At 41.4% G+C, this 288,358-nt stretch overlaps 3 protein-coding genes, 1 non-coding gene and 4 pseudogenes across 11 annotated transcripts in view; 5 read left to right on the plus strand and 3 right to left on the minus strand.

Moving 5' to 3' along the window:
• Positions 1–7,896: 7,896 nt before the first annotated feature.
• LOC142446146 (acireductone dioxygenase-like) lies at positions 7,897–11,040 on the minus strand (annotated as a pseudogene).
• On the minus strand, positions 9,547–9,875 carry LOC142447260 (transmembrane protein 14C pseudogene; annotated as a pseudogene).
• Positions 11,041–28,009: 16,969 nt separating the features above from the next.
• On the plus strand, positions 28,010–185,962 carry ANKRD28 (ankyrin repeat domain 28). Of its 4 annotated transcripts, XM_075547184.1 has the most exons (29): positions 28,010–28,360; positions 59,425–59,497; positions 75,098–75,181; positions 102,564–102,642; positions 125,123–125,193; positions 129,882–130,082; positions 132,967–133,054; positions 139,133–139,275; positions 145,433–145,645; positions 149,504–149,582; positions 150,439–150,553; positions 153,626–153,708; positions 155,383–155,446; positions 158,051–158,119; positions 160,035–160,175; positions 162,432–162,543; positions 165,148–165,174; positions 165,836–165,910; positions 170,123–170,324; positions 171,591–171,678; positions 172,007–172,124; positions 172,590–172,809; positions 177,162–177,249; positions 177,341–177,424; positions 177,982–178,127; positions 178,699–178,781; positions 180,456–180,538; positions 181,239–181,330; positions 182,595–185,962. In XM_075547184.1, exons 2-29 carry the CDS (start codon positions 59,480–59,482, stop codon positions 182,879–182,881), a joined length of 3,153 nt encoding a protein of 1,050 aa, XP_075403299.1. In that variant the 5' UTR covers positions 28,010–28,360; positions 59,425–59,479; the 3' UTR covers positions 182,882–185,962. The 4 variants fall into 4 exon arrangements, with proteins under 4 accessions (XP_075403299.1, XP_075403298.1, XP_075403296.1 ...); XM_075547183.1 differs by lacking the exon at positions 59,425–59,497; XM_075547181.1 differs by lacking the exons at positions 28,010–28,360; positions 59,425–59,497 and adding an exon at positions 72,242–73,778.
• On the plus strand, positions 61,503–61,634 carry LOC142447717 (small Cajal body-specific RNA 24). The gene has a single exon (XR_012784377.1).
• On the plus strand, positions 131,410–132,107 carry LOC142447261 (ubiquitin-conjugating enzyme E2 R2 pseudogene; annotated as a pseudogene).
• Positions 185,963–207,414: 21,452 nt separating the features above from the next.
• BTD (biotinidase) lies at positions 207,415–246,251 on the minus strand. Of its 5 annotated transcripts, none has more exons than XM_075547187.1 (5): positions 245,948–246,250; positions 219,315–219,373; positions 214,981–215,245; positions 209,620–209,769; positions 207,415–208,893 (listed from the first exon to the last, which is right to left on the minus strand). In XM_075547187.1, the coding sequence occupies exons 3-5, from the start codon at positions 215,227–215,229 to the stop codon at positions 207,721–207,723; spliced, it is 1,572 nt and encodes a 523-aa protein (XP_075403302.1). In that variant the 5' UTR covers positions 215,230–215,245; positions 219,315–219,373; positions 245,948–246,250; the 3' UTR covers positions 207,415–207,720. The 5 variants fall into 5 exon arrangements, with proteins under 5 accessions (XP_075403302.1, XP_075403303.1, XP_075403304.1 ...); XM_075547188.1 differs by lacking the exon at positions 245,948–246,250 and adding an exon at positions 245,819–245,860; XM_075547189.1 differs by lacking the exon at positions 245,948–246,250 and adding an exon at positions 219,675–219,814.
• The window catches only part of HACL1 (2-hydroxyacyl-CoA lyase 1), a 46,386-nt gene continuing 3,710 nt past the window's right edge, over positions 245,683–288,358 (plus strand). The window contains exons 1-16 of the mRNA XM_075547186.1: positions 245,683–246,213; positions 246,375–246,479; positions 252,943–252,983; positions 259,636–259,716; positions 261,767–261,839; positions 265,185–265,262; positions 267,537–267,631; positions 268,924–269,036; positions 271,111–271,246; positions 275,437–275,542; positions 276,892–276,975; positions 278,691–278,792; positions 279,902–280,056; positions 280,433–280,591; positions 281,887–281,994; positions 286,286–286,472. Of these exons, the coding sequence (XP_075403301.1) occupies positions 246,121–246,213; positions 246,375–246,479; positions 252,943–252,983; positions 259,636–259,716; positions 261,767–261,839; positions 265,185–265,262; positions 267,537–267,631; positions 268,924–269,036; positions 271,111–271,246; positions 275,437–275,542; positions 276,892–276,975; positions 278,691–278,792; positions 279,902–280,056; positions 280,433–280,591; positions 281,887–281,994; positions 286,286–286,472 (1,716 nt within the window). The 5' untranslated portion in view covers positions 245,683–246,120. The remainder of the gene's footprint in view (positions 246,214–246,374; positions 246,480–252,942; positions 252,984–259,635; positions 259,717–261,766; positions 261,840–265,184; positions 265,263–267,536; positions 267,632–268,923; positions 269,037–271,110; positions 271,247–275,436; positions 275,543–276,891; positions 276,976–278,690; positions 278,793–279,901; positions 280,057–280,432; positions 280,592–281,886; positions 281,995–286,285; positions 286,473–288,358) is intronic.
• On the plus strand, positions 255,866–257,679 carry LOC142447262 (dolichyl-diphosphooligosaccharide--protein glycosyltransferase subunit 2-like; annotated as a pseudogene).

Genomic DNA, 288,358 nt, shown 5'->3' on the forward strand with positions numbered 1-288,358 from the left:
TTATTTTTTTTTCAATCACTTACTGGGGGCTCAGACAACTCTTATCACAATCCATCCTCAAAGTCTTTTTAACGCAGTGCTTTAGGAAGTTGCTGTCGATTGATCCTTGGGATAAACTTTATTGACTTGCTGGCCTAGAGAAGAGTGACCTCAAAAACTGCTCTTCCTTAATGTAGTTAGTTTTTCTTAGGTGAAGTCCGGGTCTGGCTCTTTTCACTTCATTTTTCCTAGAAAGATTGCTAGGTTCTAATAATGAACCAGAAAATGTATGGTGTATGGTGAGGACCCGAGGAAGGAAAGCAGCACTTGAAGAGGGCAAGATGCAATGGGACGGGAGAATGCACACGTAACACATTTCTCTGCTTTCTGGAGACAAGTTCCAGAGGTTTGGATACACCTTTCTTCAAAGTCAACTGTATGGGATCTGGAATTCACCAGGATATTTCTCTATAGAATTCACCATAATAACAGTCATAATAGTTCCTGTATCTGTTAGGATTGTTTTGGCTGCAAGTAATAGGAATCTCCCCCAAACGAAGCCTAAAACAAAATAGTTTCTTTTTCTTTCATGTCCCAGAAAGCCAGAGGCCGACAAGCCTGGGCAAGATTGGCGACTCCAGTGAAGAATACTTTCTTAGGTCACCTCATGGGCCACTCGGCTGCTGCAATACACTGCAGCTGGGAAGAAGGAGGAGGGCAGGCTAAAGGGCGTCTCTAGTTGTCTCAACTCAATATGAAGAGTCGTGGCAGGTAGAATAATGATCCTCTCACAAATACCTTCTTCCTAAACTTCCCTTGGGTTACGAATTGAGCTGCTAACCACAAGGTCAGTGGGTCCAACCCACGAGTCAGTCAGTGGGAGAAAGGTGAGCCTGTCTGCTCCCTTAATGATTTAGTCTTGGAAACCCAAAGGGACAGTTCAACATTATCCTATAGGATCAACTTGAAAACAGTGGGGTTTGCTTTGGTTTTGTGGGGGTGGTTTTTCCCCATAAGTCTTTAGACTTCCCAGCTTTGCGGTAAGCATAGGATTACAAATGGCAAGGTCAGCCTGTCCTTGAGATAAAAAGGATCTCACAAGGGCTTCGATGGTAACTCTTCTCTTTTGGCAGTCACAGGAATCTCTGTTCCTGCTTCTGAGATGGTTCTCATATCTAGAGGAATGTAAAAATGACCAGTCCCCTCTAACAGTGTGTCACGTGTCTGATTTACATGGCCCCACCCAATCATCGGGTGGGAGATCAAAGACAAGTATTGAAGAGCCATTTAAGCCATTTCACTTTAACACACAAACCTCCGTAAAGGCTCTAAGCAAACAAATCATTATCAATTTCATGATTTTTAAACCATCTCCCCCCCCCATTTAAAAAGAGAAACTCAGGATAAATAAAACACTATTGAAAAATAAAAACAAAGTAGATCTCTCAATCCCAGACTTTAAATCTATTATATAGCCATGGTAATCCAAACAACTTGGTACTGGTTACAGCAATAGACATGAAGACCAATGGATTAGAATTGAGAACCAGAAATCCAACCAAATACGGGTTTCTGAGACACCCATAGACACCTAATTTTTGATAAAAGTCTAAAATCTATTAAGTGTGGGAAGAGATAGCCTTTTCAATAAATGGTGCTGAAAAAATTGGATCTTTATCTGCAACAAGAAAAACAAACCAAAACACATGGCATGTACAAAACAAACTCAAGTTGGATTAAAGACCTCAGTGTAAACCCCACAACTATAAAGATGATCACTGGGGATAAAAATAGAGAAACGTAAGGGCTCTAATACAAGGCATTAACACAGTAACAAACATAATGAAAAGTATCCACACTGTAGATACAAAATAAAGGCCTGAGACCTTCTAAAAATATGACACGTATGCACATCCGTACTTCATCGAAAAAGTTCAAAGAACCTGTGGTATCAGCTCATTTTCTTTCTTTTTTAAAAATCATTTTATTGGGGGCTTGTACAACTCTTATCACAATCCATCCATCCATCCATTGTGTCAAGAATATTTGTACATTTGTTGCCATCATCATTCTCAAAACATTTGCTTTCTACTTGAGTCCTTGGTATCAGCTCCTCATTTTCTCCCTTCCTTCCCCACTCTCCCCTTCCCCATGAACCCTCGATAATTTATAAATTATTATTTTGTCATATCTTACACCATCTGACGTCTCCCTTCACCCACTTCTCTAGCTGTCCATCCCCTAGGGAGGAGGTTATATGTAGATCCTTGTAATCAGCTCATTTTCAAGTAGAAAGAAAACATTTTGAAAACGATGATGGCAACATATATACAAAGGTGCTCGACACATGGATGGATGGATGGATTGTGATAAGAGCTGTAAGAACTTCCAATAACATGATTTTAAAAAGAGTTCAAAGAGAACCCACAGATTGGCAAAAATTCAGTAATGAGAGATACATTAGATAAAAGGCTAATTTTAAAAATCTATTTAAGACACTAGAACACCTTAATAAGAAAAATACAAATAACCCAGTCAGAAAATGAGCACAAGACAAAAATAGACAATTTACAAAAAAATGACATCCAGAGGCCAACAACCATATGAAGAAATGTTCGTGTTCATTAGCAATAAGACAAATGAAAATGAAAAACAGCAATGAGATACTACCTGACACTGACACTTTTAGAAAAATTAATTTTTAAAAACACACACACAAAAATAAATGCTGTCGAGGATGTGGAGGGGTTGTAATGCTTATACATTTCTGATGGGTCTGCAGAACTGCAACTATTGGAAATCAGTATGGCGCTTCCTTAAACAGATGCAAATATAAATTATCTTATGTCTTTGCAGTCCTTCTTTTGGTGCTAACGAAACGAATACTACAAAAACAGACATATGCACACCTATGTTTATTGCATCAATTTTCACAACAGCAAAAAAGATGGAAACAACCAAAGACTCTTGAGTACAGAAGAATGGATAAAGAGACTCTGGTACATTTATACAATGGAATATCATGCATCGAGAAAAAACAATGACGAATCTCTCAACCACCCAAAGACATGGACAAAACTAGAGAACATCATACTTAGCAAGGTCAATCTTATAAACATAAAAATTTAAAGATGCCATTATTATAAGGAAAAAGAACAAAGAAAAAGAAAAGTGCTTTTTCACACCAAGACTTTGAAAACTATGAGGAGGCCATGGAATGGGACAGGGACAGGGCGAGGAGAAGGACAAGAAATTATGGAGGCGGGAAGAAGGATGGAGGGAAAAGAGAGAGAGATGTGTCTAACCACATTCATGTGTCTGTGATAGTTAGGTTTATTGTGCCAATCTGGCCAATAGGAACATATGGGCTTAATCAGGTCGAAGTCTGATTCAAGAGCAAAGATGTAAATAGCTCGGCAAGGCCCGCCCCCTTTTCTTGCTCTCTGGTGATCAGACGAGTGTGCTGCTGCTTTAGCTAGTTCTCTGCATCAACCAATGTGCTACACCACCTGTGGGCCTGGCCAACCCTTGGATGGTGTCCATAGAGCTTGAAGCTCCTTAGAGACCTGCTTTGCCACCCTGCCGGTGCACACATCTCTTGAACTGGAGGCCAATGATCCTGTCACCTTGCATTATCGGCATTGCTAGAGTTCCAGATCCCCTCTGGGCCTGCTTCACTAAGTTCCTGAGCTGTTGACTGTTGTTGACTCACCCTGCTGTTTGCTGCCTGCAGGCAGACTCCTCCTGCCTTGCTGGAGGGAGGACTCTGCTGTCTGCTTCCTAGACCTTGGATCCAGCAGCCCATGGGATTTGAAAGACTTCCAATATATTAACTGTTTCAGGAAAGTGAGTTGAACTGGGCCCTTGTACTTCTGTGTGGACTAATTAGCTGTTACATTCTTTCTCACCGAATAAACCTATCTATCTACCTATCTATCTAATCATAAGTGTCCTGGTTTTGTTTCTTTAGAGAGCCCTGCCTAACTCAAGTGTGTAGCCACATTTATGGGGGAACAGATATGTTGCACTTACTGTTCAACATATTGTATTTCAAATACATTTAAGCAAAAATGAATATAATTTCTCTGGCAGCATAGAATTTAAATAGAATTTTTATTGAACATTCATCATGATAAGTGACTGAAGACCATACTTTCTAGTTTTTACTTATAAAAATCAATTTACATTAAATATCAACCTAGAGACGCTGAGGTGGGCAAACTTTTGTTTTTTCATTGACGATTGAGAGAATACGGGGAAAGATGAGGCTTTTACTCCAGTAAACAGCTCGTCTCTGAAACCCACAGGGACAGTTCTTCCCGTCCTGTAAGGTTGCTATGAGTTGGCATTGACTTGATGGTAAAAGTACTGAGAGAATAACATATACAGATGGGTTGTTCCCTCAATCCCAGCTCCATTTGAGCACAGGAAGACAGTAGCTTAGTACTTAATGTCTTTACGCGCTGTATTAGCAAAACCTAAGCTTGTCCGGTGAACTTTATTTTCATCATTGTATTTCATGTGCTCATCTTCTTTAGTAAGTCTTCAGTATGTGGCAGAGAATGCTAGTTGCTTCTCCAATATTCATGATCCTCATCTTTTTGACTAACAGGATCCCAGTGTTATAAAGGGCAGCAATGTGCTAGCTTTGTTTTTTAAAAATGTCTTCACCAGGCCAACTTGCAGTTACAGATTATCTTGTTTCTGACTCAGTTCTGACCATTGACCAGTTGAAGTCACTGCTTAGCATTCGAATTCAAGCCTCATCTTTCTCCTAAGGAGCAGTTGATAGTTTCAAACTGCTGACGTTGGGATTAGCAGCCCCGACGTAACATAGCAGGCATGCTTCTACTTAAGGCTAAGCCCTCTGTGGAAAGACAATTGTCCACATGCTGCTCACAATTCTTCTGTTACAGACGATCCTCTCAAGGATGGCTAGAGAGTTAACCACCTTGGAAAAATTGAGATAGTGATATCAATCTCTTGCTGAAACAAACATCTGGGCTGTTTGATGTACATTGTAATAAAAATAATGTCTTTTGGAGCGAAGGGAAGCATATCTACTGCCCAACCTAAAATACTCAGGTTCTGGGGTTCAGAGTCCCCTCAACCGTCATGCAAGTGCTACTTCAGGTGCTGGTATCATCTGGCCCTTTTCACGTGGCTCGATGCTAACTGGAGTTGGTGGTACAACAAAATTCTGATACTGTAGCTATGGCTATTGCCACGAGATATAGAATCTTTTTCTCTAACCCAGAGACAGAAAACAGACCCTGTTTTCTGCCTGTACCCATGCCACTGTAGCAGGCTAACTTGCATTAGGATCAAATCTCACAGCCTCTATAGTTCTTGAAACTCCCTACTTACGAATTGCGTCTCATGGCCTCTTTCTTTCTGAAGGATTTTGTTCCTGATGGTAAGACTCTTTCTTTTACATCATTAATGTTCCCCTTTCAAATGTTATTCCTCAGCTGATGGACTAGATGCAATCTCTTCCATCATAAAAGACAAAAACAGCTTTCCTTGGAGCCTCACATGCCTCTCCATTGACTGCTCCCTTTCTGGGCTGCCTTTTCAAACACGATTCCTATGCAGAGACTTGCTTGCAGGTGTGGCTCTCTTGAGCATTTCTGACCCTGAACTATAATCTGTTAATTTCACTAACAAAATTCATAATCACAGGGAAAGAAAAAAATGGTCTATATGCCTTTTCTCCACCTCTCATTATTCACTTTCTTCTACCTCATTAAAATCAGGATTATCCTCCTGAAGCCCTTTATAAGGTTGTCAGCAACCTCCACACAATCTAACCCAATGGTAATTCTCTCTCTTTTTTTTTTTATTCAACTCAGTGGCACTCAATCTCCTTTGGTTTCTGATTTTCCTTATCCCACTCAGTCTCCTTGGCCAATTTTCTCTTTTTCCTTAATCTATTGACAGCCAGGAGGCTCCTTCAAAGCAAGTATGGCAAGACTTCATCTCACATACTTGGGACATGTTGTCAGGAGAGACCAGTCCCTGGAGAAGGACATCATGCTTGGTAAAGTAGAAGTTAAAAATTGAAAAAGGAAGGCCCTGAACCAGATGGATTACACAGTGGCTGCAACAGTGAGCTCAAACCGAAGAACAATTAAGAGGTGGCACAGGACCAGGCAGTCTTTTGTTCTGTTGAACATAGGTATGCTATAGGTTCAAATTGACTTAATGGCACCTAACACTAACCACATGGACAAGATGATGTGCACTTTGTCACTTATCCTATTAATATTAGTATTAGATTAATTAATTTTAAGATGTTAAACCACCCGTGCATTCCTAGAATAAGTCTCATTTGGCCATGATATATAATTCTGTTTTCTCCGCTTTGCTAAACTTGCTTTGTTAATATTTTGTTAAAGATTTTTGCATCTTTGTTCATGACAGACAATGGTCTATAATCTTTGTTTCTGGTGCTTTATAGGTTTGGTATCAGAGCAATGATGGGTTGGGAAGTGCTCTCTGCTCTGCTTTCTGAAAAAGCTTGTTAAATTGGTGTTATTTCTTCTTTTTGTAATTGTTAGAATTCATGAATGAGGCTATCTGGGACTGGGCTTTTCTCTGTGAGAAGATTTTGGTTTTCTTTTAACTTTTTCATTGTGAATTGAGTGAAGATTTAGAGAAAATAATGTTTCATATACACGTGTTTCACGTCATTCACTACAATCTCTACAATGTAACATCCTCCATTCTCATTTCATTTTCTCCCTGTGTTTCCTGTGTCCATTCATTCCTCTTTGTTTCTTAACTATTCCTGCCTTCTGAACTTTGTCCTTGGGGAAATGCTTCCTTTTTGATCTCAAATTGTTGATTGTTCTAAGGAGTATGTACCTCTCTGGTGCTATGGTTTCCCTTATAGATGTATTATTTGGCTAATAAATTTCCCTCAGTGATAAATTGCCCTCAGTGGTGTGTTTAGTTCCAGACCTGAGGGTAACTAACAACATAGTCTTGGGGGGCTCCACCAGTACCTATCTGACCAATAAGCTTGATCCTTTATATGATTTGGAGTTTTGTTTCTCATGCTGTACTAGGGATCTTTTAATGTGATCCCTTTCAGAGAGGTAAATAGTAGTAGCTGGCACCATCTAGTTTTTCTGATCGCAAGACTGTGGAAACTGAGGGTTATGTAATAACATATACTATTTAAATGAATTATATACATAACTATTGCACAAAATATCCAAACGGGGTTTTTAGGGAACTAGGTAAAAATACTATGCAATGGAGCATCAAAACATTCATAAAAATGTGGAATTAAAAGATAATATATTTTTCCACAAATTTTGTTGAAGCCTCATGGTATCCATCTGAATATAAGGTAACTCCAACCATAAACATAAAATTGAGGCAGTTACTTTATTCTGAACTACAAAATGACATAAGCAATTGAGAGTGTGGCTGAAACAGGAGGTGTTTCCCCACCTACCCTTCATCTCAGGGCAAAACTTGAGGAGAAAAGGTATCTTAGATTTCTTTGGTTATATTACCTAACTATTAAATGCTTTTACTAAGATAGGAGTGACATTGGTTGATATCTGGATTAAGATTTAAGAAAATATTCAGAGAAAGCACATAAGTAGTTACATTCTATGAATCTGAGCTTTCATTCAGGTTATAATTGAATGAACATGCTAACACGGGGCTCCCGAACCATTTTTATTTTAATCAGAGAAAACTGGTGTAGTTTGTCCAGATTGTCATCGTTCTGTCCATCTCATACTCACCTGTACTGTTGTTTTCATGTAAAAATACTCTGTTCCTATAATCTTGCACAGGAGAGCTAGCCTTGCCAGCAGTTTACAATAAAAGTAAAGGGGAAACTATTACTTTCATGCTTCATACATTCACAAGCAGTGTGCTCACTTCCAGAGAGCACCCTTATGCTGTCTGTGCCCAAAACGTCATGCGCCGTTCTCGAACATCACAGTGGTCAGCAGGTTGGTTCATCCTGGTTCGCCAACTGGTTGTCCAGATTGTTTGTTTTTAGCTTTAATATATATTTAGGTTGTCCATATTGTTGTTGTGTTTGTTTTTTTTTAACAGCTGCATTGCTTTTATTTTTTAAAGTGTGACAGTAAAACTATTTTTAAAAGTTTATTTCCATTTCATGTAACATAATCTCAAATTAAGTCTGTGCTCTAAGGTGAGAAAAAGATGACCATCTACATTCTCAGAAGAGATGTTCTTCACACTCCACTGAGTAGGGGTGTGCAGTTCCAGGGCCCCCCAAGGTTGACACCCAACATTTTACCCATTGAGAATGTACATAGAATGACAGAAAGAGATAACATCAATATTCAAGGATCAATTTTTTTGCTGTCATAATAATAAGCTCTTGTAGGGGACCTGATGGTGTAATGGTTAAAGTTGGGCTAGGATCGCAAGGATAGAAGTTCAAAACCACTAGCTGCTCCATGGGAGACAGATGGGGCTTTCTAAACCTCTAGCATTACAGTATTGGAAACTCACAGGCAGTTCTACTCTGTCCCACAGGGTCACTATGAGTCAACACCAACTGGATGGTAATGAGCTTGATTTGACTTTTTTGATGGTATATGAAAAAAACAGAACTTTTTTTCAAAGCTATATATTTATTTTTTAATATAAAATAACCTCACCTTTAAAGTACTTTCTATTACATTTGTGAAGTCTGCAAGTCTATTCTTGGGCACATTTTTCAAACTCATCTGTTTGGATGGCTGACAGCACCTCCCTCGTTTTTTCCCCACTTCTTCCACATAGTCAAATCACTATCCTTTCATGTCCCTCTTCATTCGAGAAAACAAAAAGAAGTGGCATGGAGCAAGGTCAGGTGAGTCAGGTGTGTGGGCAAAAGAGGCATGCTGTTTTTTGCCCCAAAACTCGTGCACTGAGATGGCTGCATGAACAGGTGCATTGTTGTGGTGGCAAAATCAGTCCCCCATCTGCCACACATCAGGCCTTTTTCATCGTGCACTCTTACACAATCTTTTCAGAACCTCTAAACCAGGGGTCCTCAAACTATGGCCCGTGGGTCACATGGGGTCCGCCGAGAACATTTATCCAGCCTGCCGGGTGCGTTTGCCCCATTTGTTTTTTTACTTCAAAATAACATATGTGCAGTGTGCATAGGAATTTGTTCATAGTTTTTTAAAACTATAGTCCGACCCTCCAATGGGTCTGAGGGACAGTGAACTGGCCCCCTGTTTAAAAAGTTTGCGGACCCCTGCTCTAAATAGAAAGCTTGATTAACAGTCTGACCTGGGGGAATGAACTCTAAATGCACTATCCCCCTCACATCAGCGGAGCTTTTTTCCATTTTTTGTACCCCCTCATATAGTCCCCTATGTAGGGTTGTAATAATAACGACAGTTTGTTTTTAACCTGCCAAGTTCAGTGCTGTTGGTTTTGAAGTAAAAGGACAGAATATGTGATAACACTTAAGTTTTGTGCTTATTTCTCTTACAATAATAATAGCAGATGTCTGGATATTTTTAATAATGCTTCATGAGTTCACGCTGGGATGCTGGGACATGACTACAATTGGTGTCAAGTGATCATGGTAATTCCAACTTTGGTGACCAGCAGCAAACTGGCACCTGCAATTAAGCCTGCAGGCACAAATTTCCCAGGGTTGTAGAATCTCATTCCCATAATGCCATAAAAGGTCCCAGACATAGCTAGGAAAACCCAAATATTCCTGGGATCCTGAGAGAGCTGGTAGGTACCCAGCTTGCTAACTCCCCAGAGGGAAGTCCAGCAGCGAGGGTTAAGCAGCCTGCTTTGGTGCAGCCAATGATCCCACCTGAAGCAACCAGTGCTGTGTAGCCAAAGCCAAGCCAAAGTAAGGGCACTCGTGGACTGGGCTGGTTCTCCATGGTTCTCTTCCCACTCTGTCCAACTGTACGAAGAGCTCCCCCTGCACCAGAACGGCTTTCCTGTAGTCAGTGCCGGCGGACAAATGAACAAGGGCCTCAGGGCAGGAATACTGTCCTCCTGGAAACTCCACATTGCTTTTACATAGTTCTTCTCTTTTCTTTTTTAAAAATCATTTTACTGGGTACCCTTGCCGATATCATAACATACTATAGTTCAATCACATCGAGCAGTATTGTACAACTGTTACCACAATTTTGAAGCATTTTCTTTCTTCTTGAACTACTTGGTATCAGCTCCACTTCATCCCCTCGCTAATAAATAAATATTTATTTATTGTCATATCTTATACCATCCAATATGTCCATTCACTCCCCTCTTTGTTCACTCCCCTCAAGTGGGTTTGTACAGACATCAATACTATCAGTTCCCCTTCCCCAGCTTTGCACCCCCACTCTTCCCTTACCCTCGGGGATATAATTCTGATGTTTGGTGTTGGAAGGGGATGTAGGGTGGGCAGTTTGACCACCTTTCTGCCATCAGCAGAGGATGCCCTTGGAAACTGACTTAGCTCAGTCTCCACAGCCAAGAGAAGACAAGAGCTCTGCTCCAGATCTCCGGCCTGCTCATGGGTCTCCAGCCTGCTCTGGCTCCCGTTAGCAGCCACATTCTCTTGGTTTTCTGAGCTGACGATGGGGGCACAGAGCAGGTGATTCGATATGAGCACCATCTTCCCAAAAGTCTCCCCACTGTTCTTTCCATACAATGTGAAATGGTGATAAATTCCTGCAGGAAGTGCTATCATGTCTCCTCTCTCCTGGAAAATCCAAATCCACTTGTCCTCTTTTTTTCTTAATCAAAGTAGCCACTCCTATCCAAGATTTACCAAATGTCATCATCTAAATCTAAATGTTCCTCATAAAACATTTTCATCTTTTGTTCATAATTTGGTAGTTTATCTTTGCATATGGTCATCATGTCCATCCAGTAGTTTCTCTCTTTTTGGATTTTTCTAATTCTGAATCATTCTCATAATTGTCAGCAATCAACTTCTAGCAACTTCAAGGTGACACAGTTGCTCCCGGCCAACCAGGCCATTGGGCTTCAGGGTTGGGGTGGGGTCCTCTGGTCATTTGGGAATTTGTCCATGTACCTCGCTTCCACCATCTTCCCACCTGGATGCTGTCCAAAGTCCAGAGATGCTGCCTGAGAGTTTCACAAGCTCATATGATAAGATTCTTAAAAATAATTCAATATCATTACATTTAGGTGTACTTCTTCGTGAGACAGTTTGGGTAATTTGTGTCTTTTTAAAAATTGCCCATTTTGTCTATCAAATAGCTTGTATAAAGTTGCTCTAATATCCTCTTATCATGGATTAAATTATAGCCCCTTAATATGTGTCAATTTGGCTGGACCATGATTCTCAGTAGCTTGACAGTTATGAAATAATGTAAAGTGATAACTGTGTGATGATGTGATCGTACCCTAGGATGTGCTCCATCAGCCATAAGTTCATTAGGGGGAAAGGCATCACCCCTACTCAGGTCACATCCCTGAGCTGATGTGGGGGAGGCTCCCTGTATGTTTGCATCACTTTTCCTTCACAAAGGATAAAAGAGAATTGAGCAGAGAGGAGGGACCTCATTACCACCATGAAGGAAGAACCAGAAGCAGAGCACATTCTTTGGACCAGGGTCCCGGAGCTGAGAATCAACTAAACCCAGGAGAAGATTGATGCCAAGACACATGGATATCTCCATGGAACCCTGAACCCACAGAGTCAAGGAGGCAAGAACCTTCCCCCAGAATCAGCAAACAAGAAAGCTCTCACCTAGAGCAGATACCCAGAATGTGCACTTCTAAGCTCTTAAACCAGTGGTTCTCAACCTGTCAGTCATGACCCCTTTGGGGATCGAATGACCCTTTCACAGGGGTTGCCTAAGACCACTGGAAAACACATAAATATTTCACAATATATACTTACATATTGTTTTGTAATTGATCAATATGCTTTAGTTATATTTAATTATATTCAATTTGTAACAATGAAAACACATCCTGCATATCAGATATTTACATTATGATTCATAACTAGAAAAATTACAGTGATGAAGTAGCAATAAAAATAATTTTATGGTTGGGGTCACCACAACATGAACTGTATTAAAGGGTCTCGGCAAAAGGAAAGTTGAGAACCAGTGTTTCAAACCATAAGAACATGAATGTGTTAGACCAGAATGACGAGAAAAACAAATCCAGAGACACTCAGAAGAAAGAGCTTTATATCAAAGAGTAACTGTACATTAAGAAAACATCCCAACTCTGTCTAGTTCAAGTCCATAAGTCCAATACTAGTCCATAAGTCCTTCTCCAGACTTACACATCACATGCAATGACACAAATGCAGGAAGATCACAGGCCAGTGAGTGCACAGTCTTGTGGATAGTGGCTGTGGAAGCTTCTCCAGGGCTCTCACAGGTCTCAGCATGGATCCACATGGCTTGTCAACAGGAAGGTGAAAGCAGAGAGAGAGTATGTCACAAGACTCAGCAAGTCTCTGCATGGCTTGTCAACAGGAAGACTAAGACAGGAAGAGAAAGGAAATTCACAGATTCCTCATGAGAACACCACACCCACAAGGAAGCATCCTCACGCCATGATCTGATTGACAGGCCTGACTCCACCCCTACACTTATTTATTAAATTGACATGAACGTATGTAACTACCACCATAGATTTCTGTTTTTCTTTAAATCACTGACTGTGGTATTTAGTACAGCAACACTAGATAACTAGATAGCTTCTTATAATTCTTTTCAGTTTTGTAGGGTTATTTACTCGTTTATTACTGATTTTGGTAACCTTGTTTTCTTAGTCAATGGTCAGGGTTGGTCAATATTTTTTATCTTTTCAAATAACTAACTTTGGTTTATTTTCTTTTTTTTCCTGTGTTTTACTTTCAGCTCCAGATTTTATTTCACATCTTTTGTTTGTTTGGGGTTTACCATGCTCTGTTTTCTAGTTTCTTAAGGTGAAAGCTTAACTTTTATTGGAGATTTTTGTTATTTGCTGCCACAGGCATTTAAAGTTATACACGTCTTTTTAAGCACTGCTTAAGATATACATTCCACAAATTTTGATGTGTTTTTTTTGTTTTCATTAAAGTCCAATTAATTTTAATGCCTCCAGTGATTTTTCCTTTGACTCATGGAAGAGGAGATCAAGAAAGGAGTACCCTTTAAAATAGCCAAGCAAAAATTGAAATATTTAGGGATATTCCTAACCAAAACCACAAAAGAGCTAGACAAGGAAAACTACAGAAACTTACTTCAGGAAACCAAAAGTGACCTCCACAAATGTTAGAATATCTCATACTTGTGGATCTGAAGACTCAATATAATTAAGATTTCAATCTTCCACAAGGCACTGTATAAATTTAAGGTTATCTCGATACAATTACCAACATCCTTTTCCAAAGAATTGGAAAAATTGACCATCAATTTCATATGGAAATGGAGGAAGCCCAGAATTAGCAGGGAACTCCTCAAGAAGAGCAAAGTCGGAGGGCTTGCTTTACCTGACTTTAACACCTAATATAAAGCCACAGTAGCCAAAACAGCATGGCACCGGAATAATGATAGCTACTCAGACGAATGGAAAAGAACAGAAAACCTAGAAATAAAACCATCAGCATATAGACAACTGATCTTTGATAAGGGCCAAAAAAATATCAAGTGGGAGGTGATGCCCTCTTCAACAAATGGCGCTAGGAAAAAAATGGATAACCACTTGGGTAAAAATGAAGCAAACCCTTACTTCACCCCATGCACAAGAACAAACTCAAGGTGGATCACAGACCTCAAAGTAAAACCCCAAACGATTAGGGCCATCAATGAGGGAATTGGGACTAACCTCAGAAACTTGGCACGGAGAATACATAAGCTAACTAAAATAGGGAAGTGTACACACAGCGATGAAGCTGAAATTGACAAGTAGGATATACTAAGGATAAAACACCTGTGCGCATGGAAAGACTTCACCATTCTGCTCCATTCTTGGTTCACCCAAGGATGTACATGTCATTCCAACATAAATAGGGGGAAGAGAAGGGAAAGAGAAAATAGGAAGAAAACAAAGAAGGAGAAGGAAGATAAGTAGAAGAAGAGCGAGGTAATGCCACTGGGGGAGCAGGGCACTAGCCCCCGGGAGGGGGGATGTTTATGTCTCTGCAGGAAAAGGAGTGTGAGTGCTCACCTCACCACAACTCGCCCAAACTTGAGGGCAACATAACCACGTGGAGCAACTCGGGAACAGAGAGGACTACTGGCTAGCCCCAATTCAAGATGTACTGACTCCCTGGGGACAGAGGTCATCATGACTACCCCACATGGGAGCAAACTAAGAAGGAAAAAGAGGGAGGGACTAGCCCCGTTCTGGCACACTCTGTGGATGATGTCCCTGCACAGAGATGCTAAGGCACAGAGAGGACTGCAGGGCTGACAACAGCTGGAGACACAATGTCCCCTCACTGGAGCACTACAGAGGACAACACAGGGTACACACTGTGAGAGTGAGCCCTGACCACCCCCCCCCCCTATACTGGAGTGAACCAAGAATGGAGCATAACAGATCAACAACAGGAGCCAAGCCCATGAGGAGCCCCAAAATAGACTTCAGGTTAGGAGGGACAGTACCCAGAGTTCCCCAGAACCAGTGGGAGATAGTCATAAAGGTCAGCGGACAGTCTTAGAATTATGTATGGATTTTTTCTCTTTCTTTTTAGTTATCCTCTTCAATCTTTTGTTTTCTTTTTGTCTTCATTCTTACTGTTTTGTCTGCCTATATAAGATAGGCATCAGAAACAAGCCCAAAGAGAAAGCAACAGGACCAAAGCTTCTGGAGGTGGGGTGGAGGAGTGACTTTGGGGGAAGAGGAAGAAGGGGAGAAAGGAGTGGTGAGAAAACAATGCCATAAACAGGGGAACAACTAGGGAATTAAAATCAATGGCGAGGGGGACATATGGACCCTGGTGGTGTTGGAGCAACAGAAATCTAGCCGAGAAGATTTACTGAGGCAAATGAAGGGTGAGGGGGATAGTGGGGCAGGAGGAAGGTAAAAGGAAACAGGAAAGATCTAGGAAGCAAAAACATTGATAGAGGTAGAAATATAGTTGTATACATATGAAAATATATTAATTCATAAAAATTGAGGTATTGGCCTATTTACATATATTTAAATGGCAATTAAAGTCCTCAAGAACACTTTGTTCTATTAACCTAGATGCTCAGTCTCCTGCCATAATCACTGAAGACAAAATGGGTGCATAAGCAAATGTGGTAAAGAAAGCTGATGGTGTCTGACTATTAGAAGATACAGCATCTGGGTCATAAGGCTTGAAGTTAAACAAGAAGCCATCTAGCAGGGAAGCAACAAGCCCACATGGAAGAAGCACACCAGCCTGTGTGATCATGAGGTGTACACAGGATTAGGTAACTGGCATCAGAAGACCCAGAACAAATAATCATATTGTGGAGAAAGAGTGAGGTTGGAGTGGAGACCCAAAAACCCATCTGTAGACAAATGGGCATCCTCTCACAAAAGGGTCACAAGGAAGGGACAAGTCAGCCAGAGTGCAGTATAGGACTGATGAAACCATATTTTCTGGTTCCTTGAGGATTCCTCACCCCCAATATCATGACACCACCTCTACCCTATAAATCCAGCTAGACCAGAGCATGTATACTGATGCAGGCAAGAGCTCGTGACACATGGAATCCAGGACAGATAAAGCCTTCAATAACAGAAATGGGAGTAGCAATACCAAGAGGGTAAGGTGGAACATGTGGGGAGAAGGGGGAGAAATGGGGGACCCAATTACAATGATCAACATATAATCCCCCAACACCAAAAAAGGGGATGAACAACAGAAATGTGGGTGAAGAGAGACAGCAGTCAATGTAAGATATGAAAACAATGATAATTTATAATTTATCAAGGGTTCATGAGGACAGGAGGATGGGAAAGGAGGGCAAAAAGAGTCAATACCAAAGGCTCAAACAGAAAGAAAATATTTAGAAAATGATGATGGCAACATATATACAAATGTGATTGATACAATTGATTATAAGATCTGTAAGAGCTCCCAATAAAATGATTTTTTAAAATCCTTTATATTTATTCTATCAATAATTGAGAGTGGGGTATTAAAATCCCCATTATCGATCAGTTATTTCTTCTTTTAATTTTCTCAATTGTATGCATTTGGGGGACCTGTTGTTAGGCCCTTTATAGATGTTACATATCCTAGAGATATTGACTTTATGCTAAAATATCCCTACTAATATTTGTCTTTATTATTATCTGATATTAATATACTCATTTTAGTTCTCTATGTTTACAGTTTGCATACTAAATCTTTTTTCTATCCTTTACTTTCAGCCTATTTATATGTCTGAATCTAAGGTGCGTGTCTTATAATCTCTGCCTTTGAATTGAAGTACTTAGTCCATTCACATGTAATATTCACATGGTATAGTGAACCTTTCTCTTACTATTTGGTTAGATTTTTTTCTATTTGTTTTGTCTTTTTTGTTCCAATTAATTACTGGAATAATTTTAAACTTTTAAGTTCCTAAGAACATCAATATATTTAGAAATTATTTAGATTACTTCAGGCAAGAGATAAATCGAAAAGAGAAGAAATTACTCACATTTCTACCATTCAGCTGTAACTTCACATTGTGATATATTTTTTCCAGTATTTTCCCTCATCATAGATGTTTGCTTTTTGCCTCCCAAAGTTTATACCATACTATAATTGTTGTATATCTCCTTACTAAAGTATATTATATATTTTTTCCATGTATTTGAAGCACAGAAGAGCCATCACCAGCAAAGATATCCTTGAAGGAGGAAGCAGAGATTCTATTTACTTTGTGAAATAAAAGACCTTTTTTCTTGTAAGTTTGATAAATTTCACCTGTAAAATGACTGCCTGTAAGTGTCTTGGGGAAGTGGCATGGGTACCTATTATTGATTATATGGTGTATATATGGTAATATCAAAATTATTGATTTCATGGTAGTCAAACCTTTTATTTGCTTGTTTATTAGTGTTTTATGGTGCTTTTGCCACTTTCTCCAAATAATTTGCTTTAGGTCTTTAAATGACTACAAGTTCAAGATTTCAAGTCTTTTTGGTAAATTGTTCTTTTTATAATTACTCCATACCACCTTTTAAATCCTTATCAATCTTTTTAGCCTAAAATTCTTATGCCTAAAAAATTCTTATGCCTAATATTAAAGGTTTTTACATAAACAATCTTTTGGTATTATCATGTTATTTTAACTTCCTTTTCCCCAAACATTTTGTCAATTTAATCTTGCAAACCCCACATAAATGGATTTAAAAACAATCAATTCTGGATTGTTTTGTACACAGACACGTCCAATTCATTTATGTTTACTGTGATTATATACTTCTTTCTACAATCTTATTTGTAGTTTCCTTTTGATTCACCTCTATTTTTTCTTTTCCTTGCTATATGTTTGGTAGTTAAACATTCTATTTTGGTAAATGTTGTTGTTGTTAGGGGCCGTCAAGTAGATTCTGACTCATAGTGACCCTCCTTACAATATACCGAAACACCACAGTTTTGAGTCAGCCTCACAATTATTCTTGTTTTAGCCCATCGTTGCAGTCATTGTGTCAATCCATCTTGTCAAAAGCCTTCCTCTTTTTTGGCTGCCCCTCTAACTTAACAAGACTAACATCCTCCTTCAGGGATGGGTTTCTCCTGACAACATGTCCAAAATATGTGAGACGAAATCTCTCTATCTTTGCCTCTAAGGAGCATTCTGGCTGAACTTCTTCCAAGACTGATTTGTTTGTTCTTTTACCAGTCTATGAACTTTCAATTTGCTTCGCCAGCACCATAAAGTTAAATGCATTGGCTCTTCTTTCATCTTCCTTATTCAATGTCCAACTTTCACTTGCATCTGAGGCAATTGAAAATACCATGGCTTTGGTCAGAAGCACCTTAATCCTTGCTTTGTAATACTTTAATGAGGTCTTGTGCAGCAGATTTACCCAATATGATACATTGTTTGCATCCACGAACATTGTGGCTCCAAGCAAATCCTTGACAGCGTCAATCTTTTCTCTGTTTATCATGATGCTACCATGATGTTCTTGGTCTAGTTGTGAGAATTTTGGTTTACATTGAGTCGTAATCCATCCTGAAGCTGCAATTCTGGATCTTCGTCAACAGGTGCTTCAAGTCCTCCTCATTTTCAGCAGCAAGGTTGTCAGCTGCATATCAAAGGTTGTTAATAAACCTTCCTTCTGCCAATCTTGATACTACATTCTTCTCCATATAATCCAGTTTCTCTGATAATATGCTCAGCATACAGATTGGTGAAAGGATACAATCCTGACTCACCTCCTTTCCTGATTTTAAACCATGTAGTATTCCCTTGTTCTGTTCCCACAACTATCTCTTCACTCATGTACATGTTCCACATGAGCACAATGAAGTGTTCTGAAATTCCCAGTTTTCTCAAGGCTATCCATACTTTGTTATTGTACAGAGTCAAATGCCTTTACATAGTCAATAAAACAATGAAATGTTCTGGTATTTATTCTCTGCTTTCAGCCAAGATCCATCTGTTGTCAGCAATGATATCCCTTGTTCCATGTTCTCTTCTGAATCTAGCTGAATTTCTGACCGCTCCCTGTCAATGTACTGCTACAACTTTTGTTGGAGGGTTTTCAGCAAAATTTTGCTGTATTTGATATTAATGTTATTCTATAATTTGTGAGTTCTGTTGGGTCACCTTTTTGGTGAACACTCATAAGTATTTAGCATGCATAGAACATGAAAGGTCCCTGAATGGCACAGTTTGCATTCAAGTCCTGACCTAAAAGTTTGTGATCTGAAGGTCGGAAAATCTGCTTCCAAACAGATTACCACCAAAACCAAACCCCTGGTACAGTTCTAGTCTATAAGGCACAGGTCATCACGAGTCAAGGGCTAATTCGACAGCAACTAACAATAACATCAGTAACTCGTTCCCTCATCTTCAAGACTGCCACCGTCTTTTAAAAATGATTCTATACTTGGGTTAGAGGTCCCACCTCTCAGTCTAGAAGTTAGAACTCAAATTTCCTGCCTCCCTTGCAGCTATGATAGAGGTCTGTAGAAGCACATGTGGGAGTAAGGACAGAAGCTATTCAAGCTCTCATAAAGTTTCCATCTTGCTGGTAGAGGTAGAGGGATCGGCATGTGGAGGTGGTACTGGTTGCAAGGTGAAGATCCTGATGCAGAACGGACAAAGACGAGGGCAGCAGGAGCAAGTGAAGAAAAGCTCAGCTCCTGGAGCTTGGTGCTTCATGGGAGCAATAAGTTTCTTTTTCATGCTCCTTGTGTTGCAGTTTAGGGCACTTCTTCTAAAGTTTAGCTCTGTAGAAACTTGTCTTTCTAGTATTTCCAATGGCCCTGAGAGCTGCTGAGTAGAATGTTAAGAAAATTCTGCATGGATTCTATAAACCATAACAAAGAATTTCAATGATAATAATTTGCTAGTCGTAAGGAATATTTCATTCCTCTTTCTGAATAAAAAGTCTAGAAGGTTTCACAGAGTTGGAATCGACTTGATTGCAGTGTGTTTTGGAGTTTTAGAATGTTTTGCACGCATAGCTCATTCATGTTATCATCTAGCATATTATTTCCTTTTAAAAATCATTTTATTGGGGGCTCATACAACCCTTAACACAATCCATCCATCCATCCATTGTGTCAAGCACATTTGTACATTTGTTACCATCATTGTTCTCAAAACATTTGCTTCCTACTTGAATCCCTTGCATCAGTTTATTTTCCCCCTCCCTCCTTGCTACCCCTCCCTCATGAGCCCTTAATAATTTATAAATTATTATTTTTAAAAAACATTTTATTAGGGGCTCATACAACTCTTATCACAATCCATACATATACATACATCAATTGTATAAAGCACATCTGTACATTCTTTGCCCTAATCATTTTCAAAGCATTTGCTCTCCACTTACGCCCTTTGCATCAGGTCCTCTTATTTTTTTCCCCTCCCTCCGCGCTCCCCTCTCCCACATGAGCCCTTGATAATTTTAGATTATTATTTTGTCATATCTTGCCCTATCCGGCGTCTCCCTTCACCCCCTTCTCTGTGTCTGTCCCCCAGGGAGGAGGTCACATGTAGATCCTTGTAATCGGTTCCCCCTTTCCATCCCACTCACCCTCTACTCTCCCAGTATCGCCCCTCACACCCCTGGTCCTGAGGTATCATCCACCCTGGATTCCCTGTGCCTCCAGCTCCCATATGCACCAGAGTACAACCTCTGCTCTATCCAGTCTTGCAAGGTAGAATTCGGATCATGGTAGTTGGGGGGGAAGGAAGCATCCAGGATCTGGGGGAAAGCTGTATTCTTCATCGGTACTACATCGCACCCTGACTGACTCATTACCTCCCCTAGACCCCTCTGTGAGGGGATCTCCAGTGGCCGACAAATGGGCTTTGGGTCTCCATTCTGACTTCCCCCTTCATTCACTATGGTATTTTTTTTTTTGGATGATGCCTTATACCTGATCCCTTTGGCACCTCATGATCGCACAGGCTGGTGTGCTTCTTCCATGTGGGCTTTGTTGCTTCTTAGCTAGATGGACACTTGTTCACCTTCAAGCCTTTAAGACCCCAGACACTATCTTTTTTGATAGCCGGGCACCATTAGCTTTCTTTGCCACATTTGCTTATGCACCCGTTTGTCCTCAGCAATCATATCATGGAGGTGTGCAGCCAATGATATGATTTTTTGTTCTTTGAAGCCTGATAACTGATCCCTTTGGGACCACGTGATCACACAGACTGGTGTGTTCTTCCATGTGGGCTTTGTTGCTTCTGAGCTAGATGGCTGCTTGTTTATCTTCAAGCCTTTAAGACCCCAGACGCTATCTCTTTTGATAGCTGGGCACCATCAGCTTTCTTCACCACATTTACTTGTTCACCCGCTTTGGCTTCAGCAGTTGTGTCCGGAGGGTGAGCATCGTAGAGTGTCAATTTAATAGAAGAAAGTATTCATGCATTGAGGGAGTGTTTGAGTAGAGGCCCAAGGTCCTTCCACCACCTTAATACTAAACCTATAAATATAGACACATTGATCTATTCCCCCATCCTCATATGTATATTTGCATGTACATGTCTTTGTCTAGACCACTATAAATGCCCTTTGCCTCCTAGCTCTTTCCTCCATCTCCCTTGACTTTCCTCCTGCCCCACTACCATGCTCCGTCCCCACCTGGGTTATAGCTAAACCTCTTCTTTAAGTAAACTTACCCTTGATCATTTCCGACCAGGCCTGCCACTCCCCCCTCACCACCAATTTGGGTTCCATGTTGTTTCCTTGTCCCTGGGTTTGTTAATACCACTTCCTTACCCCTCAACATCCCCCTATCCCAAGTCCCCCCGGAACTGTCGGTCCTGTTGTTTTTCCTCCAGATAGTTCATCCAGCCTGTCTTATTTAGACAGACCTGTGGACATATAACATGCACGAAAACAAGACAGAGGAAAACAAAGCAACAGTATGCAACCAGACAACAAAACAACAACAAACCACTGACAAAGAACAAAACAAAACACATCAAGAAAGAAAAGCTTGTAGTTAGTTCAGGGATCGTTTGTTGGCCCTTAGGAATGTTTTGCAGTCCAATCTGTTGGGGCACCACGCCCTGGGCCCCAAAGTCCACTTTCAGCATTCCCTGGGGACCTTGCCACTCCATTCCCTTGCTGTTTCACTGCACTGTAAATTATTATTTTCTCATGTTTTACATTGTCCGATGTCTCTCCTCACCCACTCTTCTGTTGTCCGTCCCCCAGGGAGGAGGTTACATGTAAATCCTTGTAATGGGTTACCCCTTTCTACCTCACCTTCCCTCCACCCTCCCTGTATCGCCACTGTCACCACTGGTCCTGAAGGGATCATCTGTCCTGGATTCCCTGTGTTTCCAGTTCCTATCTGTACCAGTGTGCATCCTCTGGTCTAGCTGGATTTGTAAGGTAGAATTGGGATCATGATAGTGGGGTGGGGGGTGAGATAGCATTTAACAACTAAAGGAACGTTGTCTGTTTAATTGTTGCTACACTGCACCATGCCTGGCTCGTCTCCTCCATGTCACCCTTCTGTAAAGGGATGTCCAGTTGCCTACAGATGAGCTTTGGGTCCCCAATCTGCACTCCCCCTCATTCACAATGATATGATTTTTGTTCTTTGATGCCTGATACCTGATCTCTTTGACATCTCGTGATCAAAAAGACTGGCGTGCTTCTTCCATGTGGGCTTTGTTGCTTCTGAGCTAGATGGCCGCTTGTTTACCTTTAAGACCCCAGACGCTATCTCCTTTGATAGTCGGGCACCATCAGCTTTCCTCACATTTGCTTATGCACCCATTTGTCTTCAGCGACCGTGTTGGGAACGTGAACATCATGGAATGCCAATTTAATAGAACAAAGTGTTCTTGTATTCAGGGAGTACTTGAGTGGAGGCCCAATGTCCATCTCATCTAGCATATTTTAATGGCTAATATTTTTATTTCACTTTGTTTATGCATTCTAAAACACTGGCACTCAGAAAAAAATTCCCATGTAGAAAAAGCAGAACGTTCGCTACTTTGTTTTTGTATTGTTTCTTCTCCCATCTCTGTATCTCTTTTGGGTTCAGTTCTCCCTTCCTCCCACTCCCCCTGGGTGGAATATATTCTTTTATATATTTGCTTTTTCCAACAGGACTATTGAGTCCTAAATTGTGACAATGTCTTTATTTTGGCCTTCCTTTTGAAAGATAGCTTAGCAAGGTATGGAATTTATTACTTAGTTCTGGTTTCTCAACACTTTATGGAGATATTTTCCAAGTTTAGTCACTGATTTTTGCTGATAAATTTACTGACATGTTTCCTATCATCCCTTTTATGGAAATTTGACTTTGTTTTCAATAGTGTTTTTAAATATTTTCTTACCTTGTTTGGAATTCTGTAGTTTCACTATTATGTGCAGGCCACAATTTTCACAATTTAGTCTGCTTGAGATGTAGTCTCTACCTTAACCTGAAGATTCACACTTTCTTCAAGTCTGAACAATTCTCAGTTGTGATATCTAGGAATACTGCCTTTTCCCCATTTTCTATTTTCTCTCATTGAAACTCTTTTAGGTGTTAGAGCCTCTAATTTTGTCTCTTTGGTTTCTGAATGTTCACATGTTTTTATCCCCTTGTTTCTCTTTGCTGTAATGGTGGTCTGTTATATGCATTCCCCATATATTTCAGACTTCTTATAAAATTGTTTCTAGGCAATAAGGATTATTTAGTCCAAAGCCATTCATAATTGTTAATTTCCTCCTCTAATAGTAATAGCTACCCTTCTCTGGTTCCTGTCTCCATGGAAGAGTTTCTTATTCCTTGAGGGCCAAATAACTCTGGAGTAGGGGTCCCCCTTTTAACCAACATCATCCAAAGGGCCTTAGCTTGAGTAGATCAGATCTGTCCTAAATAAGAGCCTACCTTGAGAGGAGTGAGACATGGAAACATGTTAGTGTAGCTTTGGTCTCTTCAATGAACTAATCTGCATGTGAATAAGGAAGACTGGAGAAGAATTGGTTCATTGGAATAATGGTGTTGGTGACAAATACTGAAAACTACCATGGACGTCCAGATGAACAAACAAATCTGTCTTGGAGAAAGTACACAGCCGGAATGCTCCTTAGAAAGAAGGGTGTGAGACTTCATCTTAAATACTTTGGGCATGCTATCAGGAAGGGCCAGTCCTGAAAAAGGACATTGTTTCGTAAAATACAGGGTCAGTGAAGACAAAAAAAAAAAAAGCTACTCGCCTTTCAAGGCTCTTATGAATCCAGGCCCCGCCACTTACTAGCTGGTTAACTCTGGGCACACTCAGCTTCTTTTCGGCCCGTGTTTCAACATAAAGAGGCTATTGAAAACTTAAATGAGAGAAAGCCTGTTCAGTGCTGATCAAGGACCTGGCATGTAGATGTATGCGGTAAGGCTCCCCAGCTCACAGTGAGCTCACAGCTAGCTCACTGGTAGACATATCTGTTTGATAGTTTTCCTCCTATCATTGTAAACATGATTTCTGAGTGAAAAGTGTCATCAATTCCAAGACCTTGTTTCTTTGGTTGTAGTGACTGGCTGCAGCACAGTCACATAACCCTTGAACAACCAAGTAGTCATTCCTTTTTCCAGCAGGGTTGCTGGTGAGTTAGAACTGCCAACCCATCAGGTAACATTTTGTTTAGCAGTCTAATGCTTTACCGCTGTGCCACCAGGTATCTCTTCAAATGTGTGATGAAGCATATAGGTTATTTTTCTTTATTATTGCAGAGTACGTACTTAAAATCAGTGGGAACTGGGAACACAGGGAATCTAGGACAGATGAACCCTTCAGGACCAGTGGTGAGAGTGGCAATACCAGGAAGTTGGAGGGATGGGGTAGAAAGGGGGAACTGATTATAAGGATCTACATAAAACCCCCTCCCTGGGGGATGGACAACAGAAAAGAAGGTGAAGGGAGACATCGGACAGTGTAAGACATGACAAAATAATAATAATTTATAAATTATCAAGGGTTCATGAGGGAAGGGGGACAGGCAGGGAGGGGAAAAAGTAAGATGTTGGTACCAAGGGCTCAAGTAGAAAGCAAATGTTTTGAGAATGATGATGGCAATACATGTACAAATGTCCTTGACACAATGGATGTATGTTTGGATTGTGATAAGAGGGGTACGAGCCCCCAATAAAATGATTTTTTTTAATTGGTGAGTAGAGGTCTTTGCTGTAATGTGGAAGAATAAAGGGGACCAAAGAAGAAGAAGAAGGGACAGGGATTACTGATGCTTAAGTTCCTAGTTTCACTGGCTTTACTTTCAGTATTACACATTTAACATTTGAAAATTTTATAAGAACCAAGAATAACCTTATCAAAAAATTTTAATATCAGCATTTGAACATAAATCTTACTTTATTTTATTGCTCCATTCTTTACATTTTTCCTTCCTATTTTTCAGAATAAATGGTTATTATTCTCTTGCCAGCATTGGAAATGTAGTTGCTGTAATAATAACATAAAATTTGAATGGCCCTTCAGAGTTCCCACAGCCTTTCCTATTACTATCTTATTTGATTTTTTAAGTAGGCCAGGTAACGTTGAGTTTTTCCAAATGGTGAGCTTGAGATGCAGAGTTGGACAGGTGAGAACCCAATGGGGGGAGGGTCTTACACATCCTCTAAAGCAGGGGTTCTCAACCTTCCTAAGGCCACGCACGACCCTTTCATACAGTTCCTCAGGTTGTGGTGACCCCAGCCATAACATTATTTTTGTTGCTACTTCGTAACTGTAATTTTGCTACTATGATGAATTGGGTGATGCTGTGAAAGGATTGTTGGACCCCCAATGGGGTCGAGACCCACAGGTTGAGAACTGCTGCTCTAGAAGTAGAACTCAGTATTTACTATTGAAAAGACTGTTGGGCTTGGAGCATTATAAAATATATTAATTCTCAATCCTATTAAGTCAATACCAACTCATAGTGACCCTACAGGATAGGGTAGAAATGTCCCTTTGGGTTTCTGAGGCTGTCACTCTTTATTGGAGTAGAAAGCTTCATTTTTCTCCCAGGGAGGGGCTGGTAGTTTCAAACTATTGACCTTGCAGTTAGCAGCCCAATATGTAACCCACTCTACCACGAGGGGTCCATAAACTATATTAATTCGTTATTAGTAATTAGAAAAATTCAGAAAAGTCCTCTTAGATCAATTACAAACCCTAAAAAGATGGCAGCAAAAAAGAGGAAGACCCATGACAAGATGAATTGACAATAGTGGCTACAATCATGGGCTCAAACATAAAAGCAATCCTGCAGATGGCACAGTGTTTAATTCTGTTGTACAAGCTCATGGGGTTGCTCTAAGTTAGAAATGACGAGATGGCACCTAACAACAAAATGGATGTGGGCAACACTTCCTCGAAATCGCTTTCCTTCCCTCCCTAAGTTAATCTTGACCATGCTTCTAATTAGCTTACCATAGTGCTTTTTGAATTCCAGAACTTTCTTCTAAAGGAGAGGTGACGGGAGGAAATGATTAACCTTGGCTACACATCGTGTGCTTAACAAGTTTATGTATGCATGCAGGTAAATCCTTAGGCCCCTTGATAAAGGCGGAAGTACCCTGTTTGGACAGGAACAAGGATAATTATTTACAAAGGTAACTTGTAATCACATGGTACTTTGGTAATATTGTCGCCACACCTTTGCTTTGCAGAAGGCAAGTGCTTCCACAACATTAACTCATTCGCCTTCACTGGAACAGATAAGGAGAGGTTGGGTGACAAGTACCTTTATTTGACTGGGGTTGATGAAGTAAACAGGAAAGGCATGAGGGCCTGAAGGTACACAAAGCAGGGACCCTTTGACTTCCTTCAGTGCCGTCATGATTGTTACCTTTCACTGTTGAGCATCTCACCATTTTAAGCAGAAAATATAATTTGGCAAATATAACTTTAGATAAAAATTGTTTTTATAGCATCAAGGTACGGCTGTTAAGGACTATTGGAAGCTTGTACTAATGAATCAGCAAAGCTTTTGATCTTGCAGATGTTTTCATTTTTTGTGGGGGAGGGTTTAAAGAGAATCTTTTTGTTTGTTAAGTGAAGCATCCTGATTGTCCTGGCATAGGTCCCCTTTCCTGTATCCACACTGCCATTAGATTCAAATCGATTCTCTAAATATAAAGTGTGTCCCAAGAGATACAAGTGATGGGGGGGGGGAGGACTTTCTAAAACCAAGCCTGACGTCACAGGTTTATGTTCTAACCATCTGTACCTTTTATTAACCAGGGGCTACAGCCGCCCGGGAGAACAGACACAGGCGCACAACAGCCTTCTCCCACACAAGCCTGGAATGGTAACAGTGTGCGGCTGCCGAAGAAAGAAAAGCCTTTTCAGAACTGCAGGGTGGCGTGGGGGTGTGTAGGTGGCACAGTGAGGGAATCATTCCTCTTCTCCATCCAAGGATGATACTTATTAGAAATCCTTCACATCTTCGTCCTGCTTTTCATTGATTTCTCTCCAGTGGGAGAAAGAGCCCCTCAGAAGCACAAGAAAGGGGCGGCGGAGCACGCCTGGCAGAGGGGCTTTGGAGAGGAGAGCCTTCCTGCCGGCAAAGAAAGGCTCCAGCATCGACAACCTGTTTGGCTGCAAAGCCGCCTCCCTACAGTCGGGAGAGGCAGCATCGGCCCCTCCCCCACGACAGGAGCACCCCCCCCCCCTTGGCGTTACCTCCTCCATCCTCCCCATGCCCCCAAGCTTTTGCCAGGGTAGGGCTCGGCAAGAAGGGGGTCCTCATTCCCCCTTGACATGCAAGTAGGGCTAGTTAGTACGTACCCCCCACCTTGCTCTGGCCTCGCTCGTCGCCTGATGACCACCTCTCACCCCACTCTTACGCTCCTCCAGTCCCTGCAAGCCCAGCGACGCACCCTCCTCACGCACCCTCCACGAGCGAGCCTGCGCGCCCCCCGCCCCGCCCCTTAACCACCGCCGGCATCCGGAGGGCAGCCACCCTCAGGTGCCCGCCTCACCCTCCCTCCCCAGGCTCGGAGGAGCGCCTACACCGGTCGTCCACGTGTGAATCGCGGGCCGTTACCCCCACCCCCGTCCCCTTCAGCCACGGGCTCCGCCCACCGCGCTGGGCCGCGCGCCCAGGAGCCGGGGACACCTGGCCGTCCCTCCCCCGGCTCCGCCACGTTCCCGGCTCCCCCGCCCACAAGCGCTGCGGCGACGCGCCCACCCCTCGCGGTTTCCTCCTCCCCGCGCCCCCTCCCCCGTCCCCTTCTCCGGGAGGCGGGGCGTGGGGGGGGCACGAGCCAGGCAGCGGTGCAGCCAATGAGCGCTCAGCTTACTCTGGCCTCTCCCCCGCGCGCTGGCCAATCGCGGCGGGCGGTGGTGGTAATATTGTGGAGTGGAGTTTGGATGCCGCCGCCACCGCGGGCTGGAGCGGCGCTACCGTGGGGGCTGCCAGGGTATTTCGGGAAGGGGGCGTGAGGAGGAGGAGGAGGAAGAGGAGGAGGAGGCCGCGGCGGCAGAGGCGGCGGCGGCGCCTAGAGCAGCGTGTGGAGGCAGCCGAGAGAAAGAGAAAGAAAGGAAGGAAGAGGGCGTGGAGCCCTCAGAGGAGGAGGCGGGACCGGCCGGGCTTTTCACCTCGGTGGCGACGGGCGGCCCGGGAAGCAGTGCCGCCCCCTGCCCGCGGTCTCCTCTGCTCAGCCGGCCGCCGACCCGCCGGCCCCGGGCCGCTGCTGAGGCCACCGGGGCGGGAGCGGCGGGCCGGGACGTCCACGGAGGCTGGAGTGGGCGCGGAGGCGACCGCCATGGCGTTCCTCAAACTCCGCGACCAGGTAGGTGAGGGGCGACCGGGGCGGCCGTGCTCCGACGCAGGAGGGAGGCGGGCAGGGCGGACCGGCGGCGGGGGCCGCCTGCGAAGCCCGCGCGGCGCGGTGGCTGCGCGGGAGGCGGGGAATCCCGCCCGGGCGAGTGGCGCGGCAGGGGCCGCGGGCGGGGGGCGACCCGCCTGTCAGTGCAGCCCCGGCCCACGTGCCGCCGGGGTCTCGCCGCCGCCCCGGGCGGCCGCAGCGCGAGAGGGGCGGGTCCCGCGCCCGCCGCCGTGCCAGTCCGGCGCGCTGCCGGGGCTGCAGCCTCGCTCCTGCCAGGTGAGGGCCCGGGCCTAACAGGTGGGTTTCCCGCCGCCCGGCGGAGCGGCGCGCACGACCGGAGACCTCGGGTCATGACCTTGCTCGTTGGCTCCGCGGGCGCGACGGACGTGCGTTCGCCTGGCTCAAAGCAGTTGGTTTTGCTTAGGGACTCGTTGTTACCCAACGTGTAAGTTGCCCGACTTGTTTGCGCTGACATCTTGTGCACCATCTTGGTTACTTCGCTATGGGCTGGGCAGCGTACCTGGAGTGCCTTTCAAGACGCGCCACTCTCGGGCTGAACAAGCATTTGGTGATTAGGAACGACATCGCAATTATGCCTGAATGATTGGAATGCTTAAAAGCAGGGACAGAGAGGCTTGCGGGCGGCCCAGGCGCATGCAGACATTTGTATTTTCCCTTCAAGGAAAAGGAAACGTGAAATAACACCGAGTCGCAGGAAACGTATTAATACTGAGAACTCCGTAAGTCAATACCAGTTTTTTTGCAAGTCATTGAGAGAGGACTTGAGGTGTGCTTTTTATTCGTTTCTTCGTGGGTATTTATTTATTGTGCCTTGCATTGTGAGGCCCAGAAGTGTTGTGAAGGATCACTTTCTAAGTGAATTTTCTATTACGTTTAGACTGATGACGGAAGCAGGAGCATTTGGCGTTGACATCATCAGGACAAAACTCTGAAAAACTGCCGTTTATTTCAAAATTTGGGTGCATCCTTGTCCAATATAGCTTCTGAACACCTGTGACGATTGCCATTGAAGTTAAAAAATAAAATTTCAAAATTTACTTCCTCGGTCGCTTAATAGACAGCACAGGTGTAGAACATTTTCATCACAGCAAGTTCAATTGGGCAGCACTGTTAAAGAATCAGACATACTGGTTTCTCTTTGGAAACCAGATCCTGGACAGTTATTTCATGTTATACGCCACAGATGTGAAACACTGTCAAGGTTTCTCATGAACTTTTTCATCTTAATGACTTTGTGTTTCCATAAGTTGAGATAATGATTGAGTTTAGTTTCAAAGATTTAGATTTAAATCTTTGGGTCCATTAGAAATTTGGTGAACTTTGGGAGAGTATATTATACCTCAAGCCTAAGGAACAGAAATATGGTTGGTTTTCAGTCAGTCATAAAATCCTTTGCATTTAGGAATTGTAATTATGAAGCAGTTGTGATTCTACATAGTATTATATCCAGTAATCATACTAAGTGGTAATGTTGATCTTTAAAATGTCACCTGTTGATGACGTAGTGTGGCTCAGGCTAAAAGAACATTGAGGTTTATCTTTAATTTACAGAGCAATGACCTCATCTGGTCACTTTTGGAAGACATTGAAAAATAGGTTTGGTTTTGCTTGGTTTAAAGAGATTATCTGCTTTTGGAAGTCATGTGCTGATATCATTCTCATTCTGCAGAAATAGCTAGATGAATTACTTTATTTGAAGTACACATGAGTTTTTTTAAAGCTGGAAGGTACTTAATATTTAGCTCAAAGAATAACAGGTAAACCAGTTAAAGCATGACACAAATTGACCTCATTTACGTCAAGGTTGGAAATTGTAGAACCTACTTTTCTGAGTCTATTTCCATATTCACCTTGTATTTTGTTTTTTAGATGTTTCTTAGCCTTAGATGTAGAAGCTACAAATGGGTAGGGGTCATTTTTCATTGTGCATTTCAGCATCAGGAGAATTCTAGATGGCTTAAATATAAAATCAGGGAGTAAATAAAGCATTTTGTTCAAATATCAAATCAGTCTGCATAAGAGAATTTTCATTTTGCATCAGTACCTAGTTATGTGGGTAAGAAGTTATTGTTTATTATAGGTGGTCCCTGGATTATGAGTGACCTCCATTCTAAAGTCTGTCTTTAAGTCAATTTTGTATGTAAGTAACAAAAAGGGCTTGTACCTAAAGTCAAGTCAGTCAGTTGGATGTTTGTCTTAAATATGTCTAGTGACCATTTGTGTGTAAAAACATTAAAGAAATACTTCTTGATAAACTAAAACATCTTTGGCGTAATACAGTAATAGTAATTACAGCGTTTTGATGCACATCTCAGAGTAGTGCTCATTTGTTATTACAAACCATGTACCTCAAATTTGTAATACAATGGGTTCAACAGGGGTTGGGTCATAAGTAAGGTAGGGCATGGTTTTTGGCTGAGTCCAACATTTGAAACCCAAGAACTGCCTGTACTCTTTATTAATAAGTGAAAATAACTTGGGCTTTTTAAGCTAAACTACCTTTTATACTTTTTGTATGAGTAGGGACATTAACTTTTCCCAAAATTATTTCACAGTAGTTAACACATTATGAATATGACCGTTGTTTTTATTCAACAGGTGTCAACTGCCATTTTTATCTTTGAAATTAGTAAACATGTAATATTATGTGATTTATTTTACTTTATTAGTAGTGACTTATATTACACTCCAATGTGAAAGAGATCTTTGTTGAGATCAGGCACTATAAGCTCGTACACTTAAGGGACTGTAATAGAGTAATGTGTGGGGACCATGGCAAATAGGAGCAGATATGTTATTTGCAGCTCAGCATGCAGGCCATTGTTAATTTTGCAAGTGTGCCTAGTGTTTTTAGAACACTTACTTTTTAAGGAAGCCAGAAATCTAGATTATTGCTGTGAAATCTTTCAGAATTAATCATAAGTGCTGTGGTTTTAATAAAGGCCTCACTCACTGCCATTGAGTTGATTCTGACTTACAGTGACCCTACTGAAGAGGGTAGAACTGCCCGTGTGGGTTTCTGAGGCTTCAACTCTTTGTGGGAGTAGAAAGCCTTATCTTTCTCCTATGGAGCAGCTGTGGTTTTGAACTGCGGATTGTGTAGTTACCAGCCCAATGTGTAACTATACCAGGGCGCCTCAAAAAGGAGCTAGTAGATACCAATTATCAACCTTCAGTTTTAATCAGCTTGAGAAAGCAAAGTGAATTGTGAGAGACCCAAAATAGCCAAATTGGCCATAAACTTAAAAAATATATATTGATAATTTAGGTCACATGAATTGGAAACTAAGATGTTTTTCTCCTACCAAGAGGTGATGGTTGTTAGTTGCTGTTGAGGCAATTCTGACTCATGGTGACCTCACATGTATGCAGTAGAATTGCCCTCCATGAGGTTTTCAAAACTGATTTTTGGAGGCTGATTTATGGGGCCTAGCTTTTGAGGTGTATCTGGGTGGGTTCAAACCAATGTTTCCAATAGTAGTGAAGCATTTAACTGGTGCCACCTAGGGACCTTGATACAGAATTTATATATCATAAAACTCACCCATTAAAGGGGTACATAGAGTTTGGTGATTTTAAGTATATTCACAAAGCTGTGCAATCATTGCTATTTAATTCCAGAACATTAGATTAGTCTGCAAAGAAACGCTGTGTCCTATTTAACAGTCACTTCCTATTCCCTTTTACCTCCAGCCTCTGGTGATCCATAGTTACCTGTCTCTCGATTTGCTTATTTTATTTCATAAAAGCAACAAGAGGGCACCAGGAAGTCATAACAGAAAGACGATGGTGTACTTACCTTCACGTAATGAAAAGAGAGTCATGATTGGTAAGTTTAGTTGGAAAGGAATGGGAAATAGATTAGCTAGATTAACTGTGGCAATATTGTGAAGTACTTTGCATACTAGGCTAAAAAGCTTGGATTTTATTGTTAAGCAATATCAAAATGTGTACATTTTTTAAGGGAGTCCTTAATTCTTACTAGATTCTCAGAGTGGCCGAGGGACCATTCTCAATTAAATAGCTACTATATTACAGATTTTAGAAGAACAGATTACAAAAGACAGATAAACAACACAAGGCCAGCGAGGTGACTGTTGCTATAGTTCAGAAGATAGTGCACTATTTTTGATTGGAGAGTACATTAAGTGCCCCGCAAAAGTTTGGCAATCAGTAAGTATATCTTTAGAGGTTCTCCCAAACCAAAAAATTAAACTTACTGCCTGTGAGACATCCTGTAAGACAGGGTAGACCTGCTTCGCTGGGTTTCCAAGATGTAACTCTTTATGGGAGTAGAAAGCCTCATTTTTTTTCCCTGTGGAGCAGCTAGTGGTTTCAAATGGCTGACCTTGCAATTAGCAGCTCAATGTGTAACCTATACACTGTCAGGGCTCTTAAAAGGTCCAGTAGAGCCATATAAGTGGCTTACTTTTAAGTCCTATAGAGAATGACTGTCAGTACTTTTTTGTTTTCTTAATATTAAGCCCCAAGCCCATTACCACAAGTCATTCCAACTCATGGTGACCGTATAGGAAGGGGAGAACTGCCTCATAGGGTTTCTAAGACTCTGTAATCTTTAGGGAAGCTACCTGCCACCGTTTTCTCCCACCACTCACCTTTTCTAGTTAGCGGCAGAGTGCTCAACCACTGTACTAGCAGGACTTCCTATTTAGACCCACAAGGGACTAGATGTTTACCTGTGTTTGATAAGCTATTTTTATTAGCCAAGGCATTTGACGGAATCATCACAAACTATGGATATCATTACCAAGAATGGGGATTCCAGAACACTTCATTTTGCAACCTGAATGTAGACCTAGAGACAGACGGTCATTCAAAGAGAACAAGGCAATATTGAATGGTTTAAAACAGGAAAGGAGGTACAGGGCTGGATGCGTTCACCATGTTTATTCTGTTCATATGCTAAACAAATAATTAAAGAAGCTAGACTATATGTAGAAGAATGCAGCCTCAGGATGAGAGGAAGGCTCATTGACAATATGTGATAGATACACAGATGCCACAATCTTGTTTGCTGAAAGTAAAACCTACTTGAAATAGTTGAAGATTAAAGACTACAGTCTTCAGTGTGGATTATAATATAATATAACAATATATATGATGAAAGCCAAAATTGACTCGGTAAAACTGGACCAATAAATAGCATCATGATAAAATACTGAAATTGTGAAGGATTTACTTTTACTTTGATCTACAAGCAGTACCTTTGGAAGCAATAGTCAGGAAATCAAATGACACACTGCATTGGACCAATCCACTGCAAAAAGGCCTTTTAAAAATATTAAAAAGTAGAGATAGTGCTTTGAAGACTAAGGTTTGCATGGTCCAAGCCATGATATTTTTAGTCACCTCATATGCAGAGAGGAGCCCTGGTGGTGTAGTGGTTGTTGGGCTGTTTACCCCCAGTCAGCCATTCTAAAGGACCAGCTTCTCCTCAGGAAAAAGAAGTTTTCTACTCCTGTAAACAGTTACAGTCTTGGGAAACCCACAGGGTTAGGTCTACTCTATCTTACAGGGTTGTTATTAGTTGGAATCAACTCGATTCCAGTTTGGTGAGTGTTGGTGAAGAATATTGAATATACCATGGACTGCAGGGAGGACAAACATCTGTCTTGGAAGAAGTACAGCAGAATGTTCCTTAGAAACAAGAATAATGACATGTTATCAGGAGATACCTGGGATTGTGGAGACTGGCACATCTCTGTTCTGCTTGGAAAGTAGAGGGGTAATGAAAGAAAGAAGACCTTTAATGACATGGATTGGCACAGTGGTTGCAACAGCAGATTCAAGGTTAGCGATGGATCTGGGGGTAGTTTAGGACCGGGTAGTGTTCTGTTTTGCAGAAGAGTAGCTATGAGTTAGAACCAACATGATAACATCTGGCAACAATAAGTTATAAATTAACTTTTATGAAAATTCCATCAAGATGTTGATTATAGTAGTGAAAAGGCAGATAATTAAAGTCGTTAGAATTGAGTTGCATGGCATTTTATTTTGTAGCTTTTATTCTTAGTCTGATGTAAAATTTATATTTTACAAGTAGTCTCTGACTGATAGTGAGGTGCCCCCTGGAAAAATGCTGTGATCCTGGAGAAAGTAGTTAAGAATTGAGTCTTTTTTATTCTGGATAACATCTGGTGGGCAGGTGCAAAAATAATCTTTTAGAAAAATTAATACAAGTCTGGGTCCAATGAGGTGGAGATTAAATAATGTCCCGATGTTTGACTTTTTCAAAATGCTGTACCACTCCATTATCACTGATACCAACCACTAGTTCTCCCCTTAGTATATTCCCTCATGTGTTAGGGTTCCACAGTTCATTGCAACATCTCATTGAACTCATGAACTATTACGGAGGCTTACAGTTAAAAAGTGGTTGTGGAAACTGGCACATCCCAGTCTTAGAGTTCAGACCTCTCTGGAAAAATAATCATTCACACCACATCTGCAGTATTGTTAACCTCTAAGGCTCTAGAAACTGGTGAATCAGATCAGGTGATGTGCCTGATTAAGTCCCCCAAATAAGAGGTCAGGCGGAGGCCATTTAGGCACAGGATGCTGAGCAAAAGATTTAACTCTGGCAAAGCTGCTCAGAACAGCTGAAAATATTAAACACCTGAAAGTGAAAGAGGGTCATGCTTACTTAGCCAGGCAAAGGAGCATGCTGCAACTCACATCAAGATGGTCAACTGCATTTTTGGGGGTGGTGATTGGTGTTCGTCACAAGAGACTCGGCACTAATATGCACATGCGTGGGAAGGGGAAGTCACAAAATTGGCAGCTTGCCCATGTCAGGGGTGGGCTTTTACCTTCCGGCATTACAAGCTTAGGTAGAGGACATACTGATCACTTCTGTACATTTTAGGTGCTCCATGTTTGGTCTCAGTGAGTTCTGTGGCTCTAGTGTCCAGCTTTTCTCAGAGCAAACGGTTGACTGCCTATTAAGGGAACAGTGTCAAACTAGAAGTTCTTGTTTTAACAAACTATAACCACTGATGTATAGGCTATAATTTACAATACATCACAAAATGGAGGACTGTGAGTGTTCTCAGGGGCCATCCAGTTGGCTCCCATCCATAGCGACCCGTATGCACAACAGAGCCAAATACTACCCAGTCCTGTGCCATCCTGTGACTGAGCCCATTGTTGTAGCCAGTGTCATCTATCTCGTTGAGGTACTTCTTTTTAAATGCCCCTCTGTTTTATCAAACATGACATCCTTTTCCAGGGCCTGGTCTCTTCTGACCACCTGTCTGAAGTATATAAGATAGAATTGTTGTCATCCTTACCTCTAAGGAGCACTTTGGCCATATTTCTAAGACAAGTAATTTTGTCCTTTTTAGTAGTCCATGGTACAGTCAGTATTCTTCAACCCTACAATACAAATGCATCTTCCTTATTCAGCGCCCAAATTTCACATGCATATGAGGCAATTGATCATATAATTTGGTCTCCCTTTGACACATTTTAAAGTTGTTTCAGTTTGAGGGGGAAAAAAAGTGAAGTGGAAATACAGGTGAAATTCCTTCTGACCATAGAGCCAGGGCTGTGAATCGATGTGCTATCATGCAGACTGCATTGGAAAGTGGATTATTGCAGATGCAGTTGGGTTAAAATTTAACGCCGTATCATTTGATATTCTATTTGACCCATTTTGAATTTATTCTAGTTTTTAATATTTTCTGCTTTTCCATTGGTGATTTTCTGTTTTACTTTATTTGTCTTACTAGTTTTTTTGTTTTGCTTTTAAAATGCTTTTCTGTATATGACATACTAGATAGGGAAATCTGTAGAGATAGTAACTGGATTAATGTTTCTTTGGGGTTATGACCAGGGAGTTTGGGAAATGAGCTAATAATGATGAGTACAAGAACAAAGAAAATGTTCTAAAATTGATTGTGGTTGTAATTGTACACGCTCCTTAATGTACTGAACTTTGAATTATATATAAGGGGGTTCCCCCCAAAAACCCAGAAAATCTTTTCTCAAAACTATGTATTTAATTTTTTTTTCTTTTTTACAAAACCATATCACCTTCAAAGTATTCTCCATTACACTTAATACATTTGTAAATCTGTGATTCCATTCTTGGGAACATTTTTCAAACTCATCTGTATGGATGGCTGACTACATCTCCCTTTTTTTCCTTACCACTTTTACAACATCAAATCAGTATCCTTTCATGCCCCTATTTCGTGGAAACCCTGAAAAAGAAGTCTCACAGAGCAAGGTCAGGTGAGTAATGTGCATGGGGCAAGCTAGTTATGCTGGGTTTTGTTTGTTTGTTTGTTTGTTTTGCCCATAACTGGCACACTGAGATGGATGGTTGTTTGAGCCAAGTGCATTGTGGTGGTGGCAAAACCAGTCCCCTGTCTGCCACAAATCAGGCCTTTTTTTTTTGTCGCACATTGTTATGCAATCTTTTTAGAACCTCTAAATAGAAAGCTTAATTAACCTGATGGAATGAACTCCAAATGCTCTGAGTTGACATTTTCATTTATTCAGGAAGCTAGTGGACGTCCAGAATGAGGTTTGTTATCAATTGACATTTCACATTTTTTGAAATGAGAAAACCACTTGTACACTTGAGTTTTGCCCATAGTGTTGCCCTTGTAAGCTGTGTTCAACATCACAACAGTTTCTGCAGCATTTCTCCCATCAGGAAACTAAATATCATAGCCACACACTTTTCTCTTAAATTGGCCATCACAAAAAAACAAGGTTTGAACGAAACTGCTTTTAAAAAAAAATTCTCTGTGACTAGAGAGAACCGTCCCAGGCCACGGCACTGGGTGCACTAACTCAGAGCCAGTTGCTGTATGTTTGCCAGCGGGAAAAATGTGTACTATGAAATCTCTGCCCAGTGGAGCTATTTTCTGGGTTTTTTTTGGGGGGGTATGTGTGTGTGTAGGGTGGGTACCCCCTCATAGATTGTAAATTATATGTCAATAAAACTCAGGGGAAAAAAACCACACACACAAAGTAACTGAGGTAAGGTTTTGCCATCCTTGCATTCTGACTGTTCTTCCTAAATAGATTTTGTTTGTTCTTCTGAGAATCCATGATACTTTCAAAATTCTTTACCAATACCATAATTCAGAGGCACTAGTTTTTCTCCAGTTATCCTTTTATCCTTATTGTCCAGCTTTCCAATGCATATGAGGTGATTGTCACCTTAGTCCTCAAAGTGACATCTTTTCTCATAAGAGTTCAAAGAAATATTGTATAACAAATTAGCCTTCTGCAATATGTCATTTGATTTCTAAATAAAGGCATGTACATATGTAAATATATTTTTATATAAGGATGGGGAAATAGATCTATGTGCATATATTTATAAGCTTAGTATTAAGGTAGCAGAAGGACATTAGGCCTCTACTCAAGTACTCCCTCAATGCAAGAATACTTCGTTCTATGAAATTGGCATTCTATGATGCTCACCTTCCCGACACAACTGCTGAAGACAAAGTGGGTGCATAAGCAAATGCGGTGAGGAGAGCTGATGATGTCCTGCTATCAAAAGATATAGCGTCTGGTGTCTTAAAGGCTTGAAGATAAACAAGCGGCCATCTAGCTCAGAAGCAACAAAGCCCATATGTAAGAAACACACTAGCCTGGGCAATTACGAGGTGCCGAAGGGATCAGGTATCAGGCATCATCAGAACCAAAAAAAATATTGTGAATGAGGTGGGGAGTGCGGAGTGGAGACCCAAAGCCCATTTGTCGGCCACTGGACATCCCCATACAGAAGGGTCTCAGGGAGGAGATGAGTCAGTCAGGGTGCGAAGTAGCAATGAAAAAACATACAACTTTCCTCTAGTTCCTAAATGCTTCCTCCCCCCAACCCACCCCACTATCATGATCCCAATTCTACCTTACAAACATGGCTAGACCAGAGGATGTACAGTGTGGTACAGATAGGAACTGGAAACAGGGAATCCAGCGTGGATGATCCCTTCAGGACCAGTGGTGTGTGTGGCAAAACTGGGAGGGTAGAAGGAGAGTGGGTTGGGAAGGGGGAACCAATTACAAGGATCTACATGTGGCCTCCTCCTGGGGGACGGACAACAGAAAAATGGGTGAAGGGAGACGTTGGACAGGGAAAGATAAGACAAAATAATAATTTATAAATTATCAAGGGTTCATGAGGGAGGGGGGAGCGGAAAAATGAGCTGATGCCAGGGGCTTGGGTGGAGAGGAAATGTTTTGAGGATGATGAGGGCAATGAATGTACAAATGTGCTTTACACAATTGATGTATGTATGGATTGTGATGAGTTGTATGAGCCCCAAATAAAACGATTATTAACAAAAAAGACTCAACGGCACCAATAGCAGCCATAAAACCAACCAGCAACCAAACAAATAGAAAACACACAGACACCAATAGCAGCCATAGAGCCAATCAGCAACCAAACAAATGGAATACCCGCACCCACAGACAAAGCAGCTACAAGCAGGAAAGCGAAAAACCCATATAAATGAAACCTTGTCAATCCATCCCCTGGGGTATAAGTCATTTGCGCTGTTAACATCATCGATTTTCCCAATGACCCAGCATTCCAGATATTTTTGTTCTGAGGAGTCCATGCCAATACTGTTTCACCTTGAGCCACACCCCACGAGATTTTTCCTTACAGTTAGGTCTCCAATTTGATCGAGCTCTGATGACCCTAAGTATGGGGATTGATGCCAAGGGGGAACCTCTTGGATCAATACTTTCCAGTACAGATCCCTGCTCAACGGATCAGAAGGACCTGTCGTACCACTGGAGGTGTGCAGTAAGATCTACATATATGGTGATCCCTTGGTCCATTCCATTGGATACACACTGAGTAGGCGGTTTCCCCTCAATGTCCAGTGACCACCACTTCCCCAGTCCTGGGGCAGCCATACTCTGCTTCCTCTCCCATGTAGGTACTCTAACCCTCAGTCCAAGGGTGTAGGCAGCTTCAGAGCAGGGTTCAGTTCAAGTCCTTCCAGTGTAGTCTCTGTGTTATGCCATACAGCCTGCAATGTCAGCTTCCACGGTTATCATAGGTTAGTCCATGGCATGGTTCACTGCAGGTTGGGTAGAAATATATTTGTAGTGTCTACCCAGGAACATAAAAACAGGCCCATTGTCCCCATAGATTCCATATACTCATTGTTGAGCATCTCCTCCAAAATGTAGATGGTCCTCTCCGTGGTCTTGGCTTGAATTTCCTGCACGCTTCTTCCATTCTGTGGGGGACCCATTAATTTGCCCCAGCCTTGTTTCGATGTATAGCCTCAAGTGTATGGTTATCTCCCAATTCCCCCTTCTTGAAGGAATGGCCCCAGGCATTGTGGGGTCTCCTCCTTCACCTTGGCTCTTGAGAAGTGTGCAAAAGGGAGATGATACCTGGTTGATGGCCAGTAGGTAGCCTTCTCTCCTTTTGTTCAGGAATTGGTTCCTAAGATTTATTTAATTGGTATTTCATCTTAAAGTTGTGTACTCATACAATACTTGTCCCTTTGTGATTGGCTTACTTCACGTAGCATAATGGTTTCCAGGTTCTTCCATGTCTTGCTGTGTTTCATGCTCTTATCACTTATTTAGGGATGTGTAGTATTCCATTGTGTGTATGTACCATAGTTTCTTTATCCATTCTTCCACTGTTGGGTGTTTGAGCTTGTGTTAGGGTTCTCTAGAGAGATAAAATCAGATTGCTGATAATTTTACATATATATTTATAAAGATAGATATATAATACAAGAAATGAACAGTTTAATTATAAAGCAGTACAAATGACTCAGTAACTCACTCCCGTGAGAGAGTTGTGAGACACTAGTAGTCCTTCAAGTCTTGAGAGCTGCTAGGTAGTCCTCTGTAGAGAGAGAGAGAGAGATAGGCTATCCCAGCACAGGCAGCAAACTGCAAGACAGGTCACCAACTGTCAGTCCTCAGCTCCGGAGATGTAAATTTCAATTGTGTGGGCTTAAAGGGACCTCAAATTACAGCGACACAGTCCACAGGCTAGGTGTCCCACAGGTAGTGTGCCCTTTAAATTGAGGCACAAAACAAGCAAGGCATCTGCATACTGGTCTGACAATTAAAGAGCGAGAGACAAGAAAGGCAAGCCTCACCGAGCCATTTATCTCTCAGCCCTTCAATTAATCCCACATGTGTTTATAGGCCAGGCTGGCACAATAAACTATCTCAGAGCTGCTTCCAGTTTCTTGCTATTTTGAAATGTGCAGCTATGAATATGGGAGAGCACACCTCTAACCTGTTTTGTGTCTCTTATTTCTTTAAGATAATGCCCAATAGTGGTATTGCTGGGTCATATGGGATTTCAATTTTCAGTTGCTTTAAGTATCCCATATCATTTTCCATAATGGCTGTACATATTTACAAGTTCACCAGCAGTGTTTGCAACTTGCAGTCTCTCTACATCCTCTCCAGCATTTTTTTTTTAATGTGGGCTAGCACTGTTGGTGTAAAGTAGTATCTCACTGTGGTTTCAGTTTGCTCTCTCCGATGGCTAGTGATCATAAGCATTTTTTCATGGATTTGTGAACCATCTGTATGCCATTTTTAGTGAATTATCTATTCATTTTCCCATTTCTTAATGGGGTCTCATTATTTCTAATGAGCTGTTGTAGAGTTTTATATATTTTGGTAGTTTAGCCCTTTGTCCAATGTGTCTTAGGTAAAAATTTTTTCCCAATCTTGGTTCTCATTTCGCTCTACTGATGATGTCTTTTGATGTGCATAAGTGATGTAATTTCAGCATGTCTCAATCATCTCTCATCTTCTGCCTCCTCCATTATACTTGATGTAGTCTAGGTATGCCCTGTAATAGAGTCATTAAGTATTTTCCAGCCTTCTCATTGATGATCATGAAAGCACTGAGGTTTACATTTAGGTCTTTAATCCATCTTGAGGTTTTTTTTGTGTGTGTGCATGGGTTTAAGATAATGGGTCTTGTCTCATTCTTCTGCATGTGGAAATCCAGTTTGTCCAACACGGGTTGTTGAAGAGGCTGTTTTTCTCCCATTGGATATTTCTAGGTTCTTTGTCAAAGATTAGATGCTTGTAGGCTGATGCATTCATGTTTGGGTTTTCTGTTTGGATCCATTGGTCCATGTATCTCTCATTGTCCTGACACCTTTTAGCATACTTACCAGCCCACTGCAGTTGGGTGTGGCCATATGATTGGGTATTTGCCTTAGGAAACTAAGCAGAAGTGTTGAGTGTCACTTTATCCCTGTCAAATACAAGCTTATTTGACTGATTCTCTCTGATTTCCCCACCTTCTGTCAAGGTGTTGTCTGCCAGGCAACTTTGGAAATGATGGGTCAAATAAAGCTGAGCCTTCTCTCAGCCTGGGTTGGCATCACTTTCTCAAACTGATTATTAACCAATTTTGGTCTTCCTGTCCACATGAATTGAAAATAAACTATTGCATTATGCCACTGTTTGGGTATTTATCTATTATAACATCCTATGTTCCTTTAGCCAGTATACTTCCCTTAGATTAGCATCATCTAAGAATCAAAATTTGGGAACCATGGTCCTTTATCTGTACCTTTGTTTTTCAAGCTCAATTATGTGGTAGGGAAGGAACTCTGGTGGCATGATGGTTATGAATTGGGCTGCTAACCACAAGGTCAGCAATTCAAAACTGCCAGCTGCTCCATGGAACAAAGACAAGTCTTTGTACTCCTGGGAAGAGTGACAGTCTCAAAACATACAGGGACAGTTCTACCCAGTCTTACAGGGTTGCTATGAGTTTGAAATGACTCAGTGGCAGTGAGATTGGTTTATGTGGTAGGGTAGTCTTCAGATGGCTTATAGGCTGTGACAGTGAATTTTGGGGTTCCCCTCCCCCTGCAGTAGTTGTAATGGACGTGGCTATAGCTAACATCCTGATAATTTTATTAAATAACAAACATCATTGCATGCCTATGCTGGTGTCAGATGCTGGGGGAATGCATCTGGTTAAAAAGCAACAACAATGATTCTGCCTTTTAGTATTGGATAAGATGGAATTAAATATGGGTAATTATCTTATCTGTGCTTTGAAGCACCACGGGCAGTGGGGAGTGTGGAGTCCTTGATACCTATTTCAGTGTACATTTAAAAATAGTGTCACTTTTATTCTTGTTGAATGAGATCCATGCATACCTTTATTTATATTCACTTAATTTTTTTGTGGCTTTAACAAACATTTATTCTCTCACAATTTGGAAGCTAAAAGTCTTAATTCAGGACATGAACTCCAGGAGGTTTTCTCACTGTCTCAGTTCTGGGAGAAAGTCTGTGTCTCCTTTCAACATCTGGCATTTCTTGAGGATCTCTGTGAGGGTTAGCATAGGCTTTCTCTTGGTCTAGGAGGTTCTCAGTGCAGGCACCCTGGGCCCCAAAGGACCCACTCCCTTCTTGTTTTCTTCTCTACCCTCCCCCTTTTTTCCCATAGTATCTCTCTTATTAATGATTTGCTGTCATGTAAAAGGTGGATCCTGACCAAAAGTGGGCTTGTTTTCATGAGTGGACATTAGTTGATCTAAATGCCGCTACTGAGAGTCATGTTTCTCAAACTTTCTGAATCATCTGTGAAACTGGAGCAGTGAAGATCATATTTTTTAAGTCTTTGCAATAACTCCCACTGTGATGATTCTATTTCATAAATTTCCTTCTTCAGAAATAATTTCTTGGTTTCACATTTTGGTTCCAGGACAGGCCACAGGCCTCTTGTAATCTCTCTTGTAAACCAGCCAGGGCTCCTTCCCCTGCTCCAAGAAGGAGCTAAGATCTGGTATGGAATTGGAATATTCCACCATTGAAACCAGGTTACTATATTTCTCCAACAGCACATCTCTGTACAAATCTCTCTGTTCATCATTCAGGTATTCCTTCTCTTCCTGAGAGAAGTCACTGAACATCACTGACTCTTGAGCCATGGTTTTGAACTTGCAAAGAAGGACCAGTCCTTTTTAGTTACCGCTTTTGGAGGAAGGCAGATCTCAAGCCTTCCAAGGTTCTAAAGTAGCAGACCCCTCCACAGTCGCTTCTGTACCCCTTTGTCACTCCCTGTCTCTTAAAAAGTTTTTAAAAACATTTTAAAATACATAATTCACATAACTTACAGTTCATTGGTTTAAATCAGTGGTTCTCAACGTTCCTAATGCTGCTACCCTTTAATACAGTTCCTCATGGTGTAGTGACCCCCCCCCAACCATAAAATTATTTTTGTTGCTACTTCATAACTAATTTTGCTACTGTGAAAGGATTGTTCAAGACCCAAAGGGGTCGAGACCCACAGGTGGGGAACTGCTGGTTTAAATATATTAAAAATAGTTGTGTAATCACCATATCAATTTTAGAATGATTTCTTCTTTCCTGTATGCATTATTACTACTTCCCCATTTTCCCCCAACTTGCCCTGCCATGCATAACCCTAACAAACTATTAATCTAGTTATTCTCTCTATACATTTCACTATACTGGATTTCATTGAAAACTTCTGCAACGAAACCCAAAACAAACAAATAAAGAAAATTTTTATTGAAAAGAAAGCATAAAAGAATAAAAACTAGACCAAATTTAAAATAGGTCAAAAGGAAAACACACCATAAAGTCTTACATCTTAACCTAACTATTTGCATTAATCCACTTTTCCTGTGCACTGTGTGATAGCAAGGGTATTCACATCACTGGTCAGTGGTCAGAGGGGCTTCCCCAGAGGTTTAGTCCACATGGGCACTCTGCAAATGGGTTTTGGGTTTTCACTATTCTTAGCCTTCTGCAAAAGAAGTGCTAGAATTTAAGCTCTTAGTATTGTTTTCTCCTCCAGCCTTAGACTATCCTACTTAAACTTTATAATTTTAATTGTATCCTTATTTGAGATTTATATTATTTCTTAATTTCTTTCATATTTTTACACATCAGTCTATCCTCACTTGTTTGTAATAACCAAAGGAAATCTGAAAAGGATTTTCATTTTTATCAAAAATGGTGAAAAGCAAATCAAATGTTAAGTGTGTTTGTTTGCGAGTCTTTAAAAAGGCACTGCATACCCTGAGCAACTTAAGAGTGTTGTTACCACTCTAGTTTTCCAGGATAGCACACTATGGATATACATTATTTCTTATTTTATATAGACTATACAAAAAGCATTTACTGCATGTAAGCAAACAAATCACCTGCCGCCAAGTTGATTTTGACTCATAGCCACCGTATAGGATGGAGTAAAACTGATAGGGTTTCTAAGACCGTGTAAATCTTACAAAATTTCTTTGTCCTATGCCGCAGCTGGTCGGCTTTAATCTCCTTCCTCAGCACAACAGGCAGATGCTTAATCCAGTGTGCTTCAAGGGCCCCATTACTGCCTGATATGCAATACCCTATTACAGAATGTAACGAAATAAGGCTGTCTTTTGCTTTGAGAGTGCCATGTCTTACAATGCATCTTTAAACATGTTGCTAATTCCAGTAAAAAGCTGTAAATTAAAGTTGATTCCTGTTCTTTGATTAGATTAAAGCATTTTTCCTTTCCGTTGCCATTCTTAGGTACCTCCTAACCAAGCTGTCCGAAAAGCTTCTATTTTATCCAATTCAAATTCCTGTTTGGTTAAGCAGTGTTTTGCTCTTTTAAAAAAGTTGATTGTTGAGATATATTTTCCTGCCAAAAAATTCACCTGCTTTAACAGTACACTTCAATTACGTTTAGTAAATTTAAAGAGTTGTGCATCTGTCGCCATAACCCAGTTCTAGAACAATTTTATCAGCCAAAAAGATTCCTTGTGCCCATTTTGCATTCACTCCATGGTCCTGCTTCCAGCCCCAGGCTGCCACAGATTAGTGGTTTTCTCTATCAGTTGATTTTTTTGGTACATTTCTTGTAAATCAAATCCTGTAATACAGTATGTAATCATTGTGTTTAGTTTTCTTCACTTAGTATAAATGTTTCAGAATTTCATTCATAGGGTATCATGTGTAAGCTCTTTATTGCTGAATACTATTCTTTTGTATAGATATATCAAATTTTGTTTATCCACTTATCAGTGGAAATTTGAATGGTTTCTTATTCAAGAAACCTATTATGAATAATGTTGCTATGAATCATTGTGTAGACATGGTTTCATTTCTCTTGGGAAAAACTACAGGACTAGAATTGCTGGATTATATAGTAAGGTATGGTTACATGGAACCAGTAGGCAACATTATAAATGGAAAAAAGAGTGATGTTGTCAAGGATTTCAATTTACATAGAACCACAGTCAACACCCAAGGGAATAACAGTCAAGGTATATTGCACTGGACAAAGATGTTTGGGCAAATCAATTGCGAAAGAGCTTTACAAGTGTTCAAAAACAAAAACTGCTGGAAATTGACAGGGCCGTTCTACCCTGTACCCTATGAGTCACTATCGACTCATCGATAGTGAGTTTATTCCACTTATATCACATTTTTCTGTATTTCCTATTTCACTATTTTAATTTATTTTTGAGATTGAATTATGCATCTGAATTTACCATAATGTTTCAGATTAATACTAACTTAATTCTTGTAATACAGAAACATTTTGTTACTCTATTACTCCATTTCCCTCCTGTAGTCTCCTGTGTGCTTATGTTTTTTAAATATTCATTTATGTAATGTGCCCAGCAGAACAATGTATGCTGCTGTATACATTCTCTAGGCTTTTAAAGAAAAAAGGAGAAACAATGTTTATCTAGTTATTTTCATTACTTTGCTGTTTTCCTGTAGATTCATGTTAATCTTATTTCCTTTCTCCAAAATCTCTTCTTTCCCACCTCCCCATTTTGTACTAATATTACAGTATAAAGAACAACACTGGGGGGGGGGGCTCTGGTAGAACTCCCTTTCACTTTACATGTGGGAAAATATTCATGATGTAAAGGGCAACTGCATACATATTGTTGTATTGATGAACTTAAAAAGATGTAATATATGTAAATGACAGTGTTATTGCTGTTGTTAGCAGCCATCAGGTTGGTCCTGCCTCATGGTGACCCCTTCATGCACGATGGAATCAAAGTTTGCTCGGTCCTGAGCCATTACCCTCGCTTCATGGGCTGCAGATTGAACTCCTTTAATCCATATGAACATCACTGACTGATTCAGAATTTGTTTCCTCTGGGATCAGTTTTTGATAATACCTCTTTCTAGGAATTTGTTCATTCTAAGTTAAATAATTTACATCATGGCTAACAAATATATAGCTTTATATTAGTTTACCCTTACCCATAATTACCTTTACCACTGCTATTTATTTCTTCATATGATTTCACTTGCCTTCAACCTGAAGGAGGACTTCCTTTAAGCATTTGACTTTCATCAACATCCTCTGAAGAATACTCATTAGCGCTACCCCACCCCTCTCCAGTCTGTGTCAACTGGGTATTATATGCCTTTTGCTTTTATACATGATGGGATATTAGTTGAATGAGGATTGAGCAAGAATAGTAGGAAATGAGACTGGGGAAAGAGGAGCACATAGGAATAAGGTAAGGGGGGTGAAATTTATTTTTAGTGTTGCGGGGAAACCATTGGAAATTTTAATTCAGAATTTTGACATTAAATTTGAGCCTGGACAACAGATGTGCAAATGTTCTTGACACGATGGATGTATGGATTGTGATAAGAGTTGTACAAGCCCCACTAAAATGATTTTTTTTAATTGAGCCTGGAAACAACTTGCAAAGTTGGGTTCTTAATGTTTGTTTAAGGATAGCAGTGACTAATCAGGCTTTATGAGGAAGGTGAATCTTCCTTTTTCTCTGGAATTCCTCCTTATTCTTTTGGGTAATTATTGGCTATTTATGTCCAAGAAGCTACTTCCTTGCAGGCATAAAATATTTACAAAATTGTTGCAGAGTGATAAATGTACTATGTAGAATGGGAATGGTGGGAGTGCTTGGGGAGGTTTGTGAAACAATAGTTTATGAGAACCATTACTGTAGGAAACTTGGTGATGCAAATGGTCAAGTGCTCACCTTTTGACAGAAAAGGCTTGCCAATCTACTACTGAAAATCCGTTCCTGAGAACCTCATGAAACACAGTTCTTTTCTAACATACATGGGATTGCTATATGCTAGAGTTGACCAGACAGAAATTTATGATTATTTTTTGGGAGGATGAACAGATTACTGTGTATCTGGAGTCTGGTGCATATAGAAGGATTAAACAAATGTCCTTTGGCATCTGACTTTAAAAAATCAATTTTAAAAGAAGGCTGGGTATATAGTAGTAGTGCATTTTAGGTATCTGGTGGAACAGGGAAATGTTTGATTTTTTTATGTACTTGGAACTGTACAAAAACAGACCCTAAGCAAGTTACGTAAGAAGCTTTACACTTGGGAGCAAAAGAAGAGCATGCATTTCACATTTTTGCTGCCAGTCCTTCACAGAAGTACAAAATGCAAACTCCCTGCTTAATTCTGTTATAACACAGAATTTTGAATTTATACATGTGGTTATGTCTTGGCCTTTATTAAGATATAAAATAACATTTTCTCTTGGTACATACAATACTTTTGAGAGTATCTTTAGTGATAGTGATAAGAATGCAGGAGAATTGGTACTAGTAAGTCTTTATAAAGAAAACAGTTTATCTGAAGAGATCCTATTTGACCACATGTGTATGGTCTGTCTCCCTCTACTGGAATGTGAGCTCTTCAAGAAGGTAGGAATCAAGCTTGTTATTTATTGCTGTAAGAACACATAATGCTTTACATATAGTGTTCCCTGAATGAAGTATTCTGAATGAATAGTGAATTTTAATTTGGTGTGGTTGACAATTCTTTTTTTAAAAGATCACTTTATTGGGGCCTCATAAAGCTTTGCTTTTCTTTTTTAAATCATTTAATTGGGAGCTCGTACAACTCATCATAATCCATACATCCATCTATTGTATCCAGCACATTTGTACATTTGTTGCCATCATCATTCTCAAAACATTTGCTTTCTACTTGAGCCCTTGGTATCAGCTGCTCCTTTTTTCCCTTCCCACACTCCTTCCCTCGTGAACCCTTGATAATTTACAAATTACTATTATTTTGTCATGTCTTACACTGTCCTCTGTCTCCTTTCACCTTTTCTTTTGTCTATTCCCCAGGGAGGAGGTTATATGTAGATCCTTGTGATTGGTTCCCCCTTTATACCCTACCTTTCCTCCCCCCTCCCCGTATTGCCATTCTTACCACTGGTCATGAGGGGTTCATCTGTCCTGGATTCCCCATGTTTCCAGTTCCTATCTGTACCAGTGTACATCCTCTGGTCTAGCCGGATTTGTAAGGTAGAGTTGTGATCATGATTGTGGGGGTGAGGAAGCATTAAAGAACTAGAGGAAAGTTGTATGTTGCATTGTTGCTACACTGCACCCTGACTGGCTTGTCTCCTCCCCATGACCCTTCTGTTAAGGGGATGTAGTTGCCTACAGGTAGGCTTTAGATCTTCACTCCACACTCCCCCTCATTAAAAAAGATAAGATTTTTTTTGTTCTTTGATGCCTGATACCTGACCCCATGGACACCTCATGACCCCATAGGCTGATGTGCTTTTTCCATGTGGGCTTTGTTGCTTCTGAGCTAGATGGCTGCTTGTTTATCTATTGAGGCATTATGAAGTATGGTTGACTCTTTAGGTTTTGGAATTTACAATGCTTTTGTCTACAATTCCAAATGCTAATGATTATTTAGAACATATTGTGAGCTGCTATTATGTCTATAGAAATGTTTTCAGGTAGTAATTAGAGATGATGAATTTTAGACATCATTTACAAACTGCCAGCTTTCAGATGATACAAAAAGGTGAAAGTGACAAATTTTGTGTAGGCTGACAAGATCCTTTGGTTTGTTGTGTAGTAATGCAGGCTAAATACTATTGCAAATCAGATGTAACAATAGTGTAGAGCAGGGGTCCTCAAACTTTTTAAACTGGGAGCCAGTTCACTGTCCCTCAGACCCGTTGGAGGGCCGGACTGTAGTTTAAAAAAACAAAAACAAATTCCTATGCACACTGCACATATCTTATTTTGAAATAAAAAAACAACAACCAATGGAGCATAAACACCTGGCGGCTCGTGGACCGCAGTTTGAGAGTGCCTGGTGTAGTAGTTTCCCTATGGAGACTTCTCAGGCTTCAATTTTTGCTAAATCGTTTAGTAGAAAAACAACCTAAGTTTAATAGTATAATGTCTTAATTAGTATTCTCTATTTTACTTTTTGGTTTCTAATATCATTTACAATAGCTACACAAAAACTCAGATAAAATTCATCATTAAAGGTTTATTAAGGAAGTTAACAAGTTGTAATGCCAGTGAGAAATACTCGGGGTAGTTGTTTATCAGGGTATTACAAAGTTTCAAGTCTGCTATTAAATGCCCAAAGAGACATATCATTTTATCCTAAGCCTCATCCTGAAGGCATTCAGCTCTAGCTCCATGGGTCAGCAAACCCTCAATTCATTGTCCAGAGGCACCCCACTACAGTAAGGCCTCAGCCCAAAGGTACTCAGCTCCACTTCCATGGGTCAGCAAGTCCAACTTCTCCAATTTAGTGTCCAGAGACACCCCACTCTGCAAGCCAGCCTTCAGTGTACAAAGTCGCTGAACTTGCTCTGTGGGCTGGGGATTCAAGTTCCTTGCTATGGCTCATAGTTCTGCTGCTGCCACTCTGATGGTATAGCTGTCATTTAGACCAAGGAGGTCACTAGTCAGGATTCTCGGGTCTACTCCATACTTACGAACTCTTGATGGTAAGGAGATCCTTCTTCTTGCTTCTCAGGGGGCTCATTTTATACACAGCAGGATGTTACCCTACGGAAGCCTGTTCTCAGTTACAAATGAATCCTGTCAATATCTTACCCTACCTTCTTACCAGACCCATACAGGGAAAGGTTGTTTAATGGAAGTTATAGACATTGACTAGAAAAGCCACGTTTAATAATTTACTGGCCGTGCAGCTAACTTGCTAACTAGAAGATAATGTGATTAAAATTTAATATTATGAAGACAGCTCCAAAATCAAGCTGACCTTTGGAGACCTTTATTTATCTCCTACATTGGTTTAGTGTATACTGGGAACTATTTCAACAGTATAGGAAATCTTAAATGAAATTACCTAACATGTTTGCATAATTATATGTTAGCTTCTTTCATAAGTATATGTAATATTGATCCCTGACCTTCCTGGTTTCATGATTTTCGTTCATGTTGGCAATTCTTGCATTAATGCTGTAGGTCTCTGACAAGCTACTCTCTCTAGTCTGCCTCCCATTTCAATTCATATTCTACACTGAAGCCAATAAGAATATTCTTTCTTTAAAAAATATTCAGGATAAAATAAAATATAATTCAGCCTAAGTATCTATGATTGGGAGCAAACTAAGCCAGATGACATGCGTTTTTGGGTAGAGTGCTCCGTAGAGTTTTCAGGGTTCTAATCTTTTGTGGCAAAGTGGGTTATGTGTAATTAGATGGCTAATTACAAAACAGTGTTAACCATCAGCCACTCTGCAGGAGAAAGAGGAGGATTTCAGTTTTTATAAGGATTTATAGCCTCAGAAACACAAGTGGGCAGTTCCCTCCTTTTAGAATATTGATCTTTATATGTTCAATTTCATTTTTGAGAATTGCCCATTTTCCTAGATTCATATTTTGTATATTCCAAGTTCTGACTATTTTAATAGATTTCTATAACTATTTTCTCATTTTGAGTGGTGCCTCATCAGCAAATGAAGATCTCGATGGCTTTTCTATCACAGGCTTTCCTCCGTTCTTGTCACCATAATCAACTTTATTTTGAGAAAGCAACTCTTTCTCAGATTTCCAGTGTCCTCTGTCTGGCACTATTTATTGCCGGCAATGTTCTGCTTCCCTTCATTAGGTTTTCAGTATCTGATCATGCTACCATGCTATGAATAAGGTTTTCATTGACTCTTTGCTCCAAAGTGGGCAGCCAATTCCTCCTTAATAGTCTGATCTTTAGTCTGGAAGTTCTGCTGAAACCTGTTCATGTTGGGTAACTGTTGGCATTCGAAATAGCAGATACTAGCATCACCGCCTTCACAGGATGACAAACTGACAGATAAATAGTGGTCTTTTATAACAAAACAGGAGCTAAACCTTACTTCACTATGCTATACTTAGACAGGTGCACATTTATTCAAATCTCTATTAAACACCCACCATGAGGCAGGAGATGAGTGACCAAAGTCTCAGCAACATACAGTAAATAGAAATACAACACCACCAGTGTCTCAGAGACAATTATTTCAGTTCACACAAAGAAACAGAACAGATAGCTCAAATGAACAATATACAGAACCAGAAAACCTTCCTTAAGACAAAAAAGGCATTTGAGCAACCTGATCAAGAATGTTATTTAGGTTCCTCCCATGCATGGAAGAAAGTTCACTGAAACCAAAGAGAAAATGTATCAAACTTTCCAAGAATTCTGGAGAACACCTCAAGAACAACAACAACAACAAAAAAGAACAAACAAAATAGATAAAAACAAATTATATGAAGACTGGAAAAACATCCAGAAGATTAGTACGAACATTAGTACTAACAGTTCTGACATTAATACTAGCATTTCAGATATATAAAAAGCATCTAAACAGAAAGGTATAGACTTTGGTCTGTTGAACAGAGATTGAGAAAGAGAGGGAGGAGAGTCAAGATAGATAAACAGTCAAGAGGTAGGTAACAGGGAAATACTGTTTGTTGTAGGAGGTGCTGCCCCCCCCCTTCAAAAAGAACCTGGAATTTTTTTTCCCAAAGCTATGTATTTAATTTTTTTTCCCTTACAAAACAAGCTTATAGCCTTTAAAATACTCTCCATTACACTCTATACATTGGTCAAATCTGCGATTCCATTTTTGGAAACATTTTTCAAACACCTCTGTTTGGATGGCTGAAAGCACCTCCCTCGTATTTTTCTTCCCCTCTTCTACATCATCAAATCACTGTCCCTCTTCATTTGTGGAATCAAAAAGGCACACAGACTGAGGTCAAGGTCAGGTGAGGAAGGTGCATGGGGCAAGAGACACCTGCTGGTTTTTGCCCAAACTGGCACACTGAGATGGCTGCCTGAGCCAGGTGCATTACCATGGCAAAACCAGTCCCGTGTCTGCCACAAACCAGGCCTTTTTTTTTTTTTTTAAATCACACACTGTTCTCAATCTTTTCAAAACCTCTAAATAGAAAGCTTGAGTAACCGTCTGACCTGGTAGAATGATCTCCAAATGTATTATCCCCCTCACATCAAAAAACCAAATAAGCATTGGTTTTTGGGGGTACACCCTCGTATGCACCATCCTGTAATAGAGATATGCAAGCAGATGATTGGATAGACACAGGCTGAATAGGTGTGGGAACATATCCAAGGGGATATATATATGACAAGATATTTGCTTATGTGTGTTTACCTTTGCTGCAAAAATAGCCTTATGTGGTGCTGCATACAGGGATCAAAGTTATAAAAACTTGTTAAATATAACCAAACACTTGGAGGTAATGCAATGCTGGGCATGTGGACTCAGGACTCCCAAGGCCAAGTGGCATAACATAGTTCCTAAAAGACCTTTTCTATATCCCGCTTTTATGAGGATCATAAAAATTTGTGAACAGTCATCTAAGTTGCAATTATTGGTCTCTCCCTTTCCAGAGGAAAGAATAACAATACAAATGTTGAATACGTTGGAACATTGGAAAGCCATTTGGAAACTATTAGTTCAGTGGACTAACAGATCTTGTAAACATCAGCTTCCACAAACCAAAAACTCGAAGAACTAGATGGTGCCTGGCTTCCACCATCAAGTGCTCTGAAAATGATCCCATTGATCCTAGATAGAGTTGGACAAAATTTGCAACAAAGCCCAAATCATAAACTAAACCACATATACTGGTCAGATGGGGCAGGTGGGACCCCCAAGACTATGGCCCTTTATCACTCTTCATATCTGGAACTGAACTCAACTTCATGTTAGAATCATCAACCGTTTAAGTTCAAAAGCATTTACCTAAGGACAAAGGACAGAGTTAAAGGAGGAGGAATGGAAATGAAATAGGGAAGAAGTAGACTAAGTGATGGTCTGTTGAGGGGGTTGCAGCAGATGAGTTGAAACAAAATGTGTGAATTGTTGAATGTAAAACTAATGATCTTCACTGTAAACCTTTCATTGTGTACACGGTCCCTGACCCACCAGGGTCTCTTTTTGTTGAACATAGGGTCACTGTGAATCAGAATCAATTTTAAGTGCACCTGCCAATACCTATTTTATTATTTCCTGATGAAAAGCTACATCAATGGTTCTCAACCTTCGTAATGCCACAACCTTTTAATACAGTTCCTCATGTTGTGTTGACCCCCAACCATAAAACTATTTTCGTTGCTACTTCATAACTAACTTTGCTACTGTTATTGATCTGGCGACCCCTGTGAAAGGGTCATTTGACACCCACCCCCCAACCCCCAAAGAGGTTACGGCCCACAGGTTGAGAACCGCTGATCTAAATTGATAACCTTTTTTTTCCGATACCAAAAGTTCTTTAAGTAATAACCACCTATGTATGAGGGAGCTTCAAAATGTTCATGGAAAAATTGCCACTTTACACATGTGCAAGTATATCACCTGCAGGAAACATATCTCTTCATTCGCTCATTTCTGCTGCTTTCAAATTTGGCTTAAAAACCAAAATGAAATGAAACTACTTTGAGAAGTGTTTCTTCCACCATATCATGAATAAAATTTGTGACACCCAGTGTGATTTTATATGCATATATCCTCCACTGTCCTTGAGTTGATTTTGACTCACAATGACTTTATATCAAGTTTGTGATACTGTGTATCTTTACAGGAGCAGATACCCTGGCAACCACATTGTTGGTTCAAACCCTCTATCCAGTCTGCAAGAGAAAGTCTGCTTTTGTAAAGATTTGCAAAACCATGGCAATTATATATAGCTATGAATTAGAATCAACTCTGGGTTTATTTGAACACATAAGCAAATGCAAACAGATGTCTTACTGTTTTTCTTTCTTACAAAAAGATATACTAATAACTACCTTGCTCTTATCATTTAAAATAAATAGATCTCATCCTGGAAATGCGTCTCTGTATCATTAGTATTATATCCATTCCCAGTTGTGTTTCCATAATTTTTTCATTAACACCCCCCCTCCTCCCCAAATCATCATAATTAACACTTCATTCATACTTGGAGCTGTACGGTTGCAACGTTTTCTATCTTTTTTCTATTTGGAGAGATGAAATGGTGATAGACTGTACTTTTAATGGGAATTTCTCTTGTGAAGTTGAGTGATTATATATTTTGGACACCTTTGTAGGATTGTTGGAGTGTTTTTTTACTGTGTGTTTTTTTGTTTGCCTTCTTTGAGCCGTCAATTTCTAGTTTGTGTATAAGCCGGCCAGATTATCAGCCAAGGCACCTAATTTTACTACAAAAACTGCATTAAAAATGTGCCGAAAATTTCGACTTATATATGAGTATATATACAGTATGATTTTTTGTACAGGTTTTTAAATTGCTAAGTTGTACATAACCTGGTGAATTCATACAGCTAAGCCTGACATTATTGTATTGGATTCACCACAGCTGTTATCATCCATCCTCATGTTAAACGTGTCCTTCACCTCTAAGTTTTGGAGGTTATGAATGAAGCCATTATAAATGTTCCAGTAGGGCATATGTTTTTGTGAGCATTAGTTTTCATTTTATTTGGTAACACCTAGGATTTTTAGGTTATCTTCTGAGTGTGTTGAGGAAGTAAAAAAATAAAATTTTCCTTGAGCTTTTAATTAAGTAAGAATTTAAAACTTCACTTAATTTTCATCAAAATGAAAGTTATTACAGTTATATATTGCTTAGAATGCATAAAAACCATGGGCATAAGTTTTGAGGCAATTTAAATGGCATTTTAAAATATTATAGTTACAGATTTTTTGGTAAGAAATTGACTCATGGTATTAACTTGACTATTAATATGAGATGAGAATAAATACAATTATAAACACTTATACAGCATGTGACTTTCCATGAAATTTAGTACTTTATAATCTCTAGAAAACGTGTTTAAATAAATAAAAGAAGAAAACTTGTTTAAAAGACTTATTTCAAAAGACTAATGGTGGTAGTTACAAAATCTGGTGTCAATTTGAGACTATTAAAAGTGAAGGGGTAGAGTTTAGCCTGTCAACCAGGTTGAAGCTTGATGACCTCATTTGGAGGTGAGATGGAGATAATATAGCTCACTGGCAGCCAAGACAAACACTCTACCTGTGAGACATTCCTGTTACAAGCCATGTGGAACTACACCTATAGAGCCAGAGCCCTGGAGCTGGAGAGCCATGTGGAGACCCAAACCAGCACTGAGATGCTTCTATCACCACTGGATCCACCAGATTTCCCACCCTCTGGCCTGTGGTCTTCCTGTACTCTGCTTCATTGCGTGTGTTGCGTGAGTCTCAAGAGGAATTTACAGTATTGAATATATGGGCTAATACTGGACTTACAGATTTGATCTGGACTGGACTGGGATGTTTTCTTAATATACAATTGTGTCTTGATATAAAACTACATATGTAAGCATCTCTGGATTTGTTTCTCTAGTCTACCAGGACTAACACATTATGGTATCTTGGGAGTGGGGTACTAGAGAAACGAATCTTAAAGATGGAGAGTGGATGCTTGTTTGATCTTTGCCTCATGTTAATTTTTCTTCTTTGGCTAGCCAGAGGTCAGATATGGCAATGCAATTTACTAGGTTTTCTGGAAAGAATATGGGAAATGAAAGTTTTGATTATTTTGTTTGGTTGTTGTCTTTGGTTATTCCTGTATAAATTGCATAAATGAATGTGATTAATGTATATTTTGAGCTCAGGGGACAAAATCGTCCCTTGAGTTTCTCAGACCATGCTGCTTAATCAAAATGGCTGACAGAAAGCCTGGCTCTGACTCTGGCTTGATTTAGTCAGAGGCCTAATGCCATATTTTGTATCAATGGAATAGTTTAGATAAAGATTAAGATAGATAAGGATTGAAATGGATTGTTTTAAGGTTGAGTTTGTGATCTGGCTCTACTAGATTTATACTGTTTTCTTCTGCCTATTCTTGATATAATAATTGATAGAAATGATTATTAGGAAGTATAAATACAAAGTTTGCAAACTGTTTCAGCCACCTATTTGACATCTTCAAATGGGTTAGGACGCTCCTGCAAAGAAGGCTCTGAAAAGATAAGCCCCACCCAGTGTCTCGAGTGCTCGGGATGAAGAGACTTGCCTATGGGGCTGTCGAGAGACTGAAGAAAAAGCAACTTAGGCTTTTTGAATTTTGAACTAGTGGTTTGTGCCCGAAGCTGGAGAAAATGTGGAGCCCTGAAGAAACTCCTCTCTAGGACGGAACCTTAAAGGGAGCCTGTGGGCAGGCCGAAGTGCTTGCTAGGTGACTCCCTGGATCCACTTGTTGAGTGGAACTGGGAGTAATGCAGCAATAAAGAGGTTGAGTCTGGCCACTGATGCCTTTAGACCTGGTTCACTGGGACTAGAGGAGAAGATGAGAGTGGGTTGACTGGTCTGAAGTTCATAACCTAGTACAAGGGGACTAGAATTGTTGAGAACTTGTGATGGAGCTCAGAGTTGAAAGGCAAGGTAGCCAATGGGCACCCTATTGAAGCTAAGTGAGGCAGCCCACAATGAGTTGACCAGAACCTGACCAGATGAAGAAAAGTTCTTTGAGCCTGTGAGCTCGTGCATATTGGTGCTGACTTTATGCACATCTGTCCTGATTTGATTTTGCTTATGGATGCAGACTTCACAAGGTTCCAACTAGAATAAAGATTCTTAACATCAAAGAATATGATTGTCTCCTCAGAGCACTGGGTTGACATAAATGAGCAGTATAGAAATTAGTTACCTAAAATTGGGCGGATAAAGTCACGAAGTGGCTGACTTACAAACTTTTATGGATGGGGGAATATAGTCATAGGCGTAAGGTGTAGATGTCACTTAACTGCAGTTGTTAGGCATAGAATATTGTTTTGTTCACTTATAGAATGTTTTGTTTCAATGAGGGTGGCACATTTTAAAAATTGTATTCATTTAGTTTTATTCTGTTAGGTACAAATCCGATTTTGTTTGTTTGAAAATTATGTGGCTAAACAGTTGTTGAAAGTGTCAAGTTAACAAGGGGTGGTGTCTGTGGTAGTTACATAATCTGGTATCAGTTTGAGACTATTAAAAACGAAGGGGTGGAGGTTAGCCTGTCAATCAGGTTGCAGCTTGATGGCCTCATTTGGAGGTGAGATGGAGATAATATAGCTCCCTGGCAGCCAAGACAGACACTCTACCTGCGAGACAATCTTGTTGACAAGCCACGTGGGGCTACACCTATAGAGCAAGAGCCCTGGAGCTGGAGAGCCATGTAGGAGACCCACACCAGCGCTGAGATGGTTCTACCACCACTGGTTGCACAAAACTTCCCACCCACCCATGGCCTGTGTCCTTCCTGCACTTTGCTTCATTGCATGTGTTGTGTGAGTCTGAAGAGGAATTTACAGACTGGTATTGAACATATGGGCTAAAAGTGGACTTATGGACTGGACTGGGATGCTTTCTTAATATACAATTGCTCTGATATAAAACTCTCTCTTACATACACATGTGAGTGTCTCTGTATCTGTTTCTCTAATCTCCCTGGACTAGCACACTAATTACATTAAAAAGTGTGAAGTGCTCAGGAAATTTGTTTTGTATTTGCTGCCACGTAGTGGCAGATTATTAATACTTTACTACATCTGTTATATTAATTATGTATGATATTCTTTTAATCTTTCTGTAAGGTAAATTTGTTCATGAAGAGTTTTGATGACAAGTAACCAATTTAGTATGTCTAATCAGGGGTCCTCAAACTATGGCCCACGGACCACATGTGGCCTGCCAAGGACATTTACCCGGCCTACCGGGTGTTTTTGCCCCGTTTTGTTTTTTACTTCAAAATAAGATATATGCAGGTGCATAGGAATTTGTTCATAGTTGTTTTTTTTAACTATGGTCCAGCCCTCCAATGGGTCTGAGGGACAGTGAACTAGTCCCCTGTTTTAAAAAGTTGGAGGACCCCTAGTCTAAACTGTGGTTAACCTTCCAACAGAAGGATATTAGTTTCAATTTTCTTCTAACAATTTAGGAAAGAATATTAGAACATTAGCTATGGTAAAAAAAAAAAGTTGACTCCTTTATACTAATAAGCAATGTGATGAGCACCATGCTTCTATGAAAGGGATTTTATTTAATTCTGAAATTTATTCCATTTTAGGCCATTACACCTGACAACAATGACTTCATAATATTTTAGGCATAATTTAATGTATTCACTAGTCAGTATTTGAATACAAGCTCTTTGATTAAAATTAACCATATGTCTCAATGTCTTGTGTACATGGTGGAAATATTCTGAAAACAAGTATAAAAGAGTAAAAAGTAGGAATAATCTAAATGTTCAATTTTAGGAAATGAATTAAATACATCACCTCGGGTGGAATTTTATATAGTCATTCAGATTATTCTGGATAAATATTTAAAGATAGTAGGTAAAAGTTCATAGTTAAAAGGGATAGGGAGTTGGGTGGGGACAAGTTACTAAATAGTATATATATTAACCCAGTTTTAAAAAGTGTACACATATCTGCATATATAAGATAAATACATTATTGGTTATCTTTGGAAGGCATTTTGCTCAATTAAAAAATTTGCATTCTTAAAATGAATGTACTTTTAAATATTAGTAATTATATAGCTAGGATATTAAATATTTTCTAGACTGTTTCTTAGATTAATGCACCCTAAGGAGAAATATAATGATTTATAAGTAGTTGGATGGATATGATGTGTTTCGCCAATTATTTATAACATAGCCCTTCATTTCTAGGGTCAGCGAATTCTTGCTTTTGATATCTCTTTTCTGCCACAGGCTTGTGATTGGAATTGAAACAATACAGCTACTGCTTCCACCAGAGGAAAATAGTATGGGGATTCCTGTTATGGTAGGTTATTTTCCGGTGGTCTATCTGCCGTAATAGAAGCAGCTCTTGTAATTCATTAGTTTGTTGCTGTTTGTGTCTCCTCATAACTTCTTCACTTAGCTTCCATACATAGCTGTGCGAGTAAATACTTTAACATCACCAGAATATTTTGCTTTAAACATTGTGTTTATACTGATAGGCCCTGTATTAGTGAAAATTTAGTATACTTACTTAATAATGCAAATTGATTTTCAGTGGAGGATCCTTAGACCTTTATGTTACAGCTAGGGGCAGGAAATACTAATTTTTATCCTGAGTAACAGTTTCTTCATGTTTTCATCCTTTTGTTGTCTAGTTTTATACATCACCTTACACGTAGTTTATTCTCTTCTATGGTAGTGTTTGGGGTACACACTTTAAATCTGTTGACCATTCAGTTACCCCTGGGGAACAACTTCCATCATTTGAGTGACCCTTGTGATTCTAGTGAAATTGGTTTTAAAAATTTAATAAATTCTAGAGTTCTCATAAAAAAGAGGCACTCGTAAAGACAGTATAAATCTATTTGGTATTATCAGCATTTTAAAAAATGCTTACCTGAAATTCAAACAAATTGGAAAATTCTGGACAATAGCAAAGGAAGGTTTTCGGGTCTAGCAGTGGGCATCTCCTGTACTAGGCAATCCCAAACAGTAATACCACTTGATAGAGCAGACTTAATGCAAAGTTAAAAAAAAAATTAAAATTGCCCTGACTGGGTTTTGGTTAAATTATGTTCCTTGCCTCATTAAACATTTTTTTTAAAGCTGTCTGATGGAAGCTGAGTAGTTTGATCTTTTTTTGTAGGGGAGGGGGAGTGGTTTTCTGAACATAGGCATAGATACGATCACATTCAGGTCACATGTTCTCTTTAGAAATTATGCATCTTGCCTGAATTTACAAGTGTTTCAATAAGGTCTAGAGTGCCTACCAAATTAGCACTTCATTAAATAATTTTAAAAAGGGATGCTTCTGTTTGGTGTTAACTGTGGTAGCACCAGCTTGGCTGACTAGACTTAAACTGGAAATCTACCCATTTACACACTCATCTCTGGATAAAAACCATTTTCTAGCTCATGCCCAATAAATGGTCAGGATAAATCTGGAACACTCCTATCCTCAGGCTATTCCTGCTGTTCTCAAGTAAACATTTAGAATGAGTGGGCAACTGTTGGGGAACATAGTAACAATAACGGGCGTTGTCAGTGTCAGATAGTCCATGTTTTATTCCTTCTAATGTGTGTGGGAGACCTTGCAGAAAAAACGACAAAGCATTAAATTATGTTCTTTACTATTTAGTTGTAATTATCAACTTTGACCACTGGAGGGTGCTTTTGCTTTGACTACTGAAAAATTTCTCTGAATTTGCATAGAGAACCATTTAAAAATTATCATGGAACAATTAAAATGAGTCATTTCTCAAATCACCACAAGTTAGAATCATTTCAAAGGCTTAATCAAGCAAATACAAAGGGCTTCAAAAATTTGCGGAACATTTTTATTACCCATTTTCTCCTTGAACTTTTTGAAGCTCTTATACAAACTAATAAAATATAACCATCACTTGTGCAAACTAATTGCTTTTAAAAAGATTAGTTGTGTATGACATGAACTATAGCTAGATCTGGTTATTTTATTTCTAATCTAATCTTGACTCCATACCTTTGAGACATTTTAAATACTTGGCTCTTTTAAGTGGAGCTATAATTTAAATAGGAACCCTGATGGTATAGTAGATTGGGCTGCTAACCTGGGCTGCTTAACTTCAAGGTTAGTAGCACAGATGCACCAGCTGCTCCTCAGGTGAAAGGTGAGGCTTTCTACTCGTACAGGTTTTAGAATTGGGGTTCTAAAAACCCAAAGGAGTGATTTTGTACTCTGGCCTCTAGTATCAGAATAATAGACTCAGTGACTTTGAATTTGTTTTGATAATTGAAATGACACCTAGATAAAAGTTTAATTTATGACATTAAAATACATTGGGTTGTGCATATTTATTCTTACTGAGTTTGTTCTCAAGGTGAAGATAACTCTTGACAAATGTCCTAGAGAAATGTAGTAGCTTTCTGTCCACCCTGTGCAAGCAAAAGGGTGACTTGGTCCACTGCCACTTACATCTTAGTGTAGTGCGGCTTAACAAGTTTGGATCCTAACTCCAATCATTTACTGTTTTTTGTTATTTAAATGTTTTGTACCTTTAGGGATTCTGTTTAACAAATACGGCTCATTACTATGGATAACCTTGCTACTGAGTACCTAATCTGTTAAAATACAAAAAATTCCACCTAGTCTTGAATATTTAACCTGATTTAGAGTTAAACTGTTTATAATGTTGTGCTCCACTGAACACTTTTCTGTATCTTGTAGCATGGTTTTAGAAATTCTTAACCATTTAAAATTTCAATACTAGTTATAATTTCACTATAATGGTACCCATTGCCATCAAATTGATTCCGACTTACAGAATCCTCTAGCAATTAGGAGTTGGACTGTGAACACATGGTGGTAGTTTGGAAACACCCTCCCTCCCGTAAAGTTTACAGTCTCAGCTTCATGGTGGCTACTGTGAGCAAGCATTGACTCTATGGCAGTGAAAGCGCATGATCTTTGGGTGTTTTAAAAAAATCTTTATACTTCAAAATAAATCTTTTGTAGGCCTCTGATTACTTCCTTTTTGCCTACATTTTTGCAAATAAAATTGCTAATTTTAAGAATTGGAAGACATAGCAGTGCTATTGATACTGTTTGATAAATTTATTTTTCCAGAAAACTTGTACCAGTTTACTAACCTTCTCATTCATTGTAGCCTGGGGCATGTACTAGTTTAGTAGTATACTAAATGTTTTCTCAGTTTCTCATAGCAATTAAAATTTAGATATCTTTTTTTACTACATTCATAATGACTTCTCTAAAACATAAATCTAATTACTTCAGCTTTTGACTTAAAATCTTACCTGGAGGTTGAAATGTATATAATTGTGATATGCAGGCCATTCATAATTTGGCCTGGTTCAATGGCATACAAAAAATAGCCCTTATATTAAAGAATGCATGTAATTCTAGTATACAGAAAAATGTTACTTGCTAGACAGCGCCGTCAGGCAAAAGAACAAGCCTTATGATAAAAAAGGTCACATTGGAATTATTTTGGTTCAAAAGTTCTATAATATTGCCATCATGTATTTTCTGAATGTTAAAAATTTGTAATGTAATAATTAATGGAAGGTGTAACTATTCTGTTAGTGAAGAATGAGCAAGTTATCAGTTCTGATAGAGATCCTTGTTTTTCCTTTTAAGAAGTTCAAAATTGACTACCTAATGGAATTGACATAATTTTCCTCAAAAGTAACATTAGGGTATAATCATGATTTTCACCAGTTTATTAAAGTCATCAAAATTTGTTCATGTGAAAAATAAATTCTTCACCCAAAACTTTCTCTCAGTAATAGAAGTTATTATATAAAATTGTAAACACTGATAAGCGGAACTAAAGAATATGAAAAATATTCGGAGCTGTGTGAGTGAATCATCACTTTGATTTAAAATAATTGCGTTCAGTATTTTTGTCTCCACCCTTCAACAGTTCAGAAAAACATGAATCATTTTCTTTAGTATTCCCCAAGCGATAGCTACTTTGAAACGGAAGTGGTGTATACAGCCCCAATTTGTGTTAAATAACTAGTGTACACTTCAGCTACCAATCTTTCTGCTCTTGTGGGAATACCCTAGGCATCTCATGTAATTCTTGCTTATCAAGGTAAACACTCGGTAACTATAGCAACTTATTTTAAAATTTAAAGTCTTCGCACTTCAGCTTACAAAGTGACGGAAGCTGATACTCCATTTACTCCAGCGCCACTGCATTGTGGAAACCAGAATGAATGGCAAGTAACCTTTCAGATGCTTTTTTCTTTTTTTGAACAACATGTAAATTCAGTTGTTTAACGTAAAATCTTACAGTATATTCATTCATAATATTGGGCCATAGTTGTCCTTTAATACATTGTTGAGAGATAATTAGCTATGCAATCTACAATGTAATTAGATTTCAGTGACTATGTACATATCCTGGGCCTACTATGACATAAGAGGTTTGCCAGGGAATCTGCCCATTAACTAAATCTTACTTAAAGTGGTGACAGGCAGGTTAGATAGGATATTTGAAAGTACTACAGCGTTAAAAACAAAGTAAAAACTTCAAATTTACACTGTTTTCATTTCAGTCTGAATGATGAAAGCTTTTGTTTAATATTACCTTTCAGGGTAATCAAAATTATGGAGAAAGTAATTTAACTTTTAAGAGATTCCTCAGAAACAGTATTTTATACTTGGTAGCACATTACTTCCCCTATTCCTTCCTTAGTTTTGGCCTATTAGGTACATTCTAAAACTATGATCTATGTGTTACTGTGTTTTACTTATTTTAAGATACAGTTTTGAAGGAATAATTATTTCTCTTAAAACTTGTCTGAAGTCCACTAATTAAACATTAGACTTGAAATTCTCTGGTGCAGTTATTGAATTTTCACTCTTCCTCAGAAAGTCTATTCTGCATCTTGGAGTAACTGAAACGATTGTTTTATGAGTACGTGCAGCTCTAAAGGTCCTCTCACGTAGTAGCTTTTGTTCCTAAATCTCGGTTTACGGTACCTGGGGACGGCATGTGTGTTGCAAGGAGGAAGGACCAGCAGAGACAGCATTTTTCTAGTCCCTCATTTAGACTATTAACTAGATCGTCTACCTAAATGATCTTTCTGTTTCATGTTGCCTGTCATATCTTTAAACATCTGAGTCATGCTTGTCTCAGTCAGGCGCTTTCATTTCCTTGTAGATTACATTTTCAACATCCTATTGCACAGCCACACCAATTATCAACCACATCTCCCAGAGCCAGTTGTGATCCACTCCATTCAACTCTTAACCATCTGCTTCACTGACCACGTCCCACACAACTTCTTATCAACTGAAGCTACCTTCACTTCTCCATCTTTGTTCTTATTCAGCCGAGCTGCCTTTTAACTGCTCAACATTGACTCCTCCTCTCTCTTCTACCTGTTTATTTATCCATAGCAACCCTTCCCTCTTCATAGGGAGCTCCTCAGTTAAAATTTGCACAAAAGTGAGCTTTATTATATTGGTTCTAACTGAATGGCTTCATAAATCAGTAATTCTTTTAGCACTTGGCTCACTGTTTTATCTCCTTCCTCAAAGTATCTACAGGTCTCACTCTAATTTTATTGTAATATTAACCCAAGTTTGAGTGCAATATACATTTTCTCATGAAACAGTATGCACAACCTTTCTGGGTACCATTTTAATAATTACTCAGAGCTTTATTCACATGCACACATTAGGATAATATAATAAAGCTCGCATTTGTGCAAATTATAATTTAGGAGCTGAATTCTCGATTTTGTTTCATTTTAATATAAAAATCTTTAATTCATCCTTTACTTAAGGTTTGAATATATTTAGAACAACTTTGACACATTAACTGATTTTTTTAAATTTAATTTAATTTTTTTAACAATTTATTGGGGCTCATACAATTCTTATCACAGTTCATACATATACATACATCAGTTGTATAAAGCACATCTGTACAGTCTTTGCCCTAATCATTTTTTTCTCCTTTTCTTTTTTTACATTTTATTAGGGGCTCATACAACTCTTATCACAATCCATACATATACATACATCAATTATATAAAGCACATCCATACATTCCCTGCCCCAATCATTCTCAAAGCATTTGCTCTCCACTTAAGCCCCTTGCATCAGGTCCTCTTTTTTTTTTTAACTGATTTTTTTGAAGTCTAAATATGTACCAAGTGCTTCCAGTTAAAGTTTAATGTTCACATTAAGATTAGTGAGCTATAAGTATAAAATACACAACTTTGAAATTTCAGTAAAGAAAAGTAAAATGTGTAATAACTTTGTATTGCTTGCAAATGTAAGTGATACTATTTTGGGTTTCTTGGGTTAGAAAAAATATTATTTAAATTAAATTTTGCCCTTGCAGAAGTTTTTAAAAATACGTTTACTAGGAGTATAGTGATCATGTTTAGTTTACTAACTGCAAAGTCAGCAGTTTGAAAACACCAGCTGCTTTGCAAGAGTAATACACAGGCTTTCTACCACCATAGAGTTATAGTTTGGGAAACCCACAGGGACCATTCTACCCTGTCCTATAGTGTCTCTGTGAGTACAAATTAATTTGATGGCAATGAGCTTAGCACTTTGAGTGGTTAACATATTTCTGGTAGATACCCCTGATACATGTACTCTGAGTAAATATGAGCATCACTATCAGGTTTACAGTTTCAACTATTTTCTGGGGGGGCGAAATGTGATAGTTTTGGTATTAAATATACTAGCTAGTGGACTTTTTTTTTTTTTTTTCAGAAATAACCCATGTAAATTAAGGGATGAAAAAAAACACAGCAGTGATGTTAGTGGGTAGTTTTATAAGCCCCGCCCCCCATAGGATAGACAATTAAAATATATCTTTATGTGCCAATCATAAATATAAATTTATATCTACAATCTACCCCAAGTGAAAAGTAGCAAGTATAGTTTATATATCTTATTTTGGCTTTCAATATATACTTTCTAATTATATATTTTCATATTCTTGCCTTGTACTGTTTAGTTACTGTTGCATTGATTTTGACTTAGGAGTAACCTGTGACAGTGGAGAACTGCCCTTTAGGGTTTTCTGGTCTGTAATATTTATGGAAGCAGATTTTAAGGTCTTTCTCCCAATGAACCTCTGGATGGATTTAAATCACCAATCTTTTGTTGAGCAGCTAAGTTCTTGTAAGTACTTCACCACTTTGGTTGCATAAGGTAGGCGTTGAAGGTAGAAATAATATATATTTTAGTAACTGTTTGCTGTGGTTTATATGGTAGAATGCAAATAAGAGTGCTAATATTTGCTGAATCAGTGCTATGGTGTTTTTTGTGGGTGTTTTAAAATTAAGATACTTTGGCACAAAAATTTTAGAATATTTTAGCATGTTGAGCTTTGAGTAGAATTGAGGCAGGTTTCACCACCTTTTATGAACAATTTCATACCCTCTTAGAGTGTCAGTCAGCTTCATTTTCAAATTATGAAGGGTTAAGTGCTAATTACAGGTTGTAGGTAAAGTTTTGAAATACTTTTATAGCTGAAAGGGACCTTAAGTATTATATAAAAAGTAAAATTATTAATTATATAAACCTAGAAATTGAAGAGAATCCAATCTATTTAACATAGTAAACACACTAAAACTTAAACCTAATTCTCTGCCAAGTTGATTCTGACTCCTAGCAACTTTATAGTACAATATAGAACTGCCTTGGGTTTATGAGACTGTAAATCTTTATGAGAGCAGAAAGAGTCATCTTTTCACACAGAGCAGCTGGTGGTCAAACTGTTGACTCTTTGATTAACAACCCAATACATAACCATACACCGCCAGGACTGAACTTGGGAATTGTTGGTAATTACCACTTTCTTCTTCATCTCTACATCCAGTTTGTTAACATGTCCTATATATTCTATTTCTAATTGTATCTTGATCTCCTTATACATGCTTGTGGTAGTTACATAATCTGTTATCAATTTGAGGCTTATAAGTGAAGGGGTAGAATTTGCCTGTCAATCAGATCACAGCTTGATGACCTCACTTGGAGGTGCTAAGGAGATAAATAGCTCGCTGAAGGAGGGACACTCAGTCAGTCACTCCATGTGAGACATTTCTTAAGAGAAGCCACATGACGCTTCCTTGATGCAGCCAGAACCCTGGGATCTGGGGGAGCCCTGGCAGAGCTGAGATGCTTACAATGCCACTGGATCCACAAGACCTCCCACCCACAGGCCTGTGATCTTGCATTCAGTGTCTTTCATGAGGCTGATGGAGGGGAGGACTTTATAGATTGGTATTGGACATATGGGCTAATAACGGACTTGCGGACTTGATCTGGACTGGGCTGGGATATTTTCTCAGTATTCAATTGTTCTTGTATATAACGCTCTTTCCTATACGCATATGTCTATGAATTTGTTTCTCTAGTCTACCTGGACTAACACATTATGGTCCAAGGAGTGGGGTACTAGAGAAACAAATCATAAAGAGGGAGAGTGGATGCTTGCTTGACCTCTCCCTCATTGTAGTTTTTCTTTGACTAGCCAGATGTCAGATATGTCCATGCAGTTTACCAATGTGTTGTTTTCTGGGGGGAAAATATGGGAAGTTAAACTTTTGATTATTTTGTTTGGTTTTTGTCTTTGGTTATTCCTCTATGAAATGGAGAAACTGAATGCAATTAATTTATTAATTTTGAGTTCAGGGTATGAAATCATAACTGTTCAGTGAATGGTTGACAGAAGGTCAAAATGGCTGACAGAAAGCCTGGCTCTGGTTTGATATTGTCAGAGGCCTAATTCCATATTTTGTGTCAATAGAATAATTTAGATAAGGATTAAGATAAGCTAAATAAGGATTGAACTTGACTGTATTAAGAATTGAAGTTAATATCTGACTCTACTTTGTTTATACCGATTTATGCTTATTGATAATAAGGATTTATAGAAATGACTCTTGGGAAGTGTGAAAATAGAGAGTTTATAAGCCCACTTGCCTTGAGCCATTAAAATTTTGATTTTTACATGGTTTTGGGACACACCTGCAAAGAAGGTTCTGAAAAGATAAGCCCCACCCAGTGCTTTGGAGTACTCAGGATATTTGCATTTCAAGAGACCTGCCTAGGGGATTGTTGACAGATTGAAGGAGAAAGGAACTCCTTGGTTTTCTGAAGTTTGAACTAGTGATTTTTGTCAGAAGCTGGAAAAAATATGTAACCATGAAAAAAACTCTTCTCTAGGACTGAACATTAAAGGGAGCCTGTGGGCAAGCTGAAATGCTTGCTAGGTGTCCACCTGGATCCACTTGTTGAGTGGACGTGGGAGAATTGCAGCAACAAAGAGACTGTTAGATCTGGCGCTGGCACACGTAGACCCGGTTTACAGGAACTAGAGAAGATGAGAGCCAGTAGACTGGTCTGAAGTTCATAGCCTAGCATAGGGAGCTGGGGTTGTTGAGAATTTGTGAAGGAACCCATGGTCTAAAGGCGAGGTGACCAGTGGACACCCTGGTGAAGCTGAGTGAGGCAGCCCATATTGAGTTAACCAGAACCCAGCCACATGAAGAGAAGATATTTCAGCCTGTGAACTGGTGCATATGACTGTTGACTTTATGGATGGCCTATCCTGATTTCACTTTGCTCGTACAGATTTCACAAAGTTCCAACTGGAATGGCGATTCTCCACATCAAAGAATCTGATTGTCTCCCCAGAGCACTAGGTTGATCTAAATGGGCATATAGAAATTGGTTACCCAAAATGGGGTAGATAAAGGCATGAAGTGGCTGGCTTACAAACTTTGATAGGTGGGGGAATATATTCATGGGATTATAGGATTGAGGTATAGGTATAACAATTGTAATTGTTAGGCATGCGATATTTTTGTTTCATTCACTTGCAGAATGTTATGTGTGAATGAAGGTGGCACATATTGAGTTGTATACATTTTAGTTTTATCCTTTAGGTACAGATGGGATTTTTTATTTGTTTGAAAATTATATATGGCTAAAGAGTTAATTGTAATATTACTAGAGGTAAACTTGTTGTTAAAATCTTAAACTAACAAATTTGATTTTAAAAGTAAAAGTGACAACCTAAAGAAAAACCACATCCTTTTGTTATGTTCCTAACTGAAAAAAAAGTTGAACTTAACAGTCTGCACAATCTTTGTCCGTAATTTTTCATCATAATTACCTTCTCCATTCCTTATTTCTTATTTATGCACTACTCTCTTTTTCCTTTTAAGATGTGAATTCCTTTAGGATAGAGGTCTTAATCAGTAGAAGTTTTCAGGTAATAATAGTGCTTTTTGGTGCTAATAACTTATAATCAGAGTTACTGAAGTCTGTTTTTGATTTATCTTTGATTGTATCTTTCCTCAGACTGTGATTTAATTAATGTACAAGACAAGAATCTGTGGTCTTACAAAGTGTCTGGTTTCTGGGGTTCTGATTAGCCTCGTGGGTAGAACTAGGAGGTTGGGTACCTGCCTGTGCATAGTTAGCCCTAAACCTACTCATTGGCTCCACAGGTCACATCATTCAGCCATCTTGGAAATCCATAGTAAGAAGATTGTATTATTTAAATTTCATAGTAACACTGTAGAGTAGATTCTGTTTGTACATGTTTTGTGCTTTGCTTTAAGTTTACAGTCATTCATCAAAACAAATGATATACATTGTGTTTTGTGTTAATGCTTGCAATTTCTATAATGTAACAGCATTCTTCACACTTTCTCCTTGTGTTTCCTATTCGTCTTTCTGTCCTATCCCTCCCTATCTTCTGACCTTGTTTGGGGCAAATATCTTTTATGGTTAATCTGCTTTTTTACTTGAAAGGGATGAGTTCAGCTCCTCCTGACTTAGAAGAGTTGAAATGATACTCAGAAAAGTTAAGAAATTGAAGGTCTCACAAATCTGGTTTAAAATCCAGGCTGTTTGGCTTCCAAGTTTACATTCTGTCACTTTGCTATTACTGTATTTCACCTCAATAAAATCTCAGTGTGATTTTTATTCTAATTTTATACCTGTGAAGAAACTGAGGGTCAGGAAATGTAAAGTTTACCCAAGGACCCAGCTAGTAAATGGTAGAAGCAGAATTTAAACTCCTAGTAGCTTTATGATTGAACCCTTACTTGTAATGGTAACATTGTATTAATCCTGTCAGTTTCTGTGTGCAAATAATTGACTAAAGATATGAAACTCACTTTATTACTCCTTAATGCCTGTTTTTCTAAAGTATATTGACATTTTTTTCACCCCTTTAAAAATGAACTTTATAATTCTGCCACTCTATTCTAGAATCGTGTGACATAGTAGAACTCATTTCAGTGAAATGATTTACAGATGGACAGGAGTAATATGTATTTAAGATAGTCTGCTGTCAAGGAACTTGCTTTCTGGTTGAGATATACCTTCTCTCTCGAGTCTTAAGTAGGTACTTTGAAACAGTTAAATTGCCTACATAAAAAGGGATTTTACTTTGGTTGGGGAGGAAATACCGTGCACATGCAATATAGAATTTTTGGTACTATAGTTTCATTTTCAGATATTTCACATTTAAAGAAATATTTTTGATTCAGCTTTGTTTGAGCTGATTGTAACAGCTCTTTTGTATGTTAAAATATTTATGTGCTTTTCTTGTAGCTTTAAAACATTTTACATTTCCAAATGCAACTTTGAATTGTTAATATATTTTAGTACCTTGGTTTAGATACTTAGGGATATAGACTCACAGATTAATAAAAACTAATATCAAATTTCTGACCTTGTTACATTATCAACAAAATGCTCTTTCCCCTTCTAATAGTTTTATTATGTAAACTGGCTTAACACATGAGTTAAGAATAGTCCTAAAAATAACTTCTTGGAATATTAATACAATAGATAGAACATTATTTTGCTACTAAACTTTTACAAACCACCATAGATTATTTATCTTTTTAAAGTCACTATTAAAAGTTAGCAAAAATCTTGAGTGAAAATCTATATGTATATATGCACATACAAAGCATAATAGATTAGAAAGCAAGTGTGTTTGGAGTTAGTAATTTGCATGGCTTTGAATAGCCCCCAGTTTCTGAGTCTAATTTTTCCTCCATAATGAGGGGGAACAAAAGAGGGTATAGAACATCATAAATGCTAAAATCTTTTAAAAGCTTATGTTTATTAATAAAAATTCCAGATGATGAACAAAAGAACACAGATGTGAAAGGGACAATGGTATTTCCTTTACAATTTTTCTGTGGGAAAATACTCTTAATTATTGGATACAGTGAAAGAGAAAAAAAAACCAACTATAAGATGGTTCCTTTTAGCACTTTAAAACTCTGAAAAAATTATTTTGAGAGGAGACAGATTCTGTATTTTTCTTATATCTTTTTAATATATCAATAATTCAACACCAAGAACTCTATTAAACAGTTTTTTTGTAGCTGTTTAACATTTTTAAGGATTTAATCAGTTTTTCAAGATGGGAGGGTAAGCTTAAATTTTTTCCAAACAAAATGCAAGTGATCTCTGTAATTTCAGAGTTAGAATTTTTACATTATGAAAATTTTAATGTTTACTTTGATAATAGGGTTTCTAGTAATTGATTATACTCAATTAATTAGAAATTAATAGAATAGCATAAATGTCTTGTTTAGACCTGTTAGTGGTTTTGGAAATAACATACATATTGGGTAAGGGGGGGGGGCGACCTTTACTTGAGTTCATAATTTTTATTTTCTAATAAAATATGTGTCTTCATCTCTTAATTTTTTTTTTCAGGGGTTCACTGTCTATTCTTACTGTATCTGCCATGATAGGGTTAAACATTTGCTATATTGTAACACACGAAAGCGGTTAAGCTGTTTGGAATTGTTTACTTGCTAAAACCAGTGTTAGTCAGCAGAGGCAGTATACCAGATTTCCTTGTGGCTTTTAGTGGAAAATGTTAAAAGCGCACTCATTTTTCAGTTATAGAATTTTTAGTTTGATCTGGATTAGTCACAGAACTGGCACGAGCCGTTTAATTGTGAAGGCTGTCCAAATGCACTATTTTTTTTCTCCTGTTAGAGGAAGTTACATCCTGAGCAGTAGCTCAGATCTCTGGTAAGTGTAACATGTGAGCATTACTAGGCATTTCATCCTGCGGGTCTGCAGTCTTTGCTCTTCTGACTTGCTCAGTTGGAATGCTCTGTGGAGCCGATCCTGAGGTTCTACAGATATTTTTAAAGGACGTACTCGCTTGGGGTGTCAAGGTGTTTTGCAAGATCATCTGAGGAACCGGAAAGCATCTGAAATCTACTAAAAAGGTTAACTGAAGTGGTTTTCACAGTGGAAGGAAACTATTGGCACAGAGGCGATGATTGAATAAAGTACTTGGCTCAAAGATGCACAGTCGGCTAGTTTTTTCTCTGAATGAAGACAGTGTAATGGAAGCGGTAATCGTGTGGAGATCAAAGGAAACACTGGAGTGATTACTGTTTTTATTTTCTTTTTGGAGCTGGCTCGCTTTTTAAAAAATAGAGAAGAAAAGCCTGAAGCTGTAATTTGAGCTCAAATGCTTTCTAATTCCTTCGTAGCCTGCTTGTTCTATTAGGATTCTCCTCTAACACCATTTCTGCCTGGTGCCTGTGCCCTTCTGTTGAAATAGCAACGGACAACTGCCTGATGGAGAAAGAATGAACGGTCTGCCTTGCTTATGCTATCGACGGGAATAAAGCTGTCTGTGTTTCTGCTATTATTTGGGAAGTCTGGATTAATCAAGCTGTATTCTAGTACCAAGAGTCCTATTGTCTCCTGTGGTCTGACTCATCGCATGTAAATGTACTGCAGCTTTGCTATTAATGCGGACTGGGGTTCCCCCCTTTCTTTTCGAAACACAGAAAGGCTTGTCAACCTCTACATTTCGTGTTCAGGATTTGTGCTGAGTTCTAGCTGTATTTTTTTTCTGGATAATATCTGCATTAAACCACTGAAGCTGAAGAAATGAAGATCGATTAGAAGTGGAAACAGAATAGTGAGATTCTCCCTCTCACCCCTACTATAAGAAATCCAGCTTACTGGTAACTATATGACCTTGCAGGCAAGAGTGGGTATAGCTGTTATCTTCTCTCTCTTAGTTGTTTTTTTTACTTCATTCGACATCGTGTGGTGGTATATCACCAAAAACAGTGACTTTTTTATGTGAGTAAAATGTTCAGCAATATGACCATTTTGGCAGGGAAAGATATTTTTTAATGAGCTTTTGCTGGACTCAGTTTTAGTTATTGACACGTTCATGTGAAATTTCTTTTCAGTATTGCAGCAACCCAGTAGAAAATATAACTCTTGTTTTTAGAAAGTTATATAGCTCTAATTTTAAACTTCACCGTTTTCCAGTGGTACCTAGTAGTAACTTAAAAAAACCAACCCAGCTGTGTTGTTCACAGAGAATGTTTGCAAGCGTTGTACAGAAGAGGAGGAAAAACTACTTGTATTCTTCAAACTGTGACTTTTATCATATAGCTTTGATTTTAGTGTTTTAAAAGAGCGAATGAGTCGAGTGTGTATTGTTGTTTTGGAGGAGATAGAAGATGAACCTCCTGCATTCATTTCTAAATTGCCACAGGAAAATAAATCCCTACAATCTCTACTTTCTGGAAATGTATTGGTAAGATATAAAAGTTTATATGTTTACTCTATTCTATTGAACTATTAGGGGGACATTTTAATGTTTAAGAAGAAACTTAAATTATTTTCCAATACTTTCATTAAAAGTCTAAATTAAAGTAATATAAATATAATCTAAATAATTGTGTTTAGGATGCTCACATGCCAAATTTTTACTTTTTAAGATGCCTAGATTAACATTTCACACTTTATTCTCAATCTCTTAAAAATTACTTGAAAATTAAGAACTAGTAGCTATGACAACCACATTTTTGCTTTCATTGTGTAGTGTGGTTTTCGAAACTGCTGTAACAAGAATCAGAATTCTGCATGTTTCAGGAAAGCTTGACAACTACAGGCAACGCAGAGGCATGGTTTTGCTATAATGGACTTTATGTATTTACATGCAAAGCTTTATATGAAAAAGAATTGAACTTCATTTATCTTTATTTCTAATGCTGTTGTTACCTGACATCTTCCTAGTATAATATGATACTTTATCAGAGAGGCTGTGGTGTAGATTAGAAAATTGTTATATTTAGACATGCACGTGTTTGTGTCTTCACGCCATTCAGGTATAAGGGATTTTGTTTTGTTTTCATTAGCAGTTATTTTCAGCAACTGTCAAATTTGCTCTCTTGGGATTTCTGTCATCATACATAAAATGCTCTAAGCTAAGCAAGATATTATGGTGCTCCAAACACACTTGTCCATAGGGTCTTTCTTCGTGAGCTCTGGCATGGATAGAGAACTATTTGCTTGATAAGTTGTATCTCTCAAATAGATATTGGAAGACTTTCTTTTTATCATATGTATAAATAAAATGACTTCAACTTAATAAGAAATGAAATTGTGTTCACTATACTGCCTTATTTAGGTCAAAATGATGTGACTTTTTTTCTTCTTCATGTTGCTGTGTGCTTTCAAGTAGATTTTGCTTCCTGGTGACCCTATAGGGCAGAGTCAAATGCCCCTTGGCTCTTTTCAATGCTATAATCGCTCTAGGAGAAGGTCCCCGGGTCTTCTCCCACAAGGTGGCTGGTGGGTTTGCACTTCCAAACTTTCAATTTCAAGTAGCACCTAGGCGCGTTATGTCATCAAGGTGGTACCGAGCTCCCTCCTTAAGGCCTTCCTTTTTTTTTTCAAGGCTAGCTTCTGTACGTTGATGTGATTTGACTTCTTAAAAAATCTAGTTTATTTTAAAAAGCACTTACTGGGTCTAAAGGGAAGAAAGTATTTAGATTTAGAAGTTCTGTGGAAATACCTTTAGAATCATCCATGTGGTATGACTAATGTTTTTATTGCTCTCTTATATTTTAGCCATCACTGGTGCAAGCTATATTTAATGGAGATCCCGATGAAGTTCGTGCACTAATATTTAAGAAAGAAGATGTTAACTTTCAGGTAAAACAGTTCACTGATTCTAGGCTTTAAAATGACTTTTAAGCTTTTTTGTAGAATTATGATTTTTATTTAAAAGACAACAATTCTGTAACAGCTGTTTTAAATGAGGGCAGCAGAGCCTCGAGGCTAGAAGCCAGTGAGGGCCTTGTCTTCCTAACTTTTTACTTCGAAATTCTCCATACACAAAATACTCTGAACACCTATATACTCTGTAGTTTGATTTAGCATTGATACTATGATTCAGCATTGATACTTTACCATTTTTGTTTTCTCACTAATCACACAAATTATACACACACAAGGAAGCTTCAAAAAATGTGGGAAAATGAAATTAACAGGTAATGCTGAAAGCCCCTTTGCGCATGCGTGTGTTTTCATATTTTTCTGAATCCTATTTAGATGTAGGCATCGTGATGCTTTTATTACTAAATACTTCAGTGTACATATCAAATCGGGAGTCTTTGTAAACTTGAAATAAGATACCCATTAAATTTATTAAATACCTAATTGGTAATGAGATCTAATTTACTTTCTCTAAGTAATCATGCTGAGCATTTGACAAATTGTGTTTTCATTTATTTTGCCTAATTAAGTCTTTAAAGAAAGAAGTTGGAATGGTATCCAAAATTGAAGATACAGTAAATTCAGTATTTAGGATGGACTTGCAGGACAATTTTAGAAAAAGTGAAGATACGAATAATTTCTGTGCTTACATATTTTCCAGTGACCTTAATTTCTTTATCAAATTGAGGCTGAAAACACAGTTTACTCTAAATTATTTTTTTTTCTCATGTCTTACACTGACCGATGTCTCCCATCACCAACTTTTCTGTTGTCTGTCCTCCATGGAGGGAGTTATATGTAGATCATTGTGATCGGTTCCTCCTTTCTCCCCCCACTTTTCCCTTACCTTCCTGGTATCGTTACTCTCATTATTGGTCCTGAGGGGTTTATTTGTCCTGGATTCCCTGTGTTTCCAGCTCTTTTTTCCCCCCATCGTCCCGCATGAACCCTTGACATAATTTACTCTAAAACGATCAAATTCATTAATGCATATATTTTTTACTGAAAACACGCTCCTCTGAATTATGAGTTAGGGAGAAAAGTTACATGATACTTAACATGTGGGTAACTGCAGTGATGCCAAAACTGACTGAGAAATGATTGTAATTGTAAGAAAATGCCTTGTGTGCTCATCTTGAGCTCTCCTCTTCCTAGTATACTACTGGGACCACTTAATGTAAGATAGATATAAAAGTTGTTGATACCTTTTTATTTTTAATTTAGGTAACCAAATAGATTTGAATCTTTAGCTTAAATGAATGACTTTAGCATCAGATGCCAATTAAAACACATTCATTGCTTCTTCTTTTTTCTCCTTTTAAACTTTTCTAAGGGAATTGCCTTTAATTTTGTACTTGGAAAATACAGATACCTAATCTCCGATTGATTTCAAAGAAAGTTCCTTACTTTAAACTTTACCTAATTTGGGTGCCCTAAAGGGTCTACTTTAGTACAGAAAATAGTCTTTATGTTTGTACTTTGAAATGGAGAAAAGCAGACCTTCTGTTTCATTTTTCAAAATAATAACTAACAAATTCTTGGTGAAAAAACTTTCTATTATCACATTTACAATGGCTAATGTCATACTCTGGTTTCTCTTCAGATCGTATAAATCTTTTGCCTTTTACAGTGGCTAATGTCAATCTCATAACCAACACTGCTCGTTTTCTGTTACATAAATAAAATTTTCCAAAATAAAAAAAAGTTTCATTTGGAGTAATTATTTGGAGCAACAGTTAGTTGTACTGTGATGTCTTTGGGAGCAGATGTGTATGTGTAACTAGTGTTATGAGTGCCTGACCCCTAGCTTCAATAGTGTATAGCCTCTCTTTTTCTAGTTATAATTTCTTTATTTGCTTTTAGTCTTCATCTTTTAAAAACACGTCCTTGAGTGTTCTCCTGTTTTGAAACTTAGACTAAAGGTTTGGTTTCTTACCTTTGTAACCTTAATCAGAAGGCCCTTTTAAAGGATGAGCCCTTGGTGGTTATCTTCAGTGTTTTATGAATTTTGTGACATTTTTATGTTTGCTTTTGGGCCTTTTTTCTTGTGACTATTTCTTATTGAGTGGTAATTATCAAGATGTTAAGATTTGTTAAATATCTGTTCTAATTTAAGATGGCAAAGGTTTTCAATTTTGTCCTCTGATTAGAAAGTACTTGTTATATTTAGAATTGGTGTGTGTGTATTAAAATTTGCTGTTTTGGCATAAAATTTAGTGAATCTCAATATGAGGAAACTTTTAAAGTTTATGGAGAAAATAGAAAAGATTGGAATTTTCCCATGAATTTTAACAAATTTTTTCTGAATTAGAGTTATTTAAATTAAGTATTGCGAGTAACAACTGACTTTGAAACGTGGCTTACTCATAAATATTTTGAATATGCTTAAAATGCATAGAATGAGTGCAAGAGTTTAGATTTATTTCTCATTGTATTTTTTTCATAATTTTTATTTTTAAAATCATTTTATTGGGGGCTCTAAAAGCTCTTTATCACAATCCATCCATCCATCTGTTATGTCAAGCACCCCTGTGTATATGTTGCCATCATCATTTTCAAAACATTTTCCTTCTACCTGAGCCCTTGGTATCAGCTCATGTTTCCCTCTCCCCCACCCACCCTCATGAACACTTGATAATTTATTTAAAATTTTTTTCATGTCTTAACACCAACCGCTGTCTCCCTTCACCCACTTTTCTGTTGTCTATTCCCCTGGGAGACGGTTATTTTCTATCCTTGTGATCAGTTCCACCCTTCTCATCTCCTCCCCTCCTGGTATCACTACTCTCATTATTGGTCCGTAGGGGTTTAATCTGTCTTGGATTCTCTGTGTTGTGAGCTCTTAAATCTATACCAGTGTACATGCTCTGATCTAGTCGGATTTGTAAGGTAGAATTGGGGTCATGATAGTGGAGCGTTGGGGGACATTAAAGAACTAAAAGAAAGTTGTATGTTTCGTTGGTGCTATATTGCACCCTGACTGGCTTGTTTCTTCCTTATTATTTTAAATTAGCTTTAGTCAAATCCTCAAGTTTTGAATATTGTAAACCACAGCAAATAGTATCCTTTTTAGCAACATCAGCAATAGATTTTTAACCAAAATCTTTTTAAAACTTATACTTTCATATCATTTACTATGAGAAGCTTGTATCTCCTGTTATAGAAGATAGGTAAAATGATTTCACAGAAAATACTGGAATTTTGTATCTGGAGACTTCGGGCCATAAGTATTGATGACCTGACTAAATAGATGTCTATTGTTTAATTTTATTATTAAATTATTGTGTAATAATTTAATCCTAAATCCTTAAAGTAGTGTAAACAGAGAATGCATTTGCCTTGATGAAAAAGCCTGCATTTTGCTTCCCCAAAATCAGACTTTGTAAGCACACACGAGATTGACATGAATCAGAATCAACTGATTGACAACCGTTGTTAGTAGATGCAGTTGTTTCCAACATAGGGTGACCCTCTGTGCTGTAGAAGAAAACATTGCCTGGTGCTGCACCGTCCTTACAGTTACTCTTACGTTTGAGCCATTGTTGCGCCACTGTGTCAGTTCCTTTCGTTGAAAGTCTTCCCCTTTCCATTGACCCTCTACTTCACTGAGCATTATAGCCAGCGTACGTGAGATGACGCCTTACCATCTGATCTTCTAACGAACGTGCTGGCTGTATTGATTTCAAGACAGATTTGTTTTCCTAGCAGTCCTTGGTATTTTCAATGATGGAATTGATGACATTGGCACCTGGTTATTGCGTAAAAATTTAATCCAGAGTTAAGTGATTCTTGAGTTGGTTAAGACAGCAATGTCAGAAGTCTGGTTGAACTATCTTCTCAAGGGAAAAGGATGACTGCTTTATTATGCACTCAGGACAACCACCAAAGACACTGCAAAGGGACTCTCCTTATGAATTTCCTTTTTAAAAAAATCAAGATGAAAACAATGAGCATGCTCACTTAGATAAATGATGGTTCATCCCTTGGGGTAGGAATAGAGCCTTAACATCATGGAATGCATTGCTCTTCAGTATTAGGATTTTCATAGGAAAGAAGAAAGAGGAAATAGGTGGCTGTGTAGGAAACCTAACAGGAAGATTATTGGCTACCTAAAAGCAATGAAAAATGAAATTTAGAAAAATAAAAGTCGCTTGACGTGGAAGAAGCACTTTAAACCAAAAAGGTGAAAAATAGTTGTGTGTGTTTTAAGTGGAGTGGTATGCATACTAATGAACACTTCAGTTGAATTAAGGACCTAGGTTCTTATATGTTCTTTCCTATCTAACGTGGACATATTCATTAAACTTCTAGACTCATTTTTCCATTGCTTTAAAATGTATTGGGTTTCTTTAATGACCTTCACATTCTTTCCTACTCCAAATTTAAGGTGCTATAAAAATTCTGAATGACCTCAACTGACCTGCATTTGCCCAAAAGGCTCCATTTGTATTTTTAACCTAATGTAGCCAAGGCAAGGAGGTGTTTTTTATTAATGTTTTTCCCTAGGATTTACTGGTACCTAAATACCATGCTTTAGAGCCCAGAAAATTAATCTGAATTAATTATGGAGCATTTTAGAAGATTGACTCTATAAGAATTATTTTTCTACAAGCAGAAAATTCTTTTTCTATCCAAAGTGATGAGAATTGGTGTTAATTCCAAAATTTTATGTCTGAAACGGTTAATATGCACATTTTAAAATGTCATTCATTTTAACTTACACAATAATGTTGTAACCTTAGTTAAAACCCACTTGATAGATATTAAACCAGAACTTGAAAGGTTAACCATCTTGGATTTGAGTGAGTATAGCAGAATAGGAATTTAAACCTATATTAGACTGATAATAATTGAATAAACATGAAAACAAGTAGAGACCAAACTAAAACTAAACTCGGTGCCATTAAGTTGATACCGACTCGTGCAGAAAATACTTAATTTACTGCCAAATTGAGCCATAAAGGAATAATGGTTCAAAAGTGGCTTTTTCCCATAAAAGTTATATCTGTAATTTAACAGACTTCAACATTTTAAGCTTTGATACAAATATGCTGCTAATTTTCGTGATACCAAGTGCAAATCCTAATTTTCATGTTAACCAAATTTTAGAATTGAAAATGAGAGATCACAAAATCCTTGGGGGTAAGGTTAGAATTCTCAGGAGAGAATAAACTAGAGAGAATGGTGCAGAGTCCCAGAAATCTACAGAATATTCTCCTCAGGAATTTAGCCTGAGCAATTCATAGGTATAAAAGTACAGCCTTAGACTAGTGATAGAAGATGCAAATATTATTTCTGAGTGGTCTTTTTGTTTTTTACACAAACACCTGTATGATTTACCCATTAAAACTCAGTAGTTTTTAGTGTATTCATAGTTGTCCAACTGTAACTACAGTCAGTTTTAAACATTTTCGTTACTCCCGAAAGAAACTTATACCCAGAAGTATCCACTCTCTGTCTCCACTCGCCCTCTTGTAATTTCTCAGTCACTACTAATTACTTATAGTCGTTTTATTACAGTTTTGCCTATTTTGGACATATGTCATAAGAAGTGGAATCATACAACATTTTGTGACTGGCTTTCATCTAGTGTGATGTTTTCAAGGATTACCCATGTATCAGTATTTCATTTCTGTTTACTGCTAAATAATGTTTATATTTATCTTTACACTATGTTTTACTTAATCATCCATCAGTTGATGCACGTTTAGATTGTTTCTACTTTGGGACTATAAAAAAAATCCAAAACAAATGGTTAGAGTCTAGAGCCCATCTTCATAAGCTGGGGAAGGGAGCCTTCTTTAAAAATTAAAACATAAGCTCTATGGGCTATTGAGAAGTATTTTAATTGATTGAACTAGCTAACTGACATGCCACTCTTGTTTCAGACTTACATATTTTGTGAAATAGCAATATTCTGTTCTACTTAAGGAGTATTTGGGGGATAGAAATTCTGTTTATTCTCCAAATGCATAAAGGCAATATTAGAACAGAATTGTCTTAATATTACCAATTACTGAACAATGTATAGTTTGTTATAGGAATTTATAGCTGTATTCTAAACTTTTCTCTGTGGAATTTACCTGAGGATTAAGAGGACCGTAACTTCTACTTTAGAGGATAGTTAACACTGGGAAGGGATGGTAGAGATTGAATAGTTCTATTATCTCTGTTACAGATAAAACAAAAGCATTAGCTCTTTGGGTTTTATTTTCATAATTTCCATTTGACAGATTGCTTAAGAGTTCAGTTGTTGTTATTTACTGCTTTGTTTTCTGTTTACAAGTATGTTGTCCCTTGGCTTATCATCCCTAATCCCATGTAATGGCATAGTATTATAAGACATAATGGGGTACCCAAAAAGAAACTGGAAAAAAAAACAATGAAGCTTTTGTAGTACTCATTTTTCCTGCTAGGTGAGTGTCAAGCAACTCTCTCTGAGTTAGTACACCCAGTGGTGTCCTGTGGGAAGGTTCTTTGGTCACAGTGAATATTTTCATAAGAGCCGTATTACTCAACTTCGTTTTCTGTGATGGCTGATTTAAGAGAACAGTGTGTGTTTCCTGCTTGGGGAAAAATGCCACAGAAACTTGTGAGGTTGAAGACTGCTTAAAAAGACATTGCTATGGGGAAAACTCAAGTGTACGAGTGGTTTGCTTGTTTTAAAAAAAGGTGAAATATTGACTGATGACAAATCTCATTCTGGATGACCAAAAGGCCTGATTGGTGACAGACAGGGGACTGGTTTTGCCACCACGACAATGCACCTGCTCACTCAACCATTTCAATGCACTGTTTTTTTGCAAAACACCAACATGCCTCTTCCCCCCCACACTTAAGTGACCTGACGTTGTTCTGTGGGACTTTTTGTTTCCACCAATGAAGAGGGAGCTGAAAGGACAGTGATTTGATGGATGTAGAAGAGGTGAAGAAAAAAACGAGGGAGGTGCTATAAAAGCCATCCAAACAGATGAGTATGAAAAGTGTTTCCAAAAATGGAATTATAGATTTGACAAATGTATTAAGTGTAATAGAGAGTACTTTGAAGGTGTTTTGTTAAAAAAAAATTAAATACATAGCTTTAGTGAAAATTCAAGGGTTTTTTTGATACCCCCTCGTATCTTAGCTTTTACTCTTAGTGTTAATCATATAAGCCTGTGGTAAATATTTATTAGTCTGTGTTTATATTATTTGATATTTTGATTAATTCCCTTGCTAATATGTGCCAGTTAAAATGCTGGGCCGTCGGGAGACAAATCCATTCATAGTGTACAGTAGAACCCTGGTACTTGACCTTATCAGTACTCAACATAATCGGATTTCCACACCTCCTGATGAGAACACATCCTGTATAATTTTTGATATAGTGAATATGATGGATTATCATTCCTTTGAATAGGTTCTGTTGTTTTGAGCAGTTGATTATTCGGACAGATGTGCCCTAATACAGGAATCCTATAGCTACAGCTAGAGTCAGAGATCGAAGGAGTAAGACATTTTAAGCTCTAGGGGTATTTGATGCAAGAGATGATCTCTCTGTTGCTGACTGCAGATGTAGGGAACTATGTAGTAGTCTTCAGGAGTTATGATAACCTCTGGCTTAGGTACCGACAACTTGAATTTTATCTTATGACACCTGCAAGCCAATACATGATTGTTGTTTTAAGCTACTAAGTTTATGGCAATGTTGTACAGCAAAAGAAAACCATTAAATGACTTAGATATCGCATTTTCTGAAGCACCTTTCCTGTTCCCTGATAGTATTAGGTCTGCCGAATGGAGTCACTGTGCATTGAAAATCAACTCCAGGACGCCAAACAACAGATGCCCTTAGCACAGTGACCTTTTATGTAATACTGTCTTAATTGACTGTGACTTGTTCAGTAACTAATTTCATGAAGGTAGAAACCTTTTTGGTTACTACTTGGATTTACCCTGTATTTGGTAAGTCTTAGTCATTTTTAAAGTATTAGAAGCGAATCAATAAAAGCAAGGCAAAACCCTGACTTTAGCAAGTTTCTAGAGTGAAATTGTTAGGCAATTCTGTGTTATATTGTGGTTGTGGTGTATTTGATAAGTGAAGGCAGTCAAAAATTGGTTGATAGGCAATTTAATTAAACTATTCCTGGTCAGTCATTTCGCCTTGCATTTGAAAATGTTGGTACTTACTGAGGCAATTCAAATTACTTTGACATCCAAATGGTGAGTCCCTTAACATTTGCATATGTAATTGATACGCATGCAGGCAAAGACAATATCACTCCTTATGAAATAAAATCTGTTATTTGTAGCATTCTCTTCATTGTTTTTTGAAGCATTTTGGAGGAATTGCAGAGGATGTTGCTGTTCTACTCTATTCTCTGTCATGGAATTCTATCTCGCTCACATTGCTCAAGAATAGCAATTATTTCTTGGAAACTTAGTAAAGGTTGTTAGCATTAACTCTTCCCTGATACACTAGAAAGAACCTTCACTATTATTACAGACCTAAATCACTGTCAGTAAATAAAAGTTAGTTAATAGAATTGCTGAATATACAAACGCAAAAGCAACATGGGGAGTAATGGGAACCTCAAGTGGAGAAGGGATGCTAGGAGCTGCCTTTTAGAGTTAATGAACTAAGTGTGTAGTTCTTGATAATACAGATTTCACTTTTCAGATCAAGCTGCCACAACAGTGGTGCATGTAAGCAAAATTTAAATAGTTTCATACATTGGTAATTCTTGTTAACCAAAGTATCTTTAATTATCATAGGCACAACTTTTTCTTACCCTACTCAACCACAAAGAAAATACCATACATACTCATGTATAAGCCGAGTTTTTCAGCACACACACACACACACAAAAATGTGCTGAAAAACGTGTTCGGCTTATACACGGGTCGATGGTACCCCAGCGAGGTGTAACATCTCTCGGGTGATCGCTGTTCCTCTGCTGTTCATTCAAAACCCTGCTGACACTGCAGGGCTTTGAATGTTTGTTTACTCACATCTAACCAATCAAAGCCATCCTATGACATGGATGGCTCCAATTCACAGAAGCACCCATAGTGATTCACTTACTCCGGCAGCTGAACTGGTAAGGATGTGTCTGTGGCTGCGCTCTGTCTCTCCCCTCTGGTCTCTGTGTTAATTCACATCCTGCATTTCCCACCCTAGGCTTATACTCGAGTCAATTAGTTTTTCTGGTTTCCCAGGTAATAAGTAGGTACCTCGACTTATACTTGGGTTGGCTTATATTCGAGTATATATGGTATTTGTATTTTAGAATACATAATTATTTTCATCTACCATGAATATAAGGTATATAATCAAAGCAAATTAATTGACAAAATTAGTTATGTTGAATGCATCTCTCAAAATTATAATAAGACCTTCCAATTTTTTAAATGGCTTGTTCTGTAATTATTTATTGTGTAAAAACAAGGGTACTGAAGAAAGTTCATAGAAAAACTGAATTAATAGGTATTGAAATTTTCCAGGAACATTTTCAAGCCGCCCTGTGGTTTTAAATTGCACAAATATTTTTAAGCTAGTAATGTACTATGTTTTCTTCTAATGGAGAATCATTTTTAGTATTATTTACTAACATTATTATAAGTATAAGGTATATTCTTTTTACCATCTCAGAAAATAGTAAGTCAATTTAGAATGTGTGGTTTTTTAATATGAGAAAAGCTATTTAGTTACAAAATGAGCTATGTCAAGTTTGTATCAGTTTGGAAAATAAATATATACAAGGAAGGTGTTGGGGTTTTGTTCGGGGTTTTTTTATTGATTGTTTTTATGTAGACATTAAATTAAGTTTATTTTTAAGATAATCTTGTTATATTTCTCTTATAATAAAGTGATTTTTTAAAAATCATTTTATTGGGAGCTCATACAACTCATCACAATCCATACATACGTCTATTGTATGTCAAGCACATTACATTTGTTGCCTTCATCATTCTCAAAACATTTGCTTTTTTACTTGAATCCTTGGTATCAGCTCCTCATTTTCCCCCCTCCTTTCTCGCTCCCTCCTCCCTCATGAACCCTTGATAATTTATAAATTATTATATTGTCATATCTTACACTGTCCAATGTCTCCCTTTACCCATTTTTCTGTTATCCATCTCACAGGGAGGAGGTTATATGTAGATCCTTAAAATCGGTTCCCCCTTTCTATCCCACCTTACCTCCACCCTCCACTCTCACCACTGGTCCTGAAGGGGTCATCTGTCCTGGATCCCCTGTGTTTCCAGTTCCTATCTGTACCAGTGTACATCCTCTGGTCTAGCCAGATTTGTAAGATTGAATTGGGATCATGATAGTGGGGAGAGGAAGCATTTAAGAAGTAGAGGAAAGTTGCATGTTTCATAGTTGCTACCCTGCAACCTGACTGTCTCGTCTCCTCCCTGTTACCCTTCAGTAAGGGGGTGTCCAATTGCCTACAGATGGGCTTTGGGTCTCTACTCTGCACTCACCCACATTTACAATGATGTGATTTTTTTGTTGTTCTTTGTTCAAAGTGACATCTTGGCTCTTCAACATTTAATACAGAATAATGCAATATTTTGTGTTTGGGTTTTGGGGTGTATACCTAGAAATTAAATTGCTAGTTCTTATGGCAATTCTAGGTTCATGAGCTAATTTTTATATTAGGTGTATTGTTTAAGGTTCATTTTTAGCATGTAAGATATTCATTGGTTCTGGACCAGTTGAGGTAAAGATTGTAGGTTCTTCATTGAATTATCTTTGTACTTTTATTAAATCAGATCATTTTTATGTGAATTTATTTTTGAACTCTCAGTCCTGGCTACCCTATGTACTTGTGCATAAGCTGAGTGTTTCAACCCATTTTTTATGCAGTTTTTGTGGTAAAATTAGGTGCCTCAGCTTATTCGAATATACGGGTTTGTCCTTTTTTCTCATAACAATACTGCCTTGTTTATGATAGTTATATAGTAAGCCTTGAAATTACAATGTGAGGCTCCAACTTTCTCTGTTCCTTCGTAATTCCTTTGGCTATTCTAGTTTTTTTTTTCCACAAAAATTTTAGAATTGGCTTGTAAATATCCTGAAATCCTTGATTCTGTGCTTGAAACTGGTAAAAATTGATTACAACTGGGTATCTTCCAGCCTTGAGCATGGTATCTCCATTGATGCAATAGCTACTGAATTTGGGATCCCATGTGGTGTGTTAAGCATTTTCCACTTTTAAGTGAACATCTTGGTTTCAGCAAGCTTTCAACTTTGATGAATGTCAAAAGTGTTACATAAAGATTAGCTAACTCAAAGAACTGTTCTTTGAAACATGATCCAAGCTAATGAAGTTGGTTTTATTGAATGAATCACAACTGGGGAAGTGTCTTACCAGTGTCATCCAGAGATCAAGGTTCAAACAACAGTAGTTTACTGTTGTTATATTAAGCATGCTACACAACTTTTCGAGACAAAATTTCATTTATTTGTAATTAGAAATAAATACTTTACAATATATAATTATATATTGTTTTGTGATAATCACTATGCTTTAATTTTGTTTACTTTGTAACAATGAAGATACATCGTGCATGTCAGATAATTTACATTGATTCATAACAGTAGCAAAATTACAGTTATGAACTAGCAGTGAGAATGACTGAGAACCACTGCCCTAGAGGATACCAAAATTTCAGTTTTGAAGTTATATGAACCAAAGAGTATAGAATTCTTCCAGCAAAGCTTTAAAAAAAAATCTAAATTCAATGCCAACTCATAGAGTAGAGCCTTTAGATCAGCAGTTCTCAACTTTTGGGTCCGTGACCCTTTGGAGTTCGAACGATCCTTTCACAGGGGTCGCCTAGGACCATTGGAAAACACATATTCCTGATGGTCTTAGGAACGGAGACAATGCTCCCCTATCCATCTCCTGGCAGGTTCGCCCACGTGCGGATATGCCCACATAGGAGTACCGGCATGCAAACTGTTACCCATGCTACACCATGCTTCAAGACAAAATTTCACTCATTTGTCATTAAAAATAAATATTTCAAATATATAATAACATTGTTTTGTGATTAATCACTATGCTTTAATTATATTAAATTTGTAACAAAATACATCCTGCATATCATATATTTACATTATAATGTATAATGGTAGCAAAATTACAGTTTTGAAGTAGCAATGAAAATAATTTTATGGTTGGGGGTCACCACAACATGAGGAACTGTTTGAAAGGGTCGCTGTATTAGGAAGGTTGAGAACTACTAGCATAAAGTAAGTCTAAGGAAAGTGCTAATAGGTATTGCTTTTCTACCTAAGCTTTTATGAATATGAACACTTGTTGGAACTGAGTGCATTATAGAATCAAAAGTTCTATGAAGATTATGATAGAATTCCTGAAAGTGGATGTATTTTTTATATCACTTTTATGTCTTTCTCTTGAACAATGTTCTCACTTTCACTTTGTCATTTCTAGCTTCCCTTCCTTAGGATCCTATTTTGTTCTGCATGTTTTCTCTTACTGCACTCTGGTGTTATTTCTAACTTCACGTCACTGTTATCCTACTCTACATATTTTATTTTAATCTGGTCTTGAAATCTGCTTTAAATTGAAGCTTCTAAAAAAAGATGGGAGTAAACAAGTACTAAGTTCTCTGTTGTTAGGTGGGATTGTGTCTTTTCTGACTCATGATGTGCCTATTCACAACAGAACGAAACAGTGCCCGGTTCTGCACCGTCCTGCAAACATTTGTTATGTTTAAGCCCATTGTTGTAGTCACTGTGTCAGTTCATCTCATTGAGGGTTTTCCTCTCATTGCTGTTCTACTCTGCCAAGTGTGATATCTTTTTCCAGGGACTCTTGTCTGCTGACAACATGTCCAAAGTCTGAGAGACAAAGTCTTGCTGTCCTTGTTTCTAAGGTGTACTCCGGTTGTCCTATTACAAAACAGATTTGTTGGTTCTTAAATATACTTTGCCAACATTATAATTCAAATGCATCAATTCTTTGGATTTGCTTATTGTCCACAATTTTCACGTGTGTATGAGGCATTTGGAAATACCTTGTCTTAGTTCAGGTGCACTTAGTCTAAAAAGTCACAGCCTTGCTCTTCAACACTTTAAAGAAGTTTTGTGTATCAGATTTAGTGCAATAGGTCATTTGATTTCTTGATGGTTACTCATGAGCACTGATTGAGGATCCAAGTAAAATGAAATTCTTGGGGTCAACCTTTTCTCACTTCATAATTTTTCTATTAGTCTAGTTGGAAGGACTTTTATTTTCTTTTAAAATGAGTTACAATCCATATTGAAGGCTGTAGTCAGTGATCTTTATCAGCAAGTGCTTCAAGTCCTCTTTGCTGTCAGAAAGCATGGTTGTGTCATCTGCATATCAGAGGTTGTTCTTAGTCTCCTCTTTCCAGTTATTTACTCAGCATTCAAATTGAAATGAGTATGGTGAAAGGATACAGCAGTGGTACACACCTTTCTGATTGTCCCGTGGTTCGTGTACAGATTCCTCAATGCACTACCAAGAATTCTCGAGTACCCATTCTCAATGTGATCCGTAGTTTGTTGTCATCCACAGAAATGCCTTTGCACTGTCGATAAACACAAACTTTCTGGTATTTATTCTCTGCTTTCAGCCAAAATCCATCAAACTTCATTCATGATGTCACTCATTCATGTTCTTTTCTGAATCAGGTTGAATTTCTGGCAACTCTATTGATAGACTGCTGTAACCATTGTTAAATTGCCTTAGGGAGGTTTTGATGTGTATGTGATGTTAATGATGTTTTTAAATAAGTTCTGTATCTTGTTTGGTAATTGTTCTTTGGAATGGGCACAAATATGGGTCTCTTCAAATTGGTTGGCCAGGTAGCTGTCTTCCAAATTTCTTGGAACAGACAAGTGAATGCATCCAGAACTTCATCAACTCATTGAAACATTTCAATTGATATTCCATTACTTTCTGGGACTTTGTTTTTACTGATGTCTTTCACAATTAGGTAGAAGTGAAGCTGGAAGCCTTTGGACATCTTTTAATACCACTGGTTCTTGGTCACATGCTACCTCTTAACATGCTTGAACGTGGATAAACTGTTTTTGATGTGGTGACTGTGTGCTCCTTCTACTTTTCATACTTACTGCATCATTCAATAGTTTTTTTGTTGTTGGAAACTTTTAAAATATTCTGCTTTGTCTCCTGGAACCTAACTACCCTTGGGAAATTTCCTTTGAGCTTTTATGTTAATGCTTCCATATACTTTAGCTATTTGGCATTCGCGAACAAATTTCAGAGTCTCTTTAACATCCATTTTAGTCTTTGTAATCTTGTTAATGACCTTTTGCTTTCTTGTCTATGATGCTTTTCATGACCTCCCACAAGCTATCAAATCTTTGATTATAAATGTTCAATGTGTCAAATTCTTTTTGTTTTGTTTTTGACTATTTCAATTTTTTTTATTCAGACAGTAATATGATTTACTTTGCTGCTAATGTCAAGTTCAAGAGGAATTATGTCACATTCATTAGAAAAAGACACTTCAATATCTATCTTGAAGTACAATGTTGTCTGTGATATACCATTGAGACAGTGCTGACTCATAGCTACCCTGTAACTGAAGACTGTAACTGTTTCCCGGGATTAAAAGCCCACTCGTGGAGCTGCTGGTGATTTTAAACCGCTGACCATGCAGATCACAGCCCAACGTGCAACCCCAGTACCAGGGAGCTAGCTTCTGCATACACAGAAAGCCAGGCAATACAACAGTTAATTCAAGTTTATGTATCAACCACTAAAGCTAGTGATGAAGAAATTGAAGACTTTTGCTAATGTCTTCAGTCTGAAATTGATCAAACATGCAGGCAAGATGCATTGATAATTACTGGTGATTGGAAACAGAGGAAGGGACAGAGTTGGAAAATAAGGCCTTGGTGATAGAAACGAAGCTAGAGAGCACAAGATAGAATTTTCAAGTCCAATGACTTCTTCATTACAATTACCTTTTACCAACAATACAAAAAGCAACTGTATGTGTGGACTTCTCCAAATGGAACACACAAATCAAATTGACTACATCTGTGGAAAGAGACAACGGAGAAGCTCAGTATCAGCTGCTGAAACCAGGACATATTGTCACTTTGTACCTTGTGGATATGGTTGCGTGTGCATTTACTACCCTTAAACCCACAGCTTTTTTCTTCTTTGTGTCTCTTACGTGTAGCAGGTGTCCATTGTGTGAGTGTGTAATCAGAACCTCTCTAGTCAAAGTGTGGTTTATACACTAGCAGCATTGGCAGCTATTAGAAATATAGAATCCTGGGTCTACTCATGACCTAGTAAATGTTCATTTTATCAAGATTTCTATAAAGCTGTAGAAGAGTTCTAGTAGCCCTGGTGGTTCAGTAGGTAAGTGCTTGGCTGCTCATCTAAAAGTTGAGGTTCAAACTCAACAACCACACTATAGGAGAGAGATGGGGCAGTCTGTTACTGTATAGGTTGTTGGTTTTGTCAGGTGCTGTTGAGATGGATCCAACTCACAGCAGCTCTGTAACCAGCAGACTAAACCACTGTCCCGTCCAGTGCTATCCTTAAAATCATAGCCATGATTGAGCCAATTGTTACACCCACTGTGTCGGTTCCTCCCAACTGAGGATCTTCCTCGCCTTCACTGACCACCCACTCCACCAAGCACGCTGTTCTTCCTGAGGGACAAATCCCCTGATAACATGACAAAACTGTTCTTGAAATGATTGCTGAACTCAGTTGGGATATACTTGAGAATGTAACTCGGCTCTTTGTAGATGTGTTTTAATTGTCTTTAGTTTCAATCTGAACTTGCATATAAACAGATGATTAGTTCCACAGCAGGCCCTAGCTGCTTTTTTTTGGAGGCGTGGGTAGGGGGCATTGTCTACAGATGTAGTCAGTGTGATTACATTTTGTTCCATCAAATGAATTCAATGTGTATAGTCAACTTTTTATGTTGAATTTTTGGGGATGGAGATGAACAGTATTTGCAATGAATGTCGATTTCATTCAAATTTTTTTATCATTTTTATTGAGGGTTCACACAACTCATTACAATCCATACATAAATCCATTGTGTCAAGCACATTTGTACATTTGTTGCCATCATCCTCAAAGCATTTGCTTTCTACTTGAGCCCTTCGTATCAGGTCCTCATTTTTTCCCTCCCTCCTCCCTAATGAACCCTTGATAATTTATAAATTATTACTATTTTGTCATATCTTACCTACTCCCTTCACCCACTTTTCTATTGTCCACCCCCCAGGGAGGAGGTTATATGCAGCTCCTTGTAATTGGTTCCTCCTTTCCACCCCACCCTCTCACCACCATCCTGGTGTCACCACTCTCACCACTGGTCTGAAGGCATCATCTGTCCTGGATTCCCTGTGTTTCAAGTTCCTATCTGTACCAGTGTACATCCTCTGGTCTAGCCGGATTTGTAAGGTAGAATTGGGATAATGATTGTGGAGGCAGGGGAGAGGGAGGATGCATTTAGGAACAATGTCTCATCATTGCTACACTGCACCTTGACTGGCTCCTCTCCTCCCCACAGATCATTCAAAATTCTATCATGCGATTCTCCACTTTTGTTTCTGCCACCCAGATTCTAGCTAATGTTCCTTCCTCTTAGTTTCCAACCATAACATTCCAATTGCAAATAATTATAATGGCATCTTGATCTCATGTTTGATCAATTTCAGACTGAAGAAGTTGGTAGAATTCCATCACTGGTTTTCATAGCTTGTGAATAAATTTTAATTTTAGGTGTGTTAACTGGACTTTATTGTTAAGCATATTGATATTCTGTCACTGACAGCATTATGGGTTTTTTTTAAAGACCGTTTTATTGGGGCTCTTACAGCTTTTATAACAATCCACACATCAATTGTATCAAGCATATTTGTACATATGTTGCCATCATTATTTTCTAAACGTTTAGGTACTTTCTATTTCAGCCCTTGGTATCAGCTCCACTTTTTCTCTCTCATTCCTCTCTCCCACCTTCGTGATCCCTTGATAAATCATAAAGTATAATTATTTTCATTTCTTACACTGACCTTTGTCTCTTCCCCCACGGTTTCTTCCCACCTCCTCTACCCACCTCTCCCCTACCCTCCTCCTATGGCTGCTCACATTTCTGTTCCTGAGGGGTTTATCTGATCTGGATTCTGTATGGTGTGAGTTCTTAATCTGAACTGTGTACATGATCCGGCCTAGCTAGAACTGAAAGGCAGGACTGGGGTCATGATAATGGGGTGAGGAAACCTCAAGGAACCAGAAGAATATTGTGTTTCATCCATACTATACTGCACCCTGATTGACTCATCCCTTCCTCGTGACCCTTCTGTGAGGGGATGTCCCACTGGCTACAGATGGGTTTGGGGTCTCTGCTCCGACCCTCCTCATTTTCAACCATATGGGTTTGTTTGTTTGTTTGTTTGTTTTGGGTCTTCTGATGCTGACACCTCATGATCGCATAGGCTGCTGTGCTTCTTCCATGTGAGTTTGTTGCTTCTCTGCTAGATGGTCACTTGTTTAATTTCATGCCTTTAAGACCCCAAGTGCTATATCTTTTGATAGCTGGGCACCATCAGCTTTCTTCACATTTGCTTATGCATCCATTTGTCTAAAGTGATCCTGCCGCTGAGCATCACAGAATGCCATGTTGTTAGAACAAAGTGTTCTTGCATTGAGGGAGAGTTTGAGCAGAGGCCCAAAGTCCATTTACTACCTCAATGTATTGCCATATAAATATTATTTTTATGAGTTAATATATTTATAAGTGCACACCTGTGTTTATACCTCTATCTATAGCTTTGCTTACTAGATCTTTCCTCTGTTTACTTTTACCTTCCTCCTTTCCCACCAGCATGCTCGTCTTTCATCTGCCTATTAGTAATTCCTCTCAGCTAGATTGCTGTTACACTAGTACCCCCAGGATCTCTACGACCACATTGTTGACTAATTCCCTAGTTGTTCTGCTACCTATGGCATTGTTTGCTCACTGTTCTCCCCACCACCACCACCCCCAAGTCCCTCGAGAACTGTTGGTCCTCTCTCAGCATTGCGCTTTAAGATAGATCTTGAAATGCTCTTTTTAATGATGTAAGTAATGCCAATTTTCTCCTGATTTTGTCATTACCAGTTTAGTAAACCATATGAGTCTCTGATTCAGATTGGTCATTACCAGCCTAAACGGCTCACTCATGCCCACTAATGCTTACATTATCAATCTTGTTCCATTTCATTTTTTATGACTTCTATGTTCCTGTATTCATAGTTCATACATTCCACATTTCTGATTAGTAACATATTTGTAGCTGTTTCTTCTCATGTTGAGTTGTGACCCCTCAGCAAATGAAGGTCCCAAACGTTTTAATCCATCCACATTATTGTGGTTTACTATATTTTTAGGAGACTTCTCTTCCCCAGTCTCATTTTGAGTACCTTCTAATGTCAGGAGTTCATCTTTTGGAACTGTGTCTGACAATGATCTGCTACTATTGTATGGATAGTACAACTAGGCCTTCAGAAGTGGACAGCCTATTCTTTTTTCCTAGTTTGTCTCCATCTGGAAGCTCCATTGAAACCTGTTCATCATGGGTGATCCTGCTGGTATTTGAAAATACCATGGCTTACCTTCCAGCATCACCGCAGCACACAAGCTACTACCATACAGCAAACTGACAGGCAAGTGGTGGCACTTCTGCTTAAATCCAACCTTTTTTCCTGGTCTGTTCTCAGGATCCACCATAAATCCTAACTTACTCTGAATAAAATATGGACACATCAGAAAGTGCATGCCTGGTAGAAAAGTCCTATGTTTCTATTTCTCAGCTTTTTCCATTTATGACATCTTGCATAGTTATTATCAAAACCAGACTATTAATATAATTCAGTTAAAAGAACTATATTTGGCAGCAGTTTTTGTGTGTACTCATTTGAACAAAAGTACTAGTAAATGTCTTCATGTGTAATTTTATGACATTGTATCATATATAAATTTCTGTCACCACCACATTGAAAATACAGAATAGCTTAGTTACAACAAAAGAAGTCCCTTATGTTCTGACCAAATGTTTATACATCTCTTCTTCAATGCGTCAGTCAGAATATGCCTGTGGCCCAAGCTCAAACTGATTAGCAGCACTGGGATTCTTTAACTCTTCTAAAATGTCTCTCATTTCCCTCAGGACAACTCCCTGTAATACTTAAAGCTAGTTTTTGTTTATATTTTCAAAGAGATGAGCAAAAAGACTCAAAAATCAACCTCCCCCTCTTCCATTTCCCTCGCCTTCTCTTCATCATCCACCCCTCCTTCCTTCCTCTGCAGGAGAAATGTCAGAAAAATAGATCATATTATATGATCAAAAGCCATGGGGTTGAAAAACACTTGAGTCAGATGGGGCATTTAACAATTCTAATTGGAACTGCTTTGGAATACTACATTGAGATGTAATGGCTTCAAAATAATTTTTTTTCTTGCTCTTTTTTAATGGGCACCTGGGACTTAGGGAAGACCTAGTATAGGAAATTGTTTCTAGGGTTTATTCATTCACACGCCTTTCAGTTGAGTGAATTTTTTTTCACTCCAAACTAGTTTGTCAGCTTTCTGTACCAAGAAGAAATCACTTTTATCAGTTTCTAGGTCATTCTTCAGAGGTATTTAAGGAATCTTCGAGCCTGTGTTTTTGTAGATACCTTGTACATGCACAGTTACTTTGACCGCCCTGGTTTCATTTAACACTGTATTAAGAAATAGTTTCAACTTATAAGGAGGCTCTAATTTACATAGGGAGCATAGTGTTTTGTTGTATGTATGCACAGCTAGAAGGCCTGTCAGTTGATAAGTTCATATCTGGTAGTTGGTAAACTGAGGTCTGAAGCACAGAATCATAAGAAGTTTGTGTGTGTGTGTGTGTGTGTGTGTGTGTGTGTCTCTTATAACAATAGGTACATGCCAGCTGGTATTTTTGTATTGGACCAAAACCTTTTTTCTTGATTTCACTGACAGTTTTAGTGCCATCTTTCTTTTGTAGATTATACCAACAAGGCACTAGCTGCAACTCCAATTTTAGTTCTTTTTTGTTTTTCAAGTGGTATATGGTATCAGCCAGGAATTTGAGCTTGGGTTTCCCTTGTGACAGGCAAGAACACTACCACTGAACCCCATCTTGGTAGTGTGACAGGTTAAGCGTTGGATGAGCCCATGGAGATTTCATCTCAGTAGTAATGCTCTGCCCTATATGGTCACTGTGAGTTAGAATCTACTCGATGGCAGTAGGTTATTGTTTTTTTCAAGTGATAGGAGACTTTTGGATGCATAAAAAACAGTTTTAAGGCAAAACTCCTTTGTGTGTTTATTATTTCTCCTAAGTGTTTTCTGTGTCTTGGCCACACCAATTCAATAACACTTTATATCTTTTTGAACTTACTGAAGATTTTCTTTAGTGCCCAACTTAATGATTGTGCAATTACTTCCTATTTTCTGTGCCCCCTGTCTGTAGTGATGGAAGATTCTAATGCCAGCCAACCAACCAAAAAGTCATTGGTTCCATTGCTCCAGTTACTCTGTGGGAGAAAAATGTGGTCAGTCTACATCTGTAAACTTTCACAGCCTGGAATCTCTATAGGGCAGTTCTACTTTGTCCTACAGGGCTTTTGTGGGTTTGAATTAATTCCTTGGGCTTTTTACTCCAATAAAAAGTTAGCCTTGAAAACGCACAGGAACAACTCTACCCTGTCATATAGAGTTGCCGTGAGTTGCCATCAACTCTGGTTTTTACTAGTTAAAATTCACTATAGCATGCCAAGGTTACTGGTCTTCATGTTACTCAAGAAGAAGAATATTGGTTAGTTGTGTGAATTAAATAAATGTTGATTAAGGGCTTCTTATGTTCCATAATTTTAGGTAATCATTCTTCTATTGAACATTTTAGATTTTTCCAGTATTTTACTTCCTACAGTGATTCAAAAGATATATTTAATAAAGTAATATATTTATCTGGATAGGTTTTTTTCCACTTTAGTAAATTTTGCTGGAAAGCAATAGGAAAACATTTTAAGCCTAATTTTCAATATTTAACTGGTTGTAAAATTAAGAATGGTTAATATTTTTCTTCCTGAAATTGACCAAGCTATTCAATTGACCAAATTTATTGACAACTTGATTTGTAAATAATAAGTGCAATTTTCATATGAGTCATAAAATATATTAATAGGAGCAAGGCATTGAGTCATCTGATTTCAGATCTCCCTCGCGTGTACATGATTCACTTAGGTATGTGAATTGTGTTTGGCTAATACTGCTCAGTAGTCTGAATTTGTCCAGGTAGGTCTGATGTTAAATCAGGATCCTTGGTAGCAAGGTGGGTAGTTTGGGAGAGTACAAGTAGTTCACTCTGAGGTAATGGACAGACTATGTGCCTCTGCTCAAAAGCCATGCTTCAGTGCAAGAACACTTTGTTTTTACAACTTGGCAATCTGTGATGGTGCCCAGTTATCAAAAGATAAAGCATCTGGGGCAGTGGTTCTCAACATTCCTAATGTTGCGACCCTTTAATACAGTTCTTCATGTTGTGATCCCCCAACCATAAAATTATTTTTGTTGCTACTTTATAACTGTAACTTTGCTACTCTTATGAATTGGGTGACCCCTGTGAAAGGTTGTTGGACCCCCAAAGGGGTTGTGACCCACAGGTTGAGAACCACTGATGTGGGTTCTTAAAGGCTTGAAGTAAAATAATTGGCCATCTATCAGGGAAACAACAGCCCACACAGAAGAAGCACACCAGCCTGTATGATCATGAGGTGTCGATGGGGCAGGGTAACCGACATCAGAAGACCCAAAACAAGCAAACAACAAACAAAAAAAGCCATTTTCTTGAGAACGAGGTGGGTCGGAGCAGAGACCTAAAACCCATCTGTAGACAGTGGGACATCCCCTCACAGAAGGGTCACAAGGAAGGGGTGAGTCAAACGGCACAGTATAGCACTGATGAAACATACAGTATTCCTCCGGTTGCTTGACGCTTCCTACTCCCCCCCACCCCCTGTGATCACCCCAATCCTGCCTTTCAGTTCTATCTAGGCCGTACGGAGCATGTACACAGGTACAAGACACAAGGAATCCAGGAACAGGAATGGGAGTAGCGATACCAGGAGGGAGGAGAAAGATAGAGGAGGGGAGGGATGACCTATCAATAAAGATTAATGGGTACTTCAAATCCACCAGGCATTCCTTGCAGGGTAGGGGGGAATTTTATAGTTTCGGAAACCTTATGTTGAATCACAGTGAGTAAGAACTTACTTGATGACAGTAGGGTTTAGACTGTTAATTTATAGTTTAAATGAACTACTGTGTTAATGAGTAAACTGAAGATTTATTTGCAAAGGGTCATTTTATTTCAATGAATAAATTGGACAATGGGCTTGAGGTAATCTTGAAATTATAGCTTTCTCAACCATGGTGTGTTGAGTGATTTCTGTTCAGAGCATGGTGTTTGCTCCAAGGTATTATGTTGGAATAAATCATATGACCTGTGGAAATTAATTGTGGTACACAGGCAAAAATTCTAAACGTAACAAAAATCATTAATTGTTAGTACCTTTCATAGATCATTATTTATCTTTGTATATAATTAAGCATTTTTGTTTCATTTTTGGATTGTATATAGATATTTCTTTGATAATTTTTATTCAAATTTAATTTTTTAACCATTTTATTGGGCTCATACAACTCTTATCACAATCCATACATCCTTCCATTATGTAAAGCACATTTGTACATTCATTGCCCTCATCATTCTCAAAACATTTGCTCTCCACATAAGCCCCTGGCATCAGCTACTCACTTTTCCCCTCCCTCCCCGCTATCCCCTCTCTCATGAACCCTTGATAATTTATAAATTATTATTTTGCCATATCTTGTCCTGTCCAATGTCTCCCTTCACCCACTTTTCTATTGTCCATCCCCCAGGGAGGAGGTTATATGTAGGACCTTGTAATCGGTTCCCCCTTTCCACCCCACCCTCCTTCGACCTTCCCAATATTGCTACTCTCACCACTGGTCCTGAAGGGGTCATCTGTCCTGGATTCCCTGTGTTTCCAGTTCCTATCTGTACCAGTGTACATCCTCTGGTCTAGCCAGATTTGTAAGGTAGAATTGGGTTCATGATAGTGGGGGGTGGGAGAAAAAGAAGTATTTAGGAACTAGAGGAAAGTTGTATGTTTCATCTGTGCTACACTGCGCCCTGACTGGCTCGTCTCCTCCCTGTGACCCTTCTGTGAGGGGATGTCCAATTGCCTACAGAAGGGCTTTGTGTCCCCAATCTGCATTCCCCCTCATTCACAATGATTTTTTGTTCTTTGATGTCTGATACCTGATCCATTCGACACCTCGTGATCACACAGACTGATGTGCTTCTTCCATGTGGGCTTTGTTGCTTCTGAGCTAGATGGATGCTTGCTTACCTTCAAGCCTTTTAAGACCCCAGACACTATATCTTTTGATAACTGGGCACCATCAGCTTTCTTCACCATATTTGCTTATCCACACATTTGTCTTCAGCGATCACATCAGGGAGGTGAGCATACAATATATGATTTTTTGTTCTTTGATGCCTGATAACTGATCTCTTCGGCACCTCATAAACACACAGGCTAGTATGCTTCTTCCATGTGGGCTTTGTTGCTTCTGAGCTAGATGGCCGCTTGTTCACACCTTCAAGCCTTTAAGACCCCAGACCCTATATCTTCTGATAGCCAGGCACCATCAGCTTTCTTCACCACATTTGCTTATGCACCCACTTTGTTTTCAGCAATCTTGTCAGGAAGGTGACCATCATGGAATGACAGTTTAACAGAACCAAGTATTCTTGCCTTGAGGGAGTACTTGAGTGGCAGACCAATATCCATCTTCTACCTTAATACTAAACCTATAAATATATGCACATAGATCTAGTTCCACTTTTATCCTCACTTATAAATATATTTACATATGTATTTGCCTTTGTTTAGACCTATAAATGCCCTTTGCCTCCTAGCTCTTTCCTCTATTTCCTTTTACTTTCCTCTTGTCCCACTATCATGTGCAACCTTCATTTGGGTTACAGTAATTCCTCTTGGTTACATTACCCTTGGTCACGCCCACCAGGCCTCCCACACCCTCCTCACCACTGACCTGGATCACTTGCTGCTCCTTTGTCCCTGGGTTTGTTACCACCACTACCTTTCCCTCCACTTCCCCTCTCCCATGCTCCCCCCCCCAACTGTTGGTCCCGTTTTTTTCTCCTCCAGAGTGTTCATCCAGCCAAGCTTATCTAGACAGACCTGGGGAGATAATAACATGCACAAAAACAAGACAGAGCAAAACCAAGCAACAAAATAAAGCAAAATTGCAACAAGAAGCCAATGACCAAAAAACAAAACACAACAAGAAAGTAAAGCTTATAGTTAGTTCAAGGACTGTTTGTTGGCCCTTAGGCATATTTTCCAGTTGAATCTGTTGCAGTGCTAAGCCCTTGCCCCTAAGTCCATCATTGGTATTCCTGGGGACTTGGGTGCTCTGTTCCCCTTACTGTTCTTTTCCATTCCCTTAAGTGTTTTGCCACGGTATGGTGGGATCAGATCGGGCAGAATTCCCACTGTCTCCAGTGTTGTCCCTGTAGGGCTATGGGTCAGTGAGGGATGGCATGTCCCATAGTGGTGCTGGTCATATGGTCCTCTCTGGATTTGCTGCTCTGAGTGGGAATAGAGTCCTCAAGGGTTGGTGGGCCAGGATGTGTTCCAGTCTCTTCCTCCCCCTTCATTTGCTCCCATATGCTCTGATTAACCCCACATTTACCTGTTGCTTTTAGTTGCTGCTGAATGGATTCTGATGTATGGTGACTCCATCCATATGTGCAAAGTAGAACTGCTCTGTATTTTCCAGATTGTGGCTAGATTGATAGGCCTGTCTCCTGAGAAACTTCTGAGTGTGTTCCAACTGCCAGATTTTTTTTGCTAGTACTTAAGCACTTATCTGTTTACACCATTAGCCACATTTAGGGGAAATTTTTTCTCCCAGCAATAAAACCCTAATTCCCCCCCCCCCCAAACCCCGGTTACTCCTGGTAACCACTAATGAACTTTTATCCATATGCATTTTCCTAGTCTAGATATTTTATACATGTGGGATCACTTAGCATGTACACAGATGTCACTTTTCTTGGTAACTAAATATTCCATTGTATTGTACGTATCACCTCCATGCTGCCTAGCCTCACTCAAAAATAATCAACAAACTGAACTCATTGCCATCAAGTAGATTCTGACTCATAGCAACCCTATAGGACAGGGTAGAACTATCCTTGTGGATTTCTGAAATAGTCTTAAGAATCTTAATTTATTTAAAGATCATTTTATTAGGGGTTCTTACAAACCTTATTACAATCCATTCATCAGTTGTGTAAGGCATATTTACATATGTTACCATCATTTTTTTTCTAGACAGTTGCTTTCTTTTGAGCCCTTGGTATCATCTCCCCCTCCCCGTGACCCCTTGATTATAAGTTATTATTTTCAGATCTCACAATGACCACTGTCTCCCTTCCCCCAAGGTTTCTGTTCTTCCCCCTGAGCAGGGGTGTGTGGTTGTGTGTCTGTCATTATGATCAGTTCCTCCTTCCCCTCCTTCCTACCCTTCTGGTATAGATGTTCCCATTCCTGTTCCTGGCTTGTGTGTGTCATGAGCTCTTATCTGTACCTGTGTACATGCTCCACTCTAGTTCGAAGTGAGAGGCATCACTTGGGTCATGATAGTGGGGAAGCCTCAAGGAACCAGAGGAGTGTTGTGTGTTTCATCAGTGCTTTACTGCACCCTGATTGACTCTTTCATTCCCTGGGACCACTCTGAGTGGGGATATTCCATTGTCTACAGGTGGACTTTGGGTCTCTGCTCCAACCCCCATTGTTCTAAACCATATGTTTTCGTTTGTTTGTTTGTTCAGGGTCTTCTGATGCCTGTTACTCAGTCCGATGACACCTCATGATTGCACAGGCTGTTGTGCTTCTTCATTGTGGGCTTATTGGTTCACTGCTAGATGGCTACTTGTTTAACTTCAAGACTTTTAAGACCCCAGATACTAAGTCTTTTAATAGCTGGGCATCATCTTCCTTTTTCACATTTGCTTATGCACTCATTTTGTCTTCAGTAATTTTGCTGGTAGGGTAGGAGAGTTTGGTAGAACAAAGTGTTATTTTATTGAGGGGAGGGCATGAGCAAGGCTCGAAGTCCGTCCACTATCTCAGTGTATTGCCATATAAATATGTTTGTACATAGACCAATACCTTTATTTTTATGGATTAATATATTTACATATGGATACACCTATGCTAATACCTCTATCCATAGTTTTGCTGCCTAGATCATTCCTGTTTCCTTTTACCTTCCCTCTTCCCCACCATCACCCATACTTCTGCCTCATAGGACTTCCTCTCAGCTAGATTGCTGTTGCTCCAATGCCCCCTGGATCTCTTTGTCTTCGTGTTGTTGTTTTTAATTCCCTAGTTGTTCCCCTGCCTATGGCTTGGTTTTCTCACCACACCCTTCTCCCCCCAAGTCTCTCCTGGAGAAACCATTGGCCCTGTTGCTTTCTCCTACGTAAGTAGGCATACCAACAATGGTATAAACCAAATAATTAGAAAACAAGCAATTGAAAAAAGAGAAAACATACATAGTTCTAGGTCTGTCTGTTGACCTTCATGACTATCTATCTCCCCACTGGTCCTGGGAGAATTTGGGGAGAGCTGCCTCTCCTTGCCTGAAGTCTATTTTGGGGGCTCTTTGGGGCTTTGTGGCTTTGCTTTACTCCTTTTGCTGATCTGTTATGTTCCCTCTTGGTTTGCCCCACTGTGGGGGGGCACGGAGGGCGTGTTCAGATAGCACTTCCTCCCTGCTATGTGTCCCTAGTATTGTCCTCTGTCGCAGTATGTGCCAATGAAGGGGCAGCTTGTCATGAGCTGTTGTCAGCCCTACAATCCTCTCTGTGCCTTAGTAGTTCCATGCAGAGATGTTGTCCTCTGTGCTTGGTGTGCCAATATGGGGTCTAGACTGATCACCCCTTTCTCTTTTTTTACAAGCTATTTTAAAAATAATATCACTTTTGATACCTGTTTGAAAGTTTGTTTTTTTTCTCATAGAAAATATACTGGGATTTGAAGACTAGACTAGATTTGTAGGAGTAATAATTTGATATTATTGTGTTTTTTCTTTAAACTATATTAAAATAAGCCTTATTTTAAAACTTACATTTTACCTTTCTTTGTTATCATAGGACAATGAAAAAAGAACCCCATTGCATGCTGCTGCCTATCTTGGAGATGCAGAAATCATTGAACTGCTTATTTTATCTGGTATGGTAAGCTCTGTAATGAGAGCATGTTAACTTATCTTTTGTCGCTATGATTTTTCAAAATTAATTGACTATATATGACTTGGTTCTTATGTATTTCCTAAACTGAAACTTAACTGACTTCATTTATTCTACAAATACTGATCATGTACCAGGTTCTGCCCTGAGTGTTTAAGGTACATTACAGAAGAAAATAAAGATGCCGTTACATATATTCTCGTTAGTAGAAATAGAAAATGAATAAAAGATTCGATGGTGGAGAGCGTTCTGTGGGGCATTCAGACTAGACTTGATTGAACAGTCCCTCAGACAGTTGCAGTCCTAGGTGGAGGTCACAGTGGCTCAAACCAGTGGTAGTCTAAAGAAATGGTTTGATGGTAGGTAGATTTTAAAGATGTCATTAAGACTTCTTATCTTTTAAAATATATTTTATATAATTTAATTTCAGGGCCAGGTACATTTCATTTAGGAAATTGTACTCTTTGTAAAAAAATTTTCCTAAAATACGATTTTATACTATGAAGTAATTGTACACTTGTTCCATAAAATAGTTTATATTGTGGCTGTACTGCTCACACTCGTAAAATAGGCAAGTATCTTAGCAATATTTGAGTTTAACTAGGCTACGATAGGGGTATTTATTGGGGATAGATGCATGTGTTTGAAGTGAGCTATGTTTCACATTAATAAAATTAGAGAAGTGTTAATATGGGAGGTATAGAGAGAGATTCTATATGGAGATCACAGTAAATAGTAGGCATCCTATGAGTAAAGGGACCTAATAGAATACAATGTTTACATTATAGATAAAGCTAAAATAACTTGCTTTTCTATAGTAAAGGTACAATCACATGTAATTAAGTATGATTAAACTTTGACCCTACCGTTATTTTTATGTTAATTTTGTTATAAATAACTTTAGTGTTGATGTGTACCTTGAAGATATGTTTGTTATATTGTAAAGGCTATCTCACTATGTTTAGCTGAGATTTACTAAGACAACTGAGGTGGTTGAAGTGAATATTCTCTTTAAATTCATAAAAATTTACCATTCTTTTCATGGTCTCCTCTTAATCCTTAACCAGGGTAGGGAATTTAGTCTGTATTGCTTGCTAGCATCTCCAGTGCTTCACATAGTTCTAAACACACCAATGTCCCTGAGAAAGTACTTTAAAGATTTGAATGAATTTATGATTTATGAAATAGAAGTTGAGGGTCTGTTTCCTTTTCAGGAATCTGTGCATATTTAGTTCTCGGTTTCCAGGTCTGTAGGAGAGGTGAGAATGGGAAAGGTAGAGAGAAGGTATGATGTCAAAGGAGATCAAGTCAGCGGAAAAGGACTTCCCCTATGGGTGCAACTCAAGCTCTAGAATTGCTTTTACCGACTGCCAATTAAACCATGAAAATAGCAGACATAGTAACAACATCCCAAGTACTTACAGGGTTTAGAGTAAAATGAATTGAAGTGTAATTCAAAGTTACCTGTTTACAAATGCAAACACAAATAAGCCAAGCTCTGTGTTGCACTGAAGATAGTATGAAAGGCACAGATCCTGTAATCAGACAAATTTCGGTTCAAATTCTGCCACCCTGCCTTCTATTAAACTTTGTGATCTTTGAAATTCTTTGAAGTCTAAGCCTCCTGTTTCCTCATTTGGAAAAATCTGGATAATACAAATTTTATAAGCTTGAAGGAGCAAGCATTAATTGAGATAATTTAGGTAAAGTGCCAAGAAAGTACCTGACACATAGTAAAACCAAGTCCACTGCTCGTGAGGCGATTCTAACTCAAATTGTAACCCTTAGAAGGGTGTCTGAGATCTTTACCAGAGTAGACTGCCTATACATCTGTGAAGGGGCTGGTGTGTGTGACCCCCAACCTTTTGATTAGCAGCCCATGCCTAACTCCGCTATGAGGGCTCCTTGGGCCTACAATAGACTTTCAATGATATGTTCGCTTTTAAGCAGCTCTTCTCTCTTTTTCTCATTTTTATCTGCTCTTGCCACCTTAATGTCAGATATTATTTAACTCTTTAATTATCTAAGTCTAGTCTACATCAACAAGAAAGTACAATAAAGTTGCTTCTCTGCTAGGTGACCGCTTGTTTAACTTCAGGCTTTTAAGATCCCATTTTCTACCCCCATATTCTACCACATATTCTCGAATATAAACTGACCGGAGTATAAGCCAAGGTACTTAATTATTACCTGGGAAACCAGAAAAACTGATTGACTCGAGTATAAGCCTAGGGTGGAAAATGCAGAAGCTATTGGTGAGTTTCAATAATCAAAACAAATGAAAATAAATTACTAAAAATTGAGACATCAGTGGGGTAATGTATTTAAATATTCATTTTAAATAAAAAGCATTAAATAAAAGGACAAGTCATTTACCATTCGCAAACCAGCACAGTAAGTGGAAAGTAGGTTCAACAAAAACAATAAGATATCAACAATGATACCTTAAGAGTACTATTCCCTGAGCTCAATCAGCAACCTAGCTAAACTGTAAAGAGTTAAAATCCTTCAAAACTGGATTCATCCTCATCATCTCTATCCAAATGCAGAGCTTCAGCTGGTGTGAGGTCATCATAGACGCTGTCCTCATTGAGATCGCCGTCATCACCATCTCTGCTGTCATTTTCATACAAAGCACAGTCTTTGGTGATACTAGCTCCTAGTTCTAGAAGGTCCTCAGTACAGGAGCCCTGGATCCAAAACATGTGCTTTGCTCTCAGTTGTTCTTAGTAAGGTGTCCTCTGTTTACCCATGGATTGACTTTTGTTTGTTTGTTTGTTTGTTTGTTTGTTTAATCCTAGAGGGATTTCAAATGGACACTCCTCCCATTGTTAGGTGTTGTCAAGTCAGTTCTGACATACAGTGACCCTATGTACAACAGAATGAAACCGTGTCTGGTCCTGCACCATCTTCACAATTGTTATGTTTGAGCCCTTTGTTGCAGCCACTGTGTTAGTCTATCTTTTCGAGAGTCTCTTTTTCTCTTTCCCTCTATACTACAAGCATGATGTCCTTCTCAGGAACTGGTCTCTTCTGATAACATGTCCTAAGCACGTGAGACAAAGAGCATTCTGGCTATACTTCTTCCAGATAGATTTGTTTGTTTGGGCAGTTAATACTAATTTCAGTGTTCTTTGCCAGCACCATAATTCAAATGCATTGATTCATTAAGGTTCCATGTGCCTTATTTTCATAGCCCTGGTGACTTAGTGGTTATATGTTAGGATGCTAACCACAAGGTCAGCAGTTCAAAACAACCAACTCGCTCCATGGGAAGATGAGCTACTGTATTCCTGTAAAAGGATTATAGTCTCAGACACTCACAGGGGGAGGGGGAAGTTATTTTCCTTTTGAAGCAGTTTTATTGACACTTCATCCACATAGTATACAATCCAATAATTCAATTATATCAAGAAGAGTTGTAAAATCATGACCACAATCAATTGTAGAAGATGTTCAGCTTGTACTCATTTTTTTTTACTTTCTTTTTTTTTTAAACAATTTATTAGGGGCACATACAACTCTTATCACAGTTCATATATATACATACATCAGTTGTATAAAGCACATCTGTACATTCTTTGCCCTAATCATTTTTTTTCTCCTCTTTTCTTTTTTTACATTTTATTAGGGACTCATACAACTCTTATCACCATCCATACATTCCCTGCCCCAATCATTTTCAAAGCATATGCTCTCCACTTAAGCCCTTTGCATCGGGTCCTCTTTTTTTTCCCCTCCCTCCCCGCTCCCCCCTCCTTCATGTGCCCTTTGTAATTTATACATCGTTATTTTGTCATATCTTGCTCTATCCAGAATCTCACTACTCTGCCGTCCCTCTCCCAGGGAGGAGGTCACATGTGGATCCCTGTAATCAGTTCCCCCTTTCCAACCCACTCACCCTACACTCTCCCAGCATCGCCCCTCACACCCTTGGTCCTGAAGGTATCATCCACCCTGTATTCCCTGTGCCTCCAGCCCTCATATGTACCAGTGTACAACCTCTGCCCTATCCAGCCCTGCAAGGTAGAATTCGGATCATGGTAGTTGGGGGGAGGAAGCATCCAGGATCTGGGGGAAAGCTGTGCTCTTCGTCGGTGCTACCTCGCACTCTGACTGACCCTTCTCCTCTCCTAAACCCCTCTATGAGGGGATCTCCAGTGGCCGACACTTGGGCCTTGGGTCTCCACTCTGCACTTCCCCCTTCATTCAATATGGTATATGTGTGTGTGTGTGTGTGTGTGTGTATATATATATATATATATATATATATATATATATATATACACATACACACACACACACATATTCTTTTCTTTTTTTTTTTGCATGATGCCTTATACCTGGTCCCTTGGGCACCTCGTGTCGATCGCTGTCACTTTTAAAAGAGTTGTCAATCCCAGTGTTCCTTCCCCCTTCTCACATCCATTGTTCACTCCCCAGTTCCTTTCACACCCCTCCCCATAAACCATTGCATCAGTTACTGTCCGTATGCATTTACTTCTATATGTCATAAACTAGGAAACCTTCCAGAAACAAACAGGAAAAAGAAAATTTTATATATATATATATGTATGTATGTATGTATGTATGTATGTATGTATGTATGTATGAAAGAAAAGACCACCAATAATATTTTAAAAGCCAGAAAAGAAATTTCTGTCTTGGAACAAGAAGTATTTTAGCCTAGAGGAAATTCAGGTTAGGTGTAGAGAGAGGCCAGCTGACCAAGTGCCATATTATACCGTGGTTTGATACACCGTTATCAATTTGACAATAGTCTCTGTCTGATAGTAAAGCTGTTTGAGTCTCTCACCTGTGACTGGAGAGGATCAGCCAGAGGCTTTTTCTGACTAAATGCTCTGCAGATGGGTTTGAGCTTCCACTGTCCTCCATAGCCTTCCCAATTTGCGTGTATACAGTTTAAGCTCTGATATTTCCCTTCATCACACTTGGATTTTGTTATCATCATCTTTGATCACACTATCCTGCCGGGCTGCTATGAGCCAGAATTGACTTGATTTACCTCTGTCAGGGTTTCGTGCACTTTGATTTAGAGGTTCTGAAAATATTGCATAATACGTGTGCCACAAAAAATGCCTGATTGGCCGCAGATGGGGGACTAGTTTTGCCACCATAGCAATGCACCTGCTTACTCAGCCAGTCTTTGGCAAAAAATACCATGCCTCTCTTGCCCCATGTGCTTTACTCACCTGACCACACTCTGTGTGACTTCTTTTTGTTTCCATGAATGAAGAGGGACATGAAAGGACAGCAGTGTAACTGTGTAGAAGAGGTGAAGAAAAAACGAGGGAAGTGCTGTCAGCCATCCAAACAGATGTGTTTGAAAAGTGTTTCCAAGAATGGAATTGCAGATTTGACTAATGTATTAAGTGTAATGGAGAGTTCTTTGACAATGAAAAGTTTTTGTTAAAAAAATTATTTTAATACATAGCTTGAAAAAAATTCCTTTTTTGTTACACCGTTGTATTTTGCTATTTTTATAGAACATTATGTGCATGTGTGCTTCCATACTTGAAATGCAAATTTTTGTCAGTTATATCTTTCATTAAATCTTAGAATATTTTATATCTGTGTGTCTTTCAGCAATGATAATGTCTAAAAAACCTTCCTCTGGGTCAAGGGAGATGGAGGAAGGAGCTAGGAGTCAAAGGGCATTCATGGAGGTCTAGACAAAGACATGTACATGCAAATATATATAGGAGGTTGGGGAAATAGATCTTTGTGTCGATATTTATAGGTCAAGTATTAAGGTGGCGGAAGGACCTTGGGCCTCTACTCAAACACTCCCTCTATGCATGAATACCTTCTTTTATTAAATTGGAACTCTATGATGCTCACTCTCCCGACACAACGGCTGGAGCCAAAGTGGGTGGACAAGTAAATGTGGTGAAGAAAGCTGATGATGCCCGGCTATCAAAAGAGATAGTGACTGGGGTCTTAAAGGCTTGAAGATAAACAAGCGGCCATCTAGCTCAGAAGCAACAAAGTCCACATGGAAGAACACACCAGCCTATGTGATCGAGTGGCCCCAAAGGGATCAGTTACCAGGCATCAAAGAACAAAAAATCATATCAGTGACTGCACACCTCCATGATAGGATCGCTGAAGACAAATGGGTGCACAAGCAAATGTGGTGAAGAAAGCTGATGGTGCCCGGCTATCAAAAGAGATAGTGTCTGGGGTCTTAAAGGCTTGAAGGTGAACAAGCGGCCATCTCGCTCAGAAACAAATAAGCCCACATGGAAGAAGCACACCGGCCAGTGCGATCACGAGGTGCCCAAGGGACCAGATATAAGGCATCATGCAAAAAAAAAAAAAAAGATATAAGTGTGTGTATGTATGTGTATATGTACATATGTATGTGTATATATATATTATATTAAATGAAGGGGGAAGTGCAGAGTGGAGACCCAAGGCCCAAGTGTCGACCAATGGAGATCCCCTCATAGAGGGGCCTAGGAGAGGAGATGGGTTAATTAGGGTGTGAGGTAGTATCGATGAAGAACACAGCTTTCCCCCAGATCCTGGATGCTTCCTCCCCCCAACTACCATGATCCGAATTCTACCTTGCAGGGCTGGATAGGACAGAGGCTGGAGATACAGGGAATCCAGGGTGGATGATACCTCCAGGACCAAGGGCGTGAGGGACGATGCTGGGAGAGTGGAGGGTGAGTGGGTTGGAAAGGGGGAACTGATTACAAGGAGCCACATGTGACCTCTTCCCTGGGAGAGGGACAACAGAGAAGGGGGGAAGGGAGACCCCGAATAGGGCAAGATATGACAAAATAACGAGGTATAAATTACCAAGGGCATATGAGGGAGGGGGGAAAGGGGAGGGAGGGGGGGAAAAAAAGAGGACCTCATGCAAGGGGCTTAAGTGGAGAGCAAATGCCTTGAGAATGATTGGGGCAGGGAATGTATGGATGTGCTTTATACAATTGATGTATGTATATGTATGGATTGTGGTAAGAGTTGTTGGAGTCCCTAATAAAATGTAAAAGAAGAAAAGAGAAAAAAAAATGATTAGGGCAAAGACTGTACAGATGTGCTTTATACAATTGATGTATGTATATGTATGAACTGTGAAAAGAATTGTATCAGCCCCAATAAATTGTTTAAAAAAAAAAAACCTTCCTCTGTCTTTATTTTTTTGTTTTGTTTTAAACGTTTTATTAGGGGCTCATACGACTCTTATCGCAGTCCATACATATACATACATCAATTGTATAAAGCACATCCATACATTCCCTGCCCCAATCATTCTCAAAGCATTTGCTCTCCACTTAAGCCCTTTGCATCAGGTCCTCTTTTTTTTTCCCCTCCCTCCCCTTTCCCCCCTCCCTCATGTGCCCGTGGTGATTTATACATCGTTATTTTGTCATATCTTGCACTATCCAGAGTCTCCCTTCCCCCCCTTCTCTGCCGTCCCTCTCCCAGGGAGGAGGTCACATGTGGATCCCTGTAATCAGTTCCCCCTTTCCAACCCACTCACCCTACACTCTCCCAGCATCGCCCCTCACACCCTTGGTCCTGAAGGTATCATCCACCCTGGATTCCCTGTGCCTCCAGCCCTCATATGTACCAGTGTACAACCTCTGCCCTATCCAGCCCTGCAAGGTAGAATTCGGATCATGGTAGTTGCAGGGAGGAAGCATCCAGGATGTGGGGGAAAGCTTTGCTCTTCGTCGGTACTACCTTGCACCCTGACTGGCCCATCTCCTCTCCTAAACCCCTCTATGAGGGGATCTCCAGTGGCCGACACTTGGGCCTTGGGTCTCCACTCTGCACTTCCCCCTTCATTCAATGTGGTATACACACACACATTCCTTTTTTTTTTTTTTTGCATGATGCCTTATATCTGGTCCCTTTGGCACCTCGTGATCGCACTGGCTGGTGTGCTTCTTCCATGTGGGCTTTTTTGCTTCTGAGCTAGATGGCCGCTTGTTTATCTTCAAGCCTTTAAGACCCCAGACACTATCTCTTTTGATAGCCGGCACCATCAGCTTTCTTCGCCACATTTGCTTATGCACCCATTTGTCTTCAGCGATCCTATCATGGAGGTGTGCAGCCAATGATATGATGATTTTTTGTTCTTTGATGCCTGATAACTGATCCCTTTGGGATCACCCGCTCACTCAGGCTGGTGTGTTCTTCCATGTGGGCTTTGTTGCTTCTGAGCTAGATGGCCGCTTGTTTATCTTCAAGCCTTTAAGACCCCAGTCACTATCTCTTTTGATAGCCGGGCACCATCAGCTTTCTTCACCACATTTACTTGTTCACCCGCTTTGGCTTCAGCAGTTGTGTCGGGAGAGTGAGCATCATAGAGTACCAATTTAATTAACGAAAGTATTCATGCATTGAGGGAATCCTTGAGTAGAGGCCCAAGGTCCTCTGTCTTTATTTTTACTGGTCATAATTTTGTCTTTTCCATTTAGTTTTAGGTTATTTTCATAAACCTGTCCTTTATCCATTCAACATAAATTTAATAAGCCAGTCTGTTTTAAGCCATTTTGCAGGTGTTGGGGCTGTACTAGTAAATAAAATAGATGCCTTATGGGAAGATAAACAGTAGGCTGGAGATGTATATAGTTTGTTTTATAGAGATAATTGCTATGGAAAAAGTAAATAACATCCTCATGACAGTAGTTATTTCATACTGGGTTATCAGGAAATGACTCAGTGACAACACGCCATTTGATCAAATAACTGAAGGAAGTAAGGGAGAAAGCCTCACACAGTAGACAGATATTTAGAGGAATTAAGCGAACAGTAAGAAAAAATGCTATAAGGAAGTAGCATATTTGGAGGCAAGTGAAAACAGGTGTACGAGAGAGTCCAGATTATGTACGGTCTTGTGGGTCATGATAAAACTGTGTGAAAACTGTAAAGAGTGTAAGTGAAGTAACATGATCTGTGGGTTTTTACAGATTCACTGTGACTGACTTCGTATTCAAGACTGTTTAATGTCATAATTGCCATGATTGTTCTGCTTGTTGTTACTAGTGTGTGTGTTTCCCTCTCTTTTGTTTTCCTTTTATGAACTACGCTGGCTCGCCTTGTTACTACTTTATGTTATCTCTTCTTGGACTCTTCCTTCAGTCATTTCTTCCCACCTGAATGTCTCAAGCTGAGTATAAAGAGTAGTTCATGAATTCATTTTCTTGTTTCCAGAGACCATAATTTTCTTTGTTCATTTATTCACAGACATACAATAATACTATGTCTCATAGGCGCAGAGTTGAATAATATGTGATCTCTACCTAGAGAAAGTCACTTTCTAGTATACCTTATAACAGTGTGAGGGGACTTCAGAAAGTTTGTGGCGGGAAATGGAGTTGAAAGATTATGAAATATTTTTACAAACTGTTTGAAGCCCCCTCATATGTCTCTGCTAGGTATATTTCTCCCCATAAGAGCATATTTGCAAAAGATTTGGGTAATGAAGGGCTAAAATTGAACACCAGTAGGTTTGTTCTTTCAAGTAGGACAGCTCTCAAATGACATGAGTTTCCTCCTCACTCCTAACATTGTAGCTTCCGTTCGTTGTTGGTGTACTTGGGGTGACTTCATAGCTCTGAGGTGATCACATGTCAAGAGGAACAGATGATGAATATATGTACAGTCTTTAAGAGAAGTTAGATCTCACATTCTGAAGAAACTTAACTTTGTGTCTTTTCAGGACATTGGTATAAATTTCACTAATGGATAGAAATTCTTCACAGTTTGCTTTGTAGTTGTAACTGTTTTATTGAAGATTGGTCTGTGTTTTTATTTAGTGAATGATTTAGAGTAAAATAGCTCACTCTTTAGTGAGTAGTCCAGATCTAAATTCATTATCAAATATTTGTACAAATATTTATAGATTTATAAATATAATATAAATCTATAAATATATATTTATAGATTTCTAGATGAAGGGTTTTATTGGCCTACATAATTAAGTGAATTCTTTACTTTCATAGATTCTGTAGTAACTCTAGAATCCACAGAATACAATTTCACACTTCATTAGGATAAATTAATAGCAAATAATGATTGCTTACTATATTTCAAATACCATACTAGTTTTTCATTTATTATATAGTTTTATCCTTTAACACTTAATTCTGTAAGTGTATTACTATAGATAAGAAATTTAAGATACTTACAGATTTTGTAACTAGCTGAAAATTATACTGCTAATAAGAGCTATAGCCAAAATCAAACCAGGTAACCTAATGCAAGAGTCCATATTCTTAACTCTGCTGTAATCTGAATCTCCTCCTCCCCATTACCCATCATACTTTCCCAACATACCTACATAGCAATTAGTGAGATGCATGTTGCTAATAACCTTTATTGAAGAACTTGTGTTTTCAGGACTAAATTTTCTGGCCGACACTTAAGTACAAATTTTTTTCTATTTGAGCCAGTCATGTAATATTTGCATTTAAAACCATGTTTCGCATTACTGGAGACTTCATGTAGAGCATATGTTAGGAAGTTAGGTGACTATTAGGGAATTAGTCAATAATTCACTTGTGTGGCCTTTTATAGACAATATCCTTAATAAGGAAAAATTGAGCCTGATATTTCTGACATTAAGACTTTTGCCTGCATGACCTTGGAAAGTGCAATGCTGGCGTCCATGACACTTCCTACCAGTTACACTGCACACTCTCTTCCAGGATTGTAGATGGAAATGTAATTGCCCTGTGCTCATTCCACTCCCAACCTGAAAACAGAATCTGAATCTTTTGCCACTACTTTTGGTAGACAGCCAAGAAAATCATTTCCAATTTGGGAAGAGAGATTAAAGTCGTTGGCTCCTGGCCTAACTTGGGTATAAACTGTTTCACCTATGACTTAGAAGCAAAGGAAAGAATCATTCTCTACAAATAAAAGTTTTAGAAATTGATTAGTAGTACATTTGTAGTTAAGAAAAACACATATGCAGTAAAATACCACTTACTATCAAGTGCTTAGCCTAGATTTTTTAAACTGGAAAGGACCAAATAATAAATATTTTAGGCTTTGAATGATATACAGACTTTCAAGTACATGCTCAACTCTACTGTTGTAACTGAAAGCAGCCATAGCATGGCTTCAATTCAGTGTAACTGGTTTCAGTCATGAAACTGCAACAGACTTGAATTCTTACAATCTAGAACATTAACCTAAATAGACAAGAATTACAGTTGCTTAAACTTTTAATCTGTCAATGCATGTATTAAGGTCTTAAAAGCTAGCCCTGCATGTATAATTTAGCTTTCTCAACAGTTATTTAAATTCTATGCCTTTGCCTAAATTAATGATACTATCAGTATAATTACCGTATGCCCCAGGGGGGTGATTTATAATTTTTCTATCATAAAATGATAATGGTTTCCTAAAGTGAACCATAGACATAATTCAGAGATAAATGAATAGATTTTAGACTCACATGTAATTGTACCCCAACGTAAGAGCAATTCATTTTTATGACATAACCCTACTCAATACTAGCCCTCATGAATAGATCACTGAAGATATGGATTCTATAGCAAAGTGTGATGAAGAAAACAAATGGTGCATGGTTATCAGAAAGAATAGTTTGTGGGGTCTTAAAGACGTCTTAAAACAAGCAGCATCAGCTTAGTCCACATGGAAGAAGTACATTAGTCTGTAATTTAAGATTGTGCATAATAAAATCCAAAGGAAGAGGGATAGTATCAGTTTAAATTCTTAACATCCTGTTTTCAGAAGGCTGTGGAAGCCCAAAATCCATTGCCACAGTCCCACCGTGAGCCTCTGTAGAAATATAGTCAAAGGCTGTGAATATAGCCTAACTACCAGCAAGCATTATGGCAGATGTAATTAGGTTAAAATGTAACATCTCAGCTTTTGATATCTCTTTTGACCCATTATAAAATTGTTTCAGTTTTTACTCTGCTTTCTTCTCAATTGTTGTTTTCCTCTCTAGTTTTATCATTGTTGTATTTGTTTCATGTTTGTGTTTTGTATGATTTTCTGTGTATGAAATCCAGGAGAGATAATCTAGAGAGACAGTAACTAGATTAATAGTTACTGTTTATACTCGAGTATAAGCCGACCCGAATATTAGCCGAGAATGATATTTTCCCACAAAAAGCTGCATTAAAAATGTACTGGAAAACTTGCCTTATCCACAAGTATTTACGGTACCTAGGGCCATGGCAGGGAACACTTGGGAGGAAAATGAGGAGCTAACACATATGAGAAAGAAAATGTGAAATTGACTGTGGTGATAATTTCACAACTCTTTAATATGATTGAATTATTAAAGTGTATAATGTCAATTACATGCCAATAAAACTTTTTTTTTTTTAATTACAGTTTGAAGCCCTGAAATGGGAGGTTGAAGAAGCATAGTGGTTCCTTTCAGGAACCTGAGAGTTTCCGTTGAGTTATTGCTAGTACTGTGGAGGGCGAAACAAACTCAAAAGCATCGTAGTCTACTGTCATCTTTGAGCCGTCTTAGTTTTTTCAACATACCTGGTCAAGGAATATGGTTGATATGCAGTGCACATGTTGCAACCTTGTTTTTTAAGAGGGAGATTAAGTTTGTAGCAGAACTTTGACCTTAATATTTCTCATTCCACTTGGCATTCCAATTCACCCAAACCAAACCAAGAACCCAGCGCCACAGAGTGATTCCTCTTAGAGTGGCCCTATGGCAGTTCATCCACACTTTACTTATTCAAGTCCATTCTGGTGTTCCTTTGTTAGTCCTGATTTAACCAAACTGAACCAGTTTGAGGCCTGAGCAACAGGAAGTACTTAAATGAATAAGCTTGACTTTCTATAAAACATTATTTACAAAACAGGTGGCTTATATCTTGTTGGGAGGTTTGAAGAGCATGGCTTAAATCATAGAACAGCTTCATCTTTTGGGCCTTAACATTAGGACAAGTCATTTAATATGAAATAATTTGGGATATTTCAGATTAAGATCGTATGTCTTAATTAGGAATGGATTATAAGGATCATTTAGTGTAAATTCTTATTTCAGAGACAAGTGAGGTGTAGAAATCTACAAAAATGGAAAAAATTAGCACAACGTGATTGTTTAGAATACTTGGTGGCACAAATGGTTAAGCACCAGGCTACTAATCCACCTATCCATACAGAGCCAAAGAAGAAAGACCCTGGGAGTTAGTTTCAAAAGGTCATAGTCATTGAAAACTGTATGCACAAATCTATTCCGTGAAGCATGACAACTAGTTTGGGAACTGATTGGATGAAGGAGAAAATAGGTGAATCTGTTTATCTTGCTGAATCTGGAATCAAATGGAGAACCCTTGATTTATATGCCTAACTATAGAATTCACGTGGCAGAAACAGAATTCCATGTGTTATTTAAATTGGTGGCACCCTTACCTCCAAAATATACACACAAGGTAGGGATTATGATTCATTAATAAAGATTTAGGCTCCAGAGACAGTTCATGGTCTCATGATCTCCTGGTTACAGAGCCTTATTAGATCATAGGTCTCCTCCCTATCCTTGGACTCCTTCCACCAACCCCTGACAAATCTCACAATTTCAGAGCACTTCAGCTGCATGTAAAGACCAGCATAGACTGATGGGAATAAATTAGGTGGGTTGTTTTGTTTTGCTTTATCACCAAATAGGATACAATGTTGATTTCGTTCTGGAACTCTTACTGCCCCACTTCCACTCCAGTAACTTTTGCCCCACCCCAAATATATCACTTTATATGTAGAAATAATTAAAATTTTGCCTTTCTGATTTGGATACCCTTATTTTTTAGGAGCTTTAATGGGAATATTGGTTAAGTATTGGACTGCTAATATCAAGGTCAGGAGTTCAAATCCACCAGCAGTTCCCCTGGAGAATAATGAGGCTGTTTGCTCCTATAAAGATTTATAGCCTTTGAAACCCTGTGTGAGTCAAAATGAATTCAACAGCAGTAGGTTTGGTTTAGTTTAGTGGACATTTCTTTTTATTGTCTAATTGCTATGGGGGAAGCTTCCAGCCCAGTATTGAGTAGTAATGGTGAAAACCAAGCATCCTTGTCTTTTTCTTGGTTTTAGAAGAGAGATTTTAGGCTTTCCCCACTGAGTATGATTTTAGATGTATTTCATAAATGCACAATGTCATATTGAACAGTTCCTCTCCTGTATCATATGTTTTTATTTTGAAAGGGCATTTGATTTGGCCATAATTATTTTCTGGTTCCGTTGCACTAATCAAATGATACGCTTCTGTTGTGAGCCATGAACTCACTTCTCAGTCATATTGGCTTATATGAGTAGAACTATAGGGTTTCCTTTGTAGAGGCCCAGGTTACCAGGTCTTTTCTCCCTTCAAGCTGCTTGTGGATTCAAATTTCTGACCTTTCGTTTAACGGCTGAGCACTACCAGGGTTCCTTTTGATTCTATTAATAAACAGTGTATTGCATTGACTTATTTTCTTACGTTGAGCCACCCTTGGATCCTAAGGATAACTCTCACTTGACTGTGCTATGTAATCTTTTTAATATATTGTTTTTAGACTTAGTTTGCTGAATCTATATTCATTCGGGATAATCTTAAGTTTATAGTGTCTTTTCTAATAGTGTCTTTGTCTGGCTTTGTTTTCTGGATCATGCTGGCCTCATAACATGAGTCAGGAAAGGCTCCCTCCTCTGTATTCTTTTGGAAGAGTTTAAGAAGGATTAATGTCAATTTTTAAATGTTTGGTAGAATTTCCCTGAAGCCATCTGATGTAGGATTTATGTTTTTGGGGTCGTAGGCGTTTAAATTACTCATACAATCTCCGTACTTGTTATGAACATGTTAAGATACACTTAAGTCAGTTTATCTGTCTATCTGTTTCTACGAATTTGCCCATTTGTCCATCTAGCTTATCTACTCTCTTAATCATTATCATGTCCTCTCCTTATTTTTTTCCTTGTTAGCTTTTCTAAAAGTATGTATATTTTATTGATCTTTTCAAAGAACTGATTTCTGGATTCATAAATTATCTTTATTAGTTTTTCTCAAACTTTATTTCTTTCTGGTAGATTTTCTCTCCTTTTTACTCATTCCATAAGTGGTAATGTTAGTTTATTAATGTATGCTCCTTTTTTATTTTAGGTGTTTGCCATTATAAATTTACTTCTGAGCACTGTTTTCATTGCATCCCATAAGTTGATGTATCTCTCTGTCTTCGTGTGTGTGTGTGTGTGTGTCTGTCTGTCCCTGGTCTTCATCTTTATTGTTAAGCTTTGTGCAGTACTACTCATTGTTACTGTCCTATTGAGGTTCCAGAACAAGAGCGTCAGCTCAATTGAGAAGTGGTTTTTAAATGTTACCAGAGAGGTTCCTGTATTCATACACTTTCTTAAAACAATACTCTTGTTGATCAGGGTGTGTTAATATCTTGAATTTCTCCTGGCGCTGCACAAAGACTCAATTCGACTTCTTGTCATTGTGGTTGTTGGTGCAATGCACCCAGTGCTTTGGTGCATTCATTGTTTTGTTTCTTCCTACTTGCTGAACATCACTCATATGTTGGATATAAGGGGTAAGTTTTTAGGAAGAATTAAGCTTTATAATAGTTAGAAATAATAGTTACACTATTTGGAAACACTTTCAAATAATTTCTTGTTTTCATTACCTTTCTTTGGTGTTTGCAAAACACAAAAATCCACAGGGTGGGAATTGCACCCCATCTAACCCCACCACACCAAGGCAAAACACTAAGGGTTTGCAACAGAACAGCAAGGGGAACAGAGTCTCCAGGGAATACTAAAAATAGACTTTGGGACCAGCTCTTGGCTCCCCATCAGACTTGACCAGAAAACACTCCTAAAGGCCAACAAACAGTCCTTGAACTAACTATAAGCTTTTCCTTGTTGTTGTTTTTGGGTTTTTGTTGTTATTTTCTTTTGGTGCTTGGTTCTCTGTCCAGTTTTTGTGTGTGATATTTTCTCCACAGGTCTATCTAAATAAGATAGGTTGGATCTACAATCTGGAGGAGAAAGTAATGGAACCGACAGTTCCAGGGGGGCTTGGGACAGGGGGAGGTGAGGGGAAAGGAAGTGGTGTTAACAAACCCAGGTACAAGGGAACAACAAGTGATCCAAATCGGTGGTGAGGAGGGCGTAGGAGGCCCGGTAAGGGCGTGATCAAGGGTAATGTAACCAAGAGGAAACCCAAATGAAGGCCGAGCATGATAGTGGGACAAGAGGAAAGTAAAAGGAATTAGAGCAAAGAGCTAGGAGGCAAAGGTCATTTATAGAGGTCTAAATACAGGCATGTATATATGTAAATATATGAGGATGGGAAATAGATCTATGTGCATATATTTATAGGTTTAGTGTTAAAGTAGCAGGTGGACATTGAGCCTCCACTCCCTCAATGCAAGAACACTTTGTTCTATTAAACTGGTATTCCATGACTGTCACCTTCCCGACACAATCGCTGAAGACAAAGTGGGTGCGTAAGCAAATGTGAAGAAATCTGATGATGCCCGGCTATCAATAGAGTCTGTCTGGGGTCTTAAGGGCTTGAAGGTAAACAAGCAGCCACCTAGCTCAGAAGCAACAAAGTCCACATGGAAGAAGCACACCAGCCTGTGTGATCACGAGGTGTTGAAGGGATTAGGCATCAGGCATCAAAGAACAAAAAATCATAGTGAATGAGGGGCAGTGCAGATTCGGGACCCATCTGTAGGTAACTGGACATCCCCTTACAGAAGGGTCGCAGGGAGGAGATGAGCCAGTCAGGGTGCAGTGTAGCGATGAAACATACAACTTTCCTCTAGTTCCTAAATGCTTCCTCCTCTCCCACTATCCTGATCCCAATTCTACCTTAAAAATCTGGCTAGACCAGAGGATGCACACTGGTACAGATAGGAGCTGGAAACACAGGGAATCCAGGATGGATGATCCCTTCAGGACCAGTGCTGACAGTGGTGACACTGGGAGGATGGAGGGAGGTGGGGTAGAATGGGGGAACCAATTACAGGGAATCTACATATAACTCCCTTCCTGGTGGACGGACAACAGAAAAGTGGGTGAAGGGAAATGTCAGACAGTGTAAGATATGACAAAATAATAACATAAATTATCCAGGGTTGGGGAGAGGGAAAAATGAACTGATGCCAGGGCCTTAAGTGGAGTTCAAATGTTTTGAGAATGATGAGGGTAACAAATGTGCTTTATACATTTGATGTATGTATGGATTGTGATAAGAGTTGTATGAGTCTCCAATAAAATGATTAAAAAAACAGGAAAATTGTTTGGGGCTAAAGACAATTTGTAATTGCTAGGTGGCGTAGTGCTTGTAAATTGGGTTGTAAACATAAGGCCAGCAGTTCAAAGCCATGAGGAACTTCTTGGAGAAAGATAAGACTTTCAAATGCCACAAAGTATCTCGGAAATGCACAAGGGAGTTCTACCCTGTTCTATAAGGTTACTGTGAGTCAGCATCGACTCAATGACAGCTGAGAAAAGCTAACAGAAGGAAATAAAGTTTGAGAAACCAGTTTTCATTTGGTTAACTTTTTAACTATACTCTGAAATTGTCTTCAACTACTGAACTAACTTTTTAGTTTGGTGTTTGAACATATAACTAATTTGTAGCTTAACACACTCAGCCACTCACCAAAAGGTATGCAGAAGTACTACAGAAGAGAGGTCTGGAAATAAGCTTCTGAAAAGTCAGCCATTAAAAACCTTAGAGAGTACAGTTTTATTCTGACACCCGTGGGATTGCCACGAGGCACAATGCGAGCATTTAGTAGTGGTGGCGGTTATAGATAACTTAGAGAACTCACCAGATATCTTTCAGCTTTGGGTGTCTGGACTATCTCAAATTTGCTGCCATGTTTGTTGCGCCTGTTCTGTTTTTCAATTTACATGACAACTGCCACTTTTGTAGTGTGCATTGCTACTTCATATTTATCTGTTACTGTCCAAAGCACTTACCACTTAATTTCGGGGCGTGGGGGCTGTTGGTACTTGTGTTATTTATTTAGTACTCTCATAGATAGCTTGACCACATTTCTTACATACTTGTTTAATTTCCAAGGAATTAAATTTATTAGTGCTACAAAAGGAAACATCATTTACTCACAAGGGTCTTCTGAGAAAAATTATGTTCAGATACAAAATAACATTACGTGGATCATCAGATATCTTTATAGTCTTTTTTAAAAAAGCTGTTTTTAATAAAATCTTAATAATATCTTTGTTGTAATCACTCATGTTTTTATAAATTAACTAGTTATATTTTTGAAAGAAAAGGAGGGCGAAGACTTTACTGTAACAAAATGGCAGAATGAAGCCAGTAGAATTTAAATATGGGACTTGAAATGTGTCATTAAACTTATAATTTTCCGTTTCATTGTTAAATCTGATAGCCCATATTTGAAAGCAAGAAAAAATATCTTTACCTGGTTTCTAGCAGCTTACCTATTTTTTGTTTGCATATCATGCCAAATTCTTTAAATCTTATCTACAACCATTCTTTTTGTTTCCTCTTTATATGTTTACATTTTTTTCAAAAACAATACTTCAGTTTCATATAAAAACATTTATTTTTTTAAATCAAACTAGTATACAGTGAAGTTGCCTTTCTACCCCTTCCCCAAATGCTCTAGTCTTAGTACATGCCACCATGAATACAAATATGTAGCTTTTATTTTAAGCTATTTTCAATGCCTTAGCATTTTTCCCCCAGATTTCTTTATTTTATACATGTACAGCAAATACACATAAAAATCTCTTAGGACACAGAGAGCCTCTTCATTCTTTATGGAGGTTTTACCTGTGTTAGTCTTTTTCTGTAGCTTTATCAATCTGAGATGTACTGTCTCTTGAGTGACTGTCACTGCTCTCAGGCCTTACCGGATCTTGCACTTCTGTGCACATGTGCTTATGTACACATCTGAATAAAATGTAGAAAGAGGAGCTGGGATTATCGAGAACCAATGAAGACCCCTTTGAGATACATAAGACAAGAATGGACCAAATTTCTGCATTGTTCCCTTACTGTGTCTAGGGTGTCAACCTTCTAACTGAAAAATTTCAAATGTGTGTACTGTTTACACCTTATGAAAATGGCAAAATGTGAACTTACTATGGTCAGGCAGTCTTAATCATCCTGGTCTGCACCAAAACCACTGCCCATTAAGTTGATTCTGACCATGACCCTGTAGGACAGAGTAACACGGCTCCTTTGGGTTTCCAAGACTAAATTTTGGGCGGTAGATAGTCTTGTCTTTCTCCATTTGAACTGCAGTTGATCAGCAGCCCAACATGTAAACCGCTGTGCAACCAGGATGTTTGGGCCTGCATGATGACTGGCAAGTGTTTATTACATGAATGTGCCACTCACTCTGGCTGGTACTTTATTTTGCTGTTTTCCTTTCCTTCCAAAGCCTAGCTCTATTCTTGAAAGTTCCCTTACTGACTCTTGATTATTTTCATGTCTTCATGGCCCACAGACAACTTGGCTGCTCAGAAATTTTCAGCTATTAACATTCCTATGGATAATTCTTACACTGCCAAGTTTTTTTTTTAATTTGCTATATAAGGGGGTACCCCCAAAAAAACCCTTATCACCTTCAAAGTACCCTCCATTACACTTAGTACATTTGTCAAGTCTGCGATTCCACTCTTGAAAGTATTTTTCACACTCATCTGTTTGAGTAGCTGACAGCACCTCCCTCTCTTTTTTCTCTCTTCATTTCTTTTATGTCATCAAATTGCTGTCATTTCATATTCCTCTTCATTCACAGAAACAAAAAGGCGCACGGAGTGAGGTCAGGTGTGTAAGTTGCATGGTGCAAGAGAGTCATGCTATTATTTTCCAAGAACTGGCTCACTGGGATGGCTACATGACCAGATGCATGGTCGTAGTAACAGAACCAAGCCCCACTTCTGCCACAAATCAGGCCTTTTTGGTTGCACACTGTTCAATCTTTTTAGAACCTTTAAATACAAAGCTTGATAAACAGCCTAGCCTGGTGGAACAAACTCCAAATGTACTACAAGTTGACATTTTCATTCATTCAGGAAGTTGACAGACGTCCAGAACAAGATTTGTCTTCAAACAACATTTCACCTTTTTTGAAATTAAGACACCACTCATGCATTTGGTCTTTTCACATAGCACTGTCTTTGTAAGCTGTCTTCAACATCACAACAGTTTCTGTGGCATTTTTCCCGAACAGGAAACAAAATCTCACAGCCCCACACTTCTCTTAAATTAGCCGTTACAAAAAATGAGATTTGACTGAAACTGCTTTTATGAAAAAATTTACCGTGACCAGAGAGAACCTTCCCAGGCAACACCACTGGTTGCTCTAAGTCAGAGCACGTTACTGGATGCTCAACTAGTGGGAAAAATATGCACTATGAAAACTACACTCTGCCCAACACAAGTTCAGTACTTTTGGGGTACCCCCTCATATGGGCTAGGTATGCTTATATTTTTATTTCAATCTTCATTACAAGATTATGTGAAACCCATTTTTAACATGAAGAAACTTGAGTACAGAGTGATCACACAATTAGAGACAATTAACTAGTAACAACAACTATAGTTAGTAGAAGCATAACATGAAGTCGCTGTGTTCAAAAGGAAGAAAGAATTAATTAGGAAGCCTGAATTCTAACCTGGGTTTTGCCATTGGTCACTCTGATATTATGCTGTTTACCGTGCTTACATTTCTTCATCTGGAAGATAAAGAGATTGAACTAGGTATACACAGGCCTTCTCCCTAGTCAGTTCAGACTTAGGATCTATATTTAGAGGATTGCTTATAATGTAGGATTGGTCATCCAGTTTCCTCTACACTTCTAAAAGCCAGGCCTGTGTCTTTTCCATTGAGAGAAACTAATGATCCTGCTCTTTGCAGCTTCTAATTCGTTAGACTTGGGTACCAAATCAGGAGCCCTGGTGGTATAGTTGGCTACACGTTGGGCTGCTAACCTAAAAGTCACCAATTTAAAACCACCAGCTTCTCTATGAAGTTCTGTACTCCCGTAAAGATTTATAACCTCAAGAACCTACAGGGACAGTTTTATTATGTCCTTTTAGGGTCCTCGCTATGGGTCAATACTTGATGGCTGTGAGTTTGGTTTTGGTTACCAAAATTAGTGCATTTATTTAGGAGGTAGATTTTTTTTAATCCCTCACATTATTGAATGTACTTTTTGTTTTACTAAATATATGTGCATGCTTTTAAGGATAATTACTTCCCATTGATTTTAAATGACTGTACAGTTGATTTTTTTTTTCTTTCTCTATTTCTTTAATTTTAAGAAATATTTATTGGGGGCTCTTACAGCTCTTTTTTTTTAACATTTTATTAGGGGCTCATACAACTCTTATCACAGTCCATACATATACATACATCAATTGTATAAAGCACATCTGTACATTCTTTGCCCTAATCATTTTCTTTTTTTTTTCTCCTCTTTTCTTTTTTTACATTTTATTAGGGACTCATACAACTCTTATCACAATCCGTACATATACATACATCAGTTGTATAAAGCACATCCATACAATCCCTGCCCCAATCATTCTCAGAGCATTTGCTCTCCAACAGTTGATTTTTTTAATGTATTTCTTCGAACTGTTAGGTATGATGCAGGAAGACATGGACTGGTTCATTTTATTAATTTTTCCCGAAGTCTATAGCCTTTGAATCATTATGTGCAATAACTTTATAGTACTAATTGGGTTTTATTCATATCTAGATAACTATTTAAGGAGCCCTGGTGGCATGAAGGAATTACATATTGGTTTGCTGACTACAAGGTCAGCACTTCAATACCATCACTGGGTTCACTGGCTAAAAAGATGAGGCTTTCCACTTCCATAAAGATTTACAGCCCCAGAAACCCAGAGGGACAGTTGTATTCTGTCCTCTAGGGTGCATATGAGTGGAACCAACCCAGTGGCAGTGGAGATGAAGATTTTGTTGTTGTTAGAAAACTAGTTGGCTATTGTTACATTACATTGTGATATAGTGCATTCATTGCATGTGATGAAGCAAAGAAAGTCTGAGTTCTTGCTTCTTTGCATCTTGAATGTGATGAAGACTTTTGGAATAGTCTATTTTATCTCAGTATTTTTAAGGTTCTTTTTATATATAAAGTACTTAGTAGTTTAAACACTCTAAAGCGGGGTCTGGTTTTTTATCTTGGATATGCTCTGTATAAAGGTGACTTTTATAGTCTGTGTATAAAATAGTGTTTCTTTTGGTTTTAATCAAAGCTAATAAGATAATTACAAATGAACAAAAAGTATACTTTTCGTTTGTGGATTAAGGGTAATTTATTAGCAGGGAGTATAAACATTGAAGTGCTAGTTTTTTCCATTGGTATTCAATTTGGACTAAATCATTATTTTGGGAGATTTATTAAAAACATTTTATGTGAACTATTTCAATTTACTTTTTTTCTTCTTGTTGCAGGAGCTAGAGTTAATGCCAAAGACAGCAAATGGTTGACACCTTTACACAGAGCAGTTGCATCTTGTAGTGAGGTATGGATCTTTTTAGTCAATATATTTTATTATCTTTTTAACCATCAAGTAACTAGGTCTGGTTATGAGCTAATAATAAAAATATGTGTTTTCCAAAAGAAGAAAAAAATTACTGAAAGACTGCTTATTTTACTTTAGAATTTGTATAAGTCAAGTTATTCGTCCCATCTCATCTTTTGTAACCACCAAGTAAGGCCTCTTGGAAAGTTGGAAGTGAGAGTAGAAAAACTTCTTTTCAGCTCTGCTATAAGAGAGTTTATTTTCTAGCTTAGAAAATCCTCCTCACAGCACTTTCCTACAGGTTCATAATAGCCTAATAGGCATGTTCCAAAGGTTCGGCTGGTGGTTAGCAGGAAATCTCAGCAGTCCATAATGATTCATTGAAATATTAATATTTAGTTAAATATTGAAAATTATGTTTAAGACATTACTTGATTGCAAATGTAAGCAGTTTTAAGTATATAACCTTAAATAGTATGTTAGATGTCTTATGAGGACAAATATTTGTAGCTCTATATATTGTTTGCTGTTTGAATAAGAGCAATATTGTGAGATAGTCAAGATATCTCACGTTTTTTGAGAACTTTAATTATTTGCTAGCTATTTCTAGATTTCCATATCTTCTGGTCCTCAGGGCAGTGGGTGAGTCCTCATGGCTTCTGTTTAAAATAGGTATTATTATTATTTATTATGTAGATGAGAAGACAGCGTTGTTAAATTATTTCTCCAGAATCCTCTCAGCTGTTGAGTGGCAAAGATAGGACAAGAACTCATACCCTCTTTTTTACCCTGACCACCCTTTATTGCCATTCTGTACTGTGTTGAATTCTTTTCTAAAAGTGCATTGTGCCCAAAACACTCCTTTTTTTTTTTTTATAATCGTTAGTGTTTGTTGAAAATAAATTTAAGCGCCTTAAAATATAACGTGTCTGTGGAGGAATGTAGTGTTTCTGTAGTTATTCGAATTTGAGAGATAAGAAAAGTTGTGGGGAAGGAGAAGGACTAACCTCAGGAGATTCTCCCCACCCCAAGAGAACTAGAGGAGCCTCCCTCCTCTTTATTCTTTAGTATATTTTATGAATTATTTCTTAAACCTAGACTGAGAAGTGAGTGGAGAGAAGCAGGATGAAAAGGTAACAGAGAAGGATTGCAACTCCTTCCGGGTAGTGTAACAAGAGTCAGTCTGTTGACTGTAGTCTACGCGTTGGGCAAAGGATTGATAGAATAGGGGAACACTCAGACACACATCTTAACTGGCATCTGAGGCTTTAAGGCCCCAGGCACTGTCTGCTTTCTTCTCCATGCTTTGCTATAGCACCTATATCTCCAGGGATCACTTCATGGAGAGGCACACATTTAGCAGGGCCATGTCATAAGAACTAATTCTTAAATTACAGCTATGATTAAGAACAAGTTCAGAATCCATTCATACCATATATCTATGGTTTATTTTTTGAAACGTCAGTATTTTGTTGAAGGACATTATAAATTATCCCCATGAAGCATATGATAGTTCTATTGATATTAATTTAGCTGGCGGTATAGAATTTAACACGTTTTCAAGAAAAAATGTGTTAAAAGACTTTTTTAGAACAAAATGCATGGAATGTTGTTTGGTACAGATACCAACTCAAATGAATAGACACTATTTACACAATGAGGATTAGAGATAGGGCAAATTTTTCAATAATGTTTATTCATTAAGGACAAACCAGGTCATAAACAGACAAAGAAAATATGAAAATTGCACATAAATGGTAGTCTTGAATTGCCACTTATTGGGCATCTTCAGGGCATGAATTTTGAACTGAAGTCCAGTGACTTCCTCATCCATAGCCTTGGCTTAGTAGTCATCTGTTTCTCACACTAAGACATATCAGCCTTAAGCCCCATGGTAATGTTTCAGTTCCTTTCATCTGCTGTCAGTGTTTTTAAGGTCAAGTCCAGTTCACTTACTGGGAATTGCAAATCAGATCCTTCTGATGTGGGCTATGAAGGATTTTGTGTACCTTGAAAAGATAGTCTAAAGTCCTGGTTGTCAATAACACATAGGTTGGGTCACCAAGGGTTGAATAGGATCTAGGTCTTAAGTGCCCAATTAGGCAAATAATATCACGCTTACTCTCCCACTGGTGATCCATATACTTAATGTTTAGTGTTTTTCCCAATGACAGACCTCCCACTGACCAACTCAGTCAGCCTCTCAAAGACAGACATACCTACTCCCCTCCACCACTTGACTTGGGTTTTCTAGTAAGGTTCATTAATCACTTTTGTAGACGTGTCCATTAATTGGGGTGACTATAAAACGATATATAGCAGGAACTGGTTGGTCTTTTTCTTCTCCTTGCATCTTGGGGGCTTGACTAAATTGAGATGAAAACCTCCCCTGTCGAAGTAGGGTTTTTTTAATGTACAAATAAAGCAGGTGTGCTATAGGATTTCTGCGCACCAGGCAGACACACTATCTTGTTGCCTGGGAAACTGGACTAGAAGATTAGACAAGCCTACCTTTTTCTCGGTGTTAATTTTTATAGTAGAGATCACTGAATTTTACGTCACCCTTGAGTTCTGGCATGTGTTATTTCAGAATCATAATAAATAATGGGCCCAAAGTCTAAAATTGATCTGTCTTGATTCTAAAATTAGTTTGCTTTCTTAAGTGCCTTATTTTCTACCCATGCTGATCAGTAAACTAGATTGTTCTTGCTTTGTGGTGGTGCAAAAGAAAGAGTTGTATTTTCCTGTTCTTTCTAATGGAAATGTAAAGATCTCCTACTAAATTCCTCAGAGACCTTGATAGTCTGATTTTGTACTGCAAATTCCAGACTAACAATGAAGAAGAAAAGGTGATGTCTGTTAAACTGTGTTTGTCTAATTTATCTGATTATAAATTTAAATATTTTAAAGAAACTAACATGACTACTAAACTTTTTCACTATACGTCAATTTTAGCACCTGTGACCCCCAAGTCAAAGTATAGTGTTTCTAGAAACAAGTGACAGCAAAGGATCCTGATAGTGTCTCCAACCATGTTTTTCTATGAGTACATATACCCTAAGGATATACTATGTATTATCCTCTAATTAGCATACAGATTTCCATCACACCAGAAATCCCTTTGTATCCCTTACCTCGCTGTTTGCAGAAGCAACCCGTGTTCTGATTTCTCTCAACGAAGAGTACTTGGTCCTTTTCTAGGACTTTATAAAAATCATAGTGTATGTTCTCTTTCATGGCTTAACTTAATTTGTCTAGCATTAACATTTTTGAGATTCATGCTTGTTTTTGTCCATCCATGGGTCATTCCATATTTTCAGTAGTATTCCACTGTATGGTTTTACCACAGTTTTCTTCTACATTATCCTATTGATGGGCATTTGTATATGATATGAAGATTCTGGTTGGTTTTATTTGACTCTTTTGTTCTTGGGTAAATAAGGAACCCTGGTAGGGCAAGAATTATAGCACTGACCTGCCAACTAAGAAGTCAGCAGTTTGAACCCATCATGTACTCCACAAGATAAAAATGTGGCATCTTCTTCCATAAAATTCAGACCTGAGGGACTATGGGACTGTTCTACTCCGTCCTATAGGATTGATCTGAGTCATAATCTATAGAGGACAGTGGGTTGAGTTTGGGTTTAGGTAAATAATTGGAATACAATTAATTGTGGGTTCATAGAGTAGACTACCATATAGCTTTCATTAGCAATCTAACTTTGCTAACAGGGTGATAAAAACACTGTTACGTACTTCCACGGTTTCTATATTTCAAATAGTTCAAGACTTGAAAAGTTGTGAGTAAATCACTAATAATGGTAGTTGCTTAGTCCCTCTGTATACTCTTCATATTTATGGTTACTTACATTTTGTAGTATTTTTCATGTATATTCATTTATTCTGACTTATAGAAGCAGCCTTGAGAAGTAGTGGAGGTGGTTTTCATGTTCTTTTCGGTTAAGAAAAAGAAGAGCCAATTTTGTTAAAATTGAATTGTTTACCTTGTGAACCGAGAACCCAGAATCTATGGTTCTATTCTGGTTTTTTGTGTTTGCATACATTCATGTGCCGAGGATAGGATTACCAGTTTAAGGAGAAATTTTTGTTTAGTTCTGATTGGATTGCTAAATGCTGATGGCAGACTGAATTCTTTAGCATGCTGAGGAGAGTCCAATTTATATTTGTGTTGCAGAATTTTCTGTATGCTTTTGGGAGACAGTGTCCTTTGAGGAATAATTGCTTAAATTGCGTTTGTATTGACTGTTAGATAATAAAACAAAAAAATCATAGTTTGTCTCATCTAATGAACTAGACCCTAGTGATTTTTTAATTAATTTAAAAATTAAACGCATGTTACATATTTAGAAAAACTAAATATTTTTGAGGAATATTTGTTAGTATTTCCTGTTCATTTTGATAAGGGTTGTTACACTTTAATAGAGAATTGGAAAAGGGAATGTTCTATTATGCATCTTAAATAATTGAACATTACACTTAGGTAAATGCAGTGTTATCTTTGGCTTTTTTGTACTTTTTTACACCTGGTTCTACCAGTACTTTTATTTCCTCAGGAAAATTTTCGTGGGTATTTGTGTGTCTATGTAAAATTTCTAAAAACTGTGTGTGTGTGTGTGTGTGTGTGTGTGTGTGTGTGTGTTATAACCAATGCCTTCATATGTTTACAGGAAGCCGTTCAGGTGCTTTTGAAGCATTCTGCAGATGTTAATGCTCGAGACAAGAACTGGCAGACCCCTTTGCACATAGCTGCTGCTAATAAAGCTGTAAAGTGTGCTGAAGCTCTGGTCCCTCTTTTGAGTAATGTAAACGTATCCGATCGGGCAGGGAGAACTGCACTGCATCATGCAGCTTTCAGCGGACATGGTGAGGTAGGTGGTGTTCAATTGAGAGTGATGCTCCATGTCTCCCTCCTTCCTTACAGTTACTCATGAACTTGCCTTTTTAACGCATTCCTTAGTCCATGGTTAAAGCAAACAAAACCTCTTTCTCACTTGGCCTTTTCTTGAGCATACTTCCAGATTGATCATGATCATTCAGAATATAACCTATCGAGTTTATAAATTTTTTAGCAGATGCTTTCCCCACATTTGGATTTCATAGTCTAACTGGGGAGATAAAGTATAGCACTTATGAGAAGTATGTTCTGTCGTGATGAGGGGAACCAAATCCAATTGCACTTCCAGAAAGATAGTATTAAAAGAAGCTAAAATTTAGAAAAAAATTTTTCCCCCATAGATATGGTTTATCATCAACATTTAGTTAAAATCTTTGGTGAAAGGACCATGAAAAGATCAGGAATTAAGAAAATTAGTATTGAGTTATGTAAATTGCATGTTAGGTGCTTCAGTAGCAGTGGGTGGGATTTGTGTGTAAGCAAAAGATTTGAAGGGACACCTAAACGTGAGGAACCTTTACATTTGTTATAGACACAAACTCTAAGAAGTAAGGTGACATCCCAAAATTTCATAGCTAAAAGCTAGTGACTTCAAAATCCTCATGTCTTCTCTGCTTTTGCAAGCCTAAAGAGAGAACACCTGTCTCCACTGCAGCGAGGCACAGCACACTACAAAATGAGGCCGGATTTGACACTTAGTATGCTGTTTTCTATGAAAACTTATATGATTAGGGATGATACAAATATTACTTTGGGAACATTGAGTTAAGTAAACTATGCAGTGGTCATTCAGTTTAACCATATTATGAATTTAAGTATGTGTTTGAATTAAATTTAAGATTATGTGACTGATTTGGGAATAGAATATACTTTTCATTTTAACTATTAAATGTTCCAGCATTAGACTCCCCAGAATGGAGCCCTAGTAATACTGTCAAGTAAACTTTGGGCTGATAACTAAAAGGCTGGTGGTTCCCACGAACCATTCCCCAGGAGAAAGATGAGACTGTCTGCTCCTATGAAGATTTACAGCCTCAAAAACCCTATATAAGATCACAATCAATTAGTCTATTTCAGTGGTGCCATGTTTGTTTTTTTGGTTCATGAAATAGGAACACTGATGGCACAGATCATGTGCTCAGCTGCTGAATGAAAAGGTTGGTGGTGCCCGTGTCATGTGTGTGACTTGGGGTGGGTGGCCCCCGGGCTGCCTGGGGCCTTGTGCAGCCCACCTGGCGGGGGAAGCCACGGCCCTCTAGGCCTGGCCTGAGCGTGAGGACTGGGGCCCCAACACCTCCGTGATGACCCGGTAGTAGATGACCAGCTTTCAGAAGGCCCTGATGCTCGAGCTGAAATCCCTGCAGGAGGAGCCGGTAGAGGACTTCTGGATCACCCTGGTATACGAGTCCGACCTCCACGACTGGGAGGTGGCCGTCTTTGGGGAGCCCCCAACACCCTCTCTAGGGCAGCTACTGCTACTTCGAGGCTCATATTAAATTTCCTATTGACTACCCATACCACCTACCTTCAGATTCTTGACCAGAATGTGGCACTCCGACATTTATGAGAATGGAGATGTATGCATTTCAATTCTTCATCCACCTGTAGATGACCCACAGAACGGAGAGCTGCCCTCTGAAAGGTGGAATCCTACTCAGAATGTCAGGACTATCCTGTTCAGTGTAATCTCACTGCTTAATGAGCCCAACACCTTCTCCCCAGCCAATGTGGATGCTTCAGTTATGTTCAGGAAAAGACAAAGAGTGTGCTGAAATCATTAGGAAATAGGTTTCATCCACCAAGGCAGAAGCAGAAAACGATGGAGTGCAGGTCGCCACAACCTTGGCGGGATACTGCATCAAAACTGAAGTGCCTTCCAATAACAACAGCTCAGATTTGCTTTATGACAACTTGTATGATGACGACATCGATGATGAGGACGAGGAGGAAGATGCCGACTGTTGATGATGATGATGATTCTGGGAATGAGGAATCATGACTCTTTCCTTTGAAGTCCCTGTACTGCCCTGCCATCTCAGGCCAAAGGGAGGCGAGCAAGTGAGGACCTAGCAGTGGCCCCACAGCAAAAACCTGTTCACAGGGGGTGGGAAAAAGAAACACGGCTCCTGCTGGCTCCCCTTAAGGATCTCAGTTTGCTCCTTTTTATGGACTTCTTAATGAAGAAAGAGTAACCCTCCACAGAATGTCTGAATACTTGCATTCTTCAGCCCTCCATCACTGCATTGATTCTTTTTTTTTAAATTGACCTAAATTCCCTCCATACTTCATCTCTACAAAGTGTTCACAGCAAAACATGTTTGGTCTGTTTTTATATTCTTGAATTATAAATAGTTTTTCATCAAGACGTTTGATGTATTTAAAGCTGGAAACCCATCGGGAGTTTACAGGGCTGCATATACTGAGTAGGAAAAGGGGAAAAAAAGCCACAAAACTCAGTAAAAAAAAAAAATCTGCCAAGGTTTATTAGCTGCTCACTTACAGCATTTGTGTGTATGCATTTGTTTAGCCCGTGGTGGCCAGTTTCCTTTCTGTTCCATTAGCCCTGGAGTACACTGGGATTCAGGGACTTTTTTAAGCCTGTGGACCCAAGCTTGTATCAGCCTCCCTGACATCACCTGAACACAGGGGCCTCAGCTACTTTGGGAGAAATCAATTTGTTTTGGGAATTAATTGGAATCTAAAACCTAAAAATAAATATTCATACTTTACATAGGAAAAAAAATTGGTGGCTTAAACCCACCAGCCACTTTAGATCAATATGGGCAGTCCTCACAAGGGGCATTTGTGAACAGTTCTTCTTTCAAATTTCAATGAAATTATGTTTGTTTTTATTCCAGATGGTCAATTTACTCTTGTCTAGAGGCGCCAATATTAATGCTTTTGACAAGAAAGATAGACGTGCTATCCACTGGGCAGCATATATGGGTACGTGCTGTTCAATTTCTTGCTTGACATGTTCTGGAAAAGTTATGCATAGGAATTCTTGCTGTTAACATAACACCTCTTTTTGGCTAGCGAGGAAAAGTTATACTACATCTGAGTGTGCTACCTAGTTGGAGCAGGTTCCACACAGAAAAGCATTGGGTCCAGTTCATTGAAAAGTTTCTGCAAGCACCGTATATTCTTGTGTATAAGCCGAGTTTTTCAGCACATTTTTAATGCAATTTTGGTGGTAAAATTAGGTGCTTTGACTGATATTCGGGTCGGCTTATACTCGAGTATATACGGTAAACTAGATTTGCCTTCAAGGGGAAGAAATCTAAGACACAATCCTAGGATACATAGTTTAGGATTGATCTTCAGTAAAAGCCCATCTTATTTTTATGGAAATATTAAGGCTGAAACTATGGAGGTGCATTAAGCATGCTATTTTGGTGGGAACCACACTAGATTAAATATGCATTATCATGTATGGTTTCTACAACTGTAATTTCACAGAAAGAACTTAAAATTTAAGGTTCAGGGTTTTCTGCTGTAATGATACTGTGCTCTTGAAATTCTTGTATGATCTGCAAAATTACATTACAAAAATAGTAGTGCTCATGAAGAAAGTAGACCTGGGTAGACAACCCAAACCTATCCAGCTTTTTGACCCGGAGTACAAACAAAAATATTAATTGGTTCTTGAGTTAATTTGGATAGCCAGGAAAGTATCTCACCTCAGGATAATGAAAGGCACAAAAACAGTAGAGTAGACATGCTGGTTTGTGGGTGGTAGGGCCATGTAGCTAGATGTAGATCTGTACCCATGGAGGAAGTACAACCTCTATAAGCCTCAGAAATGCTGCAAGGCTAAGGTTTCACCTCTCAGTATGGACTCTGGATGCAGTCTCTTAAAATAGAGCTGAAAGAACTCTTCCCTTTCAAAAGTTGAGAGGACTTTTCATCTTGTGAAAGGTTACAGTTCACCTCTGCTATTCTAGCTCTGTTGCCTAGGAAAAGGCCCATATCAACTGACATAAACATTGTGTGTACCATTTTCTGATTTACCATTTGTACTCCCTAATTACAGGAAATCTTAACTAGTATTGCTCTTTCAAGGATAAGCGTATCAGATACTCCACCTCTCTTGGTTTCGTTTTTTTCCAAGTCTCTCACTTGAAAATAAAAGAGAAGATTTACTAGAAGTACCATTAATTCTAAAACTTTTTAAAATGTTAAAATAGAAAGGTTTAAGAAAGCAAATGAAAAAAAAAAAAAGCAAATGAACAAGTTACAGATAACCACCAAAGACCAGGAAAACCATTTGTGTATACTAGAAGTAACTATGAGCAGTAGAATCCCTCTTGAAGGACAAGTTTGGCCTTTCGGGTGAGTTATAAAGGAAGATCCAAAGGTGTAGTGAAGGTTCCTGGAGATAAACATGTTTGTCTATGACTCCATCATGTGCATCTTTGTTTGTTAGTTAGGTAAAACCGCTGGAAGCCAGTTTGTCGGGCTCCTAAAGCCCTCCCCTCTCCACAGCCTGGAGAGTTTTCCACTGTTGTCCTAACTAGTTCTGAAAATACCTTATTTTCTCTTAACTCTTCAAAATAATTTAGCAACAGCTAGCCAGACTGATTTAAAATTGTACAATGCATATTAAAGACTTTACATGTTTAACAGAGCCTTATTCTTTTAGCTCCAAAAAATTAGGCTTGACTGAGTAACTTCATGGAATTGAAAATCGGGGGGGTTTACAAGTTGCCTTTAGCTGAGCTCACCGAATATCTAAGTATTTTTTTCTCAGGACCTTCAGATGGCTTTTGTGTCACTAATTTTCTAATTGTCACTTTTCAGATGTTCAGTTTTGAATGGAGAAAGATATCCCCAAAACCATGGGGCCTCAAACATTCACAGAATCATAGTTCTGCTTCTCTTGTCTTTGCTTTTCTTTAAGCATATATCAATCAAGAAAAATGTTGATACTTCGCTTCTAACACTGTTCAGCTATTCTTGGTATTCAGGGGTGTTAAATGTGTATATAGAGAGCTCTGATTACATCTATATAGTCTTGTAATTTCATTTTCCCAGGTTTGTGTATGACTCTTGACCTTCTCCACTCCATTGTGGTTCCCTTAATTTTCTGTGTTAAGCCTACCCCCAAATATATGGATTATTCCCACCTCCCCACCCTCTTTAAGTCTTTTTACCTTCATCAAGATCCTTATTTATTTTAACTTTTATTTCTGTTGCTTTCAGTACTCTTAGCAGTATCTAGCCAAATTCTACCTAAAACTTTCTTATCATGATGACTTCACATAGAAAGTACTCGATAAATATTAACTATCTTGATTAACCCTATAATGCCTAAGTTTTTAATTTCAGGGAAAATGTTTTTGTTTTTATTCTTTCGTAGTTATCAACATATATAACAGCCAAAATATATTAAAAATATATAAAATTTGCAATGTTTTTTAAATGTAACCAAGTCATCACACTCGTCCATGGATTTATAATACAAGAATAAAAAAATGCACCTTCGTTTCTATATTATTTTTCATCTTATTATTCAATAAAAAACAAACTGAAAACTTATTTCATTTATAAAATATAATACAAAATTTGTTTATAATTTAATTAGTGTGAAATTGAACCAAACTATTTTTTCCTTTTGTGATACAAAAATGAATTTTGCATTTGCTGCAGAAAAATACTGGTGCACTCTTGAAGTTTACTTTTTTGCCTCTTCATCTGTTTGTGACCTCAGGGTATTGTTGAAGACCATCCAAACGGGTTTCTCTTCCAGGGACACTTTTGGTGGCAGGACCTCTTCTCTTTTTGTTAGCAAACTCAACACCAGTAAACCCAGTAGAAGGTCTGCCTCTTTTTGTTGGTCTATTTTTCCTTCAAGAAGAAGAGCTCCAGTGATACTCATTTTGAACTCTTGCAAACTTTGGGAATTTGTGAATTATCATTGAAGTGAATCTTGGACTTTATATCTTTCCATCTGTCTCTACTTATCACTTCTGATAACAATAGGACAATTTAGTTTGCTCTTCCAATATAAACGTGAATTTGAGAGCTTCACCATCAACATAGCAAGCAGTGTACCCAAAAATTGCTCAAATTACTGACTATTCAGTGCAAGAGGTTTTTTGGGATTTTGCTGGATTTCATTAAGATTTGATTGGTCGACAATATGAGTAATGATATCCTTCGAGAGAAAAAATGTCTAAAATATACAATAGGACGTTTTACTACCCCCAGAAGAATCTTATTTGTTCTAACCATTCAGGCCTATAGGTCTAGCTGTACCGTCTCCAGAAATGTGCCGCCAAAGAGGAATTCTCTGATTTCTTGATGTAGATATCTTTGAACTTATGTTATTGGAATTGATTCTTCAACTTCAGCAACTGAAGTTTGTAACTCATCTTCACTAGTATTATGATTACTAAGTACGAGGTCTAATTCAACCAAATCAGAATAATCGGGAGTATATTCACTTCATATCATGGGAAAAGTTAATATTGTTATCAAAATAGTTTGAATAGCAATATAATTAAAATTTTATTTACCAATTTCATCCATATTAGCATCTGATTCCTGTCTGAGTCTGTACTGCTTCCATGTAGGTCATAAATTCGCCGTTTTCCACGAAACAAATATTCCATGCTGTGGTAATTTTGTTACCATTGATTCAAAAAACGAATATAACAAATTCATTACATTTAGACAAAGCAGAAATATATAATAACTATGGTTTTTTATGAGTGTTACACTTTTGACATAAAAATACAGTTTTATGAACATATACAAAAAATGTCAACACTAAAACTTCACTAGACTGAAAATTATCATAAAGTGCACTGAACGCCAATGACCACTTAACCTCAAACGCACAATTGGTCAAAATGTGTCACTATGCATGCATTCTGCCGCTAAAATGTGTGACTAGCGGTATGCATTTGTACCAGTACAGTGTGACGATTTCATCGACATCTTTGGCTCCAAAAGCTTTATAATTTCGGTACCAGATATGTTTTAATTAAATGTTACAAAAATGTCGTGCTTAGCATTATAGGGTTAATAACATACTTCAATATTTCTTCTTAAAGTAATACATAATTTATAGGGACATGAAACTTGTTTTTATGTGTGTGTGTCAATTAGATGAAGGCTTACTGAGCAGATCATCAGTTTTATGCTGTGATTTAATTCATCCATTGCAATCTCCTTAACGTATCATCCCACATCCACTTTCTCCTTGTGTTTCTTGTTTTACGGGAATGGGGAGAGGGTATCAGTGAGCCTACTCTGTTTTGTGATTTTGAGATCTGATCTTCATTTTCATATTTTTTCTCTCACTCTGTCCAGGACCACCTCTGTGATCCTTTTCAGAGAAGTTAGTAGTAGGAGCTGGCACCATCTAGTTCTTTGGGTCTCGGGGTTGTAGAGTTTGATGTTTGCATGGTCTATTAGTCCATTTGAACTAATTGTTTCCATGTGTCTTTCGATTTTCTGTCTTCTTTCCACTGGATGGGGAGAAACCAATAGTTGGACATTAGGTGGCCTACTCACTCTTAATACTCCAGTTGCAAGGTCAGCAGTTCCAACCCACCATTGGCTGCAAAGGAGAAAGGTAGACCTGTCTGCTCCCATAAAGATCTGTAGCCTGAGAAACGATATAGGATCATTATGACATAATTGACTCAGTGGCAGTATGTGGGATTGTTTCTTCAATTATGTCAAGTTATATCTCTGCTAGCACCTACTGTAAGTTGGAATACTAACATCCAAAGCATGTCCCATCGGTCTTTAAAAATGATGTTATGAACAACCAATGTCGCAAATATTTGTTGCGTACCAATTTTGTATCTTGCACTACTGTCTACCTTACCAATAAGTAGAACATATGTAGTCTCTGCCTTTGAGGTTGTATAACTTTTTTGGGAAAACTAGCACTTACGAATAAAAGTTGGCTAAATAATGATTCAGACATTAAAAAAACATCGCAAGGAAACGTGTAATTGTTAGAGGGGAATCATAAGTATTTGGTGCTTTTGACATACAGGACTTGGAAAAACAGTGACTGTGTTCATCAAGGAAGTTTGGATCTGATTTGGGTCCTGATGGATTCGTTGCAGTGATTGGGAAGACACTGAAGCATAGCACTGCATAGAGTACATGAAAAATGGCACAGAATGAGGGTCATGAGGGGGACAGGGAGAGTACTAATCTGGTTAATTAGAAAAGATGATAGTGATTTTCCCACCTTCAGATACAGTTCTCCCTGGAGCTCTTGGTTGGGTGAAGTCTTAAGATGTATTATGATCAGTGAATTGAAAGTAACATCACTTTTGAGTTAGAGCACATAATTGCTGTGAGAAGAGCTTGCACACAGTTCATTTCCCCTCCAGCATGGAAATTGGCCATATTTAAGATGATAATGGTGTTTGAGTGATCACTTGAATGACTGAGCAGCACCCTCTTGCCAACCTATCATAGTGTCAATGAGAAATAAAATTATAGTTTAAGTTTCTGAAATTGGGGAGTTGATTTCTAACCACAGCCCAATGTAACCTAGTATACTATGACAAATAAAATGTGTAAGTATCAGAGTTGATAAGGCAGAACTGGTAAAAATTAAAGGAAAAAATGTAACTGCCTTTTATAAAAATCTGACATTTTAAAGAAACTCATACCACTCCCAGATTTTCAAGTAAGAAACTGCAAAAACTGATCTATCTTAACAAACAAGAAAAAAATAAACTAGTGCCAACCTTAGGCATAAGCAGCTAGCATCAGAACATACGAACATATTAAGTCAACCTTGAAAAAAGCAAGACATTGTAGGAAAAAATTACAGATGTAGGATTATAAATGACAGTTATCATTGATAAAACAATCCCATCTATTTTTTTTCTAGATTTAATTTTATATTATCCAGAAATCTTACCTTTTTCTTTTTCTCAGATGAGATGATCATACATTATGTAGTTAATTCGCATTTTTATTTTCAAGACTACAGAATAATATAATATTTTTTATGTTTATCCTTTTTTTTCCTTCATAAATTTTCAGGTCACATTGAAGTAGTGAAATTACTTGTGGCACATGGAGCAGAAGTGACATGCAAGGATAAGAAGTCTTACACACCTCTTCATGCAGCAGCTTCAAGTGGCATGATCAGTGTAGTCAAGTACCTCCTAGATCTTGGAGTCGATGTAGGTATATATATATATATATATATACACACACACACATACATATATATATAGGTTGAGTAGTATAAAATTGTGGGGCATTTATCATATTTTTTACATTGTTGGCAGAAATTATTTCAGATTAATAAGATGCTTGTTGCCTATTGAGCAAAAGTATTCCTCTATATGAATCTATTTAGGAAGAATACTTCTTTATCTGAATAGCTTTTATCTCTTAATTGAGACAGCTTAAAATATTTTCACAAGTCATCCTTTCCTTCTACACTCAGTATAAACTTGGTTCTTTGAAATATACTAAAAGCAACAAACTAGGAGAGACAGTATAGTTCTGCAAGAAAGGAGGGCTATCAAAAAGGGGGAAATACAGGTATGCCCTCTGCTTTTCAAAAGTTTGCTTTACAGAACTTTACAAAAGAGCAAAGTGCATACCTGTTTTTTATAACTGAAAAAAATACAAAGAATTTTTACTTTTTTAAAGTAAGGTGAAAACTGAAACTAGCAATCAGCGAACCCATAAAGAAGCAGGACTGTAATGTAGCAAGAATGGCATCACCAACCTCCTTTTCCAGGATCTGTACTCGGTGTATCAGCATCAAGTCATCGGTTTTGAACTGCGGCTATGAACACTGTGTGTTCATGTTGCTAAAGGTTTTTATGTGTTACTAAATATGATTGGGTAGGTCTGGGAATGCTCAAAGATTTTGCCCATATAAATTAATAATCATTACTTCTTTACACGATTTTGGCTTGCAAAAATGTTCATAGGGATGCTATACTTTCATATAGCTGGGGAAACCTTTCAATATAGGGAGGCGGTAGCTTAGTTGAAGAATACATGGCAGAACTTTAGAGCTGAATAGCTCTTAAAGGACCATGTGAGCTACTTTCCCTAAATTCAAGCTAGTAGTTCCTTGTAAAGTGTAGGATTCATGAGAAGGAGTTGGGAAAGCCCCAAGCACACTGTTTTATGGGCTCTTGTGGCGTGCATAGATGAAGGTTTCACCTGCAGCTTCCTTCTATAACTCTCCACGGGGTACCATAATCCCACTCGGATGTAGGTGAATGACGTGCAGCAACTTTTCTCTAGTGGCAATTTCAAGTCTGTTCCTTACAATTTTAGAAACTTATGTTATTGACAGCAAGATAACATTTGTAAAGTATTACTAGAGACAAAATGTTTTTCTAAATAAAGAATCCAATTTTGAGCCGTGTAATGCCATGTATTGTTTGTTTCCTTGATCTGATATCACAAATTGGATAGATTAAACCAGCAGGATTTTTCTCATGGTTCTAGAGGCTAGCAGCCAATGGGTTGTCAATTTGTTACTATCTGGAGGTTCTGAGAAAGGTCTGTTCCATGCCTCTCTCTCCCAGCCCTGGTGGATGCTGGTAATTTTTGTTGTTCCTTCACTTGTGAATGTATCACTCCCAATTTCTGCCTCTGCTGTCACATGGGTGTGTGTGTGTGTGTGTGTGTGTCCGTCTGTCAGTCCAATTCTTCCTGCTCTTTAAAGGATACTCAATAGTGACCCTATAGGACAGAATGAAGCTGCCCCGATGGGTTTCCAAAACGGCAAATTTTTTTAATCATTTGATGAGGAGCACATACATCTCTTATCACAATCCATACATACATCGATTGTGTAAATCACATTTCTACATTCATTGCCCTTATCATTCTCAAAACATTTGCTCTTCACTTAAGCCCCTGGCATCGGCTCCTCATTTTGCCCCCTCCTGCCTCCCTTATGAACCCTTGATAATTTATAAATTACTATTTTGTCATATCTTACACTGTCCAACATCTCCCTTCACCCACTTTTCTGTTGTTTATCCCCCAGGGAGGAGGCTATATGTAGATCCATGTAATCAGTTTCCCCATTCCAGCCCACCCTCTCAGTATTGTCGCTCTCAGCACTGGTCCTGAAACGATCACCTGTCCTGGATTCCCTGTGTTTCCAGTTCCTACCTGTACCAGTGTACATCCTCTGGTCTAGCCAGATTTGTAAGGTAGAATTGAGATTATGATAGTGCGGGTGGGGGGAAGCATTTAGGAACTAGAGGAAAGTTGTATGTTTCATCATTGCTAAACGGCACCCTGACTGGCTCATCTCCTCCCTGCAACCCTTCTGTAAGTGGATGTCCAATTGCCTACAGATGGGCTTTGGGTCTCCACTCCACGCTCCCCTCCATTCACTATGATACAATTTTTTGTTCTGATAATGCCTGATACCTGATCCCTTCGACACCTCATGATCGCACAGGCTGGTGTGCTTCCATGTGGGCTTTGTTGCTTCTGACCTAGATGGCCGCTCAGTTACCTTCAAGCCTTTAAGACACCAGATGCTATATCTTTTGATAACTGGGCACCATCAGCTTTTTTCACCACATTTGCTTATGCTCCCACTTTGTCTTCAGTGATCGTGTCAGGAAGGTGAGCATCAGGAAAGCCACTTTAATAGAATAAAGTCTTTCATTGAGGGAGTACTTGAGTAGAGGCCCAATGTCCATATGCTACCTTAATACTGAATATACATTTATGCACATAGATCTATATCCCCATCCTCATATATGAACGTAGTTACATATGTACATGCCTTTATTTAGATATCTATAAATGCCCTTTGCCTCCTAGCTCTTTATTTCATTTTGCTTTCCTCTTTTTTTAATTGTTTTATTAGGGGTTCATATTACCACAATCCATACATACATCAATTGTGTAAAGCACATTTGTACATTCATTGCCTTTGTCATTCTCAAAACTTTTGCTTTCCACCTAAGCCCCTGACATCAGCTCATTTTTCTCCTCCTTTCCCCCTCCCCCCTCCCTCATGAACCCTTGATAATTTATACATTATTATTTTGTCAAATCTTGCCCTGTCCGATGTCTCCCTTCACCCACTTTTCTGTTTTCTATCCCCCAGGGGGAAGTCACATGTAGATCCTTGTAATTGGTTCCCTCTTTCCAACCCACTCTCCCTCTACGCTCCCAGTATCGCCGCTCACACCACTGGTCCTGAAGGGATCATCTGCCCTGGATTCCCTGCATTTCCAGTTCCTATCTGTACCAGTGTACAGCTTGTGGTCTAGCCAGATTTGTAAGGTAGAATTGGGATCATGATAGTGGGGGAGGAGGAACTAGAATAAATTTGCACATTTCATCGTGGCTATATCGCACCTTGACTGGATCATCTCCTCCCCAAGACCCTTCTAGGATCTCCAGTGGCCTAGAAATGGGCTTTGGGTCTTCACTCCGCACTCCCCCCTCATTCATTATGATACGATTTTTTGCTCTCTGATACCTGATCCCTTCGACATCTCGTGATCGCACAGGCTGGTGTGCTTCTTCTATATGGGCTTTGTTGCTGCTTCTGAGCTAGATGGCTGCTTGTTTGCCTTCAAGCTTTTACATCCCCAGATGCTATATCTTTTGATAGCTGAGCTCCATCAGCTTTCTTTGCCACATTTGCTTATGCAACCATTTGTCTTCAGCGATCATATCATGGAGGTAAGCACACAGTGATATGATTTTTTTTGTTCTTTGATGCCTGATAACTGGTCCTTTCTGCACCTCATGATCACACAGACTGGTGTGCTTCTTCCATGTGGCTTTTGTTGCTTCTGAGCTAGATGGCTGCATGTTTACCTTCAAGCCTTTAAGACCCCAGACGCTATATCTTTTGATAGCCGGGCACCATCAGCTTTCCTCACCATATTTGCTTATCCACCTGTTTTGTCTTCAGTGGTTGTGTCGGGAAGGTGAGCATTATAGAATGCCAATTTAATAAAAGAAAGTGTTCTTGCTTTGGGGGAGTACTTGAGTGTAGGCCCAATGTCCTGCTACCTTAATACTAAACATATACATATAGGCACATAGATCTATTTTGCTATCCTCATATATAAATATATTTGCATATATACATGCCTTTATTTAGACCTCTAAAATGCCCTTTGCCTCTTAGCTCTTTCCTCAATTTCCTTTGACTTTCCTCTTGTCCCATTATCAGCCTTCGTTTGGGTTTCAGTAACTCCCCTCGGTTACATTACCCTTGGTCACTCCCTTTGGAAAAAGAATGCCTTATCTTTTTTCCCATGAAGTAGCTGGTAATTTCAAAATACTGACCTTGTAGTAACCAGCCCAACTCAACACAGTACACCAGCAAAATCCTGAATTTGTTGAGTTACAAGATTAGTATTAATTCGATTAGGTAGGGTCTATCCTAATTCAACATGCCCTCAGTTTAAATTGATTACAACTGCAAATATATTATTTCCCAAAAAGATCACATTCATAGGTGTGGGTGAACATGAAATTTTGGAGGACACTGTTTGGCGTACTATAAGTGGTCTTGCTGATACTCAGTCTGATTTCTCCATACTTTTCCCCTTTTCTACCCTGGTGGTCTGATGAGCATTTGGTATGATCTCACTTCTTTTTATCAAATGATGTGTTGCAATGGACAAATCTGCTGCATAAGACCTTTTTAAAGTATGTCATGTTAAGCACTACGGTGCACCTGAAGTAAACACAACAGTATTTTCCGTCACCCTCATATACATGTTAAAGTTGGGTAAGGAAGACCTGAAAAGAATCAATTACTGTGAACTATGGTATCGGCAAAGAATATTGAAACTACCACGGGCTGCCTACAGAACAAACAAACCCATCTTGAAAGAAGTACAGCCAGATGCTCCTTAGAGTATGGCAAGACTATATCTCACATGTTTTGGACATGTTATCAAGAGAGACCATTGCCTGGGAAAAGACATGATGCTTGCTAACGTAGAAAGACCCTCAACTGGAATGATTGCCACAGTGGCCGCCACAGTAGGCTCTTTCTGTTGTGCATAGGATCGCTGTCAGTTGGAGCTGATTTGACAGAAGCTAATGACAACTTTATGTAGAAAGATTTCTTTAGAAAATGAAGATTATAGTGAGTGGAAAGAAGAAAAGAATATGTTGTAGAAGTGAAGTCCACATAGTTTAACTGAAGTATATGATAGTTTCCCACTTTCTCTAATTTCTTTTCCAACGGATCTCAGAAAAGAAAATGTTAACTTAAGTGGAGGCATATTCTCCATACAATGCCACCCTCATTTCTGATACCACCTGCAAATTTAGGCATCCGGCACCATCTTCTGTTCTAAACACCATCCTTCAATTTGATAATTAGCTCGAAAGAGTCAGACGCACTAAAAGCTGTTACACTCATGGTTACAGTTTTTTATTTGGATGGGATGCAAATTAAGAGCCAAATGCAAAAGTTCCCTTACCCTCTTTGAGTGGAATGTGGACACATTATTTTCCTTATGTTGATGTGTAACATTCATGACGCATTGCCAGGAGAGCTCACTTGAGCTGTGGTGTTCTGAGTTGTCATAAGGACTCTGTTGCCTCTGTGGATATAGTTTCCTGATTGAGTCACATAGTTGGTTTGAGTGTCCGTGGACGTTAAATCACAGAGTTGTTCTTTATGGTGTCAGTAGCACCCACCTACCCAAGGACGTTCCTGCCAGCCAAGCCTTCAACAAGGCTAATATTTTGCTGTATAGAAGTCATCCCAACTTTAACGTTTTCCCCAGTGTTATTCACTAGAAACAGAAAGGAAGTGAAAACTTGAGTTGCTTGAATTACTTCTCATTGTGGAGCACATTCTTTTTGCATATTGGCAAAGTGTCAGCATGTGGAATGGAAAAGATCCAGAGAGTGAGTTTTGCAAAAATAAAGGAGATGAAGAGAGCCAATTATTTCTTAAAACCTTGATCTCTGCTACTAATATCAGTCTGATCACTACAGTGTGAAAAGGCTGAAGTATGCATGTTGACTCTATCCTAGAATACTCCATTTGTACTGTTTATGACTTTTAAAACTACATTGTTGCGTGTTTTCTTTTCTCCTTAAAATATCTCTTGGAATCATTGAATTTTGCCCAGAACTATGAATTATATTGTCTACATATACAAAATCTCTTTGACATCAGCGTGTTCATTGTAAATTGCCACTGTTTTAAACAAACGTTAGAATTCTAAGCATCATTTGTATAATTTGTTTCTCACATTAATAATCTGAATGCAAATACAAAGCTAATAAAGTAATTCACAAGTAGTAACAATTAGCAAGGCTATTCTAACATTTAATATTTTTTTTCCCTAACAGATGAATGAACCAAATGCCTATGGAAATACAGCTCTTCATGTAGCCTGCTATAACGGACAGGACGTTGTAGTGAATGAACTCATAGAGAGTGGTGCTAATGTAAATCAAAGGAATGAGAAAGGATTCACACCTCTGCACTTTGCTGCTGCATCAACACATGGAGCATTGTGTTTAGAGCTTCTAGTTGGCAACGGGGCTGATGTCAACACGAAGGTATGAAACCAGTCAAAATCCATACTTTATGTGTGCAGAAATTTTCTCTAAAACAATATCAGTTATGAATACCCCTCAGCGGTAAAAAGACCAAACTACTGAGAGTCTCAAGAACATGAATAAGTCTTAAAAATATTTTGATGAATGAAAGCCTTACACAGAAATATTTATTGTGCTCCATGTATATGAAACTCGAAAATCTAGTTGAAAAAACAGGAGGGTTAATGAGAGTTCACTGGTAAAACAGGTCATGAAGGAATAATATAAGAGAATAGTGTTCGTTGTTTTGACAAGGCTTTGTGTGTATAAGGTAAGCACTTGTCAAAACTCCTAAAATGATATATTTAAGATTTGTACACATCATTCATTGTATATAGATTTTCCCTCAGAAGAATGAAAACTTTAAAAACACCGTGTACTCCTAGTTAAGGATAACCATGTGGTCGTATTTAGGAGTGACATTGGTACTTGTAACTAACTTTAAAATGAAGACTCAAGTGATTGAGAGAGAAATTGATCTGTGGTGTAAGGGATATAAAAATAGTTTCTGAGATTATGAATGAGCTCCATTCCTAGCTGTGTCTTGGAATTTGTAGTTGGATCAAAACAGGTGCCTATGGTTCTAGGTGGTTTTCTTTTGTGCCAAAAAAGGTTCGAAGCTTCTTTTACGATTCAAAACTGCACAAGCAGCAAATGAAGGCGATGGTTGTAAAGAAATGGCTGTGAGTAGAGGGTTGATTCAATTGTTTCAAAGTGAAGGCAAATTTACAGAATACTAAAGGACTCGTTTGGGGTTGTCCATAAGTCAGGCGTTTCTAACCCAGAGACTGCCTGTATAGTAAATATTAGTGGTCTGTTGATATGTGTATGGGTGTTCATTTTACAGTTTTTTCAACTTTTCTGCTTTGAATTTTTTTGGAGGAAAAACAAATTATTACCAGTTTTCCCATAAATACTTTTTTGTTTATTCGATCACAGGAGAAGGTATTTGGGTTTTAGAAATATGAAGAAATTGTGGAACCAAGATAAATATACTCTCACTATATAATTCTGTGAGAAAGCACAGTTCAACCAACAGTTTGAGAATTTCTACTTCATAATGTATAATCATGATAGCTTTTCCAAAATGCTTTCATTGCTTTCTGTATTCCATCATTTCATCCATTGAACATATCCTGTCTTTCCATTTGGGACTAGTTTTTTATGAAAACATTAAACCTCTGTCTCACTATAACAGCTGTAGCAGCAGCAAATTTATCTGTAATTCGATTCATGCTCTAAATTTCCCTCTTTCCCAGCTAATGGACAAAATTTAAGCTTATCAGACTGACAAAATGAAGGCCCTGGGATATTACAGAGCTTCCATTATGCATAGGGTTAAAACATATTTTCTGAGAATGTGCATTTATAATGTTTCATTATCAACCAAACCACCTATCAAAATTATCGATAATAATTTTGTATTGCTTCTTTATATCTGAAGAGTTTTTGCTGTTTGGGTAATCAGGGCCCATAAAATAAACTCTTTGGATGGCTTCTTCTGATAACCGAAGAGAAGAAACTAATGCCATATCCACCCAAAGATGATTCCTATGAGGCAGGAGTCACATATGCTTCTATCATCTGACCTTCTTTATCTTATTCTGACACCAACCATCCCACCACAGTGTATCTCTATTTAGGTTGATAATCCATTGCAGTGGCCTCAAAGATAATCCTCAGGATTATGGGATTTATTAGGGAAACTTAACAGGTTAATAGGTTATAAAATGTTAAAGATACAATTCTTTTGTCCATAGCACCTCTTCTGAGCCATGCTGGCAGACACATCTCTCTCTGGTCCTTAGCCTCCCAACCACTCAGTCCCTTAACCTACCCTGCTGGGCAAGTAAAGCTCCTCTAGTGTTGACAAATCCCAAGGGGCACCCTGCTCTGCAAGTCTACTGGAGGCACTCGGCTTTATTCATTCTTTGCTCCGGAAGCCCATGACACTGTCTCATGGTCTCAGTACTCTCCTTATCCCCATTCTTTATACAGCAATCTCTGATGCACTTCATTCCTGGCTCTTATTTCTTAGTGGTTGTGGGTTCTCTTGCTACTTGTTAGGGCTTACTTTACATACCCGGGGAGTGGCAGTCTCCTCTATTATAGTGTCATACATCATCTTTGCACCATCTGTCCATAGTTAACAAGTCTATGGATAGAAGACCCATTTCAAGTAATTTTACTTACTGCAGAAGGATTTTCTTTATTACCTTTTTCCTTAAAGATACAGTAATAGCCCCACCACAGTGGCTCCCTCTCCTCTCCTCAAACTAATTCTTGGAGGAGGGGGTTGGGGCAGCAAGGCAGCAAACTATGATTCAAGATGAACAACGAAGAACCTCTTCCCAAAAAAGTTTGACTGAGTGAAACCGGTTTCAAAGTTATGGCACAAGATGAATCTAAGATTGAAGCAGTATGAAGTGCCCCCCCTAAAAAATGAAAAAGCTGGGTGGAGCTTTTGTAGTACACATTGTTCCCACCAGGTGAGCATCCAGCAACTCAGTAACCCAGTGGCATTGCCTGATCACAGTGAATTTTTTTAGTCAAAGCAGTTTTGTCTGAACCTTGTTTTTTGTGATGGCCAATTGAAGAGAACAGTGTGTTACTGTAAAATTCCATGCTAGAGAAAAATGCTGCAAAACTGTTGTGATGTTGAACACAGCTTACAAGGACAACGCTACTGGGAAAAATTCAAGTATATGAGTAGTTTTCTTGTTTCAAAAAGGCGAAATGTCTATTGATGACAAACCTCATTCTGGAAGTCCATCAACTTATAAAGGATGAAATGTGAACTCGTGCATTTGGAGTTGGTACCACCTGGTCAAGCTTTCTACTTACTTAGAGGTTCTGAACAGATGGCATAACAGTGTGTGACCAAAAAGCCTTATTTGTGGCAGAGGTGGGGGACTGGTTTTGCCACCATGACAATGCACCTGCTCACTCCACCATCTCAGGCACCAGTTTTTGGCAAAAACAAACAAACAAACAAACAAAAAAACAGCATGCTTCTCTTGCCTCATGTACCTGACTCACCTGACCTTGCTCCATGCAACTTCTATGTTTCCGTGAATGAATAGGGACAGGAAAGGACGGCAATTTGACAACACAGAAGAGGTGCAGAAAAAAGTGAGGGAGGTGATATCAACCATCCAGACAGATGAGTTTGAAGAATGTTTCCAATAATGGAATCCCAGATTCGACAAATGTATTAAGTGTAATGAAGAGTACTTTGAAGGTGATAGGGTGTTTTGTTAAAAAAATTTAAATGCATAGCTTTGAAAAAATATATTACTGGCTACCACTTCAGTGAAGTGACTTAGTTGAATTACTTAAAATCCTTATGATTCAATTTCTCCGCCTATGAAATAGGAATAATATTTAAGGTTTTTTACAAACTACTACCATTTGTTTGTTTTGTGGGTTTTTTTGTACATTATGATGCACATGCTAAAAGCGGTATTCGTTCCTAATGTTGAAAAGCTGTTCATCCTAGAGCCCCCAGCTGGTGCAAGTAGTTAACACACTCAGCTGCTAACTAAAACGGGGTGTGTGAGTCCTCCGAAGTGTGCACGGTGATCTACTTCTGGAAAATCACCTTGTTGATACAGTTACATCTGTCACATGTTTTGTCATGAGTCAAAGTGGACTCAAAGGGCCTCATATTTTCCTTCCATTGGCTTCAATTAAATTAGATGCTTGAATAGTATTTATATAAAGTAAAGATGCACAGGAGTGTATTTAAAATAAAACTTAGAATTATATATTATGAGTATAGTAAGGTTATCTTAAGATGCTTTTGTTCAATTATTTCAGAGCAAAGATGGAAAAACACCCCTGCACATGACTGCCCTCCATGGTAGATTCTCCAGATCACAAACCATTATCCAGAGTGGTAAAAAAGTATTTCTGTTTGTTTTTGTTTTTTTTCCTTAAATGTTGTAAAAAGCACCAGAAAATGAATGACCTTGAGGACTGGACATAGTGATCTATAGGTTTTTTAACTTGACTTATATGTCATGAACATCAAGTAAAAAGAATATATTTCATCTATTTTTGCTTTGCTTCCCTTGAATTATTGTTTTCTAGCAGTTGATTATTGCTATCTTTAAACATTGCTAAGCATAAAACTGCCTGCTCTAATTTGTTTTCTGTATATTAAGAGAAGTCTTGCATTCTTTATTTTCCTGTCCTGGATATTTTTTAAATGCCAGAATTTTATTTTTGTGAGCATGTATTTTGCATTTGAATTAGTATTAAGCCAGATAAACTTTTAGATAAAGGAACTTTTAGATGTGCTCCTTTACATCATTATTTGCCAAACCATGTTCTAAAGACTTGTTAGTAGTTCTCAAATAGATAGTACAGTTTTACAGGGTAAGAGTAAGAGCAGGTTCATGATAGCGCACTGCATTCTATACTACAGGGTACGGAAACTAGATGTCTGATAATGCTTTAAGGAAATCTGTTCTCTTTCTTTTATTTCTCTCTTTGTTTTAATACACTGATCCCCAAACTTACAAGATCCTAGAACCTTTTTGTCAACTGAAAATCTATTAGTTTTATGCTCAGATTACCAAACTCTAAGATTTCTAGCTCTAGTGCCTGGCCTAATAAATGTAATCTGAGTAAATCTAGTTGGAATTGCTCGATCTATTGGTTTGTACTTGAGCACCATATTATATTACGTTCCATGTAATGGACTTGACCTTGATAGACTGCAGTGTCTGACAGCACGTTCTTTATTGCAGGAGCTGTAATTGACTGTGAAGATACGAATGGCAACACCCCTTTGCACATAGCAGCTCGATATGGCCACGAGCTGCTAATCAACACTCTTATTACAAGTGGTGCTGACACTGCAAAGTAAGTAGTACTTGCCACAGTGTTGATAGGTCCAACAGAGAAGTACAGAAGAAAATGTACTGCAATTTTCGAGATAGTCCAGGTGGAAAGGAGAATTTTGTTATCAATATTGTACTAATTGTTTGAGCTTTTGCTTTATATTTTTTTGATAATGATAGGATAAAATGTGAGCATAACTTTATTTGGTAAGCCAGTATATTTTTGTTTTTTTCCCTTTATCCTGGTTCTGCCTAGATTTTGCAGCTTTATCGGAGCTTGTAATTTTTGTGGTCCTTTTTGGTTTTACTGTTTTTAACCTTTACATTTTATTTGAGACTGTAGAGAAGAAAACATACACCAGTTCAACAGTTTCTACATATGCAGCTCAGTGCTTTGATTACACTCAATTTAAATGGCCATTTTCACTCTCCTTTTATAGGTTGTTGCCCCCCTTTATTGTAAATTTGGGGCTCTTTTAAGGGTCATAGCTAATCTTTTCATTGCTGTAGTCACTTTGATTTCATAAACTCAGTTGGGTGCCATCAAGTCAGTTCTGACTCTGGCAGCCCTATTGGAAAGGGTAGACTGACCCTCTGGGTTTCTGAGACTATCACTCTTTACAGAAGTAGAAAGCCTCATCTTTTTCATAAGGAGTAGCTGGTGGTTTCCAATGATTAACTTTCCAGTTTGCAGCCCAGTGTGTTCCCTACTATACCACCAGGTCCCTTTTGATCTCATATATATAGTTCTTAAAAGAGCATAATGCTCAAGCATATGTTTTTTACTAGTTAAGCTAAATTGTTGTTTGATGTTAAGAGCCTTCGGGGAATGTTTTTGGTTTCATATTTAGAGATTTTCTGGGGGCACTAGTTTGCAGGGGTTCCTCAGTCTCCATGACTCCAAACAGTCTGGAGTCCATTAGAATTTGGACTTCTATACTTCATTTTCCCCTTTTGGTCAGGAAATCACTTTATTTTTAATCTAGAAGTGTTTTAGGCTAAGGTCTCTAAAGAAACAAAACCAGCACACAGAACTTAACCATCATAATAAATAAATAAATAACCTGATGAAATTATCGACTGAAGGCTTCTCTTCTTTATGCAAACCCTGACTAAAGATAATGGGACGAGCGCTGTCTTCCGAGGAATCCAGAGATTGTGTTTTGGAAGCTGCTGCCAGGAAGCCCTTGCTCCACACTGGGCAGAACTATCACTCTTCCCTGTTTTATAAAAGTTTCCATGTAATATTTTGTTGTAAGGCTGGTTCTTTTGAACCCTCTGCAAAATCAAACACCCCTATCAAAAATACCCCATAAGTCAGCTGTAAAGCATACGTTAGTTTAGATTACTAATGAAGAAGGCCTACCTTGAGTGTTCTAAGTTCTACCCGGGGTCAAATTGGCAACAGCAACTCAAAAGACGAACTAGCACACTGAATTTATGAAGTTTGGAAGAGGAGTGTGAAATAGTTATACGCCTTGCAGAATGTCACTGAATTGTACTTATAAAAATTGTTGATATATGTTGTTCTGTGTACCGCATATACTCAAGTCTTAAGCCAAACCAAATATCATCCGAGGCACCTAATTTTACCACAAAAACTACATTTACAATGTGCTGGAAAACTCTGCTTATAAAGGAAGGAGTATATATGGTGATTTTTTTATGGGGCTCTTACAGTTCTTATATGCCATATATCATTTGTATCAAGCATATTTGTACAGATGTTGCCATCATCATTTCCAAAACATTTTCTACTTGAGTCCTTAGTATTAACTCCTATTTACCCTTCCCTCTCCCATGTTCGGTGTATTTTAAAAACAAAAAATACCTTTTGAAAGTTAAACTTCCCCTCGCGCTTTCTGCCTGCCTGCCTGTGGCAGCCGTGATTGAATAGGGGAGGACAGTAATTTTAAAAAAAAAAAAGAAAGTTAAACCTCCACTTAAATTGATATTCCTCATCCTTGTGTATATTTTAATACTTTTAGTGTATTTGGAGCTGCTAACCACAAGGTCCCAAGAAGAAAACCCAAATTCAGGGCCATCATGTCGATGCTGACTCACAGTGTCCCTGTAGGGTAGAAAGGCCCCCTGAGCTTTTGAGACTTTAACTCTTTATGGAGTGGAAAGCCCAGTTTTTCTCCCATAGAGCAGCTAGTGGTTTAAAACTGCTACTTTGCAGTTAGCAGCCCAATGGGTAAGTGCTATGTCCCCAGAGCCTCCTATACCACGAGGTCAGCAGCTTTTCCACAGAGAAAGAAGCCTTCTACTTCCTTAAAGAGGTGCAATCTTAGAGACCCGTAAGAGTAATGCTAATCTATCCTGTAAGGTCGCCTTGAGTCAGAATCGACTCATGGTGGCAGCGAGAGCAAGATAATATAAGGATGCATTGGGTTAAGCAATGGGCTGCTAACAGTGAGGCCAGCAGTTCAAGCCCACCAGCCACTTTGTAGGAGAAAGACCAGGCAGTCGACTCCTGAAAACCTTGAGGAGCAGTTTCACTATCCTGCAAGGTCACTCTCTGTTTGGAATTGCATGTGGACTGTGTCTTTTGTTCCATTTTGTTTGTGATGCATATGTGGGGGTATATTCTTTAGCAAGTCTTAAACCTTCTACGAATAGGCTACTCCTAATGTATCCTTTATTTTTAACTGCTTTTTGCCCTTTATTTTTATATTAAGTTCCTCATTTAGTCATTCAGAAAAGAATTTGGACTTTATGGCTTTGTTCACATTTTTATAATTAGCTGTATTTTATCTGTTTCTTTAAAATATATGTATTTATGAAGATTTCTCTATGTGCTGTAATGAATATTCTTATACACCTTTCTTTGTGGTATTGATCCTCGGTGATTGGCAGGAACAGGGGCAGTTGAGTTGGTAGTGTGAATTTTGCACCTCAGGCAAATGTATGGAAACAATTTTCCTCATAGTTAGGATATAAGATTGTTGTTACTGACATCTAATGGAGAGAAACTTGAGATACTGCTCGACTTCCTACAGGGTATGGGACTAGCCTCCCCAATGTAATTTAATGTAAAGAAAAGGATTGGGTTTTCTTTTTCCATAATCAATATACTGTCCTGCTTTTGTAGACGGGGCATACATGGGATGTTCCCCCTCCATCTGGCAGCTTTAAGTGGGTTTTCAGATTGCTGCAGAAAACTCCTTTCTTCAGGTAAGCAGAACCCTCACAGACTAACTGTCCTTACTCTGTCTCCCCAGCTCCCACTGTCCTGGCTTTCCAGTTTGCATATGAATGCATTCAAAGGAGCATCATTTATTAGCCTCCTTTAGAAGATGTGAATTGGGTCTTTAGTTTTCAAGTGTGATTTCCTCCTGGTTATTGACTCAAGAGAGGAGTCCTGGTAGAGTAGTAGTTACTCTTTGGGCTGCCAGCTAAATGTCAGCAGTTCAAAACCCAGCTGCTCCATGGGAGAAGGATAGGGCTTTCTACTTGAGTAAACAGTTAATACTCACAAGACCAATTCTAACCTGTCTACAGGGTCACTATGAATTGGCGTCGACTCATGGCAGTGGGTTTGTTTTTTTGTTTCTTTGTTTGGTCAAGGAGGAGACCTGGTGGTGTAGTAGTTACATGTTGGGCTACTGCTAAAGCTAGCATTGAGAAACCACCAGCTGCTCAACAGGAGAAAGACGGGGGGTTTCTAGTCCCAAAAAGCGTTACAGGCTCAGAAACTCACAGGAACAGTTCTACCCTGTCTTTTAGGGTCCCTATGTGTCAGAATTGACTCAGTGACGTGAGTTCAATTTCATTTTGGTTACTTCTATTTAAAATATAAGTATAGTTTTTAAAAGAGCATAATGCTGAGGGCAGATATTTATTGCTAGTTAAAGCTAAATTATCGTTTAATTTTAAGACTTTGGAGATAGTTTTGGTTGTGAGGAGGCCACAAAGCTGGGTATTGTTTGTTGTGTCCTCCATAGGGTTGCTGTGTATCACAACCAACTCTCCAGCAACAACAGCAAGCCTAGTTGGTTCAAAACAAAATAGGATTCAGTGCCATTCTTTAAATGTTATAAAACTATGACCTTATTAAATGTGAAATTATTAAATATTTTATAAGACTTTATTGCTTTTAAATATTATTCCATGTTAAGACAAGTGAACAATTATGTACATTAAATGTTTACATTCCTATGTTTGCTGAAAGAATTATGGATATGTTTCAGTGCATTAGATATAGAATAAGACAGGTACTTCCTCTGGGCTTTTTATTACATAGTTTAATTAATTCTGTGTGTGTGCATGTGTGTCCGTGTGTGTGTGTGTGTGTGTGTATCCATGAGTATGCACATACCCATAAATCGTTGAAAGGGAATGATAGAACCTTTTCTCTCGTTGGTGTTTGTGAAATCTATACATAGCAATGGTCAGCTTTGTTTTGAAAAATCATTTTATTAAGATGTAATTTGCATCTCATACAATTTAGAGTATATAGTTTTGTGTTTTGGGGTAATATTTACAAGTGTGTAAAACCACAATCCATTTTAGAACCTCTTCCTCTTCCCCTCCCCCACCTCTCACCTCTGTAATTGTTAGTTCCCATTGTACTCTTCAACCCAGATTAGCATTCACTGCTAATCTGCTTCTTTTATAGATTTGCCTATTCTGGACCGTTCAAACAGTCTGACATTTTTTCTTAAAAGGTCTAATTCTTGGATAGTAATTTTCTTTTTTGGTAATGTACATCATTAATTTATTTCTCTTCACTAATTGTCTCCCTATTCAGAACTCAGAATTTTGTTGAAATTGGGACCGGATGATTCTTGACATTTCTGGATATGATACTTTAATGTTAATTTATATAAGACATATTCATTCTTACAGGATTTGATATAGATACCCCAGATGATTTTGGCAGGACTTGTCTACATGCAGCTTCAGCTGGAGGGTACGTTAATTTTATTTCTTTAAGAAAAGGATGGCTGATTGTCATAGTCTTTATCTTTGTTTCTCTTACTAATTTTGGGGACGTGGGAAACAAAAATATGAGGGGGTTCCCCTAAAAAACGGGAATTACACTGGTCAGAACAGAGTTTTGTATTACATATTTTCCCCCACTAGGTGAACATTGAGCAACTTGCTCTGAATTAGTGCACCCAGTGGCATCACCTGGGAAGGTTCTCTCTGATCACAGTGAATTTTTTTTCATTAAAGTTTCATTCGAACCTTGTTTTTATGGTAGCCAATATAAGAAAACAGTGTGTTTCTTGCTCAGGAAAAAATGCCACAAAAACTTTTGTTGAGCACAGCTTACAAGGAAAATGCTATAGGAAAAATTCAAGTGTACGAATTGTTTTCTCATTTCAAAAAAAGGTAAAATGTAGATTGATGACAAACCTAGTTCTGGACTTTTGTCACCTTCCCTAACGAATTCGTCATAGTGCATCTGGAGTTCATTTCATCAGGTCTGACTGTTAATCAAGCTTTCTATTTAGACGTCCTGAAAAGATTGCCTAACCATGTATGACCCCAAAAAAGGCCTGATTGGTGGCAGGATTAGTTTTGCCACTACGATGATGCACCTACTCACGCAGCCATCTCAGTGTGCCTGTTTGCCTCTCTTGCCCCATGCCCCTTACTCACCTGACCTCACTGCATGCAACTTCTTTTTGTTTCCGTGAATGAAGAGAGACATGAAAGGACAAAAATTTGACAGTGTAGAGGAGGTGCAGAAAAAAGTGAGGGAGGTCCTAAATGTATTAAGTGTAATAGAGAGTACTTTGAAGGTGACAGGTTGTTTTGTTAAAAAAAAAATTAAATACATAGCTTTGGGGGGCGGAGACGGAATTCCAGGTTTGGAGGGGTGGGTATATCCCCTTGTATAACAAGGAATGGTGTTTTAGACCGGGTTGACTAGAGAAACAAATCCAAGGCCACTCATGTGTAAGAGAGAATTTGATGTCAAGAAGTAGTTTTGCATCAATAAAACATCCCAACTCAAATCAAGTCCGTAAGTGTGATATTAGCCCATGAATTCCTCTTCCAGCTTATGCAGCACATGCTATAATGCAACATGCAGGAAGGTAACAGGCCAGTGGGTGCAACGTCTTGTGGATCTAGTGGCAGTGTGTCTCAGTGCTGGCACAGAAGCAGGTCTCACGTGGCTCCTCCAGCTGTCTTAAGTGTGGCTCCTCAGTGAGACTCCACATGGCTTGTCAACAGGAGGATGAAAGCAGAGAGAGAGAGAGAGAGAGAGAGCCTACCCCTTCTGATGGAGAATCAATATGAGAAGGCCATGCCCACAAGGCGGCATCATCAGGCTGTGACCTGACTGACAGGCTAGACTTCACACTAGAAGTATTTATCAAGTGGACATGAAATTATGTAACTGCCACAAATGGTTTAAAATTTTAAAAAATCCAAGGTGACAGAAGTTGCTTTTTTCATCTTCTAAGGATCCCTGGTAACATTGTGGTTACACATTGGACCGCAAACCGGAAGGTCAGCAGTTCAAGACCACCAGACACTTTAAGGAAAAAAGATAGAGTTTTCTACTCCCATAAAAAAGTTAGTCTCAGAAACCCACAAGGTCATTTCTAAACCTTGTGCTATAAGGTCACTATGAATTGGAATCGACTCAGTAGCAGTGACTTTGGAGTTTGGGTATAGGCTAAGCCATAGATTGTTAGTGGGAAAGAGAGTAGACTTCAAAAGGAAATTTCACTTTCCCTAAGAGAAAATAATAAGATGGTTTATTAAGATAAATTGTTTTTATGTAAAGAAAATTCCACTTACGGACCTCAAATCCTTAGGAAAGTTTTGACTAATATTTATTGTATTTTTTTAATTTCTCTGTAAATATGTATTTATCATAACTGAGTTGGGAAAATTTAATGATTTTTGTATTGCCTCTCTAAGAACTAATATAAAAAGAGGGAATTTTGAAAGTGTAAGATTTTGAACAAGATGGTTAGACAAGGCAGTTAGTATGAGTGAAACAAATGCTTAAATGTTGAAAGCATACTGCTAACATTCCTGATCACCGAGGATACGGTGGTACGCTATTTAATTCTTAGCTGCTTGTCCAGAGAGAATGCTTTATTAAGAACCTTATTCTCAGTTCTAAAAATCACAGTGATTTCAGAGAGCATGTGTGATTAAGCAAGAACACCAGTGGGCCAGTCTGTCCTAGTTGTAGAGATGGATGTGAACATATGACTGGCCCTCCTTGTTCTGCCAAAAAGACTGGAAACGTTTAAGTTAAAATAGCCATGTAAATTGCTACAGAAGAGTAACACAACATGAGTGTTCATTTGGCAGTTAATAGTTTTCATTGTAACTTAGGTAATGTTCAGGTTAATAAAAACGGAATTAAATTTCAGAAAGGTCTACTCATGCATGTTATATACTCTCCTATAGTTTTAATATAGCACATGCAGTACTATTCACATTTACCCTCATTTGAGAACATGTACTTATACTGATTTAAGCCTACCATTTTCCTTCTAAAACAACCGACAATTAAGTTTCTAACTCTGCTTTTCCCGAATAGAAATTTGGAGTGCCTAAACCTTCTGCTGAATACTGGCGCAGACTTCAACAAAAAGGACAAATTTGGGAGGTAGGGTGCAATGTAGTTCTTCGGTTAGTAATTTTATTTACTTAATGACTTGCTTGACCTAACTGGTTCATGAAAATTAAATGAACTATTCAACATCTTTTTTCACTGTGATCAAGATTTATTGATAGATCCAACTAACGTCAATAATGTCTAAAGGTTCGTTCTCACCCACGGATGGGTCCCTGCCACAGTTGTGGGCTACCCGCCCTAGGTTTATACCCCCTATAGCACCTCTGTACCTCTTACTCCCTCCCTTCTCTCCCCTCACACTTAAGGCTATGGACATGTGAAAACTCCAGGGAACCTCTTTTCTTTCAAGAAATCACAACGCCTAGGATTGAGTAGTTAGATCTTTCTCCAAGTTACTCTTTCTTACAGGCTCTACTATACATACGTGGTTATGGGAAGAAAGAGTGAGAAACTGGCCTACAACTATATGTGTGATTATTGTTTTGTGCTCCTCTTTAACCCTCCCCACACATGCGTGCACACATCCACACAACCAGGAAGTATCATCTGCAGGACCAAAAGAGGGCAGCTTTGAAACGAGTGTCTCCTTGTTGATCTGTGGGCTCTGTCTCCTGCTGCTCAGTCCCATGCATCATAGTTAATAACATGTGGGAGCGGTCCTTAAAGTCGCAGTTACCAATATACAGTAGAGATTGACCCTGAATGCATCTGAACTATCCAAGACAAGATTGAAAGTAGCACAACTCTGTCAGTTCAAGGATTACATGTGTCAGAGAATATGCAGGGGAAAGGTGTGTCAAGACGACTAGTACAGATGTGTCCTAGTATTTATGATTGAGCCATGCAGAAGTCAGTAGACTTAACGTATGACAGAAAACCAAATGAGTAAAGGCAAAGAAAAACAACTGTTTGACCAGTAATTACTGTGAGCCGTCTAATAGAAGGACATAATGATCCACAAAATTTAAAAATCACTTTGTTTGGGTTTGATATTTTTATAGCTAATTTACTTTGATATATTTTAATACAATTGTGTTAATTTGTAGCACCCTAAGCATTTTATACTACAAAAAACAAGGAGAGCTTCTAAATGTAATCTGAAGTTTTAGAGGCTTGAAAATAATTCACGGCTATTAATACATTTTTCAAAAACCTCTCTAGCAGTATCCCGTCAGGTAAAAATGTCTTTGTGTCACTTCATTAATAAATGTTTTAAAACAATCAGGGTGACTTGACTAAAATTTACCGCTTTGCTGTTTTTTCTTCTCCTTCTCGTTTTGGTAATAAAAAGCCCTGGCACCATAATTTTGTACTCCAAAGACAGTTTAGTAACATTCTGTTAGCTGCAATAATCAGGAAAAAATAGCTATAAATACTGTTTATTTTTTAAATGAAAATAAACAAGCTCTAGGTCTTCTGAATAGTGAACAGTCTTCAGAAGTGTGCATTAATTAGTTTAGAAAGCTGATGTACTGGTCACCTCTATCATGCTGTTAATGTAACTAAGTGTTCTTTTTAAGGCTTTTGTGTTTTCTTGACCTTTGTTTCTGTGCTCATGTATACATAGAGGCTACTACTACCTGAAGTAAAGCCTCCATGGAACATTTGTATTACCACACTTGGGGAAGGGCTTTGCTTAAATGAGCGTGTTAACTAAGCAAAAACTGAGGATATAATTAATCCACTCAAGGGCTTGGTGGGGGTAGGGGAACGGGCAGGTACACAATGGGAAAATTTAACCTTGTTTTCTCCATTTAGAATCTGTGTGCAGCTTTCTCATTCTAGGGGTCTATCCAGCCATCCAAAATATTGAAACTTAATAGAAGTCAATTAGAACTCAGTAGAAAGGCCATATTTGTAACTGGGTGGTGTAAGAGTAAAATATGTTCATGTTTACTGGTGCATATCTCTGGCTTTTCTTTTTCTGTTAACTTGGCCACAAAAGATCTCCACTGCATTATGCTGCTGCCAACTGCAATTACCAGTGCCTGTTTGCTCTTGTGGGTTCAGGAGCAAGTGTGAATGACCTTGATGAAAGAGGCTGTACGCCCTTGCATTATGCAGCTACATCAGACACAGATGGCAAGTAAGTATCATATGAATGAGAATTAATGATTGTTTGCATAAACTAATATCTTCCATGTGGGTGGCTACTTTTTAATTTTAATTCCTATTTTATTGGCGGCTCTCCATTTTGTCAAACACATCTGTACATATGTTGTCATCATCTTTTTCAAAACATTTTCTTTCTACTTGAGCCCCTGGCATCAGCTCATTTTCCCCCACCCCTCCCTCCTCCATGCTACCTTAATAATTCTTTCTTGTCTCACACTGACTGATGTCTCATTTTTCCCACTTCCTGCTATCCGTCCCCCTGGAATGGGAGCCATACATTGATCATTGTGATCATTTCCCCCTTACACCCCACCCACCCACCATTACTCTCCTAGTAGCACTGCTCCCCTTATTGGTCCTGAGCGGTTTATGTGTTGTGGATTCCCTGTGCTACAAGCTCCTATATGTACCAGTAACATGTTCTGGTCTGGCCAGATTTTTACGATAGAATTGCGGTTATGGGGTGGGGGTGGGGTGGAGAGGAGAAGCATTCAAGAACTTTATTGAAAATTTAATTTTTGTATGTTTTGTGGTTAATTATATTTCCCCAAGTCCCTTGTATGAGAAATTAGTTGGTTTCATAATTCCTAAATCATAATTATCTCTCCGGGTTCTTATACTATAAACTGCCTCACCTCTTCTACTGGTGGAAGAATGATTAAAGGTTCTTTTTCCATCTTGCCAAAAGCACACTTTACGATCACTTCCATGGTTTTTTTTCATGGTCTGTCCTCAGAGGGTGCAACCTTAAGTATTTCATGGAGGAAGGGAGAAAGGAGAAATAGACAAGCAATAACTTTGGAAGATTGTAACATACATATTCCTGATAGGTAGAGAGTTTAGATTTTCAGGGATCCTTACAAATTGTTATCTTTTATTAAAAAATAAGAAGAAATGAACTAGTAGAACGTGACACCCCGTGAGTACTGAATATTGCAAGTATTGGCCAAAGTTGACTTAAGCGAGAACAAAGTTAGGAGATGAGCAATATTACAGGGTTGATTCGTTTTCCTAAATTCTCATAGAGTCAATTCCTAGAGATAGATTGAGAAATAGAAAGCTCTGGCTTGATGAAAGGACTGTCTAAGAAACAAACTCTTCCCCATAGCTTCAAATTACTATTTTTAATACATGTGTGTCTGTTAATCAGTGATTGTTATCGGTCACCTGTCAGCATCACAGGTGCTGCTTGGATATTTCCTAAGAGGAAGTGGCTTATACTTGGGGGATTTTTGACACACTGGTGTCAGAAGTGACATACATTAATTATAATTCTCCTTTGCCTGTGCCTATCTTTCCTATTTTCAGTAAATATTGGAGATCCTCAAATCTTTCCTGGCTCAGTCAATTCCTTTGAAGTATCTTTATTTCACATCTAAGAATCCACCAAATAAACACATGGTTCTGTCACAAAAGATATTAACTATGAATTAAATATTTTTGCTAGTTGAAAAGAAATAGGCTATCATTGATCAAGATGGTTTGTGTCTCTTCTGTATTTTTAGATGTGTGAGAGAAGTAGGTTGGAGTGGTTGGTGGGTTGTTTTTATTTTTAACTATAAGGGGTTTCAAAGAGTTCATGAGAAATTTTCATTATATTTTAATTACATTTTTCACAAACTTTAGAAACTTCCTTGTATTTTTACTTTTGTTGTGTGTAACTCCTATTGATGTCTTCCTTTTACTGAGTCATTCCTTGGCTGATCACCATGAATTCTCTAATTATTACCTACTTTGAATTCCCTAGTAGGCATCAAAGAATAATCGTGTGTGTGTGTGTGTGTGTGTGTGTGTGTGTCTTTGTGTGTGTGTGTGTCCAAAGAATGCTTTTAGTTTGGTTTGAGTTTTTTCTGTACGTAAAAAGTTTCCAAGACTTCTCATAATAGTGTACTAAATTTAATACTTGGCCCTTTGATGATTTTAGTTACTTCACTCCAGGTACATCTACTTTGTGAGGTGTTTCACAGTTCCTTCGTTACTCTTTAACAGTACAGATTATTCTGTTGTGTCTAGTCATAGATTCTTCATTTGTCCATTGATGGACACTTAGGAGATTTTATTTTTGTGATGCTGATAGTATCTTGTAAATAGCAGTTATGTACATAGTACAGGTACATTTATGCTTGATATACTATTTGGATGTAAGAAAAATCACCTGGTTTTCATTCATCTATGTTTTACAGTTGGTTAAAATGTAGAATTTTGAAAATATTCTTATTGTATATAGGTGCCTGGAATACTTACTAAGAAATGATGCAAATCCAGGGATCCGGGATAAACAAGGATACAACGCGGTTCATTATTCAGCTGCTTATGGTCACCGTTTATGTCTTCAGCTGGTAAGACTCTCAAATTTGAGGGGAAAGACTTATATGAATTTATATAAAAAGAAGAATAAATTAAATAAGAATCCTTCTATATTGCTTTAGAACATTTACAATTATGCATATCAGTTTTCTCCACTATGCAAGTGGTTTTTTTCCCTTCATATTTACTTTTTTTTTTTTTTTTGCAAAAGTATTCTTGTCAAACCTTTTGTAAGTCCAAAACATAAAGAACCAGTTACCATCATTTATATGGGACAAATTTCTTAGCCTTTCCAGACCCCCCCAAAATTACCATATATAAGCTGAGGTTTTCAGTACATTTTAAATGCCGTTTTTTGTGGCAAAAAACCTCAAATGATAGGCGAGTTCGTTTATATTCGAGTATATATGGTATCAAATAGCACATAAAACTTAAAATAGTATTATTATTATTATTGAATAGTTTTGTTGTTTGAAAATTTTAATACGTATATAATTTGACAGATAATTCTATAAATTTATGCTAAATTCATAAATATAATTTCTTTAATAATGTTAACTAATTTTATTATTATTAAATACTTTCATTGGGGGCTCGTACATCTCTTATCACAATCCATACATTCATCCAGTGTGTCAAGCACATTTGTACATATGTTGACATCATCATCTCTTTTTTTGGCATCATTTTCAAAGGATTTTTCTACTTGACCCCTTGGTATCAGCTCCTCTTCTTCCCCCCCCTCCTTTCCCTGCCCTTCCTCCCTTGATAAGTTATAGATTATTATTTTCATATATTGCATCGCCCTCTGTCACCCTTTACCCACTTTTCTGTTGCCCGTCCCCCTGGGAAGGGTTATATGTCGGTCATTGTGATTAATTCCTGCTTTCTCCCTCCACCTTCCCCCATATTCCTGGTATGTCTATTCTCGTTGGCCTTGAGGCGTTTATCTATCCTGGATTCCCTGTGTTGCAGGCTCTTATTTGTAGTAGTGTTCATGTTCTAGTGTAATCCGATTTGTAAGGTAGAATTGAGGTCATGATAGTGGTGGGGAGGAAGCATTAAGGAATTAGAGCAAGTGATTCTCAACATTGCTAATGCTGCGACCCTTTCATATAGTTCCTCATGTTTTGGTGACCCCCCAACCATAAAATTATTTTCATTGCTGCTTCATAACTGTAATTTTGCTATTATAAATCAGGCAACCCCTATAAAAGGGTCGTTTTACACACACACACACACACACACACACACACACCGAGGGGTCGCGACCCATAAGTTGAGAACCACTGAACTAGAGGAAAGTTACGTGTTTCATCAATACTATACTGCACCCTGGCTGGCTCATCTCTCCCTTGTGACCCTTCTGTAAGGGGATGTCCAATTGTCTACAGATGGGCTTTGGGTCTCCACTTCTCACCTTCCCCCCACCCCATGTTAATTATTATTAAAAATAATCAGTAAAATATAGTGCTCACAGACAACGCAAAGCTACAATAGTTTGGTGCCAAGTGTAGTTCTTCGTGTGAAGGGGCTTGCCGCTGGGCACTCTGATTGAGTTGGGTGCATACTACCTCTTTAAAGAACTTGCTAAGTACTAGTTTCATGTCTTAATTTTTTCCATGAGAGTGAAAATCCTCTTCAGTTGTCGTATGATTAGCTAAAACAGTTACTAATGTAGATTTTACAGAACAACAAAGTGTCGTAAGAAAACATTTAAAAAGGGAATGCCTTCACCTTTTAAATTCATACTTTTCCCAGTAATTAGTTCTTGTCTCATTTTCTTTACCCTTCAAAAAGGAAGAAATTCAATGTTTTAAAGAGGACTGCTTACATTCTTCCCTTACATTACCCCATGTCTCTGCCTAACATTTGCTTTTCCTGCCTCCTCAGATAACTATTTTCCAAAGCCACTTTAGACATGAGACTGTGCCTTATGTGAGAAATGAATGTCTTTGTGGGAGGAAGGGTATTCTGAAAGGTTTGGTTAATTTCACGATCTCCCCTGATGAGGGAGACGCCACTTCTGCAAAAGACAACTTTATTTTAACTGTAATGTCATTCTTGAGTTTAGGCAAATTACCCCGTTTCCACATCTTAAGGAGAAAGTAAGATACAAAATAATAGATACTGTGGTGTATAACAAGGTGTTCAGATTAAAGGTTCCTTTACTTGCACTTGATTTATTAATTGCATTAAACTCTTCTTTTTAAGAAGAAATATGAAGAAATTTCAAAAAGTCTTATGGAAAATGTATTATCTTTATAAATTTCAATATTAATGAAATTTTTGAAGCCCCTTCATAAATTTTGAGAAATTTAACTTTAAAATTGAAATATAAAAGATAGAGGAAGTTGACATTTAAGATTGTATTTAGACATTGTACAGAAATAACAGGATTTTTTCCTTAGATATTATGGTATCTTCAGACTAAAATCTTAGTTCCATGTGTACAGATCTTGGACCGTTTCACTATATAATAATTCTTTGAAGGATTTACTTGTTTTGGAGGTAAAGCAATCACCATTTCAGAATATAATTTCATAAAATCTTACATAAGTAAGCACTTATAGTTAACTGTTCTCTGTCATATAAATACTTCATAAATTAAACATGCATGTTAACTTTTTTTTCAGATTGCAAGTGAAACACCTTTAGATGTGGTAAGTGTTCATCTTTTTTCCCCTAACCATTCAGAATAGACTAAGCATTTGTGTGGTAAACCTTTCTTAAGTCTTGTTACTCTAGCCAGAATGGCTTTTTTTAGATTCACCATTTTATAAGGTAACCTTTCTTTGCCTAGAAATTTGAAAAGCAAATTTTATTTCTTTGTTTTCACTAGAGCTGTAACAGCTTATATAGCACTGGGAATAAAGATGGTTACAGAAATCATGGATATGGGGTGGGAAGATTGCTTAATTGTTGGCAATTAAAGGCACTTACCCCAAGCAATGTGGTCCTTACTATACTATCAAGATGGTTCTATATTATAAGTTTTACTGAGTTAAATGTTATAATGGTCTAGATTTTTTCCTACGTATCTTCAATGATCAGCGTATGCTCAAGTGGATTTGAACCTAGGGAAGGAGGAATAACTGCTATAGTGTATCTTACAAGTGCTGTCTCTCTCAGAGGCCGTTCAGATCATAAAAGGGGGTTCAGAGTACTTGCACAACTAGGAAGGATGTAATCCACTGTCACTGCTTGGAACATATAGAAACTGTTGTAATGGGTATGTGTTTTGCTGTGCATATTCTCAACACTATCAGCAAAATAAATCTAAAAAATAAAGTGTTTGACATTTAAAACTTTTGTTTTTTTTAGTTAATGGAAACCTCGGGAACAGACATGCTCAATGATTCAGACAATAGAGCAACAATAAGCCCGTTACACTTGGCTGTGAGTACTGCCTTGATGGCAACTGGATGGCTGATGTACAGACAATATCAAATGTATTGGCTCAAACTAGTACCCTGAGTGTGTGTTTCATGTAATAGTTACCATGGAATTTAAACTTAAAAATCTTTCTCATATCAGAATTCGTTAGTGCACTGGGTTTTTATTTTTTAAACTAGTCCTTGGTTTTCCCATAGGGCCTACAGTGAGAGAGACATTGCATTGATGCATTATTCTCATAGACGGATTTCAAGTTTCTTTAAGCCTATAGTATAAGTTATTATAGCACTACAACTTTTTGCTTGCTTTATGAGCTATGTATTTGCTCCCTAATCGTTGTCAATAGGTACCATCAAATCCTTTACAACTCATGGCGACTCTGTGTACAACAGAACAAGACACTGCCCGGACCTGTCCCCAGTCCTAACAATTGTTCCTGTGCTTGTTGCAGCCACTATGTCAATCCATATTACCCGGGGCTTTACTCTTTTTCGCTGCCCCTCTACTGTACCACACATGATGTCCTTTTCCAGGGAGTGGGCTCTCTTGACAGCATGTCCAAAAAGCAAGACAAGTCTCCCCATCCATGCTGCTAAGGAGCATTCTGGATCTACTTCTTCAAAGACAGACTTGTTTTTCCTTTAGGCAGTCTTTTGTACTTTCAATAGTCTTTGCCAGCACCATAACTCAAATGCATGGAGTCTTCATGTTTCCACATTCAATGTCTAACATTCACATGCCTATGAGGCAACTGAAAACACCATGGCTTGGGCCAGGGCACACCTTAGTCCTCAAAGTGACAACCCTGCTTTCAGCACTTTGAAAGAGGTTTTGTCCAATGGATTTGCCTAAGACAATGTGTCCTTTGATATAAACTGCTGCTTCCATGAGCACTGATTCCACAGTCCACGTAAGACAAAATTCCTTGACAACTTCAAACTTCTATCCATTTATCATAATGTTCCAGTTGATTTTGGTGGCCTTTTCATTGAGTTGCACTTCATACTGGAGGCTGCAATCCTTGATCGTCATCAGCTAGGGCTTCATCTCCTCACTTTTAATATGCAAGGTTGTGTCATCTGCCTACCTGAATTTCCAGAACATCTAAGAACAAATTTGTTGCATTTTACACTAATGACAGAGCTGTGGGATGTGATATCAAGATCATACATGAAGAAAAACAGTCTTAAAAGACAAGAAAGAAGAAAAGAGAAAAGTGGATGATGGAAAAGAATCTGAAACTTGTATTTATTCAGAGTACTTAAGGCATAATGGAAGAAATGATGAGTCAAAGAGCGGAACAAAAAAATTAAGTAAAATTAATGAAATATTCAAAGACGTAGAATTAGAAAACCAAAAAGGAAGGACACACTCAGCATTTTTTTAAAAATCTTTTTATTGGGGTTCATAAGGCTCTTATCACAGTCTGTACATACATCAATTGAGCAAAGCACCCGTATACATTCGTTGCACTTGTCATTCTCATAATTCACCTTCCACTTGGGTTCCTGGAATCAGCTCGGTTTCCCTTTTTCCCCCGTCCCCCTCCCTCCCCGCTCCCCCCCTGGTCCCTTGATAGTTTATAAATAATTATTATATCTTATCTTACACGCCCTGGTGTCTCCCCTCACCCACGTCCCCATTGCCCATCTCCCAGAGAGGAGGTTACACATAGATCGTCGAGATCGGTTCTCCCTTTCTACACCCCCCTCCCTCCCGGTGTCGCCACTCCCACCGCTGGTGTTGAGGGGTTCGTCCATCCTAGATTCCCTGTGTTTCCAGATCCCTACTGCACCACTGTACATCCTCTGGTATAACCATGTCCGCAAGGCAGAATTGGGGTCATGATAATTGGGAGGGGCACTCAGCATATTTTAAACTGAAAGAACTCAAGCAAAACTTCAAGCCTTGAGTTGCAATTTTGAAAAATTTCATGGGCAAAATATTGAATGATGCAGGAAGTATCAAAAGAAGATATAAAGCATGCAGGGTCACTGCTAAAGAGAATCTGTCGACATTATACCATTAGCCTATGAGCAAGAATTAATGGTGCTGAAGGAAGAAGTGCAAGCCACACTTGAAAACATTGTCCGAAACCGAGGATCCAGGAATTGATGGAATAGCGCATTTGACTCTGTGGGAATTCCAATCTGTAAGCTTGTGGGAAACAAAGATTTCTCCCAAGTCGTCTCCCCCAAATATGTTAGACTTAGGACACTGCTTGCAGCTAATGATAAAAATTCTTTCCCTTGAGGCAATCGCTGCCAGACTGCTGACTTCCACTACCACTTGGGCCTGCTCCCTGCTGCTGGGGACAATGGGCTAAGGCTTGCCACCATTAGCTTGGTTCCTGTAGGTGGGGTTCACACCCTACTAATAATGGTTCCTATGGAGACCCAGCTGCCATCCTGACTCTAGGACCCGCCCATCTTGTCACATGTATGCCCCCAATCCCTCCTCTTCCTATTGCATGTATGTCCCTAGATTGTCCCCCTCTCATTGCTGTATAACTATAGTGCAACCCCTTCCTGTGACGTATACCTTTACCTGTAATTAGTGGGCTTGCGCACCCCCCCCCCCTCCAAAGGTATATAGGCCTGGGTAAGCAATAGAAATCTCTCGCTCTTTCGGCTCCTCCCTGGACTTCTGGTTCTCACTCCCCTCTTCTGTCCTCCTTCCCTTCCCCCTCTCTCCACATGGACCACCAAGGGGGGCTGAGGTGAGCATTGCTACCATGAGATGTGTCTGACTCCAGTATTTGACTCTCTCCTATATCTCATGCGCTCTATGACTTTAATATTATATCAACCGTGCAATTCTGTCTATTGAACCCATGATTACTGGTGGGGGCTGGCATCCTCCGTCATACCACATAAGCTGAGCAAAAGAATCAGAGAAGCAGATTTATATGAAGAAGAATGTGACATCAGGATTGGAGGAAGACTTCTTTAAAACCTGCAATATGCAGATGATACAACCTTGCTTGCTGAAAGTGAGGATGACTTGATGCACTGGTTGATGAAGATCAGGGATTGCAGCCTCCAGTGTGGATTGCAACTCTAATGTCAAGACCACCAAAGTCGTCACAACTGGAACATCATGATAAATGATTTTTGTCTTGCTTGAATTGTGGAATCAGTGCTCATGGAAGCAGCAGTTGATAGGTAAGTTATTTTACAAAACCTCTTTCAAAGTGTTGTGAAGCAGGGTTGTCACTTTGAGGACTAAGGTGTGCCCTGGCCCAAGCCATGGTGTTTTCAGTTGCCTCATAGACATGTGAATGTTAGACGTTGAATCAGGAAACCTGAAGACTCCATGCATTTGAGTTATGGTGCTGGCAAAGACTATTGAAAGTACAGAAGACTGCCTAAAGGACAAACAAGTCTGTCTTTGAAGAAGTGGATCCAGAGGGCTCTTTAGAGGCAAGGCTAGAGGGACTTATCTCATACTTAGGACGTGTTGTCAGGAGAAGCTAGTGGAGTATGGAGCCTTCGTCTAGATAATTATCTTCTCCAGTCCACCCACCTGCCCACCCGCCCCATATTAGCAAATGGAGAGCTCAAGTACAATACAATTTTATAGGGTTGTGTTTTTTTTTTTCAGTTAACAGTGGAAACTTCACATGTAATAATTTACCAGGCAGCAGTGGGTAAAGTCTGACAAATCTTAAGAGTATTTTGTTATCTTATAATGGTAGCACATATGCCTATGACAGACAGTTAAGCAAATCTTGGTTCAACTATGAGGTTTCAGAAGTTCTGGGGAAATCCCATTTTTCAGTGGACTCTTTGGAACCCCTTGTTTTTGTACTCAAAGTTTTATTTTTCAGATAATAGCATCTTATGGAGATGATGTAGTTCCTTTAATGGAAGAAGTGGCTTAAGTGCACTATGGCTGGCTTTGGACTTAAAATCAAAAGCATAGCTGAATCTATTTCATATAGCTATTGAATATTACCAGTAACCAGGTAGTTGCATACTTGTGGGGGAAATCACCTGTCATTTGAACCATTATTATTTGCAAAATAACCCTATAACTTTCTGTGTTGACAATTAGAACAATCTATAGTTAACTTTCTGGATTCCTACAAGTTTTGGAGTATCTCCACAATGATAACGTGGAGACAAATTTACTCAGTCTCTTTATAGTTGGTAAATTATCAGGGAACCTACTCTAGATAGTTTTTTATTAATTTAATTTTTATTTTATTTCTAGGCCTACCACGGTCACCATCAAGCACTGGAAGTGTTGGTACAGTCTTTGTTAGATCTTGACGTAAGAAATAATAGTGGAAGAACGCCCTTGGATCTTGCAGCATTTAAGGGCCATGTTGAATGTGTGGATGTACTTATTAATCAGGGAGCCTCCATATTAGTAAAGGATTACATTTTAAAGAGAACACCTATACATGCTGCAGGTATGCCAAGTATTTTGATTTATTTACCTAATTTCCTTAGCTTTTTTCACTTCTAGAATATATTACTCCCAGATTGCCCTTACACATTTAGTAACTTGAAATGGTAGAATGATTGTCTCCTTACAAAGAAGCCAACAGAAAAGTTAATATTTCTTTTAATATATCAATTTTTTTTAAATCATCTGCCTTAGAAACTGGGTTTCTAACTCTTCTAAAATAATTCCTCAAGAAAGAATGCTGTGTTTTTACTTTGTGATTAACATTATTTTGGATTACTTTATGCTTTCACTTAGCAATTGGTGTACATATGTTGCCATCATTGTTTTCTAAACATTTACTTTCAATATGAGCCCTTGGTGTCAACTCCTCTTTTTTCCTTCCTCTCCTATTTCTATAAACTTCAAATAGTACTATACTATGGGCAGGACCTAAAATTTGCAAAGAATTTTAACTTACATTAAAAGATTGCTATTTTCTTTGTACCGCTGCTTCATGCATTTGGGTATGTAAGTGTATACTTTAGGTATGTTATTTTTCTCTTTCTGTATGTCATTTGGGCCCCACGCTCCCCCTCTCCCAGCTATCAAGTAACCAAGTGCCCAACTAGAAGTGGGCTTAAATGGAAGGGGGGATTTATTCTCAAAGAAATGAATGTAGCTCTAGAGTTAGCAGATTATGGAATAGTATCAGCTCTCTGGATCAGATTCTCTGTTATTCTCCTGTCGTTGCATGGTGGCTGCTGCTGTTTTGTGGCGATCATCGCAGAAGTAGGAGTGGATAAGGACTTTACACTGTCAGGGGTAGAAATGCTTCCTAGACACCCTCCTGACATCTCATAGCTCAGTGGTCAGAGCTCGCCTTGTGGTCACCTTGTCACTAGTCACTGACAAAGGGAATGAGGTTTCTGTGATTGGCTTAGTCTAATCATAATTTCATCTTCCAGACTGGAGCCAGGCCAGTTCTAGGCAGGCCACACTGTCATCACCAGAGAGCTAAATAAAATGAGTATCTTATTAATAGGCAGATGATAAAGAGTGACTCCTGAATAAGCCTCCTATGTGCCTGTCATGGTTTGCCATGAGAAATTTATATATTCCGTTTTGTCATTAAAGGCAGTAGAAACTGTCTTTGATGTACCTATAAAGAATTTTCTTTCTTGTGTCTTAAAATCATTGAAACTCTTCCCAATATCGTATCCTAGAAAATGTGCTTAAAGATGAACATTCTAGTTTATCATTACTAAAAAGTTTGCATTTCATTTTACAGCAACAAATGGTCATTCAGAATGCTTGCGGTTATTAATAGGAAATGCGGAACCACAGAATGCAGTAGATATTCAAGATGGAAATGGGCAGTAAGTTTTAAGATTTATTTTTTGGATGTTTCCCTCTATATTCTTGTTTCTGTTTTAGTAAGTTTGCCATAGTGTACCAAAGTAATGTAGGCTCATGTGTTTATACACATACACATATGTATATAGGTATTTGTGTATATACATATATTTTTTTAATTTAAATGTACTGAAGTCAAATCACAAAATGACATCTTTAGCCAACAGGTTATGACATTATTTACTATTTACAGGTTGGATTCATAAGAGCTAGGTATAAATACGGTATTGATTTTACACTGACACTGATCTCATATGCATCTTTAATTCTGAACCAATGTTTGTTGCCCAGGACGCCTCTGATGCTGTCTGTTCTCAATGGGCACACAGACTGTGTTTACTCACTACTGAACAAAGGCGCAAACGTAGATGCCAAAGACAAATGGGGAAGGACAGCGTTACATAGAGGGGTAAGACAAGATATTCCCATTTTCTTTGAGACACTTTTACTAACTTCATATTACCTAAACCGAGTTAATGTTTGTTTCCTTCATTAAATATACACCACATAATAATAAAAGTTAAAGTATATATATACCACATAGTTTTTGTATACTTTTTAGTAAATTTTAATATTCAAACTCTAATGTTGAACAATACAAAGCATAAATTCAGGGATTGATGATTTTGGAGCAAAATTCTTAAATATTGACGCCAATAAACATTAATGTCAACGTGAAGTTTTTGTGTTGCCTCATTTTCTGTTTATAAACCATTTCTATTAAAAATTATGAAAATGATAAAATGCAAGGTGTTTGGCATAACTTTAATTTGAGGAGATACAGAAAAAAAGACATATCTTTTTAATTATCTGTTATTAGTTTGTGGCACCCCCTCTTATCTATTTGACTTTGTGCAAATTATTTTCCTTCCAGGCAGTTACAGGCCATGAAGAGTGCGTAGATGCGCTACTCCAACACGGTGCTGCGTGCTTGCTGAAGGACGGCAAGGGCCGCACGCCAGTACACTTGTCCGCTGCCTGTGGGCACATCGGTGTCCTTGGGGCCCTTTTGCAGTCAGCAACATCTGTGGATGCAAATCCAGCCATTATGGACAATCATGGATACACAGCACTTCACTGGGCTTGCTACAATGGTAAGTAAACAGGCACAAACCTCCATTAAGTCCTTGTTCTGAGTTACATGCTACGACAGACCCAGCAAGAAGCCCTGGTGACAACCGGTTGGCCTGCTAACTTCAAACTTCAGCAGTTGGAGAAAGCCAGTCTTTCTGCTCCAGGAGAGCTCCGTCGAGAAACGCAGGGGCACTTCCACCCTGTCCTCTAGGCTTGCTGTGAGTCAGCATCAACTCAATGGCAGTGAGGGTCTTTGTTCTTTGTATATTTGCCAAACAGAGATAATAACTACGGTGCATAGTAATTGAGATTGTAATGGGAATAACCTGTTTATAAGGCAGACTTAAAGTGTAAGGATGAGTAGGAAACCTAGGAATACTCTGCTCCTGCTGTGTCTCCCTCCTGTTCCTTGTCATGCCAAAGCTAAGACATTGCCGTCAAAGGCATTTAAGGCCAGGACTAGATGACATTTTTCTTATACATTTGCTTCAGCAAGTATTTCCTTCATTTTGAAATATTTTATTATTTCCAATGCCTTTTATATATAGTATTATGTTTGTGTTGTGATTGTCTTTACTTTCTGAACACAGTTGGTGGAGGGTAAAACGACAAAGGAGAAATGATAAGATGTAGCACAGCCTCAAATTTGATCTGTGCATGTTTCTAGGCACATCAGAAGATAAGGTCCTTAGGTCAACATTAACATTCGTGCGCAATAGTAACTAAATCTTAGCAGATCATAGAAGTAGAGACGCTCATGGCTTAACTCTACCATGTGATTTAAAAACGTAAAGCCAAACTCATTGCAACCCCCTATGGGTTTCCAGGGCTGTAACTCTTCACAGAAGTAGAAAGCTTCTTCTTTCTCCCGTGGAGCTGCTGGTGGTTTCAAACCGCTGACCACTCGGATTGCAGCCTAAAACCTACCGACTACACCACCAGGGCTCCCTTCACCGTGTGATTAGCACAGACTGACTTTAGAGGAGCGTAGCCTCATTTATTCTTTTAATAGCGAACCTCACAAAAGATCTCTCACGAACGCATAAAACTACTTTTACGATATTGAAAATGGAGTCAGGCTTAGGAAATGCCCACTAACTAAAACAATTTAAGGTGTGTTCAGTTTTCCCTGTGTATAGCCTTAGCTTTCACCATCTTAGGAAACACTGTGAGCGAGAAGCCTATCAAAGCGAAGACCTAGGACTTAAGCAGAGGGGTTGTGGCGCTTCTAAATTTGTTCTGAATTTTAATGGTGCTTTGAGATTGTTGACATGAATGTTAGTCTGTAGTTTACATTTCCGACATTGTTCCTTCAAAATACATAGAAAATCTAAATTGCTCCTTCATATAAATACCCTTTTGACAAAATAGTATCTGTTCTAAAATCCAGCTGAATGACTTATCTCAGGGTTGAGATTAACTGTCTTTCTGTAATATGCTTTTTATTGATTCTTTCACTGAGTACCATTCTGGCAGATAGTGTTGGGTTCTAGGTGGACGAGAAATCTGATTCTTGTATAGTTACACTGTAAGGATTTCTGTATGTATTTTCTAGGTACAGTGTTTTCCATTTCTTAGTAATCCTTGAACCAAAGTTGAAAGCTCTTCTTTTGCTATGAAAAAAGTTGCTCCTCTTCAGGACTTTCTGTGATTACTGTTGGTTACCCACTCAGAACATGCTGTTGGTGCCATAAAAAGCTTGGATGGTAGTTAAATGTATTGTTGATTTAAAGCTTAGTTCAGTAATAACTTCTTTTTTACTCTCTCGTGCACAGGAACAGTTTTCAATTCTTTTTATTTTTTCAATTCATTAAAGTTCATATTATTGAATATAGTGGTCCAGGAATGGTCCTAAGTCAGAGAAGATACTGTTCTTTGGGGTTGAAACTTGATTTTTTTAAATGCAGTACTTATCATTTGATACTTGTTAATTATAACTAAACCATTTAGTACAGTGGGAAAGCATCCACAGATGAGAATTTTATTTATCAAAGAAGTCGGTGAGATAAAAACTCTTTAGAAGCAAAGACTTGTAATACATACATACATATATATAGTTGAAAATTAACTACTCTAAAAAGCATGTAGTAATCATATTTTTCTTCAAACAAGGCAGTGCAACTTAGTGTAAATATGCTGTCGTAATGTCTTTTGGAGAGTTGCTCTGTTACAACCTTTCCCGTCAGGCCTCTGCGGAAAGAAATGGCCTCCAAAGAGAGTTCCCACCCATCACTGCTGAATGTAGTCTCTAAGCACATTTTGTACAAGAGACAGAATTTTTAATGAACTGCATGCCTGTTGCCATTTAAAGATCAACAGATGTGTCTAATTTCTAGACTGTAACAAAATTTTAGTGATTCTGAATTGAACTGGAAAGAATTAAACATGCTTTGACTTTGTGTAGCACAAGACGATAGAGGAGGTTTAAAAGTAATGCTGTATTTATAGCTAAAAGCCTATTTTATAATTTGGCATTCTGAGAGTAGAATATGTACAATGGTTTTACTTTGAATAGTAATTATTTTATGACTGGAAAAACTCACTCCAACAGAACAGAAAACAACCTTTCTCTTAAAATTGAATTAAGGCCAGGTTTTAGAAAAGAACTGGCAACACATAACTAAACTTAAACTTTAAATTTGTTCATTTTTCAAAGCTTTACACATACTGATAATATTCTTCTGAAACAAGGACACCAGTTTTATCATTTTGTCTGTCATAATCTAGGAGACAGAATGGGGAGATTGTCACTTTGATTTCACCAGTCATGATTGCTGGAGGTGACCGGGAGTGCAACGAACCCCTGCTCCATCTGTACTCTGAGATACTGGTTCTTGGGTCTAGGTCTCAGGCCTGTCCACACTTCATGGGAACCTCACAGAGCTTTTCGGTGTCATTTTAGCTAGAGGGAAACCTTCAACAAGATAGATTGACATTGTGGCGCAATAATGGGCTTAAACATGAAAATGATTGTGAGGGGAAAGCAGGACCAGGCAGTGTTGTGTTCTATTGCATGTGGGGTCACCATGAGTCAGAACCTAACAATGACATGGTTACTAACCACATTAGAGATCAGCACTAGGAGTTTTAAAGCATATTTGTTTATATGAAAATGTCAACACTCAGGCCAGTACGTGTTAATATAATTAACATTTTTTTTTGAGAAGGGCAGCAAATCTTGGATTTTCAGCCTTTTATGTTTTCAGCCTTTTATGACATCACCCCAATATTCAGAGTGCTCTTGAGAACCAGGAAAATGGAAGGCCTTTAATCAATATGGACATTTTGCCATGATTTTTTAACCTTCAAAGAAATGGTATTTAAAGTAAAGGTTTTCAATCTTAGCACTGTTGATATGGATGGGCCACATGTTTCTTTGTATCCAGTGCATTACTGGATATTTAGCAGTGTCCTTGGCCTCAGCCCCTTGGATGCCAGTAACAAATTAGTTATAATAAACAATAATATTCCCAGACATGTCCAAACGTCCCTTGATAGGCAAAATCGCCTCTAGTTGAAAACTCTGGATTAAACAACTGAAAAAAGGTGCAAACCGGTTTCTGAAAAATTACTTCTATTTTTTCCAGGTGAGAATAATTAAATGATAATGATTAGATTGAATTTTTATTGGAAGAATGTAGTATTTTATAAAGAAAATATGTTAAATAATCAAAGAAGCTATTTATTTTTTTAAAAATCTTATTCCTAAAGCAGGTAACTAATGAAATGAAGGAAGCAGCCTTTTGTTTGCAGTAATAAGTACATCCGTGTACTAAATCCCGGCTTTGAAAAGTAGATGAACACTTGGGTTCTGACATTCCTTTTCTTCATGGGCATTTTATCTATCAATAGTCAGTGTGTCTGTCCTTTTACCCAGCAACATCATTTCTGGAGAAATGGCTCACCCATGTGCTTGGTTGCTATCCGAGAAGGTTGGTGGGTTGAGTCCTCCCGGAGGTGCCTAGACATAAGGCCTGGTAGTCTGCTTCCACACATCAGCCCTAGAAAGCTCTATTCTGACATAGCATCCCAAAAATAGATTTATCAAAATATACTAGGATTTATACTGTTATGTTTCATTACAGCTTTATTGACAATATCAGAAAGAAGTTAAAAATGAAAACAGTACAACCATCACCTAGAAATCCATAATTAAGACTTTAAAGTTTATGTTATTGCACTTCAGGTCTTAAAGTTACACTTTAGATTGCAAACGTCTTTAACCCATGTGGCATTGAATGAGTTGGATGAACTGATGATTTTTAAGTCGTGTAAAGCTTTTTCTTATTTCTGTGGAGATGTTTATGTACATGTGGACATTCCCAGTATCTTTTAAAAATTTTTGATAGCTGATTTGGTTTTACTTATTTAGGTCATGAAACTTGTGTAGAACTTCTTTTGGAACAGGAAGTTTTCCAGAGAATGGAAGGAAATGCTTTCAGTCCCTTACATTGTGCTGTGTAAGTAAAGCTAGAATGAATCAAATTGGTTTGAGTGTTTCAGAAATATTCCACTGCCATGAGAGTGATCGAACCTTGTTGCTTTATGCAGGATAAATGATAATGAAGGTGCTGCTGAGATGTTAATTGATAATTTGGGGGCCAGCATTGTGAACACCACAGATTCCAAAGGAAGGTAGGAATTCAGTTATGTGTGGAAAAAAGTTTTATTTTCAATAGCCAAAACATGTTTTCTGAACCTAGTATATGAGAATTTACATTAAAAATATATTTTACATTTGAAAATATTAATTATTATCAAATCGTAACTATTTTTGTGCCCTCAACACAGCTTTTTCTATTTTTGGTTGATTTCTGTTAGTCGGTCTACTTCTTATTTTAAACCTAAAATAAAATGTTACCATTTCTTTGTGTTTGTTACTCCGAGACATAATAAAAGGTAACTTTTCTAATTAAGAATAAAGACTAGAAGAGAATATAGCTGTTATAAGAAGTATTTGGGTCAATATTTGTTTCTTTCAAATTTTTCTTTAATGTTAGTTTAGCAATTTGATCATTTGTCCTGGTTTTATATTCTAGTTTAATTGGTGCTTTTAAATGAACAAAAGTGCACCCTTATTTGGCAGAAGTTACTAATCACCTTTTAAGCTTCTTTGTCTCCATGCAATGCTTTCATAAGCTACTGTGTGCGTGCTTTAGATTCAGTCCCGTGTCTCCCTGTCTCTATTGCAGAACTCCGCTCCATGCGGCTGCCTTCACGGATCACGTAGAATGTTTACAGCTGCTACTCAGCCATAACGCCCAAGTCAACTCTGTTGACTCCTCTGGAAAAACACCTCTCATGATGGCTGCAGAAAATGGGCAAACAAATACAGTTGGTAAAAAGTGGTTCAGGGATTTTGTTTTCTAAGTAGATTGTTTATATACAAGTTAGTTCCCTGACCTTCTAATTTGTGAGTCATTGCAGTTTTCCACCAGGTATCTCCAACTCCCGAGGTTTAAAATAATTGATTTGACTATACAGCTCACCTGTCATTTGGTCCTTAATGACTGAGCAGTCTGTAAAATAGACTGAATAGTCTACTTTAACTACACTCTCCATAGTGGTTGACAAATACCAGCACTTGAGTCAGACATCCTGAATCTGGTTGCTATATAAGATGATAGAAAAGCAGAACACTTAACACAGTATTAGATATTTATTAAGCATTTACAAAATAAATATTGGTTGTTAGTGTGTCTGTTTTACATAACAGGATAGTTGTTCAATGTGGTTATATAACAAAATTATATTAACCATACCATATATATTACTAGATTTTTCATGTGCTTAACTTTTTGCTAGAGGGATACTTTTGTTTTCTCTTTATTTCTCTATGGTGAATTATTGGTAATCTAAGAAGCATGTTTGTAAACCCAAGACTTGATGATTTTGAATTTTTTCCCCAGAGATGCTGGTTAGCAGTGCTAGTGCGGATCTGACTTTACAAGATAACAGTAAAAACACCGCCCTACATTTAGCTTGCAGCAAGGTATGTAAACAGTCGGGGGGGTGGGGCACGGGGGAGACAACTACTGTTTTATTATGGGTGATGGTATCATGCGTTACACATTGCCACTGCAAACCACAAGGTCAGCAGTTTGAAACCACCAGTCACTCCACAGGAGGGTGATGTGGCTCTCAACTCCCATAAACAGTCTTCATAAACCCACAGGGATAGTTCTTATTCTGTCTTGTAGTCGGAATTGACTTGATGGCAGTGAGTTTGGTTTCTATTGTGAATTAGGTGAAGGTTTACACAATAAATAAGGTTTTTATTCAACATTTCATACACATTTTTTTTTCAGGTCTTTGCTTGTGATCCCACCAATGAACCATCTCTTATCCCACTTCCTTCCTGTGTCCATTCATCCTTTTTTCTAGCCCTGTGAACTTTGTCCTTTATAAAAGCTCCCTTTTTGAACTGAAATGGTTAATTATTCTAAGATGTGTGTACTTCCCTAGTTTTATTCTATCGTTGCCCTTACAGCCTCATCTACTGTTTGACTGAAAAGCAAGTCATGGCATGAGTTCATTTCTAAACATTAAGGGTGACTTAAGGACCGTAGTCTGTGGGATTCAACCAGTCTTCATCCGACCACATTTTCGTTCACAGTTATGTTCCACATTTTTCTCCCACACTATCCAGGATATTCTAGTGAAATCTCTTTGGGATTAATTGAAGGTGGCAGCCAGTCACCAACCAGTCCCTCTGGTCTCAAAATCTGAGATTGATGTTTGTTTGTATGGAACATTGGGCAAATTGTTGCTATGCCTCTCTGAATTTCTTGGCTCTTTTCTTCAGTTAGGGAGACCAAGAGTCACACATTAGATGGCAGCCTATGAGCTTTTAAAAGGACCCCAGCTACTATTAGGACGTGTCTATGATGCCCCCGTTGACTTTAGTGTCCTTTTAGACTGTAGACTTGAGCTCTTGGGCTGAGGGACTCATTCCTTCAAGGTTTTCAATTATGTATAAGACGTCTTCATACCATTGCCCCCTATGTACTCCTACCACATTTGTGGATAAATTTGCAGCACAGGGAAACACAAATGTAGAAATCTCCTACTCTTTCCCCCATACCTGTTCAGCCTGCACCCCCCGTACGCCTACTGGAGATCTTCATGATTGCAGTTTGCCTTTCACTTCGTCTGCCTCCGTTTCGTTATTGCTTTCCTACAGCTCTTTGCTCTGTCAGTGCATATCTACCCTCTAGCCAGTGACTTAGCCCTTCCTGTCTGTCCTACCCCTGGAAACCCATCAAAGAATGTTTTTTAGTGTGTAAACCTTTTCTTCTTTATCATAGTGAACTCAGTCATTATCTGTCTTTACTTACTTTTATTTCACTCAGCATAATTTTATGGACATAGTTTTATGATTATTATGATCTTTGATATTTAATGTTTTTCCACTTAATGAAAATGACCAAATCTCATGAACTCTGTCATTTCTTGAGCAAAAGTACTGAATTGTTAGACGCAAAGGTATATGAACGTCTCTGGCAAAGTAGATCAGGTTTAAAATACACCTGAGTGCAAATTAATTTCTAAAATATTGTGCTTTTTTGGTACATATTGTATGGCATGAAGTGGGGGGTGGTATTAAGTGTATAGAATTACCTTTTGTGGTATCCCAGAGTTGTAAGAATGAGTGTTCATGTTTTAGGGCCATGAAACTAGTGCCTTGTTAATACTGGAGAAGATAACAGACAGAAACCTCATCAATGCAACCAATGCAGCCTTGCAGACGTGAGTATGCTCCGCGTCTGATGTAAACAGTAGAACCTAATACTATCAAGACAAGTGGTTTCTGCTTTGGTTTTTTTTAGCATATTACTGTTGGAATTAATCTCATTGGTCATAGAAGTAGTTTAAACTGACACAATTTCTAAAAGTATTGTATTACCACATCACAAAAACTCTTGAATGAAACTTTTCTAGAACATTGAAAATAATACTTTTTTCCATTCATTTATTCACATAATTCTCCGAAGAAAAAAGTAGTTCTATTCTGTGTATATTTTATGGAAACCAATTATAATAGTACATTATCAGTAAATGAGGCAAGCAGCTTCATACATGTCTATAAGCTAAAGAAGTTTAAGAAAGAATCAAGTTTTAATAAAAACAGCCAGCCTCCCAGGTTTACTGATAGCTGCTTAGTTCGGTGCTTTTCAATTTTCATTTGCAATTCCACCTTGAGATTTGATGGAAACATTCTTGAGTACTGAGCTTAGCTCAGAGGCTAAGCTAAGCGTGCACATTGATAAGGGTGAGCAGTGCCCTGCCCTTGTCGTTCTGCTCATTGCTTTGAGGATGGAGGACCTCAATTTGATGTCCTCGGGTCTTCACAACTTGGCAAAAGGTTCGTGTGTGTGTGTGTGTGTGTGTGTGTGTGTGTGTAAATAAATATATAAAGTCATATATTTCTCTCCCCCCCCCCCCCCAGACCTCTGCATGTTGCTGCTCGAAATGGGTTAACAATGGTGGTTCAGGAACTTTTGGGAAAGGGAGCAAGTGTACTTGCAGTAGATGAAAATGGTGAGTAGATCTATTTCTTGCCCCCCCCCTTATGTATATCTTAGTAGAAACTTCTTTCTTTACAATGATCCGCATTTGAAATAAAATTAACTTTTTTTTGGCCAAATAGAGCAAATGGTATTCCATGAATTTCATTAGTGAAGTCCTGATCTTGACTTTTCAAACTTCTCTTTGTTCCTAAAACTGAAAGGAAAGGGGGAGAAAAGAATTTGAAAAAGAATAGAATTTGAGTCCCTGGAGGATGCCAAAACTGCTGTTTTGACAGTGGCCTAAACCAAAGAGTGAAGAATTCTTTGGGGATGAGCAAGAGTAAATAAAACACTGCGCAGAGAAGTACATAGACCTAAATGAGGATATAGCAAGAAGCTATAGCTTCACCTTTTGCCTCATAAAGGGTTAAGTGATTTTGTATCAGTAATTTCTGACTTGTGAGAAGGTTAAATTATGAGTAATTGTAAGTAGTAAACAAAGTGTTTATATGTGCAACAAGAAGTAAAGGTGTAGACTGACACACTAAGGTATGTGCTGCTGAATGTCTATTACTGGCTTCATGTGTAAGTGATCTGTTTTGGAACTCCATATTGTGTAGTCTGAATTGGCGTCACATCGTGTATTCTCTTCTCTCCTACTACTTCCTCAAGATTGTGTCTTACACCAGCTGAAACAAAAAAAGCTTTACTTCTTTGATATGCTTCATTGCTATTTTGTGGGAATGTTTGGCTAAAGTTAGTCATCTGCTCCTGAGTTTTTAAAGTTTACCTGTTTAATTTATCCTGCGTTTTTCTTCAATGGACTTAACTTGACTATGACCCCAAAAGAAAAGTTAAATTGACAGACACTGTTCTTTCATTCCTCGCTTATCTCTGAGAGCACTTACTACAGTGTATCTGTGTATATTAAGAAGCTATGACTTAATGCTGCATCATTACTCATCACTCTGAAGTGAGGTTTATTGACCTACGGTTTGTTATTCTAGCCTAGGGTTTTCTAAAAATTTAGATGACTATGGATAAGTTGTGATATACTAGGGAGAAGATCTTTCATCTCTGATTTTTTCCCCCCATCTTTAATCTTAAGTTTTCTCTTCTGTAAGGTTTCCTTCCACCTTAGGTTTCTTAGGACTTTTGTCTTTTTCTGTTTTATTTATTGGAAAGTTATGAATCATTCCAGTTCATTCATTTTTTAAATATGAGGTTGTGTCCTTGTGTACCAATGAAATGAGTCTTAGAGCATTTTTATTTGTAAATTGTATCTTTTATTCTAGGTTATACCCCAGCATTGGCTTGTGCTCCCAATAAAGATGTGGCTGATTGCCTAGCTCTCATTTTGGCCACCATGATGCCTGTCTCATCAAGTAGCCCTCTCTCATCCCTGACCTTCAATTCCATTCACCGATATTCCAACACCTCAAAAACAGTCAGCTTTGAAGCCTTGCCCATCATGAGGAATGAACCTAGCTCCTATTGCAGTTTCAACAATATTGGCGGGGAACAAGAATACTTATACACCGAAGTGGATGAGCTCAATGACTCTGATTCTGAGACGTACTAAGAGGCTGAACCAGAGGTCGAAGGAGGGGGTTCTAACACTAAAGCTTCAAACTGTGCTTTTTCAGGACAAAAGGCACTTACTTATTCACATACAAATTCATCCTAAGAGGAAAGATCGCAAAGTGGACGAATGTAAGAGATGGGATGACATTAGGAAGAAGAGTTTTAAAGGCAAGTTTTGCAAAAAGAACTTCTAGAATCTTGAAATAGACTTGACCAGAGCAAAATACTTTGGTGTCACATTGCTTTGTGAAGTTGTTTAATTTGATTTTACAGTCCCAGGGATAATTTGGGACACTGGGCACCCTAATCTGCTTGTACAAGCAACACTATTGGAAAAGAAGAGATGTGGACACTAGATTAAAATTTTATCAATAAAACACAACTAAATTTAAAGGCAATAAAAGTTTGGTATAGTAGACATTAAGTACACAGCAAATTGCCAAAGGACCAAATAATTTTAAAGTTGGTTTGTTTGGTGTTTTGGTTTTTTTTTTTAATATCATTTTGTGGAAACTGGAGTAGGTGAAATGAGGCATTATCTCAATCAAACCATACTATTTCTGAAAAATAAAACTGCAATATAGTTTTAATGTTGATTTTCTTTTTCCTTTTTTTTTTTTTAAAGAAAACATCTTAAAGCCTTCCATGTTGTATTAAACCATGACAGAAAGCATATATTTTTACATTTTGTTTCTTTTGCGTAAAAGTTTTAAAATACAACTTTTATAATATTAGAGTTGAAAACCAGCTGACTGGGTGCAGCCAGCCAGGGTGAACATACTTGTGATGTAGATAAGAGAGGGAATGAGATGAGGCTGTTAATGCCCAGTTTGACTAGTTTGGATTTAAAATTAAACTATTTTTATCTAAAAGTGTAACAAATTTCTTAGAAGAACAAGATGTCACGCAGATCCAAGAGTAGATTTCCTTTCACCCTGTTGCAGCCTGGGCATCCTGGAGAGTAGAATCTCTCACCTCATTCCTCTGGATGGTGCACCTTCATCACCAAGACTACTTTTGTGCCTCCATAATGGGTGGGGGATTATTATTTATTTTGATTTTTGAGTCAAGAAATAATGAAGATTCAAAGGGAACATTCCTTTTTAATAAATTATATACCATCAGGTCTCTTGAAGGCATTTCTGTAATGCACAAGATTTAAAATACTAGGGATTTAAAATAATAAGGTCCTGTTCGAATTTGAAATTTGTGACATGCTACGATCTAGGAAAACAAGCAGTTGCCTGCAGAGTGGGAAGATGCCTTCAAGTTAAATGGAGAAAAGGCTGATGTTTAGGCTTTTAAATAACAATTCATGTGGTTCTGCTTTTACTGTAACTCACTTTTCCCACGAAAGTGATTCCACACATGTATAGGAGGTCTTACAGGTTTGGGTAAATTCCAGAAATGGCAATGAAATGGTACCCAATTTCATTTTATCCCTTTTGTATTGTGAAACTGGAAATTTATGACATTGTAAATTATCAGCTGGTTTTCTGAATATAAAGTGTGAAAACAGAACAGTATTTTGATCTATTTGATAATTTTGTGGGTTTTTTGAAGAATTAATGAGCATGTACATAGAAATAGTGACTGCTTGAATACTGTATTTACTTGCACTCTTTCAGTACATCAAGATTCCTGTATATTTTAGAGTATAATAAAACACAGATGTGAGTTGTATTTAATGAATAATGTATTTGTATCTGTGCATATTATCTAAAAAGTATAAAGTTTCTAGGGCATTGACTAGATTTTAAGCAGTTTTTTTCTAAAATATTTAAAGAAATTATAATTCCATCTTTTCTTTATAATATAAGGAAATCATAATGAACCCTTCCTTTTTATTATTGGTAGGAAGGTGAATATGCATTTTAAAGCCAGTGGATTACATTTTCTATTGTACCTTTTAAAAAAAACTTGAGGATTCTAAAAGTATACATATGTGTGCTTTCTCTTTCCTTTTAGGAATTCTCTTCTGAATTCCCTGAGGGAATTTTCTAGAATCTCAGAATTGAAAGAGACCTGAGGTTCATCCAGTCTAACCTCTTAACCAATGCAGGAGTCCTTTCTACAAGGGTGATCTTTCCACCTTGAACACTTCCAGTGACTCTACCTCACCAAGCAGTCCATTCAGTTGTTGAGCAGCTCGGTTAGAAAGGTCTTCCTTAGATGGAATTGAAGCCTCCCTCCTGATAACTTCTGTCCGTGGGCCCAGATCTGGCCTCCGAAAGAACTCTAAGCATATTGGAAAGATGAATTCTTATGCCCTCTGCCATGCCTTCTCTTTACAGGATGCTCAACTCATCTGTCGAAGTGATTTCCAGAAAGACTCATTAGACACACTGTTAGATTCATAACAACTAATGGATTCCAAGGTGTAGCTACAAAGTAACAAGCTGTTCTTAATTTATGTTCACACATACAGGGACTTACATCCTGTATCACTTACATGTAAATGATGCTATTATTTAAAATATTTGTGAGGTGGTTCTTGAAGTTGCTTGCCCACAACAAGAACTGTTTCATTGCTTTGTATATGCATCTTATGATAGTCTATCCCCAGCTTGATCAACCAGCTCCTTTGGTCTTCAGCTGATGAGGGAAATTCCAGACTGTCTCATAAATAGTATTCTAATAGCACTCATGTTGCTGGGGTGAGGACATGGACAGCTCGAATGAATGCTGCACAGTTAGTTTCTTTGTAGTTACACCTTGTGCGTCAAAAGCATTCAGGCCCTTCTCTGTAGACCAATGCCACCAGTGGGTTTTGTTTTTGTTTTTTAACTCCTCACACAGTAGCAAAGCCTGTTTGCTTTTTTAACTTCTGCATGAAAGGTGACATCTGAAATATCTGATGTGTTAATACCAGCTTTTGCTCTTAGAACTACTTTGGGGAAATTGGTGGTAATAGCAAGTGATCTCCTTTGACAAGACACTCATATCAAACCGTGCCATTTAATTAGGAGACCCAGGATTCATCTAATTCAGGAGATCTCTAAGTATAGCTATAAACTTGGGGTTTGATCTGGCCTCTATTGGACCTTTTAAATGAAATAAAGTTTTTTAATGCAATCAATCAAGTGTCTTTTTTCCCCATGCAGCGGTTTCTTCCTTATCTTTGCACAAAGTGTTGTTAGTATTTAATGATGTCTAAAGTCTGGTTTCATCTTTTTCACCTGCCTTAATAACTTTTCAGTAAGTTGTATTCAAATACAAAGGAAAGTGCTTTTCAAAGCGCACACCTTCAAATACTGATTGATAGTTCGGGGTGTCATTTGAGGGTCGAGAGTACACACAGGTGATACAGTCCCTCCTCCAAACTCCCAACTATCAAGGTGAGTCTGGCGCATGGGAACCCTAGAGGACAGAAGAACTGCCCGTGTGGGTTGCCCAGACTAAATCTTTATGGGAGTAGAAAGCCTCATCCTTTGGGGGGGGGGGGGTTGCTGTTGATGGTTTGAAAATGCTAACCTCGTGGTTAGTAGCCAGCAGAACTGAAAATAGTGAAAAGCAATTTAGGTACAGAATGTCAAGGAACAAGACTTCTTTGGTAGGGGGTGGGGAGTACAGGCTAACTGAGTTTATCAGTCGGCTATACACTGAGGCGCAAAGATGATTCAGGCAGGTAGAGAAGGAACCAAATGAACCAAATGGCATTCTGGGTGGAACAAAGATGTTCTTGAGATGCTTGGTGTAGAGGCCAGGTTTGAGATGGAGGAGATATTAGTACTTAGAATTCCTGAGCGCAAAAAAGGTCATGGAAACTTGAAAGAGCTAATTATAAATTTGGGCAGAGATTAGAGAACAGATATAAATAGGTTATTGGAGGGGAGGGGAAGGGACAGGTAAAGCAGGGTTTAATAACCCTCCTCAAAATAGTATATGCAGGTAGTAATAATGGCAAATGCCTACATAGCAGTTTATCATGTGCCAGGCAAGGTTGTAAGTGCTAGAAATACATTTATGTGATAATATACCAATTAGCTGATGAGGAAATATGAAGAAAGAACTTTCTCAGCATAGCTGATAGCCTTTTTGAAGTGTAAATTCAAAACGGTTCTTTCCACTGCCATGACTCGTTTAACATATTTAATGTTCCTAGGAATTGGTTGTTTTAAAGTTGGGACAAACACTTGATACTAAATTTCATAGGTTCTATTCAGTTTTATTCTCGTGGGTATCTATTTTTAGATCAAACAAATTTGACCACAGTAGATGTTTATTGAACATCTTGCCATGTACTTCGGAAGGATCTTCAAAGAGCAGAAAAAATTATCTCTATTCCAGTTTTTGTGACTGTGTACCCAAAAGCAAACTCAGCTGCTGTGGAGTCAATTCAACTCCTAGCCCAGGGACAGTAGAACAGCTCCTAGGGCTTCCGAGACTGTAAATATTCACAGATGTAGACAACTGCTTCGGTATCCCACAGCTGTAATTCAAACTACTGGACTGTTGGTTATCAGTGAAATAAATCACAACTGCACTGCTAGTTAGTGCTGCTTAACCATCCCAGATCTCAACCCTTCATCTTCATCGTAGCCCTCCTCACTCATGCCTCTGGGGGTTGGCTGCATTCACCTTGGCTGGATGGCTCTTCAAGTTAAGGGTCTTACTGGTTTGGCTGCTTGCTATAGGTTGAGCTTTATCCAAGTTTATTTCAGAGCTGTGCTGGGACACAAAGATGGTCAGAGACAGTCTCATGATGGCAGGATAAGACAAGCCTAACCCCACACAACGGTTCATGCCTTTGGCTTGCTAACAGACTGTTGGCCAAAGTTTCATGCCAGGGCTAATGTCCATGGATGGGTATGGGAGGGTGGCACTAGGCTCTGCCCTCTTAAGGGTTACTTTTGACTTTCTACTACTTAACCTTGAGGTGATGAGCCAGTGAGTGTCACTGGCTTTCAGCTCACCTGTGGGCTGTGCTTGGTATTTTCTCTCAACTGCCTTTGTCCTCACAACACCCTTGCTGGTGTGGTGGTCAGAAGTAAAAGGGAAGCAGCCCAGGACCTCTTGCCTACCTCAGTCTTCAGAAGAATGTTGACTCTAGTCTAATCTAAAAGAAAGTGGGAAATACAAGCTTGGTGATACAAGAAATGGCCCCTGACGTACTTTAAATACCAAAATCCAAACTAAACTCTCTGCCATTGAGTTGGTGGCGATTCTTAGCGGTTCTAGGGCCAGATAGAGCTGTTCCTGTGAGTTTCCAAGCGTAGACAACCCTGTCTTTCTCCCAAGGAGCAGCTGGTGGTGGGGTAAGGTGAGATCTGTTTTTGAAGGGAAGGAAGATCTCTAATGTGTAAAACTTTCTACTTTGTCCTTCCCACGCCCTCTGGCATTATGACAGGTCTTATTTCTCCATTCTCTGTATTTCATGGCTGTTTGCCTTACTGTCCCTTCTAGTTCTTGTCTGTTTCCTTTTAAACCAGTTGCCTGCAGTTCATTGAGGAACAGAAATGAAGGTTGTGCATGGTCAAGGATGTCAGTGGAAATGACAGAGGAGAGAGTGTGAATTGGTTCTTCCATACAAGTAATAAAATAATGGGAAGAATTTTCCAGAATCAATTTTCACAGAATTTTAGAAATTGACAAGGCTGGTAGCAACCCAGAGATCATTCACTCAACAAAAACTTCTGCATCTTGGTAAGATCAACAATCTCTCTTAACTTGTACTAGCACTATCCCTTGTCCCCACAACACCGTGGAAGATAAAGCCCTCCTGGGTGCAGCCTAGCACTCAGCAGGGGAAGCAAAACCACCAGAGCTCTTTCAACTTATTCTCAAAAGAATTATGAACTGATCTATCTTCTGGTTCCCTGGAGGACACCACTTACAAAACTGGCTGTATTTGAGCTGACTCGAGACAATTCAACCAATCTCCTCCCCAGTTGTAGACAAATGCAATGTGGCATCGCCTGGATTAATGAATAGAGCAAACAATAAGCAAAAGGCTGAAAAACTGGGAAATGAGATGTCCATAGAAGCCTGGAAGAATTGCAACGTGTTTCTAATGACTCCAGAAGGGCATGTGCTGCCACAGGGTTGTCGGCATCCAGGGAAGACCTGAGAAGACTCCAAGCATCTACTGAGTTGACCCTCAGACCACACAGGTTGGAATAAAGCTAAGGCTGAATTTTCAACTGCCAACCTGAGTTTAAAAGCCATGTTCTAATATGCACCTTGGTAAAAACTGGGTTTTTGTTGTTCCAAGCATCTAAGGAAATTGCTGACCACATTAGTTGACTAATTAGCTCTACTAAACTGACTAGACACTTCACACATGACAAAGAATATAGACTACAAAATCCATTCAGAAAAGGCACTAAAACTACAACAAGCAGCCACAAGAAACTCAAAAAGGAGAATGTGATTTTCAGAATTGCCGAACTTTAAATGCCCAGTTTTCGACAACCATGAAACAAAATAGTGTATATACACAGGAAAAGCAATCAGTTCAAATTCCCCGAAGATGCCAAGATGTTGGACTTAATAGAAAAGGGTTAAATTGGGTATCTTAATTACGTTCAAAGAACTAAAGGAAATGATGCTTAAAGAAGTGAAAGTATGAAAAGTATGCCTTTCGAAAAGATTGAAATGGTATTTATTTTAAAACAGCCAAGCAAATTCTAGTGTTGAAAATACAATAGCAGAAATACATTTAAATTTTAGCAGAATGAATAAAATTCTCCAACCACATACTTTCTATAAGATTCAAAGACACAAACTGAAAAATTGAAAGCAAGAGCTTGGAAAAGGTGTACCTTGTAAAAATTAACCAAAAGAGAGCAGGAGTAGCAACGGAGCTATATTAGTAGGGGACTTTAAAAAAATACGTAGGAAAAATTATCCACTGTTTATCCATGAAAATTTTTAAGTTCTTTAGTATTAAAAAAATAGATTTTAAGACAAAAATTGGTGCTAAAGGACATTTTCTAATAAGACAATTCATTAAGGTTCAACAGTTATAAAATGCATGTTTAACAAAATCATTTCAAAATACACGATGGAGGAAAACAGACTACCGGAGCAATGGGCAGTTCAACAATAATAGCAGCAGCTTTCATGACTGCTTTCAGTAGAAAAACTAGCTCGTGTCAACAAGTAAAATACGTGGACAACACAAGAAGATCTAGCATCTACAGAGTACCCCACCTAGATAGATAGACTTGGAAAACAGTATTAAAATGGTCATATTCACCAAATTGATCTATAGACTTAATTTAATCCCTATTAAAATTCCACTGCTTTGTTGACAGAAATGTATAACCGGATCCTTAACTTCACATGGAAAGGCAAAGGATCTAGAATAGGTCAAACAGTCTTGAGGGTTGGGGTGGAAAGCACCTGCAGAACTCAAACTTCAATTTCAAAACTTACTACAAACTAAAAGTCAAAAAAAGTAACCACACAGTAATTCTTGCATAAAAACAGTTCAATTGAATAGATTTGAGCAGCCAAAAATTAGCTCAAGCATCTGTCTGTCAATAGGCTTTCAACAAGGCTACTAACCATACAAGGGAGAAAGAGTAAGTGGTGCAGTGACAGCAGGAAGCCCATATGCAAAAGGATGAGTTCGAACCTTTTGTATCATTCAAACCTTAACTGAGCCAGAGACCTAGAAAAATATAAAACTCGGATAAAAACATACCTTTAGGAGTATTTATGACCTAAGCATAACCAATAGTATTTTATATATGTCATCTAAATTTTAAAGGAAAAAGATAAGTTGAACTTCAAAATTTTTAAGACTTGTGTGCCAAAGGACACTCTCAAGAAGGAGAACTACGATCTACAGAATGGAAGAAGATAAGTCTGAACAGAAACTAAAGCCACAGCCATAAGAGTCGATTCTGACACGTACAGACCCTGCTAGATAGGGTCTCCAAGATACTAAATCTTTATGGAAGCAAATAGCCTCATCTTTACCCCAGGAAACAGCTGGTAGGTTTGAACCAGTGATTTTGCAGTTAGCAGCCCAATGTCCAACCAATAGTGCCACCAAGCTACCAGTGTAATATTCAGAATATATAAAGAACTCATCAATAAGAAGATAATCTAGTTCTCTTTTTAATTGGGTAAAGGACTTTAATGTTTCTTCAAAGGAGATACATAAAATGGCCAATAAGCACATGAAAAGTGATCACCATCAGCAATCTTTAGGGATATGCAAATCAAAACCACAACGATGCACAGCATCCACTAAGATGGCCATTAAATTCATGTTAAACTGGAAGGGGACTTTTAGTCGGTGTGACGCAGTCATGAATTACCACTTTTTCCTAGGACAGCATTTGCCTACATCCCAAACGACTTTTCCTGGCCCCTCTGTGGATTATGTTTCGTAGAATAATCAGAATCACACCCACTTGGATTCCCCATGCCGCCGCCCCCACACACCCCCCCCCTCAGTTAAGGTTTTGTTTATTTGAGCCTTTTGTCGTTACTCTGCCTCCTCCATCTGTGCTCCGCAGGCTTCCCTAAGGTGCCCATCAGATGGAACACGCTGTTCACATCGGGCAGATGCTTGTCAAATTGTCTACTCTTAATCTTCCGAATGTTTAGCAGTGAAGCACAGGCTTTACCCCCCTCGGGGGCCCTTTGGAGGGGTTATTTTTATGGTGCTGACTAGCATGTCTACAGTAGACCCATGCATGCAGCCTGCCCCCTCTCCCCTCCCTCCTTTTGTGGTCCTCGGCGTTACAGGCTTTCACAGACTTTCCACCTCGCCGCTCTGTCGGCAGTATGAGCCCAGCCAGTTACTCTCCTGGTGGCATTCTGGTATGTCATGCTTCCTTGTGTGGCGTCTGTGTCGTACTGTCCATGTCCAGAGTTCAGGGGGGTGAGGGGTAGGGGCCTGGTTGGTTTTTCCTTTATTCTGTAACAGTTTCCCTGTTTTTGTAGGGGCAGTGGGAGAGAGACTCAGAATCCTGGCTCTTATTCCCTATGCCAGCATTGTTGCAAGTTTTTAAAGGTGTAAGTTTTATTTTTGTATTGGCTTAGTTTTAAAATGTAGCAATATTTTTTACCATTTCCCCTCAAGGAAACAAATGAAAGGTTTCCTCGGAACAGATGTTGTACCTTTCTCTCCTCATCTGTCACAAAGGATTAGGTTTGCTTAACTGTTGGGTTTTCTCGTGACTGTATCCCCACTATCTGAGAATGTCTCTTATAAGACCACTCTTGATCACCTGATTGGCTTGCTTGAGCTACGCGAACTGCCGCTGAAAGAAATCCTGGGGCCCTAGATGGTTTCTTGTTAAATACACCCATGGAGTAGGTACAAGCTGGATCTACAACGTGCTGTTTTCAGCTGGGCCAAGTGGGTATTGACGGATCTCCTTCAAGTGTGCCCTCAGTGACTGGGCTTCCTGCTCAGTCAGCAGCTGAGGCCTGTGCTGGCTGTTCGGCTGGCATGGCAGGGGCCCGGCGTTTCCGGGCTGGCGGTGGCGGCGGCGGTGGTAGCCTAGGCTGAGCTACACAGGACTAGGAACCATGCTCATTTTTCTTGTTGACGCCTCACTCTAGGGTTTTTCTTATTTTGTCTTGACTTTTTTTCTGAATGTATCATGTCTTCAGTAACAAGCCATGGGGTGTACTAAATTTGTTTACTATGTCCAAATTACCTTTTTGTTTTCGGTAGCCCCCAGGATGCTTAAGTTTTCAAGGCATTGTGGGTTTGTGTGTGTGTTTTGTTTTGCTCCCCCTCAGCTGAGGCATAGGTTGTAGACTTTTGTGTGTGGAAAGGCACTTCCCCGTCCGTGTGGGTTCCTCTTATGAGAGGGTGTTGGGGACACAGTCCGGAGAAGCCTCTGTAGGTGCCGCATGCCTGTGCAGCTTAGCTGTTGGCACGCATCACCTGTCCTTTGTACATTGACTGTCAGTTTCTCTTCCTGTGCAGAAACCTCAGATGCTACCACACGGTGTGCCTACCAATTACACTTGAGCCTCTAGCCCTAAAAGTGAAATTCTGCCCCATCGCTACTATGCAGACAGTCCCCTCTCTGTCCAGATTTCTCTGTATTGCTTTAAGCATACCCTCCTTATGACAGCACCAGAACTGAATGCTTAATCTCTAAACTCCACCACCACCACACACACCTTTTCCTCCCCCCCTTTAATTTTCAAAGTGCACTCTTAGGTTCCGTGTCCTTGTCATCATTGCGGTCTGCGGGGCCAGCTTTGCAAGCAGCTGGGATCGCTGCTTCTCTTCCTCTCCTGGCAAGTGTGAGCTCATCTGCCCGCTCCATTAGATGGCTACTAGCCAGGAACCCGAGGGGGGTGGTTAGTCACAGCTGGGAGGGGGACCATCGCCACTGCCAGTCTCTGTGCTCTCCCTGCCTCTGTGGGCTTCTGGACTCTGGAGGGCGCCTGCCCAAGCCCGAGTCTGCCAGAAACCTCAACCCAATAAAACACTTCTTGAGTTGCTCCTGTTTGTGTGCATGTTATTATCTCCGCAGGTCTGTCTAAATAAGATAGGTTGGATGAACTATCTGGAGGAAAAACAATAAGACCAACAGTTCCAGGGGGAAATGGGATAGGGGGAGGTGGTGGGTAAGGAAGTGGTGTTAACAAACCCAGGGACAAGGGAATAACAAGTGATCCAAATTGGTGAGGTGGGTGTGGGACGCCTGGTAGGGCATGATCAAGAGTAATATAACAAAGAGGTATTGCTGAAACCCAGGTGGGGACGGAACATGATAGTGAGACAGGAGGAAAGTCAAGGGAAATAGAGGAAAGAGCTGGGAGGCAAAGGGCATTTATAGAGATCTAGACAAAGACATATACATATGCAAATATATATATGAGAATGGGGAAATAGATCTATGTGCCTATATTTATAGTTTTAGTATTAAGGTGGCAGAAGGACATTGGGCCTCCACTCAAGTACTCCCACAATGCAAGAATACTTCTATTAAATTGGCATTCTATGATACCCTCCCGACACAACCGCTGAAGACGAAGCGGGTGAATAAGCAAATGTGAAGAAAGCTGCTGGTGCCGGCTATCAAAAGAGATAGCATCTGGGATCTTAAAGGCTTGAAGGTAAACAAGCGGCCATCTAGCTCAGAAGCAACAAAGCCCATAGAAGAGCATAGAAGAACACACCAGCCTGTGTGATCACGAGGTTCCGAAGGGATCAGTTATCAGGCATCAAAGAACAAAAAATCATATCATTGGGTGCACACCTCCATGATACGATTGCTGAGGACAAACAGGTACATAAGCAAATGTGGCAAAGAAAGCTGATGGTGCCTAGCTATCAAAAGGTATAGCATCTGGGGTCTTAAAGGCTTGAAGGTAAACAAACGGCCATCTAGCTCAGAAGCAACAAAGCCCACATGGAAGAAACACCACACCAGCCTGTGTGATCATGAGGTGTTGAAGGGATCAGGTATAAGGCATCATCAGAACAAAAAAATCTTACCATAGTGAATGAAGTGCAGAGTGGAGACCCAAAGCCCATTTGTCGGCCACTGGAGATCCCCTTGCAGAGGGGTCTGGGGAGGAGATGAATCAGTCAGGATGTGATGTAGCACCGATGTAGAATACAGCTTTCCTCTAGTTCCTAAATGCTTCCTCCCCACCCCCCACTGTCATGATCAGAATTCTACCTTGCAAGTCTGGCTGGACCAGAGGATGTACACTGGTGCAGCTAGGAGCTGGAGGCACAGGGAATCCAAGGCGGATGATACCTTCAGGACCAGGGGTGTGAGTGGTGATACTGGGAGGGTAGAGGGAAAGGGGATTGGAAAGGGAACTGATTACAAGGATCTACATGTGGCCTCCTCCCTGGGGGATGGACAGCAGAGAAGTGGGTGAAGGGTTTTTGGCAGGGCAAGATATGACGAAATAATATTTTATAAATTATCAAGGGCTCATGAGGGAGGTGGGAGCGGGGAGGGAGGGGGACAAAAAGAGGACCTGATGCCAGGTGCTTAAGTGGAGAACAAATGCTTTGAAAATGATGAGGACAATGAATGTGCAGATGTGCTTTACACAATTGATGTATGTATGGATTGTGATGAGAGTGGTATGAGCCCCTAATAAAAAAGAATTGTACGAGGAGCCCCCAATAAAATGATAAAACAAAAGAATTCTGCCTCCTTTGTTACATAAACAAAATATCCACTTTCTCTTTGTTCGTTATTTTTTAACCTAATCACTGTTTACAGTTGTGTGCTAAGGTCTGAACGATTCGTGTCTGTGCTGTGATGTGTGCGCATTGCCAATTTTATATTTATTGCGTTGTAGAAGAAACTGAAAGTATGAAAATGAGGAGCGTGTCCAGACTCCAGAATCTGTGTAGGTCTGCATGTGGGAGAAGTGCACTGGGGCCTCTTGAAGTGAAGCCTTCTGGAGAGGGGCCTTGGGTTTCTCCTAGGAGTCCCCGCTTGGGGATCAGTGCTGCTAGCTGACTGTACCTCCTCCCTGAAAGTTTGTAATTCTGCTTTGGCGATGTTTCATTGACTAGTAGAACTCATTCTGTTTTAGTGCATATTTCAATATAAATTTAAACATTTCACTCAAAAAAAAAAAGACAAAATAAATGTTGGAAAAAATGTGGAGAAATTTTAATCCCCGTACAAGTATATTGCTAATACAAGGGTAGGTCAAAAGGTATTGCTACCAAATCATAGAAATCTTTATAAAACAAATATTAAAATGTGATGCTAAGGTTTGTTTGGCAGGTGCTCCATTTGCACACACCTACAGGTGATGTTTCGCCTTCCCCCAAAGAATTCGGTGCTCTTCAACTTACATCATGTCGACAATGGCAGTTTTGACAACTTCCAGAAAATAAATCCTTTTCCTTTTCAATGCTTTTGGAAACAAGAAAGTCTGAAGGGCTCCAGGATGGGTGGTGTAGATTTTCGTAATGAAATTCCCGTAGGACAGCCTTTGCTGCCCTTGGAGAACGAGCATTGTGATGGAAAAGACTCCTAGGGTAACTTTCCTGGCCTTTTGCTTAGCAGTGCAGTTTGATGCTTCTTAAACAAGCGCCCGTAATTGCCCTACATCCTCTGAGGAAATCCGTCAAGATGACTCCCTGTAGAATCTGCCCCCCTTTACCCAGCTGCCCTTACAATGGGTGAGTTGCTTATTGTCATCATTAGGAGGGCAGGCCCAAAGTCTTAGTCGATGAGCATTTGACTCGGCTACTATCCAGCTAGAAAAATGGGATGCGGAGAAAAGTAAAGCACTTGTAACGAAATGAAAGTTCACTCCCTACAGGCTGACCGAGGGGAAGATGGGGCTTTCTGCTCCTTGAAGACCTGCAGTCTCACAAGGCAGGGGCAGCTCTATTCTGCCCCTGTGAGCCAGCACTGATTTGCTGGGCAGTGAGTTTGGCTTTTCTGGTTTATGCTGTGTTGAGTCCAGATCCTCTTGAGCTGAGAGAATGATTCGTAATCGTCGTCCTTAAAAGGGTAGAGAATAGTCACGGAAAGAACCAAGGTACTTTTCTCTTACTGTCAGTCACTAGAAAGAACAGAAAATTGTTTGATGGATTGTTCTAATTGAAAAAAATGATGCATTTCAAAATGCTCTCTGGCTTTCACATTTTTCAGTGTTTCCCCCACATTTACCTCTTCCACAGCCTGCCTTCTTAATTTCTTTTGTTATCATCTTCTCAAATGTGAGACAACAATCGGTGTAGACTTGCCTCCAAATCCAAGTTGCAGGAAGTACCAAAGTAGGCAAACACGATCATGTCCTAGGCCAGATGCTCCATTTCAAGGAAAGCTAGTGGAAAACTCAGGTTTGTTTAAATACCAATGTTTGGCTAACAAAACATAACAGAGCAAGTGAAGGAATGTGTTGTTTCCATATCAAGCAATTGCATTAACTTTTTCTTTATTTCAAAGTAATATTCAAATGTCAAAAATTCAGAAGTATTAGCAAAAAAGAAGCAATGAAACCCCAAATCTCACCAGTGAGCGATTATGAAAGACATTGAAAGTGCTTTTGTGTTCTACCCACTGGCTTTTGAGAGGAGCCAGAAGTCTTTTGGAGGGTGTTGGGTGCTATACATCATGTCCGTTACTTCTTTTTCACTTGTTATAGTACACATTTCTGTTTGTGTCAATAAATATATGTGTGCATCAATACAAAGTTCACATAGTTGCTTCATGACTTTCTAGTGTCACTTTAAGACATTGGGTGCCTAGGCTGTTGGGGTTTGGATGGCTGACAGTACCTCCCTCGTTTGTTTGTTTGTTTGTTTGTTTTTCATCTCTTCTATGCCATCAAATCTCTGTCCTGTCATTCGCCTCTTCAATCATGGAAACAAAAAGGAGTTACACAGAGCGAGGTCAGGTGAGAAAAGTGTGTGGGGCAAGAAAAGCATGCTGTTTTTTGCCAAAAACTGTTGCACTGAGATGGCTGCATGAGCAGGTGCATTGTCGGGGTGGTGAATCAGGTCCCTCATCTGCCATAAATCAGGTCTTTTGTCACACACTGGTAGGCAATCTTTTCAGAACCTCTAAATAGAAAGCTTGATTAACGGTCTGAACTGGTAGAACAAACTCCTGATGCACTATCCCCCTCACTTAAAACAAAACAACAACAAAAGAGAGCATTGTCTTGATCTGTGGTTAACTTGATGAGCTATTGGGGGGCAGGTGATGATGGCGTCTTTCACTGGCTTGATTGATGTTTGCTTTCTACTTCATAGAGTTCTTGGAAGGCACATATCATTACTCAATACACAAAAACTAAACATCATGAGAGCAACCTGGTGTGGGGTACACTAAAAATTGCCCCAGAGTCTCTGACGATCCTCTCTTTTATGGATGGGGATGTGGGCAGGGACCTACACTGTCGCCTCTTGCAAGGGGACCAGCTCTGTGGGAGCTGGGCCAGTAGAATATGGCAGGGTTCCACTGTGCCAGCTCAACCTTCCCACCTCTCATAATCTTTTCTCTGGGAGTCCTTCCATGACTGGCCTGACAATCCTGAGGTGGAGAGGCCCAGAGACCATAGAGACAATGAAGGGCCCAGAGGAGCCATCTAGCTGCCTGGCCAAGGTGGCCAGCCTCTGAGTGGGCACGTTGCCTTGGGAGTGGATGCTCCTGCCCAGCAACTCCAGCTGGAAGCAGCAATGAGCTCCACGACTGAGCCCTTCCCAAATTCCTAACCTATAAACTCGTGACATATGGTTGTTCAAGCCCCTACGTTTCAGGATGCTCTGTTATTTAGCAATAAGCAACCACAACACTGTAAATAATGAACAACACAGTATTATTAGAATCTAAACATTTAACAGATGAATGAAAGGTGTGGGTAGCTTCCAGCCCAGAGCACAGGATGATTCATCTCACAACTCAGTGGCTTTATTTGTTCCACAAAGTGTGTGTAGTAAGCCCTGCCCTGGCAAATGCATAGTATGATCCTGTTTGCTTCTTTATTTGCTAATAGAGCAGAGGCGGGGTAATGGAAGTGTCTGAGGATGCCACCCCACCCCACCCCCACCATTACAGAGATGGGACCCTCGGCTTACAGAGGTCCAGGCACTTGCCCACAGTCACACAGCAGGTAAGGAGGAAGCTGGGCTTGAACTCTGGTCTCTGGACTCTGAAGCTAGCACTCTTCAAATCCACGGGCATTCTTGAACTTGTCATTTTTGCCACGTTGCAAGGATACATCTGCTTGTGGTAAACGCTCATTTTGGTCAACTTGGGGTACGTTGATTACAAACAATGGGATTCTTCATGGTTCTCAGCTTCCTTTACAATGCCAAAACGTTGGCTCCTACTGTGTGCAAGCTTCTGTGTCTTTAGATCCCGTCAGCCCCATCATTTTCCTTCCCTACACACACACACACACACACAGCACACGACCACTTTGTTCTTTGGATGGTTGCTGAAAATTTTAGATTGCAAATGATTCTTTGAAGATTTGCATTTTTACTGAAAACAAATGCCTTTCTGCTTTCTGTGGAGGCAGACTTCTCTCCCCTAGTTTTGACATTTCTTACTGTCTTTAAGGAGACAGGGTGGTTCACGGTTAGAATTCTCACCTTCTATTTGGAAGACCCGGGTTCAATTCCTGGCCCGTACACCCCCTGCGCAGCCACCGCTCCCGGCAGTGGGTACTAACTTACGTGCTGTCACCAGGCTGAGCGGGCTTTGTGGTGATCCCAGACTAACACAGAGCAGGAAGAAAGGCCTGGCTGTCGACTTCTGAAAATCAGACATGGACGACACCACAGATCACAACAGCTGGAGGGGTCCCAGACTGGGGCAGGACTGGGCAGTGTTCCTGTCCATTGTCCTGAGCTGGGCAGGCTGGACGACAGCTAGCAGCAACAACAATCAGCTTAAGCACGGGCACAAACTATACCACAACATGTGAAGCCTGAAGCAGAGCATCTCCAGGAATGACTGAGTTTCTCATCCCTCAAATCACCATGAATGGCGCATCGGACCACGCTGGGAGGGTGGGACCACGCTGGGAGGGTGGGACCACGCTGGGAGGGTGGAACCACGCTGGGAGGGTGGGACCACGCTGGGAGGGTGATGGTGGGAAACTGACACTGAGGGAAATACGACAAGGGCTGTATTCCCTAACTTATCACAGAGGGAAGCTGGAAAGCTGATGCTCCCCGGTTGGAAAGCCTCCACTTTGGTAAGTTAGAGGTCAAGTCCAAGTACTTTATCCTGCTTTAAATATCATTCCCACAGATTCTCCCTTCACAGCGATGCTGCCTTAAAGTGAGCACCGGTTGACTTGATCTTCCTGTGGTGTCATCTGACCCCCCTGACATCTTCCCCCAATGCAGGCATTAGGTTTCCTCACCTGTGAGCTCAGGGACCTTAAAGTAGATACCGCCCACCTCGTGACGCATGTGACTACTGAATATGCATGTCTTAAGGCTACCTATAAATGTCCCAAGACAGTAAAGGCTCGCTCTCCCTTCTCCCAGTTCCACGTGGCCCATCAAGAGGAGCTGAGGTGAGCACGCTCCCATGAAATGGGTCTCACTCCTTTATCTCACCCTCTCTCCTACCTTTCTTATCCTCTGTGAGCTTACTATGATCTTTCTATATGATCTCCGCACATTGGCGCCTCCTGGCCCTTGGATTGTGGGAGGCTGGTGTCCTCTGACAGATTACACTCCTGGCAGCTCACAGGGGAGTCAATGTAGCGACAAGTTCATGCCTCTACTTACTACCTTCCAGCAGCTCCCCAGGGAAGCAGGCTCCCCCCAAGGCCCTGGGACCCTGCCCCCTTACTGAGCCCATCCTTCCTGGCCTCCCCCACCCTTTTTTGTTGTTGTTGAAGTTCTTGAAAAATGCCAGATTTCCTCCTGTGGCTGATTTATGTCCATCGTGGTGACCGGCTGCTCATAACAAAATAAATACATTCACAAAAGCACAGCAGCCGGCTCGGAGTCGATTCCACGTCTGTGCCAGAGCATGTCAACTCCATACAGCAGTGGTCTCCACCTTCCCAATGCCGCGACCCTTTCACACAGCTCCTCGTGTGGTGGGGACCCCCAACCATCACATTATTTTCGTTGCTGCTTCATCACTGTAATTTTGCTACTGTTATGAATCATCATGTAAATATATGATTGGCAGGATGTATTTTCATTATCAACAATTGAACATAATTAAGGCATAGTGATTCATCACAAGAAAACAATATGTAATTAAATATTGTGAAATATTGATTTCTGATGGAAAAGAAATGAAGTTTAGTTTTGAATCGTGGGTAACAGTTTTCCTGCCGGGTACTTGTATGTGGCCGTCTCCGCATGTGGGCAGACCCGCTTGGAGACAGATGTGTTCTCCAATGGTCTTAGGCGACCCTGTGAAAGGGTCATTCGAACCTTCCAAAGGGGTTGCGACCCACAGGTTGAGAACCGCTGCCCTAGGGTCTGCAAGGGTTGTGACTTTAAGGAGCAACGTGCCAGGCTTCTCTGAGGCACCTGTGGGTGTGTTATTTCGCCACTCTGCGACTCCAGAAAGGGAGTGGGAGCTTCAACTGCAGCAGTCACATCTTTTGCTCCTCAGTCTGCCATGTCTGGGTGGTCCATGGCCGGGGAGGCCACTCTCTGCCAAAGGCATCAGCTGGGGTAGCTCCCCAAGGGCCGCAGGAGCCATGTCCAAGAAGGCTCACTGGGTCGCCGGCAAGGGCCTGTGCCTTGGAGCCTGTCTCCAATCCCGAGGTCCTGTTCTTCCTCCTGAGTTAGCCGCTCGGACCGTTTGCTCGGCAGCCCGCTTGCCTACGTGTGGTGAAAGAATGGCTGTGAGGCCAGCTTTTCTGATCTGGACACCCCATCCCCCACCCCCATTTTGTTCACACAGCCTCTTAGTCTGTGGAAAGGCTCCGCAGGAGCACAGTGATGGCTGCGAGACGTTGATGATGATGTAATGACACGAATGCCATTCATCTTGAATGTATAATTCCCAGCACAGTAAACATGTAACTCGTCAATTAGAAAATAGCCAATACCTGTCCATTTCAAACTCCCTAATGCCTAGGAGATTGATCTTTATGTGTCCCGCTTCGTATCTTAAACTTACATGAAGCCAAAACCCACTGCCAGAGAAGTTCTTGATCATAGGACATGGGGGGACTCTCCCGTGGGTTTGTGACATTGTAACTCTTTTTGAGTGTAGAACGCCTTGTCTTTCTCCCTCTGAGCTGTTCGCAGCTTCCAACGGCTGACCTCGAGGTAGCAGCAGAAAGCATAATCGTTATGCCATGAGGACCTCTTAATTTACACCACTGATAATTTAGTCTCCCTTTGACTAGTAGAAATGACTTGAGCACCCTATGGTACTTCCAGATCAATAAATAAGAAGAATTACAGCCATCATGTTCCAATACTTGGAAAACATATAAAATTCCGTTCTTTTACATTTCTAGCATGCTGAAGATAATTACAAAATGATTGTAGCAGTGTATGGACAGGGACCTGCCCGAAAATCAAGCCAGATTCAGAAGCGCTTGTGGAACAAGAAATGTCGTTGTCAATGTGAGCTGGATCGCGGCCGAAAGCAGAGAATACCAGACGCTTGTGTTTTCTTGACTATGAAAGGCATTCCACTGTGTGGATCTTAAACTATAAATAACATTGAGGAGAACGGGAATTCCAGAGCACTTAATAATGCCCATGTGGAAACTGCATGGCCAAGAGGCAGTCGTTTGAACAGAACAGGGGGATTTAAAAATGTCCTTTCATCATACTTATTCAATCTGTATAATGAGAAAGTAATTTGAAAAGCTGAACTCTATGAAGAATGGGGTATCAGGACTGGAGAAACACTTGTTTTGGTGTGCAGAGGCACAAGCTTGCTTGTTGACAGCACTTACTGATGAACATCGAAGAATACAGTCCTCAGCAGAGATCAGACCTTCACATACACAAAAAGTCTTCATCACCAGACCAATAAACAACATCGTAATACAGAGAATACATCGAATCTGTCAAAGAGCTCATTTCACTGCGTTGCGCAATCAGTGCCTGTGGACGCTGAAGTCAAGAAATGGAATGCTGCATTGCCTCGGGCACATCTGCTGCTGCGAGAGCTCTGGGTCTGGAAAGCGTTACAGAGAAATGATGTCCCTTGAAAACTCGTGTGCTCCTGACATTTGCAGTCGCCTTGGTTGCATGTGAGAGCTGGACAATGATAAGGAAGACCACCACGGGGAACAGAGAAAAAGATGCGCTGACTGGTGGGGTTTGCAGATAATCGTGACTGGACTGTGGTCTACCAGAGGAATGAAAAGCTTGCTTTGGGAAGAAGTACAGCCAGACTGTCCCTGGGAAACGGCAGTATTAAGACTTCACCACACACACTTTAGAGGCCTTATCAGAAGGAACCAGTCCCCGGCCAAGGACATCCTGCTGGGTAAAGCGGTGGTCAGTGAGAAAGAGGAAGACCTTCAGCAAGTGAAGGGGCTGCAACAATGGGCTCAAACGAACAATGATGGTGAGGGAGGCGGAGAACTGGGCAGGCTTCCTCCTGTTGTATCTCTAGGGCCACTCGGAGCTGGAACCGAATAGATGGCACTTGGCTTAACCAACACACATTCGTGTGCATAGTCAGGGTGGGAAAATGAAAAGGGTGGAGGTCTCTGTTTGTAGCGTGGCCAGTGTCTCTACCTTCTGTATCACGATCTGACAGCAAGAGATTCATGTGACAAACCACACACCAAGTCTTTTTTTTTTACCACACACCAAGTCTTAACGGACGCAGCATCTGAAATTTCAGGCCACTCCAACCAGCTGCCAAGACTGCAGGCGTTGTCAATGCTCTGCGTACTGATAAAACAAACCGTCTTTCTCCTGTGAGCGGCTGGTGGTTTTGAACTGCTGACCTCATGGTTAAAAGCCCAACAGGTAACCATCAGGTCTGAGCCCTCAGAATTCTGGGAGGTGTGTGTGTGTGTGTGTGTGTGTGTGCATGTGCGCCCATGCGTATCCCTGTTGGTTCCCCTCTTTTCCAACCTGTTCTGTGACACGTGTGTAGGCAGCACTAAGACACTGACTTCTGGGGACAAGCATCCACCAACCTGTCCTGCCCTCTGCCTTCCGGTTGGCTCCAGCCATTTGGAGCACCAGCAAGCAAGGCAAAAGGGAAGAGGGTAGTCAGGGTGTCCCCACCTCCTTCCTTGCTCCCCCATGCTGTCTGGCTGGGCCTCCCTACCAAGAAGGCCACAACTTCTTCCAGGCTGTCTCGTCCCAACCTCTTTCTGTTTCCGGTTCTGGCTTCTTCACGCCCTTGCACTGGCAGGCTGCCCGGAAGCTGCAAGCCCCCAGGTGGTGCACTATCCTTTGTCAATTTCCCCACACCTTGTCCCCAGCTGTGCCCCAGGCTGTTAGCGAACGCTCCTCAATTAACCAGGCCGGGCAGTCTCTAACTCTAGTCGGAGAAAGTTCTGCTCAGAGGGAGCAGGCACGGGGGCCATTGTGTTGGTGTGGCTGTATCCATCTCATCTTCTACCATTGGCAGTGACCCCTGGTTCCTTTTGGGATCCACCCCCTCTCTGCCCACCAGCTATCACCCTAATGTGGCAGGTGACACCGTGCTTGTCCACCAGAATATCTCAGGCCTCCCGGCCAGTGACTGATCCTTAGAAGGGCCGGGGGCTCAAGCAGGAGCCAAGGACTCTCCCTTTGGGGACTCCTGACTTTTGAGGGGACAAAATGGAATGGCGGGAGCTTTTCTCGGGGTCTCTGAGAGCTCCCGTGGCTTCCATGGCGCCGGGGAGCCTGCTCGGGAACGAATAAAGCGGAGCGAGATGAGAGAGAGAAAAGGTGAGGAGGGGCGATGGTGGGGGTGGGGGTGGTGGTTATGTCACAACCGGTGTTTTTGAAAAAGGGAGGGAGGAGGGAGAGGAAGAGAAGTGAATGGCCAGGAAGAGAAAGGTCCTAGGAGACTGCCCTCAGAAACAGCACTGGAGCAGCCAGGCCTGCGGGCGGTACCGCCTCACCGAGCCAAGGGTGGGCTGCAGCCACGCATGGAGCAGGTGGTGCTCGTGCTTGGTTTACATCACGGAGTGCGAGGACGGCTTGCTGGGAGGGACGCGATGGCTGATACGAGGGGGAAGGCGTGGGAGCCCGCGGAGCAGCGGAAGTACCCTCCACACAAGGCCACCAGCCTTGTTTATTGACCTTTTCTCACCGCACCGCAGACTCCTGCAACCGTGTCTGGGCTCCGCACTGAGAAAGCGGCGGTGCCCAAGCCATGTCCTGCTTGCGTAGGGACTTGAGGCCCTCTACGCCCCTAAAGAGTTACCGTCTCAGAAACGGCAGGGGCAGATCTTCCTTGTCTGGCAGGGTTGGCGTGAGCTGGCATGGACTCCAAGGCAGGGAGCTTGGTTTTGGGGGGATGTGGTGGAGCAAGCCTGCTTCTCACTGAACATCTGCTTGGCGGAGTCACCGTTGCCTGCCTCTGGGTGAAGCGTCTGTGCTCCGGCCCTCACAGCCTTGTGCCTGGCTGGGCTTGAGGCAGGTGCCTACCCTTGGCCCAATGCCTTATGGCCATGGGGTGGGGGTGGGGAGTGAGCAAGGTCCCCTGTGGTAAGGGGTGGCGGTTTCCCTCACCAAGGGCCCTCAGGCGTGAGTGACTGGACAGAGTGTAGGAGGTCAGGGTTCTGCCTTCGCCCGGGCCAGGCCCAGTGAGAGCAGGCCCCAGGGTGCCCTTCACTGCCTGCGCGTGGGAAACCACAGGCAGGCAGACACAGCTGCCCTGATGTGACACACCACACGGACTACGAGGTTTCCCCACATCTGACTCAACCCCAAATAGATCTGACTTCCTGTCTGACAGTCACCGTTGCCATGGCTTTGTGAATTTTTGGGACTATAGTTGACAAAGGCAATGCCACAACCTTTAGTCATAGGGGTAATCTATTTTCCCCCTCCTGAAAATGACTCATATCCATTTCCCTCTGTCCGTCACTGCCCTGCCACCTGGCAGCTACTCTCTTCTATGGCAAAACCCACTTTGTCCCACTCCCATTTTGACACCCCCCCCAACCCCCGCAGACCATTTCTAGTAGTCAATAGAAAGTGAGGCTGGGAAAGTTCTAGGTGCTCTGCTCGGGAGGGCAGAATGGGCATCCAGCAGGCCCTCAATGAACGCTTCCTTAGAGAAGTAGCATTTACCCAACTCCTCTTCCCCAGGCTGCTTGGACTCATCTTGGCACGAAGCAGGGATCTGCCTTGTAAAAATAGTTTCTGTTCCCCTGGGCTTTGGGGCAGGGAAGTGGGGTGGGCGGGCCGACACCACATCCGGAGCCTCACTCAGCTGTGTCAGCGCCCTCCTGCGTCAGCAAGGCAGGGCGAGCGCCAGCCACTGGGCCCGCGTGGAGTGGGGAGCTCGGGCCTCCCCGGGAATGCTCAGCTGCTCCTGCTGATTCCTCAGGGCCTGAGCCCTTCCAGGCCTCTGCGAGGAAGCAGTTAGTCAGCTGGAGAGGGGAAGGAGGGCCGCCTAGGCTGTGCCCCACGGGGATTCTTCAGGACCATTCATTCCAGGGATGAAGAAACGGGGGCACAAGTGGGGTGGATCTACACTGTGCAAGGTCTGCACAGGGAAGAGGCAACTGTGAGGCGCCGGGTGCAGCCCAAGCATCAGCTTGAGTCTATATGCTTCTTGATCCCGCCTAAAAGCCAGGAGAATCTATACACAGGCACCTATGTTTATGAACACATACGCACACCCATATAGTGCATACGTGCACATATGTAGCCTATTCAGCTTTAAAAATATCATTTTAGAGCGGAAATGAAACTAAGTCGCCACCTCGGGTGGGAAGCAAAGTGGGGGCAGCAGTTAGAGGTGCGGTGCGCTTAGAAAATGCCCTGAAAACACGTAGGGGACCAAGCAAGCTCGAAGCTGGAGAGACAAGGGCCTTGCTGTTGCGTGGACAGAGAGCCCGTTGCAAGAGCTGCCCCCTGAACGTGGACGTCTCGCCTCTCAGGCAGGAGGAAGCCAGCACCTGTTCATTAAAGTGAAACCAATCCACAGGAACGGCTTTCCAGGCATGAAGTCAACATGCTTTTAAAAACTGACCGAGCTGTGGCTCACCAGTAACGCAGGCCGTGGTCTCAAAACAATGTCTCCGGCAACCTCTTCTCCCACGGAACTAGCACGGTGGGAGGCCAATGCTTGACGCCCAGTGGGGGCTCCATCCACACCTCTTGGGTGATTCCTGAGCAGCCACCAGTTCACAAAGCTTGTCCTGATTGAGCACCACCCCTCTCTGCAGAGCAGAGCCCTTTGGGTGGGGCTGCAAATTGAAAGGAACCCTACATGGCTGGGAAATGAAAACGCTCTTGCTCCGAACCCCACAAGCCCATTGCCTCCAGATCTGTTCTGACTCACAGAGACCCTGCAGGGCAGGACTGCCCCAAAGGGCTCCCAGCTGCAATCTTCCCGGGGCACAGGGCCCGTCTCTCCACCCCCAGAGCGGCTGGTGAGTCAAAGCTAGCGTGATTCATTGAGGTCCTTGGGTCCAGCCACATGGAAAGAATCTATTACTCAGAACTTTCCACGGCCGCCCTTTTCTCACCAGCATTCTTCCCAGCCACCTACTCCCCCGCCCCACCTCTTTCTCTCTGCTTATCCCGGTCCTGCCTGACACGTTCAGTTTACCGACAGAAAGGCCCATGTGGGGACTTCTCTCCTCTATCAAAGGCTGCTTCGGCACCCACATTCCCAGTGCTGGGCATGGGGTGGGGGCTCAGACGTCCGACTTCACGTGCCTCATTTTAGTCACCCCGATGATGGCGTCATTGCTCATACTGTGTTTGCTTTGACAGTATGGCTCTTACTTTAGAAACTGCCTTGAGGAAGGAGAAGCTTCTGCTTGACTCCATATAATTCTGTGTGTACACATGCATTATATGTATGCATGCAACAGATGTGTGTATATATCTATATAGGTATGGGTACTTATACACTTCTATACAGGGGCAGAGCAATAGACACCCGGTGTGCATAAGGACTGCTCACTTAGACTTTCAGAGTGCGCCGGATCAACAACAGGAAGAAGACAGACAAACACTGCTTTGTGAGCGTGTAACATGGAAAGGGACATTTATTTTTGTCTGATTCGTTGGAGAAAGGGGTGATCGGAAAGAGACAAACGGGAGCAGAAAGTCTAAGGACAAGTCTTGGTGATTCGTGCCACCAGGAGGACCCACTGAGGGGCTCCGTACCTCCTCCATTCTTCCCACAGTTCGTTCCCAGGCTGGGGTTCAGTGGCTGAGTGGCCCCCCCTTGGGGCAGAGAGGCAGTCCCAGGGCGTGCCGTCTGTGGCTCTGGCAGTGCAGGCTGTCCACAGGGTGGCCAGCGCCCACCCCGGCCACTTCTCCTAGTCTCGCTCATACAGCCGCCCATAGAGAGCCGCCGTCACCAGGCCAGACGACAGCCCGCTCTTCCTCATGAAATAGTGGTCATTCTCCCAGCCCGCCTGGTCAGGGGTTTCTAGGGTCATCCCCGAGGTCAGAAACAGAGGGAAGATGTAGGCAGTCGTGAAGTTCCCCCAGAGGTGGAACTCAAAGAGCCCCGTGGCCTCGACCACCTCCTGCCCGCAGGTTTCGAAGCCGAGCCCCCCACACTTGACCAGGGCGCACACCTGCACATAGTACGTGCCGTGCACCGTATGGAGGCCATCAAAGGCCCCCAGGGCATACAGCTCGGTGGCCGGGCCGGGCCGCTGGTACAGCAGGTTACAGCACAGGCTGTTGGTGCAGACGCGCAGGTGCCCTTCCTTCCCCCACACGGGGACCAGGGTGAAGTTGTCGTACATCATCTCCGAGTGGAATGTGGGGGGGCTGTTCATGTCCCACCTGGTGGCTCCTTCACAGAGCACCTCCTGGGCATCCTTTTCACAGGACGGGTCGCCTGTCAAGATCTCTAAAAACTTGGCATGGGACGGCCCTGCTTTCCTGCGTGCGCTGTTCATATCACTGTGGCCCAGTGGGTATTTGGGGACTTGGGCAACTATGAGGTGACCCTCAGGGCTCTCCGTGTCGTGGTACCAAACGGACTGCAGAGGGGTGTGTATGCCGCTCCCCGTCATCCCCAGAGACGGGTGGTGGATGTTTGCTGCCAGCAGGTTGATACCCAGGGCAGAGGCGAAGCCTTGCTGGATTTCAATAGCGGCCAGGAGCGGGAGCTGGTTCATCCAGGCGGTCGGGTACACGACGTGCCTCACCTCTGGGTCTCTGAGGGTGTAGATGGCGGGGTCGAAGAACAGGATGTCGAAGCAAGTGAACATGCCGAACTTGCCGGCAAAGGGGGTATCGAAGATGACGTGGTCCACTTTGGGAGGGGTGTCAAAAGCAGCCTCGAAGTAGAGGTTGTGTTTGCGGTAGCGGTCCACGAGGGTCCCGTTATCGCTGAACACCACGTCTGTGTTAAACTGGAACCGGCCGTCCTCGGGGCACCCTGTGTCACCGAAGTGACAAGGCTCCTTCGTGCCCAGATTGGCCACCAGGAACATCTGCCCCCTGATGGCCATGCAGCTCAGGCGCTGGAGGACCTGGAGGAAAAGGGCACAGGCGTGAGTCCCTGCACTCCTGCCTCGGGGTCTCCAATAGGACGGGGCTGTGATACGGAGATGCCCACCGCTGAAAACGCATGAAGGATGGGAGCAGGTGCTCACAAAAGAAAACAAATGGCTGACAGATACCTGAAAATATGTCCGACCTCGGTAGTAATAAGCCCCAAACCTCCAAACTCACCGCCATCAACTCTTAGGGTAGAACACCCCTGTGCGGTCCCAAGACCGTCACTCTCTCTGGGCGCAGAAAGCCCCGTTTTTCGGCGGTTTTGAACTGCTGAGTTTGCAGCCCAACACGTAACACATGACACCACCAGGCTGTTAATCGCAAGACTAGCAGTTCAAAACCACCAGCCGCTCTGTGGGAGGAGGGGGGTACCTTTCTAGCCTGTAGAGTTACGGCCAGGGAAACCCTTTCTGTGGGGGGCAGTTCTACCCTGTCCTAGAGGGTCGCGCTCGGAGTTGGAATTGGCAGTGAGGCAGATGTACAGAATGGAAGGAACATCGTGGGAGCTACACGAACCGCTGGCAGCATTTTCTCTCGGAGGGCAGGGGGTGGGAATGGTTTGAGCGTTTACTTTGTGGGTGCCTTGTTTTTTCACAACCACGTGTTCATGTAGCCTTTGTTTAGGAACGAGAAGGATCCACAGCTAGGCCACGTCGTGTCAGACCAGACCTCAAGAGCAGGGCTGGAAGCGCACGCACCTCCGTGTCATTGAAGCGCTGCGTCTCCAGGCACGGGTTCCACCTCACCGACTGGGGAGTGGGCATGAAGTCCAAGAACGGGTAGATGGAAGTTCTTGTGAAGTTGAATCCGTGGATGCCGTCTTCTGGAAACACTATCATCTGCGCGTCCTGTAAGCGGAAGGATCAGAGAGGCTCTGTGAGGCGGCCGGAAGCACCCCCATTCCCTAGTTCACTGTTTACTACTTGGCCGCCCCGAGGAAGGCGACTGGACTCTCAACGGGGGCTTTAGTCTTGGGGAAGATAGCTCTCTTGTCTTGGCCCAACTCCGAGGGAAGAGAGGTGGCGCTCTCTAACAACACCCTCCGCCTGGCCTGGGCGTCTTCGGGGAGGCCTGTGTGCTTGCCCGGGGCACTTAGGAAGGCTTCGGGGCTCTCGGTGTGCAGGGGAGACGAGGTCCATTACTAAGGGAAGGTCTTTCTAGTTACCGTGCACCAGAATTTGGCGGGGAACTTGTAGAGCAAATGGCGATGCTTTGGCCCCATCTCTAAGGAGAATTCTGAGGACTGACAGCGGGTGAGTTCCTGGCAGTGGTGTTTGCTGAAGGGTCCCCTGGGGCCTCCAACGGGCAGCCAAGGCTGGGCCCCCTGGGTCCACAGCATGATGTTGTCAGCATGGAAACAAGGGCTCACTCCACACTGAAATTCCCCAACCGGGAATCCGGAGGTTCCCTGCAGATCCCTGACCACCCTCCAGGCCCTCCCCGAGACCTCAGGGACACCCTGGGCTCCGCTTGCGTCTGCAGCGAGCTAAGGCAATCCAAACCACCGAGCAGCCCAGGCCGGAGCCCCAGCCCGGCGGCTCCCTTGTGCTCCACTCCTGTTCAGGGGCCGAGAGGGAGGCGGGGCGCAAGAGGAATCTTGAGTAACCGCAGTTTGAACCATGTCATGCCTTCCCGGAATGCACGGCAAATTCTTCATTAGTTTTCCTCCTGGGTTATAACATCTTAAAGCGTTTAATTGGAGAAAGAGTCGGAAAACAGGATATATAAAGCAGTGATTTATAATACTAGAACATACTTGTTAATCTTTCGTTTTCCTTATGTTGTCTCTTAAGGAGCTTGAAAAAGGTCAGGGAAAACTTCCATTGTCCTTTTTTGGAATCACCTTATTGGGGGGCTCTTACAGGTCTTATAACAAGCCACAATCCCATAATTCAAAATTCAAGCACACTTGTAGCTATGTTGCCATCATCATTTTCCAAACATTTTCTTTCTACTTGAGCCCAAATTCCATGATCTTTTCATCCATTTTTCCCTCGAACTTTTTGAAGCCCCCTTGTATGTACATATTAAAACAAACAAAAGACCTCAGACTCACTGACACTATGTTGATACTGACCCTACAGGGCACAGAAGTCACCCCGGTGGGTTTCCAAGACTGTAAATATTTAGGGGAATATATCCTTACTCAGAGTGGCTGGTGGGTTTGAACTACTGACCTTTGATTAATAACCTTCAATGTGTAACCCTCTATGCCACCAACTCTCCTTTGGTGCACACACACACACCGAATAAAACATAAATCCAGACTTTCAGAAAGCAAGGGGAAAAGGGACTATTCCAGAGAGTTAAAAAGCATTTACTTTTGGAGCAGAGGTCAAGAGTAAACAAAGCTAGGGAAAAACCCAGGTGTGGGGTGGCCTGAGGGGTGACAGATGGCATCAGAATGCTGTGAGAAGGCCAGCCTGTCCTCCAGGGAGGAGACCTTGCAGAGAGGTGTGCGTTGGTTCAGGCCAAAGGTCATGGACTTGGGAGTCAGAGAGCAACTCCACCAGAGTTTGGTGAAGTAGCGCTGTGGGTCTGGTTGACAAGTACTTTGCTTACTCATTCAGGAGGCCAGGGATGGGGATCGGAGGGTCTGTGCCTGGCCTGGGGAGGGCTGGCCGCACTGTGGGTTATGCAGTGACTCTGATCTAAGCAAAGAAGAGACGTGGTTAATGGCTGTTGAGCCAGTTCCTTGGACAGAGCAGAGCAGGGGGAAGGAGTGCTGGTGTTCACCTGTGTGATGGGGTTCCAGAAGAATGTAGCTTTATCAGCGTATGTATGGCTGCGATCATAAAATATGTGACTTTGCATCTTGATATTTCTCAGTATGTAGGATAGTAAGAACCTTCAAAAATACCATCTGCAATGTCTGTATAATATTAAATGACAGTATGCATGGGAGTTTACCTTTCACTGCTGGAGGTTTGAATGGCTCCCTGCAGTTAGTAAAAGGGCAGTGGCTACCATCTGAGCACAGAGTTCTCAGACACATTTACTGGATGAGTGCTGTACAAGGATCTCATTGATGCACAAAGCCTTAAAAAAGTAGAACGATTGGCTCAAAAGGTATGAAAGTGTTACATTCCTTTAGCATACTTCAGGCAAACAGCAGACTCCTGTACAACCTGCTCTGGTGGGTTATGATGTTGGTCATCTCACTGCACTCTTAGCAGGGAACACTGTGGAGAAAACGTATCGAAGGCTTAGAAAGAGAGCAAGATGGATGCAGGCCCAAGGAAAGCCATGCCCAGGTCCTGCTGCGCAGGCTCACTCGGGGCTCCTATCAGTTTCTAAGATCAGTACTTCCCAGTGCTGGAGTGGGTTACACGTTAGGCCACTGGCCATAAGGTCCGCAGTTCAAAACCACCAGCCGGCCTGCAGGAGAAAGATGAGGGTCTCTGCTCCTGTAGAGCCTTTGTCTCAGAAACCCACGGGGCAGTTCCACCCCGCCCTGTGGGGTCACTCTGAGTCGGTGGCCGTGAGCTGTTCTTGTGACCATTTTCCCGGCTCCTCAGTGCATTGTGAGTTGGTGACAGGTAGGTGACATTTCAGGTGCGGACTTGGCTCCACGCCAGCCCACACTTCTACCCAGAGGTGGCTCTTGCAGGGCTGGGTGGCATGAGGAGGTCTGAGGGTGCAGCGTGGGCTTGTTTACACTGACTTCGGCGTAGATATAGATGAGATGCGTATCAAGTGTGTGAATGACGTGCAGGTAACTGATATGTGGTTGGGTGTCAGCAGAGAGCCCCAAATAGCCCCACCTGTTGAACTGATGAAACTGAACAGTGCACATGGGTTGCCTTGCTGTTGGGTTAAATCCATCAGCTTGGTAACTCCAGGATGACAAACGCTCTGTGTGTGTGTGTGTGTGTGTGTATGTGTGTGGCAGGTGCAGGGGCTGTCGTTGCCAGCACGTGCCTTAAGAGCCACAGTGAGATGTGGCTGCTACATTCTCCTGGGGCAAGAGGCAAGCTCACTCCCTGCCGCTCCTGGCACGGAGCTAAAATGACGAGTCTCACATAACCTAGCAGACATACAGCCCAAGGGAGAGAGACCTTGGGAAGCCCCGAGAGCCGTCCTCCAAAGTGGGAAGGGTGGTGGGCTCTGGCCAAGGGCTCTATATGTCCTGTTAGCGCCAAGGACAGGATCAGAGGGGGCAGTTCCAGGCAGGCCGTTGAGGCTCAATGAAAGAAGCCACTTCCCGAAGTTCCTGGTGTCTTCTCCTGCAACGGGCGGCCCAAGAGGCCTGAGGTCAAAGAGAAGCTGGACAGCGGGTTAGGGTTAAAAGAAGCTTTTGCTAGAGTAGCTCTTCCAACATCAGACAAACACACATCTTATGGAGTCTCTGGTGGTTAAAGCATTCACTCAGCTGATAACCAAGAGGTTGGAGGTTCAAGTCCACCCAGAGATGCCTTAAGAGACCAGTCTGGGGATGGTCTTGTGAAAAACCAGCGCTGACTATGAGTTTATGGGGCACCATTCTCTAACTTCACACACAAGGAGTTACCGTGAGCTGGCACTGACTGACGGAGTGGGTTAGAGGACTGACCAGGCTGAAATGATTTTTGTAGCAGTAGACGGCCGTGGCTGTGCAGGTCATCTCTGCCTCCCTGGCCAGAGAAAGGCACTGTTTGGAGCCTGGTTCCTGCTGACACAGAGCAGCTGGGCTTGGCCACCCACCGCCAGCGTGGAAGCCCAAACTCTCCTTTGGTTCTGTGTCTGTACAGGCCATTTCTTACAGGAGACTCTGGCTCTGGCATGTCCAGCTCTGCCCCAGGCGGTGAGTCTCCTTCTCCTGCCCGGCCCGGCCCATCCGGCAAGGCTGGGGAATGAGTGCCCAGCAGGAAACCTTCACAAAGGCTGGCTGGCACCCACCTCCTCTGTGTCCGTTTGGGCCTGGGACTGTCTGGGGGGAGGGCCCACGCTATTCCTATCTGGGGCGAAGATCAGGAGGGAGCCCCAGATAAAAACCTACCGGCAGACAACACACTGCCGGAGCGGAGCAGTGTGGGTGCTTGCTGGCTTGAGCCTACTTCCCACCAGCAGGGACCCTCGGGGCAGGGGAGAACCGCCTCTCCCTACACGGTGTCCTAAGCTGCGGTCTCTAAGGGAGCACATCCACCTTGCCATCCACCTCGCGGGTCCTTCCGCCCCCAGGGGCAGCTGGCCAGGCTCAAAGCGCCGCCCTCCCTGGCAGTATCTGAGTACCTAACCACTGTACCACCAGGGCTCGTCTGTGAAGGCTCCCCATTTAGCGAAGCCCTGGTTGACTCAGAGGGGAGAGGCCACTGCACTCATTGGCTTCCCAACGTTTTCTGCACAGTAGAATTCCATGCGGAGTCTGAAAAGGGGCTCTGGGAGGCTGGAGGTGAGGCGTTGGGCTGCTAACCACAAGGTTGGCAGTTCAAACCCACCAAGCACTCTGACGAAGACGAGGCTGTGCGCTCCTATATAGACTTCCAGCCTCGGTGACTCTATCTAGGGACACTCAGAGTCGGAATGAACTCAGTGGCGGTGGGGTTTTTTGGTTTGGTAGGGCTTTAAAAACTTCCCACAGAGAAACCAAACCCCGAGTCAATTATACGGGAACCTCAGGATGGTCCTGGACCTCTGAATTAGTCAGTGGTCCCATGAGTGCTCTGTGCTGCCACCGCATTTTGACAAGCCAGGTCGCACCCAGGGCGGTGGAAACGGAACGTGCAAGGAAGGGCATCGCCTGGGATCTTGCTCAAAGGGGGCGGCCGGCCCAGTGCTGCTGTGCTGGGCCGCTCAGAGGAGCGAGGCTGACTAGTCGAACCTCAGAACCAAGGCGGCTGGACTCCTGGTGAGCCCAGGCAGGGCCCAGGAGCCCGGCTCCACAGGGTTTTCTTGGCTGGGATCTATCTTCCGTGGCACTGCAGCTTTGTATAAACCTGGAAGCCTCCGACCTCCCAGCTGGTGGTTTTTGCAGAAGGGCTGCAGAAGCGGGGGCTACCTGATCCCTGACTGAGCCCCAGCGAGAGGGCAGTGTGCTCTGGCTTAGGGGATAGGCTCATGTCCTACGGGGCATTTCTTGCCTGTTCGGCTGCAGCCATCACTTGCTGTTCATAGATGTCGAGGTTCTGATTCATTAACTGCAAGGCCTGCTTCCGGGTGGTGAGCGAGAGAGGGTCCGGACTCAGGATAGACTGGTGCTCGTACACGGCGGCCACGTAGTACTCAACCTCAGGGTGTTCTGTGCCGCACTGCCCCCAGGCTTGGGCTCCCAGGGCAACCATGCAGCAGCCACAAAGGAAGAGCTCGAGCAGACCGCTGGCCCCAGCCATGGTGCAGGCCGTGAATCTGGAATGCAACAGGGCGGGGGGAACAGCCGGATCAGGGGTCCTGCCAAGAACTCCACATCTGCAGCTGTGTTATTCATCCCAGCCACGGAACGCACCCACGGGGATGGTGCGGCTCACTCCACTGCATGCCCCTAATAAAGGGTCTGTGTTTTTCTCCAGACACGTAGCAGGCTACGCTTCAAAATGGCCCACCGTGAAGTGCCTGCTTTTAGAACATTTCCAAAACCTTTGCCACGATGGTCTTGCCCAGTGTTTAGTGAGACCGCAGTGCATGGCCGCTCACACGCTGGTTTAAGGTAGTCACAGTCCCTCCAATCACACTGTGGCGTAATTCACACTCCGCCCTGGATGCCACCCACCCATTCATTTCTCCACCCACCCTCGCTCCAGTTTATCCAGGGCAAAGAAACTGCAGACTTCTGCTTAACCCCAATTAAGTACTCTCTGCTGTGGGCTGGCGAAAGGGCAGAGGGTCCTGAGTTCGGGGACTGCTGTGCCGGTCCGTGGGCTCATCTTCCCGGCCCTCGTTCCCCCCGCTCACACCACAGCCCTGGCTCACAAGCATAATGCTGTGGAAGGCAGGTCCTTCTGCGGGGGCAGAAACATAATTTTCTAGAATGTCTTTTTGTAGAATGTACACGAGCCATTTCTGGAAGGCAAACTCATCTTTGCAAGAGATGAAACATAAATTACAGTGTCATTATACTGGCGCTTCTGTGTGTGCCACCCCCAGCCCTGTGGATAGGAATCTCTCTCTCTCTCTCTCTCTCTCTCTCTCTTCTGTGTGTGTTCTCAGTGGTTTAGAATGAATAGTCGATTCTGCCTTGATGAGCAACCTGGCTCCCAGCGCACAGAGATGTGCCCAGTTCGGTGTGCCTGGCAAGGTCACCGGCCCACCTCCCAGGGACTCAGATTAAACACCAAGAAAACCAAGTCACGTCGATGACTCAGAGTGGGTGGCGGTTACAAAGAACACCCACCCTGTCCAAGGTTCGACTCATCACTCCTGTGTTCCTGCTTCAAAGCCAAACTCCACAGGCTGTGGACTTCTTTTTGATTTTTCTGTCAAAAGTACCAGAAACCAAAGCAACCAGACTTACTTTTCAGGACAGCATAAGGACTAGGGACTCTCATTCAGAATCTGGCAAAGAGTTAGTTCTTCTCAGCATGAGGCCCATTCTCTCATCTCACCCCCAAGTCCTCTGCCCCATCTCACACTGTTACTTCTTTCCCCAGGGAATACATGTACCGTCCAATGCCAAGCTCGGGGTTTGTAGCCATTCATCGGGACACTGTAAACAATGCCTTAGATAAGAACAAGGGCCCTTTCAGTGAGCAGTCATGAGTTTTGGAGCATAAACAAAAGTATAATTGATAAACCTTCTGATCTGAATTTTGCCTCTGAAGGCAAGCGAGGAATAAGTTAAAATGTCTCAGGGTTTTATTTTCCACTCCGGGTTTGCTTTCATAATGATCGCGGCACCTTCTCTGGGAGAGAGCTTTCATGGTGAAAGGCATATTCGCAGGATTTCCAATGCATGCAGCAATGATCTTGCTAACCAGTGGGAACCTGAGGTTGGGGTAGAAGCAGGGCAGGTGTGCCTGGGGTGGAGGTGGTGGTGCCTCCAGTTCCCCTTTCTCAAGGCAGTGCTGTCTGTACCCCATGGAGTTGGGGACAAAAGCTTTGCTAGCTCCAAGGGACTTGCAATTCAACAAAACAAGGAAAGTGCTGAACCAGCAAGCCACCATCTTTCTAGTTGGAGAAAGAACATCTCTGTTATTTACCAGAGGAGCCTGTGGGAGAGCTGTGAGCAGTCATCATTTGTGTGGGCAAAGGTCGGCCGATAATAAGAGGCTCTGCAGACACAACCAGGCAGCCGTGCTCCAAAGAACGCTGGCTTAACGAGGTGGCTGCGATGAGCAATCCCAATAAAAACAGGTCGGCACAGCTTTCCTCAAGTTCACAAATGCTAGCTTCACCCCTGTGCTAGAACCAGACAGGACCCTGGCCAGCAGCAAGACTTCACCCAGAGCTTCCAGGGGTCACCGGGGCTGACTCACCATATTGTGTACAGGGGAAGGCGCAAGGGAGAAAGGAGGGATCCGAGGTGCATAAATTAAGTGGGGCACTGGAAGGGATCCCAGTGTCCTGGAATTACTACTACGGCAGCGCTCAATTCCGACATCCACGCAACTCGTGATTGGAGCGGACAGGCTGTTGGGACTCCCATTGGGGATGCCTGGGAAGTAGGTGGGGTGGGTGACGTCTGAGCAAGGCGAGGACGGTGAGGGAGGTGTCCAGGGGAAGAGTGCTCCAAGCAGAGGGGACAGCTTCGTCACAAGGCTGGAGGTTGGAACAGGCCTGGTGGCTCAGGGAACACTGTAAGCGGGATACTGTAAGGAAATGACATCCACGGAAGAGGTCACAACCTAGTAAGAATGGCTCCTGTGGAAATTTGGTTAAATGTGAGAGGGCGGGGCCACCGCAGGCAGGTGTGTGGATGCAGCAGGTGCTGTAGGATAGCTCAGTTCTGGCTCTGATTTGAAGACAGCATCACCGGCACTCGCTGATGGAGAAGCAAGGATGTGATGAGCCAGGAAGGCAGCATGTGGGTCTGCGGCCTGAGCCACCGGAAGCTGGAACTTCCACGTTCTGACATGTGCAAGGCAGCAGGAAGAACGCTTTGGATGTGTCAAGTGGACACGGTGGGGAGGTGGTGGATATCCGAGTCTGAGGTACAGGAGCAGAGTCTAAGGAGAGCTAGACAGGTGGGAGTCGTCAGCAGAGGGGTGGCATTTAGCCTCAGAAACCTGGATGGGATCCACCCAGAGAGGCCCCGTGAATAGAAGAGCCCCAAGGGGAAGGACGTAGCGTCAGTGTTTGTAGACATCAGAGATGGGAAGGCAACCAACCTCTGCTAGTGAAAGACGCTAGTCTCTCCCCCTGTCTTACACACACAAACCACCACCCTCCACCCACCACCACCACTCACCCACCCACCACCACCCACCACCAGCCACCACCACCACCAGTAACTGCCTCTCGATGAAGACACAAACAGAAAGGATTTGCAAACCAGATGCCTAAGCAAGAACTAGTGTCTAGAATACAGAAATAACTTTTAAAACACAACAGTAAAACAAATGCAAAATCCGATCAGAAAATGGTCAAACGACAGAAATTGCACGCCTTGCAAAAAGATCGACAAATGGCCTGGAAAGATGCCCACCATCAGTACTCATGAACCAAATGCAAAGGAGAGCCTCTGTGAGAGGCTGCTACCCAGCTCTCAAGAGAGCCGCAGCAACAGCAAAGGCTGGCAAGGAGGGACAGACAGACAGACGGCTCACATACTGCCACTGGGAATGTAAAACAGGCCCTTAAGTCTGCTGGGGAATTACTGTTCGGTATACAATGACTAATGTCAGGGGTTGAACTGTGTCCCCAAATGTGTGTCTCCCTGGGTGGGCAGTGTGTCGTGCTTCGATTTTCCTCTCCAATGAATGGGGAGCAGGGTGGGCTGCAGCACCCTGAGGAGCACTAGTGGTGCAATGGGTGACGTGTTGGGCTGCTGACTGCGAAGTGAGACGTTCGAAACCACCAGCCACGCGGAGGAGAAAGAGGAGGCTTTCTGTCCCATGAAGACTGACAGCCCTGGGACTCTGACAGTGAGACAGCTTGTTCACAGCACCCTTACTCGGGTCCCAGCCCAATCAGACCTACGGGAGCCTCTTCTGGGCGTGTGGTCTACATCATCTTTGATCTTAAAGAGGGAGGCAAGTGAGCTGAGAAAGTGGGAGTAGAGCACCAGTCCCCCGTGTCCCGTCCCCTCCGCCCTCCCACCCCTGGCCCCCCAACTGGGAACCTCTCAGACCCAGGGCAATATTGATGTCCAAACACCTGGGGGTCGGATCATGGCCCTCATCTCAAAACTTCCCAGCGACTTCCCACCTCATGTTGAGTAAATCCAAAGCCCTTAAAACCTGCCCGCAGACTCCTCAGGAGACAGAAATAATTGGCGGGGCGGGGAGAGAGCTCTGGATCTACAGAAGCCGCTGCTGCATACCTCACAATGTTCTCCCACCACCAATCCCGGGCACAAAGGTTTTCTTTCTTTCTTTTGATCTACGAGGAAAAGAAATCAAAGTCTAAAATTACACAGAAGTCTATTTCGAGGAAATCTGGTAACATATCAATCACTAGATATTTTTATACACAAGGAACATTTTCCCCTTCTTGCTGAGGGATTCGTCTGGCTAATTGGCTGCATTTCCTTCCTAACCATGCTATTGAAGTAGGGACTTGGGGGGGCAGAGGGTGGATTGTTATTAAGGTATTCTGAATACAATCATTCCAGAGGCGGGTATATACACTAAACATACATCGACCTATGGCCCTTTTAGAAAAAAATCATGTCACTCTTTACTTGTCTGGGAGAGTAACGGTCCCACTGCTGGGAACACAGGCGGAGGGAAAAGTCAGCAAAGGAAATGTCACATCCTGAGGAACAAAGCCTGGGGGGCGGTTAAGTCCTTAGGAGTCAGCCCGGTATGCGGTTCGACGTCGATCGGACACAGCACCAGGGAAAACACAGGAAAGCTGCAAACAGTTTAAAGTCATTCTCATGACTTTTGTGATTTCCTGGACTAAATGCTTTTACAGGGGAGGGGCAGTAACAAGAGCCACGCCCGCCTAATCCTCGGAGCCTGAATTTAAAGAACCCCAAAGGGGATTTTCATTTCCGGTTCTCCCATCGGACTGTGTTCCACACGAGCTGTTCCTGGCCTGGCCCTTGTGACAAGAAGCTCCCTGGTCGGGTCTCCATTGTTCAAACCCACCCTCAGCTGAAACTGTCAAGTGTGAACCCTTCTGAATAGCAACGGATGCTTGAATTTATGTTAAAATTCAAGGACCAGTGAATCAATTCCCGGATCAATCCATGCTTTCAGTTGACCTGACTGGTAAATTGTAATATCATTTTTAAAATATCCACCTGTGCTCTTCCAATAAGAGAAGACACATGACTTTGCCCTGTGCCGTTCATTAGTTCCAGTTTCTGCTTCATTGACTAGGACATGTTATCAAAGGACCTTGGCACTTTGTCCTGGATATTGTTGGTGACTCCTCGCGCCCCTCCACACACACAATTAGATCTGACAGCTGTGATCCATGTACTCTTCACTGGCTGACTGCTGGACTAGATGGCCAGACCTTTCTTCCTGGTCTTCCTTAGTCCTTGTGCTCTGCTGAAAGCTGTTCAGCAGCACTGCGGGCTGACAAGGATGGCGTGCCTGCCTCCCAGAAGGGCGACTATAACCACTGCAGCCATCGTTTCCCCTTTTCCTCACATGGAAAGTGGCTTCATCACCTAAAGAAAAACTCCCACATGTTTAATGAGAGAAGGCCTTTTTCCCCCCTTTTCCCACGTGGCATTTGGGTAAGTCTATTTTACTACGGACAGAAAGCATGGCAGCCAACGCTTATTCGACAGGATCTCTACTGCCACCTTGTGGAGAAACTGAGGATCACTAACCAAGCGGGTATTTGCTCTCCAATACCCCAGCAGAAGAGCTATTCTTAGCAGTTCAGTGGGAGATGGCAGCCCCTTCACTGCACTGCCTACATTTTGTCTCATTCACACACACACACACACACACATTCGCAGATGTTGCGTTTCATGGAGACTGTCCACTCGTTTGCCATGAATCTACAAGCCACTGCATCTCTCATGTTCACAAGCTCTTAACTGGCTGTGACTCCCTCCTTTGCAGTGTGTGCTCCACAGGATGTGGCAGGACGTACAGAGGGTGGCAGACCAGGTTCTGTCTGGGGAGATGTGGCTCGGGAAACTGCTTATGTCGATGTCAGCTAGCACTGAACACAAGAACACTTCAAACCATTTCTATGGCTGCATTCTGTCTTCCCAATAGTCACACCAGCAGCAGCAGCAGAGGGCCTAATTCTAGTTCAGATGCAGGAGGAGTTAGTGTGGGGGTTGGAATGAGACTAGAAATCAAGGTTCCAGCGGACTGGTCCTGCTCTTCCAGCACGTGCTGGAAAACCGGGCAAATCGCTGGCCCAAATGCCAGGACTGCCGTGGCATCTCCAAAGCAGCTGCAGGAGAGAGAAGTTGAAATTCCCAAGGATTCCACGTGGTTGGAGCAGGAGCAGAGCAGAGGTCATCAGACTGGAGGGAGGATGGTTAACATTCAGATTGCCATCTATAATCTGAAAAACCTCCCAATTATGAGAGGGCTTTAGAAAGCTTCTGGGGGAAATGACGTGAAAAGATGATGAGGTTTCTTTTTGAAACCCCTTTGTATATGCTGCACAGAATTTAATGGAGTTCTATTCAAATATACAGGTGAATGCACAGGAGGTGAGTTTACAGGAAAATCCTTGGGGCCCCCAAATGAATCAGAGAGGAACTAAGTCTCCAAGTGTCGGCCAGAGATGCTGAGCATGTAACAGGGCCCAGCCTGAGAAGGAGGCCATCTTCCAGTCTCTTCCAGAGAAACCATGGGGTCACTACCGGCTGCTCGGCTGCTCTGGAATGCTTATGGTTTCCATCTTGATGTTCTGAGGGCCATCTTACAGTTCTCAGAAATGAGGCTCCATGGGTCAGCAAAGAATTGTTTTCAAAGCCTTGGGGAAACGTCTCTCTTGTTGCCTCAAATATGGATCCTGAGAACAAGGAGGGCTTAAGGTGAGAGGCGCCTGAGGGCGGAAAGCCCAGAGAACTGTCCAGACCTCCCTTCACAGACAGCCTGCTGAAATGGGATCTGGATGTAGGAAGCGTGTGAAAGTAGTGACAAGACTGGAGCATCACCCTGAGAAAAAGCACCGCTGCCGCATTCTTCAGCAGGAAGGCCATCCTCCAGGGCAGCAAAATGCAGGCCCATGGGTCGAGCTCCATCCCTGCGGAAAGCCGCAGGCGTCCCGCCACTGTGGGAGCGGGGTGAAGTCCTAGGACAGCACCAGAACGACAGGGCCCTTTCTGGCCCTTGTTACAAACTGGACGGGCGTCTCCAGCCCACATGGCAGTTGTACAGGCATGGTGACCTCAGGCTCTTCTTGGAAGCCCTTCTGCATTTGGTGAAATCGGCAATGACCTGCCTGTCTCTGGCAAAGGTTGGAGCCCAGTCACTTCCTCTGTAGCTGTATCCAGGTTACTAACATAAGTTCCATTGCCCTATGCCATCTAGATCCCCGGTGGGGACCATTGAGCTATCGAGGACTGGCTCCCATGTCCTGAGGCTTTTCCTAGGTGAGAACCAGGCCCTCTGTGTGCAGGGCTCCCTGCTCCCTTTTTCATGACAGAGGTGGTGCTGCACTGCTCTGCGCTGGAGCAGAGGGCGCCTCTGTCTCCTGAGGAAGCTGTGATTCCTAAACCAGAAGGGTCTGATAGAGAGAGACAGCATTTACTCCAAGTCTATTGTGCCAAAAGCCTGTGCTCTTTTTAGGACATAACACTCAAAACAACGAGATTAAAAGGTTGCAGAAGAACAGTTAGCTGACTGAATAACAATTTGAAAAGAATTAGAAACAACTTAAGGCATAAGACAAAAGAAAGCTCAAAATCAGGAGATAGGAAAGTTAGCAAAAATTAAAAGTGGGTATTAGTGGTTGATTAAGTAAACTTTCTAAAATGTGGGGCTGCTGAGACAACAGAAGAAAGAGCGTGACAAATTAGAATTAACACATAAAATATAAACATTAAGACATTTGTAAACAGGCAAGGAACAAGAACAGATTTTAACAAGAAGAAAACAAATCATAAACAAACCTTATGAAAAGCTGGATTTATTCTCCTGCACAAACCACAGATGACTAACATAATTAAAAATAGTAAATATGAAAACAAAAGTTTCAAGGTTATCATCAAACTAGTCAAATGCTAATAAATAGCAATGTCTTCCTGGTAAAAACAAGTTTGACAGTTGATATTATGACTCATAGTCAACTTCTGGGACTTTATCTTTGGAAGCTAATGCAAGAGAAAGAGACAATGGGAGGCACATAGTGTAAATGACAGAGTATTCTTGGGGCAAAGAGCGTGGGCCTGCATGTTCAGACATGTCGGCACTGCGGTCCTGGTGGTGATGCTACTTCTATAACCTTGGGCAGGTTACGTCTCAAAGGAATCTTCAATTTTCTTGTCTATAAAGATATCTGGTGTAGAGTGCTTAGTTTTCAGTATATGGAAGCCAGCTAAAATTGAAGCATGTGTCCCAGATGAAGCTGGAAACAAGCAATATTCAATAGGAAGGTTATGAAAATTAAGATATATCAGTTGGGTGGAATAGGGATCCTGTACAGAAAGATGCTTAGGAAGTGCTAAACAGTGAGTTTTTTCTACATTTTACTTTCATAAATTGGGGAGGGTTCCAGCTAAGTGAGGAGCCCTGGTGGCAGGTGGGTTAAGCACCGGGCTGTTAACTAACCGAAAGGTGAGCAGTTTTAACCTGCTAACTAACCTCTACGCTCCTGGGGCGGGGGTAACCTGTTTACAGATGTGCAGCCCCAGAAACACTACAGGGGCAGTTCTGCAAGAATTGACTTGACAGCAGTGTGCTCTTCTTTTGTTTGTTTGGGTAGCCTAAGGAAAATCTATATGGAAACAAAGACTGAAAATGTAGCTGAATAAGTGAAACCGGGGAGGTCATTTTGGGGGATTTAAAATGTTTCCTTAAGTGCTGTATTGGGCTTTCCCCCTAAGAAACGGAAACTGTAAGGAAAAATATGCAGAGCGGACCCGAGTGGGAAGGAGCCGTGAGTAAGTGCATCCTCTGCTAGCCAAGAGGTCAGCAGTTTGGACCACACAGCAGCTCCTTGCGAGAAAGGTGGTGACCTGCTGCGGTAAACACGACACCAAACCAAACTCACTGCTATCCAGCCAATGCTGACTCACGGTGACCCCCTGTGAGTGACTGAGACCGTAACTATTTACCGGAGTAGAAAGCCCAGTCTCGGCCGTGGAGCTGCTGGTGGTTTCGAACTGCTGGTCATGTGGACTGCAGTTCAACTAGGAACCACTACACCACCAGGGCTCCTTGGAAAACCCTACGGGGATTCCCTGAAAAAAGAAGCGGTCTGACATGAAGATTTGCATTTCTCATGTTGGACTCTGAGAGGGGGGAAAAATCCGAGATGTTAACCTTTCCTTATTTGGGGTCAAGGTTTAAATTTACATAACATACGTGACCCTAAGCCAGAAAGTCAACACCTACTGGTCTCGGGATGTTAATAGTCCTAAGATACCAAGAAAAGCCCACCCTTATCTTCTTCAAAGAAGTCATCTTCAACCCAGGCCACTCAGGAGCCCCACAATCATCGCCCCAGTAAACAAGAGGGCAAAATTCAAATTTATGCAACTAGGCGACTAGGCCAGTCACCTGAGATGACAGCATTCCTGGCACGGATGAACAAACAAGAATGTGTAAGATGATTCAAGAGGTGTCTTCCTCACAGGCACTCAGTGCCATTGAGTCAATCTTGACTCTTAGGACAGAGGAGAACTTCCCCTGTGGGTTTCCGAGGCTGCAAATCTTCACAGGAGCAGAAAGCCTCATCTTTCTCCGTTGGAGCAGCTGGTGGGTTCCAACCACTGACCTTGCAGCCTAAGTCGGAACCTACTCTTCCACCAGGCCCTTCAATAAGGAACTGCTGCTGTCGTTGTTCGGTGCAGCCAGTCAGTCCTGACTCCTCATGACCCTGTCTCAACACTGAACTCAGCACTGCCCGGGCCTGGGCTGTCCTTGCCATCATTGTTCTCTTTCAGTCCATCGCTGCAGCCACCATGTCAGTCTGTCTCCTTGATGGTCTTTCTTTCATGCTGCCCTTCTACTTTACCAAGCAGCAGCATGTCCTTTCCCAGGAACCGGCTCTCCTACGAATAAGTAGGATGAGAATAAGTCACCTGTGAAAAGTAGTGAGATGGAGTCTCATCATCCTCACTTCTAAGGAGCATTCTGCTTGTACTTCCTCCAACAAAGATGTACTTGGTTTATTATTTTATTTTTTAGAAGTTCGTGGTACTTTCAATATACTTCATCCAATACACCAATTCAAATATAGCAATTCTTCTTTGGCCTTCCTTATTCAATGCCCAACTTTCACATGTATATGAGGGAATCGAAAAATGCCATGGCTTGGGTCAAGTGCACTTTAACCCTCTATGTGACATCCTTGCTCTTCAACATCTGACAGAGGTCTGGTGTAGACCCACCCAATGCAATGCATCATTTGATTTATTGACTCCTGCCTCCATAGGCACTGGTTGTGGATCCAAGCAAAATGTAATCCTTAACAACTTCAATCTTTTCTCCATTTATTATAATTTTGTCTGTTGATTCAGTTGTATAGATTTCAGTTCTCTCTACATTGGGGGCTTGCACTTAATTCTAGCCCCGATCTAAGAACAGTTTGTTCTTGTGACCTGGCTGTGCTTAATGCTTACCCTCATGAAGAGATCATTGAAGATCTAAGTGCTAGAACAAAGTGTGGCAAAGAAACTAGATGGTGCCCAGCTATCAGAAAGAGTAGCATCTGGGGTCTTAAAGGCTTGTCTTCACCCAAACAGCCATCTCAGTGAGGCAGCAACGAAGGCCACATGGAAGAAGCACACCAACCTGTGTGATCCAAGGATTGTAAATAATATCACCCAAATCTGAAGGAAAAGTACCAGAGCTTAAGTTGCAAACACCTAGTTTGTAGTAGGGTATGGACCACAGTGGAAGCCCAAAATCCACCTGCAGGGTCCACACCTGCAGACGATTCCCTCTGACCAGTCAGGTGAGGTGACTAGCCCTGTTAACAGACAGAGCATTGTAAAGAGGTTACAATGTAACACCTCAGCATCTGATCTCCATTGACACCTATTTTAGAGTTGTTCTACTTTTTTGGTATTTCCTACTTTCTTTGCTTTTCTTTCTTTTTTAACCCCTCCCAGTCCCTTCTACTTTCTTTTCAATTGAGATTTTTCTCTATTTTATTGTGTTATTGTTGTTAGGCTTTTGGGGTATTTTTTCGGTATAAGAAATCCAGGATAGGTAAATCTATAGCAACAGTAACTGGATTCATGGTTTCTTGGGGGTATCGCAATGTGGAGCTAATAACAATGAGTACAATAAAGAAAAAAATGGAAAAACACCCAGGAAGATGGCCGCCAGATAGGTAGCTCATGCCTGGAGATCCCAAGAGATTGGTGAGTGGGGAGAGTTGGGGGCAAAGTAGGGGTATCAAATCTGTTTGATTCCCAAGACCACTCAGAGCATCTCTTGGGCTCAGAGGTGGACCTCCCATTTGATCGCCAGGGCTCCATGTGGACACCCATGGTCTCTGGTGCGGCACTCGGCACCTGCTCTGCTGGGACCGGTGCCACAGGGCAGCCAGGAGTATGGCTGAGGCTGCGCCAGACTCGGTGCTCCGCGCAAAACCGCCCGTCAGTAACCCCACCCTACCTCAAGGTGTCTGGGGTCCGTGTGCGTGCTCCAGCCGGCATACCCTTCTCCCCCTGCTGATTCGGGCCCCACCAGAGCACCCCTCATGGTCCAGCGGGCCAGATCCTCCCCACTTCTCCTGGGAGGCACATGCCCAGCACCACAGCCAGGCGGACGGCAGAGGCTGCGGTCCTGCCTCAGTGGTCTGCGCGAACCGCCAATCAGACCTGCCTCACGCTCAGAGTTCTCAGCCCAGAGGTGCCCGCCCAGTCACTGCTCTCCTTGCAGATCCGCCAGCCAGCCAGCCCCCTTCCTGGGCCTCTCCTCCCCGCCCCCCTATGCACACGCACGCCTGTACGTGTGCGGACACACACACACACACACACACACACACACACACACAGATTCCCATCCTGCCACACCGCTTCAGGCCTGCCAGGCAGAGGACCCAAGTCTGGCAGAAGTTTCTGCAGCTGTGGCATAGGAACCCAAGCCATTGGGCTTGCTCACTGCATTCGCCCTTCCCCCTGATCACTCTGTCCCACCCTTTGGGCTCCAAGCAGTGCTTCTTCACACCAGTCGCGGGCCCCCCTCCCACCTGCCTAGCTGGGGGAAGTGTCCCTAGCCAGAAACAGATCAACCAATCCCCTACCTATCCCCTAAATAGGCTCCCCTGCACTGGGGCCAATACTTTCTATCAGACCACAGCGTGCACAGCTGCAACAGCGCCTAAGGCGAACTAAAGAAAACTGGAGCACAAGCCATAGGCCAAGGTGAGAGTGCAATCCCCAGCAGGACAAAGGTGAAACACAACCCGCGAGACAGTTGGCTAAAGGCAACCAGCTGAAACACCAACACCAACCTCCCAAAGAGAGAACCCATGGCTCTGAGACACCTGGGAAAATGGCACCAATTTCCAACAAATCGACCGAAAAACAGCAAGCTGCTTCCACAGTTTTAACAAGAAAAGAGAAACAAAATCCAATGCCAGAGGAACACCTGGGCCTAACAGCAGTCACAGAAAAGTCAGAGGTTGACCTTCCACGGAAAGAAATCTCGAGAATGTTGCTTGGAGTCATATAGAACACGAGGGAAGCATTACAGGAAAAGGATGAAATGAAGAGGAAATAAAGGCCCTGCACCAAAGGGAAATACAAGAGTTAAAGGGCGAGATAGCAAAATCTAATAGCCAACTCACGGACATCGCCCAGAGAATGGAGGAGGCAGAGAACGGCACCAGTGACCTAGAGGATTCACAAGCAGAAATTAATAAACGTGAGAAAAAGTCTAACAAGTCAATCAGAGAAGCTGAAGAAAACCTCAGAGCTATGTCTGACGCTATGAGAAGGAACAATATCAGAATTATCGGCCTGCCAGAGGAATGCACATCAAGGAAACCAGCATCCAAAATAGTGATGGAATGCTTGGAGGAAAACTTCCCTAATTAATTAATGAAAACCAGGCAACTATCCAGGAGGCCGAAAGAATGCCAGGACATATAATTGTTCAACTATCCAACTTTGAGGAAAAGGAGAAAATTATGAGAGCAGTTAGGATAAAATGGCAACCACATATAAAGGCAAGCAGATAAGAAAGAATATGCTCAGTCCTGTCAGCAGACACTATGAAGAAGAGGAGACAGTGGAGCAGCATATTCTGAAAATTGCAGGAAAATAACACAAACCCAAGAATACTTTATACGACCAAATTATCTATCAAAATTGATGGAGAAGTGAGAGTCTTCCCAGACAAGGAAAGCCTCAAATAATATGCTAAAAGGAACCCAGCACTACAAAATATCCTCACTGACCTAGTATGGGCAGAACAACACTCACCAAGCACATACAAGAGACCGTCACACAGAGCAATTTTACCCAGAGACCATCAAAGGGAAAACAGCCCCCAAGATAGAACTGGCCAATGATGGAAAGAAGGCAAGAATGAACCACAAACACACAAATGCACAACCCACAGAAAAGAAAGGGAGGTAGGAAAACACCCAACACAAGAGAGATAAAATGACATCACAGGGTCCACAGAGAAATGTAATAACCCTGAATATTAATGGTTTGAACTCCAGCCTTAAGAGACAGAGGCTAATAGACTGGCTTGGAAAACACAAACCCTCGAACTGCTGCCTACAGGAGACACATCTCAAAATTACAGATTAAAAACAGGCTGAGAATCAAAGGCTGGAGACAATATCAGGCAAACTCTAATTCAAAAAAGCAGGGGTTGCAATTATAATCTCAGATAAAATTGACCTCAAAGTGCAAACCATAAAAAGAGATAAGGATGGACACTATATAATGCTCAAGGGAGCATTACATAAATAACCAATAAGCATTCTAAACATTTACTCTCCAAACAAGCATCCAGCAGAATATGTAAAGCAAACACGGCAAAGGATGAAAAAAAAATCACAGTCTCAACAATTATAGCAGGTGACTTTAATACACCACTCTCTGAGAACAAAAGATCACTCAGAAAGAAACTCAACAAGGAGACTAAAGATCTAAACACTACAATTAGATAACTTGACCTTATAGATATCTACAGAACTCTCCATCCAAACAAAAAGGAATTCACATCCTATTCAAGTCCACATGGCACATTTACGAAAACAGACCACATGCGAGGGCATAAGTCAAATCTACATAAATTCAAGTACATTGATATCATACAGACCTCTCTCTCTGACCACTGTGCCATAAGATTGGAAATAAACAAAAGGAAGATACAGAAATCAAGGGCAGGCCATTGGAGAATGAATAACTCTCTATTGCAAAAGGAGAGCGTACTGGCTCTGATCAGAGATGAAATTAGGAAATTTCTAGAAATCAATGAAACCATGATATACCAACACTATGGGACACAGCAAAGGCAGTCATCAGAGGAAGTCTCACAGCATTACATGCACACATGAAGAAGGAGGAGAGACTTATGATTGATACACTGGCACAACATTTACAGCAACTAGAGCGGAGTCAGCAAGAAAATCCAACTAACAGAAAAAGAAAAGAAATAATCAGAATTAAATCTGAGATTCAGGAGGGAGAAAATAAGAAAACTATGGGGAAAAATCAACCCTGCTAAAAGTTGGTTCTTCGAACGGATAAATAGAATTGACAAACCTCTCACGAATTTAACCAAAGAAAGGAAGGAACACATCTCAATAGCAAGGATGAGGGATGAAAGAGGGAATATTACAATGGATCATAGTGAAATTAAAAGGATAACTACCCAGTACTATGAAGGACTGTACTCCAATGAATTCAAAAACTTGGAAGACATGGATGAATTCTTGGACAAACAATCCCTCCCTAGATTATCCCCAATGGCCATCAAGAGCCTCAACAGACCCATATCAATAGAGGAAATAGACAAGGCTATCAAAGAATTACCAACCAAGAAGACACCGGGACCAGACGGATTCACTGATGAATTCTATCAAGCATTCAGGGAAGAACTGACACCAAATCCTACACAAACTCTTCCAGACCATACAAAAAGGTGGCAAACTCCCAAATTCCTTCTATGAAGCTAGTATAACTCTGATCCCTAAACCGGGAAAGGATCCACAGAATTGAGAACTATAGACCAATTTCCCTGGTGAATATTGATGCAAAAATCCTTAACAAAATACTAGCCAAGAGAATACAAAAATATATAAAACAAATAATTCACCATGACAAAGTAGGATTCATACCAGGGATGCATGGATGGTTCAACATACAAAAGACCATTAGTATTATTCGTCACATTGAAACAAAGAAATATAAGAACCACATGATAATATTAATAGATGCAGAAAAAGCATTCGACAACATCCAACATCAATTGATGTTTAAGACACTCAAGAAGATAGGAATGGAGGAAAATTCCTCAATATAATACAAGCAATATATGAAAAACCAACAGCCAATGTGGTAGTCAATGGAGAAAAGATGGGAAAAGGGGGACTAGACAAGGATGTCCCCTGTCCCCTCTCCTATTTAACATCGTGCTGGAGGTCCTAGCTAACAATATAAGGCAAAGAAAGGACATCAAAGGTATTCGTCTGGGGAAGGAAGAAGTGAAACTATCGTTATTCGCAGATGATATGATTTTATATACGGAAAATCCTAAAAGTTCCACAAGAGGAGTATTGGAAGCAATAGAGGAATATGGCAGAGTAGCAGGTTACAAGATCAACAAACACAAGTCTATTGCACTCTATACGCATCGGACAAGGAAACAGAAGAGGGGATCAAAAAGGGGTACCCTTCACAATAGCCAAACACAAATAGAAATATCTAGGGATATACCTGACTCAAAAAACAAAAGACCTGTATGAGGAAAACTATAAAACACTATTAAAAGAAACCAAGGATGATCTCAACAAATGGAAGGAGATCCCATGCTCGTGGATTGGCAGACTCAATATTGTAGATGTCAATTCTACCCAAGGCACTATATAAGTTCAATGCTATCCCGATCCAAATTCCAGAAACTTTCTTCAAAGAGTTAGAAAAACAGATTGCCAACTTCATCTGGAAAGGGAAGAAACCTAGAATTAGCAGAGAACTCCTCAAGAAGGACCAAGTTGGAGGGCTTGCTTTACCCGACTTTAGCACCTACTATACAGCCACAGTGGTCAAAACAACGTGGTACTGGTATAACGATAGATATTCAGAACAATGGAAAAGGATTGAAAACCCAGAAATAAAATCATCAGCATACAGACAACTGATCTTTGATAAGGGGCCCAAAAATATCAGATGGGAAGCAGATGCCCTCTTCAATTCATGGTGCTGGAAAAAATAGATACGTAGCTGCAGAAAAATGAAGCAAGACCTTTATCTCACTCCGTGCACAAGAATAAACTCAAGGTGGATCACAGACCTTGAGGTAAACCCCAAACTATTAGGGCCATCAATGAGGGAATTGGGACAAACCTGAGAACCTTGGCACAGGGATTACATAGGATATTGGAAATCGGGAAGGACACTAACACAGAGGAGGCACAAATTGACCAATGGGGCATACTAAAAACAAAACACTTATGTACATCGAAAGAATTCACCAAGAGAGTAATAAGAGAGACTACAGAATGGGAAAACATCTTTAGCAATGAAACATCAGACAAAGACCTTATTACTAAAATCTACAATACACTGCTAAACTACAACAAGAAAAAAACCAATTGTCCACTCAGGAGGTGGGCAAAGGACCTGAGTAGGAGTTTCTCAAGGGCAGAAATCCAAATGGCCAATAAATATATGAGAAAATGTTCTAGATCTCTAGCCATAAGAGAAATGCAAATTAAAACAACTATGAGATACCACCTAACACCCTCAAAGATAGCCCAAAACAAGAAATCAGAAAGCCACAAGTGTTGGTGGGGATGCAGAGAGATAGGAACTCTTGTCCACTACTGGTGGACCAGTAGGTATGTACAACCGTTATGGAAATTGATTTGGTGATATCTAAAACAGTTGGAATTTGAGCTACCTTATGATCCAGCACTCCCCGTACTGGGCATATACCCAGAAGAGACAAAAACAAACCGCCAGACATCTGTGCCCCAATGTTCATCGCAGCAGTTTACAATTGCTAGGAGTTGGAAACAGCCCAAATTCCCATCAACAGATGAATGGATTAAAAAACTCTGGTACATACATACAATGGAGTACTACGCATCCCTAAAAAGCAGTGATGAACGCATGAAACACAGTGTCGCATGGGAAGAACTGGGGGAAATTATGCTAAGTGAAGTAAGTCAAGCACAAAAGGACAAGTACTACATGAGTCCGCTGAGGTAAGCTCAAAAAAAAAAATTTAAAAGGGGCCTAGGGAAGAAGATGCTGTATACATACATTCCTGGGGTGAGACCCAGGTAATATGGCAGGGCCAGACTAAACTCAGGGATACATATAGGACACATACGGTAGCCCATTAATTGGGAGGAGGGAAAAAGGTATGGGTAGCTGGGGGAACAGGGCACTAACCCACACAGGGGGAGGGTATTGATTGTTTCCACAGGGAAAGAGAGACAAGACTTCAACTCGGAGCTCCGAGACAAGATCGCAACACACTGACATGAAGCAGGGAACTGATAGAAAGGCCTGAGGGGGCGGCCCCATTACCAACTAAGTGTACAGCACCACCTTTCCCCCAAGAAGAATTCACTTCAGAGGACAGCACTGACACTACAGCTCAAGAAGAGGGGAAGCGGGACAGGTCTGCTCAGAGCACACAGGGGGGATAGGAAAAAAAAAGTGAAGCACATCCTTGCTCATCAAGCCCTGAGGACAATGTTCCTGCTCAGAAGAGCAATGCACAGAGATGACGACAGGGCCGGCCCCACCATGGGACACAGCATTCTTCATTGACCCATAACACCATTGAGGACAACACTAGAGACACACAGCGGGAACTGTGCCCGCCATGAGCTCACCACTCCAAAGCCAGCCTCTGGGGGCATACAGCAGAGCAGTGGGGGAAGCAGAGCAATGAAGTCCCCAAGGATAGAGGGGGTGCCAGGGCATGGCACCCCATCAGACTTGACTGGACACCTGTGAAGGGAAACAAACAGACCCTGAACTATTCATACGTTTATGTGTATATGTGCATGTGTTGTTATTGTTTTACTTTCTGTTGTTGCTTCATGGTACTCAGTCTTGTGATACTACATAGCATGTCTATCTGGAAGGGATGGGCGGAATAAACAAGCCAGAAGAGAGAACACTGGGATGACAGTTCTGTGGGGACATGGAGGTAGGGGAGGCGGGGGAAAAGAAGAGTGTGTTACAAGCCCAGGGACAAGGGAATAACAAGTGATCTAAAATCAGTGTCAAGGAGGGTGTGGGAGGTCTGGCAGGGCTGGATCAAGGGCAATGTAACTGAGAGGAATTCCTAAAACCCAAATAAAGGCAGAATTCCTAAAACCCAAATGGGACAAGAGGGAAGTACAAAGAAACAGAAGAAAGAACTAGGAGGCAAAGGGTAGTCATAGAGATTTAAATACAGGCCTATAAAGATGTAAATATATTTATGACAAGGGGGAAATAGATCTATGTATACATATTTATGGGGTTAGTATTAAGGAAACAGATGGACCGTGGGCCCCTGCTCAAGTACTCCCTCAACACAAGAACATTTGTTCTAACAATTCGACAGTCTGTGATGCTCACCTGCCTGGCACGATCACTGATGACAATGGGTGCACAAGCAAATGTGGTGAAGAAAGCTGATGGTACCCGGCTACCAAAAGATATAGCACCTGAAGTTGCTGAAGACAATGGGTGCACAAGCAAATGTGGTGAAGAAAGCTGATAGTGCCCAGAGCTACTAAAAGACACAGCACCTGAAGTCTTAAAGACCTGAAGATAAACAAGCAGCCATCTAGCTGAGAGACAACAAAACTCACACGGAAGAAGCACACCAGCCTGTCCCTACTCGATCGCTGAGGACAAAGTGGGTGCATAGGCAAATGTGGTGAAGAAAGCTGATGGTGCCCAGTTATCAAAATATATAGAATCTGGGGTCCCATATGCTGGAAGATAAACAAGGGGCCATCTAACTGAGAAACAACAAAGCCCACATGGAAAATGCACACCAGCCTGTGAGATGACAAGGAGTTGAAGGGATCAGGTATCAGGCATCAAAGAAAAAAACAAAAACTATAGCATTGTGAATCAGGGGGAATGCAAAGTGGGGAAACAGGGCCCATCTGGGGGAAATTGGACATCTCCTTGCAGAAGGGCTGTGGGGAGGTGACGAGCCAGTCAGAGTGCAGTGTAGCAATGATGAAACATACAATTTTCCTCTAGTTCTTAAATGCTTCCTCCCCCCCACTGTCAAGATCCCAATTCTACCTTACATAACCTGCTGGACTGGAAGATGTACACTGGCACAGATAGGAGTTGGAAATACAGGGAATCCAGGACAGAGGAGCCCCTCAGGATCAGTGGTGAGAGTGGCGATATCGGGAAGGTGAGGGAGAAAGGAGGAACAGATGACAAGGTCTACATACAACCTCCCTAGAGGACGGACAGTGAAGAACTGCGTGAGGGAGACATTGGATGGTGTAAGATATGATAAAATAATAATTATAAATTATCAAGGGTTCAGGGGGGCAGGGAGGGAGGGGAAAAATGAAGAGCTGATACCAAGGGTTCAAGTAGAAAGCAGGTATTTTGAGAATGATGATGGCAACATATGTATGAATGTGCTGGACGTAAATGATGTATGTACGGATTGTGAAGAGTTGTATGAGCCCCTAATAAAATGATTTTAAAAAAGGAAAAAAATGTTCTACAGTTGTAGTGATGACTGTACAACTCTTTGTGATAGGACTAAAGTACTGAATTGTATGATATGTAGATTATGTGCCAATAAAACTGTTTCAGAAGAAAAAAAAGACAGGCAATTCATAGCCAAAATTTGGATGATACTCCCCCCTCCGCCACACACACACACACACACACACACACACACACACACGAGTCCTGGTGGCATGAAGGCAAGCACTCAGCTGCTACCTAAAAGGTTGGTGGCTAGAACTAGCAGCTCCACAGGAAAAAAGCCCTCCTGATCTGCCCTTGTAAAGAGGACTGCCTAGGAAACCCCATGGGGCTGTTCCGGTCTGTAACATGCAGTCCCATGCGTCCAAAGTGGTCTCACGGTGATTTAAATTATATATATATATATATATATATATATACCCCAAACTCAAATCCACTGCCACTGAGTTGATTCTGATTCACAGAGACCCCCATAGGACAGAGTAGAATATCTCCATAGGGTTTCCGAGGCTGACAAATCTCTAAGGAAGCAGACTGCTACCTCATCTTTCTCTCACAACGAGGGAGGAATACACACACAGGAGGTGTCTTTGCACTGGAAAAATGGTATGTTTTCAACTAGAGGCTGGGTGTATAGGATGTGTATCATGCTTTAGTGCTGTGCATGTGTCTGGAAGATGTCATAAATGTTAAGGATATATAAAAAAATAAGTGAGTTGAATAGATCATAGGTAGGCTCCAAAGAAAATGCCAAAGGTTATGATGAAGCTTAAGGGCTTACATTCCTTATCCGGATGATGTCCCTCACCCAGGGTCACACCCGTTAGGCCCCACATTCCTGGGTCACTCGGGGAGATTCTGACATGATGGTAAGTTTTTGCTTTGCAAACCTAGAGAAGAGATGAAAAGCAGAGCCACGTGATAAGGTACTAACAAGCAAGGAGGTGCACTGACCGCTGATAGCAAGGGAAACAAACAGAAACTAGACACTGGTCCTGTTTCCTAGGTGACTGCTTCCACCCTGTGGACCACCCCCAAGTGGAGGCTGCATTCCGATGACTCAACCATTTGAGGTAAAGCTTCCCATCCTCACAGCACCGCCTAGCCCAGCACACAGCTGTGGCCATTGCCCACTGCATTTTAGAGTACACGCCCGCCCTGTGGTTTCACAAATGAGGGAGACACAGTGAAAAGGGGTAAACAACACTGTCAGCTTTCTTCCCTCAGGGCTCCCTGCTCTGGTGTGCCAGGCCAAGGTGAAGCCAAGGTGAAGGGCTTGCCAAAGGCAGGGAGACAGCTGTACTCTGGGTCACATGGTAATCGGGAAACACTCCCAGTGCCTGTCAAATGGGTAACAGGCACTAAACTGTCCCTGGAGGCTCAATAATGAAGCTCCTTCATACCGGTTTCACTTCCAGCCTCTTTGAGTTTTGGTACTTTGTGGCCCATAAATTTGAGACGTTAACAGAATCCATCTGACCTGTTTTTGACAAAGCACCGTTTTATTACATTATTTTATTGCCTGCTTTGTTTATGCAGAAGTATTTTCTGCTGTTCATTTTCAATATATGTATTTTTAATACATACATTTCCATTTGAGTTATTGTTGTTAGCTTTTGGTTTGATAAAGTAGGCTTATGAGAATACGTCTCACAGATTCGGCTCCAAATTAATCACAAGGATTATTAGTATCCTTGTTAGTTTAGATTAAAACATACTACCACAATTGGGGAAAGCAAAAAGACAAGGCTTTCTACTTCCGGGAAAGAGTTATATCTTGGAAACCCACAAGGGGGAGTTCTACCCTGTCCTGCAGAACTGCTGAGTCCAAATGGACTCAAAGGCAGTGAGCTTTTTTTTGTTTTTAATCACAATTTCACCAGCTACTCCTTGGGAGAAAGGCAAGGCTGTCTGCTCCTGTAGAGATTTACAGTCTTGGAACCCCTATATAGGTTGTTATGCAATTGGAATTTACTCAACGGCAGTGGGCTTTACACACACACACGCGCACACGCACACCCCACTCGTTCAAGGAGCCCTGGTAGAGCACTAGTTAAGTACTTAGCTGCTAACTGAAAGGTCAGCAGTTCAAAACTACCAGCTGCTCTGAGAAAAAGTGGTGGCAATCTGTTTCTATAAAGATTTACAGCCTTCCCCAGAAGTAAATCCATCTGCCTATGGACAATCTGATTAAAGGTCAAAGCCAAAATCTATTAAATGGGGAAGAGGCAGTCAAGTAACACAAGGTGTGACAAAACTGGATATCCATTTGTGGAAAAATGAAACAAGATCTATACCTCACACCATACACGAAAACTACCTCAAGATGCATCAAAGTCCTAAATGTAAACTATAAAGATCATAAAAGAAAATACAAGGGTTAGCCCAGGGGCCCCAATACATAGCATGAACAGACTATCAAACGTAACTAAAACACATACAATGAGAAGAAGGCAAACTAGATTACTAGGACCTTCGAAAAATTAGGTATTGATGGATATCAAAAGACTTCTCCAAAAGAGTGAAAAAGAGAACCTGAAGATTGGGAAAAAACATGTGGAAACAACGTATCGGACAAGGGACTAATCTCTACAATCTACAGAAAACTAGATACCTTGATGCCAATAAGATAAACAATCCAATTTAAAAACTGGCAAAGGTCATGAACAGAGAGTTCATCAAAGAAGACATCAGGAGGACAATAAACATATGAGGCAATGGTCACCATCATTAGAGCGATGAAAATCCAAACTATAATGAGATGGTATCACAGCCCAGCAGTAAGAGCCAAGGTCAAGACAGAAAACAACAAATGGTGGCAAAGGTTAGAAAACCAGAATCCTCACCCACTGCTGGTGGGACTGTAAGACGGGCAGCCACTGTGCCAACTGGTCCGGTGCTTCCTCCCATAGAAATATCACATGGCCCAGCAATTCCTCTATTAAGAACTGAGTCACAAAAGCAAAGAGATGCAAACAGCAAAACTGTCCATCAACAGATAACTGGATAAACCAGCTAACGTATACACACCCAATAGAATACTAAGCCATTTAAGAGAAAAGTGAGGAATTTGGAAAACACTGCATCACATGGATGAACCTGAAGGATATTATGGTGAAATAAGTCAATGACATAAGGACAAATATTATTTGTGCCCACTTTTATAGTCAAGGAAAGGCTTATACACTGAAAGAAACAATGTTTTATGGTTACAAGGGATGGAAGGAGGGAGCAAAGAAAATCACTAGCTAGATAACAGAAATGTATTAATTTGGGTGACAAGAGAGGAAACATGCATACAACATGTGGGTGATGAGTACACCGCCAGTAAAGAAAAGGAAGCACAGAGAGGTGCACGAGAGGTAGAGGCAACTCCGGTAAACGCTATTACAGACACAATCTTACATCATCAGTAATAACAAGCAGTCTACAACTTAATACATAAAATCAAATAGAGAACACGTAAGGGGTAGGTATAGGGGCTATGCCCACGACCATGTACACACACACACACACACACACACACACACCTTTGTGTGCTGTAATTATATCCGTGTACACAATACAGCACAAAGTGGGCCAAGTTAATAAAACATTTTAGTCATAAGCAAACACCATAAAGGAAAGAAGAGCTAGGCCTGAGAGCTCAGGGGCATAGCCTTCAGGGGACATCAACAACTGGCATAACACAGACCATAAAGGCAGGGTTCTGTGGAATTATAGAGACTTTACCCCAGCTTTGTCTCCCCCAAAGATATGCCAAACATTAGAAGCTATTTGCCAGCACATGGTGGGAGGTCAGATGCTTAGAGACCAGACTACTGTCCCACCACACTGAGGGGCATACTCCCTGCTGTTAAAGACAATGGGCTACTTCTCCCTAAAGGCTTGTGGCCATCAGTCTGGTCCCTGTAGGTGGAGTTCACACCCTACTGATAATTATCTCTATATTGAGCCAGAGAACAGGTTAAACCGGCTCAGTGACATCCAAAATTAAGCTGCCTCCCTGAATCTAGGATCCATCAGTCCATCTTGTCACATGTGTACGTACCCCCAATACTCCCCTTCCTATTGCATGGACACCTCTCGATCGTCCCCCTCTCATTACTATAGTACCTATAGCACAACCCCTTCCTGTGACAAATGTCTTTACCTGTAATTAGACAGCTTGTACACCCCCCCCCAAAGAGATATAAAGCCTTGGTTAGCAATAAAGAAGCTCTATCTCTCCATTTCCTTCCTCTCTCCCCTGGTTCCTTCATTCTCTCTCTCTCCCTCCCCCTCCCTTTCTCTCTCTTCCTCTCCTCCATATTGCTTTTCCTGAAATTTCCACCTTCCACATCTCCACATGGACTACCAAGCGGGGTTGACGTGAGCATGTTACCATGAAATGTGTCTGACTCCATTATTTTAATCTCTCGTCTATCTCTCATGCTCTCCATGACTTTACTTATTCTCGCTGTACAGTTGTGTCTAAGGGACCTGTGGTGATTTGTTACGAGCTAGCCTTCCTGACAAGGTTCTCCATCCTACTTTGGTGAGTAGCTCCTAGGGTCTTAAAATGCCGTGAATAAGGGGCGACTATTGGCTCCTCCCTGCCCAGAGCAAAGCAAAGTGAAGAAAACCAAAGACACATGGAGGCCATGATTCCAAATGGGTAACGGACCATGCAAACCACAGCATCGGAGACCAGAAGACTAGCCCAGCTTCCACTGTTGCCCACTCTGGAAGAGAACACAATGGAGTGTCCCGGACAGAGTGGGAAACAATGTGGACCAAAACTCAAAATCCTAAGAGACTGGGCCTTCACTGGTTGGAAAGAGACAGGAGGGACCCTCAAGAAAATAGCCCTTAAGTCTGGACCTGACCCCACCCATTGGTAAAAATAATCAATTACCGTATATAATCGAATATAAGCCGACCCGAGTATAAGCCAAGGTACCTAATTATTACCTGGGAAACCAGAAAAACTGATTGACTTGAGTATAAGCCAAGGGTGGAAAATGCAGAAGTTATTGGTGAGTTTCAATAATCAAAACAAATGAAAATAAAATTACTAAAAATGGAGACATCAGTGGGGTAATGTATTTTAATATTTATTTTAAATAAAAACATAAATAAAAGGACAAGTCATTTAACATTAGTAAACCAGCACAGAAGTGGAAAATAGGTTAAACGAAAACAATAAGGTATCAACAATGATACCTTAAGAGTGCTATTCCCTGAGCTCAATCAGCAACCAAGCTAAAATGTAGAGTTAAAATCCTTTAAAACTGGATTCCTGATCATCATCCATATCCCAATGCAGAGCTGCAGGTGGTGTGAGGTCATCATAGATGCTGTCCTCACTGAGATCGCCGTCATCACCATCACTGCTGTCATTTTCATACAAAGCACAGTCTTCACTGCCATCCATAGCATTACTAATACTACATTTCTGGAAGGCACGTCGCACCATGTCTTCTGGAATGTCTTCCCATGCATCTCAAACCCACTTTGCTATTAACTCTATGTCAGGCTTCGTGAGATTTCCTCCTTTTGTTAGTCGGGCTTGACCAGTTGACATCCATTCATGTCACATGCTTCACACAGTCTTTAAAAGGCTTATTCAAAGATACATCCAGTGGCTTCAGTACAGATATAAGCCCACCTGGAATAACACCTAAGTGACTTTACTAGATTTGCCAATTTTTGTATATCATCTGATAGGTGGGTTCTGAACATATTCCAAACAAGTAACGATGGCTTTTTCTTTAAGGCTGCTCCTGGTCGTCAGTTCCAAATTTCTTCCAGCCATTTTTTTTGTTCCGTCTTCATCCAGCCAGCCTTTAACACGTGCATGCACAGTAATTCTTGGTGGGAAATTGATCTTTTTAGGCAAGGTCTTTCTTTTAAAAATTATGACAGGACGCAGCCTAGTTCCATTAGCCAAACATGATAGAACTATAAAGTGTTTTTTTCATTTCCTGTGGTTTTGAGAAAAATGGGTTTTTGTCTTAAACTTGCCACAGTTCTGTTGCTTGGAAGATCAAAAGTCATGGCAGTTTCATCCATATTCCCAATATCTGCCAGGTCATAATTATAAATCCTTCTTTCGTTTATAATAAATGACTGGAATGACATAATTTTTTCTTCAAGGTCTTGTGGAAATTTCTGGGAAATCTTTGTTCTTTGTCTCAAACATAGTAGACCAAACCTATTCATGAAGCAGGTACACTATCCTGCTGACACAGCAAATTTTTCAATGCTTGGTGCTTTATATTTGTTATCCTTAGCCATTTGTAGAGCATATATGCGGATTCCCATGCGTGTTACGCAGTAGCCATTTTGACGACACTTCATAACCGATTAATGCAATTCACTCTCTAGAGCCCCATAAAAAGATGTCAAACCACGATGAGCTTTTTTAGCTTTTGGAATCTGTTCCAAGTCAGCTTTCATTTTCTGCCACCCCCTCACTTGTTTTTTGTCAACAAGAATTCCCTCCTTGCAATACTGTTAATGCTCTCTTCTGCTCTTGACACAACCTTCATTTTGAAACCAGCCTCAAATGACTGGTGTTTTTGTTTTGGTTCAAGATAATCCATTTCTAATGGGATAAAAAAACAAGACTTTGAAAAAGAACTTTCATGGTAATTCTCCCCACCCCTGCGACATGTTAGCTGGGAAGAAGGGGGAGGAGTCAGGGCAGGCAGGGGATGCAGGATGTGAATTAACAGAGACCACAGGGTAGAGAGGAGCGCAGACACAGACACACCCTTACCAGTTCAGCTGCTGGCGTAAGTGAATCACTACAGGTGCTTCTGCGAATTGGAGTCGTCCATGTCATAGGACTGCTCTGATTGGTTAGATGTGAGTAAACAAATATTGAAAGCCCTGGAGTGTCAGCTGGGCTTTGACTGAACAGCAAAGAAATGACAATCACCCGCGAGATAACAGGCGCTCGTCCCGTTACCTGGGGGGCGAGGGTGGGAAGATGTTACACCTTGCTGGGGTACCACTGACCTGTATATAAGCCGAACCCCAGTTTTTCAGCACAAAAAATGTGCTGAAAAACTCTACTTATACACGAGTATAAACGGTTAAAATCAAAAGGGCAGCGTTTACCCAAGGACAGAATTCAGAGGTTAGGAAAGGAGGAGAATAGAAACCAAAAACAGACAGAAAGCAAAAGAAATGATGGATTGCAATAAATGAGTTAAAGCAAAATGGCCCGTACTTACCCTTCAACTCTAGAACTAGACTCAACCCTGCCGCTTAACATTTGGTCAAACAATACCAAGCTGATAGCCATCAAGTCAATTCTGGTGGCTTCTGACCTTGCAGTGAGCAGCCCAATTGTGACACCCTACACCACCAGGGCTCCTTAGGCACACAATAGACAGGCCAATAAGGTGAACAATACACCAGGTGCAAGTGCCTCTTAGTATCATCAGCATGATGAGAGCAAAAGGGGAGCAAGTGAGGGCAACAAAAAATGACACATGCAAATAGTAAACATGGAGAGAAAATAGGAAAAGTGATGTTACATTATTGGGAATGCCATCAATGATGTGAAACAAAATCTGTATGACTTGTTCAATGGAAAATCAATGTGTCCTACACACTTCCACTCAAATCACAATAAAAAGTGGCAAAATCCAAGGAAACAAAAGCTTTACAATCTTGGAAGTCTTATGAGGCAGTTCTACTCTGTTCCATCAATTTTCTATGAGTCAGAATTGCCCCACAGCAATGGGTTATCACAACTTTCTGGGCCCTATGATATGCCCAGTAGAAGGTGTTTTAAGTCTTTAGAGAACACATTTTCTCCAAGTGCTATCTTTGTAACTCTCACGAGAGCACCACTGCCTATACTCCTCATCTAGGTGGAAGACAGACCCCGGAGCACTCTTCCAAACGCAAATCTAGACCCCACTCCACTTTTACTGACAATGGATACAAGGAAGAAAATGTTCCCAATTTTATTGTGGGGACAATTGCACAACTCTTCTCAATTTGACCGAACTGAAAGAATAGATACATATCTATGCCTACTGCCAAAAATGATAAAGAACAGGGTCAAAGTTTACAAAGTCCCTGCCAAGGGCCTCAAGCAAGTTATGAAAGACACTTTGAAATTATTTGTTTAGAATTGGAAAAGTCTTACTCTTTTCTTTGCTAATCGTGGAGGTGAGAACTTAATCACTTCTGGTGAATAATCAGACCCAAGAGAACAGTGGAACACTTCACTGACAGGTGAAAGTGATAAGGACATTTCTTGTTTGTTTAGTGACCAGTACTTATCTTTCCTGAATAACAGGCTAATGTGGATTCAGGGGATTTTTCTGAGTTCCGAATTTTCAGTGTACTGTGAATTGAGTGGTTCTGTTAGTGATTCTAGAAGCCCCAAAATAGACACAGGAGCCCTGAACTTCCTGCCTGCTGAATAGATTTGTGCTGGCCACATGATACCAACCCTGAACCATATGTACACATTAATCAAACACACTGTATTAGAAATACTTAGGCAATTACAGACTTATTACCTAAACTCCATCAAGAGTACAGAGGTGTTATTGCCATTAGCCACTACTGAGTTGATTCTAACTCTTAGGGACCCATTGGGGGAGAGAAAACCGTCCGGGGAGAGAGGGGTGTTTCTAGCTGTACTCTGTGTGGAAACGGATTGCCAGGTCTTTGTCCTGCAGAAGCACAGGGTGGGTTTGAACCTCCAGCTTTTTGGTTAGCAGTCCTGCAAGTCAATCAAGGTGCTGATACCAGAGCTTGTTCAGTACAGAGTTAGAGCTGGTGGTTCTCAATTAAGGTTGTACAGCAAAATTAGCTAGGCAAGAAAATTAGCTAGGAAGAAAAAAATACAGGTGCCTAATTTGTCCTAAGATAAATTGCACAAGTTTTCCAACTGATTCTAATGCAACAAGGTAGAGATATGCACAGGTACTAATGTAAACAATAAGGTCAATGGTGGTTTCAAACAACTAACCTTCCAATTTAGCAGCCCAATGTATAACCACTATGCCCCCAGGGAACTTTGCTTGTTTGATCTGCTTTTGCAGCTCCCACTGGATAGTTCCAGTGTGCCCCTTCCACCACAGGGCATGGTAGTGTCCACCTTGGGAAATACTGACCTAAAAGATGAGGGGGCAAACGTTTGGAAGCACCTGTGAAGGTCGCAAGTCAGGGGCACAGGCTTCTTAAAAGACTGAATTATAACAGTAGTAGGGTAACGGCTTCCCTTAGTGCTGCATTTATGGTCACATGGCCATAAACAGCGATAGAACTGTACAACTTACCCTGTACATCAGGCTCAGTTTTCAACACAGATTATAAGGCATGCTAAAGGTAAGAAATGAAGTCTTAAAGTGTTAGGACACTAAGAACCAGACTAAGATATGGCAAAGACACACAGATCAGAAATGTAGTACAACTCATTCATTTGCTAAAGGCTCTACAGAAAATGGTGGAGATTTATATGCAGAGAGCATGTAATCCCATTATGAAACACTCAAAGGAGAATGTGAGAAACCAAAAGCACTGTAACAGAAATGAAGAATAATAGAAGTGAAGAGCTCATAAGCAGGCCGAGGTGCAGTGAACTTCATCTGCCAGTAGAACCCTTCCAAACTGAAAAGCAAAGACAGAAAGACACTGGAGTGAAAAAAGGAAGAGAACATGCAAAAATTTTGTGGGGCAGCTATAAAAGGTATAATATAAGGGGAACACTCTAGAACAGCGGTTTTCAACCTGTGGGTTGCATGCGACCCCTTTTGGGGGTCAAACTACCCTTTCACAAGGGTTGCCCAATTTATGAGTAGCAAAATTACACTTATGCAGTAGCAACTAAAATAATTTTATAGTTGCGGGGGGGGGGGTGTCACCACATGAGGAACTATAGTAAAGGGTCACCGGCATCAGGAAGGTTGAGAACCACTGCTCTAGAAGAAACCACAAAGAGACAAAAAATAATTATAATGGCTGAGTATTTTCCAAAATTATTGCCACTAAAGCACAGATGCAGGTATCCCAGAGAACATCAAGCATGATATATAACAAAAATCCCACATAATAAATAACAAATATCAGGCAGAATATATAACAACAAAAAAATCTCACATTCAAATTGTAGAAATCAGAGACAAAGAGAAAGACGCTGAAAGCAATCTGAAAGTGCGTGCAGGGTCTAGTTGCAGGTAGGGAGCGAATTGAAGAACTACGAAAATCCAAATTGCCTAATTTAGGAAAGCCAAAGAGGTTATTGTGGGTTAGTAGCAAAGGTCAGAGAAGACGTCTCAAATAACGAGGCTCAAAGGATCTATCCAAGCTTTTGTTACGTAAACAATGGCTAGATGGGAGCGTTTAAAGTCCAAATGGTCTGGAAGAATCATCCCATCGATTGCTTCGAAGTTTGACTTATTCGTCTAGAAAGCTGGTCACAAAGATCGCGGCCTCCTTAAGTAACGTATTTTCCTTAGTTTTCAGATTGCAAAGCCAGAAACTTGTAACAAAACCAAGCCCAATGCGACCCGTGCAGGGGTCAGGCAGGAAGACCACACGCCCCACAGGCAATCACTTCCGGCGGCCGACCTCTAGTCCCAGCAGGCTTTGCGGAGCCTCGCTGCAGACCGCCGAGCAGTCGAAGGACGGGTGTCGCCACGCCCCTGCAGACCGCCGAGCAGTCGAGGGACGGGTGTCGCCACGCCCCCTCCTGGATTGCGTGGAGCCGTCAGGCCGCCCCGCGCCGCGCATGCGCCCCTCTCATTTCCAGCCCGAAAAACTTGGGCCTGGTAAAGCGGTACCTGGCGAAAAGTACACCTAGAAGCGCCGGTCGTTCGACTTCTTACCTGCTCGGCATAGGCCACCGCCCCCTCCTAGTCCCGCCTTCTCGGACGCTCTGCCCCTGCGAATGGAGGAGCCGAGGAGAGAGCTCGGCTTCTGATTGGAGGAAGGGTCTATTTAGGTTCTCGCCTCACCTTGCCAGCGGACCGACTGCAGCCCCGCCGTTTCCTCTCTGTTATTTACGGTGGTTGGCTGTCCTCCTGTCAGAGCGGTCGGTTCGCGGGTATTTTGGAGATTTCTTCTGCTGGGAGACTCTGGGTCCCCTTGGCCTTGGGCTGCGGGAGTGCTGTGAACTCGCAGGTAGACGATGCCGCGAGGAGGAGACCGCGCCGAGCGTGGCGACGGGAGCGAGGAGCAGGTGTCTGGTGCCGAAGTCGTGGCCCGAGCCCTGAAAACGCAAGTACGACTGGACCGCCGGGGTCTTACGGAAGCCGGCGAGGGCCAGCGGTTGTCATGGAAACGAGAGCCGCAGTCGCGTGGGGCGGTTTCTTTCACCAACTCGGAGGGGGCGTGGGATGCGGCGGGCCTCGCGCGTTCAGTGCCCTGTTCTCTGCCCCCCAGGGTGTGAAATACGTGTTTGGCATCGTTGGCATCCCAGTGACCGAAATCGCCGTCGCCGCGCAGGGACTGGGCATCAGGTACATCGGGATGAGGAATGAGCAAGCGGTGAGTCCACTGCGTCTTTGGGAATCATCAATAATAACGGCCAGTACTTGCCACTGTTCTTGTGCGTTACCCACATGAAACAAAACAGGTCTGTAACGCTAAGCCGATTTTTAATCCGAGTTGACAGATGAGTAATGAGACATTAAGTAACTTGCTCATGGTGACCCCGCTGGTAGTGACCGAGTCAACATTGAAACCCAGGCACTGTAGGTACAAGGTCCATGCTCTTAGCCACAGTGGCCTGCAAAGCGGGGAGCGTTTGAATTGGAAGAGACAGTGCCCCAGTGTGAACCAGAGCGCCCTATAGTTTACTAGCACTTTCTGAAACCACTTGTTAGTCTGTGTCTAGGACTTAGAGGAACACCTGGGGAATGAATGGATGCAGTGTCACATTTCTCCTTACATAGCAGGTGACTTGACTAGTTGAAGGATGACCCAAATGTTTTAAGAACAGTTGGGAAGTAGGTGTCGCAAATCCAAGGGCTCAGTGTTCTGTTCACCACGTCACTGCCCCCTTTCGCAAAGGCGTATTTGGAAGCGTGGAAAAGTAGGACCTTTGGTCAGTTGGCCCTGGAGGGGTGGTGTCACTGTGGTTCACATGTTATTCTAGCCCTAAAAGTGCCCGCCTCGGCTGTGGCTTTGATGGTGTGGCACTCCTTATCTCCCCGGTGAGAGGGGAAAACCATTGTTTTAACTTTGAAGCCAGCAGTCTTGAGTTTCTGTCCCTTTTCCTTTTTCCTTTCATCAGTTGGGACAACATTCATTCTTCCCTCTGTATGGGAAGATGAAGCTATTGGCCTCTTTTAAAAAAAAGTTTATTTAATTTTAAAGTTAATGGCCTCTTAATGGGGCCTGTATTGTACTGTTTTTCTGGGGGTGAGAGATATGCCACTGATTAATTCGTTACACAGCAAACATGTAACAGGTGTGTATGATGTTCCAAGTACTGTGAAGCTTACCGGTGGGATAGAGGATGGAGCAGAACAAGCCTCTCGAGTTTAACACCTCTCACAGTGGATGTACATGCAAGGGCCAGTATGTAGCTCAGAAAAACCTTCGCTGCCATCAAATCGCTGCTGGCTTATAGTGACCCTCTAGGACAGGGTTGATTCTGTGGGTTCCTGAGACTGTAACTGCTTACGGGAGTAGAAAGCCCCATCTTTCTCTTGTGGAGCAGTGGGTGGTTTCAAACTGCTGACCTTGCAGTTAGCATCCCAATGTGTAACCACTATGCCACCAGTGCTCCAATTAGCTCCAGAGGGAGAGATCAATTCTGTCTGACTCTCAAAGGAGAGGACCTACTGTCAGAGTCCAGCTCCGGGAGGGTTGAACTGGCTACCTGAAGGAGGTGTGGAGTCGGCGAACACAGACGAGACAGACACGAGAGATGTTCTGGTGGAAGCAATCTCTGCTGAGTTCTTCCAAACAGCTTTATTTATACCATAAAAAGTTTTGCAGACCACTACATAAAACAATGCCTCGTGATTAGCTCCAAAGTCACCCTTATCGTTTCCACTAAAACCTGATAAAAGACCATTACAAGGTCTGTACTTTTTTCTATCACTTTCTGTCCCCTTCCTGGTTCTTTCCCCCTGTACTGCTTGTCTCATACGTCACATACTATTCTTGATTGAGGTGTTCAGAAAATGGTTAGACTCGTATCCTACTCACTGCCCTATTTTTTTGCTCACAATGTTTCTTTCCTGTTTGACTAACAACATAATGAAACTACCTCGTGTGCTACTTCAAAGCCTAATAGCTACAAGCAGTTAAATGCTTCTCAACTATTTTCCTTTACAAACTTTCCCATGGTAACTGTTCCATTGCCTACCTAGGTCTCTTTTATCTTTTGACCCCCCCCCGAGGCACCATGGGGAGACAAACTGTCTGGTTCTTTGCCAAAGACTTAATGTTTCCCCTTGTATGTGTTTTCTGTTAATGTTAATCATTCTCTCTCTTTCTATGTAAGCCCCTGTCCAAGGTAAAGGGAGGCAGTCTATAAGGTCCTCTATATCGGGGAGGCCAAAAGAGTCTCCCACTACCTAATCTGAATGGAATCTAGGGATTTTTTGGAGGGGTTCATTTTCTCCTCTAGCCTCAACTTTTGGGGATTTTTTTTTCCTCATTCAATTCTCACGTATCCTTCTCAGAATTCCCAAAGATGTCTTACTGTCTAAGCCTCTCCAATGCCTTTCCGTAAGGAAAACCCTGTCATATGGAAGCAAGTTTTAGATCTGGTTCCTTCTCAAGACTGCACTCACATCCGCTCCAGGAGCGGTAAACACGACAATGCACAAAATACTCAAGAATGGATTTAAGAGCAGCAAATATTTGAGGGATGGTGGAATCCCTCCCTGGGAAGCTCTGCTCTGCAGAAGCTTCTTCCACCAGCCTGTAGCTTTGCTAGACAGCATGGCTGGGATGGCTCCCAACAACCTACAGAGGTAATGCTTATATCTCAAAAGAGTGATGGGCTGTGAGAACCGATGGGTGGCTAGGTTGAGGGGAGACTATGGAGAATCTTCTCCAGGATTTTGGACTTTATTCAGTCGGGAAGAGAGAGATTTTAAAGGTTTTTTAAATAGGTGGGAGATTTGTATATGAATAAGGTGGTGGTAAGTAGTTCTGGTCGCATAGTGCTTACTCTTTGGGCTGCTAATTGCAAGGTCAGTAGTTCAAAACTCTAGGCTACTCTGTGGAAGAAAGATGAGGCCTTCTATCCTGTAGAGTTAGAGTCTTGGAAACCCAGCAGGGCAGTTCTACCTTGTTCCATAAAGTTGCTGTGAGTCTGAAGGGACTCAGTGGCAGTGGGTTGAGTTTTGAAGATGGTTTTGAAGCTAGTACAGAGTCTGGAAAGGAGGCCTGCTGGTGCGGTGGTGAAAGCACTTGACTGTGAGCAGAAAAGTTGGCAGTTTGAACCCATCGGCCTCTCCATAGAAGAAAGATGTGGCAGTCTGCTTCCAGAAAGAGTCACAGCGCTGGGGACCCTGGGGGCAGTTCTACTCTGCCCTCCAGGGTTGTTATGAGTTGCAGTCAGCTCGTGGCAACAGGATAGGTACAGAAGATGGGGATCCCTGGGTGGCACAGGTTGTGCGTGTCTACTGACCCACGGTGGGCTCACACAAAGCTCTTAGGAGGGCGGTGCGGGCCCAGCAGGGTTGGGTTTTATTGTACTTAGGGTGGCTCTGTGTTGGAAGGAACTCGTTGGTACATAACAACAATAACAACCTGAAAGTTTCTGGTCTTAATACACTTTGCTCCCAGGATAATGCTATAAATTATGCTCACCCGCTCTCTGGGGAAATCAAGATACAGAAAGTAGCATGCCAATGTTACATAGTAGAAGTTGAGGCGCTTGAAGCCAAGCTCGGATTGATTCCAGAGTCTGCTCTTTTAAGTGCTACACACATGAGGGGGCTTCAAAAAGTTCATGGACAAATTCCCACCGGTGCCATAGAAGAGAGGCCTGGTGATCTGCTTCCAGAAAGATCATAGCCAAGAAAATCCTATAGAACACCTCTACTTTCTTACGCATGAGGTTGCCACAAGTAAGGATCAATGAAAATGGGTTTGGTTTTCCTTAACGTGTGTACACATTATGGATTCATGGAGAGGAACCACAGGACAGAGTCTTGAATTTGTATTTCTGTCTTGATAAATGTAGTTGGAGGATCCTTGGGTGGCTAAATGGTTAAGTACGTAGCTGCTTCCTGAAAGTTTGGTGATTTAACATCCACCCAGAGGCCTGCTGCTGCACGTCCGTACACGCACAGCCTTCAAAACCCCACAGAGCTGCTGGCTCCACTGTGCACGCGTGGGCTCACCATGAGCTGAACTCAACTAAACGGCGACTGACAATAATAACAAGCTTAGCTGAAGGTTCCTTAGGCGCCATGTGCCATGTTGGAGACTGGAAGTAAAGTGAATGAGATGTTGTTCTTGTCCTTGTCTCTATCAGCAGAGACAGACACAAATAGATAGTTTCACTCTAGTAGGTAAAGTTCTTTGAAGGAGGTGTTCCCAGGGTACTGTGAGAACTCAGAGGAGGGGCACACAGCTCTCTCTAAGATTTCAGGGAAAGCTTCCCAGAGGAGAAGGGCCTGAGCTGGCTTGAAGGATTGGGAGGCATGAAGCAGGCTCTTCTGGGGATGGTCTGTAGGTCTGCCAGGCAGGCGACGGGCTTAGTGGATGATAGTGCTGCTGATTGAGACTGGACATACGGAGGGAAGGGCTGACCCCGGAGGGAAAGGGTAGGGAGCTCAGTTTTGAGCACAGCGAGTTTGAGGTGTGGATGGGGCATCCCAGGGTGTGACCTGACTCTTTCCAGGACTCAGAGGAAAACTTCAGCCATGTCTGAACTGGGTAGGCAGTGACAGGGACAATTAAGAGGAAAAATGAGAAGAGCTCAGAAGACACTCCAGAGACAAAAGCGGCCTGTGGAGTGATGGTATGTTTGTGCTGAAGTGAAAGACAGCTGGCCATGACTAGACTGTCTTTCGTCAGGTAACTTAGAGTGGTCAAGGTGTGTTGACAGTTGGCTAGCGAGTAGGCAGACGCTCGGGAAGCTCGCTGTCACTGAGAGCTGACTGTGAGCCCCACATTGACTGTGAGCCCCACATTCCATTGTCTTTTCTTAGGACAGTGGAATGAAAGATAATGGGATTTTCCCACCAACTTTTTGAAGCCCCTCCATACTAATTAATTTTTTCCTCTCAGTAATGCTATGAATTATGTTCCTATTATAGGTGAGGAAATAAAAATATAGAAAGTACTATGCCAAAATTACATAGTAGGAAGTAGGGCAACTAGGATTTGAATCAAAACTAATCTGTAGGCATTGGACATCCCCTTACAGAATGGTCATGGGGAGGAGATGGCAGCCAGGGTACAGAAAACAGTAAAGCACCAATGAAACATACAGATTTCCTCTGGTCCTTTAATGCTCCCCCCCACTATCATGACCCTAATTCTACCTTACAAATCTGGCTAGACCAGAGGATGTGCACAGTACATGGGTACATGCTTAAAAAAAGAGCTGGAAACACAGGGAATTCAGAACAGATAAACCCCTCGGGGCCAATATTGAGGGTAGCCATACCAGGAGGGTAAGGGGAAGGTGTGGAGAGAAAGGGGGAACCAATCACAATGATCTACATGTAACCCCCTCCCTGGGGGGCAGACAACAGAAAAGTGGGTGAAGGGAGACATTGGACAGTATAAGACATGAAAATTTTAAAAATAAATTATCAAGAATTCATGAGAGAGGAAAGGTAGGAGAGGGAGGGGGAAAATGAGCTGATAAGGGCTCAAGTAGAAAGAAAGTGTTTTGAAAATGATGATGGCAACAATTGTACAAATGTGCTTGAAACAATGGATGGATGGATGGATTGTGATAAGAGTTATACGAACCCCCAATAAAATGAATTATTTTTAAAAAAAGGAATTGGTTGTAGATTCTGCTGTCTTCAGTGCTATCTGTATGTGAAGGCTTCAAAAAGTTCACATCAAAATTTCCAGGAACTTTCTGAAGCTGGCACGTGCTATTCTGCCCTTGAATGGAGGTAGAGAACCAGAGCGTGCCTCCCGCGCCCCCTGCCCCCCTGGAGCTTTGGGTGGGCTCGAACTGCTTGACCTCTTGGTTAGCATTGGGTTTCAGGGCAAGATGTCTTGGAACCGTTTTTTGCTGTCATCCAACCCCCCCCAATGGATTTTTTTTATGATCATAAAACTTATTCCTTAAAAGTTTTTTTGGCATCTAGTGATACCTTTTGTTGGAAGCTGTTACATATTTTGCATGGTGTAGCAACCCATGTCCGGCAGTAACAAGTGGTGAGGTGTGAAGGTGAGAGTAACGGGGCTGTGATGGTTAAGGGTATGTGGCACTTTGACTGGGCCACGGCTCCTCGTGGTTTGTCAGTTATGTTGTATTTCTCCATGTGAGGATCTAATGTGATTACCCGCCATTTTCACATAACATGGTTTTTGCTGAATGACCTGGTGTTTGGAACTGCGAGGAGACAGTGTATAAAGAACAGAAATTAATGAAGGAGAAAACATGAATAACAGCAAAAATCATCAAAGCCGAAAATTAATTCTTGGAAAAGGTTAGTAAAATGGCTAAATCCCCAGTAAGACTGAAACAGAAAGACATGAAAGAAAGAAAGCACGTGTCACCAATACCAGGAATACAACAGAAGACACGCCTACTGATCCTGCAGGTAATTAAAAATTATGAGAGGCTATGATGAACAACAGGTGAAATGGAAACAATACTTGAAAACTAATAAGGACATTAGGGACCTAACCATTCCATGAAGCTTATGGTTGGAGGGATCCTTGATCAAATGGAAAGCATTTCAATGTCTAACTGTTTATTAGACTGTTAATGGTTTCGTAGAAAAGTATTCGCATACAGACTAAAACGATCCCAATATGTGTAAGTCTTGGTGTTCTTGCTTTGTAGGCTTGTTACGCTGCTTCTGCAGTTGGCTATCTGACAGGCAGGTAAGCAAAAATCTGCATGTTTTTCTCCATTATTTTAATACTCTGGGGTAGAACTTTTCTATTTCTCTGTTGAAGGAGAGTCTTTTAGGGTGGAACATATCACTGCAGGGTGAGTCACTGATACTCAGATGTGTTCTGCCTTGGCTTAGTCCACACTCGCATAACACACTCCTGAGGTTGTTAGTTTATTGTGCCAACCTGGCCGATAAACACATGTGGGGTTAATTGAAGGGAAGAGGGATAAATGATTCCATGAGCCTCGCCTTTTTAGTTCTCGGGTCTCTTGCTTTCTGATGGTCGGACAAGGGTGCTGCTCCCTTAGCCAGTTCCCTGCTTCAACTTGCAAGGGTCACTTCCTATAAGACATCCCTGAGGAGAAGCCACATGGACCTACCCTGATGCAGCTCTGGGTGCTGGAGCAGCCGTGTGGAGACCCTTGCCAGCACTGAGATGCTTACACATTCACTGACTTGGCTTTCCTCCTTCAGTCAGTGTCATATAGTGTGTGCTTTGTGAGATGAAGGGGGACTTTGTGGATTGGTGTCAGACATACGGGTTTAATGTTGGACTTGTGGGCTTGGGCAGCACTGGGTTAGGATGTTTTCTTGATGTGCACTTAGCCTTTATATAAAACTGTCTATTATACATGAGTTCTTATGGATTTGTTTCTCTAATGTACCCAGACTAACACACTCCATACACAAATGCTTAGCTCAAAAATTTGATGGACAGGAATTATTCCACCAATTTTATAGTGTGTCTCTTTGTTACCTATCACATATTCCTTGCTTCTTAAAAAAAAAGCCCATTAATGTGAAAAATAGAGAAAAGTGTAATCTTTGATGAAGATCAAGGATTACAGCCTTCAGTATGGATTAAAACGCAATAAAAAGAAAACAAAAATCCTTACAACTGGACCAGGAGGTATTGGTGCTGTGAGGTGCGGTCAAGTTGGTTCCGACTCGTAGCAACCCTACTTACGACAGAACGACACTGCTTGGCCCTGCGCCCGCCTCACAATGGCTTTTATGCTTGAGCCCATTGTTGCAGCCACAGTGCCCGTCCGTCCGGCTCATTAAGGGCCTTCCTCTCATTCGCTGCCCTCCACTTTACCAAGCATGACATCCTCCTCCAGGGTCTAGTCTCTCCTGACAACGTGCCCAAGGTTTGTGAGATGAAGTCTCACCAACCTTACCTCTGAGGAACATTTTGGATGTACTTCTTCAAAGGTAGATGTGTGTTCATCCTGAAAATGGAGAAAAGACAGAAGTTGTCAAGGATTCCATCTTGTTAGGATCCACAGTCAATGCTCTTGGAAGCAGCAGTCGAGAGATTGAAATAACACATTGCATCAGGTAAATCCATTGAAGAGAACCTCTTCAACGTGTTCAAGAGTAGAGGGGTTATTTGTTTTTAATCATCTTATTGGGGCTCATACAACTCTTATCATGCTGTAGCCTTGTGTCCGCACCCAGAAAGGAAACAACCCAGACCGCCGACAAATTCGAAAGAAAAGGTTTCTGCGCAGGGACCGTCAGCCCTCTTGAGAAGAGACTGAGCGGCCCCCAATCTAATTTTCCAAAGGTTTTTATACTGTTGCAATGTGCAGATGTGCAAGCAAGCCAAGTACAGAAGCAGGATATTGCAGATAGCCATTCTTAGTCAAACAATAACTGCTTTGAGTGGAACAATAACCACTCTGATCGTTCTTCAAGCCTTCTGAGCATACATGTCCTTCGGCACACTCCGTTGTGCTTGTCAGCACAGCCCGCCTGCCTCCTATCAGCTAGTTCATTCACAGTCCATCATGGCTTCTGTCAGCTCAAACTGGCTTCACTCTTGTCAATGCTGTGTAAGCTTTTCCGAGAGCCTCTACATTCACAATCCAGCCATCCACCCGTCGTGTCAAGCACATTTGTACATTTGTTGCCATCATCCTTCTCAAAACATTTGCTTTCTATTTGAGCCCTTGGTATCCACTCCTCACTGTCCCCTCCTACAGATGGTATTTTAGGACTAAGGCACACCTGACCCAAAACATGGTATTTTCGTTTGTCTCCTATTCATATGGAAGCTGGACAGAGAATAAGGAAGAAAACCCCCCAAAAGACAAAGACAATGGATGCATTTGAGGAATGGTGTTGGTGAGGAGTCCTGAGAGTCCCGTGGCTGCCCAAGAACAAAGGTCTGTCTTGAGAGAAGTACAACCAGAAGACTGGCAGGAGGGTGAGACTTTGTCCCACATACTTTACACATGTTACATGGGAGATCCGTCTCTGGAAAAGGGCATCATGATTACGAAAGTAGAGGGATTGCTAAAAGGAGGAAGGCTCTGGAGTCGATGGATTGCCACAGTGGCTGCAATAATGGGCTCAGTCAAACACAAGAACAATTGTGAGGATGACACAGGGCCAGGAGGCCTTTCCTTCTGTTGTACATAGAGCTGTGCTTGTTCTGTGGGCTGTAAAGCTCACTTGCTACTGAGTGTCCCAGGGTCACGGTGTCTGGTTTCAGTCCTGCTGCATTCCTCTGCTCCGATGCCTCTGGTCTCTGCGGGCATGGCCCTGGCACCTCTGCCACTTCAGACAGGCATCTCAGAAGAATGTGCTTTGCTGATGGCTACTCTTCCTTGATAGCCCCAGGAATTGTCTTTATTCCTACTTCTCAGATGGCTCTCGTACACACAGAGAATGGCAACTAAAACTAGCTGGTTCCCTCTATGAGTGTATTCGCATGGTCCAACCAGTCATTTTGGTGGCAGAAGCCAAAGCCTGTTGCTATTGAGTCAATTCTGACTTGTAGGGACATGGGTAGAAGAGCCGGGTTAAGAAATTTTGCTTCGCAATCTGCCACTCAGGCCCTGGCAGGAACAGCTCGGAGGAATGGCACCGCCGGGTTTAAGCACTGTCTTCCCATTGGCCCTGACTATCATAGCCAGCACCCAGGCCTTGACACCTACTCACTGCCTCACCAAGCATGACGTGGAGAGACTGAAGGCCTCGTTGGACCACCCATCCACAAATTTGGAATCTGCTTTCTATTCCATGGTGGGATTCAGCAGCCTTGGTGCCCAGGTGCCAGATGTCAAGAAAGCATGCGCCTTCATTAAATCCAACCTGGGCCCCAGGCATGTGGATTCCCTCTTCTATGCCGCCCAGTCCCAGCCAGGCCCTCTCGGGGTGTGAGATCTCTATTTCAAGTGAAACCAAAGATCTCCTCCTGGCAGCTGTCAGTAAAGACTCATCGCTTACCCAGATCTACCACGTGGTTGCAGCCCTGAGTGGCTTTAGCCTCCCCCCAGCATCCCAGGAAGCACTCAGTGCCCTGACAGCTCGTCTCAGCAAGGAAGAGACTGTGCCGGCAACTGTCCAGGCTCTGCAGACTGCTTCCCACCTGTCCCAGCAGGCTGACCTGAGGAGCATCATCGAGGAGACTGGGGACCTTGTCGCTCACTTGGATGAACTGGGGGGCGTGGACCTCCAATTTGAAGAAGACCTGGAAACCACGGCGTTTTCATGGCTGCCACCTATGAGCTCATAGACCATGTGGAGACCGAGCCATCCGTGAAGGAGGATCAGGTCATCAGCTGATAAGTGCCATCTTCAGTAAGAAGAACTTTGAGTCACTCTCAGAAGCCTTCAGCGTGGCCTCTCCGTGCTCTCCCAGAATCGCTACCACATGCCAGGGGTGATAGTGCCCAAGGGCTCTCCTTCCAACACTCGAGAACAGGCTGACCTGCAGCTGCAAGGTCACTGTCAAACTGGAGCGTGCAAAGTCTGTGGCTTCCAGGGCCACTGTGCTCCAGGGGATGGGTTTGAACTAAACTTCGTGAATGTCAAGTTGCCCCGCAGTTGCTATGACTTCTCTGTCAGAGTTGAAGGTGGCGCCCGTTACGCTGTGAACTCGTAGAGCTAAGTCAAGATCTCCACTAAAGTTGGTATCACAAATGTTGATCTCTCCACTGTGGATAAGGACCAGAGCATCGCTCCTAAGACCACCCGGGTGACCTACCCAGTGAAAGCCAAGGGCACGTTCATTGCAGACCTTGTTCTTCCAGCTGGTTGGCGTGAACACTGGCGCTGAACTCACTCCTCACCAGACGCTCGTCCGACTTCATAACCAGAAGACTGACCAGTGAGTGGTGTGTGTCGCTGAGCCTGACAGCAAGAACATGTACAGGTTTGAACTAGATACCTCTGAAAGGAAGTCTGAATTTGACTCTGCCTCCAGCACCTACACCCTCTACTTGATCATTGGAGATGCCACTTTGAAGAATCCGATCTTTGGAACATGGCCGGTGTGGTCGTCAGGTTCCCCGAAGAAAATGCGCCATCAACTGTCCTGTCCAAGAATCTTTTCACTCCCAAACAGGAAATCCAGCGCCTGTTCCGAGAGCCTGAGAAGAGGCCCCCGCACAGCAGTGCCCAATACAGTCACCGCTCTGATCCTCTCGCCCTTGCTCCTGCTCCTTGCTCTGTGGATCCGGATTGGTGCCAACGTCTCCAACTTCTGTTTTGCTCTGAGCACGATTTTCTTCCACCTGGGACGTGCTGCCATGCTGGGGCTCCTGTACATCCACTGGATTCAGCCCCACATGTTCCAGACGCTGAAATTCCTGGCCATCTTGGGCAGTGTGACGTTTCTGGCTGGCAATCGGATGCTGGTCCAGCAGGCCATCAAGAGAACAGCGCGCTAGTGCCAGGAAGAAGGAAAGGCATTCTGACAAGGGGCATGAATGTTGAGAAAAGGCGTCGAGAACAGTTCACAGTTTAAAAGGAAGAGACTAAATAAAAGGAATGGGAAAACCCAAAATTTTATGTAAAGGGGGGTGGGGGAGGGTGCAAGAGAGAGCAGATACCCGGGAGCCCAGATTCCCCCCTGTGTCCTTGGCAAGGCGCCCTGACAAGTGGTCTGTGAATCTTCATAACTTGCCCAGATGTTACGTCTGGAGGGTTGAAATCTGTAACTAAGCTGTTTTGGAATAAAGAGAAGTAAAACGGGGCAAAAAAGAAAGGAAGAAATTTCACTTGACCACATGGAGATACTTTCTCTTGAAAAGTTTCATCCATGGTGGGGCATAGCACTACATTTCAGAATTGCTTTCGTATCAAAGATCAATTGACATTATTTGGTAGGAGTGAAAAGCTCACCCCTGTCTCCCCCCACCCCCCGCCCTTACCTCTGCCCCGACATACGTTTACTCAGCTGTAAAAATAATTTGTTTTTGATGCAAAATCAAGGGTGAGGAGGATGTATGAGGCCTGGTAGGGCTTGATCAAGGGCAATGTAACCGAGGGGAATTACTGAAACCCAATGAAGGCTGAGCATAATAGTGTGACAAGAAGAAAGTAAAAGGAAGTAGAAGAAAGAACTAGGAGGCTAAGAGCATTTATAGAGGTCTAAATACAAACATGTACATATGTAAATATATAGCATGGTGGGGAAATAGACCTACGTGCATGTATTTCTAGGTTGCGTATTAAGGTAGCAGATGGACATTGGGCCTTCACTCAAGTACTCCCTCGATGCAAGAACACTTTGTTCTATTAGACTGGCATTCCATGATGCTCACTGAAAACAAAGTAGGTACGTAAGCAAATGTGAAGAAAGCTGATGGTTCTTGGCTATCAAAAGACATAGCATCTGGGGTCTTACAAGCTCGGGGATAAACAAGCGACCACCTAGCTGAGAAACAGCAAAGCCCACATAGAAGTACACCAGCCTGTGTAATCACAGGGTGTCAAAGGGATCAGGCATTAAAGAACAAAAAACCATATCATTGTGAATGAGGGGGAGTTTGGAGTGGGGACCCAAAGCCCATCTGTAGGCAACTACATCCCCTTATAGAAGGGTCGCAGGGAGGGGTTGAGCCAGTCAGAGTGCAGCGTAGCAACAATGAAAAACACATTTTTCCTCTAGTTCTTAAATGCTTCCTCCCACCCCCTACCCACCCACTATCATGATCTCAATTCTACCATACAAATATGGCTAGCCCAGAGCATGTACACTGGTACAGTTAGGAACTGAAAACAGGGAATTCAGGACAGATGATCCCTTCAGGACCAGTGGTGAGAGTGGCGATACCAGGAGGATGGAGGGAAGGTGAGGTAGAAAGGGGGAACTTATTACAAGGATCTACATGTAACCCCCTCCGTGGGAGACAGACAACAGAAAAGTGGGTGAAGGGAGGCTTTGGACAGTGTAAGACCTGGCAACATAATCATTTATAAGTAACCAAGGGCTCATGAGGGAAGGGTATGGGAAGGGAGGGGAAAAAATGAGCTGATACCAAGGGCTCAAATAGAAAGCAAATGTTTTGAGAATGATAATGGCAACAAATGTACAGATGTGCTTGACACAATGGATGCATTGTACGAGCCCCCAATAAAAAGATTAAAAAAGAAATAGTAACAATTTGCTTTATGCAGTCAATTGGATTTAGCTCCAGTATAATAGGTGCAAAGTATGAAGAGGTTAGTGAAACACAATGTGAAGATGTCATCTCAGGTATTAAGGGAGGTGATATATAATATTTATCTTTTTAAAAAATATTGAAATAATGTTCGAATTGAGATTTCCCAATTGTGAGAATCTGTGTTTCCGAATCTTGTTGTATTTGACCTGCTTCTCGTACCCTCTGTGTCACTTCTAGGCCAGGAGCATGCCTGGTGGTTTCCGGCCCGGGTCTCATCCACGCCTTGGGTGGTATGGCCAACGCAAACATGAACTGCTGGTAATCAAATCCTCATTATTGAAAGCCTTCTCTGAGAACTGTCACTCACCTGACTGAGTGGCGTAAGCCCTGGCCTGAAGTGGGACTGGCGTAGTGCAGGCCACAGCATAGAGGTCCTCATCCTGTTGAGCAGGTTTGATGCTTCATCTTAGCAGTTGCAGATTTTCGGAGATAATTCAAACTGTTTCTGTGGCCAAGTTCAGAGAAATAAAGTTCTTCGGAAGAAAGATAACAATGTCGATAGCAGCCTTTTTGCCTGACATACTTGCAAAGTTTCTGGAGTCATGGACTGTACAAGTCCCAGGTCTCTCGGAGTTTCCCTGCCCTGTATGTTACAGGTGAAGCACTGAGGCTCAAGGAGATGAAATGACATCTGGACAATTTTGCTGATTCTTTTTCTTCATAAAGTAATTGTCCATACATAATAGAAAACAAAATTCTAGGTATTTTGAATATGTATATTCATCTTTAATACATATGAAAAAATTAAATAGTTACTTGGACATAGAGGAGCCCTGGTGGCGTAGTGGCAGTTGGGTTGCGATCCTAAAGGTAAGCAGAGATGGGGTTTTCTATTCCTGTAAAGCATTACAGTCCCGGACAGTCACAGCAGTTCTGCCCTGTCCTTCAGGGTTGCTCTGAGCTGGCATCAACTAGATGGCAAGGCGTGTGGGTTTTTGGGTTTGTTTTTGTTTTATTTGGAAAGAATCTCAAACTTACAAAAAGAGCTGCAAGGGTAAAAACAAATAATACAAAGAGCACTTCGCATGTACTTATACTTCGGGTTACAGTCCTTTCTCGTTTGCTTTAGCTTGTGTTCATTTTGGATAGATGGCTGCATAGTAAGGCAGGTAGACATTTAGGTAGATCAGGTCAACCAGACACACCGCTGTCAAGTCGAGTCAGGCTCCGAGCAGCCCGACAGGACGGAGTAGGAAACGTCATACGGTTTCCAAGGCGGTGACCTTTTCGGGAGCCGATGGCCACAGCTTTCTCCCTGGAAGCTACTGGTGGACTTGAACTGGTGACCTTGCAGTTGCTTTTGTCAACTGTGCACTCTGGCCTCCTACATGGATAATATCCACATGGAATCTTCTGAACCATTTAAGAATAGGAGCGCTCTACCCCTCGACATGTCAGTGTGTCTTTCCTGAAAGCCGAGCTGCTCGCCACAGTCGTTAGGGACTTGAGGGACCTTCGACATGCTGCAGTTGCTTAGCTCTCATCAGCCATGTGTGCTCTAATGGGACGTTCTTTATAACGTCCCTTCTGTTCAGTGTTCTCCAGTACTCCATCTAGTCATGAGTCATTCACTGCATGTAATTGTCACGTTTCTTTAGCTTCATTAAATTTGGAACATTTGTTGTATTTATATTCCTTAGGACCATTCTGTATCATTGGCTACTGTATTTTATCTGTTTTCCTCAATTGTCTTGGAATAAATGATGTATAATGCTTTGGGGTAAGCATAAATTCCTTTTATTGCATCATTTTGTTGTTTAATTATGCTCCTTCAAGAGACTCCTATTAAAGAAATTCTGGGAGACAGCACATAAAAAAATAAAACTGTAATTCTTGCATTCACTGAATTGGAGAAAATTCATTTTAGAATGTTGAGAAACACTTTTTTTCCCCCAAACCATGCTTTTGTTTCTTTGTTTTAATTTAAATGTACATATTCATTTTGATTTATTTCTAGGGCAGCTCTAGGTTTGCAATATCCTTTTTTTCCTCTCCCTTGAAGGTTAAGGATTTTGGGGCTGAGAAATATTACTTTTTCTCTTATTGCCATATAGACTCACTTAGGAAAGTGTGCTTTTTTCCCCCCCTCCCCTTATCTTGGGAATGACAGGAGGAGACTGAAACTTCACTTTATATCACCCTGCACAGAAGTTGGGGCCAGCACCTAAAATTCGGGCCACCAATCCCCTAGCTATTACATATTTCAGATTTTTAAAGCAAGGTTTCTATCCTATCAGGTTTCTTCCTCTATCACTATCTGCCATTTTAAAGGAAAATTTAATTTGTTTTTTTAAAATGAATCTTTCAGGCCCTTGATTGTGATTGGTGGCTCCTCGGAAAGAAGCCAAGAAACTATGGGAGCCTTCCAGGAGTTCCCCCAGGTACGCACGCCGCCCTCCGACGCCCCTCTCGAGCACAGCAGCACCTTCCCACACATTACATACGGGGTGTGGGAAAGAAAGGGAAACACGCCGCATGTCTACGTTGAAAACAGTAAAACATCAGATAGAGGTTCCTGGGGTACAGTTCATGAACTGAAGGCCCATTTCAGGGCAAATACTGAGAAAGAACTTATGCTCCAATTGGGATCAGCTTTCCGAGTGATTCACCTTTTGAAAAGCCTTTAAACACTGAAATAAGCTCCCATGAGAGTTAAAATATGCAGGAATGAAAATACTTTTAAACTATGCCTCTCAGATGGTAGAGAAGTAAAAAGTACAGAGGAAAAAATCTACTCAAAATAACTAGGTCTTGGACCCACCACTCATCTCGTCTGTTGTCCACGGTGGCTCGTGAGTTGCGATGGCAACCGGGGGTTCAAACACCAGCAGGGTCATTCCTGGTGGGCAGCATGCAGCGAGACCTCCAGAGATGAAGACAGGCCTGGTGATCTCGTCTGAGTATTAGCCAATGAAACCCTGTGGAACCTAACAGAAAATCGTGTGATAGGGCGCCTAGAAGGTGAGCCCTAGAGGTGGCATGACACTGAAAGCACGCAGTGGCTGCCACAGTAGCCTGCAGCATGACCAGTGACTGCAAACGGCCCAGGACAGGACTGGGCAGCATCGCCTGCTGTTACACACAGCCCATGAGCAGAGCTGACCCGACAGCATCTACGAACAATAGAAACACACCCCGGACAGCTTCATATTATTTTTAAAAGGCCGAAGAAAAGTTATTTCAAGATGCAAAGACTACCTTAGAGAACTTGTCATCTAAATGCCACCGTTTTAAGAGGAGTTGTAGACAGCATGTAGGTAAGGGTAAATGATTGACATTTTAAGATAAATGTTTGAGTATCTCTAGACAAAATTAAGAACAGATTCATTGTGGATAAGTTTGAATATCACGAGAACCTCAAAAACATAAAAATAGGATTTCATAGTCGATAAAGTAGTACAAGGACCCCCTGGCGGCACAGTGTTGAAGCACTCAGCTAGCACGTCAGTGGTGCCAACTCGCCAGCTGCTCTGTGGGGCAAGATTACAGCTCTGTGCACTCTAGAGAGCCACTCCGAGCCAGCATCAGCCCGATGGCATTGGTTTGGCTTGATTTGGAGACTAGCATGAAGTACTAGACTCTAAAAGAATGGCCAAACCAAACTCAAGGTCATGGAGTTGATTCCAAGTCCCAGGAACCCTGTAGGACAGAGTAGAGCTGCCCCACAGCTCTGAACCCACAGCCCGAGGGCTCCGTGAGATCAAGGGTAAAACCAAATACGCACTGCCTGCACAAAACTGGGCAGCATTCACAGACACGTACCATGTAAGAGGATTAGGAGAAGGAGCATATTCTTTTCCCTTAAACCCAAACAAATAACCTCGTTTAAAACATGATGCTGCGCTTAGAAAAGATGCACTCATAGAAGGCACGTCTGATCTTGTGCTAGATACCAGGCTTTTCATGTCTCATGGATAAAGCCTTCGCTGTCCTTCTGTCAGAATCAGAGTGCATTAGGGATGTCTTCATGGAGGACTGCGTGATTTCAACGGTGAGGGAGAGGCTGCGGCATAGATTCTTTTCCTTTGACTTAGAGTTAAACTTGCCTTTTTTTAAAAAAATTAAGATTGTTGTTATCGTAAACAAAAAGGTAAACTCCCTGCTGATGATAATGGCTTCATTTTTGCACGTTAGGTTTGACTGTTAACGAGATGAACTTGCCGACGATTAGCACTGTCCAAAGGACCGTAGTAGAAACTTAGCGGTAATTAAAGAGAGTCTATTAAAATAAAAACACCCCCAAGATGAAATAAAATAGAGTCTGTCCGTAAACACTGACTATGCTGGTGACTGGTTCCTGGGTGAGCACAGCCGCTTTCCTGCACCGACAGAGTCTATCGTGCAGAGGGGACCGGAGAGGTCAGACTGGCAGAGAGCGGAGAAACCTATGTGCCCTTGAGCACAGACATCCAGTCGTCTCACGGGATGTCCCTTGGGTGGACGTTTTGCAGCGATGTGATCCTGGTGGGTTCTCAGCTATCTTCCTAACGTCAGACTGTTGGCAGGGCAGAGGTTCTAATGGTTAGGGCAGCCAGTTGGTAATAACCAGCCTTCACCGCAGAGGCCCTGAATCATCTGTGCCACGACACCTGGTGCACCAGACTTCTTCTTCCTTTCCGAACAGAAGCAATTTATATTCATGGTTGAAAAATAATCTAATAGTCTTCTAACATTTCTCTTGTTTTCTCAAGTGCAAATCAGTTTCTGATGTAACCCTGTGGGCATTTTTTCACCCACGTGTTAGCCAGTCAGTGAGTGGGGTAAATGTTGTCTGTCTCCTGCTAGAGAGCATAAATGGAATCTCACGTGAATTAGACGTTTCCAAAAATAGCAGCACGGCAAGCATTCCTCTGTGAATTCACCACCTTTATTAGTTCTCCCTTAACGATTTTTATTCATCTTTTGATACTGAGAATAGCGCCAAACTGAGTTTATTTTTTGTGCACCAGTGCAAATATAAGACCTAGCTCTGGAATTGCTGGATCCCTGAGTATACTTCTTGTAATAGACATTGTTCAACTCGCCATCCTGTTTATCCCCTCACCAGCAGTTTCTTATTGTTTTTTTAAACATTTTATTAGGGGCTCATACAACTCTTATCACAATCCATACATATACATAACATCAGTTGTATAAAGCACATCTGTACAATCATCCTCAAAGCATTTGCTCTCCACTTAAGCCCTTTGCATCAGGTCCTCTTTTTTTTTCCCTCCCTCCCCGCTCTCCCCTCCCTCATGAGCCCTTGATAATTTATAGATTATTACTTTGTCATATCTTGCCCATCTCCCTTCACCCCCTTCTCTGTTGTCCGTCCCCCGGGAGGAGGTCACATGTAGATCCTTTCCAACCCACCCACCCTCTACTCTCCAGTATCGCCCCTCACCCCCTGGTCCTGAAGGTATCATCCACCCTGGATTTCACCAGCAGTTTCTAAAGACACTTGTCATCCCGGGCTCTGGGGGACACTAGGTATACTCAAGCCTTTTCATTTTCCCTATAAATAAGGATTACCATGTTTTCTTGTTTCGTCTACTGGATTATATTGAGATAGAAATTTGATTGTGCTTGAAATGGGCTTTATAAGAAACGGGCTAGCTAATAATGAATGCATCTTCTTCATCTTGCCTCTGAAAATAATAGAGTAATGACTTGACATTTTATCTTTCTTCAAAGGGCAGTGTGATCCATGGAGGAATTGAAAGTGATTTTCTTTGTACACACAGGTCGAAGCCTGTCGGTTGTACAGCAAGTTCTCTGCCCGGCCAAGCAGCCTGGAAGCGATCCCCTCTGTTATTGAAAAGGTACAGTACTTGATTATAAGCTCTCCAAGTCGCTGGTTTCTTTTTTTGGTTGCGGATATATGTGTTATTTTCACTCTCAATAGAATGAGTAACTCTTAGAAACATGCACAGGCAGTGAAAAGTGACGTCGTCAAACAGCTAAGTCACAGTTTGATTGTCACTTCCCTCCATTTAATTTTAGAAACAGTTAAAATATGGTAGATATATGTTTTATAAGTTTTTCCTGAACTTTAATTTTCTAGGTTATTTTTTTAATTATTTAAAAAGCAAAGTGTAATGAAACCCTGTATACTGTCTGTTTTCTTTGATACCTGGGACAAAGGCACATAACTCCCCCTCTTAGTTGGCTAAACAGCATCATATCAATGCATCTTGGTTACTTAACATTATATGTGAAATTATATTCCAGCTGCTTCAAAACTATGAGTGACAGAAACACATTGCAGCATCACAGTTTCTGGAAACTCTGCCAAAGGGGAAAGTACACGTTACACAGTACAGATTGGTAGGCAGGTTAAAGTGCAACTGGATTCTAAAATCCTAATTCTTCCGTTACTGATCTCCTTCCTTGTAAACAAAAATATCTGTACAAATACATGGACTCAATAGAGGGTATTTAACTTTTTAAAAATGCATAGGCTTTATATTTTAGAGCAATTTTTGGTTTACAGAAAAGTTATGCAGAAAGTATGACCTTTGGTTAACTAATATTTATATGTTAACTAACATTTCCATGTGACTTTAAAATTCACTTGTTACACTTTAATCTTAGATTGTGCAACTGGTGAACCAACGGTGATGAGTTAGGGTGAACTCCAGCCCACAGTGTGCCCTGGGGCTTCACGCTCTGTTGTACAACCCTGTAGGTTTTGACAAGTGCTTGATGTCATGTGCCCACTATTGGAATATCATACAGAATTGCTTCACTGCTTTACAGTGCCCTGCACGCCCCTGCTTGTCCTTCCCCTCTCCCCTTGATTCCCAACATCCTCTGATCGTTCCGAGGCCTCTATAACGTAGCCTTTTCCAGAGTGTCAGCTTTATTTAGAATCATACCATATGTAATCCTGGTTTCTTTTATTTAGCAGTATCTAAATAAGTATTTAAGGCTCCTTCCTGTCTTTTAACATTTTTTTCCTTCCTGTCTTTTTACTGCTTTAGTAGTTCTCTTCTTGATCAGTTATCAGGCATCAAAGAACAAAAAATCACATCATTGTGTGCTCACCTCCCCGATACGATCGCTGAAGACAAATGGGTGCATAAGCAAATGTGGTGAAGAAAGCTGATGGTGCCCGGCTATCAAAAGATATAGCGTCTGGGGTCTTAAAGGCTTGAAGGTAAACAAGCGGCCATCTAGCTCAGAAGCAACAAAGCCCACATGGAAGAAGCACACCAGCCTGTGCGATCACGGGGTGTTGAAGGGGTCAGGTATCAGGCATCAAAGAACAAAAAATCATATTGTAAATGAGGGGGAGTGCAGAGTGGAGACCCAAAGCCTATCTGTGGGAAAGTGGACATCCCCTTACAGAAAGGTCGCAGGGAGGAGACAAACCAGTCAGGGTGCAGTGTAGCACGATAAAACATACAACTTTCCTCTAGTTCCTAAATGCTTCCTTCGTGCTCCCACTATCATGATCCCAATTTTACCCTACAAATCTGGCTAGACCAGAGGATGTTCACTGGTACAGCTGGGAACTGGAAACGCAGGGAATACAGGGTGGATGATCCCTTCAGGACCAGTGGTGAGAGTGGCGATACTGGGAAGGTGAAGGGAGGGTGGGTTGGAAAGGGGAAACCGATTATAAGGATCTACATGTAACCTCCTCCCTGGGGGATGGAGAACAGAAAAGTGGGTGAAGGGAGACATAGGACAGTGTAAGATATGACAAAATAATAATTTATAAGTTATAAATAATTTCAAATATGAGGGAGGGGGAGAAGGGGGGAGAAATGAGAGCTGATGCCAGGGGCTTAAAACATTGAAGAGCAAATGTTTTGAGAATGATTAGGGCAATGAATTTACAAATGTGCTTTACACAATTGATGTATGTATGGATTGTGATAAGAGTTGTATGAGCCCCTAATAAAATGATTTTAAAAAATAGTTCCCTTCTTTTGGGTATTTCAGTTTTAATTAAAATTGTTATTATTCCAAGTAAGGCTGACCCCAAAAGTTAAAATAGTGATTATTTCATAGTTTTAATTATTTTAAAATGGAACTTGAGAATAAGGTTTGAGAGTTTAAAACTTTTCTTCTATTTATCATAAACACAGGCTGTGAGAAGCAGTATTTATGGTCGCCCAGGTGCATGCTATGTCGACATACCTGCTGATTATGTGACCCTCCAGGTGAATTCAAATGCTATCAAGTGAGTCACAGTTAGATAGTCTTTCTTAATCGTGTTAAATGTTCACCTTTTTAAAAGAATTTACCTAGAAGCTTCAAAGTTAATCTCCATTATTCTGAACTCATATTGATTTAGCAATTGCACTCCATCTCAGCCAAAGGGTTTAATACCTTTAATTAAAATGGTATTGTTTATTAATTACCTTCCCCCCTAAATGTGTGTGTGTGTGTGTGTGTGTGTGTGTGTGTATTGAGTGAAAGTAAATAATTACTTTTGGATTTGATTTTCCCAAGTCCCTGTTTGGAGTTAGTCTCTCATGAACCGTCAGTGGCACGTGTGAATGTAGTGCACACTAATGAGAGTCTTTATAGTCTTCACCAGCAGTTGAGGAGACTGCTGAACAATTATTGGGACTCAGCAAAATAATGTCGGTTTGTCTATCTGCCTCGTGCTCCGAGTGTGTCTGTAAAAATACTCTATGCAGATACGGTTCTGATTTGTCTTGTCGCCTTATTCTTTCTGAGTGGCACCTTTTGCAAAGGTTTCTCAGTCACCCTGGTAAGGACGGGCACTGCCGTTAATGCCCAGTCATGGCTCTGTAGCCACTACAGGGAGAGAGTGGGCCTTTCCGTACACGCGGTGTCCCAAAAGCTGCTTCCTGCTTGGGCAGACCATACAGACAGCATTGTCTGTTATGCATAGTTTCTGAACATGCCAATACAAATGATGTTATCGCCTTGCTCAATGAGTGGAAATTTAGTGAGCTGGTTAAAACCTGGACTTTGGAGACACAGTGACCTGGTGTAATCTAGTTGTTGTCACATCCTGTTTGGGGACCTCACACATTCCCCCCTCTTCTCCATGTAAAAATGGAGATTGATCTCATTGTTTTAAGAATTATATGGAAATAAATAGCGTTTAGTAAGTGCTAAACAGTGGCATCAAGTATGGTTTTTACTATTAAAACAACTATTACTACAGTAATGCAATGCCATTAGCCCACATTTCATGCCAACATATTGCCTGTTTGACTGCCTACTAAGGGATAATAGGGAATACCTGTTAACTTGGTAGATGTGAGAAGGATGTTGTGGCGCAGGGAATGTTGAAGAGTGAAATGTCTCGATCCCTATAGCTGACTTTAAAATGGTCCAGGGAAAGCATTTGTGTGTGTGCCTGAAGCCAACGTGATCAGTGATGACTAGTGGCTGCCTTTAGATGGAGAGCGTCTGGGGTTTCTCATGCTGGTTTGCACTGGTCGACGGGTCATGGCAAGTTGGCCTCCTTCGGTTGACGGGACTCTTTACTTCCAGGTACGGGGAGTGCTGCATGCCGCCCCCTGTGAGCATGGCCGAAACCGCTTCTGTCCGGATGGCAGCAGCACTTCTTCGGAATGCCCAGCAGCCCCTCCTCATCCTTGGGAAAGGTAGCGCCAAGTGGGCCGCCCCTTCTGGAAAGGCTTTAGGAAGAAGGCAGCGTCCGTTTAGGAGTTGTCTTGATTCTTTGTGACCAGCTTCACTACTTTGGGAGTGAGAATAAAAGTTCTCTTCCTGTGGTTAAGGGGCTTATCTGCTCACCCAAAGACTGGCAGCTGGACACCCCTCCCCCGCCCCGCCCCCCCAGTTGCTCCTCAGAAGACAGATGTGGCGGTCTACGTCCATCAAGATTGACAACAGCCCTGGGGGGAACCTGGGCTTCGTTTTCGGCTTGGTCTGTCCATGTGCGCACTATGACTTGTGTTACTCTTCTTAAAGCGGTGGTCCGTATTGTCACATTGCTTCCCCCAAGGGGGTGACCATGCCCGCCGCCATCAGCACTTCATTAAAGACTCTCTCCATTGACCAGCTCCCAGAACCGAGGCAGCTCTCAATGACATGGGGTTTAAAGTTTGGCTGTCCCTAGTAGTTTTCATGCTAGTCGGTTATCGATTACCTAGGAGCTCACTCCAGAGGCATGGCAAGTGGTTTTAATTAAAAAGGTGGACAGTAGGAAAGAATCGAGGCCAGGGCTCTGTTGACTGCCACTGTGTGATGTCTTGGCTCTGTGAGCTAACCAGATAATGACTTTGAGTCTCGATGTAAAATGAGCATATTAATCACCTCAACATGCTCTTTATCGTGAAATAGTAATATGCATAAAAAAGCACTTACTGGGTGCTAGTTTTCCTTCTTCCTTTAATAAGCACTGGAGGAGCGCCTCCGCCAAGGCCAGCACTATCAGAAACACCCACAGGCTTCTAGGGAACTAGTGACCTTCCTTACAGGGCAGGTAACCTGGTAGCAGCTAACGGCGGGCGCTGTCCTCTTGGTGGCGTGTGCCGAGCCCGACGGCAGCTGGCTTGCGGTGGGTGCTGTGGAAAGACTTTCCAAAAGAGGGCGCTGCAGTTGCCCCTTTGCACAGTACGAAAACCAGTGGGTCTAGTTAGAGGGCAAGGAGAGCGCAGGGGGTCCCGGAAGAGGGAACTAGATATACAGACAGAGTGGCAGAGGACAGTAGAAGAAAGGAACTTTTTCTCAGACATCTGAAAAAGGACAGGAATGAAAGTGGTTGGTAAAGGGAGCCTTATGTTCAATGTGTAAATACACTGTATGATCTACTGGTCTGAGGTCTGCAAAGCAGTGAGAAGTGGCTGAGAAATAAAATGATAATGACCTTGAATAAGAACTAGAGCAGTGGTTCTCGACCTGTGGGTGGCAACCCCTTTGGGGGTCGAACAACCCTTTCACAGGGGTTGCCCGATTCATAACAATAGCAAAATGACAGATATGAAGTAGCAATGAAAATAGTTTTATGGTTGGGAGTCACCACAACATGAGGAGCTGTGTGAAAGGGTCGTGGCATTAGGAAAGTTGAGAACCCCTGAAATAGAGCCATCTCTGTTTTTAAAACAAAACAAAAAATAGTCTGTCTTTAGTATCATTGAGGATGTACCTATGGCAATATTACAGACACGCACCTGTAAAAAACTACTGGTGCCTGCCCCATTGGGGTAGCCCTGTTAAAATCACAGCATTATTGAGCAGATTAAACTGGAGGAGAATTGCAGGAGGTTTAGAAACTCAAGTCTCAAGGTTGCTGGGGGGTGGGAGGGAGGGGGTGCGTGCAGTATGCAAGCATAGAGAGAACCCCACTCTTTCAGAGCACAGCCCTCTGTGCCTGTCTGGACTGCCTCAGGATCAATACTGAGTTTATGGAATTGAGAGTAGGGGCTCGCTGGGACCACATGGGTAACCGAGAGCAGCAAGAGACGCAAGATGAGACTTCTGCTTTGGGGGCGACATCCTTCAGAATAATTGGAAATATTATTGGGGGGTGGAAATTAGAAAACTACACATTTTTAAAACCCTAAAGCTCAAAGTCATAGTCACACTGCACTGTGGGTTTAAGCCTGTATTGTAGGAGGGGAGTCTTTGAAAGATCTAAAAGCAATCCCACAGGAGCTACTACGAAGGTTACAGGACATGGACCCTAACTGCCCAATATGTTTGCATTTCTTGTAGGTGCCGCTTATGCCCATGCAGAAGAGAGTGTCAGGAAACTGGTGGAGCAGTGTAAACTGCCATTTTTGCCCACCCCCATGGGAAAGGGTGTTGTCCCCGATAACCACCCGAACTGTGTCAGTGCGGCCAGATCCAGGTGCGTGGCATGCATGCCTGCTGTGGAGTGCAGCAGCCAATTCATGTTATGGCTTAATGGATCAACAGCCGAGAAGCCGGAAGGATCAGGAGGCAAATTTGGGCACATCTCATTCTTTTCAGACTTCTCAATACTGTAACGATGTGGTTCCGCTGCCTTCTGGCAGTCATGGTTTCAAAGGAGAAATCTGTCATTCAAATAATTATTCCTCTGCATATAGCATGCCGCTTTTTTCCTGACGGCGTTATCTTTGATTTTCAGCAGGTTGAGCAAGAGCTGTCTGGACATGATTTTCTTAAGTTTTTCTCCCAGCTGGTGTTCTCAAATCTTCTAGAATCTGTTCATTTTCGTTCTTCAGCAAATTTGGGAAGCGTTTTTATGTTTTTTCCTCCTACACCACTCTCTGGCTTCTCTTTCTGAGGACCATGACACCAATCTTCGACCGTGACTCTGCTTCCTTCACAAGCCTTGTTCTCTACCGCAGAGAGTGATCACAGATACGTAAAGTCTCTGTTAGCCAAGTCCGACATCTGGGTCATCTTGGGGTTGCCCTGTATCTTTTCTTTTTTATTTTGTAAAGAGCTGGTCACTTTTCCTTCTGGTTTCAGATAGTTTAGATTTCATCCTGGATATTTTAAAATACTACGTTGTAAGATATTAGGTTATGCTAAAATAACCCATAAAATATATATTCTTTTGTATTTCGGTGCCTGTTTTTGGTGGGGAGGGGAGTGTTGTAAGCGTCAGCCAGCGCCCATCTAGAAAAACGGCAAGATCTGCCTAACTGCCTTGGCTGCCCTGCGTGGGGTCTGTCCCACACATGCCCAGTGCAGGGGGATCCCCAGCATGCTGAGTCATACCCAGAATTAGGGGTTCTTTTCTTCTTCTTTCCAGGATCCCATACCCACTCCCTGAGTCCTGGGAACCCCCTTTCCTGATCATGAAGTCAGAATGATGGGGCTTCTTTTGGAAGTCAGTCGTGGAACTTGGAAGATAGGGTGTCTCAGAACAGAGCTGGGAGGAAAAAACACTAAGGAAAATTAGAGTCCCCCCGCTCCCCACCTTTTTGACTTTCAGAGGTCTTGTTTTCTAGTCCCCTCTCAGAAAGATAGGGTTTCTCTTGAAGCTTTTGCTGCCTGAATTCTGTGAGTAGGGCCTCCCTGAGTCACAGGCAGGAAGAAAGGGGTGGAGAGCCCTGAGACTCACTCCCTGCGCGGCCCGTTTTTCAAGCTTTAGAAGCCCCCGTGGCACTGTCAAGCGAGCATTGGACTGGTAGCCCCGAGGTCAGTGGCCGGCCCAGCCGACGAGCCGCTCCTCAGGACACGGCTGAGGCTGTCTGGTCGCTACGACCTGGAGTAGACTGGATGGCGGTGGGTTCGGGGTTTGATGGGTCAGGTTGTGACACACCCTCTAGCCTCGAGTCTGCCTGTCATCGTTCGCCCTGCAGAAGTCTCAGATAGTCGCTTCTCTGTGTGTTCAGCGTTTGAATTCGCAGTCCACGGGTGAGCTCGGCTGGGGTGGCCTTACTCCATCCAGTATGACTGGCAGAGTTGTCTCTTCCGACTTTTAATATACTTTTTTACACCTCTTAATACACACTATTTATACATTCTGTTTTCTTTTCATCTTTGAAATTTCTACAAAATACATTAGCCGTAGATGCAAAAGGAGAAAATAATTCCATGAATACTCATGTTGTCACTGCACTGCTTTTTCCGATGCTCACATTGCATCCTAACTCTCAGGGTTTCTTTGTGTAAGAAACAAAAGATGACAGATGTGGGTCGTCTGTGTGTTCCCAGCCCCTCCCCTGCCATCCCGACAATTAACCGCCGTCGGGTTGTGTTTTTTGTCTTCACGATGGAGGCTGTTTAAAAATTACCTCTTCCTGGTAGATCATTGCTGCTTAATTAATGCTATCTTAATAGATTATGCCTTTACTTTTGATTCATTTTTATGTACTTTGCATGCTAATTGAATTAATTCTTAGACTGTTAAGACTTTTTGTGTGGTGGTAGCTCTTCGCTGTGGCTCAGGTGAAGGTTCCCAGAGCAGGTCATTAGTTTTACATTCAGCAGTTCATCCAGGTCAGCCCCTCACTGCACCATCCTTCTCCACTCCTGCTTTCCTTGGGGAAATGCTGCCCTTCTGATCTTTGCCCATTTGATTATTCGAATTAGTGGTTTTGTGTGTGTGGATACTTTAGCCTGAAGTTTTTCTTTATTCCGCATTTTTAGAGAACTTTGTAAGAGGAGGGGAACTATCAACCATGGTCACAAGGATAACAGTTGTGGGGACAGCGCCTGAGCGGGTGGTGTGTCGTCGTTCTGCGGTGCAGACGGCCGCAAGGAGCCAGAACGCACTTGCTGGCGCCTGCCAGCCACAGAGGGTCACCGTAGGCCAGCCTAGCCTGCCAGCTGGAATTCTTCTCTTTCTTTTAGTCGAGTGCCACAGAACCAATAGAGCAGATGCACATGCCTTCTTATGGATGTGCTTGACATGGTAACTGAAGTTTTGTGAAAAATAGCATGAATCATTGACAAAGACCAGAGCAATCAAAACAGATGTGGATGGTACAAGATAAGAAAATGAGTGGGGGGTAGAGTGGGGAGGTAGGGAGGGAGAGGAAAAATTGAGGAGCTGATACCAAGGGCTCAAGTAGAAAGAAAATGTTTTGAGATGAGGGCAACAAATGTACAAATGCGCTTGACACAATGGATGGATGGATGGATTATAGTAAGAATTGTAAGAGTCCCCAATAAAATGATTTTTTTAAAAAAAGAAAAGGGTAGGGGGAGATAGGGAGAGGGGAGGAAGGGGGAACAGATCACAACGATAGACACATAACCCCCACCTCTTTCCCCCCTGGAGGGATGAACAACAGAAACCGTCGGGGAAGGGAGACAGCAGTTGGTGTAAGATATGAAAGTAGTAGTAATTTATAATTAATTTATCAAGGGGTCACGAGGGCGGGGGCAAGGGAGGGAAAAAAGAGGAGCTGATACCAAGGGCTCAAATAGAAAGTAAATGTTTATAAAATAATAATGGCAACATATGTACAAATATGCTTGATATAATTGATGTGTGGATTTTTATAAGAGCTGTAAGAGCCCCCAATAAAATGATCTTTAAAAAATAAATAAGTAAAAGATAAGGAGGAAACAGCCAAGAAGCAGAAAAACAAGTGGGGGGAAAAACACATCCCACAGCAATTATAATAATAAACTGCCCATGATAAAAGCAGGGACATTCAGACGGGTTTAATAATAACAACAGCTATAAGTCACTTTAAGAGCCACGTCTGAAACTAAAGGGAACTGCTTAAAGAGGGGCCAAAGATGTTTGAGGAGAACAGAGAAAAATAAGGGGAGGTTTGTTGATATCGGACACTGGATTTCCAAGTAAAAATCACTAAAACATTATAAGTTATTTATGTTGAGAAAAGATAAGGTGCATAATTAAGATCTCGCATAACATTAGTATATAGAGACTGAAACTCAAAGGACTATGCTTTGTCTAATATTTCTCGGAAGCAATCTGGGAGTCTGAGTCAGTAGCTCGAACACTGCTTCCTACTAGGAATCCGTGTGAGGTGCAACTCAGGACTAGTGACAGAAACACCCAAGAATATAGAAAGGTTATATGAATTGTGGTAAGTTTAGCAGTATATTGCCTTTAAGAATTATATGTAAAAAGAAGGTAATGACAAAGAAAAGCATTTCTGGTAAGAAAAAGTTCATGCGCTAGTACTGTAGTTTATGAGCTCAGCTATGTAAAGATACACACAGACAAGATGTGAATATGCTGTGATATTTATTACAAGAAGGGAATAGTTTTGGCGACATGATTCTTTTTTTGTCCCCTGATTTCCTTCACCATATACACTTGAGGATAAGCTGATCCAATTGTCAGCCGAGGCACCTAGTTTTACCACAAAAACTGCATTAAAATGTGCTGAAAAACTCCGCTTATACACAAGTATATATGGTAATTTTTTTTAATATAACAAGTTGGTTTAGAAACTTCAGTTTGAAAGATCAAATGAACCATGGAGCTGATTCTGAAGTCTGATGTGAACTCCAAATTGTTTATTTAAATTTCTCTAAGTACTTTATTAATTTCTGAATCATTCAAATATAACATACAGATGTCCTTTTTGTGTTATATCTGATTGTTGTTGTTTTCAATAGGGCTTTGCAGTTTGCTGATGTAATTGTGTTATTTGGTGCAAGATTAAATTGGATTTTGCATTTTGGACTGCCCCCACGGTACCGACCCGATGTGAAGTTTATCCAGGTACTCAGAAGAGAGCTTGAAATCAGAGCTACCTGTAATTCACACTTTTTCCTCTCACCCATTGCCACTTCTTTCTGCTGGACTTGTAAAGCACCATCTCTCTTTTTACAAAAGTAGAATTTTATAAAGTGTCTGGAAATAGGTGCCACATAAGCCGCCTTTCCAAGTCTAGGAAGCACAGGGTGCCAGTTTACTTCTGCCTCGAAAACGTTTCAAAATCTACTTTTTAACAGCTTGAAAGACAAGCAAATTTGCCTCCTTCTAAACCAGAGCAAGAAGGCAGTGGGATCAGCCCTGCGTCCTGGCAGCCCTGTGTGTCAGAGTAGAACTGGGCTGCCCTGTGGAGATTTCTGGAACTGAGTGTTTTAGTGACTCTCTGGACTTTCTTCCTGGAGTGGACTTGAACCTTTCCATTGGTGGCCATACGTGTTCATTTTCCCAGGAAAAGTTGCCTCTCTTTTCCATCCTAAAGGACAGGAACTGTACTATCGACACAGCATGAAACCTCTTGGGCCTATGCAATGGACCCCATCCCGTTTATTTGATGAGCCCAGTACCCTTGGCATCTTCTCCTTGATGACCTTTTACTTTTTAAGAAATCAACCTCTAATGGTCTTTTTTCTCACCTGGGGCCAGCGGAACCAAGACCCCCAAACAAGCACAGCCAGAGGGTGTACCTGGAAGGTGCTGCCACTCCCCAAGTCCAGAGTCAATTCCGTCTCCTTTGAGCAGCTAAGTGACTTATTCCTAAGGCGAAGCCGTTTTCACTTGCACAGACTGCTTTCCGCCATCCAGTCGTGGAGCTTCTGACTAACCTCTGAGAAGTAACCGAGCCACTCTGTAGGAGGGGCTCACACAGTGTGCTACCTGGATCAGCAACGTCAGCATCACCTGGTAGCTGTTAGGATCACCGATTTCAAGAGCCCACCCCAGACATACGGAATCAGAAACTCTAAGGGGGTGCTCTGGGGTGCACTCTTTGTTTCCACAAGGCCACCAGGTGACGCTGATATGTGCTCGAGATTGAGAACCCCCTGGCTCTCGATGGGAGTTCCAAACGTAATTAAGTAGAACTCCATTATTGCTTAGATATAAAGCTATAATTGATGAGGTCAAACACACCAAAATTCTACCAGTAGATTTTAAGATGAAAAATAATGAGATTTTCTATGCTAGCTATGATACCCACATGGTTGTGCAGATTGTTACTTTTGTTAAAGGATTTCTTGATGATCATAATTTCTTTATCACGGGTTGTATAGGCATACTTACCGTATCCCACCTTAATTGTCGTCTTAGGGATTGGTCAGAAAAACGTGGCTTGTTCTTCAGTCTCGCCTCTCTTTCAGGTTGATATCTGTGCTGAGGAGCTGGGGAACAATGTAAGGCCTGCTGTCACTCTGCTCGGAGATATAAATGCTGTCACTGGACAGGTGAGCACATGGGCCAGAGTGGTGCTTTTTACGGACTCATCTTTTTTATTATCAAAAAATCATTTTATTGGGGCTCTTACAACTCTTATAACAATCTATACATCAATTGTATCGAGTATATTTGTACATATGTTGCCATCATTATTTTCTAAACCTTTACTTTCTATTTGAGCCCTTGATATCAGCTTCTCTTCCCCCCTCCTTGTGACCTCTTGATAAATTGTAAATTATAAATTATTGTTTTCATATCTTACACCGACCAGTCTCCCTTCCCCCACAGTTTCTGTTTCTCGTACCCCCTGTGTGTGTGTGTTTGGGGGGGGGGGTAATGTGTTGATCATTGCAGCTGTTTCCTCCTTCCTCCCCTTCTCTCCCCACCTCTACCCTATCCTCCTCATATTGCTACTTCCATTCCTGTTCCTGGATTCCATGTGCCGTGAGCTCTTATCTGTACCAGTGCGCATGCTCCAATCTAGCCAGAACTGAAAGTCAAGACTGGGGTCATGATAGTGGGGGCTGTGGAAGCCTCAAGGAGCCAGAGGAATATTGTGCGTTTCATCAGTGCTATACTGCACCCTGGTTGATTCATCCCTTCCTTGTGATCCCTCTGTGAGGGGATGTCCCATTGTGTGGACCAGTCTTTACAGAATCATTCTCATGAGAGTACTGCCCTCATTCATTGGTGACAGGATTGTTAATGCCTATTTTAAACAAAATGGCAGCTGGAAAACAATTCCTTTTTAAAATCATTTTATTGGGAGCTCGTATAACTCTTATCACAATCCATACATTCATCCATTGTGTCAAGCACATTTGTACATTTGTTGCCATCATTCTCAAAACATTTTCTTTCTACTTGAGCCCTTGGTATCAGCTCCTCACTTGGAAAACGATTCTTATATGTAACTCTTGAACTCAGTGATTATGACCCTTACACATGGACAATTTTTATATCATTAATTATTTCTGGAAGGCAATTGAAAATTTCAAGTCATACAGAAGGCAAAACTTTAATTTACTAAATAAGATCTGGTTATCTTAAAACATACAATACAGCTTCTAAAGGAACCGAATTCACAGCCAAGAAATGGTGTAGACTCTATGAAACTCTAAATACTTCTTCAGGCAAGAAAGAGCTTTTGGGGACTGTGATCAGAGACTTCTCCAGTTCTGATTGTTTATCATAATTTAAAGTTTGCTTATGCATAATTCATACATTTCATTGTACTTGGCAATATCCCATGATTGCAGTCATTACTTGATTTAGACTAATACGAGTTAGTGTTAAGATGATCACACAATAGCAGCAAACAATTCCAACTTCTATAGAAAACTCCCGGAGCACTTGTTCTGTTCCAGGAATCTGGGGCTGTCGGCCTGCTTACCAGGGAGGGCTCTATGGAAGGGGTGCACTTCCTTCTCGTGCCCAAGACCGAGGAGAACGTGGGAACCCCGCCTGTGAGGCGTAGTTCTGTCCTGCAGAAACCCCAGCGTGTAGCAGAACCCTGCTCTAATGCAGGCAAAAGCCTCCCACGTGCCCCTTTGTCTTGGGTCAGCCCTTTGCTGCGTAGAGAAGCGAGCGTGCCACGCGCTGTGATTTGCAGGCGGCAGTCAAGGAGCAGTCCCGCCTTCTTCACGAAGCTTCTCAGTGTTAATGTGATTCAAGTCTGTCTCGAGAAAAGTAGGGAAACGTGTGTTGTTGTGTTGTTGTTCAGCTTCTAGAAGAATTCGAAAAGACCCCGTGGCAGTACCCTCCAGGGAGCGTGTGGTGGAGGACCCTGAGGGAGAAGATGAAGAGCAATACGTCCGCGGCCCAGGTACTGCGCAAGGACGCGCCAGGTTCACGGTTCCGCGAGCGCTGGGAACCTCGGTGCTCATGAGAAAATGAGGCTGAAGCACAACTCTCACAAGCACAAAATGCCACACAAAAATGAGACGATGTTGCGTGTCATCAAGTCGGGGTTTAAAAAATGCGCATGTAATGCAATGAAAATAGAAAGAGGCAGGCTTTTGTTTAGCATATTGTGAGATTTTTTTTCACTGTTCTATGTAATCTACCCACCTTGGTTCAGATTTTATGTAGTTTAAACAAAAAGCACATGACTTTGCTTTTAACCTACTGCTTTTTGCTGACAGTCTTGATAAGCCAGGACAAATGGTGTTGGAACAAATTCAAAACAAGCGCGTGGCACCGTGAACTGGCCATGTGTGATGCTAGAACCTTAACAAGTGACAGTTTCCCCATTTGCACGAGTTGCCCGCAGCTCTGTGTCATTATCAGCCGCCTCTCTTCCTGGAGAAGCACCTTAGCTTCAGATGAAGGGACCGGCCTCATCCATCTTGGATAGAATCTCAGACCCCAGTGGCACTGGGAGCGAGCCAGTGGGACGTGACCGTTAGCAGTCCAGTGGGCATATGATATGGGGGGAGGGAAGGCATTTAGGTGACTGTTTTCCCCTCCACTTAGGGAGTCCCTCAAATAGTGCTGGAGTACCCAAAACATCTGTGGAAAAACCACATTTGCAAAGTTCCTTTTGTCACGTTTCCTGTACCCTCCAGAGTGTGAGAAGTGGGAAGAAGTAGATTTTCAGATGGTTTCCTAAATCCTAACCTTTCAGCTTTACGCTGAGGGACACGTCTGAAATGCAGAATTCTAGAACGGGAGCTTCGCTCTGTGTGAAGCAGTGTTTTCCGAAGAGTGTGCACAGAGGCTGGAGTGGTGGTTTTACCCGGTTCCCAGCCGTCTCTACTCGAGGACTGTGCTCAGGGGCGTGAGCCTCTCAGAGCAGCCGGTAGTCATCTGACAGCCACTGGGAGCTCCTCACTTGTAACTGTCGCCCAGAGGTTTGCCAGGTAGCCTTTATGATAGCTCATCGGTGTTGCTTATTTCTGTTGCATTCCAGTCTGCTCTCTCCTACTGTGCTAGGAATTAGCGTCCAGCATGTCCCTGCCGATGAACTACTACACAGTGTTCCACCACGTTCAAGAACAGCTCCCTCGAGATTGCTTTGTGGTGAGCGAAGGCGCAAACACCATGGACATTGGACGCACCATACTTCAGAACTACTTCCCCCGTCACAGGCAAGCCTTCCAGACGAGGAAGAGTAGAGTCAAGAGTGCTGGTATGAACGGTCATGACGCAGGTGAACGAGCCGTTGGAGCATGCTCTGTCCCCGGTCTGTCAGCACACGGTTGATACATGGATTCTAAGATAAATGGTTGTTTTTACGCTTGATCTGTCCCGGTGATCTCGTGACCAGCCGTGCTTTGAGGGTCCGTCCTCAGACGGCTAAGCAGCCACAACGTCATTGCCCTCTCCTTCTGCTTGCATCACCTCCTGGGAATTTCATATCAGAGAAAGAGAACGGCTTAGGGTTCACTTCCCCATGAACCGTGTGAATGCAACCAGAAGGCTAGCTCACACCCAGAGTTTCACTTCCCTTTCTTTTCCCCACAGGCTCGATGCTGGTACTTTTGGAACAATGGGCGTCGGCTTGGGATTTGCCATCGCAGCTGCTGTCGTGGCTAAAGATAGAAACCCGGGGCAGCGCGTCATCTGTGTGGAAGGCGACAGTGCGTTTGGCTTTTCTGGCATGGAGGTGGAGACCATCTGCAGGTAACAGCATCTTGACTCGGCATTTTCCAAAATGTGGAAACCGACACGTAAGGACGCAGACAGCTCGCTCACCTAACATGGCTTAGCAGGCGCTCCCCATGTGCCAGACACAGTGCCCGTCCTGAAGCTACGAACACGACGCCCATAACCGGGGGCTTCCTCTCCCGAGCTCAGCGGGACTGAATGTGCAGGCGGGCTCCTCTCGGGCAGACCCGAGTGAGTTTGGTGGAGTCACTGAACCACGCGGCCGTTCCCTTTCCCACCCTCCCAGGGCTTATTAGGAGACCTGCGATCCTTCAGGTAAAGGGGAGTGCTCAGTGGATATGAGCCGGGGGCTTCCTGGAGAAACTTCACAGCTGTAGAGGCCTCTCTAAAGGATGGGAAAATCGCCCCCATCCGTATTTGACTACAGTGAAGCCATTCCACTCTCAGTTAAACTTCTGTGAGTCATGGCTTAGGGCTTTCGAAACCTTGGCACATGAAGCTTTGAAGCGAGCGGGGAAAGTGTGTGCTTGCAGCAGCGTGTCTGTACTGACAGCTCGGGGACCCAGGGGCCGGACGATGGTTTGGGAAGCAGCTGGTCTGGTAGAGATGATTAATTCTCTTAGCCCAGAGATACAGAGTTACCCAAATCCAGGACTTGACATCAGTTTGAAACCCTGCCCCAATCCTGCCATTTAACCTGCTGCACTTCCGTTTGTTTTTTTACTGGTGGGACTCGGAAATATGCCTGTAGAAAATAAAGCTTGTGTTCTTTTTTTCCCAATCAGTAAAATTTAATCATACCTTTTGGGGTATTAACTGCTCTGTTTATAGCACACTGTTAAATACTATATTTTTTCCTAATTAGTTCGTCTAGTGATTTTCTAATTCCAAGTAAAGCGGTTTGAGGGCAGGGGATGTTTGGCGATCTCACTGCATCAAGCAGATGCTGGTGGGCTAAGCAAAGCGCAGTGTGTGGAAAGAAGCTTTGTGAACGGGTGTTCAGGGACTAGTGAATAGGGAAGGGCATTCTTAGTGCATCTAGTTCAGTGGGAAGCAAGACTCAGAGAAGCTCAAGGCTTGCTCTAGATAGTGATAAAACAGACAAAAATTCAAATCCCCTGTTCTTTCTACCACTTATGGTTTGATGTTCTTTATTAGAATAATAAATGCCTCTTTCCCCCGTCTAAACTGTGATGCCATCAAAAAGCATACTAGAAGAGGTGCCCTCTTTTAAGTTAAAACTTAAGTTAAAATTTCACTCCAAATCCAATTGCTTTGGAATTTAGAATGGTCTTTGTACTCGATTGTAGGTACAATCTGCCCATCGTACTCTTGGTGGTGAATAATAACGGAATTTACCAAGGGGTGGATACTGGCACTTGGAAGGAGATGTTGAATTTTGGAGATGCTGCTGCTACGTGAGTAACTGAGCACAGTGTAGATGCGTGCTCTCTGGTTTCAGTCTGTCTTTAGAGGCTGCTGTGCAGTTCTGGATGTGTTTATGTGATGCAAGCATTGCTCGGTTCACTCGGCATCCTTCCAAACGGCAGGAACCGTGTGCACACGATCCCTCTTTGCCCAGCTCTCCTTGATTGGAGCATCGGTGCATGCTCTGTGGCGATTATCTGGTGCCACTGAAGATTCAGGTGAATGCGGTTGACGGCTAAGCCTGTGAACTAGGGGGCTTATCACAAAATGCTCCTACTACCAGGAATGGATCCGTATCGAATGCATTGTGTCAATATGGGTATTTGCAGATTATTTACAATCCAGTGATCTTCCTGCCTTCTATCGCTCATCTAAACCTTGAACATCTGATAACAGAGCCAAGCCAAGAGAGTGTCAGGGCTAGTCATGGGATTGAGGGGTATGTGAATGCATGTTAGCCTCGGAGTGGGGGGTGGGGAACAGGTATGCTTGTTTCTGCCTCACAGCCTTCATTCCCAAACGATATGGAATTGACTGAGTGAGCTAGGTTAGGAGTCTTCGTGGCACAGTCAGCAGTTCAAAACTACCAGCTACCCTGTGGCAGAAAGATGAGGCTTTCTGCTCCCATAAAGAATTACAGTCTAGGAAATGCACAGAAGCAGTTTTATCCTGTCCTATGGTTTGAGTTTTATTGTTTTTCAATAACCGTTCCACTTGTATTCTTCTCTTGGGTTTAGAATAGCTGCTATTGTGGTCTGCGCTGTCTGTACAGCAGTCACTAAAGCCCCAAATCAGAAGCCGTTGATGTTGAGGGGGAGCCCAGTTTTCCAGGGCAGACCTGTACCTCATAGGGTTTCACTGGCTGCAGTCTCATGGCCTTTCTAGCCCACTGCTGCCAGGTAAATTCCAGCTGCCAGCTTGCAGTGAGCAGGTCAGTGTTTCCTTCGTTAACTTGCCACGTTTGAAGTGCTCAGTAGCAATTGGTGCCCAATGGCCACCTTGTAATGTAGTTATAAAACTACTTCCATCACCGCAGAAAGTTCTGGAGAGTGAGCGTAGTAGATAGAATTTAAAAGTATGTGGAAACCTGGAAGTAAATCCACTCACTGAGGGCAGCTGGTTTCTAATAAGGGGTTAAAGCCACTCAACAGGAAAGAAATAATCTTAAGAAGGGGTAAGGGTGTGCAACAGAGCAACAAGGTGAGCCAAGCAATGAAGTCCCCAGGGAATACCAAAAAAAAAAATAGTCTTTGGAGCCAGAGCATGGCATCCCATCAGACTCGACCAGAAACACTCCTAAAGGTCAACAAACAGACCTTGAACTATTTGTAGGCTTTTCTTTCTTTCTTTTTTTTTTTTTGGTCTTTAGTTGTTTTCTTTTGTTGTTTTGTGCTGCCTTGTTTTTGTGCTTGTTGTTGCCGCTGCATGTCATAAACAATCTGAAGGAGAAAACAACGGGACCATAGGTTCCTGGGAGACATGGGAGAGGGGGAGGCATAGAAAGGAAGTGGTGTTAACAAACCCAGGGACAAGGGAAAAACAAGAGATCTAAAATTGACGGCGAGGAGGCGTAGGTTGCCTGGTAGGGCTTGATCAAGGGCAGTTTAACTGAGGAATTACTGAAACCCAAATGAAGTTCGAACATGATAGTGGGACAAGGGGAAAGTAAAAGGAAATAGAGGGAAGAACTAGGAGGCAAAGGGCATTATAGAGAGCTAAATACAGGCATGTACATATGTAAAATATTTATATATGACAATGGGGAAATAGATCTATGTACATATATTTATAGATTTAGTATTAAGGTTGCAGATGGACATTGGGCCTCCACTCAAGTACTCCCTCAACACAAGAACACTTTGTTCTAATAACCTGGCATTCCATGATGCTCACCTTCCCAACAAGATCACTGAAGACAAAGTGGGTGCATAAGCAAATGTGGCCAAGAAAGCTGATGGTGCCTGGCTATCAAAAGATATAGCATTTGGTGTCTTAAAGGCTTGAAGATAAATAAGCGTCCATCTAGCTGAGAAGCAACAAAGTCCACATGGAAGAAGCACACTAGCCTGTGTGATCATGAGGTGTCCATAGGATCAAGTATCAAAGACCCAGAACAAAAAAATCATATCATTGTGAATGAAGGGGAGTGCGGAGTAGAGACCCAAAGCCCATCTGTAGACAACTGGACATCTTCTCACAGAAGGGTCACAAGGAAAAGACGAGCCAGTCAGGGTGCAGTACAGCACTGTTGAAACATACCACTCTCCTCTAGTTCTTTAAGGCTTCCTCCCCTGACTATCATGACCCCAATTCTACCTTACGCATCCAGCTACACCAGAGCATGTACACAGGTACAGATAAGAGCTAGAAACACGGAATTCAGGACCAATAATGAGAGTAGCCATACCAGGAGGGGATGGGGAAGGTGGGGGAAGAAAGGGGGAACTGATCACAATGATCTACATATAACCCCCTTCCAGGGGGATGGCAAAAGTGGGTGAAGGGAGACATCAGTCAGTCTAAGACATGAAAAATAATTTATAAATTATAAAGGGTTCATGAGGGAGGGAGGGGATTGGAGGGAGGGGAAAAGTGAGCTGATAAGAGTTGTACGAGCCCCCAATAAAACGATTAAAAAAACCAAACAAGTGTAGTGGCGCAAGTGGATATCTTCTTGCATAACACAGGATGGTGGGATTGCAAATGAAGCAACCAATGTGGAAAACAGCTTCCTCAGAAAAGTAGAAGAGAAATGCCTTATGATTTCATAATTCCGCTCCTACATCGATGCTCTAGAGATGTGATAGCAGTGTCACAAATAGACGCATGTGCCCCTATGTTATTACAACCTTATTAATTATCCACCATCGCAAACAGATGAGGTAACCCGAGAGCCTGTCAGCAGGTGAGTAAGTGCACAGATTGTGGTCCATAGTACTATGCAAGCTGCTAGGTGAGAATGCTGAGTTCTTGAAGCATGATGTAGATAAAACATGCTGAGTAAAATAAATCAACCACAAAAGGACTCTTATCATCTCTTTTATACCTTTTATTTAGGTGAAAGTCCAAAGAGCAAATTGCTTTTTTATTCAAAAAGTCAGATGCATGTTCTGCTGTGACATTGATGGACATCCTCACAATAGCGTTGTATAATCCTAACTACGTATCCCATTTTATTTCTTGATTTCTCTGGGTTCTAAAATCCACTGTAATCACTACACAGGAACTCACAGAAAAAAACGACAGGCTTTATTTTTTTTTTCTTTTCTATTCCTTTTATTAATCGTTTTCTTAGGGGTTCATACAACCCTTATCACAATCCATACGTACATCAATCCTGCAAAGCACATTTGCACGTTCATTGCCCTCCTTATTCTCAAAACATCTGCTCTCCACTTAAGCCCCCACGACAGGCTTTATTAAAGAAGTTAACCAGTTGTAATGCCGGTGAGAAATGCCCAGGGTAGTTGTTTGCCAGGGTAACGAAGTTTCAGGTCTGCTACTGATTGCCCAAAGGAGTGTAGGCCTTAACCCGCGGGCATTTGGCTCTAGCCCCATGGGTCAGCAAGCCAGGTCCCTGAATTCAGTGCCCAGAGGCACCCCTCTCCAGTAAGGCCTCAGCCCAAATGCACTCAGCACCATTTCTGGGGTCAGCAAGCCCACATTTCCAATTAAAAGCCCAGAGGTAGTGCCAGTCAACATCTGCCATAAAACACGGAGGAGAAGGAAGGGGATGGGGTAAGGCAGGGGAGCAGGGAAGCGAGATCACTTGGAACTGAACATCCACCAGAGTGGGAAGCAGGAGAATGTGGGCACGCTGTGGAAAATGTCACCCATGTCACACCACACAGTAGGCACGGGATTTGTTAACATGGGAACCAAACTTGATTTGTTGGCTCCCCCCAAACAGTAAAAGTATTACTAATAAAGTCATTTTCCCATGGTACCTGCAGGGGATTGGTTCCAGGACCCTCATGAACAATTAAATCCAAAGGGGTTGAGGTCATTTTATAAAATGGTATAGTATTTACGTATGACTAGGTTGTTTCTTAATGTTCTGCATTTGAACAGCAGTTTGTTGGATCTGCAGCTATGAAGGCCAAGTCTACGCAGGGTCCACTGAGTGTGGAGAGTTCAGTGTCCTGGCATCCTAGTGTATGTGCTGGAAACACTGGTGTGTCTCTCATCTGAACGTGTCTGATTTCACAGACTGTGTCGGTGGATGGCTCTTTGGAAAGCCTCATGGCTGACCTTCACTGACTGCTGAACTTCCTTTGGCAGGGCCCCTCCCATGTGTCTTCTGCCGAACGCCCACTATGAGCAGGTCATGACTGCATTTGGGGGCAAAGGGTATTTTGTACAAACACCAGCAGAACTCAAGGACTCCCTGAGGCAGAGTCTGGCAGAGACGACTAAACCCTCCCTCATCAACATCATGATTGAGCCACAAGCCACACGAAAGGACCAGGTACGTGCAGTTGCTAAATGGAAAGCAAATAAAGCATCTGCCGGGGAAAGGAGTAAAGAGGATGTGCCAAACCGAGCACCCTCGGGACTAGCAGAGTTCATTCTGAATCTGCTCTGCGTCTGGAAATGCGTCTGCCCGTCCCATGGAGGTTTGCTGAGGTTCTCCTTAGGTGCTGAGAACGGCACGGGGAGCAAACCAGGCCCAGTCCTTGCCCTCTGGGAGTTTGCAGTTCCAGCAGGAGGCATGCGCAGCCCAGTGGCCGAAGAGACCACGTGTATGATGACAGGGTGATAGGATGGCTTTGAAAGAAAGGAACCTAGTTTTAATTTAGCAAACAGCATAGGGGAGGCTTCTCAGAAAGTGCTGCTTACACCCAAAGGATGAGGAGGGAGGCCTGTGGACAAGCCTTGAGGGAAGAGCGGTGCCCAGACACTGTGGCAGGGGCAGGCGGGACCCCTGAGAACAGAGCAGAAGGCCAGAGTGGCTGGGAGACGTGGAGGGAGTGTGGTGGGAGGTGAGACAGGAGAGGGAAGGACGCTCACTAGTGGGGGGCTTGGATGGGCAGTGTGAGAAGGGGGAGATGATAGTAGATTTCCATTTGAAAAGCCTCCTCTGGCTCAGTGAGAGACGACTACTTACACTTCAGTGCCTGGGCTTTCGCACAAGTTCAGACAAGAGATGCCAGCCGCTTTGCTGCAGCGGCAGTGGTGCAATCGAGAGTGGGTAAACTGATGAGAGTGAGAAGGTGAGGACCAGATTTTGATGATAGCTGGTGTGGTGGAGGTCCCCCAAACCACAGCAGATGTGACGACTCGCTAGTGTAGCCCTGGCTGTGATTTATTACAGTGAAAAGATACAAGAAAGAAAGGGCAAAGGCACAGGATGCAGTGTTGGGGAGACACCGGGCACAAGCTTCCAGAGTCTTCCTGGTGAAACCACATCCTACAAGCTTGATTTCTCTAGATGTTAAGACATGTGAAATACCGCTTAGAGACTGTGCTAGTCCAGGTTGACTAGAGAAACAAATTCCGAGACACTCATATAAGAAAGAGCTTTATGTCAAAGAGTAATTGTATATCAAGAAAACATCCCAGCCCAGTCCATATAGCCCATAAGTCTGATACGAGTCCATCCATCTCTCTTTAGACTCATGCAACACAGGCAATGATGCAAAATGCCGAAAGATCACAGGCCGGTGGGTGCAACGTCTGAGCATCCAGTGACAGTGGAAACATCTCCAGGGCTTTCTCAGGTGTCATCATGGCAGGAGGGGGAAGCAGAGAGAGAGTGTGGACCTCCTCCAGGGGGAGAGAGAGGAAGTGTCCAGAATCCTCATGAGAAGGTCACGCCCGCCAGGAGTCATCATCAGGCTGTGACCTGATTGACAGGCTAACCTCCACCCCTTCACTCAAGTTGACGTGAAGTGATGTAACTGCCGCAGAGACTCTGCCCAGGATTTGAAAGCAGGTGTTCAACCTTAGCTACATTGCTCATACACACAGTTTAGGCCCTTCAAACTACTGTTAGTGAACGGGGGAAGCCTCCCCTAAACTCAAATTCCCAGGTACCATCCAACGGCCAGTCTTGTCAGCAGGCCACCCAAAGGCAAGCGGTCCGCCTGGCAGCGTGAGCTCTGTTCTGTAAGATGGGAAGTGGTTGAGGGAGGGCTCCAGGTGTCCCTCCGTGAGTCTGACTCATGCAAATAACTCTGAGGCGACAGCCTTTACTGGAAGTGGGCCAAGTTCGAGAGAGAATCTCGAGTCGGATCTCAGATCTATGTACTGGATTGGCTGACATGTCTTGGAAGCATTCAATGGAGATACTTGCTGACATGATTGGCTCCATGAGCCTGGAGCTCAGAGGAAAGCTGGTGAGTGGGAGGTGCC

Source organism: Tenrec ecaudatus, chromosome 4 (assembly GCF_050624435.1).
Source record: "Tenrec ecaudatus isolate mTenEca1 chromosome 4, mTenEca1.hap1, whole genome shotgun sequence".
Classification (NCBI taxonomy): domain Eukaryota; kingdom Metazoa; phylum Chordata; class Mammalia; order Afrosoricida; family Tenrecidae; genus Tenrec; species Tenrec ecaudatus.

Coding starts and splice junctions, on each gene's coding strand:
- ANKRD28 (XM_075547181.1), top strand. CDS start 73,662: ATGAGTCGAGTGTGTATTGTTGTTTTGGAGGAGATAGAAGATGAACCT. Junction 125,194..129,881: donor CAGTTGCATCTTGTAGTGAG/GTATGGATCTTT, acceptor ATATGTTTACAG/GAAGCCGTTCAGGTGCTTTT. Junction 177,250..177,340: donor AGTCCCTTACATTGTGCTGT/GTAAGTAAAGCT, acceptor TGCTTTATGCAG/GATAAATGATAATGAAGGTG.
- BTD (XM_075547190.1), bottom strand. CDS start 215,229: ATGGCTGGGGCCAGCGGTCTGCTCGAGCTCTTCCTTTGTGGCTGCTGC. Junction 209,770..214,980: donor TGATGGCTGCAGCCGAACAG/GCAAGAAATGCC, acceptor TTCCGCTTACAG/GACGCGCAGATGATAGTGTT. Junction 208,894..209,619: donor AGCGCTTCAATGACACGGAG/GTGCGTGCGCTT, acceptor CTTTTCCTCCAG/GTCCTCCAGCGCCTGAGCTG.